At 37.3% G+C, this 257163-nt stretch overlaps 5 protein-coding genes and 21 non-coding genes across 28 annotated transcripts in view; 21 read left to right on the top strand and 5 right to left on the bottom strand.

The window, feature by feature from the left end:
• The first annotated feature begins 14010 nt into the window (after positions 1–14010).
• Positions 14011–23611, top strand: LOC136825580 (carbohydrate sulfotransferase 11-like). The gene is made up of 8 exons (XM_067082166.1): positions 14011–14696; positions 16721–17146; positions 18087–18230; positions 18956–19077; positions 20626–20739; positions 21369–21608; positions 22314–22413; positions 23139–23611. Exons 1-8 carry the CDS (start codon positions 14619–14621, stop codon positions 23232–23234), a joined length of 1320 nt encoding a protein of 439 aa, XP_066938267.1. The 5' UTR covers positions 14011–14618; the 3' UTR covers positions 23235–23611.
• A 3498-nt stretch (positions 23612–27109) lies between these two features.
• Positions 27110–136073, top strand: nonC (serine/threonine-protein kinase Smg1). The gene is made up of 66 exons (XM_067082572.1): positions 27110–27225; positions 30251–30500; positions 31237–31343; positions 33297–33463; positions 33720–33840; positions 34503–34637; positions 36209–36379; positions 36938–37032; positions 38086–38251; positions 38659–38799; positions 41341–41541; positions 43330–43455; positions 45299–45415; positions 45679–45897; positions 46357–46575; positions 46805–46975; positions 47670–47824; positions 49020–49228; positions 49741–49991; positions 50855–51019; positions 51489–51643; positions 51933–52110; positions 55616–55758; positions 56117–56299; positions 56444–56570; positions 57083–57233; positions 57743–57944; positions 58124–58371; positions 58753–58924; positions 59198–59417; positions 60735–60905; positions 62495–62641; positions 63003–63159; positions 63504–63736; positions 64147–64374; positions 64573–64752; positions 65039–65164; positions 66652–66746; positions 69042–69140; positions 69486–69670; positions 69926–70091; positions 84912–85065; positions 86123–86242; positions 86854–86989; positions 89241–89373; positions 97291–97417; positions 97815–97961; positions 101224–101377; positions 101775–101949; positions 103189–103312; positions 105867–106036; positions 106953–107166; positions 108114–108299; positions 108720–108974; positions 115727–115859; positions 118051–118212; positions 118348–118522; positions 118897–119024; positions 121533–121690; positions 121846–122010; positions 124186–124333; positions 125695–125855; positions 127250–127412; positions 127530–127733; positions 132754–132860; positions 135913–136073. The coding sequence occupies exons 2-66, from the start codon at positions 30278–30280 to the stop codon at positions 135988–135990; spliced, it is 10602 nt and encodes a 3533-aa protein (XP_066938673.1). The 5' UTR covers positions 27110–27225; positions 30251–30277; the 3' UTR covers positions 135991–136073.
• A 117-nt stretch (positions 136074–136190) lies between these two features.
• LOC136825747 (BOS complex subunit NOMO1) lies at positions 136191–159653 on the bottom strand. The gene is made up of 12 exons (XM_067082573.1): positions 159018–159653; positions 157553–157652; positions 155189–155317; positions 154827–155006; positions 153838–153991; positions 153433–153659; positions 150839–151007; positions 147034–147166; positions 143621–143761; positions 140064–141332; positions 139717–139888; positions 136191–137263 (listed from the first exon to the last, which is right to left on the bottom strand). Exons 1-12 carry the CDS (start codon positions 159155–159157, stop codon positions 136616–136618), a joined length of 3462 nt encoding a protein of 1153 aa, XP_066938674.1. The 5' UTR covers positions 159158–159653; the 3' UTR covers positions 136191–136615.
• Positions 159654–160958: 1305 nt separating this feature from the next.
• LOC136825748 (proteoglycan 4-like) lies at positions 160959–246816 on the bottom strand. The gene is made up of 4 exons (XM_067082574.1): positions 246708–246816; positions 168750–168899; positions 165931–166183; positions 160959–164415 (listed from the first exon to the last, which is right to left on the bottom strand). Exons 2-4 carry the CDS (start codon positions 168894–168896, stop codon positions 163520–163522), a joined length of 1296 nt encoding a protein of 431 aa, XP_066938675.1. The 5' UTR covers positions 168897–168899; positions 246708–246816; the 3' UTR covers positions 160959–163519.
• On the bottom strand, positions 175583–175654 carry TRNAD-GUC (transfer RNA aspartic acid (anticodon GUC)). Its single transcript has one exon. It is a non-coding gene; the product is annotated as a tRNA-Asp (tRNA).
• On the top strand, positions 176189–176260 carry TRNAD-GUC (transfer RNA aspartic acid (anticodon GUC)). The gene has a single exon. It is a non-coding gene; the product is annotated as a tRNA-Asp (tRNA).
• Positions 178809–178880, top strand: TRNAD-GUC (transfer RNA aspartic acid (anticodon GUC)). The gene has a single exon. It is a non-coding gene; the product is annotated as a tRNA-Asp (tRNA).
• Positions 182244–182315, top strand: TRNAD-GUC (transfer RNA aspartic acid (anticodon GUC)). The gene has a single exon. It is a non-coding gene; the product is annotated as a tRNA-Asp (tRNA).
• On the top strand, positions 183624–183695 carry TRNAD-GUC (transfer RNA aspartic acid (anticodon GUC)). The gene has a single exon. It is a non-coding gene; the product is annotated as a tRNA-Asp (tRNA).
• TRNAD-GUC (transfer RNA aspartic acid (anticodon GUC)) lies at positions 185123–185194 on the top strand. Its single transcript has one exon. It is a non-coding gene; the product is annotated as a tRNA-Asp (tRNA).
• TRNAD-GUC (transfer RNA aspartic acid (anticodon GUC)) lies at positions 187806–187877 on the top strand. Its single transcript has one exon. It is a non-coding gene; the product is annotated as a tRNA-Asp (tRNA).
• Positions 197893–197964, top strand: TRNAD-GUC (transfer RNA aspartic acid (anticodon GUC)). Its single transcript has one exon. It is a non-coding gene; the product is annotated as a tRNA-Asp (tRNA).
• On the top strand, positions 199235–199306 carry TRNAD-GUC (transfer RNA aspartic acid (anticodon GUC)). The gene has a single exon. It is a non-coding gene; the product is annotated as a tRNA-Asp (tRNA).
• Positions 200593–200664, top strand: TRNAD-GUC (transfer RNA aspartic acid (anticodon GUC)). The gene has a single exon. It is a non-coding gene; the product is annotated as a tRNA-Asp (tRNA).
• Positions 207629–207700, top strand: TRNAD-GUC (transfer RNA aspartic acid (anticodon GUC)). Its single transcript has one exon. It is a non-coding gene; the product is annotated as a tRNA-Asp (tRNA).
• Positions 208987–209058, top strand: TRNAD-GUC (transfer RNA aspartic acid (anticodon GUC)). Its single transcript has one exon. It is a non-coding gene; the product is annotated as a tRNA-Asp (tRNA).
• TRNAD-GUC (transfer RNA aspartic acid (anticodon GUC)) lies at positions 211059–211130 on the top strand. The gene has a single exon. It is a non-coding gene; the product is annotated as a tRNA-Asp (tRNA).
• Positions 213233–213304, top strand: TRNAD-GUC (transfer RNA aspartic acid (anticodon GUC)). The gene has a single exon. It is a non-coding gene; the product is annotated as a tRNA-Asp (tRNA).
• TRNAD-GUC (transfer RNA aspartic acid (anticodon GUC)) lies at positions 219191–219262 on the bottom strand. Its single transcript has one exon. It is a non-coding gene; the product is annotated as a tRNA-Asp (tRNA).
• On the top strand, positions 219744–219815 carry TRNAD-GUC (transfer RNA aspartic acid (anticodon GUC)). Its single transcript has one exon. It is a non-coding gene; the product is annotated as a tRNA-Asp (tRNA).
• Positions 220687–220758, top strand: TRNAD-GUC (transfer RNA aspartic acid (anticodon GUC)). The gene has a single exon. It is a non-coding gene; the product is annotated as a tRNA-Asp (tRNA).
• TRNAD-GUC (transfer RNA aspartic acid (anticodon GUC)) lies at positions 220972–221043 on the top strand. The gene has a single exon. It is a non-coding gene; the product is annotated as a tRNA-Asp (tRNA).
• On the top strand, positions 221451–221522 carry TRNAD-GUC (transfer RNA aspartic acid (anticodon GUC)). The gene has a single exon. It is a non-coding gene; the product is annotated as a tRNA-Asp (tRNA).
• Positions 223213–223284, top strand: TRNAD-GUC (transfer RNA aspartic acid (anticodon GUC)). The gene has a single exon. It is a non-coding gene; the product is annotated as a tRNA-Asp (tRNA).
• TRNAD-GUC (transfer RNA aspartic acid (anticodon GUC)) lies at positions 223798–223869 on the bottom strand. Its single transcript has one exon. It is a non-coding gene; the product is annotated as a tRNA-Asp (tRNA).
• A 3883-nt stretch (positions 246817–250699) lies between the features above and the next one.
• The window catches only part of Dus1 (Dihydrouridine synthase 1), a 592604-nt gene continuing 586140 nt past the window's right edge, over positions 250700–257163 (top strand). The window contains exon 1 of one of the 3 annotated variants that reach the window (XM_067082566.1): positions 250700–250903. The gene's annotated coding sequence lies outside the window, so the exon portion shown is untranslated. The remainder of the gene's footprint in view (positions 250904–257163) is intronic. The other 2 variants (XM_067082568.1, XM_067082570.1) reach the window with 2 other exon arrangements.

The raw sequence follows: 257163 nt of genomic DNA, 5'->3' as shown, positions 1-257163 counted from the left end.
AGCTCCGTCTAGATCTTCCTGTCCTTCTTCCTTCCTTCCTTCCTTCCTTCTAACACCTCGAATTTTCTCCTCTCTTCACCAGCCTGTGAGGTTCCCATTTTTTCCACATGATCGAACCATTTTGAAACATACTGAGCCACTCTTTCAACTAAGGCAAGCCTTTTACCACTAGTACATTTCTCGCCGCTTTTAATTCCTCTTATGTACTGCAAATGGTTCATGTCAAAGAAATAAAGAGAAAAGTGCAGTATATGTATTGATGTATGTATATATATAATATACGTAAATACATACATAATATATATATATATATATATATATATATATATATATATATATATATATATATATATATATATATATATATATATATATATATATATATATATATATATATAACTGAGTCACGAAAATATGGAACGTGAAGAATATGTAAATAAGTAAATATATATATATATATATATATATATATATATAATATATATATATATATATATATATATATATTATACACATATATTTATACACACACACACGTGTGTCTTTGTGCGTATGTATATATGTATGTATATAGTTACTTAATAACTGCGGCGTCCAAAAAACCATTCATGCATTTTTCATCTACGTGGGTATCGATAAATCATATGAGAATGACTATAAAAGATACTGTGAAGCCTCAATGCACTATTAAGGTCTCTAGTTATGTGTTAAATTCAAGTAACAATTGTAAATTCGGAGTTGTTTATATACCTTAATTGTACGGTTGTGACATTTGCACTTATAACTATTTCTTATTTATCTTTAGAATTTTAAGAAAAGAATATGCGAACTACTTATTTAGGTACTGGTCTTAAACGCTACACATTTCTTCTTTTGTATAAAGACTTTCTGAATACAAAGAAAAGAAAGAAAAGACGAAGAAGGGAGAAGAAAAAATAGAACAAGCGAAAGAGCGAGAGCGAGATCTTTTTGAATCCCTATCACAAGACACTTGGTAATGACGCGAGTCCAGGACTCAGACTCATTTCTGAGGAGGAGCTGGAATCTTTTGTCACTGGGCGATGAATAGATTAAAAGACGAAGAATAACAACTTCCTTTTAATTGACTATTTTTATGCTTTTTTTCCAGGAGATGTTTCATTAAGGTATAATTAGTTGTCACCTGCGAAGAATGGGAAGCGAGTCGGTGGGGGAAGGAAAAAATCTCTCTCTCCTTTTCTTCTCGTCCGCCCTCGTCGAGTAATTGTAATTTTCGATTGCTGGTGAAGGCAGCGAGACCTTTCTTTCTCTTTCTCGCCTTTTTTCTGCTTCTCATTGTTTCTTTTTGGCACGTTGCGCAGTCTTGCGTTCGTTGGTCGTTTCTTGCGAAGTCTCTCTCTCTCTCTCTCTCTCTCTCTCTCTCTCTCTCTCTCTCTCTCTCCTAGTGTTTTAGAAAGTCTGAGGAAGTATATTCTCTGTATTCTTTGGCCATTTACTTATTATAGGTTACAATAATCTATTGGTCGTTTCTTGCGAAGTCTCTCTCTCTCTCTCTCTCTCTCTCTCTCTCTCTCTAGTGTTTTTAGAAAGTCTGAGGAAGTATATTCTCTGTGTATTCTTTGGCCATTTACTTATTATAGTTTCAATAATCTATTGGTCGTTTCTTTTGAAGTCTCTCTCTCTCTCTCTCTCTCTCTCTCTCTCTCTCTCTCTCTCTCTCTCTCTCTCTCTCTCTTATTGTTTTAGAAGTGTCTGAGGAAGTATATTCTCTCTATTCTTTGGCCATTTACTTATTATATGTTACAATAATCTACTCATTCTTTAACTTATCTGACATAAAAATCAACGCCCCTCTTTCAACGAGACAGGTAAAATTCAGCTTAATGCAGTAAAATATCACAGATTATGGAAACATGGTGAGTGGTTAGGAATTCCAGAGCATGTTGCGACCCCTTCCCGCTCTCAGACGACCTCGAAGCACCAGCCAGGCCGCCGCTTCCTGTACTAAAGAAATATCAGCTTTGGGATTCTCTTCCTACCTCCGTTTTCTCTCATTTCATTAAGTGTACTTTAAGTCTCGAAGTTGTCTTTCTCTTCCCTCGGTGTCAACACCTCTTGGCTAATACAAAGCTCTGAGTTGCCAGTTACTACTTTTTTATACTAGAATTATATGGTAGGTTTGAAAGCTAATATTTATTGACATATGTATTACTTGACATTTGTATTTGTTGATATTTGTATTTATTGACATTTGTGTTTGTTGACAATTGTATTTGTTGACATTTGTATTTATTGACATTTGTGTTTATTGACATTTGTGTTTGTTGACATTTGTATTTCTTGACATTTGTATTTGTTGATATTTGTATTTATTGACATTTGTGTTTGTTGACATTTGTATTTGTTGACATTTGTATTTATTGATATTTGTGTTTGTTGACAATTGTATTTGTTGACATTTGTATTTATTGATATTTGTATTTATTGACATTTGTGTTTGTTGACAATTGTATTTGTTGACATTTGTATTTATTGATATTTGTATTTATTGACATTAGTGTTGACAATTGTATTTGTTGACATTTGTATTTATTGACATTAGTATTTGTTGACATTTGTATTTGTTGACATTTGTATTTATTGACATTGTTATTTATTACATTTGTATTTGTTAACATTTGTATTTGTTGACATTTTTATTTGTTGATAATTTGTGTTTATTGACATTTGTGTTTGCTGACATTTACATTTGTTGGCATTTGTACATTTGCTGTCAATCGCTTCGGTTTTTGGTACCACTTTATGAGGTGTAGTGGAAAAAATTTTATACATCGGCATTTCACTTTCACTAGAGAGAGAGAGAGAGAGAGAGAGAGAGAGAGAGAGAGAGAGAGAGAGAGAAATAATATCTTATGAATGCTTTCACCCCAGTTGCGTGAGGATGAGGATTAGCTCCCGTTTTGATGATAAATATACGTTTGACTAGACATTCTCATCTCTCTCTCTCTCTCTCTCTCTCTCTCTCTCTCTCTCTCTCTCTCTCTCATTCTCTGTCTCCACCTGGCTGCTACTCATAACAATCGATTAACAACTTGGTACATAATTCACTGCTTAGAGAGAGAGAGAGAGAGGAATTTTTATATCGAAGTCCTCAATTCAGAATTGGCAATATTTAACGGCATGCCCCCTTCTAGCAGGCCTCTCTCTCTCTCTCTCTCTCTCTCTCTCTCTCTCTCTCTCTCTCTCTCTCTCTCTCACAACAATTCTAAGATGACAACAAAGCCTGCCATAATACAATATAATGAGTGCCCAAGGGGAGTGACTCTATCGTTAAGGAATAAGACCGGGTGTCTTCGTCGGCTTCGCCATTCTTGATATGCTTCTTGGCCGGCTATTAGCGAGAGGTTTTACAATGGAAGATGAAGGGACCTGAATAAGCACCTCATTACACGGGCGAGATAACGAGTGAGTGATCCGTTCGCTCGCCGGTAATGTGCCACCGTTTTTTCAACTCGTTTCTGGAAGGTTAAGTGGGAGTGTGTGCTCGCCGTGACGTCTGCACGTAGTGTCTTTGTATATACATCCACACACGTGTATATATATATATATATATATATATATATATATATATATATATATATATATATATATATATATATATATTAAATATACATATATATATATATACAAACATATGTGTATATATATAATATATATATATATAAATATATATATATATATATATATATATAGAGAGAGAGAGAGAGAGAGAGAGAGAGAAGAGAGAATATGAGAGAGAGAAGAGAGAAGAGAGAGAGAGAGAGAGAGAGATGTACACATGTCATTTTTGCCCTGGAGATAGTGTACATATTTATATGCGCTCGTATGCATGTGTAGAAAGGAGTTAGTGAGAAAATATATATTTGGGTACAAGATGTAAATGCTATCAGGAGATTATAAAGCTTTTGCATTAACTGAACTCGTATTTTGAAAGGTTCTTGAATACAGATGGTACAAGGGGTGGAATTCAAAGAGACAAAGGTCGAAAGGGTTAACGTGTATTTGACGATAGATATGGCAGTGAGTTTTCTCTTCAGTGTATAAGGAAGAATTAGAAAGTGAAGAATGGGAGAAGGTTAGTTGTTAGCTGTACAACTAATTACTGTTTACTCTTGATGTAATTAATGACCTATCTGAGAGTTAGGTAGGTCTTGGTGGCAGAGAGTTTTTAAAGGATATGAGTCATTGCCCATCATTTAAATAAATTAAGATTAAGCTAATATTAAGTAATTGATCATCTCTTTCTTTCTTTAAATCTTCAACTGAAAACCTTTATGGACAGAGCCAACGGACTACAACCGGAGAAGAGGGCTGCAAAGGTAGGAAAAGTGATAGATAAATAGATATGAGGAAATGGAAAATAAAACCGATACACGCGAAATTCAGGAGACGTCAGCTGAGCGCAGGAGTGATTTTGCTCCTCGCTTAAATATCTGGCAATCGGAAGATTCCACAACTGCTTCTTCTTCTTCTTCTTCTTCTTCTTCTTCTTCTTCTTCTTCTTCTTCTTTGGGGTAAGTGCAGTAGGCATGATATTGCTTAGCAGATCTCTGTGCAACGACATGGAAGATTTTTGGACTAGAAAGTAAAACGGAGGACAGCCAGGATGCGCAAGGGAAAAGTATTTGAGTTTAGTTGCGAAATAGTAGCAGCTGAGTTGTATTGGGAAACCGTTGTGTAAGAACTTTGAGAATGAAGGGAAAACTGGTGAGCCGCCTGTTTAGGAGTATCAAGCGGCAAATGTTGTGAAAGTATTCTGCACAAGAGAGTCATCCCCGAACGGGCAGTTCAGCTCTGAAGGCCAGTGTTCTTTCATAGTGCTTGACGTGACAGGCTAAATTTCATGAAGTAAGAGCAATAGTAGTAATAATAATAATAATAATAACAACAACACAACTTACGATAATCTACGAAGACCCCAGGAAATGAATTTCTTTGCCGCTTGGAGATAATAATGTCATTATTCTATCCGTTTAACATTTATCCATCTGACTCCTCCCAATACCATTCCCTCCCCTCCCCTCCTCCCTCCTCTCATCCCCTGCCTTCTTCACCTGAGAGCAGCTGTACTTTTGTCCCTTTTTTTTCTATCTTTCTCTCCCTTTCCCCCTTTTACGATTTTTTCTTCCTTTTTTTCTGCTCTCGAGATTACCAACTAATCAATAACTCAGGGGAACATTTAAATCAATAAACACCAGTTACTGTGGCTGTCGAGGGTAAGACGTGGAATAGATTATTTCGTGCTCTTTCAATTAATGGGTTGTAGAAACATCACGCTGTTGAATCCTTTCGAAGGAGGTGGAAAAAATGGATTTTACCCGTCTGACGGGTTTTATTAAGGATTTTTTTTCTTTATTCATCCTTGCATTTCGATGTTCTTCACTTTGCGATTTCAAAGTAGTTTTTTTCATTTTCGCTTTTACTTTCGATGTTTTGCATATTTTTGCATTTTTATTTTCTTAGTTTTTGGCTTTCGTAATATATATATATATATATATATATATATATATATATATATATATATATATACAGTATATATATATATATATATATATATATATATATATATATATATATATATATTGTTTTTTGCATAGAATCAATACTGTAATCATTGTTTTTTAGTAAATATAATGGATAATGATAGGATGAATGAAGTGAGTCAGGATAGATAAAGCTAGGATTGTTACAGGTTGTGCTCAAAAGATTGGGAAGATACTTTGTCAATGGAAGCCAAGGTTGGAATGTATGAAGTTGAGCCAACTCTCCCTTATAGAAGTGAAGTGTGGATATTGAATGAAAAGGAGGGAAAATGGATGAAGCTGTTGAGATAGACTGTTTGTGTAGCTAGTAGCGTTAGAAGAATTGAGAGGGTGAGAAATTTGGAGGCATGTAGAGGTGAGAAAAGCTTAGCACAGGTGAACGGGTAGACCAGCGTGCTTTGAGATGGTCTGGTCTTGCGGTAAGAATGGGGGACGACGGGTAGGTGTAAAGAGTGCAAAATTCAGAAGTATCTTGAGGTAAGACAAAGAAGACCTGGAAAACAGTGGATAGAAGTAGTGAAAGAGGTATTGATGTCCAGGAAGTGCAAGAGTACATGCAAGATAGTGAAAGGTTAGATGCACTGTTAATGAGCCTTGTGTGTTGGTGTAGGTAGAAGGTTAATGTTCTCGAAGGCTTCTGCGCAGTGGGTTCATCCACAACTCTGCATTTGATTTATGAATGTGTCATTGATCATTGTTTTTTTGTTTTTTTGAGGCAGCTCAGTAATACAGGTGTATATGTATGTATATATATATATATATATATATATATATATATATATATATATATATATATATATATATATATATATATATATATATATATATATGATTATAATCACTTTTGTACGTGATTCATTTATCACACGTTACCACAGATGAAAAATAAGAGGCAGCGTGTAGGTCCTGACCAGTTTCGACTATTTTATATATTATATAATATATATATATGTGTGTGTGTGTGTGCTTTATTAGACACTAACCTAAATGTTTATCCATATGTAAAACTAAAAGCCACAAAGATTTAGCGCATTGTGTCGCCAAGGAGATATGTGGAACACTGGCTTTCTTAATCAATCTCATACATTTCTCTCGCTCCATGATTCACTTCGCATTGGTAAAACGGTGCATAATTATCCTTTACATTCGTTAATACTTGGTGTCATCCGAGACTTAAAGCTCTCATTTTCACACTACCTCGAAAGCATATCATCAAGTAGGTTTTATTCATGTTAAACTGTGGAATCCTCGTATGGGGGTAATGCCGTCAGTGCACCTCGTACGGTGCACTGTAGGCATTATTTAAGGTTCTTTGCAGCATCCCTTCGGCCCCTGGCTGCAACGGCTTTCATTCCTTTTACTCTACCTCCGTTCATATTCCCATTCTTTTGTCTTACTTTCCACCCACACGTAACAATTGATTCATAGTGCAACTGCGAGGTGTTCCTCCTGTTACACCTTTCAGACCTTTTTACTCTTAAAATCCGGTTCAGCGCTGAATGACCTCATAGGTCCGAGCGCTTGGCCTTTGGCCTAAATTCTGTATTCTATTCTTCTGTTCTAAACTGTGGAGTGGTCGTCTTGGCTGTGTTTTAAATTCCGAAGTTGAAAGAGACTGTAATGGCCTTTCCGTACCCGAGCCCTCAACTGTCAATTTCCATTACGTCAATCATATTTCCTCATTCGCCAAAACTGGACTATCAGTATTATGGACAATTTCCAGTCATATGCAAAGTGTAAGCAGCCTTCAGTCTCTCTGGCTTACGCTGTTCTTTACATATGTATGCATTTATATGTTTGTGCATTTTTCTATATTTCTGTTTATTTGTTGTCTTTTCCTCGCCCTTCCATCTCTCTTCACATAGGTGCATTCAATGTGGAAATGTGTTTTGCTAATTATTATTCGTAAGGCTTTTTTCATGTGATTTTTTGTTCTTACTGAATATTGACAACAGTAATGGGATGAGGAGGTTAGGGATTGGTGTAATTTTCAGTGTACAAGCATTGTAAAAAAAAAAAGGATTTATACGTATATATATATATAAAATTTATGTATATATGTATGCATGTATATGTATCACAAATATTACTCCATAAATATCATTTAATATCCAGTTCAGTACGCCTCGGAAATAACTTACAAGCAAGGAGAATTATAATTGAAAAGTGCTTCGTCACAAGAAAGATTCGAACCGTTGCCTGGCTTAGAGACAAGGATGCACAGTGACTTTGACTTTTGACCACTGAGACTTCGTTCCTTGTAAAGCAGGCAGCGATTCGAATCCCATTGAGGATGAAGCAATTAGCAATTTAATTTTCCTTTGGGTTTATGTTATTTCAGAGATACAGTGAATGGGATATTAAACGATACTTGCGGCATAATGTTCATGAATATATAAAATGTCACGGTGTGTATGTGGCATATATATAATATATATGTATGGATGTATATGTATATATATATATATATATATATATATATATATATATATACATACATACATACATACATATACAGGTATATATATCTGTAGTAATCTCAAGGTGTGTAACAAAACAATAATTTATAATACATATATATATATAGATATATGTATGTATGTATGTATGTATGTATATATACATATATATATATACTATATATACATAAATATATTTATATATATATAATATGGATAAAAATATTGTAGTATTAGCATTTGTATTTTATTACGTATGTAATTATAAGTGTGTTTATAAACACTTTTGCATATATGAAAGTGAACTCTGTTTATTAGCGTGTATTTAACAGTTAATCTGAATATACTTCAATACGCATGAAAATGTTCTTAATCCCTAAAAGAAAACAGACTGGGAAACGTATTAAATATTGTGCGAAAGAAAAAAAAAAGCGGAGGGGAAGAAAAAGATAAGGAGAGAGAGAGAGGGGGGAGGGTGAGGAGACGGGAGGGAGGGAGGGGAGGAGGGAGAAAGATAGAAAGGAGAAAAAATCTAATACGGTTCAGATGCCTTGCGACGGCGAACTGACATTACTGATTATCGCTCCGGTCTTTCTAATCTGAAAATTTTAATTAAATCAGAGTTGTTTTTCTGTCTTAGAAACGAAAAAATCTTAGCGCTGGAGAATTCTTGTTCCCGCTTGTCTCCCAGCAACATATGAAAATGATCTTTTAATCAACTTTTTAATTCCATGGCCACATTTTTACTTCCTTTTGTTCTGCTTGACGTGTGTGCTGGCGAAATTGTATACAACGACGGGCGAGCGTTGCTCTCTCTCTCTCTCTCTTTTCTTTCTTTTTCTCTCTCTCTCTGAACGAGTGGATGTATATATATATATATATATATATATATATATATATATATATATACAGTATATATATATATATATATATATATATATATATATATATATATATATATACTCGTGCATATCTGTTCTTATATTTTTCAACAGTAAGTGCTCATTTTCACATTACATTGAAACTACTTAATCATGGATGAACCACTGTGCGAAAGTAGTATATGTATATGTATATGTATATATATATATATATATATATATATATATATATATATATGATTGTGTGTGTATGTATGCATGGATATATTTTTTCAGCAGGAAAAGCAACACAAAGGAACAGTCAGATGCATACTTCCTCTCAGACGAGAAGTAAACAGACATTTGGGAAATGAAAAAAAAACTAATATTAGAATAAGGAACCAGATCAGTCTGAAACTGAGCTGGGAAGAGGCCGTACCAAATGTAATTAATGAAGGTTAAATCAAATCATAAGTATTCTAACCTAGCATCATTTAAAGTCTACTCCCAAAAGGCCTTACGAATCCTTTGTTCCACCAAATTAACGTTCATAGGTCCGTTTTCCTCCATCTATCGTTATCTATCTTTAGAATACAACCTCTTATTACCAAGGCATATGATTTGAGCCGACATGCGCGAATAAAGACAGTGATTCTATTCAAACACTTTATTTGAGTGGTCATTAGGGGTCATATTTTGTTTTGTTATTTACCTTTTCACATACGTAATTTTCAGTTGACTTAGATATTTCTAGGTTATGTTAATGTTGGGTCTGCTTGTTCTTGGGGAAACAGTGTTTGCAGTATCCTTTTTTTCCACTCTGTAACTAAATCTTCGTGCTTACACTAGCACTCTGCTAGGCCCGAGTTCGATTCTCCGGCCGGCCAATGAAGAATTAGAGGAATTTATTTGTGGTGACAGAAATTCATTTCTCGGTATAATGTGGTTCGGATTCCACAATAACCTGTAGGTCCCGTTGCTAGGTAACCAGTTGGTTCTTAGCCACGTAAAATGAGTCTAATCCTTCGGGCCAGCCCTAGAAGAGCTGTTAATCAGCTCAGTGGTCTGGTTAAACTACGGTATACATAATTCACGCTTACAGTACATAAATAACACTAGTCTCCCTTTGTGAGTTTTGCGGAGCTGAAAATAGAAAAGCTGAAAATTTCCCTCAATTTTAGTTTGAACCGCGATATGCGAGTTATAACCCGAGTGTTTATGGGTTATATTTATTATTTCTATAAGTGGTAGCGTGCAATGATAATATACATCGTGTAGCAATATCTCCTTCGATGTTCAAGTAAACTGTAGTGGAGTTTTGTGCATTTTTGTGTTGGGAATGGACACCAGGTGGACAAAAACTTGCAGATTGACTTCTGCCTCAAATATACCTGTACAGAAGGACCATCAGTAATGCGTCCTCGTATTGTTGCGCTTCCCTGCTATCAAGACCCTTCCGTTCTAATAACTTTTTCATCCAGTGTACCCAGGTCTTCTTTCCCACCTCCCTTCGAACACTTCTGAATTATACACGCTTTTTGCCAACCTATTGCCTCCATTCTTTCCACATGACCAAACACTTTGGGGACCAGGATTCATCCTTTCACTTATACTAACACTTTGATCACTTTTTTATATATATGCCTCCGAATTTCTTAGCATTTCAGCTCTTACCATGCTACGTACACCAAACAGATCGTACGTGTTTAGCGTCTCAATTCTTTTTCTTTTAACTGTATTCAACATCCACATTTCACTTCCATAAAGGTGAGTTGGCTAAACAGTTCCTTTAGACATTGCCACCTTGGTTTCCATTAACACCTGAAGTTTCTTCCCAGTATTTTGCACACAGCGTGCTACAGCCCTTGCTTAACCAAGTCTGTAAGTCATCCCTTTTCTCCTCCTGCCATTATCCAATATATTTACTCACGGATACCTGTCTGAATGAATTGCTTCCATTCTCCCACCATTCATCTGCAGCATTTATTTATTACACCATTCCTCTGGTCTCCATTTACTCTTGTAACTGTAGCCTACAGTTGATCACATTTACTTCAAAAAAATTTTTCTTTTACAAACACTTTCAAACTTTCAATAGATTCAGTAGTTTTTCCTCTGAATCAGCACTGTGTCATTTGCAGTTATCAGCCTTCCACACTCCATTTACAACTCATTTTTATACCACAACGTTCCACCCACATTTACTGTCATTTTTTTTTTTTTTTTACTTCCCGCATCACTTCATCCATAACGGTATTCAATAGCCATATAGATATTACTGTAACTATTGAATCTCTCTCACGACTTATCTTCTTTCACCAGACATCTTCAACAACCCCCACATTTCATCTCTATCAGTTCTATCATATGATTCTCTTAATCCTAGGCAAGTTTTCCCTTTATTCTAGAACCTCGTATTTGATTGTTTGATAACAAACACTTGATACAGAAACACTCTTCCGTGTCTAAGCCAACAGGGATCTTCCCCTGTCAAACCGTCTGTCATGTGCTTTACTTTGTCAGTCAGGATCCCTCCGTACATCTCTAGTATACTAACTTCATCCACCCATAATGCCTTGTTTCCACCGTTACATTTACTTGGTACGAAGATATGATTATCTTTCTCATCTATTCCATTTTAACCTTTCCCTCGTTCAAACATATCTTTCCACATGTATGGGGAATTTCGATACACCATGGGATCCACAACCCTTCACCAGGCCCGCCTCCTCTGTTATAGTCCTTAGTAGGTGAATTGATAGGACACATGTCGTTGAATTTCAGAGAAACCATCTCCGCTTCCATTTGGATGAGATGTTCCTCATTTGAAAACAAAATGGTTGGATTTCCTAAGGTTGCTTATTTTGGCTGCTGCCAAGGGAGATTTCACCTTTAGTTGACTGACCTCTAGCATAACAATGCACGAGTATACATTGTGTATACATACATACATATATATATATATAATATATATATAATATATATAATATATATATATATATATATATATATATATATATATATATATATATATATATATATATATATATATATATATATATATATATGCATGCACACTACATATATATGTGTGTGTGTATGTGTGCGTGTGTAATAGGTAGATAATATTGGAATTCGGGGATTCTATGAAGGAAGGGTCATCGACGAGGAGATGGAGGTAAGTGGCGCAATGTTTATGGCAAGGAGACAGTCGCCTTGCTGCTAATGAGCCAGTTGTGTAGGTGTTATTAAGTAGCTGATGCTATGGAAGTTTCCTGCACAGGGTTGCATCCATAATTCAGCATTTATAGGTTGAATGTGGTGATCTATATATTGTACTTCTTTTCTTAGAAGCCACGCCAATTTAGGTAAAATGGCATATTGTTGATCTCTCTCTCTCTCTCTCTCTCTCTCTCTCTCTCTCTCTCTCTCTCTCTCTCTCTCTCTCTCTCTCTCAAGAAGTGATTGGCAGATTTTATTTGAAATTGCCTGTGGAAATTTTAAGCATATCAGATCTGTTTTTGCGTGTGTAATTCTCCATCTCCAAATTCAAAACACGGTCGTTCTTGATTCAGTACAGCTGAAAATATATATATATATATATATATATATATATATATATATATATATATATATATATATATATATATATATATATATATATATATATATATACATAAAATGTAAGGAGCCCATAGAAACGCCAAAATGGGGAAAATAAAGGCTATATTTCAGAGACCAAAGTTTCTCTGCCTGAGGAGAGACCCAATTTGGTCTCTGAAATATAGCCTTTATTTTCCACATTTTGGCATTTCTATGGGTTCCTTTATATTTGATGGAATTCTGTTTTAACAGAAAATACTTAACAGTCATATATATATATATATATATATATATATATATATATATATATATATATATATATATATATATATATATATATATATATATATGTGTGTGTGTCAGTTTTTGTGTATATTCATGGGTGTCCACCTCCTCAAAAAAAAAAAAAAAAAAAAAAATGCTTGGTTCAAAAGCTCCCGAGGAATCCAAGGCTAGGCATCACAGTTTGCAAGGTTAACACCTTTCAGGCCAACAGTAAAAATATTGTTAATTTATTTATTTATTTTCGTACGCCGTCAGTAAATCCGTGAAATAGCGTGGGTACTAGCCCGTAGACTTTCGTAAATTAGCCTGAAAAGTGAGCAGTTCTCTGTCCCTACAATTAAGAGTTGATTAAGCATTTGTAGTGGTGGGAATTGGGCTATAAAAATCTTGGTTTCCAACGGATAATTTACCTCCTGACATTCCACTAATTACAGCAATTTTCCACGCTTAAAAAATTTCAAAAAGATCGAAGCAATTAGGAAATAGATATAGTGTTCAAAAATAACTTCACAAAAAATAGAAATATTGTATTACGCTGAATACGCCTTCACTAAGAACAGTCCTAAGCCAAATATAGTTTACTTTTCAATCTGACAATGAAGAGCTTTGTGCGAATGTAAATGAATAAATTATGCTGTATGAGATATATATATATATATATATATATATATATATATATATATATATATATATATATATATATATATATATATAATGTGTGTGTATGTATGTACGTATATGTATCATACAGTATAATTGTGTCAACTCTTTCCTGAACTGTAAATTATGGGTGAACATTATATATATATATATATATATATATATATATATATATATATATATATATATATATATATATATATATATATATATATATATATATATATATATATATATATATATATATATATATAATATACATACATACATATATGTATATGTGTGTGTTTGTTTGTATGTTGCTCATCCATGACTTTCAGTTCAGTTAATCCAAATTGAAAGAGTTGACACATTATTGTAATATATGCAGTAATAATTTTTCGTTACTGATAGTCGCTGTCCATCTTAACCGCCTCATGTTGCTATAAGCTCTGCAATAGCATCTATGCAACAGAGTCAACTGAAGAAACTATCTTCTCAACCAGATTTCTTCTAACGTGGAACTTGCCTCATTACTTACCACTTAACCGCACACCTGTCCGACTTTTCACCAGGGCAGGTGTTGACGTCTGACAGCTAATGCGTGCGGAAAGGTTAATCTTTTTACGTAAAGTAACTTGAAGTTCTTAAACCCCACTTTATTCTCATGCCATAGCGTTGTGAAGTGTTGTAACAAAAAAAGGCAAAACTAAAAAAAAAATAACAAAAAAACCGTTGTGTAGAATTCTTATAGATGATGTTTCTTCACGTAAGCTTCTCGATGATTGACACTTGGCAACGTCGCAGTTTTCGGGTGTTATTCAAATTTGGTTCAGTTTTCGTATGAACGGGACCGGGTGTGGACGGTGGTGTTCCCTTCCTGCATTTACTTGGCCGAATTCAAGATTGAAAACTTGATTGAGGCAACAAGCCATCTCTTCTTACTGAGAGGAGATAGAGCAGTCCCAACTCTTTGATTTTTCTCTTTATACAAGTGACTGAAAATCATTAAAGTGTGCAAATAATTATGTGTATCGGTCCATATCACAAGGAGTGTTTGTGTTCCACTTCAAATCTCAGTTGTTGAACGGCGTTATATGAAAGTTTTTGATGCTTGGCCTATCCCATTCACAGTAACTGAATACGAAGTCACAGTCTGGGAAACACATCAGTGAATGTGACGCCTAAACATGAGATTTTTCGTAAGGAGGTACCTGAAAGCCATCATTTACTTCATTGTAGCGTTGTTCGTCTTCAGTCTTGTACAGGTGAATCTGAGAAGACGGTTTTTATCTTTTTTTTTTTTTAAATACTGGTGATATGCCATCCATAATAAAAGTAGTTCTTAGTTAACTTGTGAACTCTGTGTACAGTTCAGTAACTTTAAATATACCGTACACACACACACACACACATATATATATATATATATATATATATATATATATATATATATATATATATATATATTGTCACGAAGTGTTCCAAATACCTGGTTATTACACTTACCAGTCAGAGAAATTCAAAACTTACCTCACCATAGCCAGATAGCTGAACTCTCATAGCAAACCAACAAACAAAAAATACGACTGAGTACTCTAAAGGCAACAGTGATCCCTTAAAAGAATTATCAGAATTATCAAAATATATTAAAGTTAACCAAAGGTCATCACTCCATTACTGAACATCTGTAACTGTCTCCTCTATTAGAGTCACTTCAGCAGAACTGAAGGAACAAAACTGTATCACTTTAGTTTATTAGTTTATTCACAGTAAATTATTCCTACCACCGGTGACCAGTAAATGAAACCCTATTGTAAAATCTTTAAGTGCAAAAATTTATTTTTAATCCAAAATAATAATTCAAAATCCACAAGCTTATTTTAAAGAAAAATTACTATTACCTGAAAACACAAACTTAATTCTTGAATCAAATTATTAAGATTAAATCTCCAAAATGTTAATATGTGAGACAAAGTTAAGTAAGCATCTTGAAAAACTAAGAGATTGTAAGCACACAAAATACGTAAAAGTATTAAATTCAAAAAGAATTAAACAAATATTTCAAAAGACACTAAGAACGCACAGTTATACAAAACATGAAAATGAAATCTAAATGTAAATGTAAATTCATTAAAGTGCAAATCCCTTACTATACTGATCGGTCTATTAACCACAAATCAATTTAAGCAACTCTCACTAAATTCCAACTCACTTTGAATAAGACATCTGCATTTCAAAATAAGCTTTAACCATGGTTCGGCGCAATCAAGTTTTCTGTAGAGCTTGTAATGCTGTATGAGCCGCGGCCCATGAAGCTTTTAGTCACGGCCCGGTGGTGGCCTGCCCTATAGCGTTGCCAGACGCTTGATCATGTTGATGTTGCATTTTATTCACTTCTTTGACGAGAAAGCTATAGAAGTTGAAAAAGTTGAGAAAACCGGTTTATTGACGTACGTGAATATTTAGTTAAATGTATTGCATATATTTGGCTTCAGTAATCATTGCATTATCATTGAAGCAGACTAAAAGGCCCTTCTTGCGTATGTTTTTGAAGTATATTATCAACAAGGTATAGAAGTCTTTAACTTTCAGCGACTGATTTGGAAGGATCCGATGGCCCCCGAAATCTGAAGAGTTCTGTGTTGTTTTCGAAATACACTTGAGAAATTTACTCGAGAGTGATCTCGTTGTTTCCTGCATTTATCAAAACGTAATTCGTCATTGTACTTATTATCATTATTATCATTACTATTATTATAATTTATTATTATTATTATTATTATTATTATTTGTATTTATTGTTGATTGTTTGATATTAATACCAGTTATTTGTAATTAATTATTTTTTATTTTATATTATTATTATTATTATTATTATTTTTTTTGTCTATCTCAGTCGTCCTATTCGACTGGGCGGTATTTATAGCGTGGGGCTCCGGGTTGCATCTTGCCTCCTTAGGAGTCCATCACTTTTCTCACTATGTGCGCTGTTTCTAATAGCACGCTCTTCTGCATGAGTCCTGGAGCCACTTCGGCATCTAGTTTTTCCAGATTCCTTTCCAGGGATCTTGGGATCGTGCCTAGTGTTCCTATGATTGTGGGTACAATTTCCACTGGCATATCCCATATCCTCATTTCTGTTTTCGGGTCTCGATACTTACCAATTTTTTTCTCTTTCTTTCTCACCTACTCTGGTGCCCCATGGTATTGCGACATTATTATTATTATTATTATTATTATTATTATTATTATTATTATTATTATTATTATTATTATATTTGAATTCCAGAAATATGCCGAGTTAACAGAAAGCAAGGGGCTTCCCGAAACAGACCACCAGTTCAACCCACTAGATGGTGAATTTCACCCTCTCAAGGGGATACAAGCTGTCAGGGACAAGAGTCCCGAGAAGGAGAATTTTGACGCTGCAGAGGACGAAGAACAAGCAGCCGATGATGAAGTAGAAGACGACGCTTATGATGAGGATGAGGAGGAAGAGGAGGAGGAGGAGGAGGAGGAGGACGATGAGGACTTTGTTGATGAATACGAAGAGAAAGATGCGGGACCTGACCCTGTAGATCTGAAGGAGGTCAAAGGACCTGGGCATGGCCCAAGACTTGAAAATGCCCAGCCGGGAGAGGAAAGGCGTGATGACAGTCCAGTTGGAGGGAAGAACAGTGATGACCTCCAGGATTTCTTCAGGGAAAGGGAGCGGGTAAGTAACCATCGAGGTTAAATAGGCTACATATATATATATATATATATATATATATATATATATATATATATATATATAGTATATATATGTTATATATTTTTTTTTATATATTTGTCACCATAAAGCCTAAGATCCGAATAAAGAACCAGGTGAAGAAATTCCGACGTCTGTGGCAGGATTCGAACCCGCATTCGGTGTATCAGAACGAGGTCACGTGACCCACCTTTTAATAAGGCTCTAGTCACCATTTTGTTTCTCAAGCGAAATATACCGTAATTATGACACGTCCAATGAAGTTCATGGCCATTAAAAGCAAATGGTGAAACAGGTGTACATCAGGCAGTATGGATGAATATCGAGAAACGATTAAAAGTACTTATTTCAGGATCACCATAGCGTTCTGTGAAGTTAGATTATGTAAACGAATAAAACTGAAATCGGAATGGGAATTTATAGTATATTAATTAATCTTCATACCGTTTTAATCATAGTTTGTATACGAAAGGTTTGCACTGCAGCTTTTAATTTTTAAACTATACGAATATAGTTTTGGAAACGCAAACGCACATAGCTTAAATAGTTAACTTGAACACAGAAAATGTAGTGAATTGGATTATGACTGCTTGTATATTTTGTCAGGTTCATTGGGGAATAAACTTTGGGAAATGTTTATGGTGTAGCTATATATTGCCACTGATAGAAATACTGTAGCTCCAACTGATCGTAATTAAGTTGATTTTTAATGGTTAATGTAGTAATGATTCGGAGTATACAATGTTGTGTTGTTAATTTTCTTTTTTTGTGAGCAGGTCTCTACGTTATCATCATAGCAAATTTGTTCGAGGGCAGCAGACCGTAAATTTATTAAGTTTCCTGTACAGATCTTTCGGTGACCGAACTAGACTGATATGACCCCGTTTGTTGACGTTCACCTCAGGTCTATAAAAAGCGTCGGAACCACATCCGAGAGGTGTGCAATCGCTTGGGCCCGGACGTGTCATACGGCTCCCTAGACAAGGCCCCTCTCCGCAGACTCAGATGGCTGAATAGGAAACGCTTGATTATGTGCTTCAACGCTAAAGTAAGTTGACTGGGTCACTTTAAAGTAGAGTCACTGCTGTGGCTCCGTCGAACATTGTTGCTGGTGGGGTGTGCTCAAGTTATTGCCATCTAAGACATCCCCTCCTTGCACCTTCTCCACTACTCTACTCTAACACCACAGCCCTCTCAGACCCTCTGCCGCCAGAGAATTCATTCTGGGCACTTTCTACCCTGTCAGCTATTTTGCCATGATGTAAATCACACTTCAGAGCGTCAGTAAAGTATTTGAAGACAGGACTTCCCATTTTCTATCCGATATCCTAAAATCCTGATGAGCTTACGTGGTCTTTCTGTCAAAATAGGCTTGGTGTCAGCAAACCTTTTATGCCCTCCAGAAAAAATCAGAGCCTAGATATCCAGGGAAGTTGCGTTGATGCAGAATATTATATAGATCCTGGTCAGGTCATGAGGCTTTCAGGCATTCAGTCGAGTTTTGGTATTTCAGTAGTGTAATCACATCTGGACAGTGTATATTTTGCACGTACACTGTCAAGATCTGGTTGAATTGTTGAAATATCAAAACTGAAAGCCTCATGACTTAAACAGGATCTATGTAATATTCTGCATTAGCACAACTTCCCTGGATATCTAGGCTCTGAAAGATTCTGGGAGTCGTAAAAGGCTTATCTTTTTTATAAATGTATAAAAATGTATAAAAAGTCTAAAAAAAACGGATCCTTTTTGACTATGAAAAATGCGTATCAGGTTGGGACATCCACGTGGACGCAGTACTTGATGGAGGTCGGGTACCCTGGTCTACTGAAGAACGTTTCACACTGGCACTACACTGCAGAGCGCCTCCTCAAACCCCCACACAAACGAGGAAGGTAAGAAGTGAGTGTGTCTAGGTGAAATAAATGGATACTGTACAATTGTTATTGTTATTGTTATTGTTATTGTTATTAAAGGCTAGTAGACATAAACGGAGCAAGATTGTAAGGCCGTTAAATTCTTTAGAAAGTTCCCAGAAAGTTTATAAGGTTATTCAGTTGTTTAGAAAGTTCCAGCAGAAAGTTTATAAGGCTATTAAATTGTTTAGAAAGTTCCCATAGAAAATTTATGAGACAATTAAATTATTTAGAAAGCTCTCACAGAAAGTTCATAAGGCCGTTAAATTTCTTGGAAAGTTCCCACAGAAATTTTATAAGGTCATTAAATTTTTTAGAAAGTTCCCACAGAAAGTTTATAAGGCCATTAAATTGTTTAGAAAGTTCCCACAGAAAGTTTAAAAGGATTAAATTGTTTAGAAAGTTCCCACAGAATGTTTATAAGGCTAATAAATTATTTAGAAAGTCCCTCACAGAAAGATTTGAGGCCTTTAACTGTTCAGAAAGTTCCCACAGAAAGCTGATAAGGCTATTAAAGTGTCTAGAAAGTTCCAACAGAATTCAATGCTCATTTGTGGAAAAAATGAGAAAATAGGTAAATTAGTAAAGAATAAAACAAGTCAATAAACAACTAAATATATGAACGAAAACCTCTTGGGTGGGACATGACCTTTATAAAAGTTGTATTAAAAAAATCTTTTCTAACCTCGGCATCAAAATTATTTCCATGAAGTCCGTCTCACAGTTTTAACAGTGAAATGAAAGAACGGCTGGTGGCACGGTGAATTTTGACATCGTGGGACCTCGAAGGAATGTGGATGTTGATGTTAAAAAGTTTTTTGACTTCAGACTCGGGGACGAAGTCTTCCCTTGCATTAGCGAACTTGGTTCTTTGTATCATTTGGAAAAACGCGTGAATAAAGACTAAAACCTTTTCTGACATGGTCAAAGAAGAGATCCAAAGTATGGTGTTCGTGAAAGCCACATGAAAACCTGACCCCGTTGCTCACGTTTTGCAGGTTTTCGTGTATGATACCGACTTGTATCATGCACCCTAGTGCCCTGGAATCGCTTGAGTTCCTTATGGAATCGCTTGAGTTCCTTATGGAATCACTTGGGTTCCATATGGAATCACTTGAGTTCCGTATGGTAAGTTGGTAAGTAGCATCTCGACGCTACTTACCAACAAGCACCAGGTGTTGGTGGCAAATTGAAGTCGCCCTTGTCCGATTTGCCGATGTAACACGAACGAGAGATAGTGCTAAGTTCGACGACCAAAAGAGTGCTTGTTTTACACCACCGTATCATAAGCTTTTGCATCCTTATAGCTGAGAGAGAGAGAGAGAGAGAGAGAGAGAGAGAGAGAGAGAGAAGAAGGATCTTCAGTGTTTTATCGGAAATGAACAAATCCTTTCAGTACACTTTTGAAACCACTAATTTGAGCGGTTGACCAATCAATCAATGAAACCCCTATCGAAGACATTACGCAATATTCCACTATATTTGTGTTTTCCCTTTATTAATTATGAGACATAATTCATTTCACAGCGATGCATCGCTTAGCCTGATGAATGAGTACACCAAGATTATCTTAGTTCGAGATCCCTTCGCTCGTATCGTATCGGCCTATTTGGACAAAATTGCCCGGATGAAGTTTGCCTCGTGAGTATTACTCTCAGTTCTCTTGAAAGAGATTTTCAGGATACAGCATGAATTTGAGGAGTTTTTTAATTTGATAAAAAAAAAAAACACAGTGTTTCATTTCGTCCTGGTTGAAGAGAGTTTTATAATTATGTTTGAAGGAATATATTTTTCGAGATCAATTCATGCGTCTATTGGACAGTTGCCCGATTTTTTCTTGAAGCTGAAGTGAGTACCTTTTTCTGAAAAGCAGCATATAACCGTGAAAATCAAGATCTGTTCCCAATAATTTTTTTTTTTCGAACTGTTATTGCTTTAGAGTTAACACACACACACACACACACACACACACACATATATATATATATATATATATATATATATATATATATATATATATATATATATATATATATATGTATATGTATATACATACATATACATGTTATATATATGTGTGTGTGTGTGCTTTGAGCAATCTGAAACACTGATATAGCTTGCCATTTATATGCAAAGACATTTGTTACTGGAAAGAAAAGAACACTCAGTTAGCCGACAGAATACCTGAAAGTCATTAACTCCTCATCAGTAAACCCTCCTGTCCATTCACGACTTGAACCCCACAAAAACTAGTAGACTGTCCTCGACAGGCTGTGCCGCTTCATCATCCAGAAGTACCGGAAGGAGACCTCGGAACTGAACCAACGCCAGCCCTCGTTCAAGGAATTCGTGCTGTTCCTGGTCGACCATACTCCTCATACCGACGACATCAGAGCCAAGAGAGACCACCGCTCCGACCGCCACTGGTTCCACTACTACGCCAACTGCGCCCCTTGCGATATTCTCTACGACATCGTCGCTACCATGGAGAGCGTCCACGAGGACACGAGGTGAGGGCGTGGTTAAGCAAAACCGAATGTCGTGTCTCGCGAACCGTATAGGTGATCGCTTCTTATGCAAAATACCGAGATGGGGAGATTTTGTCAGGTTCTGATCAAGGTTAATAAAGGTTCTGTTGCTACCCGTAGTTAGCACTTCCTACGCACACAGCCAAGATGAGAGATTTGTCAAGTTCTGCTGATCAAGGTTAATAAAGGTTCTGTTTGGGAAGCTGGATGACGATATGAATGGTATTTGTTTCTGTAGAAAGATAGGCCTGTCTCTGAAATGGATAGAGATGATGTGTTTGTTAGTAAAATACTAGAGATTAATGTCACAGCTTTTGAAAAGGATTTAACATTAAAGAAGAAAGTATTTTGTAGCAGTTCACAAAGAAGCATTTACTAAGATATACATTTGCACAGCTATTCTGAACAATAACCAAAAAAGTAGATATTGTGAGAACGAGCAAAGTAAGTCAGGCCTTTCATTCTGGGAAATTTTGGGAAAGGGAAGATTTGATTAAACGCGTTAAGTTGGAAAAGAAGTGATAAAACTTTCCCAGAAATTAGAACAACACTTCTCTTACCCCATTTATTAGATTCAAGAATTCTAGCCATATATATCAAATGTTAATTACATGTGTTATTTAAGATTAGGAAGTGATTCTTTATTGATTTTCCTTATGAATAGCTATTACTTTTTACTTCTTGTAGATACATCATAGAGAAATATCAGCTGGGTCTCAAGGACACAGTCTGGAATAATCACCAAGCAAAGAGTTCCTCTGAAGAAATGGCAGTAAAGTTATTTCAGGTGAGACTCTCTCTCTCTCTCTCTCTCTCTCTCTCTCTCTCTCTCTCTCTCTCTCTCTCTCTCTCTCTCTCTCTCTCTCAAAAAAAAAAAAATCCTTCACAAGGTAAGGATGAGTCCATCAACAGAAAACACCTACTACGGTCATCGTCTTCTTAATATATATATATATATATATATATATATATATATATATATATATATATATATATATATATATATTACAGTCAACACGTAATCAGTCATTACGCGTAATGCCTGAAATTTCAGTCATCACGCGTAATGCACTTAGGGACATTTGATCCCCAGGAGCTAGTACTAAACACGGCAAAATACATTTGATCCCCAGGGACTAGTACTAAACCCGGCGAAACAGTGTAGGTGACTCACTGTTTCGCCGTGTTTAGTACTAGCTCTGGGGGATCAAATGTCCCTAAGTGCATTACGCGTGATGACTGAAATTTCAGTCATTACGCGTAATGACTGATTACGCATGTTGACTGTAACATATATATATATATATATATATATATATATATATATATATATATATATATATATATATATATATATATATATATATATATATATATATATATATAAACATAAACTTACTTTACAAGCTCAAGAAGTAGGACTGTGTTCCTTAACAATAACCATGAATAACTATGACCAAACCTTTCAAGATAATAGAGAGAATTTACTAACTCTATTTCTTACCATTTCAGGAAATCCCACGCAACCTGACGTTGGAACTGTATCAGCGTTATCGCGTTGACTTCTTGATGTTTGGATATGGCGTTGAAAAGTACCTGGCTCCTTAGTAGTCACGGCATGTACTTGACTGAGTATTTCAGGAGATTCGAAGGCACTGTTGTAAATAAAGAAAACGAGTGGTCTTGAGTTTAAACTTATTCTTTGGGCCCCCTTAGTTCTGTGGATTTATGTGTTTTCCAGCATTATTATTATTATTATTATTATTATTATTATTATTATTATTATTATTATTATTATTATTATTATTATTATTATTCTGTTAAAAGGAATGGCAGCATCAGTGGAATTGACTTTATACAAGATATTTTCAATTCTTCTTACTATTCTCTAGGAAGAATTGAAATGATCTTGCATAAAGTCAGTCCCACTGATCCTGCCATTCTTTTAACTGAACATGCTTGAAAGAGGGTCTGCTCCCTTCATATATTATTATTATTATTATTATTATTATTATTATTATTATTATTATTATTATTATTATTATTATTATTATTATTATTATTATTATTATTAAGAAATACAATAAACTAGGCTAGCTAGATCTTGGAGTCAGTTATGAACTCAAATATGCCTTGGAAATAGACCTTTACAAGGAACGGTCGAAAAGTAAACACGCGAAAGCAACGTAGTTCCCATCACTGAAATCTAAGACTCGTTGAAATTGATCAAGACAAGGAAAAAAGTAACTTCCAAGCTGGACTCACTTGGTAATCAAATCCCCAAGTGCAGAGCAAAAGAAGAATGAAAGGGCGAGCTAAGGGAATGTATGACGTAATCAAAGCCTTGACGTACACTGACAGATGACTTTGAATGTGCTCGTCGCTTTGAATGATAACGAAAGATGTTGAAAAATAGCGTTAATGATTTTTATATCATATTTTAATGGCAAAGTGAAGAGAATCAGAAATGGAATGCTGATTAAGTGGCAGAGATGTTTGAAATAAAGGTCCTAAATGACTCTGGAGCACTGGTGTGGAAAGCAAGAATGAAGTAGATTTCTACAATTCGTGACCCTGGTCCTTTCACTCTGCCTATATCTGATCCTATGTACTGCCATATATTCTTTGAATGCAAGGTATGCACAGTTATTGTATATGCTAAGGTTGATGTGGCATTTGGTAAGTTTCAGATCTCAATATAATGATTTAGTGAATTTACAAACAAATGGGCTTCTGTAATTTGCTGTCCGTTTCATGTTATAGTTAATTCTCGCATTTACCCCTCCTCTTGGAGTCATGTCCCGGTCGAACCCGTTCCAAATAAAGACAGTTACTCATCTTTTTAAAGCTATCACCCTTTTGTTGAAACGTGTAACAGGTGATCTCATTTTACTTTATCAAACACCACCCCTCGTTCAGATAACCATCATGGCTCCAGCAAAGCAGGATCCAAGTTGATATTTCCTGCCAACTTACTATTGGTTAGTCTTTTCCTTACGGCTTGAAAGCTAATACGTTGTCACTCATGATTTCTCCTAAGAGATTCGGCAGACTAAGGCACCTCTTTCCAAATTCTTGATTGTGACTTTATTCCCCCGTTTTGTAAACTCGTGTTTACAGAACCTGTACCTGTTGCTGATAATGCAACATCTGACTTTCCTATTGTTCTTTTCCACCTCTTTGTCAACGATCTTTAGAATGCTTCTTCTCCAGTTCAGACGTTTGCAGGGGATTTAACCCTACATGCTGCTTCTTTGCAAATTGTTGTTTCCTCAACTGTCAATTCTGATCTTGAGAGCATGACTTGAAGGAGAATCTATAATAATCCCACGCTGTTTTTACATATTCAGTGTCCAGTTCGTAGCCAATCTAATCAACAAGTTGTCTTGTCAACAATTTTGCAGCGCCTATATGCACATAGTTATTGTGACACCAATCTATCTATTTAAATAAATAGTGAACATTAATGTGTTCAAACAGTTTTAAACATGAATTGGATGGATCATATCGTACAAATTGGTCCAGTTTTACTCTTCTTTACGCCAGTTACTAAAGTTTTTTTTTTATGGAACATTGCTGTTATATTTTGGTTGCTTCGTCGTTTGGTTTACCCCATTTTCGACAATATTGAAAGACAGTTACCCTAACAAATATTAATGCTCTTATCTCTTCGTCAGATCGTCGCTTTTTTCGCCACAAAATGTTCGTGCTTTCTCTTTCCTTTAAGTCTTATTTATGCTGCTGCTTCACTGACAAAAGAGCAGAGTTCTTTCTCCTCTCAAGCAACCTCTGCCAGGCCACAGCCTTCAGACTGATAGGACCCCTGATTCGATCTCTTTAATGGCAAGCATTGGAATTTCTTCCCCAGGCCCTTGCCACAATTCATAATTATGCATATGACATGCCTCAAGAGGTGGACTACAAGGGCTGAGCTACAACAGAGCATTGGGTCACACGCTCTATCGACTTATGTTTAAAAAATTTATTGTTTACACAGTTTTGGGTCTGAAAGTTTTTGGAGAGGCATGCAGATGAATCACCATGGAAATGTCTTACTTTTTTCCATTTAGATAAAATTTTTTGACATATGCGTTGGGTTTTTTCCATGACCACCTACTTGACTAGGAAGAGTTGTTTGGAATAACTATCGACTTGCCAAGTCATACAAATTGCATCACTGTTTACAGTACTGTATTGATATATTTGACTTAGTCTTTTGTATGAGCAGCGGACCATTATCATGACGAGAATTTTGGGGTTTTAATGTTCTTAATTTATTGTTTTCATTTAAATGAAGTACAGACTCTACCCTCATGGCTAGTTCCTTACCAGTGTCTCAGAAGGCTAAAATTCTAATTACCTTGTGCGCCCTACAACAAGTTTTTCATACGTAGTGGCTGTAGCTCTGTGCTCAAAAGTGATATTTTACTTCATACCTCCAACTTCATGCTTTTTTTTTTTCACGCTCGAGATATTAATTGTAGTTATATATATATATATATATATATATATATATATATATATATATATATATATATATATATATAATATATATATATATATATATATATATATATATATATATATATAACTACAATTAATAACTCAAATATGTAAGTAAAATACATTTCTGTTGTCTTGCTTTCGTATTTTCAGTTGTAATTCATTCCTAACTTACCTGGTGTTCTTTCTTACCGCATGATTGTTTGCGTTATTCATTTGTTTACGTTATTCATTCTCATCTATTTTCATGGTAGTAATTGAATTTGAATTGCCATTATTACAGATACTGTTTATATTTGAACAACGTTTCACGGAAATCTAACCTTTTTCTTGAGCCATCTCATGTAATATTTGTTGAATCCATTTTTAGAAGTTTATTCTCCGGTATGAAACTGTAATTGCAGTGTTTCTTATGGCTGATCTTAATTTTGCTGACTAACTCTTTCCTTTAGTATAGTACCTTGACATTTTTTGAAAACTATAAGCTATGTTAATATTGTAGGACCGAGAAAGCAAAACACGTACACACACAGTGTAAACATTTTAAATAAACAAGAAAATGTTACCCAGCCGGGGGTGTTCTTATTGCGCAATAATTTTTTTCTTTAGATTTTTTTCTCCGTCTTGATTTATTTAAAATTCAGCATGGCTCAGAACTTCTAAAGCAGTGGCACGTTAATTTTTTTTTACAGGCTGCCGTAGAGCAAGAACCCGTGCTAGCACAGGGCTGGCTTAATTAATCTAAGATGATGGTTGTATGCCGTCCATCTCATATAAATGTCACTCATTGAAGCTCTGACTACGCAGTTGAATGAGGCAGACATTATTATTATTATTATTATATTATTATTATTATTATTATTATTATTATTATTATTATTATTCATAGTATAATAAATATATATCAATAACAATATAAGGAAAATATTCTTGCTTCTTATGATGTTATGGGATTTTTTTTCCATTAAAAACGTCTCCATGAACAACTTTCCCTGAACGGTATATTGCCAGCTGGATCGAGCTACTTGTTTGTGAACTCTGACACATATTTAAAAAAACATAATACTGCATTATGAGCCACGTGACGTAATTTTTGGTAAGAACACGCCATCCCATATTATTTATATATTATATTAATACGTGTTTTAATAGCCGGCCAGGTGTTTCTTACGGTAATATTGAAAGCATTAGCTACGGGTTTTTAAGGTGTGTTAGCCAGGAAGCTTAGGCCTATTTACGATGGGCTTATAGGCCTAGTTCCCGGATCTGTTATTTTGTGATAAGTTTATGAGATTTTTTGACAGCTAACTCAATTTAAAGGCTCAGTTTTTCTATGCAGCTTCCACAGCTAAATTAGTTCGGCAATTTTACAGCCCAGCCTAACTTAGGCGTCGTGAATTTTAGATTTTGTAGCTAGGCCTATATGTACTGATACGTGGTGGCCCTATCCTAGTACAGGCTAGGCTTAGGCCTAACTAATTTAAACGGTGAGTGGATTTAAGCTGAGCCTACCCTATAATCTTCTATAGGCTAAGTCAAGTGATATTGGCCTAGGCTGCGTATGCTAGGCTAGACTAGAATCGTAGGCTGCATAGGCTAGACTGAGCCAGTATCCTTTATTAGGTAACTTCACTTGATATTATCCCCTGCCACTGGGATGCCTAAGGTGTTGCATTTACATTTTCCTGTCTTCATAATGAATTTGATATTTATACGATAGTTTGTCAGAAATAGTGCAGCCTACATAGCCTGATTTTTGAGTCTGGGCGAACCTCCCCAAAACCAGATGAAATTATGGTAGTTCTGAGTGTTAGCTCCGCACCTGTTTTTACCTTGGAAACAGGTTTTTTCTACATTTTTTAGGGGTTCTGATACTGGCGGTGCATCTGTTTGTTGTCGGCCAAATGGAATGTCCCTTCGCTGTGTCTAGTACCCATATGTTAATGAGTTACTGCACTTGCTGGACGGGATATGAACCGTTCCAAACAGACGTACCTGTGCTCTGTCTCGTGAAGATTGTGTGTGGAAACCCCTTGTTGGATACTCTTCAGGGGTTACTTACAGGTTAATTACATTCGTGCGACAAAAATTGAAGGTAAATCCATAATTAGCAACCAAAAAACTGTAGAAAAAGTCAAGCTAGAAGGAAATCGCTGCTGCGGATCTACTACTTAGATCTACCGAATTATAGCAAAGACAGTTACAGGAATGCATCCGAACACAGCCTAGGGTACCAGGTCCTTCATCCCCCAGGACAACTCCCCCAAACCTGAGGTAGAATGATTTGATGGTGGATTTTAGTAACACATCCAGATAAAAAGTCCCTTTATTCTAGAAGACAGAGACAGTACACAACAGCTACAAAGGTTGGCGGTGGCAACTCAACAACAAAAGGCATTATGGGAAGACAAATGAAAATGCACAAGCCCCACCATAATTGACGGAATGTTACATTCATTAGATATTGATAATAATAAAAGTTTATTTTCCTAACAAGGCCTAGTACCAGGATGTATCCTAGTGTAACATACCCTAACTTAACCTAGGGTATTAGTCCTTACCTGGCTGGAGGTCTTCCCCCCCCCAACCCCCTAACCTAGCCTGGCTGAGACTTAAGGAGTTGTAATAGATAAACCAACCATTTCTCAAGGTCATGAAAGTCAGATTCATCATACCATTGAGGGGTTAGTGATGTCAGTGCTCCTCCTGTGGTACTGTAAGCATCATGAAAGGGTGTTTGTTGCATCCATATGGCTCATAACTTAATCTTTACATCCTTTCCTGCTTCCTTTTTATTACCCTAACTTTTGCGTCCTTGTACACCTTTGGAGGTTTCCTCCCAGCTTCACCTTTAGGTCCATGTACCTCATCTCACATGATTTCTGGGTCTCTGTTATCTTGATGTCCAACCACATTCTCTCTTTTTAGTCTTGAAGTGCAAGGCTTTTTAACTAAATTTAATGAGCCATTTATTCATTTTTGATTCATTCAAAATTTTTCCAAACCATACCAAAAACTATCTGAAAAACCCAGTGGTACACTTAAAATAAGTGACTGCTCCAGAATAGTCAGTATCAAACCCTAATACATCAAGATATGACATATTCCAGAGAAAGTGGTCAAAATCATGTAAAAATCTTTCAGAAGTTCTGTAGCCTATTTCATGTTTAAAATAATGTCCTTTGTAAGTAGGTTGGTCATATTCAGACTGCATGCGTCTAAACTGTTTAGAAGTGGGTATTTTCTCTAAATTACAGATGGTTAAGTTTTCTATTTTCAAAAAATTTGTTATAATACACACAATCTTCACAAAACCTTGAGATCTGAATAGGGATTTGCAGGCGGGATCAGAATAGGGTTTTGCAGGTTATCAAATGTTGATGAAGATCCAGCACTAGCCCTGGATGGCAGACAACTATCCACCATAGACATATTGTTTTTTGAGCTAGGAAAACATTCCTCCATCCTTCCCCATGGTGACACTGTCTGTTGAGGCCTAATTGATAAATTGAAAGGAAACAAACACCAAGGCCAAGTCATCCTGAATTTGCCATCATATATGTACTAGAACATTGTATGTAAAGGGGTAATTTGTGTTGTACCTTAGTGGGCAGTAAAGTGTCAGATTGTCAGTCAACTTAGAACAACACAAAACTTTGTTTGAGAGGCAAGGATTGCATCATCAATTTTTTAGGTAATTGTTGGATTTTAGGAAAAAATCTTACTTGTAATACATTATTTACATTGATTGCAGTACTTTTAAGGCAGAAATATTATTCTACCTGTTCTGTAGAATTAACCTCATTATGAATAGTGAGGTTACAAAGTCACCAATACTGTAAAAGCTGATTGGCTGGATGAAACATGATCCTGATTCTGAGGGTGGTGAGTTCAATACTATGAGTATGCCTAAATAAAGACTTATTTATAGTGATGTTTTCTTTTATGTGAAGCAAAATGTGACTTTATAAAAACAAATTAATGAAAAGATGAAGCTGTTAGCTGGATTTCATAATAATGAACACATAGATGTATAGGGAATTCACAATTTCAGAATTGTAAAAGAAAATTTCGGAGCTTTCTAAGGTTATAGTACAATGTCTTATTCTAAACTCTTGCAGAAGCCCTTCAACCCATAAACAGTCACTATGGTTGGGGGAAGTGGTGATAGAGAAGATGGAGCTGTTGGTGGGAAAATTCAGCGTGAGTATCGGGGAGGAGGAAGAGGCAGTGGACGCTATCGTCGGGGTGTTCCTCACCGCCATTCAGCCACAGGAGAACGGCGGGTACCTACTGAAGGAGGGCACATAGATGAAGAAATGAAGGGTGATACAGAGAAACTAGATGTTGTAAAGCATCGTCCACACAAAGGTAATTTAGTTAATGCATTTTACTCTGATTTTTAAGAAGTTTGTTGGACACTTCTGGGTATAGTTAAGTAGTCAGTAGTAAGGATAGTGCAAGGTTTTACTTGTTATATATAACATACAGTAATTGTATTTCCAGTAATTCCTTATGATCTTCACTGGCAGTATTATCCAATCAAAAATTGTTTTTACTAAAGACTTACTATGGGGAATCGAAATTGTGAATGTTAAGAAGTATATTTACCACAATTTTTTTTATTATAAGTTACCAGTTACTCCTGATGCAGAAACAGATTATGATAAAATTACAGACCAAAAATAGACTATTTTGTGTACTTGTATAGCCAGTAACTTTGGAGGTACAAAAGAGGAAATTTTGTTCATTTAAATTTCAGGAAAAAAGAAAGTATATACTGTATGTACTTTTGACATGAATGACTTGACTCTTTTATGTTCAAGTATTTTTTGGGAATTTAATGTCATTTAGCCAGTTTAACCTGCATTTTGCAGAAATGTATGTTCTTGTTGAAATGAATGGTAAATGTATAGTATGAAATGTATAGTGTCTTGGCTTGTTTTTTCATGATATCAAAGTGTTACTGATTGTGGAAGATTGTTAATTATCGTGAAAATGACTGCAGGCTGTGACAACTGTTTGATAGTGTGCATTGTTTCTTGTCCAGTTTTTGTCAGTGTTCATAATGAGAGTGTATTTACAAAGTGTTTTCTACATTACGCAGACCTGAGTCGTGGATTTAGTGAGGATTCAAGGATTTCTAAACAGCTTCGAAGGTTATCTAGAGAGGATGATGCTGAGCGCTACTTAGCTCAAGTCCAGCAACTTCAGGCAAGTATTCTATTTTGAATAGCTTTATTATTCCAAAACTTGGTAACATACGTTAAAAGATGTTTAGATCATGAATGAAGGTGATTGTAAACAAGAGAATTTTGGTGTGGCTGTGTCTAGTACAAATGTTGTTTCATGTTTTTTTGGATGGTTATAGACGTTTTATTATGACAGTAAATGTGAAAATCATACATATTTTTAAAGCTTTTGTAGCTCTGATATTGCTAAATATGAGATATTAATTCTAAATTTTACTTGGATAGTTTTTCAGTCTTCTTCCTGCATTCATAAAAAGACAAAATATCCCGTATCATTTGTTGTAACTGAAATGGAGTAGTGCAGGTATTTTTCAAGGCTGATGATTTACGGGGCATAGGCTTGCACTGCAAATAACTGCTATAGACAAGATATTGGAAAAAGGGTATGTTTTATTTTGGGCTCCCCTAGGAGCAAGAGCCCTTGCTGGCATAGAATCTGATTAATTTAAAATGAACAAAAAAGGATAAATTTTGATGGTTGAATATTTTATTAAAGTAAAAGAAAAGTTTTTGCATAAAATAGTAAGCGTGTGATGTCTCACATTTTGGTATTAAGAGCACCCCAGTGAAAAATGCACTCTGCTAATGAAAAAATATTGGTTTGAAAATTATTATTTAATTCGGCTAATGAAAAAAAATATTATTTTGAAAATTATTTAATTCCTGTACATTACTATATGTTTTTGGAAATTTATTGTAGGCATTCAGTGCTTGACATTAAGCTTTAGTAAGTGCATATATTATTTTGAAATTTGAAAGAATTTATTCATTATTATTATTATTATTATAATAAAACTGAGCCACTTTTCTAGACTCCCACACTCATGAAAATAATATATGCAAGGTACCAGTTCCTGTTTGTTGAATTTTGAATTCAGAAGATAAGACCTGAACTTATTAAAGCTCTGGTGTGTTCGTAGAATCAGACACTAGATATATTTTCCTATGAACTAATTTACACATTGATTTCTGTACTTTAAGTTTTCACAAATTCAGATATTTTTCAGAATTTTAGAGGTGTTTCTTTGCAGTATCCTGGCATATCAGAGCAGGTAACAGTTTATAGATAAACCTGAGCTTCAGATTTTAAAATTTATAATCCTAGTATTACATTTTATAGTCTAGCAATGGTTTATTTTGTGGTATTGTAGGTTAAGGTGCCATTTTGATTGGTTTTGTCCATCCAGAAGAGATTAAGAACAAGTGAACTGATTTTTATCCCATTTTTTAAAAGCCTTGTAGAAGCAACCAGGTAACCTAACCATATTTATACAGGTATTTACCAAGTATGGATAGATGATTATATGAATACTGTCCTGGATTGTTTGATGTTAGTTTCTCATGAAATGAGAGTAAAAACATATACAAAATAATTTTTATTTTTGTAAATCAAACAGCCAAGTCTACTTCATTCTTTTATTAATCAACCTGTATATTAACCATTTTGTACTTGGCCAAGGTTTGAATTTACAAAAGCCTGAAGGCCAAAAGTTTGGATGAAAAGTACTTCAGTATTTTTGGCTGAGCCATATTTTTGTGTGTTGCATAGTAAACATGGAAGTCGAATGCTTTGCTGTAAAGTTACAGCTATCAGTTTCCGTACGTATTTGTTAGCAGTCTGTTATTCATCCTAGCAGCTGGTTTAGTTTGCCCTACACCCTTGGATAATATGGTTCAGTATTCTGTTATTAAGCCATTCTCTCTCTCTCTCTCTCTCTCTCTCTCTCTCTCTCTCTCTCTCTCTCTCTCTCTCTCTCTCTCTCTCTCTCTCTCTCTCTCTCTACAGTATTATGTATGCGTACCAAACATGATCTGGAAACTTCAAGCTAGTAGTATTTTGTAATCTTTGTTCCCCTTAGCTGTCCTAACTCATGTAGAATGATAGTTTAATTTTAGATATTGATATCACTTACAGGAATCAATCATGTTGAATGAGAACGTAAAATATGTTAGACGCAATGCCGACCACATTTTGGATTCATTATTTGAAAGTCTTCATGCTGCTCCATCTCCTCCTTGTCGATGGGAAATTACACGATGTATAGGCAGAGTTGGTCATGTCATGGAAGGGGATATTAAAAGGTAAGGGAGTCATGAAAACATTACCATATTCAGATATGGCCATTTTGTTATTCTTCATTTTAAGTAGCACCAACTTAAGCTTTACTTCATTTAAGTTCTACCTTTGTGGAAATATTGAATGATGATATTTGGGTAAAGTTTACATTTTCGAGCTTGTTCCATGAGATGGTCTGCATGTTTTTAATGCTAAAAGGATAATGTTATAAAAGTTTTCAGAATTTAAAGATATTATTGTTACAATTCCATTATCTTCTAGGTTTGTTGAGCTAACTTTAGACCGTTTGGAAACCTGGCGAGCTGCAGAGATGAAGGTGTTGGTTTTAAGGTGCATACTGGAAATGCTGAGATTAGATTCTGATGGAACTCAAGTTAGTCAAGTAAGTAATGGTTATTTCTTTTAAAACTTAAAACTTTTTATTGTTATTTTTTTTATTTTATATAAAGCACAATAGTTTAAGCTCACTACTGAGTCACATTCTGATATTCTCATTGAGGTTACCCTAAGAATTGTTCTGAAATAAGAACAGAAAAATGGAACAAGGTAAATTTGTAAAGGTTGGATAGCAAAGTGACAGATACCAAAGGGAATGGGTAAAAAGTAAAATGCAGAAAGCAGTGCAGCTGTAGCTGAAGAGTTGCTACAAAGAACAAGTGATGCCATATACAGTGCACCATTTAAGGAACACTGTAAGTGGTACCTCCTTTAGAGATTCTGCACAAATAATTTATAGCCGGAGATAACATTAGATCACTAAACACTAGTTGATTTATTAGTAAAATTAGGTGATGTTTTGAATAGGGAAAACATCCGGTTATTTCCCTCATCTCAAACACCATTGATTATAAAATTGCAATCAAACCTTTGGGGTTTAATGTGATTGGCAGTGGGTCAGTGGTACAGTATATGAAGACTGTCAACCATTAGGAAAAGTAGCTTATTATTATTTCTAATAATATGTTAAGTATTATATAACTGGCTTTTGTGCATACACACCTGGTAGTGAAAACACTTACAGGATTATTTTGCTTCCAATAACAGGTGGGAACCAAAATTGTTGAAGGTCTGCAAGGAGTGCTTGAGGGAACTGAAACACCAGAGGTTATGGTAGCCATTGTTGATGTTCTGAGAGAACTAAATATAAACCACAGTCACATCCTAGATAAATACTTCCAGGTGAGTATTTTGAATGAAAAGATGTCTGTGTTATGTGTTAGTTGGTTTTGTAGTCTCATTATGATTTTGAAATTACCTGAAATTCTTCCAGTAAATCTTTTCATTAAATGCTACTTGAATATGGGATGATCCTGACCGTTATATTAAATTAAAATTTGCTCGCTGTTTTCATAGTTGTTGGTACATAGTGGTGTATTCATATGTGTTGGTCTAGGATCATGTACAGTGAGTCGTTTAGTTAGGTATTAACCTTACCTATTTATGTTTCCTAATTTTTAATATTTTATATTCTTAGATTTTCTGCATTCAAGAACTTAAAACTGTAGGTTAGACTGTGTTGTTGAGGTCTAATTACATATATATTTTGAAACTATGAATAATACCGGAAGACTGTACAGTACATGATTGTCTAAAATTCTTGATAGTGTAGATTAAAATGCATGTGTTGTTTGCGACAGTAGGTTTTTATTATGAGTAATGAAACCCTTGACTAGAATTTTACAGTAAGCACAGAAGCTTGGCTGCTTGTGATGGTGTCTTTTAAAAGATCTTGAATCATGTAGAAAGTAGTGAGTTCTAAGTAAATTTATCTAATTACTGTACTCTTGCAGTTTTATAAGGAAGTACCTTTACTGTTGTATTATTAGTAAATTGTATGTGTTTTGTTACAGTATTCTGGTTTATTTAAGATGGACCTTACCATAATAACTTTACTCAAATTATTATTTTTTGGGGGGGGCAATCATTTTTATACTTCTGACCTTGAATAAACAACTAGTTTTCAGTTGATAACAGGTGACTTAAAAAAATGACATTTAATTTTGGAGATATTTAAGAAATAGCATGAAGCTGCATGTCTTTTCTATAAATAGCTTTGTAATATACATGCTATGATGGGTTTTCATCTCTTTGTTTTGTCATAAGTAGATTTGAACAGACATTTTTGATGCAAAATTTTGATGAAATTCAAGATACATCTCAGAGATTGTTTTCCTACAAGTTGTATTCCTCTAACTAGCTATATATAGTACATTTAATGCACAAGAAAATGTTATTGTAGAGTAATTTAGTTTATGAAACAATGAAAGGGATGCAGTGACAAACTGAGAATAAAAAGAATAAAAGGCTGAAAAATGAAGGAAGAATCAATAGATAATATTAGATTTTAAAAAAATAAGTACAGTGCACAGTATAAGAAAAACTATGAGAATGAGAGACTTTACAAAAATCATAAGAGCATGAAAGGTATTCTTAGACAGAGACAGATGTACAGTTATTTAGAAAATACTTTACAGAACAGATCTTGGAATATAGAAATCAAAATCCTACTTCTTTTTTTTGTGAATTACCTATGAAGCATTGCATAAACCTTCCCATTCTACAGTATTTACAATTTTCTGTAACAAAAGATACAAACATAGAAAAATGTAATATTTGTAACAGGTTTATGTACTGTAGCAAGTGAGAGGTACAGCATTTTCTTTTTCATCAGTTTTTGATAAAAATTGCGTATAAGTATTACGGTAGGGAGTTTTTATGGCTTAACTAATTTTCACTTTCTTTTTTAATAGGATATTGTTGACATTTTAGTCGGATGGCATATCGATCACCATCAGTCACCCGAAGTCATGAAGTATGTATCTGTGGCATTATCCAGTTTTTCTCAACTTTGGTTATTGAATGTTTCAATCGCTGCTACACTGCTGTCGCAATTTGTGGAAGATATGGAAGATTATTGTGAGGCAAGTGGTTCAATGTTCTCTTTTCTGTGACATTCTACCAGAATATCATAGTTTTATAAACACTACAATTTTATGAATGTTGCTGTATACTAGGTGCAGCAGGTGTGTGTCTTCTTATTGAAAGAGTAAAATTTAAGAATATAATTTAAAATTAAAAATAGATCATCTTGAGTGAACACAACTGAATATGAAACAAACTGGCTTAAACTTCAGATGTCTTACACAACTTATTCAAGTGTGACTCTGCCTCTTAGTATTTTATATCAATGTTTTGCACTTGTCTTCCATAATTGATTAGTGTAGTTTCATGGCTAATAAGGTCCACTTTATGTTTACACATATAATGATATAATGATGTTTCATCTAACCCTCACTCACTAGCTTTGCTATTTTTATAGTTTGGACTTAAGTTTGCCTTCTGGGGATATTTGATGCCCATGAATGTAGATATAAGAGCAGTGGGTGTCTATTAAAAAATAATTTTTATTTTAAAAATTTGTTATTGAAGTGTATTATTTCAGTACCATAAACATTAATGAATAAATTTCTGCTCATTAGGACTTGGAGAGAGGAATGTCTGGGAGGTCTTCGCCAGAGGATGAAGCTTCAACAGACCCAGTTGTTTGTGCAAAGAAAGTTGCTGCTTTCATAAGGTCAGTAATTGAAAACAAAAGGATTAAAGTGTTTGGAAGATATTTGGTTAATATTCTGTGCACCAGCTGCTAGTATTTTTTGTTTATAATTTTTTTTTTCAAATTGAGTATCTTCAAGTCTCTTGATATACAGTACTATTACTGGCATATTGTGACATGTCAAGTGGTTGCATCAGTTGTTTATGAAACACTTTACCTTAGCCAGAAATCCTTCTGTCTTAGTGTCATTGTAAATGTATTGCTTAAAAGTTGAGAACATAAATTTCCTGATAAACCTTGGAAATTTTTTCGTACCAGACCCATGTAAACTAAGTTGTAAGTTAAGCTATGTACCTAATGATAATAATAATAATAGTATATACCCCTCCAGAGAGTATATTAGTACAATTTTGTAATAAGTACTATTTTAAGATTACCTTTTCTACATATGGAAATTGATTGTTAATTAATGGAGTTTTCATGTGTAATTGAATACTCATACAAAGAGAAGGAAAAGATTGTCTTAGTAATACAAGGTCAGTATTTTTGTCTTGAGCACTTCAAAATTTGTTTAAAGAGAAAAGGTATACAATACTGGAATAATGTGTATCAGAATTTTATAATGTTGGTGAATAAAATTTCTCTTACTTAGCTGTTTTGTGGTGTGAGGTTTGTGAAATGCTATCTGAACCTGATAGAATTTTTACAATGCTGAGTCATGATGGAGGGAAGAAGTATGGTTTTTTATATTGACGTCGATAAATTCATGTAAAATTTCTAAACAGACATTTACTCTGGTACAATAATGCCTTCTCTTTATATTACCTTGATTTTTTTAGTGTTTTCATACTTTTGTCAAGGTTCCTCATTTATGTTTACCAGTTTCCTTACTGTCAAAATTACATCAACATATAAATTGTTATTACTTGTATCTCCTTCCACATTTATGTTGTAGTATGGTGCTAGCATATGAAAGGTGAGTGACATTTAGTTCATTATTATTATTATAATGGTTAACATAAATAGGTTTATGTAAGACAGCATTCTAATTTGTCTGATTTCTCATCTTTACAGTGTGTTTACAACAGTGTTGCATTGCCTAGGACCTCAGGCAGACCCTACTATTAATCCTAGTCTGTCATCAAACTTTTTGGTAGATTCATTAGGAAAAATGGTGGTTGGGGCAACAAAAATATTAAAACTGCATTGGGAAGAAGCTTTGCTAGATGCCCTTAATCAAGTAAGTTGCTTAGAAAATTGTACCATCAATGGTAGGCATTTTCTGAAAGCAAAATTTTGTATTTACTTCGTGATCTATTGTTTCCCTTGAGTCCCTCAAATTCACACTCTCTTCATATGCAATTCTGTTATTTTTTATGAATAGTGATTCTAGTTGGTCATCTTACACTGAAATAAGTCTGTTGACTGACATTGTACTTTTTTCTTGAACTAAACCCCAGTAGCTTTTAGTTTTTGCTCAGGATTGTAGTCCTTTATATAAATATACTGATTGCTGTTTTGTTGTGTAAAAGTGATTTTCCAGGGATATGGAAATATTTGAAAATATGGATTATTTTCTGCAATTTCAATTTAATTACAGAAGTGAATTTGTAGGTAGTTATTGACATCATTTTTTATTCTTTCCAGGTGTGCATAGTCCTTATTCCTTATAGCCAGACCATGACAGGTCTTCAAGATGACTTTTACAAGGTGGTTGATCTACAGCAAGACCTTGTTGGACATTTGTCATTTGGAACTACGCTCTCATATCTTACTCTAGTCAATCAGGTATGATATTTTGTACTGTTGTAGGATCTGATAACAAGTGCTATGGAGTCTCTTGCAATGATTCCAATGATTCCAAAGCAGTATTTTTAAGAGCAAGAACAAAATATGGAGAGGTTTTATATAGTACTAGCTAACCAACCTGGCGCTGCCAGGGGTAACTCTGAATGACAACCAATAAACTACTCTCTCTCTCTCTCTCTCTCTCTCTCTCTCTCTCTCTCTCTCTCTCTCTCTCTCTCTCTCTCTCTCTCTCTCTCTCTCTCTCTCTCTCTCTCTCTCTCTCTCTCTCTCTCTCTCTCTCTCTCTAGTAAGTCATATGTATATCAAGTTTGGTTGAAATTGCTCAATGCATTTCAGAGTTATTGTGGCACATACACACATAAATCTCTTTTTATATGTATAGAATTATCACCTTGTGAAAGCTGGTTCAGTTGTTGAAGCTTGGTAACAAGGGAAACTAGTGACAGGTCAGTGGGCGGGCGGGGGACTCACTCGGTAAGCAGTGTCATTTTTTCTTCTTCCATCTTGCAGATCAAACATGTGCAAGACGACTGAAAAAAAAGTGACATTGCTTACTGAGATCAAACATCTTGCATTTTGCTCATCATGAGTTTTTTTGAAGGTGTTCCTTTATTTCCAACTGTTCATCGAGCAGTTGGGAGTGCATGCTGTTTCAACTGCATGGAGTGTCCCTTGTGGTTGCCTGCTCATTGGTGGAAATACTGGTTGAGCAGGAAGAGGTCGAAGGTACAGTCAGTGTCTTTTGAGAGTAACATGCTGCCAGTCTCACCTTGCTTGGTCCTAGGAGTTTAAGTATGCTTCTGCTGTATCAATTTGTAGACATCCCCAGGAGGTGAAGGAGCTACTGAAGGCATTTCGGCATTCTGGGGGAGACTTCTCCTTATGCATTCTTGGAACATTATGTTTTGGCCAAAAAGTTCCCAACCCTCACTTGTTACAGTGGACCTCATTGCTTTTGGTCTGATATTCCCCCCCTGAGACTGAATGCACAGCCCTTGTGGATGTTCCTACTGGTTTTGCTGTAGTTGCTCTGATAGTTCCTGCTCTTGTCCCTTTGCGGGTATCTGCCTCAACTTGGTCCTTGGTGGACTTGGGAGAGAACAGCAAGATCCAAGGTCATAGGAGGTCAAAGAAATGCTTCTGTGCTTTGCCTTTTTAGCTCATAATTGTCATCTTTCTCCTCCTCTTCTTCTCATCCCTCCTCATCTTCCTCATCTCTAAATTGCAGAAGTGTAGGAAGAAGAACTGGAAGGCTGCTCTTCATGAGATGGCCTAGATGTCTTTTTGCAGCCATTGCCCCTCTGTGGCAAATGGTGGCAGTTCTTGCACTTGTTCACCAGGGCAAGGCTATCATGAGCAGCATAAGTGGATTAGTGTGTGAGTTCTTTTTTCTTCTCATGTTGATGTTTTCTTGGAAGCACATGTGGAAGAGTGCACTTTCCTAGACTACAGTTTGTCATATATCTCTGGAACTATTGTTATATAATGGGACATGTTTGTGATTGGGCACCTGACCATCATGAAAGTGGCTGTACTCCTGTGTATGGTACCAGCCTGGACCATTCATGACCCAGGCCCCTGTGGAGCTGTGAAGCTTAGGGGTTATGCGGCACATGTAATGCTTAGTATTGTTCTGCTTCAGATAGGCAGTATTTGTGTTGTTCATCTCAAGCAGGTAATGCAGCTAGCCTGGCAAGTTTGACTTCATTTTGGGACATGAGGACAGTGAGGTTGAGTGTTTGAACACCTGTAATAGCTTCAGACTGTTGTCTTAGACTATGCTGAGTACATTTTAATTACATGATATATTTATGCATTGTTCACTTATAAAAAAGGAAGAAAGTAGTGCAAATGGTAACAAGAGGGATCCTGTAACACATATTAATGATGACAGTGTGTCACAGAAGGCACGCTATGATTGATACCCATTACAGGGTATAATCTGTGTTAATTTGTAGCTTTGTACATTTGTCATATTACTTTGGCAGAGGTAGAACATTTCAGTATCTTTAGTGTCTAATGAATTGTGAAATAGGGATGGAATGGACATTAAGAATAAATACCAACACCCTATTTGAAGTTGTGAGAGATTCATGAACTTTGTAAGTGTAAAGAAGAATATGCTTTAAGTAAACAGCAAAAATTTATGACACTTGTATGAGCCAAACCTCCTGTTACATTGAAGACAGGGGCACTAAACATTAAACATTTAATCCTTACATAATAATGATTATGATGATACACTACTCACAGTATCCTTGTTATAGTTTTATATCAAGAATGGTCTTCACGGAAACTTATAACTGATTACATTGGGGAATTAAAGGTATTTGGCATATATTAGTAGTTTAGATGTATGTTTTACTGTTGTTGATATACTAGGTTGTTCCTATTGTTTACTAAATGTGAAAGTTAATTTTCATTAATTTTTTAACTAGAGTATCCTATTTTATTTTAGCATCTTACACGAGTGTTTATTAACTATTTTGTAATTAGCAGTATTAAAATTTATTTTTGCAGATGCTTAAGCAGATTGGGAGCAGTTTGTCTGTTGTTTTCATCCAAAAGTTACTCGGAGTATCTTCACCACTGCGTGCGCTACGGCTTGCTCCTCATAGACAAGTGTGGCAAGCAACATTAGCAGTCTACCATGCTATTCTTAGCCTGAAAAATGTTCCACTACTCCAAGAGGCATATAATTATATATTAGCTGACCTCCAGGTAAGTGATTATAAGCCTCCATACTTTGCTGTACCATTTTTCATCTAGATTTCACGTTTGTGTAAACTGGGTAAACTGCTGCATGCTCTTATGATCTGGCATTGTTAGGTATTTTGTAATTCTGTTATGTTGTTACATCTTGTCAACTGTTTATAGACAAATAAATGATGATTGTTTGAGATCTGATTACTTATAAGCTGAGAGAAAAGTTTGCCATATGCTTCTTTTGCTTTGTTGCACATTATATCCATTTCGAAGGTCTGTCTGTTCTGCCCTGTAAATGTCTGTCTGTCTGTCAGCTAAGGTTAAAGGTTTTTTGAAGTATTATATTTTTAATATCTTCGAAGATAAGACTTGAGACATGATGTATATCATCTATGGGTCAAGTGTATTAAATACTATATGTGGTTGATTCAAGGATGAATGTCAGTTCATTATTAGAGGTCCAAGGGTAATAGGAATTTAAACTTGGTTATAACTTTTGAACTACTGTATATAAGATAGACTTTGTGTTTGGCAAGTGGTAAGATAGACTTTGTGTTTGGCAAGTATACTCCACTAACCAAAGAAATGTATGTTTAGAGTGAGGCCAGAGTCATGCTTGAAGGTCAAAGGTGAAAGAAGAATTTAATTTAGGCCATATCTTTTTAAGTGTATGCGATAGACTTCATATTTTTCAAGCATACTTCACTTATGGAACTGATTTTCAAAGGCCAGAGCCATACTTTGAGGTCAAAAGTCAAGTATCAGTTTGTCACCACCAGGGCCATTGTCAGACAAGTGAATGTTGTTACTTTATTACAGTATGAAGTGCCTTTTAATATTTCCTCCAACTTCTTCTTATGCTGCCTCTTCATGGCAAAAATCCTCCACTGCTCAGGAGGCCAAGAACGACATTCAGAACAGGGATTAGTAATATTACAAACATTAGATCTGCATTTACTGCATGTAGAATGTGGATCAGTCTCAGTAGAGGCCAGAAAATGAAACCAAGGGGAACCACCAACCCCAGGACATTTTCTTTGAGGCTTAGAACTGGAAGGCTGAGATGAGTTAAGGGTTTGCATGATCAAACACAAAACAAATCGCACACAAAAAAAGCACTATTGCACAAACACAGAGAATAGCACTAATTCAAGACACAAAGGGCAAACCAAAGAAGGTAAACGGGCAGGAAAACATCAGCTTCTGGAAGGAAAGGCAACAGCATGTCCTTCTAGCAAGGCGTTAAGGAAGAGGCCTCACGGCGCTCTCAGGTGAAGCAAGGTTGGCTGATGCCTTCTCTCTCATCCGACTGGCATAACCCCATTGCCACCAATACCTTGTTCTACAATTTTTTATGTTTTTTACCAGTTTCCAGCTGGCGCTAGAAGATTTTTCCTCACCTTAAGACTCTATGTTTGTTAGCTATGAAAAATACAGATTAATTAAAATTTGTCATATTTCAATATGACTTCGTTAACCTTTACATTCATCTTAGAATTAATGGTTGCAAAATATTACTCCGTTAACCTTTACATTGATTTTAGAATTAGTGGTTGTAATACCACATGAATTTCCATTCATTTTTATGTTATATATTGGTTGCCTGATTTCCCCATTTATTAATGATGAGTACTGCCTACATCAGTAAGATATGAAGTTACACATTCTTTACCATGTTTTACATTTCACAAGACAGGTATCAGATTGATTTATGACTGTGTTCTGTTCATAAATATTGTTTATTCTGAAAATGCTATGCATTGTGGATTTTGATGCTGAATTTTGTTTTGTATTTACTTTCAGATTGCACATCAGGTTCTTGTTCCAAACTCTAAGAAATTTTCTACATCCACCGTATTGGATGGGGTTACGTATAAACAAGAAGAAGCAATCATCATATTAATGTATTATATGACAGTTTTAGCTGAGGTATGTTGTTTAATACTCTACAGTAATCTCCAGTGTGCAGCCTAAATTTAAGAATTTCATTCATATCTAGGTTTTATAGGCTAGTTTTTTGTGGATTAAGCATTATAGTCATGAAGTAAGGAAAACTCCAGCATATTTACTGTGCAATGACAAGGATTCAGTGAGTACTTGCTAAATTTATTGCTTTTATTAAAGATTTTTGTATGACTGTTCATTTATTTTTTATACTCTAGTAATTAGGCTGATTTTTGTTGTGTATTTATGAGTTGCAGAATTGCTTTGGTATTTGTTGCCATTATATGTTCAATTATAAGTGAAATCTTTTACTTCAATACCATTATTTAAATTATCTTAATACTAATTGGTAGTTAGAAGGTTTGTGTAATCTCTCCTGTTAAAGTAGCCCCTAATTTCATGTGCTGAAAGCTGTCATGCCTTGATTCAATTTTTTCACTAAATCTTTATTCTCTTTAACATACCATCAGTGTTATTGATGTTATAGAGATTTTGCTTTGATTGTTTTTGTTCTTAGTTATTATAGACTTGTTGAAAAGCATTCACTCATGAATATTAGATGATAGCTATGTTGGTGTTTAAGTTGGTTTGACCATTGATCACTTACCCTATTGACCAGTGGATAAGAGTCATGGCTAGGTTTTATTCATCAGGCAGGTGGATTTAGACTGGAGACGAAGCATAGATAAATATATTGCCAGATTTGGTATCAAAGTCATGGAAGTCATCCAATTAATTGATGCTAAAACCACCAGTTACCATGTGTACTGTTGAGTCAAAGCTTTGCAACTAGGAAGAACGAGAAGGCACATGAATTAGGTGGTAGTCGGCTATGTTGCACAGAAGTGCTGAGTATGATACCCATTACAGAACTACCCAGTAAGAATAGACCTAGTTAGGCTGTGTATGCTATTAGAAGTTTGGACTGTCAGGACTCAGTCATAGAGGCATTCAGTGTGGATTCAATCAGCAGAGATCCATTCATGGTGGGTCCAGTCATAATGAGCCTGATAGGCATTGAACCTACTGGTTTAGATCTGAACTGGAAGAGTTATGTGCTAGATGTGGTCATTCAAAGTAGACTAGGTCTTTCAGAATGGTCAGGTTCAGTTATTGGTTGCAAGTGACAGCTTAAGTTATCCTCACTTGGAAACATTAACAGCAAATATTTCTGTAAGCATGAAATGTAGAAGTTATTCATTGAATTTAAGTTTCTTCTGTTTTCTGGTGAAGAAAGTTATTTTTAGCTGGAGAACCAGCAGGTACCTAGGAAACTGGTATTTTCAGTGGAAAAATGATGGAGAAGTTGTTTGTTATGCTTAAATATGCACTCCACAGTTTAAGATTTATGTCCCAGTCCTAATCATTGTAACTGTTTCCAAAATATTATGAGTTATCTAGGCTTTCTTTTGGAAGACAGGTCAGAAATTCTTGATAGTTTATTTAAAGGGGCTAAGGAGAATTAAGTTGTCTCCTGTCTTGCATTTTTACAAAAGAAGGGAATACGTTTTAAGAACTTTTTCATCATTGCCAAATTTCAAAACTAATAAAAAATGTAATTCTTTTACTGATAAATGCCTTTATGACTTACATTAGTTTTTCATATTGCAAGAATGGTTTTACAAATCATCTCACAATACTTTGATGTATTTTTCATTTTCACTATCAATTTTAAGATATGTGATCAATCTTTAAAAACCAGACTTAGTTTTGGTTAATTGTTCAATACTTTTATTATATCTTTAGCCACTTTTTAATGATTTTTAAGTTTCAGCTGTTGTTTAAAGGAGGATTTATCATTCCTATATATCCATTTATTCTCAAACAGGTTGCCAATACCCGTAATTCCATCATAACCATGTGGGCTCTAACGCCACCTCTGGTTGACCTTCTTGCTACCCATCTCACTCCAGCAGATCGTCACTTGGCACTTCATTATCCAGAGGTAGTCTTGGTCACAGAAGCTGTTAAACTTCTGTGCAACAAATCATTTTACATAAACTTGTGTATAAGTGTGATAGACAGTGTCGTATCGTATATATATTCGTGTTCTTGAAATACTGATTAACCTGTACTGTATTCACTAGGAAATGTTTTATTCATTGGCATTTTATTGTAATAGAGTGCTGTTTACAGTGTTTAAATTTATTCTGACTTCATAAATTTTTCTGAATTATGAAATTTAATTAATATTAATGATTTTTGCAGGTTCAACATGCAGTCTTGTATCTTTTATACTCTCATTGTGCAAAGCATTCGCATTATGTTAGCTCTAGTACTTTAATAGTTGGAGCTTCTTCGCCATTTGTTCCTCCAAGCGTTTCTACATCTTTTTCGGGTGGATCTCCCGGAGGTTTTTCATCCGGATCATCTACTAGTGAAAATCTTGCCACCATATTAGTGACACTGACAGCTGTTCTGAGACAGGTTATTATCGTGTCCCTTAATCTATATCTGGACGCCTCTTTTTAATATTTCAGTAAATGTTTATTTGTGATATAGAAAACTAATGGAAGCAATTTACATAATATACTAGTTTGGAAATAGCAACTTTCTCAAGTAATTCAAGTCTTGTTACTGTTATGCTTACATTGCATTATCAACTTTCTGGATATATTTTTATTGGAGTATTTGATTAGAATGTGAATGAATTTAATTTATAATTATAAAATGCTAGAAGAGTAACTGGTCAAAAATCAGGAGTTTTAGGCACAACTTGATAAGGACATTTAATACCTGTTTTAGTTCATTTGCTTCAAAGCTTTCTGAAGAGAACATACTAGTTGAATAGTTGATTGTTTGCCTTTACAGTTAGTTGGAATTTTTTTTAATCTCTTACATGTAGTCATAGTGTTGATATTTTATGTGTATTAATAAAATTTTCAGAGGTCAGTAACTGGAGCCAACATCATACAGTTATGTTTAGACTGGGCAGCAGATGTAGTCCGCAGTAGTGAGACTTCTTTACCACAGCTGATGAAAATTAAAGTGTTTACTGACATGATTGATGCTGTTGTTCAGACTGGTTACCACCATCAAAACTCTGTGACTTCTTCTGTTGCTGCCTGTCTCTCAAAAATATTTGCCATTCTTCCACCTACACAGGTATTTGAAGAGATTTTGGTTCTGTTTCATTACATTTATTGTCAATTTTTTAGGTAAGAAGTATCTAGTTTGCCAACTTATTAAGGTTAAATAGAGGGAAAGCTGCTATGAGAAATAGATGGCAAAATTTCATTTGTTGGTTGTTATTTCTCTGCATGAAACATAGTAGGTTCCAAAAGCTAGATTTGATGTTTTATATTAAGCAAGTCTTGAACATCTCTGTTTTCAGATGCAGAGCTTAGATGAAGTAATAAAGCTTTGTCTTCATCATGTTAGCCACAATGACTCAAATATATGTAGTGTTTTCCTCGATCTGCTGGCGAGGTTACCTCTAAGTGCTGTTTCTCATGCTCTCTGTATGTCAAGTACCCAAGATGAAAATGAATTTTCAGCAAATAAGGTAAGATGTCAAGGAAAGTTCTTCCCTTCTTTTGGGGCTCGGAATGTTTTAAAAAGCAAAGGAGTAACTTGATATGAACACTTGAGTGTTATATGAGAAACAAAACAAAATATCCAGGTATTTTTGAGTGTTTAATATTCCTCCTTCAACTTGTGTATAACAACATTGATTGGAATATTCGTGCTTGGTCGTCTCAGAAACCACATTTAATTGCCTTATTCTGGCTGTAGACCATGTATCCACTGTTATTAAATGTTCTACAATGCCTTAATCTGTACCTTGGACTCCCACTGTATTTGGTTTGAGTTTCCTTGCTTAAAGATACAGGCCTTCTTTGATTAGATTGTTAGTATTGTGAAGTCTGACATAAGAGGACACCATTATGAAAAAATTTTCAGGCCTGTTACTTTTCAGTTTAGGGCCAGAAAGGAAATATACTCAGTTACTTTCCAGAGTAGGCACAGAAAGGAATGATAACCCCTGATGCCAGCTTTCTGGAGTGAGTGTTTAATCTTAGCCTGTAAAATATTCGCTGCAATAAACTAAAAAGTTACGTCTCTTACGTAAAGTTTGAGGTAGTTATTAAAAATATAAATACAGTTTTGGGTGTATGTCATTTGTTTTACAGTAGTCTTTTCTCTTGCATTTATATTATGTTTATACTAAGCTTTGCGCTGTGTTTTCCTTTTACCAGAGTGATGGTTCTTCAAATGTGGAATTTGGAAGCTTGGATTCATCATCCTTGAAGAGCCTTGAACGACATTTTGTCCTCCGGTCTACGTCAGGACATTTGCCAACTAATGCATTCCATACCCTAATGACATTCATCTTACATGTTTCCCAGCCTAAGTGAGTATTTTAGTTAAAATGTAATAGTGAAGAGGAAATATATGTACCTTAGCTGTACACATATTTTTCTCTAAAGAAAGGGAAAAATTATCCTCAGCATTTCAATTTTTATTATTCTAAAGTACAGGTGTTACTTTATTGTAGGATTTATTCTCTAATGAGAAGAGAAAGACGTGAGATGAAAATTGAGGAAGATTGTGTGAAAGAAGTTGTACTAGTAGGTGCAAAGAGACCAGAGGGAAGGGACACAAGGTAAAAGGTGCAAAGCAGTGCAATTCATGGCCACAGCATCAGCATAGAAAAACTTTACTTGGAGGAAGTATCTTATGAGTGTAAAAGGAAGGGCTTTTAAATTGAGAAAGATTTCTACTTCTAAGAGAAGAATAAGAGGATTGAAAATGTGAGAAAGGAAATTGTACCTTGGAAAAGTATAGCAGGAAAGAACTGGCTTAAACTAAGAAAATCATCTACATGGCATAGAAATGAAAGAAAGGGACAAAAGACTTGAGAGAATAATTGAAGTAAAATTAACAAACGTATATGTCAGTAGATAATGAAAACCTCACATTCACAGAATGTAACAGAATATATTTTTACTGTTCTCATGGCTATTCATAAGAAGATATTGTTGCATTCAGTTCTGCATTAACAAATGAGTATTCTTAATATTTTCAGTGAAAACTTTTATACATAAAGTAGCAAAGTAGAAAGTGTGTGAACATTCATTGAAGGCATACCAGCTTTCAGATTGACAGTACTCAGTACTCAGTTTTTTTTGAAGTGTCTTTTCAGCCCCCAGCTTCCTCACCCTGTGCTTTTCAATTTTTCATACATTGTTTGCTTCCTGTCTAGCTGTCCAACTATTTCAGCCCTACCTATCTCTATTTTCATTTCTCATTTAAGAGCAGGTCCTGCAGGAGGTTTTGCGAGGGCTTAGAAAGTGATTCAGTGGTCTTGTTAAATTACTTTGTACTCTTAATGATATTGTACCAAATTCAGCTGTCTATTTTGATGATGAAAAAAGATCACTCACAGTATGTAGAATGTATTTTACCACTTTGATGGGATATGATTAGGATGCAGTGCTGCCAGAAGGTCCCATTGAATGGCTTCTTGTTCCATTAGATTTACTTTTCCATACATTAACACAAAATCATTAGCGTTTACCTATAATTCAAGTTTTTTGTTTTTGCAGAGGAGAATATTGGCAAGAGGACCTCTTTGCCATCAGTCAGAGAGTGGAAAGAATGGCTAAAGCTGAGGACTGGAGCTTGCCTGTCTTAGCATCTCACCTTCGAACACTGCTATGGAAGTGGTTGACTTGGGAACCGGCACAGCACTGCATAGCCAATAAATTAAGAACAAGTCTTGGAAAACCACAGGATACATTCACAAACATTGAAGGTAGGACTTTTTTCTATAACATTATTTATTATGCTCAAGTTGTTCATTACAAGTTGGACAAGTTAGTAACTGTAATTAAGAAGCAAGTTTGCGGTTGTTTGATTAAATGGAAAGTTCTGAAATGAAAAAGAATGATAATGATGATGACCATTTTAACAGACTTGTTTTTTACTAAGACGTATTAGCTTGAAATCTTACTAAATTAAGTGTTTTTTAAATTGTGCTGTAAATGTTAAAAATTCTGCCAGTTTCTCTTTGTAATGTCAGTGTGGTCACTGATCTGTAGTTGCCTCATTTTTTTCAGTCTTCTGAAGTTCATAATACTTTTGATTAGGGTCCTGATTAATGTCTTGCACACAAATTGTTCTTAATATCAAAATTATAATTTTGAATATAGATGGCCGATACTAAGGAATGTTGCCATGTTTGGGTATGGTATGTGTAGACAATCATACTGTAATTAGTTCCAGTTTAAGAAGTGATTTGCATCTTTTTAAATATTACCATCACAGGGTCCATTAAAAGCAGAGCCAAAGAGGTGCGAGAATGCAATCAAAACTCTGAAAAAAGTCAGGGTAGCAGTAAAGGCTCTGATGATCAGACGGGTAAAGGCAATGGAAATGAGAAAAGCCCTGCTGAAAGTTCAGACGTCAAAGTGCATTCCTTAGCTATTACGTTGCTTGTTGAGTTTTTGGAGAGTCTCGAGAAAGCTATGTTCAATGCAAGTGATGGATGTGCCGTAGCCCTTCCTCCACCCAACAAGGTAAAGTGAAGTGACGCTTCTCAGAGAAATGTCGTATAATGATTTTGTTAAAGGGTTGCATCATTTCTGGTCAGTAGTTTTCATTAATTCTCATCAGATCCTTTGTATCCTGAGGTTATTTCCCAATTAACAAGTTTGGTTCTGTAATTTGGGAAGTTGCATAAGAATGGTTGTTGTTCACCATTTAATATTACTACAGAATGTGACTTTATATACTGTTAAGAAGTCTGATGTGATTTTTATGTAATGATATTTATATAGGCCTTAAAGGTATTGAAAGTGCAGGAAAAACTGTAAGAGCCTTAAGTGTTATGATTTGATCAAGCAGATATTCCCCACAAGTGAATATGTAGCATTGTTGAAATAAAGAAAAGATATACCTGAATGAGGACTAAAAGTAACAGTACCGTTGAGGGATATACCAGTACTGATATGACAGAAGTAAAGTAGTAGTATCCTATGTGGGAATTCAGTACCGTTTTAAGTGAAATATATATTTTGAGGAATTCAGTACCATTTTAAGTGAAATATATATTTTGGTTAAGTGTTGCATTACTGTGTGTCTACTGATAGCAGTAACAGAGAATAGCAGGTCATGCACACAAGTTCCATAAAGAAATTTAAACAAAGGTTTCAACATTTTTTCTTAATTACTGAATTCTTAGTCATTGTAATCTGTTACTCTTAATGTATTTTTTTAGCTAAAAGATCCAATCCTTCTAATCAGCCCTGTTGGAATTGAGAATTAGGTTTAGTGGTCTGAGTAATATAGCTTATGGTAAAAAAGTCATATTTGTATATGACCTTTAAATCAGTTATCTTAGTAAATGGTCTTTTGACAATTGTTTGTAATGCTTTTACAGAGTGTACGAGCCTTCTTTAGAACAAACCGCCAGACTTGTACAGAATGGCTCAGTCGTATCAGGGCTGCTGTCATTGTTGTGGCTCTGAACTCAGGACGGCCAGAGGTAGCCATTCGCCACTCATATAAACTGCTTCAGGAACTGAAGGATAATAATAATACTCAGGTAGCGTGTTACGTTTATTTCATTCGAGGTTACAAGTACAACTCAGGGTTTTGTGGTTTTTTTGTTGCTGTATGAAAGTACAATAATCATCTTGGAAAGGGATGTGTTGTTTCTTATGCGTGGATTCCATCATATAACTAGGCTGTTATTTAGAAAAATGTGTGTTTTCATGTTTGGTTATGATTTTTGTAGAAGTAAACCTTATAATGACTTGTATACAGCTTGCAGTAGGGTCCTGTCTTTGGTGGTGTTTATAAGGGTAGTGTAATGTTCAGGGAAAATTGTAACAACAGCATTTTTATGTATTAACAAGGTTATTTCCTTTATTAAAGTGAGACTTTCTTCACAACTGACTTGTACTTTTCCCTTGAATTTGTTTTTTATTAGTCCAGAGTTTGCAGAAAACTATTCCACACGGAAATGACATGTATTATTCTAAAATGAATGCTATTTCATTATTGTTTTTCAGAGTAATGATTTTGAAAGAGCCGTTTGTTACTGTGCTCGAGCATTATTGATGGAGGGGAGTGATGAAGGGGTTGCTGGTTTGTACTACTGGTGTCGTGATCACATTGGCCGGAGATTCACTTGGTTAAAGCCTGCAATTTACAGTGCAGGCAACAAGTTAGTAAATTTGTGTTTTAGAATGCATTATATCTATTCAGTTATTCGTGCGTGTATGTTAAACATTTGTAATACTTTTGAATATTTTTCTGTTAACCTCCAGAACTCTTAATACGGTGTTATAATGATGTGGCAGTGGATTATTGCATAGAATTTTCCTTGTGATCCTCTTTATTTTGTTTTGTATTTCGAAGCATTTTATAATTTTTAGTAATTAATAATTATTTTTCTATCAAATTGAAAGTTAAAATTTGATTCAAATGAAACATGGTTTTTGTGTACATTGCAGGTACGAGAAAGCTTTGAAGGGCTTCTTGCAATTCCTAGATGGAGGAGAAGAGGTAGAAGAAGAAGGTGAAAAAAGCAAGAGTGAAAATGAAGAAGGTAGTTCTCATCATCCCTCCTTGAATAATCAACTAGATATCAAACAAGTTGATCCCCTTGTACAGGAATTCATATATGCACAGGTAAAGTTTCCTTTTAGAATTTCAAATCAGGCTACGTTTTATGAGCTACAAAGCCATGCTGTCTTAGTCTTATTTCAATGGGCATTTTTTGCAAGATTGAATTTTTTAAAGATTTAATGTTTTTAAAACATCAGTCTCCTCATTGAAATTTCATGTAATATGTTTTGTATTCTGTTTTGTTGACAATGACAAATTTAGCCAGACAAACTTTCTTGAATGTCAACAGTTGGTCTTCATAATTTCTGCAGTAAATAGATGTGAACTAAAATTACAGTGCAACGATACTGGATCTTTTTACTTCAAGGAATTTCACTTAAAGAAAGCTTAGCATTGCACCAAAGTAACTCCCCTGTAAGGGGTTGCTACTTGTCAAGTGCCTTGTGTGGCTCACTTTAGATGGCACTGAGGTATTTTGCTGAGTAGCACTGTTCAACTTATACAGGCTTCTCCATTTCCCTTATTGTATTCTCATTAGCAGGTAGATGATATGATAAATTTTCAGAGTACATGGGAAGATATAGTGCTTTTATTGTTTTTTTTTATTAACTCATGTTGTGACTCCCACACAGGTGATCATCTAAAGAGAGAATGAATAGAAAACACAAGTGTACAGGTCTATATAGTGGGGGAGCTGGTTTAAGGCTAGTGGAAGTCTGGGCAGGTCAGATTGTCATTTGTCAGTTGGGATACTGGGTGTTTTTGCTGTAAAGCTCACATTCTAAGATGTTGGGATCTCCTGGGTTGTGTTGATTGGGGAGGTTGGTGGGTTTCTATTGGTGTGCCCCCTATGCGTGTGACTGGTGCATTGGCTCATTTTGGTTTAGGGGAGCATTTATTCATCTCATTTGCTTTACTGACCAATGACAGTTTGATCTGCCTAGACTTTTGCTAACCTTAAAGTGATTTCCCCTGCTGTATATACCGATATGCTGGCACAACTTTTTAATTTATTCATTCTCTCAGTAGATGACCATATGTGTGCATTTCAAAATGTAAGAAATAAATAAGCAGTGATAGCTCTTTGCATATATCCTTTGGAAGTTTTTATATCATCTACCCACTAATTAGTATAAAAACTTCCAAAGGATATATGCAAAGAGCTATCATCTACCCACTAATTATTTTCCCAGCCCGAGAAGAACCCTAAAAGAGTTCAGAGGTCTGGTTAAACAAATCATTTATAACTAACTAACCCACTAATTAGAATACATTAAGAAAAATAGAGAACACTATGTGTAAACTGCATGCCTTTAAAACAGCAGTTGTTATCAATAACACTTCCCATAGAGAGGGACTCCTTCCAAGTTATAGTAATAATAACAAGAGTAACTGAGAAGGCATAGCCCTATTTTTTGTGCATAAATCAATTAATGTTCTGTAGTCACATATGTAAGTCTTCCTCAGCACTGTGCTCTTTGTCTGAAATTGAGAAATTGATATAGCAAATGGGTCTTAACTTACAGTCTGATGCAAGAAGAATACAACTGCTTGTTTCCAGTTTTAGGTTGGATATTGATGTGCAAACATTTTCTTTCATGATATATGGGGTGATGCAGGATACCATTTGCAAGTTTTTCTTATGATTATGCATGTTTACAGAGTACTTCCTACTTGATTTTATTTTTCCATAGTTTGTATTTATTTTTAAATTTAATTCAGTGCTTTGAATACAGGTTGCCAATAAACCTTTTGTTGTGATGAAATGCATTTTTTTTAAATATCCCAGTTGCACCAACCCCATTACCTGAGCAGAACATCCCCACTATATGTGGCAGTACCTTCATCCCAGCACTGCATACAACCCCATTCCATTGTGATTACAAGGTCTGAAGTATAGCAATGAAGGATGGGGGGGTTAGTAAAACGCTTATGAAAAACTTACATGAAAGTCCATTAATCATAATTAGCTTTATCCTGTTTCAAATGAACCCAGCCACAACAAGTTGTAGAATTAAAAGAAGAAAGGCTCCACTGCACTTGCCTAGCCACAACCTGTATTAAATATGTCTTATATCTCCAGTTTCATTTTGTAGACTGTTATTAATGCTTTCGTACTGTTATTTTTACTCTTTTAGGGAAGAATGTTATCATAATTTACACTTAATAAACATTAAGTTTGGGGTTTCATGAAATTTTTTTTATGAATATTAACATTGAATATTTCCGTTTAGTATAAACGTGATTTTCACTTTGTTCTGTTTAGCACTTCATCTTGAAACATTGTCTGTTAGCTCAGGCAAGTAATCTTTCATGCCTATAGCCTATAGCTGTGCAGGTAAAAATGCTAACCCTCAAAATCAGAACTCGCTTTATTTCTGTAGATTCTAGATTTAACCATGATGTAAAATATCTCTCAAGTGCAGGTGCCTGGAGGTGCCAGTCAACTTTGCCAAGATTCATCTGTGGTATATAACCCTGTAACCCATAAATAGACAGATAAGTATTCTTTGGGACTGATGGTAGCAGCAGGGCAGATTTTACCTTTAGGGTATGGTGTAGGGCCACGTTCTTCTTTTCTCTGACTCTAAAGTGATCATTTATATGGCATACCAATGGGCATAGACTTGAGATTACTAGCAACTGTTTCATATATGTGATGAGTGTCTTCTGAGATAGTCAGCACCTACCACATTGCAAGTTCCTTATTTTACTTTCATAGGGCCTCTCCACCTCGATTTTTTGCCCTCTGTGCTGACCATTGTTTTGGGTCCCTTACTTTTCATAGTTTCCAGAAGGTTACTATGGAGTCAGCAAGTTACAGTCAGTTCCTTGGCACATTTAGTAGCCTCAGCCTCCCTCCTGATTTAGAGTTTTGATGTGAGCGATAGTTTTTCAATGGAGAAAATTGAATTGGTAATTCATAATCAGTTTTACTTACAAACCAATCACTCTCCTCCTTCCATCCCTGCTGATCTCTTGCAGTCTCATATTCAGATGACATTAAAAGAGAGGCAGATGGTTGATGGTTACCTTTGGTGCATTACTGTACATGCTTTACTTCCACTCTTCTTCTGTCGACAAAAAGCAGCGGTGTGTGGGATATGCAAAGAATATTGTTAACTGTAAATGAGTCATGGGCTTGTATAAAAAGTGAATGTAAATTGACAAATGATTTGATTCCTTAAATGTCATAAGGTTAAGTAGCAGAACTTAGATTTTACTATCATTTTTCAGTCATTGTGCTTTTAATGTGTATGTTACAATTTCAGCAGTGTTAAGTTTCATACTGGTATGTATGTGAACAGTGGATTTGTAATAAATTTCAAGTTGAAATGTAGAAAATTTCATGTTTGCTGCTCATTATTTTTTATCATTTATTTTTAGCTTTTTTAATACTAACTTTCTGTTTAGCTAAGTAAAAATGATCATTGAATGATGTAAGGTTCACATCCATTTCAGGGTACTGTCCTGCAGATGCTTACCTATGTACGGGTTATTTATTTAATGCCTAAACTGACTTAACAAGCAGGAACTTATTACTGTAATTACTCTGGTCATGTTGCAGATAGCTGAAGCTTATAGCAAGCTTAGTCAGTGGGGTGAGTTACAGAAGTGGACAGTGCAGGTGTGGAATAAATACAATGAATCAGAAAGCTCTGCAGTTCACTCAGGTCTCCTCAATACATACAAAGATTTGTCCTATGTTCAGTGAGTATAAATTTCTCTAGTATAGTGTATATATATATACTTTTCATGCCAATTATTTTTTTTTTATATTTTGTAATTGGTTAGTGTTTATGTAATGAATTCTTTTGTTTAAGGGTCAGTTTTTAGTATGAAGAATGTAGACATATTTAAAAGCACTGTTATAACATTTTGTAAATCACCTGATACAGTAGATGTACAGGTGGCGTTGCTCTATTTTTTTTTAAGGTTTTAGTCTTTAGTGCCTCTCATGATTTATAAGGAAGAATTAAAGTTTTAAGCATGCGTACAAATAAACTAAGAAAAATTTTTTTGTGTTATAGTGTTTGAATTTTGATCTTTTTGCTTCTGTTTTCAACAGAGCTTTGGCTCACTTTGATTCTGCTGATCCTGTTGGAGTGATGACAAGTCTCTCTGGCTCTGTGAATTTGGTTGATTGGTCCAAAGGAAATGAGTGGGTCATGTGGAAGAAATTTCATAATATAAATACAGTATTATTATATTCTTTCACCTCCACAGTATATCCTCAGCCCAACACTTTGAGGTAAATTATTTTCTAATTTTTATCTCTCCTTTTAGGATAATCATGAAAAGCATATTATTGAGATATTGAATTTTATAATCTTCATAGTATGCACTTAATATTCAGGTGTTTGACATATTGTAATCATCCTGCCTTTGTTTTTAGGGAATCAATTGGAAAACTGGTAACAGAATGCGAAGAGCAAGTTGAGTGGCTGATGCAGCTTTCCACCCTGTCATCGTACAACAATTTACATCTTCAATTACTCCTTCTTCATCAGGTTTTACATGAGGTAAAGTTTTTATGACATTCCACCACAACATTTTGCATTCCTTTGGAATTAGTCTTTCACCATAGGTCTGATTAAAGTACAGTGTCTTGGTAACCAAGTCAATTATTCTTAATTTATTTATATGATCCTTCAAGTCAACGCTTTGGGTTATCTATATTGTGGCAGGAAACAAGTTCTTTGCAGTGACCCTTTGCCCCAGTTGCATTTCATTCTTCCATTTACTTCCATTTTTTTTTTTTTTTTTTTTTTTTTTTTGTCCACATCCCACTTGGCTCTCCTACTAAAATTTCCACCTGTAATTGCTTCATCCACACAATATAATTATCCATACTAGTAAGTTTGTGAAATTACACCAAGACGTCACATTTACAAACTCTCATAGATTTCTATGAGAGTTTGTAAATGTGACTTCTTGGTGTAACTTCACAAACATACTAATAAGGATAATTTACTTTTATGTGGATGAAAATAATCCTGGTTCTGAAATATGTGAATTTCTCTTTGCTTGATAGCTGAGAAGTATTCTCAATGACTCAGTGGGAGTTGGTCGTTTACATGAAGGATGGGAAAACACCAATCTAATGAGTCTTCCAGCAGATCTCATACCGCACGTATCACGCTGGTCCAAACTCATTGCTCGTCTCAATCCTTCAATAACCCCAAGTAAGTCGAGTGCTCCTTTGTTTTAACAGTATTGTATTAATGAATTAGAAGATGCTCACATTTTGTTTTTATGTGTATGGGATTTGAATTCCATATCTTTATTAAATACATGCTTTCTTTACCAGTAAATTTAACATGGTATTCCCTTATTTCTGACATTTGTGTGACCTAACATTTGTATTTTTGTAAATGAAAAATGGAATTCACACGTATTTTCACACTTATGAGAACTTTAAATGACATAGTACTTTGGAATAAAGTATTCTGTAAATTAGAGATTGATCATTATTTTATATAGGATGATTAACCATCTTTAAGAGATTAGTATGGATATGGATATACATTTCTTGGTAGTATGGATATGGATATACATTTCTTGGTGTGAGAAGTGTCATATAATTTTGGTTATAGACATTATGGCCTATACATATAACTTCCTGTGAAACAGCTTCAGTCCATTATGTTAAGAAAGATATGGGTAGTATTAATGAAAACTTTGACTTTTGCAGCATCAATTACTAAGTTGGACCTGCTGTCTGCAAAGCAGGCTCGTAAGCAGGAAAACATGGACTTTGCTGAGAGCACACTCATAGGCTTACTTGGAAGTGTGAGTTCTACTTTATCTGAGTCCGTGTTGGAAGTGTTACCAGGAGCAGAATTCAATCCACTGCAGGCAAAATTGCACAGAGAAGCAGCAAAGATGTTAGCGCAGTAAGTGCAGTTATAGTAATGTAAATTTTATTTTGGATATAAATAGGTTGTTTGTTGTTTTTGGGGTATAATGTTGATGTTAATTTTGATCACCTCTGTTATCAATAAGTGGGGTCACATAACAAAAGACATTAATATATATATATGGTGTTATTTCTAGTGGTCAATTTTTTTTCCAGCAAAGGAAATGTCAGCCTTGGTTGCACAGTGCTTGCGGGAGTTGTTGCTGGCTTGAACCCAAGTTTGTCTGCACTAGCACAGACAGATACAGCTTTGCTGAAATTGCCTCCTAATGAAGCTGGACATCTTTGTGCACGTTCCATTATCACCCTTAATAAGTGGTGGGCTCAGGATGAGAAAAGATTGATGATGGTGCCAGATGGTTCTTCCAATGAAATACCATGTTGGATGGATAAGTTATATAAAGGTAATGTTTTTCAGTCGACACTGACTTTGAATTACCTGGCTGAATATAGGTGTTCTCAGTAATGAGAGCTAACTTATATTGTTTCATACCACATGCCCTAGTCCTTTACAAGAAAGAAAAGGCAGTCGGCCTCTTAGTACTGAGCATGGTGGACAGATTCCAGAGTCTCAGGCAACTAAAAGCCTCATTATTTATTAGTCCTGAGAGCCTTTAATTCTTCATGTGAAGTCCCCAAATGTTTTAGCTAATTATGATAATTTTTAAGGGTTCTTTTATTCATTTTACATTTTATTCAGCATCATTTTTAGGTTCTGCTTGTAATTTTGAATTGAGTGATTTTGCAGCATTATTGATATATTTGATGTAAAAATTTCATTTCAGTGTATTTGGAAATGAAGAAATACTCACCTGAAGAGTTACAGCCATTAGCTGATGTCAGCCACTCTACTTTACCAGTCTTAGAGAAAAATATCGGACATATTTTAACTTTAGCAGCTACACAGTGCCCAACTCTTCCTAAAGTTTGGTTCCATGTGGCTTCATGGTGTTTCAGGTATGGTGATTCTTGTAAATCTTTGTCATGATTAAACTTTTTAATGTTCATAATTGATTCATTGTCACAAAATGTGATGGTATTGTAAGTAAGCATGTAAAGTTTTGTGGTTTTACTTTTAGATCCTTGTAAACTAACTCCAGCATAAAGATTTATTCATCTTTGACATACATCGTAAAGGAACTGGAAAACGTACAGTAGTATCTGACCATTTATTGATTATTACATAGTGTTTAGGATTTTATAAATCAATTTATGATTATTACTTCTTAGGTGGGGAAGGAAAATCTTGGAGCATAATAGTAAAGCTTACAGGCAGTTATCAAAAGAGGACCAAAGCAGAGTACAGGAAATACTCTCTGTAGATTCTGCAATTGGCCAAGATAAAATTGAGGAAATGTGTGGGCTGTTAAGTAACTGGAGGCCTGGACAGGACAGTGAAGATGATGATGAGGAAGATCTAAGATTAGAAGAAGTTCAAGGTCCACATCAGGTAAGTTCATATTTATCTGGTTGCTTTGCATTGGGGTTCCTGATAATATACATAGCATGAGGAAAGATTTGTATATTTTAGGAGTGGGTGTCCATAGAAAGAACAAACTGCTTTCAGTGCCTTTGACATCAAATAGGCAAGACAATTAGGAAGGACTTTAAACTTTTTTAAAGTTTACACAGACTTAAAATCAACCAAATTGCCTCACTTTCTTCCATATCTTCCATAGTTCCTTTTCAGTTCCTTCCAATGCTTGCTTGGCGTCAAAACAATAAAGAATCTTCTTGAATCTTCTCTACAAACCTTTGTTGTTTTCTTCCTCCTTTCAAGTGTTTGAGCACTGTGAATATGAAAGCCTTTTTAGAACAATTCTGGGTCTTTTATCTGTGGAAGTCAGCGATATATTTCAGTCTTCCTTGTATTTCTCCATTTCCTAAGTGTCTGAGACAAAACATATTACCATTCTGTTGTCTGATTTTTTCTACATATTCAGAACAGAGCAACACACTTGAGAGTCCAGTGTGTTTTCCCTTTGCAAAGCTTTTAGAAGCTCTTTTCATTTAATAATTCTTAAGTAGTGCTTTAGGCAGTACAGCCTTTAGGGAAATCAGTTCATTGCACTACATAGGAAGGTAGTTTTTGTTATACATAGTTTAAATGTTTTTGATATTTAATATTGAAAGATTAGAAGAGACTGCAAAGTAAATCACCCACAGTGAATGATATTAATTTTGTATGACGGTTTTCGTTTTTAGTATTAAAAAGCTAAGGTAAAGTAGCTCCCATGGGAATATTGTAGTGATAATAAGTAGAAAATGCTGAAGATTGTAATGTCAGTCTTCTCATGGAGAAAGTCAGTTTTCTGACTAATTGTTTTCTGTATTGGTCTTGGAACTTTTGTTTGCTTGTCTTTGTTCTCACATTTATAAACCTATTTTTAACATTTATTGGTGCCCCAGTCTTTCTCCTCATTCCTGAACATTAGCTGGGAGGGAGAGAAAAGAAAAGATACTACTAAACAAAAGGTCTCCAGCTATTGATGTAGCCTACCACAGCAAAGATCAACACAAGATGGAAGTGTGTCTGAATGTGAAGGAAAATCACTTATTTGGAAAACAAAACTGACTAAATTTTTATATATGAACAGTAATTACATTCACATTGTGGATAGTAGAGAAGTGAATGCCCAGTTTTATTCCTAGTATGTACAAAAATCAGTGTTAATGGAACTAAGGTGATTACAGTTCATATGTAAAAAGTAGTTTTGTTAATCTTAGATATATTTCTGTAACATTGAATGGTTTTATATGGTTTCAGGTTGGAAGTCACATAATGGCAACACTACAGGCCTGGGGAATAAGTAGCAGTTTGGTTCCAGACATCAGTAATCAGTTGGTAGAAGTTCATTCTTCAATTCAAGAAAGACATTACACTGTTCTCACCACAGCTGCTAAAGCTTACTTTAGATTCCTCAAAATAAGTCAAGGAGTAAGTTGCTGTGATTGAAATTTGATTCAGTTGCCATATGAAGTGTAATTAGTTTTAAGTCTTTGTCATTGACATAATGACACAAATTTGATGAGTTATTGCAAAATGTTATTCTTAAAATTTTTCTTCTGTCAGTGAACATTTTCTGTGCGTAGCACTACTTCATAACATATTTGTTATTAAATATACCGATTTTCTTTAGATCAATGCCATTAGTACAGTAGTTATGTAGATGAAATTAGTTGTAAATTTGCATAAGTTGCAGGAATAAAGCAATAATACCATGTGATGGTCAGCTTTCATGATATAGCAATGGGTTTGAAATATGAAAAAACCCATTCTTGATGGGGGATTTAATGATCTATGTGAAGTAGTATTACAAAATGTAATATATAAAAACAAAACATATTTTTCCATTACAAACCAATTATTTATGTTAGCCCACATTTTTGGACTTCTACAAATCCTAGACCCTCCATTCTTGATTTTAAAGGTCATCTTTTGGCTTGACAGCTGCACCAGAGGTGACCCTTATGGATCCTGAGTTGTAAACAAGCAAGAATCTCATTTCTCATTTAGTCCAGGATAAAGTTAAGCAATACACGAGTCTATATCATGAACTGTCGTTTTGCCATATGTTGCCAATAACAATACCTCTTTTTCATAGGTTTTTTAATTAAGTAATTCAGAACATCTTAAACCAAACTTGTCTCTCTCTCTCTCTCTCTCTCTCTCTCTCTCTCTCTCTCTCTCTCTCTCTCTCTCTCTAGAAACTCAGAGAGAGAGAGAGAAAGGTTGTGATGCAAATTGACTGGTTAGTTTATCCTGTGTATGGCACTACTTAATCTGTTCAACTCCTATATATGCATGTGATTCATAATCTGCAGAATTTTCTCATAATCTCTGGTCACCTTTGCTGTTTGTTCATGCCCTACAGGTCAAGGACCTTGGTCATTCATCTCCCTCCTCTTCATGACTTCATCCTGCATCCATTTAGCACACATGGAGGTGTGCTTTTCTCAAAGTACTTGCCTTTATGCCTCAGGTGTTTGGCACATGTACTGTTTGGGGATATGCCTTCCATCACCTATGTAAGTTGTCTAGGGTTTCTGATGTCATCATTGGCTCCTTTGTCCATTTTGTACAAGGAATGGACTTATTGCATCTAGCTCTAATGTGCTCAGCAGTCTCTCCTCTTCTTTGTCGTCCACCATGACTTGTGAATCTGGTTATGATTAATGGGTTTTCTATAACAAACAGTAATATTACAATATAACAAGTTTTCATACAAAACCATTAATTATAACTGTCCATGCCCTCCTCCCTCTCCCCTCACACCTCAAATCTTCCAGTTGGTAGTTGGCACAGAGGAATAAGAAATGTCACCTTGTTGGACAGTGGAGTACATGCAGTATGACTTTCTTCTTTCAAACTCTTTCAGGTTCCTTTATTGTAAGAACATAGCATTGTACCTCTCCTACGAGGTGTATAATAGAATGATGTTTTTTACTTATGTTGGTAAAGATAATATTGTTGTATTTCATTCCTGTTGACCATTATTCCTAAATAAATTGTTTCATGATTTACAGCACAGTGTAAGCCATGCAGACCAGTGCACCATAGCAACATTACGTCTTTTAAGGCTCATAGTGAAACATGCCTCTGAACTAAGAGGAGTGTTAGAAAAGGGCCTAGCTGAAACTCCAACTCGGCCGTGGAAAACCATTATTCCTCAGGTAATAAATTCATGTTGATTTCTGCTTTGTATATATTTTCAATAGTTGGTGACTTGTGTGGTCTCTCAGAAAATTGGCTAAATGTATCAGCATAGGTAACAAAAAATTAAATGACTTGCCAAAATGGGATTAAGATTTCAACCAGAAATTTTAGTTTTCAGCATACTGTAATAGATAAAATTCATAATATAGGTAGTTTCTAAGTCCTTGTTCATCTTTAATTTTCTTCTTCTTATCTTCCTCTGTATTCTTTTGTGATCATCCTGTCATTTAACTACTGTACTACCTTGTTGTACAGTATTTTTCCATGTACACTGCTGGAACATTAAAGTATTAGTTAATAAAAAAAATATCCTTTCAGCTGTTTTCGAGACTGAACCATCCAGAGCCATATGTTAGAGGTAGTATCTCAGAGCTGTTGTGTCGGTTGGCTGAAGATTTTCCCCATTTGATTGTTTTCCCTGCAGTTGTAGGCTCAGCTGGAGGAAATGTAACAGGAAATCAAGCATCCCTCACAGGTAGAGTTGTGGCGTTGCATTTTAGTGTTTTTTATCTAAAGATAGAGTGTGATGTATTTGGTCCTTTTAATGGTACAGTGTATGCACAATGTCATCATAGTAATGACTGGGTAATCTGTGTATCTTATACACTATATCTATTTTGGGAACTTTTATGTCCTATTGTTTGTTGCTTTATGAAAAATTAATATATTTGTTGGCAAAATCAAGCCAGTTATGTTGATAGAATACGCTTTATGGTGTTAAGTATAAATATATAAATATTTACCTTTGGCTTCAGTAAAGGCCAGCTATTATTTGTAGAAACATGCTCTTTCTAATGTTTATTGGTCTGATATTTACAGATATGTTAGCAAAGTACTTGCATAAGGGGAGACACGTTAGGAAAATAAAACAAGCTCTAGGTGATGAAGACGAAGAGGAGGAGGAGGAGGAGGAAGAGTATGATCAAGTTGACGAGGATGAGGAGGAGGAGGAAGAGGAAGAAGAACTTCTCTCAGAATCAACAGAAGAGCAAGAAAGACGAACTCTTATGAGAAACTGTTTCTCGGATCTTGTAAACACCTTGACAAAGCAGGCAAGTAGGCCAAGATTCATTGTAGGTTCCAAAAGACTAACTCAGTCTGTAATTAAACTGCTGTCATGAGTCTTATGGAATTATGAATACAGAATGCATTTTCTTATTTTATTAGTTTTTAGTTATATCAAATAAGAGATTTGGATACTATACTATGATTTGCATTAAGAGGATGGCAAGAGAGAGGCTCTAATCTTGGTAATATGATAAGTTGAGATTATTGTGTCTCTTTTATTTATTGGAATTTTTATGCAAAGTTTAACTCAATATTTTCTAACAAGTCAGTTTTATAGTAGTCTTATCAGTGGCAACTAATTTTTTTCACAGATTGGGTAGTGCATGTGCGAAATTATTTTTAACTAGATGTATTTGTAGTTGTTGTACATTAGTTATTTTCATTTTGCGCACAGATTGGATCCAGTATCAGTGAAGTGCAGATGCTTGTCCATGAACTCAGACGCATCACTGTACTTTGGGATGAATTGTGGCTTGGCACGCTAGCACAGCACCATAGTGATATGTCTCGAAAATGTCATCAACTGACTGCTGAAATTGCAAGGCTGAACAATAATTCATCATTAAGTCAAACAGAAAAGACACAGCTTATAAAGAAAAAGTACAACATAATATTCAAGCCAGTGAGTTTCTACGGTTCTTATTTTATTTATGTAGTAAATTTTATTGTGATTAATGATCTACTCATTTTCTGGACTTTGGTTGTCTATTTATATAATGTTTTCATCACTGATTAAAAGAAATAGTCTGTACTTATAATTGGTTTTTAGATTATTTTTTCTACCATGATCTTAGGATAAGGGAATTTTATTTTCCCACAGTTACTGTTTGTACTGGATCAGCTGGCTGATATAACTTCCACACCACCGGAAACACCTCATGAAAGACATTTCCATGATACATATGGTTCCCAGATATCTACAGCCCTCAGCAACTTAAGAGAACCGGAGAGTTACTTTGATCCACAATCAGCACTCTCAGGATTAAAACAGTTGCACCAGGTATATGACTGATATCCTTTCGTATTTAGTGCCTGGCACTGTATTACAGTAATGTGAATGGGTTTCTTGTTCTGCAGTATACTGTACTCCTTTTGTATGTATGTTGTATAAAATTGTTTTGTGTTTTATATTGTTCGTGAATAGATAATCATGATGACAAAGTGGTCTTGCCTAATGGTAATTGTTGCGTGCACCAAAGATGGTGAGGAAAAGTCTTTCAAATTAAAATGTTATACTAATATATAGTATGTAATATATAATAATATACAGTATGTAATACTACCAGATGCTGCAGCAGCGTGCTCATCGTAGAGCGTCATCAACACTCAAGATGTGTGATGTATCCCCAAAATTAGCAAATTTGATGTCTACGAAGATTGCTATGCCTGGAGTTGTTTCTTCTTGTCAGCAGGTAATATATAGTGCTGTATTACATTCAGTAAAGACTAGGTTTATTTTGTTGTTATATCTTTAGGTAAAAATTATGGAATGGTAAACAGATTTTCCTGTACGAAAGCTTACGAGTTGCACAGAAATATATGTTTGAAACACTAATTATAATTTCATTCTTTGTAGTATAACATTTTGAATGAGGTTGTGCCAAATTGTTGACGAAAATAATGCCAGCGTTCTTAGTTCATAAATTTTGATATAATATCAATGTATTTTTTAAGATATTTTTGGTGAGTACAGTATGTAGAAAAGAAGTAAGCCTCAGTTGCACCCACTTATCATCATCATTTCTTGATTGTAAAATTAGAAGGGTTTTTGAACTGCAGATCTGTTTATGAAATAAACACTTCTGATTTTATTGTACACAGAACTTCATCAACTGCACAGCATATTGAAAGGCTTCTGACGCAATAAAAGGAATGACTGGTGAATTTTGGCATAATTTTAAATCTTATTGAGAGTTTTTTTATTTATATTACTATTTCACCCATTTCTTGTGTGCTTTTTCTTGTTCACATATTCTAAAGGTGTTCACATGTGTTGTAGTGGTTTACTGAGTTTTTTGTCATGCACCTTTTATTTTTAGCTGGTGTCTTTCCATTGGCGACTGGCCACCAAGAGTTGGTACTCATAAGTTCTTTTCTTTTAATTCCTTTTGTGTGGTTGCTTAGACTGTATTTTTTGGAGTTGTTCTTCTGTTATTGTAAAGTAATTTGGCTGTTTTGATTAGAGGATGGACAGTGGAGTGTGAGCTGGACATGTACAGTGAGACTTATCTATTTTCAACCCTTCACCTCATAATGAATAGGTTCTTTTCAAATGGAAGAAGGTTTAAATATGATTATTGGGCTGTATACAACAAAATCACAAGTAAGCAGCAACCTGGAGAAGCACAATAAAATAGATCCTTTAATGGTCCAACTCTTGGGAGCCTGTGGTAACAGATTATCCATATGACCAGGGGTCATTAGGTGTGTTTTGTGGTAAGTGGGTAAGGAAGTATTGACATGTATGTAAGAAAAAGCAGGAAGTTTGTAGGGGACATAAGAAAAAGGAGGCAGCAGCCTTTGGGAATGGGATTGATGTAACCCAAAGTCTAAGGATATGTAATGTATAAAAGAAGGTGATGATAACCAAAAATGCAGGGTAAAGGGAAATAGACAAGATGTCTTTTAAGGAGCATACCCTTTTATAGGTTTGTGACCTCTTTAGATGTCACTGTTTTACTGAATAGAAAATTTGTCTATAGAATTGTTTATATAATAAAATATCTTTTTAACTTGAAGTAATCCATCCTTTAGTGTACATATTGTTAAAGGTATTATACAAAACTCCTAAAGATATACAGTGATTATTTTGACTATGACTACATTATGTTCCATGCTTTAATTTTCAAACTTTCATATCCTAGTACAGTAATTGAAAGATACCTTTGATTCTCTACAGGTTGTTACAATAGCATCTGTGGATGGAAGTATTTCAATATTGCCAACAAAAACCAAACCCAAGAAACTAAGTTTTCAAGGCTCAGATGGAAAGAAGTGAGTATAGGTAGTTTTCAGTTGTGTGTGTAAATGTTCTTTAACCTTTGAATTATTTTACCTGATTAGCCCAGTCCCATCACTAAGGCTTTGAGAAATTGTTGACATTGTTTTTAAAAGTTTGCTAAAAGATTTTCCTCTTAGGGAAAAGTTCATGATTTCCTTTCCTACCACTTTTGTCCAAGTTACATCAGACTTAAGCACTTATTCCTCGACCTAGTCCATTCAGCCAAGTTCACATCCATTTGGAATTCAGGATTGTAGAAATGTAACTCAAACTACTACTTAATAAGTATGTTTATTAAAGCCATTTACAATTACAGTATTTATGAACCTCTTTAAATGGGTATTCCATGTGCTTATTATCCAATTTTCATTTGTATATAAAAAATCATGTAAAATTATTATTGATTTTGTGAGCCTACTTGACCTTCATGCATAAATTAAAAATAATTTTTGTTTAGATGTGTAAGAAAAAATTTGTCATTAGACAAGTATATTTGTAATGTGGTGAAGCAGAAAGAAAAGAAACAAGGATTATCACATCCACTAACCTCACAATCCAGGCTATATGTACAATTATACATACCCCTGACTGGGCAGAGTATAAGGTCAGCCAATTTTAGAAAAATAAACATGTCAAAGGGAAAAATGATGACGTACAAATGCTTGATATAAGATGAATTCTAAAAGATTTTTTGCACTTATCACGGCTAGTTGAACATACAGCACTCTGCTAGTGGTGAGTAGGTGATTAGCTGATGTGGAAATTTGGGCCCAGGGTATCCTCTTTGCTGAACCATGCAAAAATACCAGCTAATTTGTCATTATAATTACAGTTGCGATACCAGTTACGATATTTCGAAGTTACGATGGCGATACCGATAGTGTGTGATTTTTGTCTGTTTTAAACTGTTTAAAATGCAAATTTGTGTAAGGTCAGCATGTCTTCCAAATGCCCAAGTGAGTATCCTGTTGGTGGTGTGATGAAGAAGAGGCGTTCCATCACTTTAGAGCAGAAAATAAAAAAGAACAGTACGTTACAGCATATGTATGGATTATATATTGTAGGCTAGGCTACCTCTGAGTCACGATACTGTATTTTTGAGTAACGATGGGGTCATTGTAACGTATCCCCATCGTAACTAGAGGACTACCTGTATTAATATTTCTGATATTTTGGCTTTATATTGGAAAATTACAAATACAATTAATGTTAAAGTTTTTATAACTGGATTTACCCCCTAATTATTAGCAATAACTTTTAAAGTATTCACTACTGGATTTACCTACTAATATTCATGAAAAAATTTATACTATATTTTAAGTGAAATAGTTAATTAGATGTGGAAATTACATTTACCCATAATTGGAAAAATTGCAATTGAAAAGCCTATTTGTTCATATACACAAGAAAGTACTAAGTGAATAAACACCCAGCCCAACCAGTATGCAACAGTTACTCAATTAACACACCTGTTCCTGTTGCACTGCTTGTCAAAGCCTGCTTATGATTCCAACAAACAAAAGAAAGACTTACGAACTGACCAAAATAAACCGCAAGGGAGAGCACTCGCAACCTTTTGTCACCAATGCTAACTCCTGACTACTACCATCACCGTTTTCCTCACTACCGTCTACCGTACGTCTTATGACGTCATAACAACAACCATTGTGCCATTCCTAATATAATAAGAGGTGCGGCTTTACAAACACCCAATAAAATTAACGGCGTAGTTTGTCGACATTTCTTAAATGTATAATGCCTACACCTACTTCACTAACCCATTTAATGAAAATAACAAAATAATAATGATTAAATTTATAAAACTGACAGATAATCACTAAGTAACCCAGAAAATTGGTACAATATAAAGAGTGTTTTAAGAGGCCTCAGTCTTCACCTTGGTAAGAAGTTACTATATTGACTACTTTTAGCATATAGAAAAGGATAGGTTAAAGAAAAACCAGGATTGGTGATGGACTATTAACTACTGAAGTAAGGAGAAGCTGGTTAATATTTAAAATTCATTTCTGTGCCTGGTTATAATGTTGGAAAAGGGTATGACAGTTAGTGGCTGGAATGAAAACTTTTATTCAGAAGTTTAATCATGTGATTTTGGCCCTCATTTTAGCTATCTTTTTCTTTATGTCATTATTTAAAATTTATTAGTATTCAGGGTTTTAATGCTGGAAAAGGACATGACAGTTCGTGCATGAATGAAAACCATTATTACTAAGTTTAAGCATGTGATTTTGGCCACCATTTTAGTTGTCATTTACATGTCATTTCAGATATACCTATCTGTTCAAGGGATTAGAGGACTTACATCTAGACGAACGTATCATGCAGTTCCTTGAAATCGTCAACACTATGTTGGCTAAAAACCAGAGGTAAGTTTATAATGTATCAAGTATACTTTTATTTGTTACTGTGGATAGTGTAGTGAGAAAGTCATATTATGAATAGAAAGATCATGTGAATAGGGCATAGACAAAAATCAGCTGTAATGGAATTCAGACAGGAAGCACACATCTATCTCTGTAAAGAGATCTGATGTAAGAATGTTTCTGTTGAATGATGACTGTTTCCCATCCAGAGATCTTAATAATTTAGTTGTTAAGGTAGTCAGAAAAGAAAAATTAATAGGATTCAGGTTTAGATGGTGTGCTTTTTAAGATGATATAAATGGAATGTGGAAGAAAATTGTACTGATACTTTTTTTTTTATTATTTCAGAGGGAAAGATTGCATTTACAGAGCCCGATATTATTCTGTCGTGCCTCTTGGCCCTCGATCAGGGCTTATTCAGTGGGTTGGCAATGCAACTCCATTGTTTGGTTTATACAAACGATGGCAGCAAAGAGAGGCACATGCTATGCTGCTAAAGACACATTCATCTGCAGTGACTATTCATCCCCAAGGTTAGTAAACTTATAGAAGAGTAATCTACCTCTTTGAATAGGTACTGTATTATTAGAAATTACCAACTAGATTTTTGTTAATTTTCATTGTTGTTAGCTAGAATTCTGTTGATTGAAATTAAACTGTGTCATGATACTATAATTTTTCAATCATGTTTTAAAGAATTTGTTATAATTTCACTCATTTTCGAACTGTGATGTAAATTTATTATAAATTTTACGTTATAATGTAACTCATGTATTTTCTTGCTGTAGCTCCACCACAAGTACCCCGTCCATCAGAACTTTATTACAGTAAACTTACCCCACGGTTAAGAGAGGCAGGTGTCAGCATTGATAATCGAAAGGAATGGCCTCTTGCTATTTTACGCGATGTTTTGAAGGACCTGATTAAGGAAACACCATCCAATTTGTTGGCAAGGTTAGTATTTTGCAGATAGGTTATTTTGTAAATGATCACCAGCATTGATTAATCCTTGTAAACGAGATAGTTTGATATACCATAGAAGACTCAAGAGCAGTATGCACAATATATATGTGTTTCTTTAGCCAAGAGTAATCCATTTCCAGTGTAAGGTAGAAGTCTACAAACAAGAAAATCTATCTCACATATGCTTGTAACTCTTGAGTCAAGGGTGAGCCCCTGCTACAGTAAACTAACACAACATTAGCCATTTCATTTACTGACAAAGGAGGCATGTCAGTAATGCATTCATACCTCCTTGTGCACGCTGATATTCATCTAAATCTTTTACACTCGCCTCTGGATAACAAGACTCTTTGCTTCCAATAAATCTTTCACTTTATCTACCCAGTGCATTGTTGGCCATTCTCTCTTCCTTCCTGCCAATACTTTTGAATGACTGCATACACTCTTCACAAACCTACTGTCCTCCAGTCCTCCACATGACCAAATCACCTCAAAAGCCAGAGATATTTTTTCACATACTGTATACTGTACTAAGCTTTTCTTATCTCTTATTCACAATATACATTTCTTAGCTTTTCAGTGAATCTTACCCTGCAGATCACATGTGAACTGTTCATCTTATCAGCTTCAACTTGTGTTTCATTCACATCTAACGCCAATACTTCACTTTCATAAATGAAAGTTGAATCAGCACTCACCAATGACATTTAATCTCAGAACTCATTTCACTTTCAGTTTTCTTATTTTTAAACATCTGACTTACCTGGTAGTTATATATATAGCTTAAGTCCCTGACCATGCACAGAATTTCAAAACTACGCGGCAGTTGCGATGGGTAGTCAGGTGTACCACTAGTCGCCCTCTACCCAGGTACCTTGAACCATTCCAACTGTTCCTCAGATCTTCCCTGCCGCCATACCCGGTTGCATCATTAAAATTTTGCTTTCGTTTGGCCCATGATTTTCACAGAGTTTTGGTGAAGTACACTTTGGCTTTGGCTTTCGCTTTTTTTGGATTTGCTTTGGATTTTCTGGATTTGTTAGATATTTGATTTTGACCTTTGCTAGCTTTGGATTTTTCTTACGATTTTTCACTTTCCAAGATGTCTGACTCTGCTTGAGTGTGAGAATGTGTGTGAGGTGTGTAAAACCCGGCTTGCTAAAGCGCGTTGGATCCCCACTCTATTTGTGTAAAATGCAGAGGTAAAAATTGCGAGTTAAAGGACAGATGTGATGAATGTTTTAGTTTATCAGAAAGAGAGTGGATGGATTACTACCGATATGTTTCTAAGCTTGAAAGGGATAGGATCAGAAGAGCCGGGTAGTAAATCTAAGCTCTTCTAGAGATAGTCAGGGTTGAAGATTCTCCTCATATCAATCCTATTATTCATTCCCCAGTAGTGGTAGTCCCAGAACCCCCACTGATGCTGATAAGGAACCAGCCTTGAAGAAGGACATGATGGCGGCATTCAAAGCCTTGGACAAAGGTAGAATCCCTCGCAAGAGACAGAGAGGATTTATGGTCGAATGTGAGAGATCTGAAACATTCAAGTGTTAATGAGAAAAATAAGAGTGCAAGTGTTGTGGAGAGTGCGGTTGCTCGGTCCTGTCGTTGCTCCTAGTCCTAGACCTCTTCCAAGCTCACCAACCCCTGTGAGAAGGAATGTCGACAGACAAAGGGAGGCGAGAGGCTTTAGCTACCGAGCAGTCGTCCCCTCAGCGTACCTGTTGGCGCTTCCCAGGGCGCTCACCCTCGCCATAGGAAAGAGCGAGTTAAAGTGTTTTCATCTCGTCGGAAGACACTGTTACTAGAAGGACTGGCGTCATACGGCCGTGTCGAGACCCCTCAAAAAACTTCCTTGGTGGGGCGGCGTCGGGATTTGACACTTCCTACTCCGGGATGTAGTCACTGGAGCAGTCCAGAAGCGTTCCCCTCTTGGTTCGGACAATTGCTCTCCAGTGAAAAGCAGGCGTATGTTGTCGCCGCCAGCCTGCCGTCTGCTTCCGCTGATGTGAAATGAGACGGGCGTCCCGAAACTTCATTTCCAACGTCTCATCGATGAAAATGAATTAGTAGTTGATATTGCAGCTCCCCATGTCGATCCCCAGCAACAGGTAGCTCCGCAAATCAGTCTAATTCAGGACATGCAACGAAACTCTCTTCCTGATGCAAGTCTTTCAGCCTGCAGAAAAAGCGGATGCAGACTTTTGTCCACCGATGGCTGTCGTCGCCTGAAACTTTTTGACGATGTCGCACAGGCAGCTCTCAAGTGACTTCAGGTGCGGCGGGACAGCGAGCGTGGGAAAAATGTTTACGCCTATTCAAGAAACCTCAATCATTTCGTCAGCCTGAGGAAGCTTTTGACAGATGTTGCACAGGCGGCCCAGTTCTCAAGCGACCTTAAGGTTGGGCGGAACAATGATTGTCAAAGTCTGGAGCGCCAGGGGGCGCCCGACAGCTCAAGGGATGGGCGCCAGGCGTCAAACTGGACGCCAGGGCGCCAGACGTCAAGAATCTGGGCCCAGGCGTCACGAGTTGACACCCAGGGCGCCAGGCATCAAAATCTGAACGCCAAGGCGCCCCGGGCGTCAGGAGGCTGGACGCCATACTTTATCACTAAAGAAGATGGACGCCAAGACACCAGGCGTCACGAGACTGGACACCAGGGCGCCGGCGTCAGGTGATACTTTGAAAGACGTCGCTTCTTTGGTTTTTGGTCAATCAGAAGAAGAAATTGATGATATCCCTCAGTCTCCTGTGGATCATATCGAAGAAGTTTCAGAAGAAGAGATAGTAAAGGCCATCAACTTTCATCAGACTTCAAAAAACATGAAATTTTGGAAGTTTTCCCTGAAAACTTTATTCCGAACTGATCCTCGTTCCCCACCTTCAGAATTTACTCTTGGGAAGCGTCAAGGATTCAGCTTTTATGAAGATGGTTTTGTCCCTCGTCAAGAGAGCTCTTAAAATGATGAATGAATGGATGCTTTCAAAGAAAGAACAAGGAAAGACAGCCTTTGCTTTTCCTCCAGCCAAACTAGCTTCAAGATCAGCGTTTGGTATCAAGCTGGAGAATCGTTCGGCCTTGGAATACCTGCCTCTTCCCAAGGAGACTTCTCAAATCTTGTTGATTCATCTGCTTGAGTGGCCATGGGGAGAGCAGTTTTGTTGGTCAACATCAGAGTTGGACCACCTCCTCAAAAGGAATTTTAGGGCCTTGAGGTCTTTAACTTTCTGGACTGGACCCTGGGAGCGTTAGGAAGAAAGATGGGATTATTCAACCACGACCGACAAAGCAGAATTTGTACATCTTATGTGGTGTATGGATAAAAGGAATCAGAGATGGTGCCAGCGAATTAGTGGCGCTTTTCTCAGCAGGAATCTTGAAGAAAGGGCCCATCTTTGCTCTTTCCTAGCTAATGGGGTCACATCCAGTCAAAAATCGGAACTAATTTCGCCCCTTTTTCCTCTCACCTCTTCCCTCAAGACTTGGTTAAAAAGGTTTCTACATCCTGCTCAGAAAACCACACAAGATCTTATATCGAAACAGCAGGAAAGTCTTGACTGGAACGACTTTCATGACTAAAAAGAGTAAGGCTGAGGCTTCTGTGTTTCAGGGATCTCAGCCCTTTGCGTGAGTCGGCCCTCAGGTAGAGGGTTCCTCGGGCGGGTAGAAGATCTGCAGCAAGTGCCTCTGACAGGGAAGAAACAGGACTTGGCGTTCTTCCCCCTTCAGGCAGCGGTAGGTGCCAGGCTGTTCAACTTCTGGCAGGTATGGAAGAAAGAGGAGCGGATCCTTGGTCCATTCAACTACTCAGGATGGATACAAAATCCCTTTCCTAAGAAAGCCCCCGTTGGCAACAAACCAATAGATCTGTCTCCCAGATACAGAGGCGAGTCCAAGACACAGGCGATTCAACAGCAAGTTTCTTTATTATTGCAGAAGAACGCAATAGAGAAAATACAAAATCTGGATTCGCCAGGGTTTTACAACGCCTTTTCCTGGTTCCCAAGAGCTCGGGGTTGGAGACCAGTACTGGATGTGAGTGCCCTCCAGTCTTTGTACAAAAGATGCAGAAGTTTACCATGGAGACAACAAAATCAGTGTTAGCAGCAGTCAGACAACACGACTGGATGGTTTCCTTGGACCTTCAGGATGCATATCTCACATTCCCTATCCACCGGGCTCAAGAAATACCTGAGATTCGTCTTCAAGGAAGAGTATTCCAGTTTCGGGCTCTTTAGCCCGGCTAAGCACAACGCCCCAAATATTCACCAGACTGATGTCGAATGTAGCGGAAATGCTGCACACAGGCATCAGGGCCTCTCTGTATCTGGACGACTGGCCTCAGAGCTCCTTCCTTCAATCGCTGTCTGGAGGATCTTCAAAGCGACAATCTGTTTATCAGAGGAACTAGGACTTCTGGTAAAACAGGCAGAAGTCACATCTGACCCCATCTCAAGAGATCCTGTATCTAGGGATGAGGATTCAGTCTCAGGATTTTAGGGTTTTTCCGTCACCATCAAGGATGGAACAGACCTTGGTAAAATTAAAGGACTTTCTGGGAAACAGATGTACTCAGCGAGGAATGGATGAGCCTTCTAGGGACCCTTTCCTCGCTAGAACAGTTTGTTTCCCCTGGAAGACTAAACCTTCGCCCTCAATTCCACCTCAATCGGTATTGGAGCAGAGAAATAGGCTAGAGAAAGAGTGTATCCCCATTTCAGAGCGAATGAAACAATGCCTTCAGTGGTGGAAACGACCCAGTCAAGCTTCAGGAGGGCCTTTCATTAAAACAGAGGAACCCAGACCTAGTGTTGTTCTCGACGCGTCGGACTCGTAGTGAGGGAGCAACATTGGGAAAGTTGGAAGTATCAGGATTCTGGACCAGAGAGCAAGAGAAGCTCCAACATAAATCAAAAGGCTGACTGCAATATTTTTAGCCCTCAAGAGTTACAACACTCAGTCCAAGACAAAGTCGTGCAGGTCAACTCCGACAACACGGCCGGCGTTGGCCTACATCAACAAGCAGGCGGAACCCACTCCAGGTCACTGTGCGAAGCGTCGAGGCAACTCCTTATCTGGGCCAAAGAGAAAAAAATGTGACATTGTTGACCCACGTTTCATTCAAGGGAAAAAAATGTGAGGGCAGACAGTCTGAGCAGGAAAGGTCAAGTCCTGGCAACAGAATGGACTCTTCACCAAGATGTCTGCAGAAGATTTGTGGCGGGTTTGGGGCGTCCATGCATAGACCTCTTCGCCACAGCTCAAACGAAGAGGATGGAGCGTACTGCTCTCCCCATACCAGACCCCGAGCTATATATACATAGATCGTTCCTTTTAAATTGGTCCAACCTGGATGTTTACGCTTTCCCCCTTCAAGATCATAAACAAGTCATTCAGAAGTTAAGTGTCCACGAGAGCACCAGGATGACTCTAGTGGTCTGCTTTTGGCCAACAAGAGAATGGTTCACAGAGGTGCGGGAATGGATGGTGGACACCCGAGAAGTCTGCCTCTAAGACCAGATCTTTCTCAAACAACCCCACTTGGAAAGGTATCACCAAAACCTCCAAGGTCTACAGCTAACTGCCTTCAGACTATCGAAAAACTACAAAGAGCTAGAGGGGTTTTCAAGGAGGCAGCTAGAGCGATCGCAAGAGCAAGGAGGTCATCTACCATCAGGGTATACCAATCCAAGTGGGATATTTTAGAGGTTGGTGTAAAAACAACTCCGTGTCCTCTTCCAGTACCTCTGTGACCCAGATAGCGGATTTTCTTCTTTACCTTAAGAGGAGGCGTAACTTTTCAGCCTCGACTATTAAGGGATACAGGAGCATGTTGGCAGCTGTCTTCAGACACAGAAACTTGGATTTGTCTGCCAATAAGGATCTCAAGACCTTCTCAGATCATTCGAGACTACCAAAGAGAAAAGTCAGATCTCACCAGCGTGGAACCTAGGCGTGGTCCTAAAGTTCCTCATGTCCCTGATAGGTTCAAACCTTTGCAAGAGATTTCATTTAAAGATCTCACAATGAAGACTCTATTTTTTATTTTGTTGGCAGACAGCTAAAGAGTCAGTGAAGTACATGCCTTCAATAAAACCCAAACCTCGGTTTAGGAACAGCAAAGCTATCTGCTATCTCTACAACTGGGGTTTTTAGCTAAGAATGAACGTCCTTCACAACCATGGCCCAAGGCCTTGAGATTATGAATCTGGCAGAGATCGTAGGTGAGGAGTTAGAGAGTCCTCTGTCCTTGGTAAGAGCTCTGAGGCGTACCTGCAAAGGGCAGAAGAATTCTGAGGCAAGTCAGAGCGCGCTTTGGTGTTCAGTTAAAAGCCCTCTCTGCAATGTCAAAGAATCGTTATCCTTTTTCATTAGACGGTTGATAAAGGAAGCGCATTCAGAATGCAATGAAGCAGACCTTAAACTAAAAGGTTAAAACCCATGAGGTCAGAGGCGGTTTGCAACCTCTGTAGCCTTTAGTCAGAATAGGTCCCTACAAGTATCATGGACTCTACCTTCTGGAGAAGCAAGTCAGTGTTTGCCTCACACTACTTGAAGCAAAGTACAAGCGGCTTTATGACGACTGCTATACACTGGGACCGTTTATAGCAGCTAACTCAGTAGTGGGAGAAGGGACTACCCCTGCAATCCCATAAATCGATGCCCTTGATTCTTGCCTTGGAATGGTTGTAATCTTATGGTTGTTTGTGGGGTTGGAGCGCAATCTTCCACAATCATTGATTTTTAGTCAGGTAATCAGTTTGTTCCTTGGCAGCGCCGGAACAAAGGTATTATAGGTTGTCTGTCACATAGAGGTTGGTATACTGGTTGGCAGCTCTAAGTCTTCAGCCCCTGAGTGGATCGCTGGACCTCTTAAGGAAAAGCAGACATAATGAGGGAAGTTCATTGAAGTCAGCTTCCCTTAATCCAGGTAAGAACCTTAAGTTGGTTTATTAACCCTTAAGCAAAATTCCAAAGATGTTGGCTGTCTCTGACCCTCCACCAAAGGTGTCAATCAGCTATATATATAACTACCAGGTAAGTCAGATGTTTAAAAATGATATTTTCATAATAAAATAAATTTTGAACATACTTACCTGGTAGTTATATATCGATTAAATTCCCACCCTCCTCCCCTCTAGAGACTAGGGGCATGGAAGATCTGAGGAACAGTTGGAATGGTTCAAGGTACCTGGGTAAAGGCGCACTAGTGGTACACCTGACTACCCATTGGCGATTGCGCGAGTTTTGAAATTCTGCCGTAGCGTCAGGGACTTAAGCTATATATATAACTACCAGGTAAGTATGTTCAAAAATTTATTTTGTTCATGAAAATACCTGACAGATATATATGCAGCTGTATTCTCGAAAAGGGACCGACAGAAATTCAAAAACTTACGGCACACGCGCAGATGGGCCAGGTGGTTAGTACCCATTCCACGAAATGGGAGTATGGTATCAGGAAACCATTCCCATTTTCTATTCAGATTTTTTCTCTGTCGCGGTATTGTCAACACCTGTTGTCAATACCTCCGCTGATTGGATTTAAGTAAACTTTTTTCCACTAAGTATTCTGATTGTCTTTTGGTTTTGACTTTGGCTTTTGTGGATGGCATACGCTTCTTTGGACTTGTTTTGATTTTTTTTTGGCTTTTCCTTGAACAGAGATGTCTGGATCTAGTTCTGCTAGTTTCAGGGTGTGTGTTGTTAAGTGTAGGTGAGGCTGCAGAAAGCAGTGAACCCTCACACAGTATGCATGAGATGTAGAGGGCATGTCTGTATGTTGGATGATCGCTGCAAGGAGTGAATCGTTGCCTGATTCTGATTGGAAGCGTTCACGATTCTTCTGTTATAAGCTAGAGCGTGATCGTGTAAGAGGTCTTCCTCCAGGAGTGTGTCGATTAGTGGGAGTCAGGGTATTAATTTATCTCCTGTTAACCCTACTAATGCTTCTCCTTTTCCTGTAGAGTCGCCTTCTAACCCTGTGATTGCGTCTGCGGAAGGTAATGCCCTTCTTGCAGATTTTGAACTCCATTAGTACCTTGGAGTCTAAGGTGTTGGCGTCGAAGTGCAGTGAAGTGTAGTGATCCCCCCCAGTGTTGTGGGAGGCGTCAGATCGGCCCTATAATGCCTCTGGGCCTGACCTCTGCCGAACTCCCAGGACTTAGGGAATGGGCATGTCGAAAGCCGCAAGAGGTTACGGGGGACCCCCACCGATCTGGCGTCCCTTCCGCAGGCCTTGTTGGCGTCTCCCAGGCTGCCAAGGATCGTGCTCCAGCGCATGCGTATCATCGAAGATTGTTTTTCGTCCTCCGAGGCGTCCTCTCCCTTAAGGGGTCACGTTCTCGGTTGGACTCTCGTCCTTTCAAGAGGAGCCGCGTTGAAGAGGACGCTTCTTCTCCTCTTTCTCGTGCCTTAGAATCTTCTCCCCCACAACTGGCTGCATCATTTGCCGCCCTGAAGAGACCAGGATTTCTTGGAGGAGGGCGTTGCTGAAACGTCCCAGCCGCAAGAAGAAGAGAACCCTGTGGCTCTTGGTAGAAGGAGGAGGACGTCTCCTTCCCCTCTTCTTCTCATAAGAGCAGCCCTTCTCCTGAGAGGGCCCTCTCTTCAATCGTCTTATCCAAGATATGCAGCGGCAGTTAGCTTCCCTTCTCGCTGCTAAGGAGAAGCAACCTGCCTGGGCGCCGCAAGGAGCTTTGTCGCTGCCAGTTAAAAGATCTAAGAGGTCTCCCCTCTCCTTCTCTTCGCTTGTCTCTCTCCCCCTGCTTCTTCCTTCCCTCATCGTTCTGGGATCATCAGCTCTCCTTGCCCGTCGTGACTCGCTGGTTGATCAGGACGCTCCTCTTGCAGCTAGGCTTGCTTTAGTAAGAGTTCGCGCATAAGACGCTCTTCTTGCCTCTCCTCCTGCTTCTCGCTCTCGTTTTGACGTTCGCAGGACGCCCACCAGGGCGCTTCTCATTGGTCCGATCCCTGCATGATGCTCTTCAGGACTCTAGTCAAGAAGCTCGGCTCGCTCGCCGGGACTCTCGTCAGGGCGCTCTTCGGCAGCTTACCAAGACAGGACGCTCTTCAGGGTTTTCGCCGGCTGCTTGACTGAAGCAGGGCGCCTCCAGTCAGGGCGCTCATCAGGGCGCTCGTCAGGGCGCTCCTCAGGACGCTCGTCAGGGCGCCATCAGGGGATGGCTCCTGTCACGAGTTGTTCCGACATTTTCTGCTGCTCTTCCCACGAGAAGAGGTCTCTGGGAGGAATGGACCCAAAGGTCTTTGTTTCTCTCTGCCCCGGAAGACTCTCCTGTCGCTCCTGTCGAAGAGGCTGTTTTGTCTCAGGAGTCGGACTCTGCAGAACAAGAGCCCCTCTTTCCCTCGTCTTTCTCCGACCACAGGATTTTGGCTAGCATGTAAAGGAGCTTTTCCTGATAAATTTCAGCCTTCTGCTCCTCTTTCCCCTCCTTCGCAGTTAGCTTCTTGAAGGTGAGGAAATCGCCCAAGTTCCTACAAATGAAGACTTCTCTGGCTGCAAGAAAGCTCTCAAGAGGGTCAATGCGTGGATGGAAGAGATGGGAAGTCTCAAGGGAAATCTTCTTCATTTCTCCCCGTCTAGATTGTGCGGGAAAGCTGGAATGTGGTATGAGACGGGAGAGGAAATTGGCTCCTAGAGTTCCTTCTTCCTCTCAAGGTGATTTTGCAAAAGCCTCGTGGATGCGTCAAGGAGGTCTCTTCTTTCTTGGCTAAAGTGTCTTGGACTCTTTCTGAGACCGACCACCATCTGAAAGGCCTCTTCAAGTCGATGGAGGTTTTTAACTTTCTGGACTGGTGCTTGGGGCCTTGGACTTGGGACTCGTAGTCGGACTCTATTTCTCTGGGAGCTGTCAGTGTGCTGTCGTGCATGGACAAGGCCGTCAGGATGATAGCGCTGATAGACTGGTTCTCATTTTGGTACAACCCTCTAAAGAAGAGGGCTTTTGTACTGCAATTTCAAATCTGAGTCAGTTTCTCCTGTTCAGGGGCTGAGTTACTATTTGCCCCTCTTTCTAGCCATCTCTTCCCCAGCCGCTTGTCAGGATCTCGCCTCAGCCTTAAGGAGAAGGCTACTCAGAGGATCTCCTTGCTCAGTCTTCCAGGCGTCCTAGTGTCCCTTCTACGTCTTCGAAAGGACTTCCCCCGAAGAGACAATGAAGCCCTTTCGTGGGAGATCTTCCTTCTCTAGACCCTTTCGCGAGAAAGTCTCTCCAGAGGCGTGGAGCCCCTTCTTCCCAAAAGGGCAAGAAAGTGACTTTTCTCACCTCCAGACACCAGTAAGATCCAGGCTTCTCCTGTTTCAGGAAGCCTGGAAAGAAAGAGAGGCGGATTCCTGGTCCCTCAATGTGATCAAAAGGTTACAGGATCCGTTCTCGAAAAAACCCCTGTCCTCTACTCCCATCAGAGATCTGTGCCTTCTACCGACCAGAAAAGCAACAGATCCTTTTAGATCTGCTGGAAGAAATGATTCAGAAGAGAGCAATAGGCGAGTCCTGGATCTGGAGTCTCAGGTTTTACAATCGTCTCTTCCTGGTTCCAAAACAGTCAGGGGTGGGAGCCAGTCTGGGCGTCAAGCAGACTGAACAACTTTGTCGTCAAAAGAAAGTTCAAAATGGAGATCGCCCCAGTCGGTTATCAATGCACTGCGACCAGAGCGATTGGATGGTCTCTCGACCTTCAGGTCTTGCGTATTTTCAATCCCCATTCATCCTCAATCGAGAAAGTTTTGAGGTTTGTCCTGAAGGGAAAAATGTACCAGTTCAGAGCTCTCTGTTTGGACTGAGTACAGCTCCTATGGTATTCACAGTCCTGATGAGGAACGTTGCCCGGTGGCTTCATCTTGCCGGCATCAGGATCCCGCTCTATCTGGGCGTGCTGGCTCATCCGAGCCACATTCGGAACAAAGGTGTCTGGAGGACTTGCATTCAACTTTGGACATGACAAAGTCCCTGGGACTTCTTGTGAATTTAGAGGACTTCCATCTGATCCCCTCAGTCCATTTCTTTATCTGAAACATTCGGATGGATTCAGCGGGTTTTGAGCCTTTCCATCCAGGAGCGTCAGCACTGCTTAGTAAAAGTTTCAGAAGCTTCCTGGGGAAAGAAACATGCTCGGTGAGGAATGGATGCAGTCTGCTGGGGACCATTTCATCACTGGAGAAAATTGTTTCCTGGGAGTTGCATCTCAGACCCTACAGTTCTTTCTTGCGGACAACTGGAAGAACAAGGAGGACTTAGACGAGTCTCTCAGGATCTCTCTCTCTGTCAAGGACCATCTTCGGTGGTGGCTCGATCCTGTAAAGTTGGCAGAAATGGTCTCTCTCTATCTTCAGAGCCCCGACCTGAGTGTTGTTTTCCGGCTGGCGTCCCATGTCGGGATGAGGAGCAACACTGAGGGGAGGAAGTGTCAGGCACCTGGAAAGGGAACAGGTGTCCTGGCACATAAATCTAAAAGAACTGAAAGTTTAATTTTCCTGGCTCTTCAGTTCTTCCAGGATCAAGTTGCAGGTCGGGTGATTCAAGTCAACTCCGACAACACCTGCAGCCCTGCGTACCTCAAGAAACAGGGAGGGTACTCATTCTAGGTCCCTGTTCTTGATCGCCAAGAGATCCTGCTATGGGCACATTCTCACCAGGTGACGATTCTCACTTTGGTTTTGCAGCAGGCCTGAGAATGTTATGCAACCTTCTCAGTCGACAACATCAGCTTCTGCCAACAGAATGGACTCTGAGCATGAAGTGTGTCAGGATCTTTGGAAGCTTTGGGGCGTCCCCTGGTGGACGTTTTCCGCCACTTCAAGGACCACAAGGCTGCCCCTTTACTGCTCTCCTGTTCCTCGACCGGGAGCCCTAGCAAAAGATGCCTTTCTCTGGGACTGGAAGGGTCTAGATCTGTCGCCTTTCCCCATTCAAGATTCTGGGGAAGTCGTCAGAAAGTTTGTAGCCTCAGAAGGGACGAGAATGACTTTAATCGCTCCTTTTGGCCTTCAGCAGAATGGTTCCCAGAGGTCATGTCTCTCGTGGTGGACTTTCCAAGAACAAATTCCTTTGAGAACAGATCTTCTCAAACAACCCCACTTCAAAGTACCACAAAAACCTTCCCGCTCTGGATTCTGACTGCATACAGACTATCGAGAAGTTGCTCAGAGCGCGAGGTTTTCTAGACCAGTGGCTAATGGTGATCGCTAACGCCAGGAGAGCCTCTTCAGCGCAGTGTACCAGTCAAGTGGATCATTTTCAGGAAGTGGTGTAAACTTGAAGGAATTTCCTCCACCACGACCTCTCTTTCCCAGATAAATGGACTTCCTTTTATATCTGAGAAAGGATTTGAACCTGGCAGTCCCCTACCATCAAAGGCTATAGGAGTATGCTGTCAACGGTCTTCAGGCATAGAGGCCTGAACTTATCGGACAATAAAGACCTTCATGATCTTCTTAGGTCTTTTGAGACGTCTAAGGTAGCCTCCCCTAAGTTACCTTCGTGGAATTTTAGATGTAGTTCTAAAATTCCTGATGTCGAAGAGGTTTGAACCTTTAAATTCTGCTTCCTTCAAAGATGTAACAAAGAAAGCTATTTTCCTAACTGCTCTGGCGGCGAGAGAGTTAGTGAACTTCAAGCGTTCAGCAAGATTATAGGTTTCAGAGGCCTGATGCTGTCTGTTCTCTGAGCCTATTTTTCTTGCTAAGAATGAGAACCCGTCTTCCCCTTGGCCCAGGTCCTTCAAATTAAGGGGCTTGACGGACATCACTGGACAAGAACCTGAGAGAACCCTGTGTCCTGTCAGGGCTCTAAAATTTTATTTGCAGAGGACCCAGGATTGTAGAGTCCTTCTAGCAATCTCTGGTGCTCCGTTAAGAGGCCTGATATACCTCTCTCGAAAAATGCCTGGCGTTCTTTCTCTGAAGCACCATCATAGGCGCCCATTCCAGTGTGCTAAGCGAAGATTTGAGAACTTTGAAGGTTAAGGCTCACGAAAGTGAGCCATTGCTACCTCAGTGGCCTTCCAGAAAAACCAGTCTCTCAATGACATTCTGGGGTGCCACTTTTTGGCGAAACAATTCGGTCTTTGCTTCATTATCTCACAGAAGTGAAGACGTCCTATGAGAATTGCTGTGCGCTGGGACCCTTCGTTTCAAAATATCGATCTTGGGAACAGAAAGCGACTCTCATCCTCTCCTTTAGTTTTGTTTTGGTGTATTTTTAATATTTTTTTTTTTGTTTTTTTTTATGGTGCAAGGGTCTCCACCAGTGGTGGTAGCCCAGTCCTTAGTTTATGTTAATCTTTTTTTTGGCCATAACTAGGCTTGGTCAGGTGGTTGTTAGTTTGTCGCTTACCCTCAAGTAGGTCATATGGTCTAGTCACATTGTGGTCTCGCCCCGTTGACAGATCATCTAGATTCCACCAGCTCTATAGGTCTCTACCTCGCTGGAGTTTTCTAGTAAAGCAGAAGCAGGCTTGGGTGACAGTAATCACGCAAGTCAGCAATGCTAACAGGTAAGGAACAAGGCGTCAATCGCCTACATAAGTTTGTTTCCTAAATCCTATTCTGTCTCTTCCCACTCCAATGGTGGGATTCAGCTATATATATATCTGTCAGGTAAGTGTCATGAACAAAATGATATTTTTATGATAAAATAAAGTTTGTTCATGCTTACCTAACGCAATATATAATCATAATACCACTTCTCCTCCTCAGGAGACAGTAGTTCTAGTTTCTAGAAAATCTGAATAGAAAATGGGAATGGTTCCTGATACCCGCCTCCCAGATCTTTCGAATGGGTACTAACCACCTGGCCCATCTCGTGTGCAAAAAGTTTTGAATTTCTGTGGGGTCCCTTTAGGAGATACAGCTATATATATATCTGCCAGGTAAGTATGAACAAACTTTATTTTATCATAAAAATATCATTTTATTATGAAAATATCATTTTTACAAAGGCTTTAAATTCCTAAACTAGACAGCATTTTCTCTTCACTATCCCCAATAAACATATCTTCTGCAAACGTCAACCACCTTTTATGGCATATGCCCTCAACACCCTCCACATTGTGTCTATTATATATATATTTTTTGTTGGTCTATCTGTGCTGATTTCAGCTTTAACCATTTATTTGCAAACCAGCCACACAACTTTCAAGTATAAATTTAACTCGCACAACCTCTGCCTTGTTTAAACCCACTTTGCCCTTTCCCTATCAAGCCAACTGTTATTGTCATACTTTCTCAGAATCATACCATATATTATACATTACTAAATTTATCTAGTAGTTATGTCCCTATGATTTTTACAGGTGCCTTTATTACCTGTTTTTTATAGAAATGGAAAAATAACCCCCTTAACAATTCCTTTGGATCCTTTCTGTCATCCAGTCATAGCGTGCTCATCATGGCTAGCTAATCAGACATACGTGTAATCCCATCAATTGTTGGTGCCTTTCCATTCTTTCACCTCTTTCATGCCCTCATTTGTGGCCAAAAATCCTTTTCTCAACCATTTTCAAACTCTTCCACTCTTCTATCCTTCATGTTCAACAGCTTTTGAAAAGAATCACTCAACATAAGAACGAAATTGTCTTCAGACACCACCTCTTCCGTTGCATTTTTGTCATCATATGAAGTGACTGACCCATTGTGCCTCTATTTGACCTAAGTCATGAATAAGGTACTTGGTAGATTATTTATTTATTTATATATTAGATCTGTTAGAGGTATTGTAAATTTAAGTCTTCATATATTTTTATCAGAATGCAGTAGGTTGTCAATAATCTTTTGTTGTTTGCAGAGAGCTCTGGATGTGTAGTGTAAGTGCAGGAGACTGGTGGCGCCTTACTCAAACTTACTCCATATCAACTGCTGTGATGTCCATCATAGGCTATATCATTGGTCTTGGAGACAGACATCTTGACAATGTCCTTGTAAATTTAACATCTGGGGAGGTAAGATTATTTAACCTGTAGCCTGTAATTTCAGAATATTTTTTGTACTCTCCTTTGAAAATAAAAAGGTAGTGCAGTAAGCCCTTTCAAGTCAAGAATAAATGTAGTTGGCACCTTTTTAAGGTATTAGGTTTTCCGAGTTATCTTGTAAAGTTGTAATCACGAGAAATATATGTCTGTATAATCCTATATTTTCCCCAAACCTAAGAATAATTAAAAACATTTAGCATAACATCAATTAAAGAATTAAAATAAGTTCAGTTGAAACCTTTATACAATAACATGAATCATTAAAAGCAATAATACAGTATATTAGTTGTGTATCATAAATTCTTGTAAATGTATTTTGAGATTACACAAATACATATACTGCATACTTGCATCACCAACCAGTAAATCTGTCCCTGTTAAATTTCTTTCCACCTGCACTAAATCAAGCTTCTACCAATACCTAATGTAGGAAATTTGATTTAGTAAAAGAAAAGAAAAAATCTTTTAAGGTAGAAGAGTAGTATAACATCCTTAGTTGAAATGTTTTAGTAACATAAGTCAAAAGAGATTAGTGTAGACTTATATAGACATATAGTAGAGAAGGAGTGGAGAAACAAGAAGGAAAAACACAAGGAGCAAGAATAATGAAACACCTTAAAAGTTACAAAAGCCACTGTAAGCACAAAGCACCCAAGAACAAAAAGGCAAGAAATTCATAAATGCATACATACCTGGACTTGAACCAGGTTATGGTTAAGTCCTTTTTTGAGTACTTCTTTTCTTTACCTCATCATATCTTTGCCAGCATTTTGCAGTAAGAAAAGAAAGAAAGAATAAAATGAAAATACAATCTAAAAAGTAAAGCAACACATTTTATGCTTTATGTATGCCAGTAGTACTCTTCTGCATCTGCTTTTTTATTATGTAAGACCCCAATGCATCAAGTGAAATTTTCATGTATGTGTAATTTTTATAGGTTTTCAAAGTACCTCTGCTGTAGTTTATTAGTTATGCAGTGATTTAATGTAACATGGTTTTTCTTACAAGAGAACTTTTTCATTGTCAGGTTGTTCATATTGACTACAATGTTTGCTTTGAAAAAGGCAAAAATTTGAGGGTTCCAGAGAGAGTACCTTATCGTATGACTCACAATATTGAGGCAGCCCTTGGAGTCACTGGAACAGAGGTAAGGACAGAAATTGGTTTATGGTAGAAATGTTCCATGTTTATTTAAAATACTCAGGAAAATGATGGAGAACGGAGAACTCTGAAACAATAGTAAACAATATATTTAGCCTATGTCGAAACAAGTAGAGGATGTATTTTTGTGTGCAAGTAGTCTGCTTAAATTCATGTTGTTTAATTATCAAGTGTGCAAGTATACAGTGAATTATGAGGTTATGTCTGTACAGTATGTAATATTAACCTTTTACTTATTGACTTGTATGGTGATACATATAATTGGTTGTATAAATTGGATATAAATTGTATAGTTAGGAAATGTTTGGAGTTTACGATTGTAAAATATTGTGAGGTTGTTTATTTCATAGCATTTTGAGTTGTTACGAATGAGATTTGAGGATTTGAAGACCTTTTGTCTTTTAAATCTTTAGAGTTAAGACAGGGATAAATTATGAAGTGTTAAGTGTCATAATGTGTAAAGTTTAAAATTTAAGTTTGTCTCATTGTTGTTTGCATTTCGAACCTTATTTTGTAGAACACTGTTTTCTTTGCAGTTATTTATTTTTTGTTTTGAAATTGAAATTGAAATTTAATTCATTAATACATCTGCTCCAGGGTGTCTTCAGGAGTGCTTGTGAACAGGTCCTGCGAGCTATGAGAAGAGGGCGGGAGACATTGTTAACATTGCTTGAGGCATTCATATATGATCCTTTGGTTGACTGGACACCAGACAGTGAATCTGGCTATGCAGGCAAGTAAAATGTTTAAAGATGAGTTTGTATCCAATAGGTCAGAAGCTGCAGTGAAAAGGATTTTTTACATTGGTTCCTTTTCAAATGGTGGAGCCAAGAAAAATTTAGCTTCTTGCGCCTTTGATAACTTTTCATGTTTTCAGTATTATTATAGCCCTTCAGATTTTGCAGTTTCTCTACAGTAACTACTGTCTGTCTATCCACATATTTTGTATTTTTTCTCAATTTCCCATGCTTTATGGTATTGAGCTGAGATATGTTTGGATTTTTCAGCATCAAGTCAAACAAATTTTGACATGGACCCAGGGCCACTTGGCCAAGTTCAGGCTTATGTATAATTTTGTGTATCATCTTCATAACCCTTCTTGCATTCATTGCATTGAGTTCAGGCTTGACCATACAATTGTTCAGTTGATGGTACATGCCAGAAATTTGGCTGAAGTATTCATTTTGTCTTATATTTCATGTCCCATAATATGGAACATATGCCAAGATATTGATGTGTATGTGCCTGAATAAATTGGTTAAGGTATATTTGTTTTTTTCCATGGAAAAACTAATTTTGATTTAAATACCCATATAATGTGGTCCTAACCTTTTACCTGCTTGAGTAAATCTAACAAGGGAATTAACTCTTGCATCCACATCATGTCAGTTCATGGCAGCTTTTACAAATGGGTTCAAGGGTAGTCAAGACAGTTTTCCACTTACCTTCTTTTGAACATCTCCACTTTGAAGGACATTGAGGTTCTGGCAGATGGAAGACACTGGCCCCAAATATGCTATGCTTGTTACATAGCTTGTTTGGTATGCTCCTTCAATGTACATGGTGTTGGTGGGATTAAGTTATATGACTTTTGCTTTCATATGAAAAGATCAAGTCTTGCTTCATCTACAGAAGAAGTTGTACTTGACCAGTCATACATCAGAACAATTTCTCTGGAACTAATTACTCAGACTCCTCAATTCCAGATTGGTACTGACAGAGTTTTGCAAAGGTGGCTAAGGCTTCTTAGAAGATATTCCACATCTGCCATGCTTTGTTTTTCTTTACCATTGACCCATACACGTACATTCAGGGAAGGCATGTAACAGCATCTCCTTGGTTTTGTCTGGTCTTATAACAGAAACAAGGGCATGCACGTAAGAAATTCCCATGTCAGTTTCCTTATGGGTACAAGAAGTCAGCCATGTTTTCCCTGTAACATATTAAGCATAATTAAACTTCATGACAAGCAGTTCATCAACTTTAATGAAATGAAATCTTTAAAATTGTAAGTCAATGTTGAAAGACTGTTGTCTTGAATAATGTGGAAATATTTTTAATAAGTGGTAAAAACTAGGTCTTTTGTTGTCATTATTTTGATTGAAATTTGCTATGAATGGATAAAGATATAAGTACCATATATGGTGTATTCTAGTTAAATTGAGAAGCATAAAGAAAAGTAAATAAACTCATTATAAAAAAGTTGATAAGAGATGGAATAATAATGATAAACATCATCATCATTTTCATCATCATAATAATACTGTAATATCAAGCAGGAGAAGAATAGAGAAACTTAGGTAATGTTGATTAAACTGTAGTATTACAGTATGATAATTTTGGGACCTGGGCTTAGGACTAGGTAGCAGCCTAAGGCCATCTCTGAGCTCACCTCCACCACCCAGTACTTCCGTACATTACACTCCATAAACACATAAATACTCTACAGAAATAGAGCAAGGACAGCCGTAAATAAGAGATGGCCAGTGAGGATATAATTCAATATATAATTCTTATCTCTTGCAAATACAGTAGCGTACTAGTATCTACAAAAGTTTTTAGATTTTTTAAAGTGCTGATAAAGTTTTGCACCCATACCTCAAGTCTCAACCCAAGAATTACTAAAACTTTGACCCAGTTCATTTCCAGTGTCACAGTATGAGAGAGAAGGAATTTTTTATCGAGGAGTGTGGTAGATTATTAATTATAAATTCCAGATTGGTTTCTTTTAACTGTTTTCACCATTTTGGCCTTGTTAATGCATGAGAATTTTATCAGTTACTAATTTAAAGAGTATTTTATTGTAACTTCACTTTGGTCAATCAGTATAGGACCCTTATAGCCTTTGAGTGTGACATTGCTTTTGTCCTTCCTTGCACTATGGTTTTTCTCCTGCCACTTGTACATTATGATCTTTTAATGTTACTTGTAAGATTATTCTTCTTACTGTGCTGACTGACTACATGTACCATTTTTTAAAAAAGGTGCTGTCTATGGTGGGGATCAAGCATTAGTTTTGGGAGCACGGCAGAGTCGACAACAATTGGAGCGAGGCCTCACCCTTAGCATGTTTGCAGTCCGAATGGCAGAAATGAAAGCTGACTGGTTACATAACAAGTGAGTTTGTAAAACAGTTTTTCACATAAAGTGTCTTTCCAGAGGATTATTTGATAACTTACTCGATTTTGCCAAAGTTGGAAGCAACAATCACGAAATATGTTTAATTGCGGGTGCTGTTTTATATTCTCTGCATTCTAGGAATGTGTTGTGGATTAAAGTAATATTATCTCTACTGTGAGTTGGTTGTCATGCTCATTTGATTCTTGGAACCCATTCCCAAAGCATAGGGAAGGTAAAATAGCCATTATGAATAAATATATTTTTTGGTTTTTGATAATGAATCTCATGTATTGGAAACAGTTCCTTGAAAAAATATTTTCGGAATACTAAGTATTTTCAGTTTATCAGTTGCTAAATTTCTAAGTTGTAATTTGTTATATAAAATCATATCATTAGTAATAATAATAATAATAATAATAATGATGATAATAATAATAATAAATACCACCTAGCTTGCAGTAATATAAGTAGTATAAACACCAACCTGAGGGAGTGATAGAAAATGATTAGGCAAAGATCCTCTGGGACTATGGTATCAGAACAGATAGGGTGATACGTGCCAATAGACCAGACGTGACATTGATTGACAGAATCAAGAAAAAAGTATCACTCATTGATGCTGCAGTACCATGGGACACCAGAGTAGACTACTGGGAAAGAAAGAAAGAAAAAAAGTTGATAAGTATCAAGAAATGAAAATCGAAATAAGAAGGATATGGGATATGCCAGTGGGGAAATTGTACCGTGAATCATAGGGAGCACTAGGCACCCATCCCAAGATCCCGAAAAGGAATCTGAAAAATCTAGATGCTGAAGTAGCCCAGGACTCATGCAGAAGAGTGTGCTACTAGAAACAGCGTACATAGTGGAGAAATTGATGGACTCCTAAGAGCAGGATGCAACCTGAACCCCACACTAAAAACCACCCAGTCAAATAGGGATGACTGTGATAGACAAAAAAAAATAAATAACAATAATAATAAATGACATAATTGTAACTTTATTTCTGGTGGTTTTTGTTATACACTTTACATTTAATTTTTAACGTACGTCCCTTTTTTCCCTCTGTTAAACCCCTGCCACCCACCTCCTTCCCTACTCATCTTACTCAGTCTCATTCACTTCTTAGGTTTTATTGATCTGTCGTACGTAAACATCCTTTCAATTCAATAGCTCCGGTCATTATAGCTCAGCTTGCAATTATGAAAATTATATTTTGATGCAGTGATGACTAGGATTATTTGGTAACCCTCTTATATAAACTTTGTTTTTGTACATATAACTTACCTGGTAATTATATATATAGCTGTAGTCTCTGATGTCACGCAGAAAATTGAAAATCGCTGCAGCGCTTAATGAATGGTCACGTGATACCCTTCCCACCGCCCTCTACAGGTGAGTGAGAGAACCATAACCCAAACTTTTCATATGTTTTGCCGGGTACCGGTGTCGGTTCAACTTAGCAAGAGAATTATCGCTGATTCTTTCGCTGGACATTGTTGGTGATGTACAATTGTTTGATTTGGAATCTTTGGCAGACATTGTTTGTACTTAGCTTTTTCATCCCTGTCTTCCTTATTTAGCATTATGTCGGACACTGGTCCTCGGTGTATAGGTTTTGTAGCAAGGCTGCAAAACTAGATTAGGAAATTACCATTGACCTCATTCTGTGTGTGTTCGGGTGTAGAGGACAGGTTTGTTCGGTATCGTTAACCTGTGAAGAATGTAAGAATTTGGTCAGGGGAAGAATGGAAGATTTTAAATGCTTATCTGAGAAGGCTTCAAAAAGAGAGAGCTTGAAAAGCTTCAGCTAGGACTTCCTTATCCTCCCGTGATAGTCAGGGATGTATCTTTTCTGTTATTAACCCTGATGTTCCTTCTAACAAATCTCCTATCCCAGACCCCAAGTATTCCCGAACCGGATACTCGCGTGGGCTGAGCTCCCGCGACGCAGATGGATGCTTTTTAGTGTTATGTTTGCTGCCATGGAGCGATGAGTAAGTCTTGGTAAAGAAGTGCAGTGTCTTGTGATAGTGCAGTGGAGGAGCTGGCTGTTCGCCCACTCATTCTCCTAGGCCTGACCTCTGTCAAACCCCCAGCACCAGGGAGGAGGCAAGTCGGGTGTGCCTGGGGGAGGTGAGGACCTGCCCTGAAAGCAGTTGGCCCCTCAAGCAGTCCTGTTGCCGCTTCAGGATGCAGATGTTAGCCATAGAAAAGGTACACAAGGAGGTGTATGCTTCGAGCATGTCGAGAGGATTCGCCAGAGAGGTTGGCGCCGAAAGATGTCCTTCAGACCATTCAAGAGGTCTAGGGTTGGCATCTCCTTTGGCAGTTCCTAAGAAAAGAGTGGCGCTTCAAGATCAACTCTCCTCGCGTAGTTTTTGGGAGGAGCCCGGTCACGCTTTTCGCGTGATCTGATTCGGAGACGAGAGGCAGGTGTTGGGAAGCGTGGAGACGCCACGAAGAAGAGAGGTGTCGTCTCGCCTTTGTTGCTGCTTCTGGCGTGATTGCTGCATCTAGCGCCACGCGCCATGCGCCATCCTTCGCTTCCTCCTGGCTCATCACGCCACACGCCACCCTACGATCCTCCCCGGCGCCACGGCGCGCCACGCGCCAAAAACAGCCTCCTGGTGACTTCGCCAAGCTCCAACACCTGGGTCTTCGCACTGCCTGTTCCTCATTCTCCTTCTTCCGCCTTGCCCCAAGATTTGTTTTTGGCGAAAATGAATAGGAAGCTTGATAGCATTCTCGGGTTTGTGGAAAAGTGATCCTTCCGCTGAACGAACTGCAGTTGCTTCGATTTCTAAGGATGCCCTTCATCGAATGTGGGCTTCCTACGAGCTGATCCTGTGCTGCATTCTCCTAGAAGACGAATCTTCCCCTCCATCTAGTTCCTTGGCTCTTTCTCCGATTTCTGGTGGTGATGTTGTCTCGAATCGAGGCGGAGGTACAATCCAGAGAAAGAGAAGCCGTTATCGAGCCATAAGCAACTGCTTCCAGTATTTTCTGGAGAATTTTCCGGATTCACCAGTATCCCTAGTCCGGAATCTCAATACGCCGTGATAATAGGACAGACTCACATGGTCACCAAATTAGTTCTTTTCTATTTCGCCAAGAAAGGATTGAAGAAAATGAGGAGTGGCTTGCAGAGAAGAGGAACAAAAGACTGTGTTTTGTTTTCCCTTCGGAAATTGTCGTCTCACGTGGTGGTGGTTGGCGAGACTGGAGAATCTTTCTCGGTTGGGAGTAGCTGCCTCCTCCCAAGGAGATTTCTAGCCTGGTAGATCTGGCCAGAGGTCGGTTTCTTAACCAGCCAAAGTATTCTTTTCTACATCGGAATTTGATCACCTCTGCAAGAATGCTTTTAAGATTCTGGAAGTTATGTTTCGATTGGTCGGGTTGGAGCTCTTGGAAGGAAACTAAAAGCTTAGTACTTCAGGACGACCAGTTCGCTTCTCTGTCCGGACGTGTTAGCTTGCATCGACAGGAGCATTAGAGATGCGCTTGGAACTCTCTTCCGTGGTTACGTTAGGTATTCTCAAGAAACGAACTATGGTGTTCTTTCACCACTAAAGGTGTGTCTCGGTCCCAGAAGTCAGCTTTGTTGTTCGCTTCCTTTAGATAGGGAAACATCTTTCCTGAGGGAAATAGTATCTGAGAGATCGCCGACTTCTTTCAACAGAGGGCACCCCAAGACTTGCTGGCACAGTCCACTGCAAAAAGCCTAAACTGCCTTCAACAGTTGCTCACCACAACGCCGACGGAGATCCTTGAAGGTCGCCTTTCGTGAAGAGCCCCCTGCTAAATCGTTTCAGATCGAGAGGGAGAGGTCGCTTTGCACCTAAAGGATCAAACCCTCCGACAAGAAGTGAGAGCGCCTCCTTCACTCACTAGTAGGAGCCAGACTGGGTCAGCTTCTGACAGTCTGTGTGAAAGGAGCAGAACCTTGACAGTCTCGGTATTAAAGGAAGGGGCTATTCACCCCATTCTTGAAGGACCTCCTTTGTCCAGGGAACCAGTGGTCTTAATGGCTTATTCTAGACTCAGAGAAATGTTGTGCTCTAGAGAAAGAAGTGTCAGCTTTGCTAGAGAAAGAAGCAATAGAGAAAGTTCTCCCCTTCTCCTCAGGATTTTACAATCGCCCTTTGTAGTACTAAAGGCCAGGAGGCTGGAGGCCAGTTCTAGATGTGAGTGCTTTGAACCTGTTTGTAAAGAAGACAAAGTTTTTTGATGGAAACCACTAATCAATGCTGTCATCCCTTCTTCCAGGAGATTGGATGGTATCCATCGACCTCCAGGATGCGTGATTTCACATCCCAATCCATCCTGCTTCGAGAAGTTCCTTCAGCTTTGTGTTCAAGGGCTAAGTGTTTCAGTTCAGAGCAATGTGCTCGCCTCTCGACGCCCCCAAGCCACCCAGAGTTTTGTCATCAGTGGCGAAGTACCACATCTGTTGGGGACTCAGAACAGTTTTATTTAGACGATTGGCTCCTGCGTATGAAGACGTAGGAAAGGTGTGAAGGATTTGGAAAAGACTCTTCATCTAACCAAGAATTGGGACTTTTGCAAATTGGCAGAAGTCACATCTGGTGCCATCTCAAGAATTAGTTCATTTGGGAGTTCAGATGAACTCAGTAGTTCTTTTCAGGCTTCTGTCGGGAGAGGGTAGAGTTGTGCCTGTTGAAAAAGCAGAGTTTCTGAAAGACCCTCCAGTGCTCGGCCAACGAAAGTGGATGAGCCTCTGGGAAAAGGTCTCCTCGCAGAACCGCTTGTGAGTTTGGGGAGACTGACATCTAAGGCCCTCAGTTCTTTTTTTAAGAGAAGTCTGGGACAGGAAGAAGAGCCCGACTGTTTGTTTTTCAAATCAGAGGAGATAAAGGCAGACCTCAGTTGGTGGAACTTCCAGAGAACTTCAGAAGGAATTTCACTGTTCTCAAAGAACCTCAACCTCATCTCTGTGCAGACGCTTTCAGATCTCAGGATGGGAGCCACATGCCGGGTGTTTTGAAACAGCAGGTCGATGGAAGGAGAACAACTTCGGTGGGTACATCAATCTGAAGGGAATTAAAGGCCATTCATTTAGCCTCTTTTAGAATTTTCGAAGGTGGTAAGGAACTGAGGCAGTGATTGTCCAATCAGATAATACAACAGCTCTCGTGATACATAAAAAAAGCAAGGAGGGACTCCACTGCTCTCGCGAGTACCCGGTAGCGTTGAGATCTTCTTGTTGCGGGCGAAAAACTAACCAAACGACGCTTGTTGACAAGGTTCATTCCAGGAAAGCTCAATGAGGGCAGACGAGCTAAGCAGGAGCTTTCAAGCAATTTCTACCAGAGTGATCTTAAATCGTAAGTTTGCCTCCAACTGTGGAATCTATGGGGGTCGTCCTCTCATAGATCTGTTTGCCACCAAGAAGACAACTCAACTGCTCTTTTATTGCTCTCCAGTGCCGGACGAGGCCAGTCTTCGTGGATGCACGCTGATGGACTGGTCAGGTCTGACCTTTTACGCCTTTCCTCCGTTCAAGATGTTGAGAGCAGTTCTAATAAAAATGTTGTCCTATTATGACATGCGCATGACGCTGATTGCTCCGTTTTGGCCAGCAAGGGAATGGTTCCTGACTTGATAAGTCTTCTCAGAGACTTCCCGAGGCTTACCACCGAGAGAGATCTACTCCAGACAGCCTCACTCCGGAAGATTTCACGAGGTCTATCCGCTTTCAGCTAACTGGCGCTCAGACTGTCGAACGCCAGCCTCAGAGCCAGAGGTTTTTCAAGGAAGGTCTCTAGAGCCATCGCTAGAGCCTCGTGACAGTCCTCCACAGCAGTTTATCAAGCTAAGTGGTCAGTCTTCAGAGAGTGGTGTAGGAAGACTGGCCATCATCTTCTAAGACCACTTTAGAAGAGATCGCAGACTTCCTGTATCTGAGTGAGAGGAAGCTGTCTTCGCTGCCGATCAAGGGCTACAGAGCAATGCTTTCGACAGTCTTTAGGCATAAGGGCCTGATATTTCAAATGACAAGGACTTGTCAGATCTTATCAGATCGTTTGAAACATCCAAGAATTCCAGAGAGAGATTGGTTTCCTGAATTTTGATGTGGTCTTGAAATGGCTTGTGGGCAGTAAGTTTGAGCTATTATCGTCTTGCTCTTTCAGAGACCTCACGAGAAGACAATCTTCTTTGCAGCTCTGCATACAGCAAGAGAGTCAGTGAGCTGCACGCCCCAGATAAGAGAATTGGGTTTTCTAGGGGTAAAGTCTGTTCTTCATTGTTGAGTTTTTTGGCAAAGAATGAGACTTGCCTAAGCCTTGGCCGAGATCCTTTCGATCCCTGGTCTCTCGGATTTTGGTGGGACCAGACGAAGAAGAAAGACTTCTATGCCCAGTAAGAGCATTAAAAGTATATTTTGAAAGGACTCAAGCAGTGAGAGGTCCTTCTCCCAATCTTTGGTGTTCTGTGAGGGGATCCGAGTAGGCCCTTTTCAAGAATGCTCTTCCTTCTGAGAGACCTGATTGTAGAAGCTCACAAACTAGGTAGAAGACGTGCAGCTTCAAATTTCTAAAGTTAAAGCACATGAGGTGAGAGCGTCTCAACCTCGTTGGTATATAGGGAGGAATCTTTCCTTAGATTCAATTATTCAAGCTACATTTTGGAAATGTAGGTCAGTGTCTCCTCTCATTATTTGAGAGATTGAGACAATATATGATGGATGGCACGTTGGGGACCGCTTGTGGTGACTGCACGGTGTTGGGTATGGAATGTGGAAGTCGATCCTTCCTTGTGATGCTTTCTCTGCTTAAGGTTAGCGTTGTTGTTTTCTGGGATGTCTGGGGGTACATTAGACTAGAGTACCCAACAGTCTTACATTTTGGGTAATATTTTTAAGGTACAGGTTATTGGTGACACCCTTGTTCTATGTGTTTTTCGTACTGCGCCCTGGGCAGGGGCATTTATTTGGTTGGTTATCATGCATAGTCCACGGTGAGCCCTCGACTGGCATGTAGCCCTCTTAGCACTTAACCAGGTCTATATACCTAGTTAAAAGTTGAGGATAGCAGATTAAGAGGCAGTATCCATCAAATCAGCTACCTCAACAGGTAAGAACCATCATTGTGTTTTTTTATTTTCACAATTGTCTAGACTTTTTCATATTAGCTGCCATGGCCCACCTCCATCAAGGTGCCAATCAGCTATATATATAATTACCAGGTGTTATATGTACAAAAATGTATTTTTATAATAAAATGAGGTTTTTGTACATAGCATTTACCTGGTAATTATATAATCAAAGCCCACCCTCCTCCCCTCTCATGGGCAGGTATGGCATAAACATATGAAGAGTTTGGGCTATGGTTCCTCCCACTCACCTGTAGAGGGCGGGGAAGGGGGTATCACGTGACTATTCATTAGCGCTGCCGCGATTTTCAATTTTCTGCCGTGACGTCAGAGACTACAGCTATATATATAATTACCAGGTAAGTATGTACAAAACCTCATTTTATTATAAAAATACATTTTAAGCTATTAATGGTGGATGGTTCCAGGATAGCCTGAAGCATGGGTACGATGTCCTGGGAACTCCCGCCGTATGTATTTGAGAATGTGCAAGTTGTTCAGATCATTTATGGATGTCTTTAAGGGTTCAAGAGAAACAAATCTTTAGTAATGTAGCTATGCACTGACGAAGAAGCTTCTGTCATTCTTGTGATCATTTCAGAAGAATTCTTTCCTATACAGCTTTTTAGTAAGGCCTATGATAAAGTCAGTGAAGTTCAACCCAATTGTCTTTATCTTTTGATGGCATTTTTACTGACTTAATTTCGAATGCACACTGCTATAGTATGTAATCTTATAGTATTACATATGGTAGATGAGTAAAAATTGTCCATTAATTAATTTTTTTTTTTTTTACAGATTGGAAGTCCTGGAAGCCATCCCTAATGTAGAAGCTAATCTGATGGAGTGGCAGAAAGCTCATGAAGCCTTGTCAGAATCAGGTGCCAACTTACAAGATGGGCATAATCTCATGGCAATGTTAAAGGTTCGATATTTTTTGCTACTCTAGGTTCTCCTGTAAATATAAAGTTGAGATTCAGTTGTTTTACTGTTTTGGTTTGGTTTTGTCTCTAATCCAGCAATTTAAAACCCAGGAACATAGAGTAATACTGTACATGATTTATTTTAACCATCTTTAAAGTCTTCTAAAATTACTTTATGTATTTTATTTTAGTTATTGACTGAAATTTAGGACAGTTATAACTAAGTTTTATAATCAGAAACAACATATTTAACTCTTCATTAAGTAACTGTCTTAAAACCTACAGTAAATGTGCCATATAATTAATTGCTGAAGGTTTCAGTTGAGCTGATCATAACTTGTAACCCTTTCCCTCTTAGAAATTATTTTGGTTACTAAGTATTTTTTTTTCATTTCAAAGGAAGCAGAAGCTAATCCTCAACACAGTCTGTATGGTCTTCGTCCACGATATGAAGAGTTTGCAGTTGTTAAAAAGGCAATTGAACATAGCAAGGAATTAGTAAATTCAAGACTTATAGAAGTTAAACACTGGCATACCTTATATGTGGTAAGACATTGTATATCAAGCGTTGTTATTGTTAAATGCTTTCATATTGGAATAAAAACCGTTACCTTTTATGTAAGTGTATTCCTCAACATGAGCTGGAATTAGTTTTTGAAACTTGGTAAGAAGGTAGTTAACTGGTGACAGGTGGATGAGTTGGGGACTAACCCCGTGCGCCTGCCATCACTAAACACATTTTCTTCGGCTGCTGTCGAATGAGGATGCCGGTCAGTTTAAACTCTTTATCTTTTCTTGTGAATGAGCCAGTGTTCAATCCATAAACCAGACAATGTCAGGCTGGTATGTATGTTTCTCTTTTCAATGGGGCTTTTCTTTCAGGGGACATTTGAGAGGAACCAGTGACCTTTCACATTCAGTTCTAATTGTCCTTTCAGCAAAGTTGAATCTTCTCTCTTTGGAATTTTGGTCATGTTGAGTTGATCCAAAGTCCTTATTTCATCACTCCTGTTGTTTCACTGTTGTTGGCATTAAGTCCCTCTTCTCCATTTACATCCTTTTGACCCTATTCCATTTTCAGTGCATGCTTATTGGATGTGTCCCACTTCTCATTGCTTTATTTGCCTTGCCTTCCTCTTTTCTTGGCCTTTTGTGTCCTTTGTTGCCCTTGTTCCCTCTACTTTTTATTCTTGATGGTTCCTGGGGAATTATTCTCTTCTCACTTTATCAGGTGCCAATTTTTTTTTTTTATCTCTGCCAAACTAAATGTCTCTTAGGCTTTGGTGTCCTCTTGTGCCCTCCTTTATGCTGATGATGTGGCAGCTGAGCATATAGTTACCCTCAGTCTTTGTTGTTTGGATTTCTGTCTCTTTGTCATAGTTCACGGTTCTTTGGCACCGCAATAGAGTATTTGCTACCAATTGTCTTGATGACTGCCCCCCCTTACCCTGGAGTTGTGGGAGCTGTTTTGCAGTCATAGTCACCTGTTTGAGCTGGCTGAGCCACCCTATTCCCAATTTTGTTGTGTCTGGTGCCATGTCTTGAGGGAATACCTCTCCGGGTTCAGCTCATGATGTGCTTTTCTCAGGTTGTTTACTCCACATATGTCCACAAGTTGCACTAATGCCTGACTTGCAGTTTCTGCCATATTTGTACCTGCTCATTCTGTGACAACCGCTCCACTTCATCAGGGCTCACTGTGTGTGGTCTTCTAAAGTTTGCCTTGTTCATCTTGTTCATCCATGCAACTGATTAGCTTCCACAAGATGACTCTTCACAAAAATCCTTATTGTATCTGCCAGTATATTTTTTTCCCATGTCATACATCTTTTACAAGATACAATGCTTTGGCTGATGTCCTTAGCATTGGGGATGGAGTATTAAGATGGTGGCATTGTCTTCCTTTAGTAAGCTCTGATCTCTGTACTTGCACCTCATACTTGGAGATAGTAGCTTCTGTGATTTTTTGTCGACCTTCTAGATGCCGGACACGTGCTTCATTTTCTTGTTCTTAGTCTGGATTGTTTTCTGACTGTGGACTTTCCTCAAGGTTTGCTCTCTCCCTCTCCATGAAGGCTTCATTTGCTAAGGGATCATGACAGCAATCTTGACTTTTCTATTCCAGCATCAACTTTCAACTTATAATGCTTGTTGGTTAAATTTGAATTGTCCCCTTTTGTGCTGGCAATAATGTGGGCCCCTTTGCCATCTCACTGTTGGCTCATCATTTGGAAAATGGGTCTGTCTTCCCCAGGGTCCCCTTGGGGTTTGTTCTGAGACTTTCATCAAGCAGCATTGCTTTTGAAGGATTTGCGTTTGTTGTTTTCATTTAGAAATCTGATACTTCACTGTTAATTCCATGGTTTTTTTCTACATACTATTTCACCAAGTACCAAGACCTCAATTCATTTGAATCCCTCCTTCGAGTGTTATTCTTTGAGATTTTTATTGACAAAAGTTTTGTGGAAGCCACTGAAGTCATTCTGGATTCCTGCCATATCCACATATCTGTTGTTCTTGATACTTTGGTCAGTGTCAGAAGTATAGGTGACCCTCTTGATGATGGTTTTTGACTCTGCTATTGTTCAGTGGTCACAGCTATGATCACTAGGTCATGGCAGTGACTGTTAGGTGGATAACAGGTTTTATCCCCTATCATTTTACATAATCCCGTGTGGATACTTGGCTGGTGCAATGTATGGGATTCTTATTTGACCAGGCCCTTGGTTCCCTTAATACTGGTTGGATCTCATTCTACCCATTTTGCTCATTCTTGGCTCTGCCTTCTCTTAAGGCTTCTTTTAGAGGAATGGGCTTCCAAAAGCAACAGAAATTTTCATGCTTGTTTGCCATTTCACTCTTGCCTCACCATTGCATTTTGGTCTACTGTCAGGCACCATCATCCTCAAGGCTGTTCTTGTTTGCTCTTGCCCCTTTTAAGCACTTTAATGGGCACTCTACCTCTTTTAGCTGAGACTCTCAGCCCAACTGTTGGCATTTGTGGGGGTATTTCAGTTGATGTTAAGTTCCATAGCTGAGCTGGGACTCTCAAGTCATGCCACCTTTGGTTTGTGTTTTCCAGCTCTCTTCCATTTGTCTGTCTTTTCTCAGGTCAAAAGAATCAGACTTTCTCAAGACTTCCCTTTTTTGTTTGTTTCCTTGGTTTCCTGGTTGCACATAGGTTTCTCAGGAGGCCCTCACTTAGCTGAGGGGTAACACCCTCAGGGTTCAAGCATCCTCTTCTCTTGTGTTGAAACTTGCCAGATGTGTTTTTCTTGAAGTGCCCATCTTTATACCTTGGGTACTTGGCTCTTGTATTATCCAGGATACCCATTTCATCTCCCACCAAAGCTATCTGGATATCAAAGTTGCCAGTGGTTCCACTGTCTCCAATCTGTAGGAATTGAACTTCCTGCATCTGGGAAAGGGATCTGCTTCATCATCTCACCTAAATTGCATTTCAGGCTAGTTATGTCTTTCGGTTTTCATATAAAAAAACTCTGTTTTTAAAACAACAAGATTTTATACAGACCCATTGATGATATTCTTCAGAGCCCTCCTCCCTTCCTTTCACTCTGTCAGATGGGGATTGGCACAGATAAATGAAAGATGTTGCAGGTGTATGACAGACTGAGCTCTGGTCATTACAGTAAAAACCTTTCTTCAACTCTTCAAGTCAGTGTAGCTTGTTACATGTTATGCAAAATATTGTTAATTATGAGTAATGGGTTTGCAGAAAAACTTTCATTAAAAAAATTAGTACTGTCTAATAAACTTGTGCATTACAAAATGTGATTTCACTTTTCAGAATGCATCTCGTGTATTTGAGGGTGGACAGCTCGGTGAATGGCGATCCAAACTCAGTGGTGCTGGAAGTTTCTTAGCAAGTGTTTCGCCAGTGAGTGAATTCCTCACAAAGGCTGGTCAAGGGCAGCTAGCTACACAGTGTGAACACACTGAAGGTAAATTTAATGTTTTCAATCCAAAGTATTTTTTATTATGTTAATTATAAGAAAATTCTTTCAGTCAATATACTAGAAGCTCCTCATATGATGAAAATTTAATTCTTTTTCTTTTTTTTACCATTTCATAATTTCATTCCCTTTTACTATAGTTGAATTCTTAAGCCAGAAGATGTTTCAGTAAGGTGTACAAATTAAGGTAGACTTGTTACAGGTTGCCAAAATACTGTATAAATGTATTATGAGGTATTCAGATACAGAGAACAGGAAAATCATGCTATAAAATATTTTATATACTTAGCAAAGATTTTGTTAAACCATGATTACTGTAACCATGTATTTTTTCCATTTCAAATACTGTTTAATTATATATTATTGTAATTATTTTCCTTCAAAGTGGAGCTTAGCAAAGTGGTAAATCAAGTTCAAAATGTACTGGGAAGCAGCTTAGACCTTCTTGTAAAGTATGGCAGTGTTTGGGTCAATTACCCAGCAGACCACATGTCTCACCATCGTCTAGCTCAGCAACAAGTCTGGCTTACCTCTCTTCTTCAAGATTTTACTATCAATAAGTGAGTATATTTTACATTTCGTAAGAAAGAGTGTAAACTTTTTATTATGGATTCATCGTTTCCTATTACTGTGCAGTAAACCCCCCATATTTGCGGTCTCACTATTCGCGGACTCATGTATTCGCAGATTTCTCTGTGGAACGTATCTACCCATTATTTGCGGAAAATTCGCCCATTCGTGGTATTTTTCACTGAGAAATATTCACTAATTACTGTATTTTCTTATCATTTTCATGACTAAATGCACGTTTTGTAATCAGACTATTAAAATACTCAGGTATAAGCATTTTTAGAGGGTTTTTTTGTGTTTAAACTATCAAAATAGGCAATTCTAAGTGTTTTTAGAGGGGTTCTAAGTATTCACGGATTTTAGCTATTTGCAGGGGTGTGCAGTACGCATCCCCCATGAATATGGGGGGTTTACTGTAGAGGCAATTGTCTGATAATGTGAGTCCAAATGTAATCTTTCCATTAATACAATTTCATCTGCTTTGGATGATCCTTAAAATCCCAATATGCACCTGTTCCCATTAGCAGCAAATTGTGGCTCATATAAGAGGAATAGATCAGTTCCCCTTTCGAATTGATCAAATAATGTTCCCATAACTCACATGCCAGGCTTGTCTTTGGATCATCAGCTTTCTCAAGCACATCACTTTGTAAAGAATTGACTTTTTGATGACACAAGCAATTTAGTTTGCAGTGTTTGCTGCACTCCAGCCTATCTCTGTTTATTTTTCACATACTTGCACACTCTTTAATAATTTGTTTATTGTTCTGGTACATTTGAAACAAGCTCATTATGTAATCATAAAAAGAGTGTCCTCCTTTCTTATGAATCTTTCTGCTTCATATGCAGTATACTTGATAGTGAAATTGTTGGTGAGGATCCAGAGGGGGGATCTTTTGCTGAGACTACCTTTTTCTATTGGAAAGACAAAATATTGGTGGACTTAACATGTGGTACATGAATATTAGGCTTATATATAACTAAAAATTTTTTATTAAGCATAATCGTAAAGATTGTATATAGATAGCCAGAAACTTCATGTTCATCAGGTGCTATAGTGTACAACAACAACTTTTCCGGAAAGCTTTCTTTTCTCTTTATTATTTTAATTCATTAATTTAATTCATTTGTATGCAACTTTTAATATTTTTTATCATCTCATATTTATTCACAGCTGTAAGTTGAAAAAATTTGCAGGAATGAGAAACTAAAATTTATTCATTTTTCAGTGTCCAGACAGTGATAAACAAGAGTCACCGTGAAGCATCAGAAGCCGGTCTTGTTAGTCATGTCCGTAATATTGATTTGCAGTTGCATAACAAGGCACTACAAGTTACATCCCAAATTCAGAAGGTGTGTAGTTACATTTTTAAAGTGAAGGTAGTATTCCTGTAAAATACATCATTAAAAACAACCCTTTAATCATAAAACAGCCTTCAGTGATTGCTTCCAGGTGTATGAAGTGAAGCATTTCAAAGATGGTTGCTGTCGACATGCTTAACAACTTTCAGATCTTTGTGGATACCCTAATAGTATTTATTCTCTAGTGAGTCTCGGTTGAGGTTATACATGCCACCATTCTCTTAGGGACCATGGTTTAGTGTTGTATCAATTACAGGATTTTATTTTCATTGCATTTAAATTAATTTTCTTCATATGTATGATGCACTTATATTATTTTGTGAGTTTTTTAAGTGAGGATACCCTCCAAGCAGCAAACAATGCATTCTCTTTTGTTAATGTAACATGCTGGCCTGTTTGGTTTTTGGCAGTTTTTCTTATCAGTCATGTAATTAATATTATCATATTTTTCTGTTTGTTTCGGTGATCCTTTTCTTTTTGGTGTTTATTTCAAATTGAGGTTTTGTTAATCATAGTTTTGTGGCTATTAACGGTATTTTTTCCTTGCCTTATTGTAATTGGGATCCATTGTGCTTAGAAATGTTTGTTTAGGCCATTGACTTCCTGTTAGTCTTTATCATGGTAACCAGTACCTTTAATTCTTTTGTTCTCAGCCTAAGTTGTGATTTTGTTTGTTTTTGCTATTGTGTGAGTGTGTGTATGTGTATATGTATTTTTTCTGGCATTTCATTCCCATTGTCATTCTACTTCAGCATACTTGTATTGTCAAGGATGGTAAGTCTCGCAGCACTTTTATTTCATCCTTTTGTTGACACCAAATTTGTTCTCCAGCCCTTACATATATAGTTTGCGAGGATTTGTTTAAGTAACAATTGTATGCATTTGGGTAATACCATATCTAAATGCAATATTCCTACTCAGCTAGCAAATAGTTGGTTCAGCTCATTGCTCAGTGACCACGGGGTGTCTTTGAATGAGGTTTTCTCCTCCTTCATGCCTCCTCCTACTCCTACCAGATCTTCTTGCCCATAGACTGTTTACCAAGTTCTGCCATTGGAAGATTTGAATGAACTTAATACTGAAGACCTGTGTTCACTGCAAGATAGCATCTCTTATGTTAAAATCATTAATTGTGTCTATTGACTGCCTGGCTGTGCCTTTGCTAGAGATCTTTAGCTCTTCCTCTCTCCAGACTCTTAGCCAGTGGGGAGTTGGAGACCAGGCTTCAACACCAACCAACTGAACAAATTTCTTCGTCTGATTCCTTAGGTCATCTGTATAGCAGTCTATTTTCAGAAGGGAATTTTTGCTTTCATAAACCTGAGGGATGAGTGGCTTCATGTCCCTGTTTACCCATTTTCCTGGGATGTACTCTCACTTCATTAGGTGGGGCTACTGCCCCTCAGGTCTTACCCAGGATGCTTGCCTCAGTGGCTTCCTGGAGGCATCTTGTAGGCTGCTACCCAGACACTTTGTTGATTTTGGCCTCTCTGAGGAAAGAGTTGCAGTCACCTGCAACTTCTTCTGGACTTGTATCAGTCTCCCTGGGTCTGCAGGTCAACCTGGAGAAGTCAGACCTGTTGCCATCCACTCAGACTGTTTAATTGCGAATGTTTTTTCTGTCTAGCAGTTAGCTCACCCCTTGGAGGACAGTGTGTGCCACCTTTTCAAGACCATCAACAACTTACTTCTTCAGACATGGCCTAAAGCCAGATCTTAGATGGTGTTGATCAGCCACTGGAGAAGTCAGTTCTGCCCAGCTACTTTTGTACATATTTGTTGTCTTCAGCTTTGCCTGGCCTCATATTGGATGCAGCCTTAATGTTGCAAGTCATCAGTATCACCAGCTAGGAGTCTGTATTTCTTAACAGCCATTGATGGAGTAACTTATGGAATATGCAGAAGGGAGTTCCTCTGGTTCCTCAGGATACAAATCTCTTAGTTTTTTCAGAAACCTCAACTTTAATCTGTAGGAGTCTCAGGCCCAAGTGGTCTGATCCATAAAAGAAGGTCACTTTTACTTCAAATTCCTCAAGCTTTAGGTAATTTTCTTAGGCCTCAAAGTATTCATTACCAGCTTGTCAGGTTGCTTTGTAGGATTCATGACTGACAGGAAAATCAGCATCACTTTGAGGAGAATAGTATATGTTAGTGTTAGCAGGGCTCTTGTAGGCACTAGAGGAGTTGGAAGACCCAAGCCTACTTGGATGACAACTATGAGAAGGGTGGCAGGAGATAAGTGATGATATATGGAAGATAAAGCACAGGAAAGACATAGGCAATGAAATTACACAGAGTACTTGAAGGATGGTATGATGCTTCTGTCATCACATATGGAAGGCAAAATCTCAGATATACCTTATAGGACAATTATGAAGTGAGAATGTTTTAGACATCTTACATGATAATTTATTAATAGTTATTAATTTTAAGAAGGGAAAATTTTTATTTCATTGCTCACATAACTGTTTGACTTTGTGGAGGAAGTATACAGTATCAGCTAATGGTATTTTTCATATATTATTTAAAACTTTCTGCAATTCAGGTTTATGAACGAATGAGAGCTGAAGGCCTGAGTGATGGTGTTGTAGTTGTCAACAGTGTACATGAAACATCCCTAGCTCTAACGAATCTGGTAACTGACCATGGGATGGCAGGAGTAGCTGCAATGACATGTGCCCTTCTGAATTCTCTAACTCAGCTAACAGGTGCAAGGTAAGATGGTTTTTTTCACTGTATACAATAGACCAATATGATGGCTTGACTTGAATGACGTGGCACAAGTGTCTGAGGTGATTCCTTAGACTGAGCGAGTACACAATGTTTTTGTGTTATCTATGAACCAGTGAAAATGAAACTGGTTTTTTTTTTTTTCACTATGACTTAATTGGGAATATCATATTGGTTAAATTGAAACAGGGCTGTAACTTGATGTCTAATTTGTCATTGGAACAATGACAATACAAAGATTTAGAAAACGTTAATATAGATTTTAGATTTTGGAAAATATTTTTAAGTGCTTTCAAGCTAAGTGCATAGCTGCAGTGTTTTAAGACCTGTAGGCTTCTTTGATATGAAATTTTTATTGACTGAGCATAGGCTGCCATTTACTTCTTTGTTTTGAGCATTTTTCCATAAACAATTGTGTTGCTGTTGCAGTAGTGACATTAGATTTTATTACTTTGAAAATTGAAAGTGTAGCAATATGATTAAGTAATTTTATTCAAATATCTTTCTGTCAGAGAAAGCTATGCTTGTTGTCATATTGAACATAAAGTACTGCTGCTGATCACATGGAAAACAGCAGCTCATAAATTATAAGATTTCTCAGTTCTGTACCCATAAGCAGCACTAAAATCATTTTGCACAAATTGAGACTCAAGTATGTAAGGCAAGGATGTATACTGTAAGTATAAAGTTAGATTTACCACGGTAAACATATTTGCTTTAAATACTTTTTAATTACATTTTACAGTAAATTTTTAATAAAAGAATCACAAAAAGTTGATTTGTCTCATAAGGCATGATTTTTGTTGTCAGGAATATAGAAAAAGGAGCATAGTTGTGTTGCAAATATTAATTATATTAATTTGTGTACATCACGTAATAGTTTCTGTAACTTTTTATACAGATTGCGGGCAGACAAAACGGCAGCAGGCACACGAGAAGGATTAGTTGATTTGACCATTGGTGGGCTTTGGTGGTTGCGGGAGAGCATGGTCACACTTGGTGGTATGGTAGAATTAGTAACCCTTCTCACAACCCACTCCCCACCAACATTCCCTCAAGAAACCCCTGTTATCCAGGCTATATCTGCACTCCATGATGTATTTGCCACTCTTCACGTAAGTCAACCATTGAAGTTGTCTTTTTTATGTGGAAAATGGTGAGATGGCAACCATATGATAGCATTCCAAGATCCATTTAAAAAAGGGGAAGATTGCTAGATTCCAAGAGAGTAAGGGGATTATAACTTTGGTAAACTGTTAGTCCTGACTTTTGAAAGAAGGAGATTTGTAACAATTACAGGAAGCTGAAAGAGGTTGGTAATGTTAAAATCGAAGTGGTAACAATTACAGGAAACTGAAAGAGGTTGGTAATGTTAAAATCAAAGTGGCAGACTATAAGTAAAAATTGAAACAGTTGTTGAAATCCTGCTACATTTGAGATTGTATTAAGTAGAATAGTACTTCTAGATAGGTATTATAGTGCTACCTAAGAAACTTTAGATGAATTTAAACTGCTCCTTCCTTTGTTATTTTCAATAGATTTAATTTAGATTTTTATGCTTAGGAGGACCATATCTGTCTGATTAACAAAAAACTTATTTTTATATCAAAAAGGTTTGAATTTGGCATTTTTATGACAGAAAAAATGTAAATTTTATCATATATATTTTGCAAATCAGCAATTGTTTCTAAGATTTCTTTAGACTTACTTAAAGATGTACACAGGAATCTTCACTATATGTGTATCATTCATTTGTAGAACTGCAGGAGTTGAGACTGGAAATCTTGTTGCTTAAAAGTTGCAAAAAAAACAACATTTGTATTTGTTGTTGGTTGGCTGAGAATTGATTGTATGCATGGTATAAATATTATAGCCATATCCCAGTGAATAAAGGTTTTCTTTCTTAGACTGACAAGCACCATTAAGATGTATTCAAGGCTGTTAACGAGTTGACTTAATGTCTTTGCATGTTTTTAAAAGGAAAGTAATTTGGATTACAAATATTATTTCAAAAATATTACACTGATAAATGATTTTGTAGAATTTATAATTTATATTTCAGGAATTGGTACTCAATACAAGTGTCATCATCATTGTAGAGGGTGTTCGTTTATTTTGGAGAGGAGAACCATCTGTGATTAGCTTAGCCAAGGATCTTCAGGCTGTTATTACCAATGCTCGCATTTCTCCTGCAACACTTTGCCAACAGCTTACAACTCACCTGCGTCAGATGATATTGATGATGCCTGTAAAGTTTTAGATGGTTTTTTGTATTTCCCCAAGCTTATATCAATTTTTCTGTTAAGTACAGCCACTTTATGTCCTACCATTTATGCAATTATATGTTTATGATAAGTAAGAAAGTAGTAGTTTTATTTTGCAGAGCTCTCACATATTACATTTTATTATAAGATTGTTACAGTTTTGTTGGAAAGTATTCATATTCTTCTTTAGAAAATAATAAATATACAGTAATTCATTATATTTATTAATAAATATCAGTGTTTAATGTCTTTTTCATGTAGGTGGTAAATGATGTATTATTTGTTCATATTCTTATAATTATAGAAATTTAAAATTAAATTTTGTATAACAGATTGTCACTGTAAGTTTTCTGTGGATTTAATGTTGACTTTTTATTTATGCATTTCTTTTTGGAATTTTGTAGCCAAGACACGAGGAAGCTGTGCAAGAGGCTACAAATCTTCATAGTCAGCTCATGGAAGTTATTAACCAAATCACATCTGGAGGCAACAGCGTTAGTGGTGAAATGAGCCAAGGACAGATGCTGCTCATGGGTTTCCATCTTTTGTTTGAAGCAGTTGACACACAGCTGGACCAGTTGATGGAAGCATTAAGTCTAGCACCTTTACCCCAGCCCTGGCCAAGAGTTGATACTGCAAGAGAAGCATCAGAGATAATGGTAGTAATGTAGAACATCTTGTATTCCTCTCAATTGTGTATGAAGAATGAAAATTTAAATTTTCTTTAGGCTTATCTGGGGAAGATTTTCCTTTTAAGAAATGTTTTTATGCCAACATTTCATTTGTCTAATTGGTCCACACTTAGATGGTAATTGCCTATTTTGTCCAGTAAATATTGTGCGTGGCAAGATAGTAATTGGCTCTTTTGTTCTTTAGATGTCTTACCTTTTTGGCAGAATTCACAGCTAAAGTTCATTAGAATTTTACATAATGATATGCTTACCATGTTAACATTAGTACAGTGTGCAGAAATTCATGCAAAAACTGTCACAACAAATAAGTTAAGTACATCTTAGTTTAACCAGACCACTGAGCTGATTAACAGCTTTCTTAGGGCTTCAAAAAAGAGAAAATATTCAGGATAGCAAAATTGCCGAGGAAGGTGGAATAGATGTAGGAGTGCCAAAGTATACAAAAGATGAAAATTGAGAAATTTTCATTGAAAATCATGGGATATTTGAATGACGGAGGCAGTAATTTAAAAACTTCATGAAGAAATAGAATGAACATGAACTATAGGATGTAGGCATACTGAAGGACCAGTAGAAGAAATAACAGCTGAAGGGGGTTAAATGGTTCCTCACAGAGATGAAAAATAGAAAAGCCCAAGGACTGTCCAAAATCACAAGTGACTTAAAAAAGCAGCAAGTGAGGTGATCATTCATGATCTTACTAGAATATCTGAAAATCCGATAGAGTTAGAAGCATAAGATATGGAAAAGAGCCTTCCATTAATGATAGTCAAAGGAAAAGGGATGCATTGCATTGTGGAAATTATTGTGGGATAGAACTACCGTAGCATACTTTGAAAGTACGAGTATTAGAGAAGGTGCTGAAAGAGAGGATGAGATCAGTACTTTTTGATGCATAGATAAACAACAAAAGGAGCATTTTCTATGAGCTAGGAAAAGTACCATGCAAAGAGGAAGAGATTAAATTACATATCTGTGGATCTTGAAAAGGCAGTTGACATAATACCAAGGCAGATGATTAAATGGGCTTATTAAAGTAGGTTGTTTCTGAAAGCCTCATTAAGCTCATGATGTCACTATAACATACAATAAATCTGTAGGGAAGACAGAGGCAAGTGTATCAGAAGATGTGAGTTTTAAGTATGTGTCCATCAAGGCTCAGTGCAAAGTCCTTTGTTGTTTATCATAGTAATGGAAATGACTATAAAAGAGTAAAGGAAAGGGTGCCTCTGGAAGCTGCTTTATGCAGTTGACCAGTTGCTAACAACAGAATTTGAAGATGAGATGGTGAACATGTATTGAAAGGAGGTGACTGAAAATATATTTAAAAAAAGCACAGCTTATGGTGATTGAATAGGAAGCAAAGAAAAAGTACAAGTCAGGAAAGTGATTATTTGGTGGTTGTGGGAAAATTGTGTGGTGAAATCTATACTGTGTAACATATGTAACAGAATGTGTCACAGGATTTCAGTTTTACAAATTATACATGGCTTAAGAGATTTTCAATGCCCAAAATGTATTAAAAGAGCAAGTAGGAAAGAGGAGAGAATTGAGAACTGTTGTGATAAATGGTTAGTCTTAGAAGTGTTAGAGCATTTCTTTTACCTTAGGTACATGCTAGACTGTGGAGTAAGAGTTTAGAGAGCAGTAAGAAAGAGAGCTGCAGCATATATAAAATAGGAAGAGATGGCTAGACTATTGGTAAACAAAATGTCCAGTTAGTGGTTATGGCTTGTACTGCTCTATATATGGCAGACATGTTAGCAGTGACAAAAAAAAATGGCGAAGATTTTGAAAAGGTGTAACCATAGAATGTCAAGTTTCATGGCCAGCATATGTTGAGAAGGGCGCATTACAAATAAGGAATTGGTGTAGAGATGTGTTATCAAGAGCTGGGAAGACTTGGGTTGCCACACAAAGGCTATTTTGTGGTTATTGAATTTATAAAAATTAGTTGTTTGTACGTGAATACAAACCCTCGGTCTTTACATATGGATAACTTTTGACGAAACTGGAAAGTCCGGCTGTTAAATTTTTGCAAGGCGGTTATGGTAACAGTTACCTATGGTAGGGGAGGAAGTACCACCCACCCAACTGGTATGCATTCAATCTCTTCAGTTTACTTTTGGCTGCACTGTCAACAAGACATGCTTTTCTTTTCTGTCCTGCCGTTCGGCCTTTTACCTTGTGTATATTTTACATTTTCTAATTTGAAATATTATTTTGGATATATTGAAACATTTGTGTATTCTGACATATTAAGACATGTCAGTATGTTCTGTTTCTATGTCTACAATGACATATTTTCTCATACTGCAAAGTGGGATTAGGACTTTCTCATACTTTGTAATAGGATTAAGTTTTGATTTTTTCTCCCTTTATGCCATTGTTGTTATTGTATTTTTTAGACATGCGTTTTGATCCAAACTACACAAAATCTGGGAACATGGTAGTGTTTTAGTCTTTCAGTTGTGTAGATTGAGACGATCGAGACATTACAGGTTCGTGTTGCGGCCGAGGGATTTATGCGAGGACTCATCTTCTTTAACTTAGCAAGTTTTCCTCCTCTCCCTCAGCACGAATGTTAATGGCGCAAGTCCTACAGTTGCATTGGTCCCGTCTACGTGCTCAGGACCGGTCAGAATTTACCATCTTATCTCTTTCCCGTCTTGTGGGGGAGGTGGTGTGAGTCATACGGCTCACTCCCTTCCCTTAGATACAGATATGTTTCTTTTCCTTTCGCTTGGGGTGGGAAGTTTATTCCCGTCCTGAGAAGGGAGGAGAGGGCATGTTATTTGTTTCTTTTCAGGCTCTACACTTCAGATCTAGTTTGCCCCTGGACTTCCCTGTCTTCTTGCACGTCTGTTGTCAGCCCTGCTGCTCACCTTGAAGTCAGACGGCGGTGTGCTCCACTCAGTCCCTGGGAGCCCCCTCTACATTCTCTTTGCTCTCCCAGTGTTACCACTTCACATATTGTGGTACCTCATCCACTCATTAGTTCTGTGGAAGAAGTTTGGAACCGAACCAGTTCTGTTGGCAGTGTGTTCCATTCAGAGCCTGGGAGCCCCTTCAATGTGGTGACTTAGGGGTTGTTCCTCTCCTGGTATGGTGGGGTAACGCCATATGGTAGGATGCGCAGTTGAAGTCGTCATTCAGGGTAACCAGTCTTAGACGGACTGCTTCTCCGATGTAGCCTTCGCCTGCTTCATAGCTTCTTGTCTCCCTTCCAATGTTTCGTCATCTGGTGCCCTTCACTTTGGTTGCCTTTTTGTCATATATATGAAATAAACTTGTATTATCAAACAATTGTTAGAATATATGATTATTCCTGCTCTTACATCTAATGATTTCTGCTTTGGTAAGAGTCGTCTGCTCCTGTGATGTCACGGATGTGATTGTGATATCATGGCTAGTTCTTATGACGTCATTAACCAGTTCCTCCAACATAGTTTCGGAACATAGTTTTGGTAGATCAACTCTGCCTTTCAAGAGAAGTATGATGCATCTTCCGCTATTGCAGATGTTTTGAGTTTTTGGGAATTCTTCGCTGTTTCTTCCCGCATCTGTGTACTGTGGTGTGGCCCTTCGGTTGCAGTGGAAGTCGAAGAAGAGAATTCTTTCGCCTTCGCCTTCTTCAGTCAGTGCCCTCCTTCGGCAACGGACTCAGATTTCTTTGTGTGGTGGTCTCTTTCCAGGACCCTGCTTCACAGAGCACCAGGTGCACGGTTTCCTCGAATTCGGCAAGTTGAAGAGGTAACCTGTCACCTATACTTCTTTCAGGATTGTCCCCCTATCTAGTTCTCCACCTGTATTTCTACGGACACTCGGATGTAAGGAGCAACCGTTTTCATCCTGTACATGACTCTGTAGCTCCTTCCAAGTTCTTTGGTTTCTTCGGAAATCTGAGACACGGAGGGTGCTTGTTTCGAGTGTTCAGCTCGAGCAAGACACTCAGTTTTCTTCTGAACTCCGAGCCAACGTTTCTCGCCAGGTGTTCAAGACAGAAGCAGCTTGGCGTTTCTAGCAGACGTTCCAGTCAGAGCTGATGCACTTTCTTCATTGAACGTGAGAGATTCTGGAGGTTTGGGGATGTGTTCTAGGATAGGCTTTGTCTCTTCAACCCTTGCATGTTCCTAACTTACTGCCCATAGTTTCAGATATTCCGGTATTCAAGGATGTTCAGCCAAGAAAGGATGCGCTTTCTATAGATGTACGTGAGGGATTCTGCACGGCCATAGACGTGTCTCCACCCCAGTACTGTTATCGACTCGATGTTCGAATGTCTGTGACATTCTTCACTGTCATTGAGGTAGACATGGTTTGTTGCTTGAACAGATATAGTTCTCAACGTCAGTATGTGCAATGAATTGTGGGGGCGTTGTCTATCACCATAGGACAACTCCTCTATTGAGTGGCTTACTGTTGTCACCGTAGGGGATCTCCTCGTAGGATGTCTCTGTTGCTGATGCACATTCCATTGACAGTGCTAGGATATCTTCTCTGTCGACAGGGTGTCCTATCATCATAGGACAACTCTTTTGAGTAGCTTCTGATGTCATCATAGGGGATCTCTTCATAGGACATCTCCTCTGTCAGCGGTGCGAAGTTCGTTGACAGTAGCGTACTAAGCACGTTTCTACATAGAACATCCCCTGGGGTTATCCTATCATTTTCTCTGTATACAGTACTGATAAATGGGGTTGCAGTAGCATGCTCAAAACAGTCTAAAGTCAGACACAGTCCAGGGTGAGGGATGTGTGTCAGACAAGTTCCATCATTGGAGTCTATACCCATGCACAGGTACAGGAGTTCCACTTCTTTGGCAACGTGAAGTGATTGAGCATGCCTACTTTCCCTTGTCAGTTTCTTTTATCAGATTGACTTTCATACCAATAACATATACACAAGAAGAACTTTTATGGCCATGGAATTTTGATCAGTGGTTCTTAACTATGGTAAGCCACTTAAGCTTCCAGTATCGATGAAATCTGACTTGTCAGGTCTGCGACAGTGGTAGTACTTGAACAGACAGAAGTACCTTCAGTACAATGACCAACTAGGAATCTAAAGCGAGATGGCACTGTTTTGATGAAATTGGGATGGATGGTTGATCTCATCTTCCGGTTCTCGCTCAACCTTGAAAGGAGATTGATCATATTCTTTCTTCTCTTGATTTCCTGTTGTTGGCTCTGTTTTGATCTGCTTATGCTACATATTCAAAGGTTACCAATTTTACTGATCATTTTCCCTTCAATGGTCCTGTGGCACCAAAGACAGTATGACTTCTGTGTTACCCACATAGTCTAGCCCTTCAACTCGAAGCTAATGACTAGTTCACTGGCTTTGAATTGCCCAAGAAACGATGGCAAAGGGATCCTTTCTCCAGCTGGCAATCTGATCATCTGAGCTTACTGTGAAACTTCCTACTGGTCATCAGTACGTTTCAGATAAGATCTCTGGAAGGCAAAGTCATCCATATGTCTGTCACATTCACGAAGGACATGTAGTTTGAGTACTAGGATAGAACGTATTTGTGAAATTCACATGCGTATCCTCTTACTGTGGAGTGTTTACCATAGGCAAGAGATCATTTCCCTGCCTAGGGAAATGACCTTCCGAACATACCGTGAAATTTCATGGTGGTCATCTGTACATTTGAAGCAAAATTTCTAGGGTCCACAGTCATCCATCGATCTATGGCATTCAGGAAGAACCCGTCGATCAGGTACTAGGATAGAATGTAATTAATTGTGCCGCTCACATTCTTATCCTTTTACCTTAGGTTATTGCCCTTGGGTCCTTGGACTCCTTTTCCTTGTATCATTGGTGGGCACTCAATAAGTCATGTAGTTTACCCAGCTCTTTAGGACAGGTTGCATCTCACCTGAGGTGTGCAGCTACAAGGAGAAGGTATGGGTTGGACTGGCTTCCTACCTTTCTCCTGTTTTCCATCCTCTTCCAGTGGAAAGAGGAAGATTGAACAAGGGGTCACGAGCTAGACTGGCATGCATGCAGGTGATCTGCATGACTGAGTATCCTGTCTATAATCCATTTTTTGTTTGGATTAATAGATGCATTTCCTTCCTTCTCTCTAGCAAGGAGAGAGAAGGACTGACTATGGGCAAGCCGGTTGGTTTTAAGCTACACAGTCTTCAACATTGTGGGTTCGTCCGCACCTTTCGATTCAAGGGTTTTCATACTTCCCTTTGATTCGAAGTGCCCAGAAGTCTGGCAGTTGAACATCCCATATGTTCAACAGATCAGAGGTATGGTATCCTTACTTTACTCTTTCATGACCAGGAAGAGAATACCAGGTGAGCCCAATAGTAAGTCTCCATACGTAAAGACCGAGGGTTTGTATTCATGTAGGAACAAATGGCAAATTTTTAATTAATTTGTATTTTTCCTAACATACAGACCTGAGGTCTTTACATAAAAGGCCCACCTCTTACCACCCCTCATTCTTTGACCTGGGCCAAAAGGTAAACTAGGAGATTGAATGCATACCGGTTGGATGGGTCCGCCGCTACCATAGGTAAGTGTTACCATAACCGCCTTGCAAAAGTGTAACAGCCAGACTTTCCAGCTTCGCCGAAAGTTATCCATATGTAAAGACCTCAGGTTTGTATGCTAGGAAAAATACAAATTAATTAAAAACTTCATTTCTGTTGCAGAAACAGTTTTTAAAAGAAATTTCTTGATATGTTTTTTACTTACAGGCACCATTGCTAGACCCAGCACTTCGTCAGGTATTTAGAACGTTGCTTCGAGTCAAGAAAGTACAAACTATTGTTGAATTCTTCACTGCAGCATATCAGTCATCACCATCATGTCGAAAAGAAGAATCATCAAGTAAGTATGATTATTTTTCTTTGAAGCCTTAATTTTTTGTACAAGAATACAAACCATCATCTTATTAATAAGAATATTCCTGGTGAGAGCTGGAAGCAGTCATTAAAATTTGGGAATAAGGTGGTTTATAGGTGGCACACTTGTCACTAACCCATCACTCTCTTCTGCTGTCATAAAGTCAAGACTTTTCTGTTTTTCTGTCCTTTCGTGGTTCTCAACTGTTTGATAAAGTTTGATTGTATAATATCTGTATTGCTTTTGTGTTGAGTCAAATCGTTGTTCTTTATGTCCTGAATACTGGAACAGTATTCTTTCTTTAGGGACAACCCGTAACATACACAAGTGCAGACATGAAGCTGTAGATTCACTATTTTATGAAGTATTTCAATAAGACTTTTTGTTTGAGTACTAAAGAAACACCATGGTAGTATGTTATCGTCTTTAAATGAGTGGTTAGGGTTTCATCTCTGCCCTGCCTACTCTCTCCTTCCTTCTCAGCCATTGGACTGGTGGGTGGTAGAGGTATGAATATTGAGAGTCTTCTCATCAGGCATATCTTTTGGAATTTGTGTGTTCCTTTCTGCTCTAGAAGAGGCTCTGACTTCTGTTTCCTTCATTAGAAGGAGCTGTCTGTGAAGTTCATGACTGGCATTCAGCAAGACTTCCATGGAAGGTGTAAATCGGTTCCACCTTCTTAGCTGACCTTTATAGAAGCCTCCCTGAACTCAGGATCACTTCTTAATTGGTCACACATGTTTGCGCATTCTTAATTGGTCACACATGTTTGCGCATTCTTAATTGGTCACACATGTTTGTGCAACTCCATCTTCATAGAGGCTTTATGAGTTTAGGAGAAGATTTCAGTGAAGGGATTAAGTACATGTGTGGTACTCTACCTATTGCTCTTCCATCACCATTATTTTCAAGGTGTTCAGAGTAGGGGGATGTCACTGCCTTTCTTATGACACTTGGCTGGTGATTGTGTAGGCACACCTGATCCATTTTATCTTATAGCCAGGTACATTCCAGGAAAAAGGAATGTAGTGGCCGACAAACTAAGTAGGCAGAGACAGATTTTGGGAACAGAATGGTCTTTTCATCAGGAGGTTGCGGACAGACTGTTTCACGTGGGTGGGGAGGCCAATGATAGATCTCTTCGCAACAAGATTCAATAGGAAGCTAGAGGTCTATTGTTCAGTATCCCAGACACATTTGCAGTGGCGAAGGACGCCCTTCAACATCCATGGGACAACCTGGACGTGTACGCTTTCCACCATTTTGCCTGATTCGTCAGTATTCTCTCTCTCTTCCAAATTGATAGGGGTTAGTTTTAGAATCCTGTCGTTCATCCATAGATGATAATATTGCTGCCTACTGACCATTTTTCTTTTTTCATAATGGGAAAGACTGGATTCCCTGAAGCTTTCCTATAATGTAGTGCCACATAGCGACCGTGTTAATTATTGAGCCCTATCAGAATCTGCTGATTTCCTGAAAATGCAAAGGTTCACAACCAGGCATGTTCCACAAGTTTTAGGAACAGTGTCAATCAATTTCAGATGATCCTCCCTCCACAAGAGTAAATTTTCTGCTTGAAAGGCAATGGTTTGTGTTTTCTTTGAAACAAAAACCAAATTTAATTTAAGTTAATTTATATTTTTCCTAGATATATAAACCATAACTTTTTATCATATTCCCACCCCACTCAAGCCTGTATGCCACCAATTAACCACCTTGTTATCAAAGTTCAGTGATGGTTTCCAGCTCACTGTGAAAATACTCCAACATAAAATGCTCTGGATTGTATATCAAGAAAAATGCAAATTATATGTGAAGTTACTGTTCATGAGTAATGTGCAGAATAAATTTTGCTGAAAAATCAAGTCTCAAGTGGCTTCATTTTCTTTGTAAGTAAATATGTATATCTTAACCTTAGACTGGTAGTTCAAAAAATCAGCAAAGTAGCTTTTCTCAGATTTTGGTATGTATTTTGAAGGTACATGTATTTCCTTACCTAGTCCTTTTAGCGCTTGGAAAGGCATCAGTGAAATTTAACCATTTTGCCTGATTCTCATCCATTTCAGTCTGGTTGCAAGTGAATGTAGTTGACATTGTACATCTGAAAAAAGTTTTCATTGTAATTTTAGACATTTTGTAATACTGACATTTTTTCTTCTTTTTGATACTATAGATGGAAATGGAGGCAGCACTTTGTGTGATGAAGAGAGACTGCAGAGAATTGTGAGACGTTATGCCAGTGACTGTGTTTCTCTCTTGCTTCTTGGATTGCCTTCTCACCTATCAACACATTTGTTGTTATTACATTGTCAGAAGCTTGGTATTAACGTTACAGGTAATATGTTGTTATTTGTTACTGCTCAAGTTCTTGTATTGCACTGAATTATTTATAATCAGCTATACTTGTCAAGGTTGTACAAGAATGTCATTTACTCATGTTGTTATTGAAATTTATTTGCTTTCTTTACAGGGTACATTGAAGCCAGAGATGTAGGTACCGAGGGCCGAGTAAGTTTGGCAGGGGTAGTTCAAGAGGCACTTGACACTTGTATGACTCAGCACGGTCTTGACCCTGCTCTTCCAGCATCTGCTGCTACAACTTTGATGCATCATCTAAATGCTGTTAGAAAAAAGTTACTTCTTAGGTATGAATACTTAATTTTATTTATTTATTATCAGTCTCCTTAGATGTTAATGCAGAAATCGTTCTTGAGAAATAGACTGGTTTATTTAATGGCTATGTTTCCTTCTTTCAGAGTACCAATTACCTGATTTTCCATGAAGAAATTTGGTTTCTAGCTTTTAATATTTCATTGTTGATTACATCAGGTGAGATGTAGATATATATTTGAGTAGAAATTTCATCATCCATTGCGCAATTTATACATACTGTTTCTGCACAATACCACTGTTTAATACCAATATGGGATGACTGCTATCAGTAAATTTCATGGTAGCTATGTATAACACTTAGTGCAGAGTATAAAAAATTTTTTTTAAATGTCATCATCTCTTCCAGACATTGGGAGGGTGAAGCAGATGGACTCCGTACCACTCATCAGCGTGTAACTGCTCAACACTTAGGTCATCAGTGGTATTATGAAGATATTCTGAAGCAAAATGCCGTTGCGCCAGCTGTGCAGCCAGGTAAAAATTGTTTGTTTTCAGGGTGTTTTTGTAGATTAGTTTCAGGGAGGACACAAAGCTTATCTTGTATATGGATAACCTTTCCCAAAAGCTGGTCCAGTTATTGAAGCTTGGTAACAGGGGAGGAGTGGGTAACCCACCCACTCATTGGGCATGTAGCACCATTTTCTTTGTTTGCCTAGCTGTGCAAACATTGTGATAATCTCCCCCATCATGGCTGTTGTTGGAATTTAATTGAGTTCTTTGGCTTGTTTGCAGATTGGTCTCATTGTCTTTGTGTTAGAATGTTAGTACCCATAAAATTCTTTTTTATGAATACTCAACAAATGATGTGGTTGGGAACAAATGTTTGCTAGGTCTTGCATTATGTGTTTATGATTTTCATAAACACATAATGCAAGGAGCACATAACATCCGGCAATGGTGTTGAGGCCTGACAAGGTACCCTGGCTCAACCTTATCAAGCAGTTGCTTCCGGTACTTTTTTAATGACACATGGTCAGCATTATTCATCCTTTCAATGAAATCATTTTTAAACAACGTAAATACCATTAGTGATTTTATCGTTTATTGTTCTGTTGATTTTTACTATGTTGCTGTTGTTATGAGACTATATATTTGTTTTATTTCTAATTGTATGTTATTAATTTTAATTCTTTCGGGAGACATTGAGCTGAACCCTGAGCCTTCTAATCATTACTGTAAGAAAAATTGTAGAGTACTTTCTCAAATATTCAAGGCTTAAGGTCAGATTTTCTTGTTCTCCTGAGTTGTGCCTGTAACTAAATTTTGTATTTTTATCAGAGAGTTTCCTATATCTGAAGCTTTGCTGGACCTGTAGTTACCCAACTACTGTTAACATTTGAGGTCTGAAATAAAACATATGACCTCAGTGTTAGATTAACACTTTGAGGCTACAGTCATTAAATAATGCATTCTGTTCACAACCGTTGAGATGCCAGTGATGTCATCCACAGAATATATATGGCAAACTTCATGTCATGGTGCATTTTTCTTTTTGTTGTTTTCCATTTTTGAGCTTACTAAGAGTACAAGTATTCAGCTTCAGATTGACATATTAACTAGCTTTATATCATGAAAAATAAATGTACAGGAAGCAATTAAAAAAAACATAGAGCCAGAGCTCTGTTTACAATCGTCATTGTGTTATTTACCACAACAGAATTTTGGGTCCCATCAGAAATCTGAGAGGGTTAGCAGTGAAATTCTGAATATATCTCAATAAGAGTGTGAAGAGCACCTTATTTTGCCAAAATACCTTTTAGAGGAAATGCAAAAAGAGCTGAGTTTCCTCTGTTGAATGTTATGACAATAAAATAATTCCCTTAATCTGTAAACTTGAGTTATGCACTTGTGTACCATCCAGTGTGCCCTAAGAGGAATTGTTGTGATTACCTTAAAGGATAGTAATTAAGTTTGCTCACACTAGAGCAATATCACAGTAGGAGTTCTGCTTCTTGTTTTAGTCACCTTTTACATTTAAATTATGTGAGCTGAATTGCATGTAAATTATGTGAGGTGAAGGTTATGGATTGCATGTAGGAATTTTATATTTATACAATCAAACAATAAAAAAAATTGTGCCATAAGTTTAGGGGCCAATGCCTTTATTCAGATTTAGTTTTGTTAATACTTTTGCATCTAGTATTCCCCCTAATCCTAACCCTTTGACGAGGTAGAGCCACTGCATTTATGCCTACTCTCTCTGCTCTGGATCCTCTTATTAATTTTCCCCCTCCTTTCTTCCTCTTTCGTTGATGACCTTTGCATGACATAAAATTATGGACACCACTGCTCTTGTAACTATGAAGGAGGGTGGAGTTGGACGGCATGCCGCTCCACCCGTAGAACTAGAATACCCGACGTTGTCGAGTGGGAGGAAATTTTTGTCAAGCCATGCCCTTAGTGCTGGGTCTGATCTCAACAGACTGACAACCCGTAAGGCACTGAGGGTTTGGTGTATATCCAGGTGAGGATTCCAGGACAGTTACCACTGTGGGTAACAATATTGCTTCTCCCCTAGTTGGCCCTCATTGGTGAGAGGGACCTCATCCTGGATGAAATTTATAACATTCGTTGTATGACAAACACCTCTAACCCCTCTACGACTTCTGGCACAGATATGGGTTATTCTAAAAATCAAGCAAATTTTAAGGGGTTGGGAACTGATCCTGCTCACAATCAGTCCCAGATTTTGGGGGCTTTTTGTCTTAGTTAGTTCAGAGACCATGAGCCAGATTACTTCCCCAGAAATATAAGTCTCACTTCAGCACAGTGCTAATGTGAGACTTCTGTTGTTACATTGCTTAACTGTAGCCTTGGAAAGCACAAATGAATCACCCCTCAAGTGCTTCAGAGGCAATTTTGTCAGGTTTAATTGTATAACTGCAGATAAAATTTGTTAAGTTTAAATGCTTGTGGAGAATAGTGTTATGAAGCAGAAATAGGGAAATTTTAGTTCCCTAAGACTTTTTTTCATTTTTGCAGGTCGAGGGGCATTACTTGGGGAATTAAGAGGCAGTGTTAGTACACTTCATGCACTACATCAAAATATTTCTGAGCTAAGGGAAAAGTATACCAACTTAACGGGAAATGTTGAACAACGTCTGAAATGGGCTGCTGGTTCTAATCCAACAATTGCGCAAGTAAGTAATAAAAATTTTTTTAGGTACACAGTACAGTATACAATTTTGATTTTGATATGAACTAAAATTTATTAGGTAAAACTATGGAATGAAGCAAATAATTCTTACTTTTCCATTTTAGTATAGACATGCTAATCAAGTTAAATCTATTTCAGGCTCTTGAGGAATTCAGTAGTGGTGTAGAGGTTGCTATTAGCAGTGTCAGTGATCTTGTACAAAAAAGTGAAGAAGTTGCTTCAGTATGCAACACTGTATTACACTACGAAGCATTGCGAACCCATACGGTAGATGCCATTTCTTGGGATTCTAGCTTCACAAAAGTAAGTAATAATGCTCTTCATGGATGTTTTATTGGTCTTCATACATGATTTTGACCTAGTCAGGATACAGTATATGTATTTGCAGACATGGAAATAAAAACCAGAACATTTTTTGTTGCAGCATTCCCCAGCACTAACTGGAAACAGTCACTGAAGCTTGATAACAAGGTGGTTGACAGGTGTGTGAGGGAAGTTGTCCCTTACGCATGTAATGTAAGCTAGCATTTTTTTTAAGACATGGTCGAGTTATGGTATCTTGCTGTGCTCTGACTGACTGTCAAATTGAAGCTTTCACCTTTTTTATGGTATTTATGGCGACCAACAGAAGGTTTAGTGGACGAAAATGGGTGTTTGGCTGCTTTATGTCCTCTTGTTAATGTTTTCTGGTCATAGTGTATTGGCTGGTCTCTTTGGCAGTGGAAAAGGTTTGGTAAGAACAGAGGAAAACCAAAGATGTTCACTGATGTCTTGGGGATAGTTTATTACCTTGACACCAAATCTTTTCAGCTCTTTTCTCCTGGGTTCTCATCTCACTCTCCCTGCCTTGTATGCTTGTTCTCCTCTGGCTACACTCATGAAGGTAGGTGACCAGCAGATGCTCTCTGACAGTGCCAACCCAGGTGCATGTGGCCTAGCTTTCCCTGTGTAAGGCTGGTATGCCAGTTCCTACCCGTGCTTCATCTTCATTGGTGATTTTGCTGGAGTTCTAGCAGATGTGGGATCCCTAGGTATTCCAAGTAACCTGATCTTCTCTGTTGTTCTTGCTAAAGAGCTCAACACTATTAAACCTCCAGTAGGAGTTGTCTTGCCCAGGGAGATGCCCCATAGTATTGAGCATAGGCCATACTCCTCCAGTGCTTTGTGTCCATAGACCTGAGAGCACTCACCAGGGCAGTCTAGTGTGTCAATGTCTTTTTTGGTTAAGGATCCAACTCATGGTTCAGAGTTGATCTGCTGAGACTTCAGGGTACTTTCTTTCAGAATCCCTTCAGTCCAAGTTTGAACAGCACTTTCAAGAGATCATTTGGCTCATTCCTGTCAATTGTAGAATACACTAGGGTGCACTGTGGAGACGATACAGCCCTTCCAAATACTGTTGTCACAACTTGCATGCAGTTTCTTGGATTAGGTTAACAGTCTCATGTGTGTTCAGAAGTTGCCCTGTTGTCCAACAGATCAAGCATGCTCCCTACCCCACCCTTGAAATGCCCAAGGACACTGACTCATCAGTCCACAGACTAACAAACAACCTACCCTAGAGTGACTCTGATAAGAAGTTACTTCCTTCTTGGCTACATAGTCAGTGCCTGGGAGTCAGTCGCCATGGCCTCCTTCCAGGCAGCATCATGGCTTGTCATTTGGTTGAACATGCTCGCTGACTTCGTCATCACTGGAGTTTCAGCTGCAGATGAGACAGCAAAATTATGGAGGTTGTTGATGTCATCTGAGGGTCATTTTCAGTTTTGCATCCCAGTGCAAGATTGTTTTGGAGGTTACAGGAGCCACTGGTCCCCTGCTCATTATCATGGCCATTAACATGGCATTTCAAGGTGAAATTCAATTTGCTAGTTGCTTGAGAGACAATCCTCCCACCCAAGGAGTAATTCTTCATAAAAGGAGATGGTTTTTATTTCCATAGGAACAAATATCAAGTTTTAAAAATAATCATTTATATTTTTCCTAGGTATATAAACCAGAGCCTATTATCAAATCTTACCGTAACCACCCAACATAGTCCCTGATGCCTAAAGAAAAAGAGCTAGCAGGTGAGTTGGGAACTCCCCCAACTCCCTTGCTTACCAATTAACAATTGGTAACCAAGCTTCAGCAACCATTTCCAGCTCATACTGAGGAATACTCTCTATAAAATGGTCTGGTTTGTGTAACTTAGGAAAAGTTCAAAATACTTTAAAATTTGTATGTATTTCATAGTAACAGCAGTAATAGAATCATACTGTGTCAGAATTGATTTCTTGTTTATATTTGTGTCTCTTTACAAAATTCAAATTCATAGGTTGGAGGCTGTTATTTTGATCTTGTCATCACATTTAGGTACTCAGTGGAAAAATATTGTAGTTTTCTAGTTTTTCATATATGGCTGTTCATTAAAGTATCCTATTGAGCTAATTAAACAAGATAACTTGAAGCCTATATGATCTTTTAATTTATTTGCAGGTTTTGAACAGCTGTCGGGAAAGTTGTATGCTCATAGAAAGGTACCACAATACTGTAAACCCACAAGAGGAAGTGTTAGTTTCTCTTTGTCCACTTTCAGGCGATATCAGTACGAAATGGATACAAAATGCCTCTGTTGCTGTATCAGGTAAATTTTTCCATAATTATTCTTTTCCATAGTTTTGATATTCATTTTTAAGCAGAAAGCCATTTACAGGTTGAATGTTTTCAAGTTGCCCAACTTAGTTTTTGTAATATTTGCAGTGTTACAATAAGATTCATGATGGTTTTGTATATTTGAACTGGGTTTAGTAGTATGATAAATTATATTGAGAATTTTTCATTCAGTTGGTTATACCAAAATCATTACAAACTATACCTTCATTCATTATTATTTTTTTTTTACATTACATTCTTTTTATGCTCAAGAGTTTATTTTCATTTGTTTTTACTGTCTTATTTCATCCATACCATGTCTCATTTATTTGCCACTTTCTTCACTGCTTCGTTGAAAACACCTTTCACTTCATAAATTCAGGGTGCCTAGAAATCAGAAAAAAGTAATTTTACAAAGTGATATATATTTGATTTAATGTCCTTCAACAACTATTTTTTTTTTATTACCACAGAAAGTGCATGTCCTTTTATTGGAAAACTGTACTTATACAATAAAAGTTTTTAATAGAAACCCATTAAATTAATCATAAAATCACCTGACTCCCCTGTCCTTTCACTGGTGCCATTTGTATCCTCCATTTGAAGGGAGAGAGGCTTGGAGGATGGCCATAGAAATTATGATGAATAGGTTTGTAGAGAATCTTGTTGTATTGTAGAAACATAGTTTGTTATTGCAAACTTATTAGTGTACAGTACAGTGTACAGTGTAATCATAAAATACCCTGAATCATCATTAACATAAAAACCAGGATGTGGCTGCCCAAAATCTATTCTTGAGGAAAAAATAAGTAATTGGCAAAAGAAACTTCCAGGCAAAGAGAGCTTCCATGAGTAATAAGTTTGCCATGGAAAGATTCTTACTCTAACCTTTTATCAGGGTCTTGGCCTTGTTGATTACAGTTCTGTTTTTCTTAGAGCCATGGATATTTTTGCTTATGTCCCAGTGGCTGTCAAGCAAATCTGCAATTCATGTCCCATTTAGCCAGTTGTGGTGTTGCCATTCCACGAAAAGTGAGATTTGAGCTATGAGTATTGAATTTTTTAAACAAACATAGTTTTTAAAATATAATTAATTTTCATTATAAATCTATTACATATACAGTGCTTTGATTACCCCCTTCCCAACCCCAGTGATTTCTTACAGCTAACTGAAGCAATTAGCTGCTGAAACACATGGGTAGTACTGCCATCTGTTGCCAGTCTCCCTTTTCTACATGTGCTAATTTGTATAGGAGTTGGTGGATTACAAAGGCCGCATTATAATTAAGGGGTTAGTATTGAAAAATTTTGTTTTTAAAAAATTAGAATATGTTGTATGTACTATTTTTTCAGATCATATTGAGCATCTAACGAAGCTTGTTGGAGAACGAAGTTCAGAACTGAAAAAGTCTTCCGATAATGTCCGGTCATCTGTTGTTACTGTGCGAACTCATCTTACCACACATCATAAATTTATGTCAGATATTAGAGCTCTGCTCAAAACAATGGCAAAGGTAATGGAAATAATACTGTTTGGGTTTTGTGTTTATATAGTTTCATTAATGCAAAACATTGTTCCAGCAAGTTTTGAAGGTGCAAATTATTTTACAGATACAGTTACTTACTGTAGGGGTTTGACTTAAATCATTAAGTGTAGCAAAATCTCAGAAAAACAGTGATGAAGCATTTCCAAAACTGACATTCATCCAGCGCTGATGCGTTCAACAAAAAAGTCTTCATCACCTAGTTCAGCTGTTAGAATAATAGAAAAAAATGTGTTTATTTTCTTAACATTGATACTGTTTGCATTGCAACCATAAAATTCCAAATAGTCTAATTTGATTATTTTTACGCCTCAACACTGAAAAAAAGATAAATATGAAAGTATTGTTGTAGCTAAAACACATCCACTAATATCAACGGGTGGGCATGGTCTGTGTGATGTAGCCATTTGTGTGGAGGCAACATGAACTAACTAGAACGTGGGTCTACTGTACATTGTGGTGACAGTGAAATGATCTTGAAAGTATTTATTAAGAAATATTTGCCTATGCAATTACTCTTTTGTTAATACCAAGATTTTGTTCCAAAGCCTAGGCATGTTAGTTTTCTGTACTTGCCAAAAATACATTATACTTATCATTTACAATTCTCTATTAATTTCTGCCCAGAAAGCATATGAAGTTATCTACACATTCTTGCACTTTTAAGTTACCTTATGAATGAGTCAGTTATCCACCAAAAGCAAGCAGAACTTTCTTGATTTTCAAGAAAAAAACACTCTTAGTTAAAATAAAAGTGTTGCATTGCCCTTGTCATTAATACTAATAAATATTTAGATTAATAATAGCTGTCTTCTCGATATAATTTAAATCTTCACCATCTTTTATTCTTCATGTCACTTAGTTTATGAACTATACCAGTGCATAAAAGAGGTATTTTTATGGGGTAAATAGAGTTACTCAGCTGTGAATTCGCAAACTTATCAATATGAATGACATTGGAAATTTAAACAAAAATTTGGACACAACTTGGCAACAGTTGAGTCTGAGATTTTGGACGATACAAAAAGAATCATGTGTAACGTTTGAGCATTACTGTACATACCTAGTTGTTGGGCAAGTGTCGGTAAAGCAACATCATTACCATTTGACACTTTCTGTTCATTACTTGATATAGCTGAATAAAGAGAAACATGTGCTCTATAAAAAAACTGTCATTACTCCAAAATTCTCATACAGTGGATTTTATTTTGCCCTTATTCTTCTCAAAATAAAACCACCTAATATTTAGTCTGTTGTTATTTGTCACAAGGAACATGACTGTTACACTTGCATCACAATTTTTTAAGTTTTATTATGATATTATCAAGAATACTACTTAATATGCAATTCTTTTTTGTTTTCAGTTTGAAGAGGGTATTGTTTCTGGCGTTGAAGATTACTTGATGCTTTATCGAAATTACTCAGAGTCCATATCTGGTCTCATACGACAGATGCTTCATGATCCTTTGACACCAGATAAATCTTTATTATACATACAAAAACTCCAGGATGTAGCTGGTCAGACAGGTCTGTACTTGTGTACACTAAGTCAGTAATTGAAAATACAGTATTGGAATTGTAATAACTGACCCAAAGAATTTAGTCTTATTCAGAAGATTGCAGTTCACATTTTCTTGTTTCCAGGGATGATTTATGATCAGTTAGTAGACTTTGGCAATCAGTGTGTTGTTGAAGAAGCTCAAGAAGAGGAAGAGGCCCACAGAGAAGGTAGTGGTGAACCTAGAAGACCACCACTTCTACGTCAAAGTAGTATCGTCATGTCACCTGCAAAAACTTCAACCCCAGACTCTAGGACCAAAATTAAAAGACATCCTTTAACTGGAAAAGGTAAACTTTTATCAAGATAGGGTTTTTTTTTTTACATTAACAGTAAATAGATATTTTTAGACAAATTTTTTAAATAAGGCAGTGCAAAGCAGCCTTATTTCATTTTATTCATCTTACATGGTTGTACAGTATAAATTATCACTTTAGTAATTTAATGTGGATTGATATGCAAGTACATATTCTTGCTCACAAGAGCCTCAGTTATTGCTCAAAGCAGTTGATAGGCTTCAAAATTTTATTGAGTGTAGGAGAACAATCTCACTGAAAAGAGGGCTTTAAACCTCTCTCTTTCCAGTCATTTTGTTGCATCATAGAGAAGACTCCCTTACTGATGTGACTGCATATTTACTTTGTTTTATTTTACAAGTTAGCTATTCAACATACTGAAATGTTAATGTTTCCCCCTTTAGTTTTATTTTAGTTATAAAGACAGTCCCCGACTTATGGCAGGGGTTCCAATCCTGCAGGGCGCTGTAAGTCAGTTTCCGCCTCAAGTCGGTGCTTATTAATTATGGCGCCATAACTAGATACCTATTCTTGTAAATGCTGTAACTAATTACCTGTTCTTGAGAAATGTATTTGAAAAAGCACGTAAGGTTGGAACGCCGTAAGTCGGTGCCAACGTAACTCGGCGATGCCCTACCTGTATATCCTTTTGTATCTCAGGTTACCTGAAGCTGTCAATACCATTTTTTTATTCTATTATGTATTGCAGTATTTTTTCTTATGGTTTTGCTGAGAACATCCCATACAGGTTGAGAGAACATGTACAAATTTCATATCATCATGTGACCCGTGTAGTGTTGCATTATGTAAAAGAATAGTACATGCAGCCTGGAAAACACATCACACGTGTTTAACAGGATCACCAACGGGGAAATTAGGTACTCTTACCTGACCACTGAGCTAATTTATTTAGCTCTCAACAGGGCTGGCCTCCAATAATGGAGGAGCTTGGCAAGATGAATTCTGGAAGGGAACATCATACAAATCTGGAAAATCAATGATTGATAGATGTTACAGTCATGGTCTCCTTTGTGAAATGGATTTTTTGTTACTAAATTGGTGTTCTGGAATTAATGAAGACTAAGATGAGAGAAAAGTTCATTTAAGATATTTATTAATAGAATGGTAGGGATTTTCTACCAAAATGTACAGTAGCTGCATTGGCAGCTGTTAGTTAGTACAGACTCATTAAAGCAGCAGGTGAAATTGCAAAAGTAAGGAGGCCTCTTGTTAGTTTGTCTCATTTCAGACAAGGTTTATGTTATCAAATAATTAAGATCATTGCCCAAGAGAAAGGTCACATATAAAATTGGAAATTGTACCAAAAATCACTTGATGGCTGTCATTTAAGAGCTTATTTTGGGAAAATCAGTAATTGTTAATATGAGGTAACTATGGAAAAATACCACATGAAGAGGGAGAGATCAGACCACTTATTTGTAAATCTTGAAAAGGCATTTAACCAAGTACCAAGACGAGCAATTGGATGGACATTATGAAGGCAAAGGGTACCAGAAACTTATGAACTAGTGATGTAACTGTACCACAACACTAGATATAGAGTAAAGACAGAGGCAAGAGTATCAGAAGAGTTGAAGATGAGTTTTTGTTCTCATCAAGGCACAGCCCTTAACCCTGTGCTTTTCACCAAAGTTTAGAACATTTCCATTACCTTGGGGACATACTGGACTGAGAGGGCAGTAAGCAAAAAAGAATAGTAACCATCTGGATGAAGTGGAAAGATATACCCAGTAGCTGGCCGATAAATAAATATATCCCATTTGTGGACAGAGCAAAGACTTATGCTGTATGCGTAAGGCATGCCCTACTATATACAGCGCAGCAGAAACAAATGAAGATTCTGAGAAAAACATGTGACTATTAAGTGGTAACATTTATGAACAGTGTGCACTGGCAAAATCATAACTTGAGATCTCAAAAGTAGGGATGGTTTGGAAATGATGAGAATGAACAAGAAAGGTTATAAAAAGTCTGGGTACAGGAGCTGCAGGACAGACCTAATATAAGGCCAAGGAAATCATGGAAAAGGCAAAGATGGAAGACCTAAATCTGGCAGGAATTCAGACTGAAGGTCTGCAAGACACAGGATAGTTGATAGATCTCATTTAATGCCTAATTTCAGAAAGGAAAAGCTGATGTAAAAAGGTTAATGAAGATGAGTGGTACTAAGTAGTCTTATATCATTTGCACAGATATCAAACAAATTATATACATTAGTCTCTTCCTTAACAGCAATATTGAATCTTGTAAAGTAATAATTATAAACTTTTAATGAACAAACCAGGAATCAATACCAAGTGAAACATCCCATCCTTGGGGGAGTCATCCTTCCTACCGTCATTCACACCATATCTCTTTACAGTATCAGTTTCCAGTAGGAAATCTCTCTACTTTCTCCCATAATATGGTCTTCTTTTCTGTTTGTAATACTATACTAGTGAATGGAATATTTGTCAATCACTCATTTTATTTTTATTCATCCTGCTTGGTTGTTTAAATTATCTTGTAGTCATTTAAATTATTAAGTAAATGCAAATTGTCATTTCATGAGTATCACCGACTTCTCAAAGCAGTTGACAGACTTGAATTTTTTCAATTTTTTGTTGGATGTTGTACTTAGTTGAGTAGTTTCTACATAGGCACCAGCTAGTGCTGTAGGTATTGTACAGCAGTGTCTCCAAGGCACCAGCTAGTGTTGTAGGTATTGTACAGCAGTGTCTCCAAGTTTATTTAGACATATGATTTCATGCTTTTATACAACAGGTCCATTTTATATTATCATATAAATAGGTATTTTAACTTATTAAATTATTGCATTTATATAAGTAATGCTGCTGTTAATTTATTGTGTATTCCTTAAGGCAATGTCAGTAAGCTAGTTGGGTAAAGTCAGATTACATATACAGATCAGTCAGTCATGCCTGGTGGTTTTAGCTTTGCCTTTTTAAAAAAATTTTGCGGAAGTAGACTACTGTAATTTGTTGCATAGCCTTACTAGTAGCAACAGTGTTTGAATACATGACAGAAATAAGGATTATAAATAACAGTAGTTTAAGCAGACCACCAGGTTCACATTCTCACCTCTATGAAGTGCTTATGTTACACCCTCCCTGGCATAAAAAGGCATGGTAATTACAAAAGTAGCAGTGTGAATGGGTCTTCTTGAGATTGGCTGAAATCAGTGTTTCCAATATCATTATTTTATTTCTGGATCGGGGTCCCGTGTCAGCCGGTGAAATAATCCATTCAGCACTTATTTCTAGGTAATTCCGTTGCTAGATACCAGAGAAAAGCTAAATGTAAAGCTGGGGTTACTACCCCCAGAGCGAGCTCCAAGAAATGGAGTCGTATATGGTAAAGGGTGAGATTGTCACAATCACGGGACCCTGCCCTATAAAGATTCCCAATGTCAAAAGTCCCAACGAGAGAGGTGCCGATACAAGCCCATGCACTACTCGCGGACTGTACACAAGGCAACACTAGGCGCATTCCATGTTAGCACCCACCCCACTAGAATGATGTTTACCATGGGAGGGAGAGAATGAAAAACAGGGGTGGGTCACCGGGTGACACGGGCCCCTCCCCAGAAATAGATTTTTCCTTTTAGAGATGGAAACTATTTCTTCAGTAATACATCTGGATGCTTATTTATACAAAGAACCCTCATACCTTCTTATACAGATCATAAACATGTCAATAAATAATCTATGTATATCAAACACAAACGAACAATGGGCTTTCAATAATTGTTTTATCTAATTATAAGATAATAATAAGACATCTGGCTACACGAGTGGGAATAGAAGGTATTCAAATCATTTCTTGCATGTAAATTGCATGAGTAGGGTAATATTTAAAATAGCATGAAATATTTTGTCTATGAAGCTGTTTGGGGTAGGTGAAAGGAACAATCACTAAAACATTGCCTGAAAGGTGGGAAATTTCAGTTAATGCTTGGCAGTGGTAGTGCAGTTTTCCTTTCAGAATACTTTGCATATTTATATATGTTTTTCTGGAGCATACACACCATTATAATAGCTCAGTGATTGGGTAATTAAAGCAGTATTTTGCTTAATAACTAATCAAGCAAAAGTTTGAAATCTCATTGAGTCCCTGTCATCCTTTGTGTGAAAAGCTAGCTAGCTTGTATTTTTTTAATGCATTTGAATGATACTTTGATTGAATGAATAAAGATTATAAGAAAGTAATATTGACAGATATGACATGAAAGTGTACTTCAAAGAAGGCCAGTAAAATCAAATACATGGCAAATCTATACATAAGTCTATTGTTTGCTTTTCCATGCTTCGTTTTCTACAGTCACCATCATTACAGGTTATTTTTTCCAGTTTACAGATGTGGATATAACTTTGGTATAATAAAATTATTTTTATATTAATGCAGTTTGACTGAATAAAGTTTGACTGAAAAGGAAATATTGCAATCAGAACAGTTTGTGGGCATAGGTCAATGTGTAGCCTAGGGAATACTAACGAGACAAAACATAATTATTAAAAGCCCATCATTCGTTTCTGTTTGATATAAGTAGACTGTTTGATACAAGCTTATCCTTCTCGTGCTTATATTATTGATACAAATTGACATGTTTATGCTTTATATAAGAAGGTGAGTGTTCTTTTATTGACAAACACTTAAATATGTTACTGAGAAACAGATTGAATACATGTCACAATTAGCCAATGATTTCAGCCAGTCACAAGCTACACGTGCTGTGCCACATCTTCACCTATGGGTGGACAGATGAACTGAAACCTACTATGGTACAGAAAAGTGCGGTCCCTCTAGTTTTCCAAGAGGATTCCATAATGGGGGACATATAGTACCTATTCCTTGGGTCAGGGAGAAGTACCGTAGGCTAAGGAATCAGCACTACAGTGTTTGTTATGAGCTGGCTATTGTGAAAGAGGGTCTCTTGCCGTTAATTCACTTAGCATATACTAAATTTCATTAACAATGTTTTAAAACTTTTCAGTTGTCCAGGAACACAATGCTTATGCATTAAATGTATGGAGACGTGTAAAAGTGAAATTGGAAGGAAGAGATTTGGATGCAACACGAAGAGCATCTGTTTCAGAGCAGGTAAGGAAAAGTAATACATGTAGTGTTATATGCATTTCAGTTTGTGCATTTTTTATTTTGGTAATACTCATGGTGAAATAAATGACTTGGTTTGTGGTAATACAGTAAATTAAGATCTGTTACAATGCTTGTTGCTTTTAATTTAGAATTTTAATAAGCTTTTGTGCTATCAAAAGTAAACAAGTATCTATAATGAAAGATACCCAGTACCAAATTTTCAAAGTATTTTTCCTAAGTAAACAAAGCAAAGCCTTTCAAGTAGGACCAATCCCCAGTGTGAGCTGGAACCGTCACAGTCCTTGGAATTTTGTCACAAGTTGGTTAATTGGAGGTGGGTCACCTGCCATAAAGCAGTGCTTTTCCTGTCAGCATCAGGGATTGTGTGCAATGGTTGAGATGGGATTATGATAAAAGGCTCTGGTTTGCACGCCTAGGAAAAATGCAAATTACTGTAAAGCTTCGGTTTGAATTTCTACAGAAATACAAACCGTTGCCTTTTATGTACAAGACTTGCACCTTAGGTGGGAGAAGTCTCTCGACTGACTGGGAAGTTGAATCTCCATCCAGGAATGCCATGTTCCTGGTCATTCATGAGCAGGGTAGTAGTGACTTTTGTAACCTGATATAAAATCTGGCTTATGGATGCCAGATGGTGGGATTCTGAGCCAGAGTGAGATGTTTCAGACCTCTCATTTAAAGAAAACTTGAGAGACTAACGCCACCATAAAGATAGGGTAGCACAAGTCATAAGAAAGTTAGCATCTGGATCAGTCATAAATTGATGTATTAAGATGATTACTTTGTCACTGCTGCTGATGAAAAGGAGAGCAGAGGGAGTCTACCTTTAAGAGTCAATGTTCTAAGATTAGATGCCTGAATGTGAAGTCTATCTGCATTGGGAGAAGCCTGGTCACCCTTTTAACTCAACTTTTAGCTTTATGCCTCAGGTGAAAAGTTTTATGCCTAAGAGGAGAATGGGGACTATATAACCTGTTAAGCAGCCACTACAGGTCATAAGGAAGCATCCAGGGACTTACGAGATTAAGGTTGCCTGGCACTGTCAGGAACCTTCCCTCATTACCTATGAAACTGAAAAGTTTCTTGAAGGCTAAAGTCAGGCTAATGATCATGGCTTTATGAGCTCTCCTCTGGGTTGGATGACTGGCCTCCTTGCAGGATGAACTTACGTCTGCTTGATCTATTAAAAATACCATGATAACTGCCTGAAGGGATTCTGAAGGAGGACATTCAGGTCCAGACAGATTCCCCCAAAGCTTCTATTGGAGCTTCTTGCAATTGAGACTGACACACAAGTCTGCCTTGGTGAGCAATCTCAGTAGCTTGGACTCAAATGATCAGACCTGATGAATGATTTCTGAATCAGGAGCCTATGTTGACTCCCACCCATTCAGAATCATAGTGCACATTTCCTGGACATAATAGGCACATTGACTGATAATCACTTGCACACAGCTTGTCATGATACCACTAAGTGTCATCAAGTGATAACCTTTCACACATGAATGTTTTGTCTGCACTTGCACAATCTGGGGAGTGTTTACATGTATATCTGGAGTTCTTGATGAGCCAGGCACTGCTCAGTGGTCACCACAATCACCCTCAAGCTGTTTGTCTGTACATGCATGACCCAGAGATCATGAACGCACTGAGCGAGAAGGCAGTGCCGACTTTTCCTGCATACCTTGGCAGAAGTACAAACGAGGGGAGAGTTCAGGACAGTCCTTGTCTTGGTAGGAATGGGAGGTGCTGTTTAAAAGGAAGCTTAGAGAACCCATGGTAAGCCCTACTTATGCCACTTTCCACTTGCAGGTAAATGAAAAGAAAAGGAAAGGACTCACTCAAAGTCTGACAGGACTTCTTTTAAGAGGGATTCTATGATTTTTTTCATTCCCAAGGAAGTATGAGGAGTGGAAGATGAGGAGGAGAAAGAGCTTGATAACAAGGAAGAAAGTAGGTGCTTGCATCTTCACCATACTCCATCCACAAATCTTACTTTCACTGGCTACAGCAGAAGGCGTGTCAAGGCAGGTAGTAGGGTCAGTGCTCCATACTGCTGGGTCATCTCCACAGGCTGGCAAGATGACTGCTGCTACAGGAGGCTCAACAGTTCAAAAGCAGAAACAATAGAAGGAGCAGCAGCAAATGACAGTTCACTCAAAATACCAAGAACATGAATGCCTGCCAGTACTCCGGCAAACCAGGGCAAGGCAGTAGTGAATCATGAACTTGCACTGGAGTCTCACCAGGGGTGAGCTCAACAAACTCACTTTCATTGACACTGTCAGAGATTGTGGGTTGGTTGCCTGCCCTCACTCATGCACCCTCCTCAGCCAACCAGAGAGAGAGAGAGATTGATTGATTGATTGATTGATTGATTTAGTAGTACTGAAGGCACAGTAATCCCCCCTTCACAGAAACCAGCAAACATCTTAGCCTTCCTCCACTGCTGCTGGACACCAAACAGCACATTCCTCACATGAGATACCATTACAGAACATTTAACAGGTTACCATGGCATCAAGGGAATAAAAGCCACCAAACACTTTTTTTTATATTTTCTATTTAAATTTGTGTTGAACTAAAAACACAAATGCCATACATAGAGTAAAAAAAAAAAAAAAAAAAAAAAAAAAAAAAAGTTCCAACTTGGTGTTTGCACAAGCACAGGAAGATGTCTGAACTCAACAACAACCCACACCGAGCACAGGAAGATGTCTGAACTCAACAAAAACCCACAACGAGCACAGGAAGATGTCTGAACTCAACAACAACCCACACCGAGCACAGGAAGATGTCTGAACTCAACAACAACCAAAGAAAAAATGCCAGCTTATGGCAGATGGACAGGGTTCCCCCCCACCCCCCCAGTCACCTGCCTGCCTATAATTAACCACCTTGTTACCATTTTTCTACAACCACTCCAGCTTTAGTTAAGTAATACTACATAAAAGGCAATGATTTGTATTTCATAGAACAATTAAATGCGGTTAATATTTTCAGTATGTCACTAATTCACATAATAATTTTTCAGGTGGATTACACCATAAGGGAAGCAACGAACTTGGATAACCTTGCTACACTGTATGAAGGATGGACACCATGGGTCTAAAACATGTTACACAAGTAATTTGCCATTGCTATAAGAATGAATGTGCTGTGACTATAAACTAAAAATAAAATCTTGGTCTTTTTTATATTCATTAATTGGTTCCTACTACTCAAGTGTCACTTTAGGTACTGCACTTCATTCTGCATATTCCTTAAAAAACCATATATCTTATTATTGTTATTGCTTAAGAGAAGACTGAATCCTCAGAAGTAGAAATTAATTTATTACCAAAATTACAGTTGTTACTACACTAGATCTTACCACACTACACAAGCTTAAAATCTTTAACAATACTTTGAACAGTATTTTGTGCATAATGCAATTATTATTACAGTATGTTGTGCATAATGTAATTTTTATTACAGTATGTTCTGATAACAAGATGACAGCACTGACACTCACCCTGGAACCTCACATTCCATAAATACATACAAAATGTATGGAAAACTACAAATTTGAGGAAGAGTATATTTTCACATGCTGTTTTGAGACATCACAGCTCCTTGGTATGTGAAAATATATGTCTTTCTTGAATTTCTGGTTTTTCTTAACACTTTGACATTTAGCTTCTGACATCATACAGAAAGTGCTGTTATTAACATGTAAGCATGCAACAATTTAAATGCTAAACTTTTCTGGACTTCACTTTCTTTCTTACAAGTTCACCAACATGAACATCTGAGTTGGACACTAATCTGGGAGCTGGTTTACGTGCTGTGAAATTAATCAGTATTCCACATAACCTTTCCACCGTAGGTCCTGTCTTGTCATAATTGAAGGCTACTACAACCAATACAATTGCTAAAGCAAAACCAACCACAGTCCCCTGACTCATTTCTGCATCCACACTCCTTAAAATTGGTTTGAAACTTAAATTCAGATGTTCAAAAGCTGAGTCTGCTTCAAAGGTTATCTCAGGGCTAGTGTATTCATACTGTGAGGTGGGAAGATTAGAATCTAAACGCAAGAAGTATGTACGTTTGTCAGCAGTCATTGGGGGCAACATAAAATATGGATGAGGACCCAGCTTGATAGAGTGAATGGGAGAATCAGGAAGATCATCTCTGTAAAGTCTAGCAACAAGTGAAGAGAGATACTGAGGTTCTGTGTCAACCTTGATGGCAACATCCATTTGATTGAACGGTCGCAAAACTATGAGTTTTAAGTCTTTCACATCACTGGTGTCTGTATGAATGGTACGAGATGATGGCAAGGTACGTTGAACATGTTGATTTATACCACTTCCTGCTTTAAGTCGCAACTCATACTGACACTGAAAGGCAAAAATGCAAGGTTAGTTTAATACTTCAAAATTTCAAGTACAGTACACATAATTTAATGAATGAAAAATCTCATCAATGCTGTAACAAAAGTTAGTTTTACATAAAAAATTTACAAGTCATTAACACAAGTTCCATGAAAACCTACTCAATTTTCACTACCACTGATATTATTATGAATCCTAAGCCACTGTAAATAGATTATACCCAATGAAAATTTCAATTTTACCTGCCATTTGATCCAATGTTTGTGAAACATTTTCTTGATTTTTTATTCTTACTTTCAATGTGAAGGACACACTTTGAAAATCTCTATCACCAACAAAGAAATGTATCATCATCATTGCTTACAATGGTATCCTGCCATCTGGCTCCTAATATTCTTGTCCATACAGCAATGCAGAGTGTACTGTAATTACGTATAATCTTTTGTAAGGAATTTCAGTCTATTTGATTTTCAAATCTTGTTCAGCTTGGCCATTTTTGATATGCCAAATTTCTCATGTAATTTGTATTTTTCCTAGGTATACATCCTTTCATATATCAAGTATCCTACGCATGGCCAAGCCAGCCATGTATTGATTAAACATCAGCTGTACCATGAAGATAGGGGAGAGGGCATGCCCATTCTCACCCAACTAACACCTCTCATTCTCCTCTCAGCCTGTATTCAGAATGAAAAGCTAAAAGGAAAAACAAAAGCAGGTGGAAGAGGTGCGTTACCTCCAATATGAAAGACTGTGATTGGTCTCATTTGAATTCTAACTCTAGAGATCCTGTACTGGATATCACTTAGTAGATTGAGTTGTATCATATTGGCGAGTAACCAGTTTTGCTGGAGCCAGAGAGGAACTAACAAAATTGTCAAGTAAAGTTGTGTAACAGATAAAGCTCATCTCCGAATATCTGACTGATCACAGAGAGGAGCCTGATCTATTCCTCTTAGTTAACTACATCTTTCCTGTAAGGGACTGCTGCAAAACTGGTTTTCTGCCCATATGCTTCTGTTCAATCTACCATGGTAGTAGCCAAAGCTTTTCACTGCTTCTCTGTAAAAATTTTCTTCAGAAGCTAAACATTTTGATATAAAACATTACACTAGTTGTTTCATAGATAATCCCAACAGATGGATCTGCCAGGCAAGGCAACAAACCAAACTTAAACATTATTTTGATAAAAATTAAATTGTCCTTGTGAGAAAGTGAAGGCTCACCTCTATTACACAATTACTTAAATCTTTTGTTTAGTCAAGAGCAACGTGAAAACAGCAACAATCCAAGATAATTACTATGTTATATACTGCATTTTATCTACGAATAATAATTAAATTTCTTATCTCTATACAAGGTCCAATATCATTAGTTATTAGCTGAATAGGTTCGTATTTTATTATCAGCCAAATAGTTTAAATTTGTCGGCTGAGTTTAAACCATCTGCAGCCATAATGTCAAAAAGTTAAATTCTTTGCTACCTGAAGAAGCCACTGAGCCAAGACCTCCAGAACCATATCAATCTTGTAAGGAAAATATAGATTATCATGTAGTAATTAACCACAAGAAGACATCTAGGGTAACTGCCACAACCAGAAGGAAAAGATTATGCCATTACCAGCTGGGTCATGGTCTTGGTACTAGAAGGTGGGCATAGGACCTGGAAGGAATATTTAGTCAAAGATGTGCCTCGACCTCCAGTCATGAAAAATCACACCTATTGTAGGCATGCCAGTGCCTTTCCTGCCAGTCTCTCTTGGTGTCTGGAATTTATCTGAAACAGTGCTGGCAATGGAATGATCAAGACAGCTGAGATTCTTATGTTTCATCATGTGTCCAACTGCAATAAAACTTGTCATAAAAACACACTGCCAACTTAACACACACGCACACACCACAAACTGGTAAAATACAAGTCAACAACTTACTGATACAGCAAACCAGCATTTGCCAAAGATTCTTTCTCCACTTTCACTTGCTGACCTGTTTTCAACCCACTTAAGATATGTGTCCATTAAGTTTCTGACTTGCATTTATGATGCTTTAATTTAGTGTGGACACACCTATTGGGTCTTCTGATAATAATCGCTTTCTTTGACTTCTGCGAATGAATCATGAATTTTATACTATACCAAACACTGGGGCACTTTCAGCCATTTAGCACTTGAGACAGTGAAAAGAGGAAGCTGAAGTGGTTGGACAGCTAAGTAAAAGAGATCCAAAAATAAATGAGATAAAGTATAAGGATTTAAAGTGAAACTAGCAAAAAACCCCACAGTAACAGATTGGACAGCATGATGGAAAAATGAGGAGGAACTTGGGGAAAAAAAAAAAAAGTGGATGCAGCTAAGGGCTAAAGGAATGCTACACACGCCTTTTTGTATGGACATATTGGAGCTCATACTAGGTACAAGAGAAATTCATTTACTTTACTGCACAATTACTGCTCACAATACCTTTGGTAATAAACCTCTGATCCTGAAGTGACCTTGTGCATCTGACACAGCCTCCTCTTGGTATTGAGTGCAATCTCCTTCTTTACCAACTGCTTCAACAACAACATCAGTTTCAGCCTCCCCACTTAATGACACAGTTTGTCCATAAACACTATAAGCCACTCGAGATCCACTGAAAATGTACAGAAGTCAGTAATTGCAGTACATATATGCCAATTGGTAAAAAGATCAATTATGGATGATAATTTACAACAGACAACACATATTTTGCATGTAAAGCAGTTCATATCTTCTATTCTAACTCCAAATTACCACTTGGCAACAATAATACAAAAAATTCAACCTACCTGATAGTAACCACTATTGCAGCACCTTCCTCAATAGTCACCATTTTTGAAGGTGGCTCAAAAGTGTATTCTTTCATCATTGGCCTTAAAAAGTAATCACCAGGAGTTAGGGAAAGAAAAGCAATGGTGCCATCATCTTCTGTAAGACTATTCTGCCGATAACTTTTACCTCCAGACATTGATACCAGTACCCCAGACAGGGGTTCTTCATTTTCATCTTTAACCTCAACAACAACTTCTGCTAGCTTGTATGCTTCAAAATGTCCCTTCTCTTTAAGGGCATTCATGACATAGCCCTTCTTTTCGGCAGTTACAGTATAAGAAACTGAATTATCAAGAGGGCCTGCTGTGTATTTTCCCTCTGAATCGGTAGTATAAGTATAAACTTCATTTCCACCTTCTACATTAATAGTTACACCGCCCAAAGGAGGAACCACCTTACCATGAATAAAAAGTGCACGTTCAGCTTTAAAAGTTACTGCATTCATCACACAATCAGTTGGCATTGTGAACTCATGAGATGCTGGTTCATACTGATACAAATTAGTTGGTGAACCAGGAGTCAATACAATGGTTTCACCTTCACGTACCCAATGTTCAAATACATATAAGTTGGGATCCTCAGGGGAAGGGTTTAAAGGACCTAGTACGTTAACCTTATATTTAGATTTCACCTTCACTGTAAAAGGTGCTACTTCTGTGGATCTGATGGCACCAGTAAGCTGATGCTTTGTAGCAGACAAAGTTATTAAAGTGGGTGAAGCAGTGTCCCACTGTATCTGTGAAGAGGCAAACTTGTGACATCCTACTGGAGTGAAAGTGTAAATGCCTGGGGATGATACACAAACACGAGTACTACCCTTCTGAGCTACTACAGTACCTGAAGAACCTGAGTTGGTAGTATAGCTCAATGTCGTTTCATGAGATGATGCTAATGTTAACTGATATCCCACCTGTTGGAAGGACACTTCCACATTTTGTGTGTTGACAGTCACTGAAATTGTTTTCATATCCCAACACCATTCCCCCATTTTTACAGTTAGCTGGTATAAACCTGGAACAACCTCAGTGATGGAAAACTTTCCATCAATAGCAACAGTATCGCGAAGTGCAAATGATTCTCCTTTGGATGAGCGGAGCACTACTGTCATATTGGGGCATTTTTCTAAACAGGAGATTTCTCCAATAATTTCTCCTAAGAACTGTGAGAAGGCCAGTTCATCAATAGCATCTGCTACCACAGTAAATACATGTTCCAAGGGACCAAATCTGTAAAAAGAAAACAATTATGTAATATATAGAAGGACATTAACCACAATTTACAAACATTCCATGAACAACAAAGCCTTAAATTACAAGGGTACAGGTTATTTTCCATATTTTTTTCCTCAAAACTTCAAGTTTGCCTCATATTTCATAAAGACTTAAAACATTCCAGTATAGTGCTGGGAAATGTAACTGAGTATGCAGTGAATATCCCACATCTTTTTCAATCATTTTATTTCTAGCGAGCAACGTACTGTATGCTTTATTCAGGAATCCACTCAAGACCTTAAAAATTGTCTAATGATGATACAACCATACGGCACTGTGTTCATTATTTTAATATCAGTCAGTGAGGATGGGAATAGAAAACTACCTGTCAAAACAATGATTTGTAAGGTACACCAAATAGAAAGAAAATATGAAGTAAATATAATGTAGTAATATAAGACATAGGGAAGCAAAGCAAAATCATGAAACAGAATTATAGGGACAAACGAAGAATTGTCAAATGTTTTTGTTATACATTGTCAACCTTGGTTTTTCTCAATTTTGGATCTATTTAACAATAACAAAAACCTTTTGGATATGAAGTTCACTTAAACATTGAAAAGAAGTTAAACTGTAAACAGGTAGTTTTCAGTTAAAAAGATGAAAATTGACAATCTTAATATCAGCATACCATGAATGGCAAGATTCTATCTTAATTTGTCTAATACTGTAATGGTATCATTGTTATTATTAATGATAAACAGTTTAACCAGTCCACTCAACTCTCATAGGGCTGACACAAAGGGTTTGTCCTTAGTATACATAAACTTAGGCCACAATATTATTACCTTTCCAACAAAAAGATGTGACTAATAAATGTAGATTCTACCTCAAAAGTGAATGCTTGCAGAAATGTATAGAATCTAAATGGGGCAAGACACATTAGAGTCATGCAAAATCCACAGACTGCATGGAGTCTATTCTGAACAGAATTAGATACCTATGCAGACTCTGTTAGCGAATTCCATAGACAGAATTGTGTGTGTGTGTGTGAGAGAGAGAGAGAAAGAGAGAGAGAGAGAAAAATAATTTAACCAGACTATTAAGTTCTTAACATGACTGGTCTGAAATATTTCTTATTATTACAATCATGTTTTAAATCATAGACTATTATACCCACACCATCAAAAATGACAGTAATAGATGAGAGGGTTGAGCCAACAAATCCTCACCCTATGGACATTAATTTCCAACCTAAAGCCTGAGTCAAGGTATCTTCATTCTGTACATTCATATAAGGGACGACAATGGTGAGAGAAGATGGCCCCAAGCTGGACCACAACAATTGTTGCCCATAAAAAATATATGGATAACAGAAGGGGAAGTACAGAAATCATTAGCAATGTGTAGGCATATGGGCCAAGATTAACAGAGTGGTTTGAAATAAAGGCTTTATAATGGCAAGCAGTCCAAAATCCAGCTCAGGCATTGCATAAAAGAACGAAAATTTTAAGTTAATGATGACAAGATTTTTTCCAAATTTGATAAGCAAAAACAGAGAGCAGAATGTTTTCTGCTTCCTCATTTATAAAAGCATACTTTTCAGGAGATCCAAATGTGTCCCAGGCTGTAATCCGTAGAACTAACCACTACAGATATGTCTTTCATGAATGGATCAAGTAATTTCCCAAGGTGTAGAGAAGTAATCACTACAGTTTAACAGGACCACAAAGTCATACCTGAAGAATCTCAGATGCCCACCCTTAGGATTTGTTCTTATAATGAGACATAAACTGGAGCAAGGTAAATTAAGGAAGTTGTATGGTTAAGTAGGAAGAGGCTTAGAATCGAAAGGTAGAAACAACAACGGTATAAGTTGAAAAGATGTAAAAAAGAACCCTCACTACTGTCTACAGTGTACCTTGTAGAAATACCCCATACGGTGGCATACATAAGTAAATGACCTAGAATACCACAAGTATTTCCCGCTCTGTAAGTTGCTTTTGACAATAAAACTTTCTGACTTGAGATATGCAGTTTTTATGAAAACTCACTTTTCACTGTTCATATGTAATTAACTGACAACCAATTTTTATCTCGTAACTGACTTGTCCTCACTTTGGATCTTAAATTTATGGATCTTGTAAAACCTGTGATAAAACATTCTTCATCTTCCATGTAAACAAGATCTGATTAAAAAAGAACCACAATATAAAGTTCCTGTACCACTAATTACCAGTTAACTTTAGTGTTAAAATGTGTACCACAGTATAAAAAGAATGTCTAAGGAATATTCAAACTACCTCATGCCAGCTTCATCTGCTGCAGATGACAATTTGATGGATGCTGAATAGGACCCTGGTAGTAACATAATGCATCCAATGCCATCCCCATCTGTTGTAGTTGTCACTTCAGCTCCAACATCGCTACGAACCTCAATGGTCCTAAAATTTTAAAATACTAGAGTTAATTACAACTCAAGGCAGCATGCTAACAGGCTGCCTCACTAGAAGCAAAAAATGGATGTACCAGTCTAAAGCCACACTAACCGAGGAATTTTAATTTGGCTGTTGCTTTTAAGGAGGGATTGATCTTAACCCTTTAACGCCGAAGCCCTATTTACAAAAACGTCTCCGTATGCGGGCGTTGGTGAGTTAGCGCCCGAGCGGAAAAGTTTTTAAAAAATCACATACGCTTAGTTTTTAAGATTAAGAGTTCATTTTGGCTAATTTTTTTTTGTGTCATTGCCTGAAGTTTAGTATGCAACCATCAGAAATGAAAAAAAATATCATTATCATATATAAATATTGGAATATATGACAGCAAAAAAAACGTATATAATTGTATACAAATCGCGCTGTAAGCAAAGCGGTTAAAGCTAATGAGTTAATTTTTTTAGTTGTATTGTACACTAAATTGCGATGATTTTGGTATATAACAAATTTTAAAACGATCAAAGCAACACAGAAAATATTATCACAAAATGATGCATGAATTAATGCTTGGACGTAAAAAATGTTTTTCAAAAAATTCACCATAAATCGAAATATTGTGCTAGAGACTTCCCGTTTGTTGAAAAATGAAGCTAATTGATTGAATATTACTAGACTGTAAGTGTTTTAGCTTACAATGACAGTTTTCGACCATTTCGGTCAAGTTAAAGTTGACCGAAAGTCGAATTTTTTCTATTTATCGTGATTTATATGGAAATATTTCAAAACCAATAAAAGCTAAAACCATGAGTTATTTTTTGTTGTATTGTACATGACATTGTGCACATTTTCATATATAAAACTTTATGTAACGACTAATATAAAGCGGTGCAAATATTACGACAACGAGACGAAAAAGAATTTCTGAGATGTTGGCCGAGTTACCAGCATGAGCGTAAGGAAAATGTTTTTAAAAATTCACCATAAATCGAAATATTGTGCTAGAGACTTCCAATTTATTGCAAAATGAAGTTAAACGATTGAATATTACTAGAATGTAAGAGTTTTAGCTTACAATTGTGTTTTTGACCATTTCGGTCGAGTTAAAGTTGACCGAAGGTTGAAATTTTGGCAGTTATCGTGATTTATGTGAAAATACTTCAAAACTGATAAAGCTACAACCATGAGCTATTTTCAGTTGTATTCTACATGAAATTGCACACATTTTCATATATAAAAGTTTATGTAACGACTAATGTAAAACGATGCAAACATTACGACAACATGACGAAAGAATTTCTGAGATGTTATTTGAGTTACAGCGTGCAGGCGTAAGGAAAAAATTTTTTTCAGAAATTCACCATAAATCGAAATATTGTGCTAGAGACTTCCAGTTTGTTGCAAAATGAAGGTACATGATTGAATATTACTAGAATGTAAGAGTTTTAGCTTATAATTGCGTTTTTACCATTTGGTCGAGTTAAAGTTGACCAAGAAGCTTGAAATTTTGGCAGTTATCGTGATTTATATGAAAATATTTCAAAACTGATAAAGCTACAACCATGAGTTATTTTCTGTTGTATTCTACATGAAATTGCGCACATTTCCATATATAAAACTTTATGTAACGACTAATATAAAACAGTGCAAACATTACGGCGTGTGAAAGAATTTCTGGCGCGGACGTAAGGAAAAAGTTTTTCAGAAATTCACCATAAATCGAAATATTGTGCTAGAGACTTCCAATTGGTTGCAAATGAAGGTAAATTATTGAATATTACTAGATCGTAAGGTTTTAGCTTAAAATTGCGTTTTTGACCATTTCGGTCGAGTCAAAGTTGACCGAAGGTTGAAATTTTGGCACTTATAAGTAGTTTATATAAAAATATTTCAAAACTGATAAAGCTACAACCATGGGTTGTATTTTTATGTATTGTACATGAAATTGCGCACATTTTCATATATAAAACTTTATGTAACGGCTAATATAGAACAGTGCAAAAATTACGACAAAATGACGAAAGAATTTATGAAATTTTCGGACCGAGTTACCGCCATGCGTAAAAAAAAGTTTTTCAAAAATTCACCATAAATCGAAATATTGTGCTAGAGACTTCCAATATGTTGCAAAATGAAGGTACATGATTGACTATTACTAGAATGTAAGAGTTTTAGCTTACAATTACGTTTTTCGACCATTTCGGTCAAAAAAGTTGACCGAAGGTTGAAATTTTTGTAGTGGACATGCTGATGCGTCCACTCGGCACCCAACAGACAATTTTAGTCGACGTATGATACGTCCAATAGGCGTTTAAGGGTTAATTTAAGAGGAATCAAATACAAATATAATTTTGATATACAAGACACCCTAACTTACTGAGTACCTTTATAGCACATAAAACAGTAACAGTGCATGTGTGACACAGTACTGCTAAATCAAATTAACTAATGTACTTACTGTTAAAAAAATTATTCTAGAACAAGAACTTTATACTTCAGGTACATCAACCAAACAAAAACAGGGCTCCTTAAGCAAGCAAAAATTGAGGCGAAAAAATAAAAGTGATTGATGAGCATGCATAAACTGACCATGGTCAGTTTATGTACACTCACAAATCACTATTGAAAAAATAATGGGTAACTTGGTAAATATACCATTTCTGATTTATTATGGGAATTAACAGATCGTGAATATCCATTCTTACTAAAAATAATTCTTGAAGGCTGAACCTAATCATTATTATTAACAAAACCACTGAGTGACAACTAGAATGTTACAGCACTTGATCAAAGGATTTTTTCTCAATGAAGGATAAATATTAATGAAAGTTTTATAAAACTGAACAACTACATGGGAAATGACTAAAAGAAGCAGATGTAAACAAAAAGATAGAAAGCAATGCAGCTGGGGCCAAGTGGACACTGAAAAAACCTTTAGTATTGTCTAAGCAAGGCACACTTTATTAAGCTTAAATACCTACGGGACGTATATAATCCAATTACAGTGACTGAGATCAGCCTAAGATAAGACTCATATCAGTTCACAGTCAAAAGGTCAACTGAAGAAGAGATGACAGAACATGCTTAACCTATCATAGGTAGCTCACAGTTCTTTCTCCACAATAATATATTATAGACTCTTTTAATAACGTACAAAATAGGTGTACAGACTACAAAATGGATATGTTCAAGATAAACAAGTGCGTTCATGTAAGAGATAACCCAGTTCCATACACTGAATCAACTTTAGCAAACTCTGAATCAATAAAAATACTATTACTTACCATGGCCCAGTGTGATATGCACTCTTCTCTACAGAAACAGAAAAACACACTTGGAATTTAGTCGGAGAAATGTCAGCAAGTTTTGGATTGCGTGGAGAAATGGTAACCATAACATCTTCAAAAGCATATTTATCTGAAAATGAGGAAATGCCAAAATACAGGATCTTTTCCAGAATATCACATTTTCTTGTAAAACTTAGCTTTTATTTACACAACATTTTAAGGTGTTTAGTGGTGTACTATTTGTGAATCCAAGCCTAATACTTGTTCCTTAACATGTTTAATGCCTAATTTCTACGGATGACTTTATTTTTTTATAATTAACACTGACAATAAGGTGAACTGACTAGAGTACTGTAAATATTATAAACATAAACTTATAGACCTTACAGAGGGAAATTATAGACACTATTATTCATGAAACATGGGAATCAGAGAATTTAAAATATTACAAAATTTATGAGCAAAAGAAAAAAAAAGTGAAAAAAATTTGTTCCATACATACACACTTTTTACCTAATTGGCCACTCTTTATGCCAATACAGATAAGGTGCTGGCGACAAACTTTAAAGACTAAATGAAAAATAATAGGCAAAAGATGTTCAAAGAATTCCCAACCTCACATTCTGCCCTAAATTCACTGAGCAGCAAAAGTGTGAGACAACCAAAGTGCTGAGAGTAGGTCACTGAATAGGTATTTACGTAATACCTTCACTGCACTGTAAGAGGTGCACTGACAGCACTACCCCTCTACAGGGTCCATTAATCATAAAATACCAAAATTCAGAAGGGAAGACAAAGACATGTGCCATGAAAGGAACTCTTTAAACCCAATGGAAAAAGAACCTAGTAATTTCAAGCCTGAGTACCCTGACTTGATCTGACACCAATATGCGAGGGCCACAGTGACATCTTAAAGGTTCCAAAAAGAGATACCATTTAAGAGGAAGAGGAAGAGGGATGAAAACCAGGGTACCCATCCTATAAAACCTGTCCTGCGTACACTATGATACCTAATGAAAAAACTTACAAGTGCCTTGTCAGTCACATTCCTGAGATAAAACTTGGAAAAGTTGGACTGACATCTCCCTGTTCCTACCATCGGGGTGAAAGCCTGTTCTATGTTGTTTTTGAATGCTCACTAAGGTAGAGATTACTCAAACCTTGCTGGCTCATATTCTCAGTTAGATAACCCCATCACCAGGTGTACTTGAGTAAGCCCTCAAGCAGAAAGTAATGCAGCTGGGATAAAAGAGAAGCTGTAAAAGGCTTTAGCAGCATCTACACTGTGCCCTGCGAGGCTCAAAGTAGTGTACCCCTAACAGCTCCTCATTTACGGAAAGCACTATAAAAATGTATAAATCATAACATCTGAGGAATATTTCTGACATTGTGGTAACAATGTAATACTTAAAATCACTACAGTAACTTGTGAAATAAGTGCAGTAATCCCTTGATTATTCACACTCACCTTATCTGCCAATCAATACTATCTGCAGGGCCCCAGCACGACAATATATGCATATTATAAATATAATTCATAAAAATTCTAAAAATCATGCTCAGATGGTTAGCAATTCTGTCTGGGCAGATAGAAGTCTTAGTAATGCTGCTTACAGGCATAGTTAAACAGCTAAGAAAGGGCTTTAGAGGAAGTGGGAGGCTGGAGAAAGTTTCTGGGGTGAGTGGAGGTGGGAGGGATGGGCAGGATGGTGGAGAGGGACTGGCAACACGGCACGGGCAGAAAGGTGTTAGTCTCACTGCTTACAGGTATAAGCATGAAGAGAAAGCGTTACTGAGGGGGTGGGAGGACAGGGAAGGAGTTTCCAAGGCAGCGCTGGGGGTGGGAAGGTGTATGCAGGTGTTTGACTTCTTGAGAGTTTTCATAATTATTAGCTTAGAAGTGCTATGTCATTTGACACATCATCCTACATCGCTCTGTTTATTAGTTTTAATTGGCTGATATGGATACATCCTCAGTTCAACAACATATAATAGAAGCTGCGTGGGTGGGCAAGCACTTGTTTTTTGTGAGCTTTCCCACTACTGGTGCAAATGAGTATGTCATTACACGTCATTGTTACTTTTGCTTTTGAATGGCTGATTGAGCATGTGTCACAATACCATAAAAAATTTCCTTCTTTTTCTGGCTACACACAAAGTGTATCTATGCACTTTGTAGCGAAGCACACTTCTCTCCTTTGTCCAGTTTCACGTCAGTTCTAGGTATTTGAGTCATCAATAGGTGTTGCGATATTGTGTCACGATACTTTCACCCCATTCTCTTGCTTTTATTGAGGGTGCCTGCAGCTCTGCTGTTGCTATTAATTCTGTGTGCTGTGCTGTGTACTCTCTGTATGGCCCCACCTTATCCTATGAGGGGAAGGAAGGTGTTGACCCTTCAGAAGCAGCTTGAAATCATTGGGAGAATCTAGGCAGGCTGGCCTATGGGATCAAGGGCAAGCTGAAGAAGTACACGACAGGCTCTGGGAAAATGTCAAGGAGCCAGACCTGCAAGGTGATGAAAAAACCCTATTATGAAGAGACCGAACAGTTGACCTTGATCTGGTTTCATCATCAGAGGGCAGGCATGCATGAGGTTGCGGATTTTAAGGCATCCAAAGGTTGACCATTTCAGTTAAATAATCAGCATGGGCTTTCTAACAAGAAAACTCATGGCAAAGCTTTCGATGCTTCCGAGACAGGAGTAAAGGAATTTCAGCCAGACACTGAAAGACTTGATGAAAAAATGCATAAGGGCATTACACTACAGTATACGGTTTGTAAACCTGAAAAATGGTTTGTCTTTTTGATTATATGTATGATTTTATTATGCATTCTTTTCATTTCAAATCCTGTATTTTGTTTTGTTTTCTGAGTCCTTGTCCAACCCACATTTGTTAATGGTGAACCTTTCTCCTTTCAGGTATAACAGAGGGAGGGTCTACAGCTAAAGGCAATTTAGCTTGTTGCAAGAATGCAAAAGTGAATGCTATCTGCCATTCAGTGGTTTTTATGCAATATGAAATGGTTTTGACTGTCAAGAAATAATTAGTGTACTATAAAATTTGAAGGAAGTGATTGATACACTTGCTATGTTCCTCATGTGCAGTATATTAATGCACTGTGCTACTTGAAATCCATGAAATAGGAAAGTCTAGGGTATATGATACTCATTTGTGAAATTCATGGTTTGTGTACCTACACTGAGGGAAATTACCTTTATACCTGTAAAAATGGATATATTTGAAATGGTTGAACCTGCATATTTTCAATGCATTCTGTATTAGTACAGAGAGGGAGAAGATTGTTTACCTTCTATATTATGCTTGAAATGTTATGAAGCAAGAAGCTTCTATTATTTATTGTAGTTAGCTTTTTTTGTGTATTACAGTAAAGATGGCTTTTCTTAAGCTGAAGAAGAGTAATTTCAGACCCATTAGTTACTAAAAGTTAGTTTAATTATTGAAGATTTAAGAAACTTTTGTACATTTATGATTAATGGATTTGTAAGAATAAATCATACATGTTTTACTGATCCAAACCTTTTGAATTTTCAAAATATTATCCCTTCGACCTGACATAACAGCTAGTAAAAATTATTAGGGTTTATCATTTGAAAAAATTCTTTAGAACTATCAATCAACATTCACTACTTTACCTCTGACTGCAGGGTTTATTATTTGAAAATTCTTTAGAACTATCCATCAACATTCACTACTTTACCTCTGACTGCAGTCTAAATTTTAATCTTTAGCCGAGATTATACAAATTATAAAACTATTATAAATATTATAAAACTTACCAGAGGTTACTTTAATCTTGTGCTTTCCCGATCTAATGTTATGGAAACTGTAACTCCCAGTCTCATCAGTAATAGTCGAGATACTTTTATCAAGTGTAACTTTTGCTCCAGCAAGTGCCTCTCCACCAGCTGTCTTTGTAATTTTTCCTGTAACACTGAACCCTTCAACCTACAAGACATAGAAGATAAAATTATATATCAGACAATATTTTTTAGAGCACCTTGCCCCATACACTTTACTGCAAATGGATAAAATTGAAATTTTTATTGTAAAATAAAGTTTTATCTATACTTACCCAGTAATTACTTAGCTAAGAGTTTCTACTCGACAGCAGCTTAAATTTTGAAAATTCGTGGTAGTGCTACTCTTTTGTTTATGTGGGTGACTAACCCCGCCCACTTTTGGGGTAAGAGAGGAACAACTCAGCCAAAAGCTCAATTTGTTGATGCCCCAAAATTCCATGTCAGGGGAGGAGGGTGGGCTCTGTCCGTAATTACTGGGTAAGTATATATAAAACTTTATTTTATCATAAAAATGTTATTTTTATATAAGCAGCTTACCCAGTAATTACTTGGCTGAATCCATATTGATAAGCGGTGGGACTCATGGACATGCAGTACCCAAAACATTAAGTTAATGAATTTGAGAACAGGATAAAAAATGGCTTAACACTGATACCATGTCTGTTGTACCTTACCTAGTGAGAGAGCTACTGCAGGTGGATACTGCCTCTGGTTGGCGCTCATCTCAACCTCATAGCGGCTTGGCAGTATAGCCAGGATCGCCTCTACTGAAGCGGGTACTTCACAGCGAAGGAGTATTCCGATTGCTGATGAAGTATAAATATAAGCCTCTGTGACGAAGGACAATCCCGAACACCAATAAAGCCAACAATATTGCCCCTGCCCAGGGTGCAGTACAAAAAAACATAAAAACCAGAAAATGATGAACACCATCACCTACACCTTTCCATTAAAAACACAAAAAATCCACACCCAACACTAAAAAACTGGTAGGTAATCCTGGTACATAGTACAGTACTCCCCGGGGCTCCCCTAGGACTCAATCACCCTAATTCGAGGCGATGAGATTACATAAAGGAAGGATTACTTCCTACAATTCCTCCCCAAAAACTATGCCAGCCACAGATTATGCTTATAAGCTACTGAAGTAGCGATTGCCCTCTATCACGGGCTCTTACCTTCAGGACAGATAATTCATCTTCCTTAATCTGGGAGTGTGCCTCTATAATGAGATCTCTCAAAAAGAATGAGAGTGCATTCTTAGATAATGGTCTCGATGGATTCTTCACCAAGCACCACAAGTTACTTGCTGGACCTCTGATTTTTTCCGTACGATGGGGAGGTTACACATGAGACCGCTCCAGTATTTCCTCTTAGTCAGCTAGGATCAGAATGTGGATCAGGACGAGTGCATATTTCTGATCACAAAGGAGATAAAGGAGATAAAAGAAGACCTGCAGTGGTGAAACTCCATACACAGGTTATCAGAAGGGATGTCTCTCTTTGTTGTGAATCCCGACCTCAAATTCAGCTGCGTTGCTTAACACCATGTTGGTCTTAAGTCGGCAGAAAACAAACTGAGCTCTTGGCTGAGTTGTTCCTCTCTCTTACCACGAAAGTGGACGGGATTAGTCACCTACATAAATAAAAAAGTAGCGCTACTGCGAATTTTCAAACTTTAAGCTGTCGTCGAGTAGAAACTCTTAGCTAAGTAATTACTGGGTAAGTTACTCATATAAAACTGGTATTTATTACATATATACCACCAGAATTGCAACTTTCAACTCAAAAAAGTCATGTCATTGGCCCTCCTTCACATGGGTGTTTTCAGGCTCTTAGTAACACAATGGTTATTACTATATTGGTTTAACAACATAACAAAGTCACACTCTGAAGTTAAGTGAAAGTGAAAAAAGCTGAAGAACTAGATAGGAGGAGACCATCAATAACAACAAAATACATAAGGCAAAAAACACTGTCTACAGATTATTATGAAAGATACACTATACAGTATATATGTAGTGCTTCTTATTAGGAACATGTTGAAATGCAATTTTTCTTCATAATATTACTTCTTCAAGTCAAAGAAGAAAAGAACAACAGATTCTTTACTGAACATGAATATTTTATAGATTTATTTTATGGCTGTTGTTGTTTTCACATTTACAGCAAATTGTCAACAAATATTTTAGGAAAAGACTTAATCTGGAAAGCCCTTCAATGATAAATATTCCCTTGACATTAGTGCACTAGAGAAAATTACCACTTTCCTGAAACTTGAAAATTTTTTCAAGAGTAAACTGTAATAACAGAAAATATCAACAAAACTCAGATGGCTATGCAATAATAAAAAGCTACAAAATGAAATATCAAAATAAAATGACAACCATTTTACCATCTTGATCTCCTAACCAAGGCTAAATGTCACACATGTTTCCCATCCTACTTAAACCTGCAATTATTATTAATATACAGTACACTGTACTCAGCCAAAACTAGTGCCAGTAAGAGGGATGAAAAAACTATCATTTATATTCTAAAAATATTATAGACATTAAACAGCATTTTACCTTGAAAGCTTGTTGGAGAACAACATCATCGTGGCCAACAGCCACTACTATAAGTCCTGGAATCACTTCATATTTTGTTGTGTCTGACTCAAAGTATGGAGTTAATATGTAGTCTCCAGGTGCAACTGACGAAAATTCAAACACGCCATCCTTGCCCGACACAACATGGCATAAGACTGGTAAGTCTACCGCATTCTGATACCCCTCTGGACTTCCTTGAATACAGACTGTATGGAATATGGAACAAAAGTAAAACATGAAAAAATTACAAGATTCAGATAACACTATGCTGTTTTACCTTAGCAAGGATGATACTTGAATTCAATCCAACAAATTAACTGCAACATATGTAGCAACTTAAAAAATTATGGAAAGTGCAACTTCCCTCAAGTAATTCTCATTTACCTGGTACTGTGACATCAGCATCTTTAGCATGTAGAACAAAATTAACCCCAGGTGCTGGCTGACTATCAGTTGTCACACTGCCAGATAAGCTGTATCCCCCAACAACAAGAGATGAACCAGCATCTCCATTTTCATCAGCAACCTCAACTTCAACCTGAATTTCAAAGAGAGAGAGACCTAATCAAGCATTTCCACTTCCACTACAAAACCACTGAAAAATAAATTAATACAGTACAGTAATGAGATTATAATTCTATTAAACTAATTTATACTGGCAAATAACACATTATTTTTCCGGGGGTTTTTCAAGACAACATATTATAGAGTAGTCTGACTTTCCATCTGATACAATGCTTTGCTTGAAATATCCATGTAAGTAAATACCAGACTATCATTATCAAAAGTAACCCCATTTCTACTTCAATTTACTTACGAATGGCTCTGACATACATTACTGATCCTGTGCATGCAATTGGCTTGCCTCAGTAGGTTCGAATGATTGTTGATGTTTAAAACAAAAGAACTTCTTGTGGCATACATGCCTTGGAAAGATCCATGTAAAAAGGTGGTTAGCCCACCATGGGCTATCCCTTCCCCCTTTAGGTGGAACCACTCCTACACTAACAAAATAAATGAAGCCAGTTGAAGTATGGGGCCACTGTAGCTTCTGCTGGGACATATGTGGATCCCTCTTCTACCCATCTAACATGACAACAAATGTGCCTTTCTGTCTGAAGGAAGATCACGTCATATTTTGATTAATCTGTACAGAGACTTCTCTACATACATGAGGCTCAAAACACAAAAATTTTCTGAAAATACACACTGACCCATGCCATTACAGGCACACAACCACATTGCTCATCACCAGGACACTCACAGCGAAGTTTATGTGCTTTTGGTTTTTTTTTTTACAAGGGCCTGAAACTATGAGAAGTAACAATAAACTTAATCTAAATTAAACTAATAACAGTACACAGTCAACTTACGCGTTCATTTAAGAATGTCCATGTTGGATGTGATGCAACTACAGAGAACTTTCCAGAAGATAAGGGGGTGAAAACATAAGATCCACCTTCACCTGTTTCTGTTGTTTGGATTAATGCATCCCCTCTGTAGAGAGAGACTGTCACACCTGTAGGACCTGAATCACTCCCGGCACTGACCACCTGAAGATTTGGAAGAGTAAATAATATACATTTAGAAAAAGATAGGTAAAATGTTTTCTAAAAGAAGTTGATATTGTGAAGACTTAATATGCCAACTTCACGGTATTACAGTAGGTCCATTTAAGTAAATAAGATAAAACAATTGTTAGGAAGCTCTTTACACCTCTTTAAAGACCACAAACCTTGCCAATAACTGCAAAACCCTGAAAGTGGAAGTTGATGTCTTTTCCCATGCTACAATCATCAGTCTCTCCATCAACCTTCAGTGAAACAGCATCTGGTTTAAAACTCCACCCAGATGGTGGGGACACCTAGAAAAAATAAGGCACGTGTAATTTTTGTATTACTGATTACAATAAGTTTGTAAGAAAATCTCCTTTTGACACTAACCATGGTATACAATTTGAAAAACATTTAATATTCAAATACATAATAAATAACATTATCATACATACTGGCTTTACCTAGTGGCAATTTATTGCCGTTTGAAAACCCATTAATTCGAAGGTACAAGCTCAAAATTAGCACTAATACCTGTTCAATACTATGTCAATTCCCAAATGAAAAGCATTAAAACGATAGTTCTTGTTATATCATTATCTACACAGTCTGCCTTACAAAACAAAGCAAATAAATGTCACTGATAAAAGATCAGGGTTCTGATTCATGCATTTTCTTCTTTATAAGTCTTGATAATCATATTAAGGATTTTTACATCAGATTTTTACCTTGGGGTTATATGTGAAATGTGCTCTCTACTCTCATCTGTCTTTTGCAATATTTGTACAAATTCCCATCATGTCTAGGTCTAGAATTTATTATACGATACTTTCATTCACCAGTAGTCCAGCCATCACTTTTCATTTTCTACAGGGTGCTGCTGCTTTGTTTTTACTGCCCTCTATACATGCATCACACCCCAATATGAGAGCAATTAATCATTTTCTACCTCTTATAACACCTGCCCTTCTGCCATAAGATACTGGTCAACATCACACTCTCTCACATTTACTTCCCATATTCATTCCAGGCATCAAGAATTTTTTACTTCATGTGTATTTTGCAATCATAAGCACCTTTTATGATGCCATCTGTTACATACAACACACAATACCTAATACTGTAGCTCATCACTGAGAGTACTGTACTTTTTCTTCAACTTCTCTCCTAGCAACATAACCCGTCAAAAGCTTAGTTTTCCTTACAATGATTTTCATTCTTCTCCTTAATCTTTTAAACACTTCTACAACCTCTTCCAGTTATTCTGATACCACTCGATTAATTTCATATAGCAGATCCCAGGCTCCCTTTCTGCACTCCTTTCTAGCTTCCTCCACTACTACTATGATAAAACAGAAAAGGACTCGGTGCTGACCCTCTGATGGACACCAACATTTACTTCAAATTCTATTGATACTAATGTCACCATCTTTGCTCTAATGCCCATATTATGGCACGGTATCATCATTAGCTCAGTGAGTCTTTCTGTGGAATGAAGGTCATATATGGTAAAGCTTAATACTTCCAACACACAGTTAGCCTAATTCCTCTACTTCCTTTAACATCAAGCTTTTCAACTTTCATAAAAACTTCATTTAGCCTGTCACTTCTATCAAAATTTGAAGTCTTCAAGAAGCTTCAAACTTTTCTTGGAGAGGTCTGACAGTACAAATGGCTGAAATTGCTGTTAAAATAATTGTATCATTTAGACATCATAGATTACTTCTCCCCATTTTGGTATTTTTCATCTCCACTACAAATATTGTTCAGATATCTGGGATGCATCATCCTCCGTTTCCTCTTCAGTAGGACTAAATCACATGCGACTTATTTCATCCATAACCTTTTCCTTAATTCTCTTTCTCTCAACAACACAAGAGGCTTTCCAGTTTCTTTCTTACAAATACTATTTCTGACACTGTTCTGCTGAGCTCTAGAAAGTGTACCTCCTCCTCTCAGGTGGCCTCGTAACATCTATCAGGCCACCTCTTCCTATATTTACTCTGGGTATCAGTATTTCTCAGACTGCATGGTTTGGTGAATGTTGACTTCCCACAATTACTAAATTTTGGAATTCTACCTTTTTGAACTGTTACTGAATCTGATAACCTTCCATCCTTCAAAGATACAAATCTTCAATCCCTTAAAAGTTAAGCCCCTCTTTCTTTGATTCCCCCTTTTTTCCTTAGTTTTCTTCAGGCCCAAGCATTGGGTTGCCTATTCCACTGACCACCGCATCTGAAGAAACTGGCATCCATTTCACATCTAACCACAAAAGAGTAAAACTTAAATAAAAATGTTAATGAGCATAATGATGTGGCAGAAATAAAAGTGTTAATGATCACAGAGTAACCATGTACAGTACTTCAGTTTCCTAAAGTTGGGCTATACTGTACAATCTAAGGCAAAAGACACCAAGTGGGAAAACTTACCAAAGTACCACATTGCTGATGTAACTATATTGTAGTAATAAAATTTCAAAAACAATTCAAAACAGTACAAAGAGATTAACAGTGTGGAGAACGCCAGAATTATAGTTTACTTACCTTGATAACATACTGCCCTTTATCATACAAGGGTATGAAGTAATAACCATTATTTGGGGCACACTCTGTCTCATATTTTAGATTTCCTTGATTTGTAAACCTGAAAAATAATCAAATGTATACCATTTAATTGCTATATGACTAGTACTACACAACATATAAAATGTTTTTAAAGGGAGAATTTCTAAAATCACTGTTATGGGCCAACGTTAACTTCTAATATGATACAGGTCAGCAGGAAAAAGAAGTTTCTTAAAAAATCTTTTTGTCTTTGTTTCCCTATAATCATAGTAAATTAAAAGTATAGCCTACAAGTGTTTCACTACAATGAGCCTAAAGATTACTAAGGAGTAAATTAAGTAACTTTGCAATGGCTTACGCTGGATTCACAAGACATGTTAGCATGATGTCTTTATTTAATGAAGATTTGGTAGCTTATATTCACAAAGAATTTCCATACATAAATACATGTATACATCATTTTCAAAAATTTTTGCCTGATAGATAAAATCGTCTCTTACTGCCTGTTAATCAGCTCAGTGGTCTGGTTAAACTAAGATGTACTTAACTTTTACAATGAAGAAAAGGCAGACAGTAGCTATGGGAGGTGGGGGTGGGGGGGCAGTCAGGTAGGTTATGACTTGCTGACTCTGAGGAGATTTCCATAACAACCAAACACTTCACCAATGGTAAAATTAAAACTTACGCCTAAAATAAGTTACAATGTACCACAGTTACACATCCTTTTTTGGGAGGTGGGGGTGGATTTCTTTCCACTATCCTAATAACAGCATACCATGTGTCTCATATTGATTTTCTTATACTGCCTGTTGCTACTGGTATTACATCATTGCTTTTGTTATTGCTAATCACTCATTATTGTTTTTCTAAAATCATGCCCACCATTTTCCAATGCCGTTCCTCCCAAATACAGGAGCAATATCAGAAATAAAAAAAAGCAGCTTCTCTTAACAATCATGGTGATAAAAATACCCAAACCAAAACATAAGCATTGGCCTCATGATCTGAACGATAAAAGTTACTTGTCAAACAGGCTGGGTTGAATTACCCTGTCTTTTAAAACTTATCTGGCCTTCCGATTAAAAAAAAAAAAACTGGACACTTCCTTTTTATATCAAACTAAGCCCACTGGAGGCTTAAAGTATAAGCTATATTGAAAAAGTCTAGGCTTCCAAGAGTTATATTGGCGGTTGTGCAATTCGCCGGTGGTCACCGACTAGGCCTAGTTTATTCTCGGCATGACGCCTAACCTTTCTAATCTCTATATTGCATACATTCAGAAAATAAGCCGCCTAAATGTTTAAACAACCAGAGCAAAGGTTAAAATAATTCAACTGACTATAAAATACAATAATATCCAGTAAAGCTTTGCTATTATTGCTCCGCAAGCCGTGCGAGTTGTCATACAGAATCGGACACCAAAACAAGAGTGAAAAATACTCACAGTTTAATTCCTACTTGAGCATAATTAATTTCTACGTCGCTCCTCACATATCCACCACATCCTAATACATCTCCATAACAAGAACCACTTAAAAGTGTCGAAATTAAAAACGATAAGCCCAATAATACGTCTAAGGCCATGATTCAGAACGCACGTGACACTAACACTAGTCTACATTGAACAGTTAAGCTAGCAAACGATCAGCTGATTGTCAATGTAAGCACGATGCCCAAGGGTGGAAGTGTTGGATTAATGGAATTCATGTTTTATGGATTAATTTTTTTTAATACTGAACAATGCCCGAAAAAGAATAGAATTAGACCTATAAGGACGCGTTACAAGAGTTTTTGGGCTCAGCAATTTAGGATAACACAATCATGGGCGAGGCGCTTGTGTGAAGTTCATATGCCGACTAATTTATTATCTGATATTCAACAGTCTATCTTGATTGTACATGATTTCATGCTTAGTTAATACTAACGTTTGCAAATATGAACTAAAAATATGAGTAGTGTCAGGGAACTTTATATTAAAGCGTGTTAAAAGTGTTTGTTAAATGTATGCTTAAAACAATGTTTTCTTCCAACCGGTGTGTTTATAGACAACTTTGCAGACGACGACCGTAACGTTATAGCTGTCAGGTAATGCAACAAGTTGACGTTAAAAAGACGCATTACATATACAATAGTATGGCGAATATGGAATAAAGGTATGGATAAAATAAAAATTTAGGCACTTGAGATTGTAAAATACAAGTCTTAGTGACCGAATGGCCAAATCTAGTGAAGAGAATATCAAACAGAATTGTGTGGTCTAATAAGCCATGGTGAAACGATAAATGTATAGAAGTAGCAGCTGAAAGAAGGCGAGCAAGGAACCTACTGGCAGTTGTCCGTTAACAAATTTCGTAAAGCCACTAAAGACTCTTAGCGTAACTATACTGAGCAGGGGGATATATTTAGCCACTGAAAGACGTTGGAATGTGATGAATACAAATGAGGAAATAAATGTTAATGATGCATAGAGAAAATAAATTATTTGAGTTACTAAGGAAGGTTGAATTACATGCAGAAGCTGTACGGGAAAATGTTCTCCCAATGTCTTAGACTATGAAAGCGAAATTATTAGTTATTAATGTAATAAAAAACAAACAAGAATTTAAGTGTTATAACTTACTTCCAATGACAGACCTTAAAGAAGGTATTAAATAGCTATCATTAATGCAGCAGACCTAGACAGAATCTACAACCACTTAATCAAAATTTCTAAAGGGAAATGTCACCAAATATTAGGTCTTATCAACAATGTTGGAGATTTATAAACTATCCTGAGTCTGATTGGTCCAGAATCCTACAGACCAATAACATCGGACAAAATCAGAGTGGATTCTGGAACACAAATGAGCACAGTAGGCAAGACTAGATCATGAGTTATGAGTTTCATTGATAAATTGTAAGGTTACAGTTGTCAAAGTTTTATTTAGTGCATAAGCTACAACCAGGTAGCACTGATATATTCACTTGAAGATTAGTTGCCTTGAACGAATGTTCTCTAAACGATTGCGTTTACGTATCGAATGCTGAAAATATTCTACCACGAGAAAAACAAGGTCTGGAGTACCTTCTGGTTCTTCCTATCAATTGCTAACCAAAACGCCTACGTCGGTCTTTTGAGAAAAGCAGTAAAAGCGGGAGGTAAATCATTCTACGGAACGACCGAGTCATTAAAAGCAGCTAGCGTAGAAAATGAAGATGCTATCGAGAGGTTTTCAGTGGACAATGAAACAAGAGCTAAAAATGCAGACAAGACGCATATTGTATATTTTACCAGCAAAAAAAAAAAAAAATCTTGCCACAGTTTAAAAGAGGTAGTAATGTTACAACAAGGGTTCATAAATATAAATCTTGAGGGATAATTGGGACACAAATAGGAAAACCCTGCTACTATTGAATAGAGCCTTTATTTTACGTAAAATTAAATACGGGATTCCCGGTTATTCTTCAACAGCAAGAAGTAGCGTAGAAATGCTCGCAGTCATTAAAAATAATACCTTGAGAATAATTTGCACGGAAGGTCAAATTACACCGCTGATTGTGTCACTACAAGTTGAAAGTAACATTGTACCAGTTGGACTCAGAATATTGTACAAAGTACTGACCAGCTTTATAAAAGTAAAACGTTTAATGAGAATCAGGTCACAGTACTGTCAAGAAGGCACATTAAACGGTAGAAACAAGAACATGGGTTATTAAAAATAATTATATTATATTAGCGAGTGCAAGGAGCCATTATTGTAAGGATGGTACAATTAGGAATGCATGAAAAACTAAGGTACCCGGATGCCTGATACCTGTCCCGAGGTCGGGAATGGTGTGCTTGAAATTCAGAACATCTGATAAATGCTTACAAATTCAGAGTCACTCCAGAGGCGAAATGCATATTTCATTTAATTACCATTTATAAGCGCACATTAAAACCCGTTTTCATACAAAATACGAGAAATGTGGTTTTGCCAAAACTAATAAAACGAGGCAATGCCTTGCCTATTCATCTTTTACCGACACTAATACTAAGGCTTCCCTGGACTCCAGAATAACAATTTAAATACTAGAGAATCTTACATTGTTCCCGTTCACATTACCTTTTCTGGCGTGAAAAAATTCAAATCTAAATCTTCCCATAGCATTGCACTTATAAGACATACTGAACAACCAAAATGGGACATAATTCAGCCTCAACTCATGCATACATATAAACCCAACTTGTCAATTTATGATGCTTAAATTTCTTTTTCTTCATTTTTTAAAATTTCTTTGCAGATTTTGAAATTCTCTCATCAAACTATCAACCAATACAGTACTAATAATTTCATGTTTTATCCCAGTTACTGTGTTGTAATAACCCTTGACACTCACAGCTTATGGGCTTGCTAACAAAACAAAAAAAAAGCACCCTTAATTTTCTGTTAAAATACCAGAACATGCATTTTGCAAACACACTGAACAGGGTTAATACCGCAAAATCATCACAACTTTCTTTATAAAGCCATTATTTCCACCAATATCAAGAGGTCACTTCCATAAACTTTATTTTCTTCAAACTGTCTTTTGGGAAGCATGCAATTACATTTTTAACATGACCCATAAATAGAGTATAAATACTTTCCATTGATGTCTCAATAAACATTTTGTTTTATTTCTTGAATTTGCTTTATTTCTTGATTAACTGTTTAAAAAATATTTGAACCAGGCTATATGTCGTCTTCCGAGAAAACTACCAAAGTCATCATGACTACAAAGAATGCAAGACCCATGTTTGTGTAGACATGTACAGTACGTACAGGCAACCGTGTTTATTTATATATTTTTTCATCATTGCACACATTCTCTCCAAGGAAAAGCAAGGTAACAATAATTGGAAAGCTCATCCTTCAACTTCTTTCCTAAATGAAGCATGAACCCTTTATGCCAAAACTTTCTTCTACAACAGACGCTTCATATCTTTATATGCACACAATGCGCCACTCGCCTCAGTCTTGTACGAACTCCCGTTCCAGCTCCTGTTGCACCCATCTAGTCTGCACTTGATATATCTCCCTCCCAAAACTTCCAATTACTGTATATACTATTACAGTATTCACAAACCTACTTTCCTCTATTCTATACTCATGATGAAGTTGGGAATACGGTGACACAACTTCAAGAACATCAACATCGCTAAGTTTGAGCACTAACAACAAATATAAGTTAATCCAAATTGAAGGGGGTTGTAATACGTAAACAAGGAAGCGTTTATAGATCCATGACGTGATTGCATGAAAAAGTTATGTGGATGAAACTGGTAAGGGAGCGCAAATAAGTCTGTAAGATAAAACAGAGATTGCTGCCCTGACCTCCAAAACAGTGCTTTGGTTAATCATATTTTAGATCTTTATCTCAGAACTGATTTTAATACAACCAGTTTTGGGTATGACTTAAGATACTGCACACAGGAGGGTAATAGATTAGACAATTATCATCCAGCCATGCCCCTTTGATGTTAAAAAAAAACCCTCAACTAGGAAGACGACCTTTTCAGTAACAAGATTTTTGATCGATTTAAGAGTGAATAAATCTCTACCAACACCTGAGGTTCCTCTACAGTACATTTCTAAGAACGTGGTCGTTGATTCAACTGGTTGTTATGTCCGTTTCGTCTACTATTTTCTTACAGTTTATATAGAACCTGACACCTGAGAATCTCATATTTTTACCCAGTTACAATAATGGTGGGAGAAAACGCATAACGCGTCAACTCCCACCTACTTTTTACAATGAGAGACAATCTCGTTGAGAACCTTCTAAGGGTAACTTTATTGCCTCATGTAAAACTTTCCATTGCAAAACAATATAATTAGATAATAAATAAAGACGTAACCTCCAAAGTAAGAAAGAAATACAAAAGAGATGGAACAAATCAAATCCTTCCAGTCAATTCCAGTGCAAAATATAGCACACGAAAGTTCATAAATCTTCACACTCTAGCAAATTGCTTTGAGGATGCAGACTCGGTTGACACCCGGTATAAGGTTTTGATTGACACCTGGGAGCAGGACTTGGTGGACATCTAGTAGAGGGACTTGGTGGACATCTGGCAGAAGGATTTGGTTGATATCTGGTGGAAGGATTTGGTGGACACCTGGTGGAAGGAATTGGTGGACACCTGGTAGAAGGACCTGGTAGACACCTGACAGAAGGCACTGGCTGACATCTGGTAGTAGGACTTGATGGACACCTGATAGAAGGCCTTGGTTGACATCTAGTCCAAGGACTTGGTGGACACTTGGTAGAAGGACTTGGTGGACACTTGGTAGAAGGACTTGGTGGACACTTGGTAGAAGGACTTGGTGGACACTTGGTAGAAGGACTTGGTGGACACTTGGTAGAAGGGTTTGGTTGACATTTGGTGGGCAGGTCCTTCTCACGCTCGGATCTCGGGCTATCTGTAGGACGCATATTTCCAAAATTCATATTTAAAGGCAAAGTGGGCGCCAAATGCCAGCTGTCGACAAAAACAATTTTTCGTCCTTTAGACGTCCTCGTAGGTAGAGACGTTGTCTGTCTGTTCAACGAAGCTCCGTGCTTGAAGGAAACTAGCGTTACCGACTTGGACTTCAGTGCTGGTTTCCTCGACTTGTGGCGATATGGGCTTACAAGAGCCTGCGGTAGCCTATGCGAAGGGCAGTTTTCAAGAACGTCAGGCTTTGGGGTGGGCTCATAAACCCACCCTATGGATTCCACAGTGGCCAGGTTGCTGTGAAGCGAGAAGGTTTTTGAGACGGCACAAGGGAGGACTGAAGCAAGGGCGCACAAACTGGCTATTGCTCCGGTAATGCTGGTTACCGTTACTACCCATATCCCTGGAAAAGTGAGAAATCCGTCAGTACTTTTCCCCATTATTTATCATTTTTCTCACACGTTCCCTTTTATGGTATAATCTAGCTTTGCCATAGATGTTATGAACAATAACCACGGAGGGGTATTAACTATAACATCCCTGTTTCCTGAATACTCATTAAGAATTCTGTATTTTCATTAGTTCCTTAACTCTCCAAGTTTTACACCATCATTATTCTAAAGCTTTTATCGATTCTTTATGAGTAACCAACAGGGGAAGTCAAAGTTTCTTCATATGAATTAATTATTGGATAAAAATAAAATTCAATTTTCTGTAAATGAATCTCTTTCATAAGGCCGAAATAACCTAAGCTACTGATATGTTGTTACTGCAAGTACAATAGGAAATATCTTATATCTTTGTAATGAGCTCAATATCCTAATTCAGCAAAGTCTTGTTCAATCTGATAGTCTTCAAATTAGTGTGTTCGGCACTGACTGTGTTACGTTTTTTGTGAGCTTCTTACCCAGAAAAACAAACTCTTATTTATCACATTTCGTTTCATGAAGACGGTAAGTTTTTGGAAACAAAATTCCAAATGATAGTTAACTAGATAAAAACTTTCAGTTCTTACTCATACAAAGAAATGGTTAATTCAGGACTATAATTTGGAAAAGAGTCAAGTTAAAACATCTAAACATGAAAACTACCAAATATTAAAAGCAGTGAGTTATTCTGACACTGTGATTGTTGTTCTCACTTGAACAGACAGTTTAAGAGATCCAGTTATGTCCTAACACGTGCATACTGGGTAGAGCAAATTTAAGAACGTATTATTTTTCATTATGAATGGGTTAAGATGGGACGTACATATAAGTAAAATATTAGGTAAACAATGTCTAACTTTACAAAGCTAAGGTGGAAGATGAGGATAAAGTCAGTAGTAGTTTTCAATAGTATATTCACACAAAATCCTTAAAATATCTCATTCTTAGTTTTAAAAAATTAAGTAACACGTTACTTTCATCATCACTGCCTCAACCGCCGTGTGAAGAAGGCCTCTGTGAAATTCCGCCTCTCATGCCTTGACTGTGCTTTCGCTTCCACAGATCTCCACTCATCTCCTCCGTTCCTTTTCATCAGTTATCATTCAAGTAAGTATAAGGTCTTCCAACTTGTCTCAAGCCCGCAGGAGTCGAGCTGATTCTATCGCATACTATTCACCATTTACACAAGGAATTTTCGTAATTTTTCAGCGGGTATCAATTCTAACTGTATCCTGCCATCTGACACCAAATATCATTCATAAAGCTTTATTCTCAAATCGACAAAATCTTTACTTTACCACATTTTAACAATCGGTGTTTGAGAATTCTGTCAAGTTACACCGCATATTTTAGAAGTTCAGATCCTGTGACAGGTAACTTAGGTGGTCTCAGCTGTGTCCAATCCCTAAATTTCCGAAAATGCCTACGAGAGAGAGAGAGAGAGAGAGAGAGAGAGAGAGAGAGAGAGAGAGAGAGAGAGAGAGACTTACCTATATTATCAAAAGCTTGACTCAAGGATGCGTATTTCAGAGTTCTCCTGGACGATATGACGTCATCAGACCAGGGATCGATTATCCGGATCCGTTCGAGATGGACCAGTATGATAGCAACAGCGAGGATTATCGTAGTTAAGACAAGCACCAAACGGACGCAATGCAATTTCCTTCTCCTCGACGTCTGAGAGTGACCTCCGATATAGCCCTTACTTCCAGTTACCATCAAGGATAAGCCACTGATGAAGCTCTGTTGTGGACGCAAAAACAGACATATATAATAATTACAGGCATAATGTTCTCAAGCAGTGTCACTTTCTTATTCAGAATTGACCATACCTAAATTACACTAATCTTTAAAGTTGAGACAGTGTCAGCGGTGTTTCTTAACCGTTAAAAATCAAATAACATAATAATCTTAACTGAACACTTTAATCTCACCCTTTTGCGCACTCAAGTCATATTTTTCTTCACTGTTCTGCGCATGACGTCTAAGGTATGGAGAAACTATGTAAATAATTTCATCAGATTTAGATCTACAAAATAAAACCTTTAACGCTTAATGGTAAATTAATACACAGCTATTTCTTTCATGTTCAAGAAAACGATTTCCCGCGCTGACGTAAGACCAGTTTCAACCGCCAAAATCGTCAATACAAGTTCTGTCAAGGACCCAATAACCCTTGTAATGCAATCAAAATTCGTTGCTGTAAGATATGATAAAAAGTTATAAATTCAAATTATCGAGAAACGCTGGCCTCAACTGACACTAAATTATCACCTGCCACTTCAAAGACGAACTGATTGAGTTTACAGAAGGTACACATTGTGAAGATAAAACATCCTAGGCGTAGACTGATAGCGCAGAGAAGGGGATGATAAACAGATCACAGGGAATCATCTGGCAAGGAGAATTTTTATTCCTGAATGGACAGATAATAGATACAGATAAAGGAAGAGTCTGACAGGACGATGCCAACCAGCAGGAACATGTTAATCATGAGTGTACTTGAGAAGGTCACTGTTATTCAGTCAGAGAAATTCGAAACAGACAATCCGAGTGAACCTTCTCATACGAGAACTGGAAATGTAAGAAAGTAGAGTTAAAGAAGCTAGACATTCAAGTAAGAACGAATAAGAGAAAGAAAGAAATGAAATGCAGAAAGTTATGCATTTGGAGGCTAAGAAGGGACGCTGCAAATAACCTGTAATACTGTGTATGTTGTGTAATCCAATATATATTATATATGTGTGTGTATATATATATATATATATATATATATATATATATATATATATATATATAAATATGTGTGTGTGTGTGTGTGCAGCGTATGGCAGAATCCATGGAGGAATCCATTGACTAAATACACTAAAGGATAATAGCGAGTTCCTTGTAGTGCGCAGTTCCCAGCTGAATAAGGACAATAACTCCTACCGTTGCCTATAGGTTTTTACAAAAGGCGCCCACGGTTGAAGAAGACTGACAGACTCGCGAGCACGCACACCCCCCCCTCCCCAACACACACACACGATGAGAAAGACACACACACACATATACATACATATTACACTTTTCAGCCTTCCTTCTTACTCTCCAGACGCATAACCTTCTCTTTTTCAACAGTCGTTTTCTTTCATGTCTACTTTCTTTAACTCGCCTTTGGTCTACTGCCACTTCTCATACAAGAACAAATTCTTCCTGACGGTCCTGTTAAATTTAACTGGGTGGCTCAGCGGTCTCTCTAGTTATTTTTTCATAAGACCATGACCTTCCTCATTAAATTCATAATTAACGTGGCCTCACTGGCTTGTATTATTCTGTTCAACTCTTCTATGGGCAGCGGAATTTCACAGAGGCCTTCTGCGTCACGCAGCGTTGGATTCGATGATGATTGAGAGAGAGAGAGAGAGAGAGAGAGAGAGGAGTGTGTGTGTGTGTGTGTGTGTGAGAGAGAGAGAGAGAGAGAGAGAGAGAGAGAGAGAGAGAGAGAGAGAGAGAGAGAGAGAGGAGCGTGTGTGTGTGTGTGTGAGAGAGAGAGAGAGAGAGAGAGAGAGAGAGAGAGTGTGTGTGTGTGTGTGTGTGTGTGTGTGTGTGTGTGTGTGTGTGTGTGTGTGTGTGTGTGTGAGAGAGAGAGAGAGAGAGAGAGAGAGAGATTTAACGCCTTGCCTTGCAAAGCACACACTGTTGGAACTGAAGGTCAAGATGATATGACCACAAGACACGTTGAATGTCAGAATAACCGCGCAATCACACTCTAAATAGCAATCACTCTTAATGCCTCGAGAGCTATCGTTGAGAGGTATAAAAGAAACTATATTGTGGTAAACATTTACTAGAACCCCCTTACACAACTGCTGTAGACGTACCATAAATCATTTGCCGACTACTTTCAGCACATCTGGCTAATGACGTCTGCGCCTCTTACTTTCATGTAGCCCCGAGTTTGATTTATTACAATTACTCTTCCCTAATCTCTCCGCCCTATCTCAACGAGAGGAAGGGAGCAGATACGCTAACTTATTACTGTGAAATGTATTCTTTCTTTAATCGTGTTTTAACGTTGTACGATGGAATACATATTGTGGACATTCACGCCAGCATTTAAAATCATGGACGTTGCTTAAAATGACCCGTCATTTTGAATCAGTACGGCCCACATACCAAAAACTTTGAAGATGTGTTCAACAGCAGAACGGTCTGTGAGATACTATTTCTTTTGATTACCAGACACTTCTTCTTCTTGTATACAAAAAAAAGGTAACCATTAAAAACACTTTAAACTTTCGACGATGTTCCACGTTCTTGAACTTACCCAGAAGCCAGCCAGCAAGAGCAGAAGCATGACGACTGAGTTGGCGAGGGCCAGGGCGCCCACCATCTGAATTCCACCCGAGAGAACCATGCATCCACTCGACAAGGACAAGACACGCTTTCCAAGCGAACCGCACTTGCTCCCCATGACCTGAAAGAGGGAATGCACGCCTTTAATTTTTTATTTGATTTATGACATTTAGGCTGTCAAACCCAGCACTGTGACGCTTTCGGACATTCAGTGACGCTTTCGGACATTCAGCTTCACACTGAAAAGAGGGAGTTGGAGCGGTTGGACAGCATGATTAGGTCCAGAAAATAAAAGAGATAAAGTACATGGATCTAAAGTCTAAGGGAAACCCCCCACAACTGCAATAAAAAGTAACAGTTAGAGGGGTTGGACAACAAGACTTAAGAATGGAAGCGGGAATGGAAGTATAAGGCTAAAAATTGGATGCAGCTGGGGGCCAAAGGAATGCTGCAAATACCCTTCAGTAATGCCTACAGTGCACCATGCGAGGTGCCCTGACGGCACAACTCCCGCTAGAGTGCTTGCAGTGAATATGTGAAAGTTTTAATCTATTTCACAAACCTCACAAAGAAAATATCAATTCTTCGCAATGTAACTTCATATCCTTGCTTAAGAATAGGAGAGGAATTATCAATGAATACAAAAGTGCTTAGATGAAGCCAATGAAAAGTATGAATGTATTTAGTGAAAATTTTAAGCTATTTCAGAATGTTTTAATTTTCGCTGCGCACCAATAAATAAATCTATGTAAATGATATTTAAGGAATTCCAAAAACACAGTGTGAATGAATGCATGCTATTTCAAGAAGGAAATGTATGATGTAATGCATATTCCCTTCGCACAACGAATAATAAAGGGCGTGTCAAAAAGAAAGGATATACTCTAGTCACTGTTTAATTTTCGTGGAGAAATGTTCACTTCCAACTATAATTAATTATCTTAATGTTTACACCATCCATTACAAATTTAACGGTGATACAGCAATAGCGATTATCTCTGAGGTATTTACAATAGCGATTATCTCTGAGGTATTTACAAACAGAATCTGTATTTCCCCTCCTGATCATAACGGATAAAACTTCGTAATTCTTTCCGATACTTTCGTAACAGTTCTCAGAACCGCAGTACCAACGTGATGAAATCATATGATTTTACAAAGGAAAAGATAAATCATGAGGTAATTAAGCACCACGTGGTGGCCCACTTGAGGTGGTCAGGATGGTTGGTTTTGGTTTTGCAGAATTGATGGTTTGACGTCATAACACTTCTTGAACTCTTCATGTTGATAAAATAGCTCTAGATACTAAGAAAAATGTCCGAAAGCGATGATTCTAATCGCACCTTGATTTTATCTAGACTTTCCGTCAAGAGCAGATATAAGAACGACAAAAAACTCAGGTGGTGACGACATAACATTTTCAATTTTGTTAAAAAAAAAAAAAAAAACAAAGGTTGGTATTTCTTACCTTCCCTTCCGTGTGAGGACTGATACATACAAACATACATACATACCTATTTACATATATACATGCATACACAAACACATATACTGTATATATGTGTATGTGAATTGTGTATGTATGTACGCATGTATGTATGTAGGCATCGTGTATGTATGTATGCATGTACGTATATATGTATCCATGTATATATATATATATATATATATATATATATATATATATATATATATATATATATATTATATATTATATATATAATATATATATAATATACATATATATATATATATATATATATATATATATATATATATATATATATATATATTATAAAACATATAAAGCAGATACGGATACGGCAGCGAATCTAATACCCTTGACCACGTGCGCACGGAACAAACAAAATAAATAAATATTTGGCTGGACTCAAAAAGGAGGGGAAAAAAAGCGCCTCTTTAAGAATACTGTAAAGATTCAGGAAAAACAAACGTCGTTGAGAAACAGGTCAGCCGATTTCCTTGGACGACTTGAAAGGAATTTCCTGATTTTTCATTAATCCATAATCCATGCTGTATATTCGAGATTTATTGTTTCCTAGGGATATTGATCAGGCTGGAGAAAATCTTGCTATGTTGTTGCTGAACTGACTACAGAATTTAGGCCAAAGGCCAAGCACTGGGTCCTATGAGGTCTTTCAGCGATGAAACTGAAATTGACTGTAAAAGGTCTGAAAGGTGTAACAGGAGGACAACCTCGCAGTTGCACTATGAAACATGTGTTAGGAGAGGGTGGATAGCAAGATGGGAGAGAGAGAATATGAATGGAGGTACAGTAAAAGGAATGACATGGGTTGCAGCTAGGGGCCGAAGGGACGCTGCAAAGAACGTAAGTAATGCCTAGAGTGCACCGCGTGAGGTGCACTGACGGTACTACCCCGCTACGGGGTGAATCACTTATGAACAAAATGCTCGTGGTCTTTATTCCAAATTTTCGACTTTGAAAAAATCTCAGTGTCTCCCAGTATATGTCCTTGAAAGCAATTCATTCATCTATATTTTCTTTTCTCGCCCATACAACTCACTCTAGCAAACATATTCCTCAGTAAGTACATTCAGTGAAAGTAAACTGAAAAAGAAATGAAGTAACCTTATCATTCGTGTTTATCGGATGAGGAATGAAAGGGATTTGTTGCCAAAGATGAAGGAACGTCGAAGTCAAATCCGCAAAAAGACTCTTTCACTCTACTGAATATCTTACTGGGAAAATCAAACACGCTCAGTGCAACATTGTGAGTAGATGCGTGTCTAGTCTTGTGATAAAACTGTCTTGACAAGAACTTGCAGTGATGTTAACCTTGACTAAACGGATATGGAAAATTCTTGTAAAATATTTGTTGATTTCCGCTCATGTTATTTAATGGGCTCTAATCTTCAATAACTTCGATAAATTTGCAGATATAGAGATATAGAGGTTCGTGACTGGTAACAAAATATGACCACGATTGGGATCCTAAGTTCTAAATCTCCACCTTTGTAACTGCAAGGGCAAAAAAAAAAAAAAGTTAAACTTTCAATACTTTATTGAAGCACTAACATATAATGGATTACCTTTAGTTTTCCGAAGTATAACTGTAGTGTAGTTTTAATGAACCTTGGTCAAATTTACAACTATTTGAAATGATTACCCTGAAAAATTTCGAGTTTTCAGAATTTTTCAACATGAGAGGCTCACGAAATTCCCAAAACACCACCTATGCCAATGCAGAGAGAAGTACTTGACACGATAGACAAGTGTAAGCTAGCACACCAGGCCTGTATAAATCATTTAACGAAATGTTTTCTCATTGTTTAAGTTTTCCATCAGCCCAGTAAACTATCTGACCATTACTCTTCTAAGGAAGCAGTTCTGCTGAAACCTGGCTGGGCTTTTCCCTAAGAGGAGATATCCATAAAAATCTAATAGCGGAATTATTAGTTTGGTTGGAACACTGTACTATTGCAAGTCTCATACGAAGAATCCTAGGCAAATATTTTAAACGAATTTTCCATCCGTTCAGCCACAGATAACGTACTGTACAAGTGACAGTTGACACTTGCATCACATTACTGTACATGCACGTTCTTTCATCATTATACTAAGCATATGTTTGATGTCTGATTTTCCAAGGAGGGCATTCAGTAGATTTGTGTTTCACCTGAGGTCAGTGTTGTTATATTAGTCTTATTGTAGTTCTGGCTCCGATTTTCCTTCTCATTTTTGGGAACAAAGTGTTCCACACGTAGTTAAATTTCTCATCCAATAAACACGAAAAAAGGTCAATGTCTGGTTATTTCATTCCTCTTTCAGTTCACATTCACTGACGGCACTTACAAAGGAATATTTTCGCCAAAGTGAAAAAATATACAGTTGACTTTTAGGAATTTTACAGGAAGACCTTGAGGAATTTTCAAAGTTGATTATATCACTATTATTTTTTTTTTTGGGGGGGGGGTCTGGAGCAAAGACCCCAACGTTCTGTGCATAAGTGATTGTCCGTCGAGAGTAACAATATCAATGAACAATTAGTTTGGAGTTGTAACTAGAAACACCAGAGTTTGGTTTTGCGAAGATCTAATGAACTTACTGTGTTCAAATGGACAATATTACATCTTCTGATGTGACATCAATCTACGAATGAGCCGATTTACAAGAGAAAAAGTCTATGACTAATTCAGATAAGAAAAGGCTCTAGCAAAGTGATGATGACGATGATGTGTAAACCGATAACAGAAAAACTACTTTCACATTCCATTTTACAGAACTATAATCAGTGGCCATGGAAAAGTTATAAAGATAAGAGATTTAGCACATTAGCCTTCAAACAAAAATCAAATATAACCTACTGTAGCTGCACTGCTTGCATCTCGTATCTTTCAAAGCAAATCCTCTCTCGCCCAGTTGTATGATCAGAATATTTTGTTTTACAGGGTAGCTGAAAGAAGGAACTTAACAAGAGAGAACGACCATCTAACCCAGTCTAGCTTTGACATTGTGGCGAAACCAATATATTGTAGATTCAAGTGACGCATACTCTTCATTTATTCAATTCCCGCCACACAAAGTATTCTTCTGATTTTAATTACATAAATGAGTAATCAGAAGCACCTCCTACTTTCCCTAAAACCGAGAACTGAAGGTGTAAAACTTGCGTAACATAGAATACCATTATGATTCACTGGCAGTTTCAGTTTCGAGACGTCACGTCTTACCGAAGAGGAAGACATTTGTGTCTCGAAGCTGTCAGTGAACTGTACGACCATCCAAGGTCTAGACTTCGACTCCAATCCCGGAATTTAGGGATTTATTGCATCCTATACTTCGAGAACAATTTTCCAAGACATCAAAACGTAAATTCTTCCTTTCCTCTGGTGTACACCAATTGACAGTATCAGTGAACACAATGAGAAAGAAATTCGTTTTAATGAATTTCTTTTAGTCGTAAAAATGCAGAGTTTGTACCCATACTCAAAATCACCCAGAAAAACAGGTTTGTTTATCTTGAGGTTGGAAAATCACATTAGTTCCGAGAATTTATATCTTCTTATTCACGTAATCGCTAAATATCAAAGATATCGGTATGGAGGAAAAAGAAAACAGCCAACGCCAGGCAGTCTTTACACTCTTCAAAGAACCTGATTTGAAGATTAGTGTACCTATGGAATGATTAATTCAAACAGGTAATCGCCGCTAAAGACAATATTTTTTACGATAAATGTCTAAATTCATTCAAATAATTTGGAATAAAAATGATAAAAGACAAAAAAATGCTCACGAAATATTCTCTCAATTTACACATGCTTTGCAAATACTATCGCAGCTAACAGCCACTGAATTAAATGTCTCCAGAAACATACGTAACAATCTATACGAGAACCAGCGAGAAACAGATTATTTATTTTCGTATACGTCTAGCCTCTGTAAATAGAGTCCGTCATATACGTATCCTTAACATAAGGCTTTGTGGCCAAGGAATTTCATTAATAACCGGAAACTGACGCGGTCCTAAGTCAGCGTCTGATGATTATACGAAAACTGCGAGCCGTGAAGCAATACCGCATGACGTCATCACAAGCCAGAACGGGGTGCTGCAAGGTGATGCGCTGGGACAGTTCTTTTTCTTCTTTAAATTATTCTCGGCCACGTCACTTTCCACAGGGATAATTCGAACCACAAACAAACGCTTCGCCTGTTAAATGACACTTTATTTCCATCGTTTTCCGAACTGGATGATATTCACTGTATTTGATGAGCATTTTAACATGCTGGAGAGCTAGCTTGAAAAGGCATAACCCACACTACAAGACTTAAAAATCTCTCGGGTTAAGTCGACCTGCAATATGTAATTCGTTCATTTTTAAAAGCCAAAAGAACATGAGGCAATTCAGCCCCATTTACAATTTCCACCCATTTTCGGCTGAAACGTCATAAGGAATTCACCCGTACGTACGTATCGATAGGCTTTTTTTTTTTTTAGCCTGCAAAATAGAGTCATATAATAAGACCCACATGAGAGCACATCACTAGCGTATCCAGAAAATTTCAATGGGGTGCAATAATTTCATATCAAATATATATATATATATATATATATATATATATATATATATATATATATATATATATATATATATATATATATATATATATATATATATATATATATATATACGTGTGTGTGTGTACTATATATACATGTTATTTTTTTCTCAAAATGTTATTTCTGTAGTAGATTTTTTATTTTTTCCCCATTTTTACATTTCTCATTTATATTATTATTATCTAAACCTTCAATATCATTATTTTGTCATTATTTTTCATGGGGGGGGGCACGTGCCCAGGTGCTCCCCACCTGGATCCGCTTATGAAGCACATCACGAGCGGTAATGCTCGATGGAGTCATTCATACCATTTCTATCCACATTCCAGGTTGTATGCAAACTGATACTTCAGTGCACATTTCCAACCACTGTACCTCAGACATCTACCCAATTCGTAACTCGCATCCTCAGTCATGAACGGACGCGTTCAGCAGGTTATTCGTAACTCGCATCTTCAGTCATGAACGGACGCGTTCAGCAGGTTATTCGTAACTCGCATCTTCAGTCATGAACGGACGCGTTCAGCAGGTTTTACCCCCCAAGTTATTGTTTTAATGAACCAGTCTCTGAAAATTATTTTAATTTTTTGTCATTAAGTCCTCAATGGAGTACACACACATTCCAGCCAACGAACGACATCACAGAGCCTAACAAGAGATGTGTAAATAAGTATCTCGTCAGGCCCCTGCAATATAATTGGTTCTCCCCGACGGGGAATCGAACCCCGGCCTCCCGCGTGACAGGCGGGGATACTAACCACTATACTATCGAGGATTAATACAGGGAAATGTTTTGCTTAATTCTAGTTCATTCAGATGTCAGTGCACTGCATCCCCACGTGCGTTCGCTTACTGTTACATTGAAAAGTTGCCTTGAGCAAGCATACGATTATACTACAAGCAGGAGCCAATGTAGGCGGGCGGGTCACGTGATCTAGCCTAGGTTACCCCCTTGATGGCAGTAAGCATGTTACCCCGCCGAGGACCTCCCCACCCCTTCCCCAGTTAAGTCGTGACCCCTCAGGCTGCATACTACCCTGACCACGCCAGCCGTCAGTCTACATTGGCTAGAGCAGTATGTAATCCGCCGACTTTCTTGAAGGGGTGGAGGAGGGGGGAAGGCCCCCTGGGTTGGGGAGGGGCGGGAGGTAACATGTTCACTACAGTCAAGGCTCTGGCTTGTATTATAGTAGTGTGCTTGCTTAAGGCAACTTTTAAATGTAAAACAAGCAGGTACCTCACGCGAGGATGCAATTCGGTGGCATCTAAATGAACCAGAATTATGTCAAACATTTTCGTCCAGAATCAATCCTCGATAGTATAGTGGTGAGTATCCCCGCCTGTCACGCGGGAGGCCGGGGTTCGATTCCCCGTCGGGGAGATTCAATTATATTAAAGGGTACTGAGGAGCTACGCATGAGCTCTGTATTGCAAATTGCGGGAACCTTTTAAATCTCCTCGAAATCCTATTTTCAGACTGATTATGATGGCAGTGATTGCTTTATCCTTCTCAGATTAATTAATTTTATGAATTTAGGCTGTCGATTAAATAATTTCATGAATTTAGGCTGTCGATTAATTAATTTTATGAATTTAGGCTGTCGATTGAATAATTTTATGAATTTAGACTGTCGATTAAATAATTTTATGAATTTAGGCTGTCGATTAATTAATTCTATGAATTTAGGCTATCGACTAATTAATTTTATGAATTTAGGCTATCAAACCAAGCACTGAGAACTTTCGGTCATTCGGCGCTTAAGGAAGTGAAAAGAGTGAGTTGGAGTGGTTGGACAGCAAGACAGAGATCAAGAAAATATATATATAGGAAATGAAGTACAAGGTTCTAAGAGTGGAACTGGAAAAAAAACCCACACAGTCGCCTTAAGAAATAATAGTTAGAGAGGTTGGACAGCGAGGCTGAAGAGAGGAGGCGGGAATGGAAGTAAAGTGAAAGACTGAAAAGTAAGCGCAGCTAGGGACGGAAGGGACTCTGCAAACACTCTTAAGAATTGGATACATTGCAACACGTGAGGTACACTGAGTCACTAACCCCTCTGGTGTATCTTTCTCAGAGCGGCCACGGTGCAAGTTAGGAAAAAATTGCCTCAGATCAGCCACTGAGTTGATGCCCCATGTAAATAAGTTAAAATGCCTTTCACTTTTGACAAATATTCTCGGATAGCATTATGTTACAATTTTGCTGAACATTAAAGATGTTGATAATTCTCTTAATTTTAACCGAATTTTACCAGACCAAACTAACCCAAAATTAAGACTAAACCAAAATTAATCTATCTAAACTTTGCATGATTTGGATCGCAAGTATTAAAAAGTAGTAAATGACCTCATTTATTCAGATGTATTCATCTAAATTCTTAGATAGTTATGACAGTAACGCTGGTTTGAAATGTAATATAATTTGAACTTTTCAAACTTCATTTTGCCAAAATTCGGACCAATCTAAATTCTGAAAAACTCATTTAGGCCTGTCATCACTACCAGAATTAAGTCATTTGAACATCTGAACTACAAGGTAGAAAAACGCTTGATAAATATTTTTTTCGAAAAACATTCACTCCGTTCATACACCTAATTAGAACTAAAAATTATAAGTGCACTCGAAGAAAAATGTTCATGAAACATTCACCCAACTGACATATGCTTTATAAATATCATCGCAGCTTAAAGACTTAAAATTATATATTTTCATATATAAATTCCACTTGTCCTATCCACACCAATCTATACGAGAACCAGCGACAGAATTTTTTTTTGTTTTTTATTGTTTATCCCTCTGGCCTTTATAAATTATAGTCCGATTATACGTCTCCTTGAAAATGAAGGCTTTGTAGCCAAGGAATTTTTCAAATCACCTACAACTGACGCAGCGCTATATAAGCGTTAGATGACTTGAAGAAAAATACGAGCCGTGACGCAATACCATATATCACCACAAGCCAGAACGGGATGATGCAAGGTGAAGCGTTGGGCCTATTGTTTTTCTTCTTTAAATTCTTCTGGGTTATAACACTTTTCACAGGGATAATTCGAACCATAAACAAATGCTTACCTACTAAATTACACCTTGATAATAAACATTGTGATAAGCGTTTTACATGTTAAGCAGCCAGCTTGTAAAGGAATGTCCTCATTTCAAGCCTTGAAAAATCTCTCGAGTCAAGACCACAGACAGTATCTTATCCTAATCAGTTCATATTTGGAAGCCAAAAGAACTTGCGGTAATTCAGCCCCATTTGATATTTCCACCCACTGGAGATAAAGGGTCAGAAAAAAACGGACAAGCATAAGTCAAGTTATGAGATCCACATGTAAAGTCCAAGATGAGAGCACACCACGAGCGGTAATGCTCGATGGAGACATTCAACCTATTTCTATTCATAATTTAAGTTTTATATTGGAAAGCAGATTCACATTTCCAACCACTGTACCTTAGACCTCTAGACCCTTCTTTTAGATATCTCAATTCACATAGTATACATCAGAAATGATAATCCGTGACTCACATCCGCTTACGTCGTTAACGGAGACATTTAGCGATTTGTGTTTCGAATATTTGAAAGGGAAGAAAATAATCACAGTCCAGGACAATAACACTTTAACAGGAAGCTAGATCCTCTTCTCATGCTATTACTTTACTTGAATCAGTGCGCATAAATGATATCCTTTTCATTTGCATGAATGCCTCACTGAACTGAACACCTTCACATCGTTACAGAATGAATACGCTTTTTGATATAAGATACATACTTCTGTTATCGGTATGTAAAATATTAAGACTCGCATTATTTTCGTAGACTTGCTTAAGCCAACATTAGATGTAACAAAAACATAAGACGCACGTTTGGATACAGTGCACTAGTATCTCAGTGAAACGCAAGGATGCAAAACATTCCCGATAAGACCAGTCCTCGATAGTATAGTGGTGAGTATCCCCGCCTGTCACGCGGGAGGCCGGGGTTCGATTCCCCGTCGGGGAGGTCCAATTATATTGAATGGGACTGACAAGCTAGTCATGAACTGTATTAGAAAAGAATATTTGTGTGTGGAGGCATTTTAACATTCATGACAACCTAATTTCAGGATTAAAAAATCAATGAATGTGATTTACCATTCTCTGAACAGTCCACATTATAACTATGGAAAGAAATATGGTAACCTTTAAACTATCACAAATTATTCAATAATTCCTGGATCGTACGGTAATATGACTTAATTTCTGCTGAAATTTCAGATGTTAATTTCTGTTTTCATTTCAATCTAATTTTACTTAAAACTAAATTAATTTATCAATTAATTTATCAATCTAATTTTACCAAACCTAAATTGATTTATCTATCTACAGTTTGCATGAATTGGATCGCATTTGCTAAAGAATGGTATATAACCTCGTTTCATTAAGTTAAAGGACTGCATTTGCTAAAGAATGATATATAACCTCGTTTCATTTAAGGGAAAGGATTGCATCTACTAAAGAATGATATATAACCTCGTTTCATTTAAGATAAAGGATTGCATCTGCTAAAGAATGGTATATAACCTCGTTTCATTTAAGGTAAAGGATTGCATCTGCTACAGAATGGTATATAACCTCGTTTCATTTAAGGTAAAGGATTGCATCTGCTAAAGAATGGTATATAACCTCGTTTCATTTAAGGTAAAGGATTGCATCTGCTAAAAAATGGTATATAACCTCGTTTCACTTAAGTTAAGTCCTTATAACCTCGTTTCATTTAAGGTAAGTCCATATAACCTCGTTTCATTTAAGGTAAGTCCAGACGATAGGTTTTTCCATGCGCTAAGCGCATGCCTTTTGCTTTAAAATCAAATGCGAAAGTTGAAGAAAGACGAATGAGAAACGTAAACACGCGCAGCCCCTTACTGTCCACACGTTGCTATTTTTGGTTGCAGTGTTGTCTATACGAGAACCGGCTAAATAAAGATGAATTATTTCCCTGTCACTTTTGCCTTTATAAATTATAGTTCTTCTATACTTCTTAAAAATAAAGGAAATGTTTAAGCGTCAGATTATTATAAGAAAACTGCGAGCCGTGATGCAATACCGTATAGCATCACAACAAACCAGAACGGGATGCAGCAAGGTGATGCACTGGGACAGCTGTTTTTCTCCTCTGAATTCTTTATTTCCCTCGTTTTCCCGAATGGCGATGCTTGCTTAAGGCAACTTCCAATATAACTATAAATAACTGAGGCACGTGAGGATGCAAAGCAATGCATCAGAGTGAAAAGAACTAAGGGAGGAATTTCTATCCTTGGCAGTCCTCGATAGTGGTTAGTATCTCCGTATGTCACGCGGGAGGCGGGGTTCGATTCCCCGTCGGGGAGATCCAGTGATACTGATAGGGACTGACGAGCTACCAATGAACTTTCTACTGTAGCCGTATTATATTGAAGGGGACTGACGAGCTACTCATGAACTTTCTACTGCAGCCGTATTATACTGAAGGGGACTGACGAGCTACTCACGAACTTTCTACTGCAGCCGTATTATATTCACGGGGATCGGCGAGCTACTCATGAATTTCTACTGCAGCCGTATTATATTCACGGGGATCGACAAGCTACCCATGAATTTCTACTGCAGCCGTATTATATTCATGGGGATCCATGAGCTACCCATGAACTTTCTACTGCAGCCATATTATATTCATGGGGATCGACGAGCTGCCCATGAACTTTCTACTGCACCCGTATTATATTCATGGGGATCGAAGAGCTACCCCATGAACTTTCTACTGCAAGCGCGTAACTAGTCTCAGCATGAATATGGTAGTAATTACTTCGTCTCTATCGATACAATTACGTTAAAACTGAGTAAAAACAGCGTCGACTTCCCGTTTATCAAACTCAAAATGCCTTTAAATTCAGACAAACATTCCGTCATTCTTGGGAGGCATTGATCTTATTGTAATTATAGTAATAATTTCTTGTTGAAAATTAAGGTGTTGATAACTGTGTTCATTTCAACCCAACCTCATCAAACCTCAGTTGTCTTAACCTAACCTAGTCAAACCTAAATTAATCTACCTATCTAGACTGCGCATGATCTGGATCGCAGTTGCTAAAATAAGGCAAATGGCCTCGTTAATTTAGATGTACTTATCTTGATTTTTCTGAGAGTTATGATAGCGACAATAGTTTTAAACGTAGTATAATATGAACTCTCCTAACTTTCACTTTGCCAAAATCTTGACCTACCTGAACTGTGAAGTCTTAACCCAACGCACAGATGATATAAGTTTCACGGAGTAATCTTGCTCTTTGAAATATGAAGAGTATTTTGAGTTAGGCTGACAATAAAATGGGTGACATTTTGAGGTATGCTGACAATAAAATGGGTGACATTTTGAGGTATGCTGACAATAAAATGGGCGACATTTTGAGCTATGCTGACAATAAAATGGGTGACATTTTGAGGTATGCTGACAATAAAATGGGTGACATTTTGAGCTATGCTGACAATAAAATGGGTGACATTTTGAGGTATGCTGACAATAAAATGGGTGACATTTTGAGCTATGCTGACAATAAAATGGGTGACATTTTGAGCTATGCTGACAATAAAATGGGTGACATTTTGAGTTATGCTGACAATAAAATGGGTGACATTTTGAGTTATGCTGACAATAAAATGGGTGACAATTTGAGTTATGCTGACAATAAAACGGGTGACATTTTGAGTTATGCTGACAATAAAATGGGTGACATTTTCAGGCAAATTGCTACATCAGCTGGCCCAGTTGCTTTATCATCTTTAAAGCAATCTATTTATTTTCGGGTAGTTTCGACACTGGCATTGGTTTTAATTACATCACTTTGCCAAAATCTTGACCTCCCTCAACTCCCCTGTTGTCATGTATAAGTGTATTACAACTATTCATACCGTGTAAGTTTAAACAAATTGTATGTTCATTTCCAGTATTATTATTATTATTATTATTATTATTATTTATTATTATTATTATTATTATTATAATCACTGCATTATTACTACTTTCATGTATCTGTGTATTACTCTGGTTACATTATTCAAGTTTGAGCGCGTGTATTTTGTATAAGGGTTAGCCTATTTATCATACGTGGTTGAACAAGCGAATGGTATATGCTCAGTACATCTCATATGGTAGATACTTTAATACTGAACCTAATGCTAATTACAGGAGTTTTTTCCATTACGAGACTCAACCCTTTTGGGCGCTTTGTACACTCCTACTGTGCTAAGCCCCATACAACAAAATAGATGTCCATTAAACTGGCCTCTCACGATGCAAAATTCAATTCCAATGAAACACGAGCAAGAAAAACATTTTCATCCTTGCCAGTCCTCGATAGTATAGTGGTTAGTATCCCCGCCTGTCACGCGGGAGGCCGGGGTTCGATTCCCCGTCGGGGAGGTACAATTATATTGATAGGGACTGACGACCTGCTAATGAACTGTCTACTTGAAATCTGTAATTGTATAAAGGCGTTTTAACTAGCCTTGTTAAAACTAAGTCAAATTGCACTGGACCCCAATTAAAGCAAGTTCAAGTACCTTAAAAATTTTGACAAACATTAATTCATTCTTGGATCGTAAGGTAATATACTTAAATTTTACTGAAATTAAGTTAGTAACTATTCTTAAATTTTACTGAAAATTAAATTGTTAATAACTGTCTTCATCTCGACCTAATTCCATCCGACCTTACCAACCTAACTTAATCATCATAGACTTTCCAAGATTCGGATTGTAATTACTAAGGAATCGTAAATAGCCTTGTTAATCGATGTGATTATTTTAAATTTTCAGATAGTTTGCATATTGATATTGGTTGAAAAATAAAATTTTAAACTTCATTCGAGTATTCTTGATTTGCTTACAATGTGAAAAGACTTAACTCAGTGCACAGAAAATAGATGTTTCAAGGAGTATATAACCGTGCCATTGGAAAGAAGAAGCGTATTTTGACATATATTAAAAATAACATGGCTGACATTTTCAAAAATGTTGTTCAGGTTGTTATAGATGCAATATTGCATATTGTTGATATAAGTGCACAAGAGATGTATCATCAACTGATCCAACTGCTGTAGCATTGTAAATAAACCATCTACTATAGCATTATAAATAATTAGGTTCTGTTTCAGTTAGCTTTGACAGTGACACCGATTTTAATTCTAATAATATTTGTGAACAGGTCTTACATCATTTTGCCAAAATCTTGACCAGCCTATAATCCTTCGTGGAAACATAAAACGGACATTCCATGTGTAACCTTGGTCTTTGAAACACAGGGATATTCTATCACGTTCCCTCCTGGCATGTACAGGTGTATTACAACTACTCGTACAGAGTAAGTTTAAACCGGTTCTATGTTCAATTCCAGTATAATTATAATTACAGTTATAATTATTACTTCTTTCATTTATAAGTGTATTACTCTGATTACTATTATTCAAGTTTGAGCGCGTGTATCTTATATAAGGGTTAGCCGGTTTATCCTACAAGGTTGAACAAGTGAATGATATATGATTCCCTACATTTCATATGGTATATACTTTAATATTGAACCCAATGCTAATTACAGGAGGTTTTCCCATTATGAAACTCAACCCTTTTGGGCACTTTGTACACATGCTGTGTGGTCCATTAAACTTGCCTCTCACGAAGCAAAATTCAATTCCAATGAAGCAAGCAAGAAAAACATTTTCATCATTGCCAGTCCTCGATAGTACGGTGGTTAGTATCCCCGCCTGTCACGCGGGAGGCCGGGGTTCGATTCCCCGTCGGGGAGATGCAATTATATTGATGGGGACTGACAAGCTGCTTATGAACTGTCTACTTGAAACCTGTAATTGTATATGGTGGCATTTTAACTAGCGACGTTAAAACTAAGTCAAATTGCACTTGACCTCAAATGAAACCTAATTCATTCTTGGATCGTACAAGAATATGTGTAAATTCTACTGAAAATTAAGTTGTTAATAACTATACTTACTTTTACTGAAAATCAAGTTGTTGATAACTATGCTTAAATTTTACTGAAAATTAAGTTGTTGATAACTGTTCAATTTTACTGAAAATTAAATTGTTAATAACTGGCTTCATTTCAACCTAATTTCATCCAACCCTACCAAACTTTAATCCATTCTTGGAATTTAAGTAATCCATTCTTGGAATTTAAGTAATAAGTTTAAATTTTACTGAAAATTAAGTTGTTAATAAGTGTTCTCAAATTTGGATCGCAACTGTTACAGAGCCGTAAATAGCCTTGTTAATTCATGTGATTATCTGAGACTTTTAGACAGTTTGGACAGTGATAGTGTTTTGAAAATAATACAGACAACTTCATTCGCCAAAATACTGACCTACCTACAATATCCAAAGTCTTAACTCTGTGTATAGAAACTAGATGTTTCCGGGAATAATCTTGCTCTTGGAAACATGGAGCATATTTTGAGTTATGTTAAAAATAACATGGCTAACATTTTCAAGAATGTTGTTCAGGTTGCTGTAGACGTATTATTGCATATTGTTGATATAAGTGCACAAGAGATGTATCATCAACTGATCCAACTGCTGTAGCACTGTAAATAATTAGGTTCTGTTTCAGTTAGCTTTCAGTGATTCCGATTTTAAATCTAATAATATTTGTGAACTGGTCTTACATCATTTTGCCAAAATCCTGACCGGCCTATACTCCTTCGTGGTAACATAAAACGGGCATTCCGTGTGTAATCTTGGTCTTTGAAACACAGAGATATATTATCAACTTCCCTGCTGTCGTGTAGAGGTTTACTACAACTATTCATAATGTGAACAGTTGTATGTTCATTTCCAATATAATTATAATTAGTTATAATTATAATTACAGTTATAATCATTAATGCTTTCAATTATATATATATTACTCTGATTACTATCATTCAAGTTTGAGCGCTTGTATCTTATATATGGGTCAGCCTATTTATCATACGTGTTTGAACAAGCGAATCATAAATGTTCACTACATCTCATGTGGTATATCCTTTGGTATTAAGCCCTATGCTAATGACAGGAGTTTTTCCATTTTGAGACTCAACCCTTTTGGGCGCTTTGTACACTCATACTGTGCTAAGCCCCATACAACAAAATAGGTGTCGTCCATTAAACTGGCCTCTCACGAGGCAAAATTCAATTCCAATGAAACACAAGCAAGAAAAACATTTTCGTCCTTGCCAGTCCTCGATAGTATAGTGGTTAGTATCCCCGCCTGTCACGCGGGAGGCCGGGGTTCGATTCCCCGTCGGGGAGATCCAATTATATTGATGGGGACTGACGAGCTGCTTATGAACTGTCTACTTGAAACGTGTAATTGTATATGAAGGCGTTTTAACTAGTCACGTTAAAACTAAGTCAAACTGCACTGGACCCCAATGAAAACTAAATCATTCCTGGATCGTACAGTAACATGTTTAGATTCTACTAAAGATTAGGTTGTTAAAAACTGTCTTCAACCTAATTTCATCCAACCTTACCAGCCTACAGTAAATTAACCATTCTAGGCTTTCCAAGATTTCGATCGCAATTGCTAAAGAGCCATAAATAGTCATGTTACTTCATGTGATTATCTGAAACTTTCAGATAGTTTGGACAGTGATATAGTGGTTTTAAAAATAATATAGACACCTTCATTCGCCAAAATACTGACCTGCCTACAGTATGCAAGGTCTTAACTCTGTGCATAGAAAATAGATGTTCAGGGAATAATCTTGCTCTTGGAAACATGGAGCATATTTTGAGTTATATTAAAAATAATATGGCTGACATTTTCAAGAATGCTGTTTAGGTTGTTGTAGATGAAATGCTGCATACCCTGATGTAAGTGCACAAGAGATCTATAATCAGTTGATCCAACTACTGTAGCATTGTAAATAATTAGGATTCTGTTTTAGTTAGCTTTGAAAGTGACACCGATTTTAATTCTAATACTTGTGAACTGGTCTTACATCATTTTGCCAAAATCTTGACCGGCCTATACTCACTCGTGGAAACATAAAAAAGGGCATTCCATGTGCAATCTTGGTCTTTGAAACACAGGGATATTCTGTATACTTCCCTGCTGTCATGTACAGGTGTATTACAAACAACTATTCATACTATGTAAGTTTAGATAGAGTCTGTCTTAATTTCCAGCATAATTACAGTTACAGTTATAATTATTACTACTTTCATTTGTGTGTGTATTACTCTGATTACTATTAATCAAGTTCGAGCGCGTGGATCTTATATAAGGGTTAACCTATTTATCCTACGTGGTTGAACAAGTGAATGATATATGTTTCCCTACATTCCATATGGTATATACTTTAATACTGAACCCAATGCTAATTACAGGAGTTTTTCCCATGAGACTGAATCCTTTTGGGCACTTTGTACACTTATACTGTGCTACGCCCCGTACAACAAAATAGGTGTCATCCATTAAACTGGCCTCTCACGAGGCAAAATTCAATTCCAATGAAACACAAGCAAGAAAAACATTTTCGTCCTTGCCAGTCCTCGATAGTATAGTGGTTAGTATCCCCGCCTGTCACGCGGGAGGCCGGGGTTCGATTCCCGGGGGGAGGTACAACTTATATTGATGGGGACTGACGAGCTGGAGATGTACTGTCTACTTGAAACCTGTAATTGTATATGGAGTGAATTTTAACCACCACATTAAAACTAAGGATCAAATTGCATGGAGGAATGAAAATAAGTTTGAACCTTCTTTTGACAGACATTAACAGATTCTTGGAATGAGTTAAAGTAATATCCTTAAATTTTACTGAAAATTAGTTGTTAATAACTATGCTTAAACTTTACTGCAAATCAAGTTGATGATAACTGTCTTCATTTCAACCTAATTTCATCCAACCTTACCAACCTAAATTAATCACTCTAGGCTTTCCAAGATTTGGATTGTAATTACTAAAGAATCGTAAATAGCATGGTTAATTCATGTGATTATTTGACATTTTCAGATAGTTTGCGTATTGATATTGGTTTAAAAATAATATTGAAAACTTCATTCATGTAATCTTGATCTGCTTACAATGCGAAAGGGAACTCAGTGCACAAAAAGGATATTTCAATGAGAACAGTCCTTTGAAACAAGTATAGTGTTTTTGACCCTCGCAAATAACATGGCTGATATTTTCAAGAATATTGTTCGGGTTGTTGAGGATGAAACATTGCATATCATTGATATAAGTGCACAAGAGATGTATCACCAACTGATCCAACTGCTGTAGGATTGTAAATAATTAGGTTCTGTTTCAGTTAGCTTTGACAGTGACACCGATTTTAATTTTCTAATAATATTTGTGAACTGGTCTTACATCATTTTGCCAAAATCTTGACCGGCCTATACTCCTTCGTGGTAACATAAAACAGGCATTCCATTTGTAATCTTGGTCTTTGAAACACAGGGATATTCTATCAACTTCCCTGCTGTCATGTACAGGTGTATTACAACTCTTCATACTAAGTTTAGACAGGTTCTAAGTTCACTTCCAGCTTAATTATAATTACAGTTATAATTATTACTACTTTCATGTATAAATGTATGTACTTCGATTACTATTATTTGTAATTTGAGCACGTATCTACTAGATATGGGGTTCACCTATTTATCCTACGTCGTTGAACAAGTGAATGATACATACTCACTACATCTCATATGTTATAAACTTTGGTATTGAGCCCTATGCTAATGACATGAGTTTTTCCATTATGACTCAACCTTTTTGGCGCTTTGTACACTCATACTGTGCTCCGCCCCATACAGCAAAGTAGGTAGCGTTCAGTAAACTGGGCTCTCACGAGACAAAATTCAATTCCAATGAAACACAAGCAAGAAAAACATTTCCATCCTTGCCAGTCCTCGATAGTATAGTGGTTAGTATCCCCGCCTGTCACGCGGGAGGCCGGGGTTCGATTCCCCGTCGGGGAGACGCAATTATATTGATGGGGACTGACGAGCTGCTTATGAACTGTCTACTTGAAACCTGTACTGTATATGGAGACATTTTAACTAGTCACACTAAAATTAAGTCAAATTGCACTAAACCGCAATGAAAACTAATTCATTCTTGGATTGTACAGTAATATGTTTAAATTCTACTGAAAATTAAGTTGTTAATGACTGTCATTTCAACCTAATTTCACTAAACCAACCTTTAACCTTCAGACTTTCCAAGATTTGGGTCACACTTGATAAGAGGAAAAATAGCCTGAGTTAATTCATGAGATTAGACTGAAAAGGAAGATAGTTTGGACAGTGATATTGGTTTGGAAAAATAATATTGGTTGTTCATTCCTGTCATTAAAGGCTGAACTGCCTCCCATATGTAAAATCATCAACTCAATAGAAATTTTCGGGCAGAGCTATATGTAGAACGATAAAATAAATGGCCACATTCCTCCGAAGTATAGTGTTGTATCCTACCTGTAGATGAAATATTGCCATATCGTTGATATAAGTGCACAAGAGAAGTATCATCAACTGATTCAACTGCTGAGATAGAGACAGAATTATTTTGACAGTTAGTCTGGTGACACAGTTTAATTCTAATAGTATTTGTGAACTGGTCTTCATCATTTTCATGGAATCCAGGGTTATGCTCTCATTAACATAAAACGGGCATTCCATGTGTAATCTTGGTCTTTGAAACACAGGGAGAGACAACTTCCTCCTGAATGAGGTGCATTACAACTATTCATAATGTCTTACGATAGTATACAGGTTGTATGTTCATTTCAATTAATTATAATTATAGTTATAATCATTAATGCTTCAATTTATATGTGTATTAAAACTGGTTACTATAATTCAAGATTGAGAGAGTGTATTCTATAAGGACCGTCTAGTTATCACAGTGGTAAACATAGTTTCATAGTATCCCCCATGTCATGGTAAACACTTTGGTATTGATTCCCTAGGAAAAATGACAGGAATTTTTCCATTTTGAGACTCAAGAGCTGAAGGAGAACGCTGCAATGTGACACTCATACCGTATAGTGTTATGCCCCCTGTATACAACAAAAATAGGTGTTTCCATTAAAAGGAAGATCTTTCTCTGAGACTAAAATTCAATTCCAATGAAACACTGCTGGAGGACATTTTGTCCCAAGTCCTCGATAGTATAGTGGTTAGTTCCCCCGCCTTCACGCGGGAGGCCGGGGTTCGATTCATCGGGAGAAACGCAATTAACTATTAGTATGGGGAGACACACGAGCTGAAGGAGGACAACAGTTTGACTTGAAACTGGTAATAGTATATTTTGTTTTAACCTCGCCACGTTAAAAACCAAAACTGATTCCCCACTGAAAAAATCTCTTTTAACTGGGTCTAGTAATATGAGAGAGACAGAGAGCTGAAGGAGGACAAGGCATTTCAACCTAAGTCATCCAACTATAGTGGTTTGTAAACCCTGTGTCACAGAGGCTGGGGTTTAATTCCCGAGACGAGGAATAGCCTTTCACTTCTATCTGAGAAATTTTCAGATAGTTGGAGGAGATATTGGTTTGACCATAATCCTAGACAACTTATTATGGCCAAAATCTTGACCGCCTGTCACAAAATGTCGGGGAGTCTTAACTGGGTCATAGTAATAGATGTTACTGGGAAAATCTTTCTCTTGGCAACAAGGAGCATATTTGGAGTTATGAAAAATAACATGGCTGATATTTTCAAGATTGTTGTATTTGTTGTAGATGAAACTTTTAACTCGGTTGATATAAGTGAGACAAGAGCTAAATCATCAACTGATCCAACTGTGTGAGGATTCCTCGAAGTAATTGGGATTCTGTTTCCCCGCTAGCTTTGGTGTTTCAATTTTAATTGAGGAATAATATTTTTGAACTGGTCTTGTTATTTTGCAAATCTTGAGAAAGATACTCTGAAGGAAACATAAACGGGCATTCCATGTGACCACATGAAACTCGACAGTATAGTGGTTCAACTACCCCTGCCATGTACACGTACAGGTGTAGGCTAATTATTCCCATCGTGGGAGATTTAGACAGGTTCTATAACTCATTTCTATAATGAGAATAAGAGACAGATAAGGAGGACTTCAGTTAGACCATATGTATTCCACTGGTTACTATTATTCAAGGTTGAGTAAATGTATCTTATATTAGTTTGATTCCATGTTATGTGGTTGAACAAGTCTTTAACTATATTTCACTAATCACATGAGGTATAGACCCTGAAGGAGGACAATGCAGTTACAGACCAGTTTTTCCATTCCTCGAGACTCAAACCTTTTGGGCGCTTTATACACTCATACTAAAGCCACATACAACAAAAAATAGGTGTCGTCCATTAAACTGGTCTCTCATGAGAGAAAGACAAGAGCAATGAAACAGAATCAAGAAAAACATTTTGTCTTCACCAGTCCTCGATAGTATAGTGGTTAGTATCCCCGCCTGTCACGCGGGAGGCCGGGTTCGATTCCCGTCGGGAGGAATGTACATTATATTGATGGGGACTGACGAGCCTGCTTGTGAACTTTCTACTTGAAACTTGTAATTGTATATGGAGGCAATTTAACTAGCCGCCACGTTAAAACTAAGTTTTCATTGCACGTGGACCCCAAATGAAAACTAACTCATTCTTGTCGTACCGTTAAGTAGAGTAATATGAGCTGAAATTCATTCTGGTAATTAAGTTGTTAATAATTAGTGGTAAATTTTACTGAAAAAATTAAGTTGTTAGTAACAATTTAAATTTTACTGAAAATTGTTGTAAAAACTGGGTCTAAATTCTGAAAATTAAATTGTTAATAACTGTCTTCATTTCAACCTAATTTCATCCAACCTTACTAACCTAAATTAACAATTCTTGACTTTCCAAGATTTCGATCGCAATTGCTACAGTGCCATAAATAGCCTTGGTAATTCATGTGATTATCTGAAATTTTCAGATAGTTTGGACAGTGATTTTGGTTTTAAAAATAATATACACAACTTCATTCGCCAAAATCTTGACCTGCCCACAATATGTAAAGTCTTAATTCTGTGCATAGAAAATAGATGGAGCATATTTTGAGTTATGATAAAAATAACATGGCTGACATTTTCAAGAATGTTGGTCAGGTTGTTGTAGATGAAATATTGCTTATCGTTGATATAAGTGCACAAGAGATGTATCATCAACTGATCCAACTGCTGTAGCAATGTAAATAATTAGGCTCTGTTTCAGTTAGCTTTGACAGTGACACCGATTTTAATCCCAATACTTGTGAACTGGTCTTACATCATTTTGCCAAAATCTTGACCGGCCTATACACCTTCGTGGAAACATAAAACGGGCATTCCATGTGTAATCTTGGTCTTCGAAACACAGGGATATGCTATCCACTTCCTTGCTGTCAAGTACATCTGCATTACAACTATTCATACTGTGTACGTTTAGGCAGGTTGTATGTTCATTTCCAATATAATTATAATTACAGTTATAACCAATAATGCTTTCATTTGTGTGTGTATTACTCTGATTACTATTATTCAAGTTTGAAAAATGTATCTTATATAAGGGGTTAGCCTATTTATCATACGTGATTGAACAAACTGAATCATATGATTCCCTACATTTCATATGGTATATACTTTTGGCTATTGAGCCCATGCTAATTACAGGATTTTTTCCATTTTGAGACTCAACCCTTTTTGGCACAACAACTCATAGGTGTGGTCCATTAAACTGGGGTAGCAGGGACACTCCTCACGAGGCAAAAATTCAATTCAATGAAACACAAGCAAGAAAAACATTTCCATCCTTGCCAGTCCTCGATAGTATAGTGGTTAGTATCCCGCCTGTCACGCGGGAGGCCGTTCGATTCCCGTCAGGGAGGACAGCATTTAACTATTGATGGGGACTGACAAGCTGCTTATGAACTGTCTACTTGAAACCTGTAATTGTATATATGAAGTGCTTTTAACCCTCCAGTAAAATTAAGTCAAATTGCACTGACCTCAATAAAACTAATTCATTCTTGGATCATACAGAATATGTTTAAATTCTACTGAAAATTAAGTTGTTAATAACTTTAATAACTTTTATTTCAACCTAATTTGAACCTACCAACCTTCAAGTAAATTAACCATTCTAGGCTTTCCAAATTTTATCGAAAATTGCTAAAGAGCCATAAATAGCCTTGTTAATTCATGTGATTATCTGAAACTTTTAGATAGTTTGGACAGTGATAGTGGTAAAATAATATAGACAACTTCATTTCAATAATTTCAACATGCAAAGGTAACTCTGTGCATAGAAAATGATGTTTTAATCTATTCTTGGAAAATTTATGAGATTCTTGAGTTATGTTAAAAATAATATTGAAATTTTCAAGAATATTGTTTAGTTGTTGTAAAAATTGTGTATCCCTCAAATGTTGGGAGATCTATCAAGTTGATCCAACTTGTAGGATTGTAAATAATTGTTAATTCATTTTCAGTTATCTTTGAGTGACACTTTTTAAGAATAATATTTGGTGAACTGGTCTTACATCATTTTGACAAAATTTTGACTAGCCTATACTTTCAGTACATTCCTGTGAAATATGAGCAACCTACAATAAACACAGGAAGTCTTTTTCTGTGTCACGTAAAACTGATGTTTCCAGGAATAATCATACTGCTGAAGAGGAGATAGATTCATATGTTCATTTTATAATTATAGTGTGAATTATTTTCTACCGCCATGTTATGGGATTACTGTGATCACTATAATTCAAGTCCGAAACTTGTACCTTGTATAAGGGCCTCTGGAGATTTATCCTACAAGGAGTTGAACAAGTACAATGCTGTTTAATACATCTCAAATAATATAAATTTGTTATCAGCCCTAGCTTTCAGGAGTTTTTAGGCAAAATCTCAAACTGGGTCTATAGTGTCAAGACAAGAGCTGGTCTCCTTGACCAGTCCTTGATAGTTAGTGCCCCTGCCTGTCACTGGGAGGCCGGGGTTCCTTCGTCGGGGAACACAATTATAATGATGGGGACTGAGAGCTGCTTAATTCAGTTGAAACTTGTAATCTTGGTTCAGGTTCCCACCAGCCACGTTAGAGACTAAGTCAAATTATGAAGATCTTAAAACTAATTCATTCTGGATCAGAGAGCTGAAGGACTACATAATATGTATTTCTAATGTAGTATAGTTGTTAATAACAAGAACTCAACCTAATTCATCATCCAACCTTTTAACTGACCTAAATTAACCATTCTAGAGCTGAATGATTTGCTTTCATAGAGACGTGAATAGCCTTGTTCCCAACATGTGATTATCTATCATTTTCAGTTGGTTTGGAAATGTCTTTAACTGGGTTTAAAATAATATAGAGAACAGAATCGCCAAAATTTGACCTGAGGCAAAATGTTGAGCCAACTCTGTGCATAGAAAATAGATGTTACGGGAAAAATCTTTCATCTTGGCAACATCCTTTTTGAAGTTATGCCCTAAATAACATGGAGGAACATTTTTAAGATTGTTTTCCAGTTGTTGAGAAACACAAGCTATAAGTGCACAAGAGATGTTTCATCAACTGATACAACTGCTAAGCATTGTACAACAAAATCCCAGCCTGTGACGCGAGGCGGTTGGCCTAATATTTGGAACTGGTCTTTAATTCAATGAGAAAGACAGAGAGGCTGAAGGAACTGTAAAACGTCCATTGCATGTGTCCTCGTTAGTACAGTGGTTTTATCAACTCCCTCCTGTCATGCGGGAGGCAGGTGTATTCATTCCCCATCGTTCTGTGAACATTTTAACAGGGCTCTATGATGATTTCAGACAGAGAATTATAGGAGGACAAGTCTACTTTAGTCCTTTCATGTATATTGTATTACCCACCTTACTATTTAAGCACGTGATTCTTATATAGGGAGGAACTACCTAAATGTGGTTGAACGTCAAATGATATACAGGACATCACATGATATACTTGAAAACCATATCCTAATTACAGTGGTTACATCCCCCTTATAGATTCTACCTTGATTCCCTTACACCTCAAAACTGTCTTCAACCTGGTCTTGTAATGACCAGAGACAGAGAGCTGAAACACAATTAAAAAAACATCAATCTGAGTCCTCGATAGTATAGTTTAGTATCCCCTGTATCACGCGGGAGGTCAAGGTTCGATTCTCATCGGGGAGGAACATCTTTTAACTGGGTCTCAGATAGTCTGGAGAGACAGAGAGCTGAAGGAGGACACAGTGTGACCAACTTGTAATTGTAGTGGTTAGTATCCCTTACCTGTGCACGAAAATAGATTTGCAGGAAATGTCTTTTAACTCTTGGAGAGAGACAGAGAGCTGATATTTTGAGTGACCACAGTCCTCGAAATATTGGTAATCCCCCATGTCACGCTGACATTTTCAAGGAATGTCTTTTTACTGGTTTTAATGAAAGAGAGACAGAGAGAATTCGCCAAAAAGTGTGACCACAGTCCTCAATAGTATAGTCAGTTGTCACGCCAACTACTGTAGGATCTTTTAATTGGGTCTAAATAATTAGGATTCTGAAGGCAGGACAACAATTACCACAGTTCTTTAGTATAGACGGTGATTACCGATTTTAATTCAATACTTGTGAACTGGTCTTACATTCCCATTTTGCCAAAATCTTGACCGGCCTATGTCTCGAAACATAAAACTTTCCATGTCCTCGATAATCTTGGTCTTTGAAACACAGGGATATTCTATCAACTTCCTCCTGTCATGTACATGTACAGGTGTAGAACAAGATTCATAGCTGAATGAGACAGGTTCTGTGACCAATTTCAGCATAATTATAGTTACAGTTATAATTATTACTACTTTCATTATATGTGTATTACTCTGGTTAACTATTATAATGAAGTTCAGAGCTGTGGAGATCTTATATAAGGGTTAACCTATTTATAGTACGTATCCCCGGTTGAACAAGTGAATGATATATTTTCCCTCATTCATAGGTAATATACTTTAATACTGAGTAATGCTAATTACAGGAGGCTTTTCCATTATGAGACTCAAAGTCTTTTGGTAGTGCTTTGTACACCCATTCTGTGCACTAAGCCCTAGGGTTCAAAAATAGCTGTCGTCCATTAAACTGGCCTCTCACGAGTCAAATTCAATGAGAATGAAACACAAGCTGAAAAAAACAGGCAGTTCGACCACAGTCCTCGATAGTATAGTGGTTAGTATCCCCGCCTGTCACGCGGGGAGGCCGGGGTTCGATTCCCCGTCGGGGAGGATACAATTTTATTGATGGGGACTGACGAGCTGAGATGAACTGTCTACTTGAAACCTGTAATTGTATATGGAGGGCAGTTTGAACCACTCCTTTGATAAAATAAGTTAAATTGCACTGTCCCCAAATGAAAATAATTCCACGATTCCTTTTAAGAAATCTAGTAATGAGAAATTAAGACAGAACTATGCTTAATTTCATGACCATGCTTGTTCTTGATAGTAAAGTGTTAATAAACCAATTTCGGCCAGGTTTGATAAATTTTAATTCAGGATTAATTTTTAACTAAGTTTAAAACTTTAGAGAGAGACAAGTTGAAGGAAATTTTACGAAAAGTGTGACCACAGTCCTCATTTCAACCTAATTTCAACCAACCATACCAACCTAAGCCTTGTTCACTTTCCAAGATTTGGATTATCTTTTAACTGGGTCAGCAAATGAGCCTTGTTAATTCTGTGATTATCTGACATTTTCAGATAGTTTTGGACAGTGATAGTGGTTTAAAAATAATATAGACAACTTCATTCAGGTAATCTTGACCTTCCCGGGAGTAAAATTCTTAACTCTGTGCACAAAAAATAGATGTTTCAGGAGACAGAATTTGGAGATCGAAACATGAGCATATTTTGATTATAGCTAAAATAACCCCGCCTGACATTTTCAAGAATATTGGGAGGTTGTTGAGATGAAATCTTGCATATCATTGATATAAGTGCACAAGAGATGTATCACCAACTGATCCAACTGCTGTAGGATTGTAAATAATTAGGTTCTGTTTCAGTTAGCTGTCAGTGACACCGATTTTAATTTCCAATAATATTTGTGAACTGGTCTTACATCATTTTGCCAAAATCTTTACCAGCCTATAATGAGAGAGAGGTAACAAAAACAGGCATTCCATGTGTAATCTTGGTCTTTGAAACACAGGGATATTCTATCCACTTCCATGCTGTCATGTACATTCCCCGTTACAACTATTCATACTGTAAGTTTAGAGGTTCTAAAAGTTCATTTCAATAAAATTATAATTACAGTTATAATATTAATGTTTTCATGTTATATGTACTATCACTCTGATTACTATTATTCAAGTTTGAGCGTGTATCTTATGTAAGGGTTAGCCTATTTACCTGGGTGATTGGAGGACAAGTGAATGATACATAGTTCACTGGATCTCATATGCCATAAACTTTGGTATTGAGCCCTATGCTAATGACAGGAGTTTTTCCATTTTGAGACTCAACCCTTTTGGGCACTTTGTACACTCATACTGTGCTAAGTCCCATACAACAAAATAGGTGTCGTCCATTAAACTGGCCTCTCACGAGGCAAAATTCAATTCCAATGAAACACAAGCAGAAAAACATTTCCAGTGTGACCAGTCCTCGATAGTATAGTGGTTAGTATCCCCTGCCTGTCACCACGGGGAGGCCGGGGTTCGATTCCCCGTCGGGGGAACTCTTTTAATTATATTGATGGGGACTGACGAGCTGGATGAACTGTCTAGTGTGAAACCTGTAATAGTATAGTGGGAGTTTTAACTAGCCACATTAAAAATTAAGTCAAATTCCCTGGACCCCAATGAAAAACTAATTCATTCTTGGATCTAGTAATAGTAATATAAATTTTAATAACTATTCTACTGAAAATTAAGTTGTTAGTATCCCTGTCAATTTTACTTGAATATTGGTCAGTTTGATTCTTTGAAAAATTTGTTAATAACTGTCTTTTTCAACCTAATTTCATCCAAAGTGCTTACCAACCTAAATTAACCATTCTTCCTCACTTTCCAAGATTTGGATCGCAATTGCTAAAGAGCCATAAATAGCAATTGTTAATTCATGTGATTATTTGAAATTTTAGATAGTTTGGACAGTGATATTGGTTTTAAAAATAATATAGAGAACTCATTCAGAAAATCTTGACCTGCCCTCAATATGTAAAGTCTTAACTCTGTGCCTGTCAATAGGTATGGAACCCTGTCATATTTTGAGTTATGATAAAAATAACATGGCTGACATTTTCAAGAATGGGTCTTGTTGTAGATGAAATATTGCATAGATCGTTGATATAAGTGCAGTTGGGTGCAGATGTGATCATCAGAGATCCAACTGCTGCAGCATTGTAAATAATTAGGATTCTGTTTCAGTTAGCTTTGACGGTGACACCGATTTTAATTCTAATAATATTTGTGAACTGGTCTTACATCATTTTGCCAAAATCTTAAAAGCCTATGCTCCCTCGTGGTAACATAAAACGGGCATTCCATGTGTAATCTTGGTCTTTGAAACACAGGGAGCCCCGAAGTCTATCACCCCTCCTGTCATGTACCAGGTGTATTACAACTATTCATACTGTGTACAGATTTAGACAGGTTGTACACCATTTCCAATATAATTATAATTACAAGTATAATGACCATTAATGCTTTCATTTATATGTGTATCCTCCTGATTACTATAATTCAAGTTTGATTCCCATGAGATCTTTTAACTGGGTTAGCCTATTTATCAGAGAACATAGAGTTGAACAAGGAAGAGGCATATGTTCAATAGTCTCATATAGTATAGTTTGGTATTGATCCCCCCTAATCACAGGAGGCCATTTTAAGACTCAACCCTTTTCTGTTTGGGAGGAACCGATCTACGCCCCATAAACAAAAATAGGGTCTATTAAACTGACCTCACGAGACAAAATTCAATTCCAATCAGAAAAACATTTTCGTCCATTCCTCGATAGTATAGTGGTTAGTATCCCCGCCTGTCACGCGGGAGGCCGGGGTTCGATTCCCCGTCGGGGAGACGCAATTATATTGATGAGGACTGACAGAGAGCTGCTTATGAGGACTGTCTAGTTGAAACATGTAATTGTATATGGAGGCGTTTTTAACCCCTGCCACGTTAAAAACTAAGGCCAAAATTGCACTGACCCCAAATGAAAAACTAATTCATTCTTGGATCTAAGTAAATGAGTATGAGACTGCAGTGAATATGTTTAAATTCTACTGTATACTAAGTTGTTAATAACTGCCTTCATTTCAACCTAATTTCATCCAACCTTACCGACCTAAATTAACCATTCTAGACTTTCCAAGACTGGATCGCAATTGCTAAAGAGACGTGAATAGCCTTGTTCATCCATGTGATTATCTGAAATTTTCAGATAGTTTGGAAAGTGATATTGGTTTTAAAAATAATATAGACAACTTCAATCGCCAAAATCTTGACCTGCCTACAAAATGTAAAGTCTTAACTCTGTGCATAGAAAATAGATGTTACCGGGAAAAATCTTTCTCTTGGCAACAAGGAGCATATTTGGAGTTATGCTAAAAATAACATGGCTGACATTTTCAAGATTGTTGTTCAGGTTGTTGTAGATGAAACATTGTATATCGTTGATATAAGTGCACAAGAGATGTATCATCAACTGATCCAACTGCTGTAGGATTGTAAATAATTGGGATTCTGTTTCAGTTAGCTTTGGTGGTGACACCGATTTTAATTCTAATAATATTTGTGAACTGGTCTTACATTATTTTGCCAAATCTTGATCGGCCTATACTCCCTCGTGGTAACATAAAACGGGCATTCCATGTGTAATCTTGGGCTTTGAAACACAGGGATATTCTATCAACTTCCCTCCTGTCATGTACACGTACAGGTGTATTACAATTATTCGTACTGTGTACGTTTAGACAGGTTCTATGTTCATTTCCAGTATAATTATAATAACAATTATAATTATTACTTCTTTCATGTATATGTGTATTACACTGGTTACTATTATTCAAGTTTGAGTGCGTGTATCTTATATAAGGGTTAGCCTACCTATGTTATGTGGTTGAACAAGTGAATGATATATTTCACTGCATCACATGTGGTATATACTTTAATAATGAATGAGGACAGGAGTTTTGACCATTTTGAGACTCAACCTTTTTGGGCTTTATACACTCATACTGTGCCCGGTCCCATACAACAAAAATAGGTGTCGTCCATTAAACTGGCCTCTCAATGAGACAAAATTCAATTCCAATGAAACACAATCAAGGCAACATTTTTGTCCTTGCCATCCTCGATAGTATAGTGGTTAGTATCCCCGCCTGTCACGCGGGAGGCCGGGGTTCGATTCCCCGTCGGGGAGGACAATTATATTGATGGGGACTGACGAGGCTGGAGATGAACTGTCTGACTTTCGAAATGATTGTAATTGTATTGGGAGGCATTTTAACTACCCACGTTAAAACTAAGTCAAATTGCACTGGACCCCACTGAAAACTAATTCATTCTTGGATCGTACAGTAATATGTTTAAATTCTACTGAAATTAAATTGTTAATAATTATGCGTAAATTTTACTGAAAATTAAGTTAGTAATAATTTAAATTTTACTGGAATACTGTTGTAAAATTCTACTGAAAATTAAATTTTAATAACTGTTTTCATTTCAACCTAATTTCATCCAACCTTACCAACCTAAATTAACCATTCTTGACTTTCCAAGATTTGGATCGCAATTGCTAAAGAGCCATAAATAGCCTTGTTAATTCATGTGATTATCTGAAATTTTCAGATAGTTTGGACAGTGACTTTTGGACAGTGACTTTGGTTTTAAAAATAATATACACAACTTCATTCGCTTGCAAAATCTTGGACCTGCCTGTAATGTAAAGTCTTAATTCTGCATTTTTAAATAGATGGAACATATTTTGAGTTATGGTAAAAATAACATGTTTGACATTTTTCAGGGTTTGATTCAGGTTGTTGTAGATGAAATATTGCTTATCGTTGATATAAGTGCACAGAAGATGTATCGTCAACTGATCCAACTGCTGAGCATTGTAAATAATTAGGCTTCTGTTTCCAGTTGGCTTTCCATGGGACCGATTTTAATTCTAATACTTGTGAACTGGTCTTACATCATTTTGCCAAAATCTTGACCGGCCTATACTCCTTCGTGGTTACATAAAACGGGCATTCCTTGTGTAATCTTGGTCTTTGAAACACAGGGATATGCTATCCACTTCCCTGCTGTTATGTACAGGTGTATTACAACTATTCATACTGTGTACGTTTAGACAGGTTGTACGTTCATTTTTAATATAATTATAATTACAGTTATAACCAATTAATGCTTTCATTTGTTGTGTATTACTCTATTACTATCCCCTCAAGTTTTTCTGCTTTGTTTATCTTATATGATCTTAGCCTATTTATCATACGTGATTGATCAAGTGAATCATATAAGTTCACTACAACTCATATGGTATATACTTTGGCTTTGAGCCCTATGCTAATGACAGGATTTTTTCCATTTTGAGACTCAACCCCCTTACAACAAAATAGGTGTTGTCCATTAAACTGGCCTCTCACGAGGCAAAATTCAATTCTAATGAAACACAAGCAAGAAAAACATTTCCATCCTTGCCAGTCCTCGATAGTATAGTGGTTAGTATCCCCGCCTGTCACGCGGGAGGCCGGGGTTCGATTCCCCGTCGGGGAGATACAATTATATTGATGGGGACTGACGAGCTGCTTATGAACTGTCTACTTGAAACCTGTAATTGTATATGGAGGCGTTTTAACTAGCCACGTTAAAACTAAGTCAAATTGCACTGGACCTCAAATGAAACCTAATTCATTCTTGGATCGTACAAGAATATGCGTAAATTCTACTAAAAGTAAGTTGTGAATAACTATGCCGAACTTCTTGGTTAAGTTGTTGTTGTAGCTTGAATTTTACTGAAAATTAAATTGTTAATAACTGGCTTCATTTCAACCTAATTTCGTCCAGCCTTAACAAACTTTAATTCATTCTTGGAATTTAAGTAATAAGTTTAAATTTTACTGAAAATTAAGTTGTTAATAAGTATTCTCAAATTTTACTGAAAATTAAGTTGTTAATAACTGTCTTCACTTCAACCTAATTCAACCAACCATACCAACCTAAATTAACCATTCTAGACTTTGCAAGATTTGGATCGCAATTGTTACAGAGCAGTAAATAGCCTTGTTAATTCATGTGATTATCTGAAACTTTTAGATAGTTTGGACAGTGATAGTGGTTATGAAAATAATATAGACAACTTCATTCGCCAAAATACTGACCTACCTACAATATGCAAAGTCTTAACTCTGTGCATAGAAAATAGATGTTCAGGGAATAATCTTGCTCTTGGAAACATGGAGCATATTTTGAGTTATGCTAAAAATAACATGGCTGACATTTTCAAGAATGTTCTTCAGGTTGTTCTAGATGAAATATTGCATATCACTGATATAAGTGCATAAGAGATGTATAATCAACGATCCAACTGCTGTAGCATTGTAAATAATTAGGTTCTGTTTCAGTTAGCTTTCAGTGATTCCGATTTTAATTCCAATATTTGCGAACTGGTCTTACATCATTTTGCCAAAATCTTGACCGGCCTACACTCCTTCGTGGTAACACAAAACGGGCATTCCATGCATAATCTTGGTCTTTGAAACACAGGGATATTCTATCAACTTCCATCCTGTCATGTACAGGTGTATTACAACTATTCATACTGTGTACGTTTAGAGAGGTTGTATGGTCATTTCCAATATAATTATAATTACAGTTATAATCATTAATGCTTTCATTTATATGTGTATTACTCTGATTACTATCATTCAAGTTTGATTGCATGTATCTTATATAAGGGTTAGCCTATTTACCATACGTGGTTGATCAAGCAAACCATATAGGTTCACTACATCTCACATGGTATACACTTTTTTATTGAGCCCTATGCTAATGACAGGAGTTTTTCCATTTTGAGACTCAACCCTTTTGGGCACTTTGTACACTCATACTGGCCAAGGGTCCCATTCCCAAAAGGAGGTGTCATCCATTAAACTGGCCTCTAGTAAAATTCAAAGTGAAACACAAGCTGAGAAAAACATTTTCGTCCTTGCCAACCTCGATAGTATAGTGGTTAGTATCCCGCCTGTCACGCGGGAGGCCGGGAGTTCGATTCCCCGTCAAGGGAGCACTATTATATTGATGGGGACTGACGAGCTGGGGAATGAACTGTCTACTTGTAAAACAGTAGCATTTAACTAGCCACGTTAAAAACTAAGGTAAATTGTACTGGACCCAATGAAAACTAATTCATTATTGATAGCACCAGTAGGAAATTCTACTGAAAATTAAATTGTTAATAACTATGTTTTGCTAAAATAAGAGTAGAGATAGTAATCTTAAATTTTACTGAATATTAAGTTGTAAAATTCTACTGAAAATTAAATTGTTAATAACTGTCTTCATTTCAACCTAATTTCATCCAACCTTTCCAACCTAAATTAACCATTCTTGACTTTCCAAGATTTGGATCGCAATTGCTAAAGAGCCATAAATAGCCTTGTTAATTCATGTGATTATCTGAAATTTTGGACAGTGACTTTGGTTTTAAAAATAATATACACAACTTCATTCGCCAAAATCTTGACCTGGGTCTACAAATATGAAAGACAGTTAACTCTGGCATAGAAAACAGATGGAACATATTCCTCAGTTATGATAAAAATAAAAAAATATCCCTGACATTTTCAATTGTTGTCGTACAGGAAATATTGCTTATCGTTGATACAAGTGCACTAGAAGATGTATCGTCAACTGATCCAACTGCTGTAGAGGAGGAAATTGTAAATAATTGGTGGACTCTGTTTCCCTTAGGTTTGACAATGACACCGATTTTAATTCTAATACCTGGGAACTGGTCTTACATCATTTTGCCAAAATGAAGGGAGAAGCCACTCCTTCATGGTTACATAAAACGGGCATTCCTTGTGTAATCTTGGTCTTTGAAACAAGGGATATAGCTATCCACTTCCCTGCTGTTATGTACCAGTGTTTACAATTCCCCAAACTGTGTACGTTTAGACAGGTTGTACGTTCATTTTTTAATATAATTATAATTACAGTTATAATCATTAATGCTTTGAAGGATATGTGTATTACTCTGACCATATCATTCAAATTTGAGCACATGTATCTTATATAAGGTGGATAGCCTGGATCACACTGGGTTGATTCCCGTTGCAGGATATATGTTCACTACATTTCATATGGTATATACTTTGGTTTTGAGCCCGATGCTAATTAATAGGAGTTTTTCCATTTTATCAGACTCAAGTTTTGGGTGCTTTGTACACTCCTGTGTGCGGGGGCGCCCCATACAACAAAATAGGTGTCCATTTAAACTGGCCTTAACGGTTTACCTCAATTCTTGAAACACAAGCAAGAAAAACAGGCCTCGCCTTGCCAGTCCTCGATAGTATAGTGGTTAGTATCCCCCGCCTGTCACGCGGGAGGCCGGGTTTTCGATTCCCCCGTCGGGGGAGATACGCCATTATACGATGGGGTCTGACGGTTTACTGCTTATGAACTGTCTACTTGAAACATGAATTGTATACATGGAGGCTTTTTAACTACCACGTTAAAACTAAGTCAAATTGCACTGGACCCCAAATGTCACCTAATTCATTCTTGGATCAGTCAAGAATATGTAAATCTTTTTAACTTGTTCTACTATGAAATTTACAATTAAGCTGTTGGATGATGGATGCTGTGACCACCAGTTTACTGAAAATTAAATTAGTTAATAACTGGCTTCATTTCAAGCAGCGCCACCTCCAACCTTACCAAACTTTAATTCATTCTTGGAATTTTTACTGCAAGAAAATCCTGAAAATTAAGGGGACCAGTTAATAAGTAGTCTCAAACGTTTGCTAAATTTGCCTCTTAACTGTCTTTATTTCAGAGAACTCAACAGAAAAAATACCAACCTAAATTAACCATTCTAACTGGGTCTGGAATAATAAGCTCACAGGCCAGATGTATCTGTTAATTCATGTGATTATCTGAAAGTTTTATAGATAGTTTGGACAGTGATCTGGTTACGTATAATATGACATCTTCATTCAAAAAGTTACTGACCTGAGTAAGGACAATATGCAAAGTTTAACCTCTGTGCACAGAAAATAGATGTTCAGGAATAATCATCTTGGAAACATGGAGCATATTTTGAGTTATGAAAAATAAATCCCTGACATCAAGAATGTTCTTCAGGTTGTTCTAGATGAAATAGGCATATCACTGATATAAGTGCACAAGAAATGTATCAGATTCCAACTGCTGCAGCATTGTAAATAATTTTCTGTTTCAGTTAAGTGACATGATTTTAATTCTAATAATTGTGAACTGGTCTTACATCATTTTGCCAAAATCTTGACCGGCCTAAACTCCCTCGGAACCACGACATACAAACTGGAGCATTCCATGTGTAATCTTGGTCTTTGAAACACAGGGATATTCTATCAACTTCCCTCCTATCATGTTTAGGTGTAAACACAACTATTCATACTGTGTACGTTTAGAGAGGTTGTATGAACAATTTCAATATAATTATAAATTACAGTTATAATCGATGAAGGCTGATTTCATTTATATGTGTATTCGCTCTGATTACTATCACTGCAAAAGTTTGAGCACGTGTATCTTATATATGGGTTAGCCTATTTTCATACCGCCAACAAGGAATCATATATATTCACTACGCCTCATATGTCACTATACACTTTGTTTGAGCCCCATGCTAATGACAGGAGGAAGGGACCATTTTGAGACACAACCTTTTGGATGCTTTGTACACCTCATAAGCTGTGCTAAGTCCCATACAACAAAATAGGTGTCGTCCATTAAACTGGCCTCTCACGAGGCAAAATTCAATTCAATGAAACACAAGCAGAAAAACATTTTCGTCCTTGCCAGTCCTCGATAGTATAGTGATTAGTATCCCCTGCCTGTCACGCGGGAGGCCGGGGATTCGATTCCCCGTCGGGGAGGATTAACAGTTATATTGATGACATCTTTGACTGTGCAAATGAACTGTCTACTTGTAATTGTATCTGGCGTGATTAATTAACTCTACTTTGCTAAATTGTACTGGACCTTGAAGCTCAATTAGTCACGCCTAAAACGTACAGGTTTATTTAACTATTTTTACATTAAATTTATCACAGTGCCACTGTCACACTTGTGTATCACATGTTTCTTCATTTTACTGCCATTAGGAAATTCTATTATAAATTAAATTGAATAACTGTCTTCATTTCAAAATTTCATCCAACCTTTCCAACCTCGGAATTAATCATTCTTGACTTTCCAAGATTTGTACGACATAAAGATCTGTATAAATAGCCTTGTTAATTCATGTGTTATCTGTCAATGAGGTAAGGTCAGTGACTTTGGTTTTAAAAATAATTACACAACTATTCAGAAAAATCTTGACCTGCCTACAATATTTTAATCTGTTAAGTCTGTGTTTCTCTGACAGATGGAACATGCTTGCCAGTTATGATAAAAGAAAAGACTAGTGGCACTGGATTTTCACAATGTCCAATCTTTATGTGTTATATCCCACAGAAGAGTCCGTCAAACTGATCAACTGCTGCAGCATTGTATAATTATGGTTCATGTTCAGTTAGGTTTGATAATGACACCAATTTTAATTCTAATACTGGAACTGGTCTTTACATCATTTTGCCAAAATCTTGACCGGCCTAGTTAAGGTGGGCGAGTTCAAAACGGCATTCCGTTGTGTAATCTTGGTCTTTGAAACACCAATGCAGGGATATTCCACAGTTCAGCTGTTATGTCTCCGATGAACCAGGTTCAATGCCATTCATACTTTATGTAAATTTAACAGGTTGTACGTTCATTTTTGGGAGGACAATTATAATTACAGATAACACAATGCTTTGATTTATAAGTTTACTCTTATTACTATCATTCAAGTTTCAAGGAAGATGCTATCTTATATAAGGTTAGCCTATTTATCACTATTAAGTGGTTGAAGAAATAAATCAAATAATTCACTGATATCCCATGGTATATACTTTGGTTTTGAGCCCCATGCTAATGACAGGAGTTTTTCCATTTTAAGACTCAAAGGTTTTGGGTGCTTTGTACATGGGAGGCTACTGTTTACAAACAAAATAGGTGTCGTCCATTAAACTGGCCTCTCACGAGGCAAAAATTCAATTCCAATGAAACACAAGCAAGAAAAAGCATTTTCGTCCTTGAACAGTCCTCGATAGTATAGTGGTTAGTATCCCCCGCCTGTCACGCGGGAGGCCAGGGTTCGATTCCCCTGTCGGGGAGATACAATTATACTGATAGGGACTAGTAAAAGCTGCTTATGAGACTGATTACTTGAAACCCGTTTTGATATGGAGGCAGTTTTAACTAACGTTAAAATAAGTCAAATTGGTTACTGGACCCCAAATGAAACCTAATTCATTCTTGGATCGTACAAGAATATGTGTAAATTCTACTGAAAATTAAGTTGTTAATGACTATGCTTAAATTAAGTATTCTCAAATTTTACTGAAAATTTAGTTGTTAATAACTGTCTTCATTTCAACCTAATTTCAACCAACCATACCAACCTAAATTAACCATTCTACACTTTGCAAGATTTGGATTGCAATTCTTACAGAGCCGTGTATAGCCTTGTTAATTCATGTGATTATCTGAAACTTTTAGATAGTTTGGACAGTGATAGTGGTTATGAAAATAATATAGACATCTTCATTCAAAATACTGACCTTGACCTACAAAATGAAAAGTCTTAACTCTGTGCATAGAAAATAGATGTTCAGACATAATCTTGCTGGAGGAAACATGGAGCATATTTTGAGTTATGCTAAAAATAACATGGCTGACATTTTCAAGAATGTTGGTCAGGTTGTTGTAGATGAAATATTGCATATCATTGATATAAGTGCACAAGAAATGTATCATCAACTGAGCCAACTGCTGCAGCATTGTAAATAATTAGGTTCTGTTTCAGTTAGCTTTCAGTGATTTTAATTCTAATACTTGTGAACTGGTCTTACATCATTTTGCCAAAATCTTTGACTGGGCCTACACTGTGTTCTTGGTAACATAAAACGGGCATTCCATGCTGTGAATCATGGTCCTTTGAAACACAGGATATTTATCAACAGTCCTCCAGTCATGTACAGGCGTTTACCCTGCATTCATACTGTATCACGTTTAGAGAGGTTGTATGGTCATTTCCAATATAATTATAATTACAGTTATAATCATTAATGCTTTCATTTATATGTGTATTACTCTGATTACTATCACCAAAGTTTGAGCACGTGTATCTTATATATGCAGCCTGGATTTATCATATCCCCATGAACAGGAGAATCATCTTTTCACTAATCTCAGAAATGACAGGAGGGATTGAGCCCCATGGAATGACAGGCAATTTTTCCATTTTGAGACTCAACCCTTTGGCTGCAAGTGTACCTCATACTGTGCTAAGTCCCATACAACAAAAGGAAGGTGTCGTCCATTAAACTGGCCTCTTCACGAGGGAAAATTCAGAAAGAAACAAAAGCGAGAAAAACATTTTCGTCCTTGCCAGTCCTCGATAGTATAGTGGTTAGTATCCCCGCCTGTCACGCGGGAGGCCGGGGTTCGATTCCCCGTCGGGGAGGTACAATTATATTGATGGGGACTGACGAGCTGCTTATGAACTGTCTACTTGTAATTGTATTTGGAGGCATTTTAACTAGCCACATTAAAAACTAAGCCAAACTGTACTGGACCCCAATGAAAACTAATTCATTCTTGGATCGTACAGTAATATGTTTAAATTCTACTGAAAGTTAAATTGTTAATAACTATGCTTAAATTTTACTGAAAATTAAGTTGTTAGCAACTAATCTTAAATTTTACTGAATATTAAGTTGTAAAATTCTACTGAAAATTAAATTGTTAATAACTGTCTTCATTTCAACCTAATTTCATCCAACCTTTCCAACCTAAATTAACTGGTTCTTGACTTTCCAAATGATTTGGATCGCAATTGAAAGAGCCATAAATAGCCTTGTTAATTCATGTGATTATCTGAAATTTTCAGATAGTTTGGACAGTGACTTTGGACAGTGACTTTGGTTTTAAAAATAATATACACAACTTCATTCGCCAAAATCTTGACCTGCCTACAATATGTAAAGTGTTAAGTCTGTGCATAGAAAACAGATGGAACATATTTTGAGTTATGATAAAAATAACATGGCTGACATTTTCAAGAATGTCGTACATGAAATATTGCTTATCGTTGATATAAGTACACAGAAGATGTATCGTCAACTGATCCAACTGCTGTAGCATTGTAAAGAATTAGGCTCTGTTTCAGTTAGGTTTGACAATGACACCAATTTTAATTCTTACATCATTTTGCCAAAATCTTGACCAGCCTATACTCCTTCGTGGTTACTTAAAACGGGCATTCCATGTGTAATCTTGGTCTTTGAAACACAGGGATATGCTATCCACTTCCCTGCTGTCATGTACAGGTGTATTACAACTATTCATACTGTGTACGTTTAGATAGGTTGTACGTTCATTTCCAATATAATTATAATTACAGTTATAATCATTAATGCTTTCATTTGTATGTGTATTACTCTTATTACTATCATTCAAGTTTGAGCGCACGTATCTTATATAAGGGTTAGCCTATTTATCACACGTGGTTGATCAAGCGAATCATATATGTTCACTACATTTCATATGGTATATACCTTGGTTTTGAGCCCCATGCTAGTGACAGGAGTTTTTCCATTTTAAGACTCAACCGTTTTGGGTGCTTTGTACACTCCTACTGTGCTACGCCCCATACAACAAAATAGGTGTCGTCCATTAAACTGGCCTCTCACGAGGCAAAATTCAATTCCAATGAAACACAATCAAGAAAAACATTTTCATCCTTGCCAGTCCTCGATAGTATAGTGGTTAGTATCCCCGCCTGTCACGCGGGAGGCCGGGGTTCGATTCCCCGTCGGGGAGATACAATTATATTGATGGGGGACTGACGAAGTGCTTATGAATTCTCTACATGAAACGCATAATTGTATGTAAGGGCATTTTGACATCCTTGGAAACACTTGTAGGGTGAATATAGCAGTGATTTTAATCTTTCCCGGACCAATACGACTAAAATTTATGGAAAACTGCTACACCTCAGTCATTGCACTGGTGCCATATGTAAATAAGCTAAATACATTCCAAATTTTGAAAAATAATAATCACTACTTATTGAGAGGAAGAGTAATATGAAAATTAAGATGTTAATAAATGTAATCATTTTAACCTAAAAATAATCATTCTAGACTTTCCTAGGTTTGGATCGCAATTGCTGAAGACCCGTAAATAGCATTGTTAATTCATGTGATTATCTGGAATTTTCAGATAGTTTAGATCGTGATAGCTTGTTTAAAATAATGACTTCAACTTCATCCGCTGCAAAATCGTGACCTACTCAGTGCATAGAAAATAGTGTCTGGAGTAATCTTGCCTTGGAAACAAAGAGCATATTTTGAGTTACGTTAAAAAAACAACATGACTGACATTTTCAAGAATGTTGTTCAGATTGTTGCATGGAATAAGTGAATGGAATATGTGATTTAGGCATAAGCCCAAAGTTCCAGGCCCAATTCCAGGGTCACTCAGCACTTGATGAGAATGAATGAAAATGGAAATGATATGAATAATGAGTTTATAACAGATATTCTAAAGGTCAATTTTAAAAATTGTAAAATGTGAAGAGATTCAATTTCTGGATGGATTTAAAACCGCCATAAATAAGATAAAAAAGACACGTCTATATAAAATTATAAGATATTTTCATAAAACCACAAGCCTTTAACAAACTTCAAAACAGGGCCAACATCAATGTTGTCCCCTAAAATTTCAGTCGTGGTTTTACCTGGTGCAGTGAAAGAATGTGCTCAACTGTCAAATGTTGTTGTAGATAAAATATGTTATCGCTGATATACGTGCACAAGAGATGTATCATCCGCTGATCCAACTGCAGTAGTATTGTAAATAATTAGGTTGTTCCAGTTAGCTTTGATTTTAATCATGTGTGTGTGTGTGTGTGTGTGTGTGTGTGTGTGTGTGTGTGTGTGTGTGAACTGGTCTTACATCATTTTGTCAAAATCTTGACCTACCAATACTCCTTCCTGGTGACATATAAAGTGGACATTTCAAGAGTAATCTTCCTTTTGAAATACAGCTTTTCATCAGCCCCTGCTCTTATGTATAAGTGTATTGCTGCTATTCTTATTAACCAATTTTTGACAAGTTGTATGTTGATTTCCCATTATTATTATTATTATTATTATTATTATTATTATTATTATTATTATTATTATTATTATTATTATTATCAAACATGATGACCATTGCCTTTATTAGAATAGAATATAGAATTTTAAAAGGCCAAAGCACTTGGAAAAATGAGGTCATTCAGCACTGAAACGGAAGTTGATGGTAAAAGGCTTTTTGTAAACCTCGCATTCGCAAAATATTAATCAATTGTTAGAAGAAGGTGGAAAGTAAGATGGAAGAAAGAGAATATCCCCCACCAGTAAAAGGAATGAAAGGGGTTGCAGCTAGGGGCTGAAGGTATACTGGAAAGAACCTTGAGTACTGTCTACTGTGCACCGCATGAGGTACACTGATACTGCTCTTATTACTACTGCCATGTACATGTGTACAACTACAATATATGTGTATTACTATTACGTTCAAGCAATGTATATCTTTTGGAAGGGTTAGCCTTCTTCCCTATGTGGATGAATTTGTAAATTAAATGTCCATTACAGCTCAAATTGTATTCACATGGTCAACCCAGTGCTACTGACGCTAAATGATCTAACCTTTGCCGGCTGCGTATAAAGCATGATAGGCAAGGTGATGATAGTGGAGTCCAATAAACTACTCAAAGATGCACATTTCAATTCCGAAAGAACCACGAAAAAGCAAAACATTTCCACATTCGTCAGTCCTCGATAGTATAGTGGTTAGTATCCCCGCCTGTCACGCGGGAGGCCGGGGTTCGATTCCCCGTCGGGGAGATACAATTATATTGATGGGGACTGACGAAGTGCTTATGAATTCTCTACATGAAACGTATAATTGTATGTAAGGGCATTTTGACATCCTTGAAAACACTTGTAGGGTGAATATAGCAGTGATTTTAATCTTTCTCGGCCCAGTACCGTTAAAATTTATGGAAAACTGCTACACCTCAGTCATTGCACTGGTGCCTTATGTAAATAAGCTCAAATACATTCCAAATTTTGAAAAAATAATCACTACTTATTGGACAGCAGAGCAATATACTTAATTTTACTGAAAATTAAGATGTTAATAGATGTATATAATCATTTTAACCTAAAATAATCATTCTAGACTTTCCTAGGTTTGGATCGCAATTGCTGAAGACCCTAAATAGCATTGTTAATTCATGTGATTATCTGAAATTTTCAGATAGTTTAGATCGTGATAGCGGGTTTAAAAATAATGTACACAACTTCATCCGCCAAAATCGTGACCTACCTATGTAAAGTCTTGACTCTGTGCATAGAAAATAGTGTCTGGGAGTAATCTTGCTCTTGGAAGCAAAGAGCATATTTTAAGTTACGTTAAAAACAACATGGCTGACATTCCCAAGAATGTTGTTCAGGTTGTTGCATGGAATAAGTGAATGGAATATGTGATTTAGGCATAAGCCCAAGCACTAGGCCCCATAGGGTCACTCAGCACTATGATGAGAATGAATGAAAATGGAAATATGAATAATGAGTTTATAACAGATATTCTAAAGGTCAATTTTAAAAGGGTAAAATCGAAGAGATTTAATTTCTAATGGATTTAAAACCGCCATAAATAAGATAAAAATGACACGTCTATATAAAATTATAAGATATTTTCATAAAAACCACAAGTCTTTAACAAACTCAAAACAGGGCCAACATCAATGTTGTCCCCTAAAATTTCAGTCGTGGTTTTACCTGGTGCAGTGAACCAGAATGTGCTCAACTGTCAAATGTTGTTGTAGATAAAATATGTATATCACTGATATACGTGCACAAGAGATGTATCATCCGCTGATCCAACTGCAGTAGCATTGTAAATAATTAGGTTGTTTCAGTTAGCTTTGACAGTGACCCTGATTTTAATCATATATATGTGTGTGTGTGTGTGTGTGTGTGTGTGTGTGTGTGTGTGTGTGTGTGTGTGTGTGTGAGAGAGAGAGAGAGAGAGAGAACTGGTCTTACATCATTTAGTCAAAATCTTGACCTACCAATACTCCTTCCTGGTGACATATAAAGTGGACATTTCAAGAGTAATCTTCCTTTTTGAAATACAAAGCTTTTCTTTCAGCACCCTGCTCTTATGTATAAGTGTATTGCTGCTATTCTTGTTGTTTAATTTTTGACAAGTTGTATGTTGATTTCCACTATTATTATTATTATTATTATTATTATTATTATTATTATTATTATTATTATCACCTACATGATGACCATTGCCTTTATTAGAATAGAATATAGAATTTAGGCCAAAGGCCAAGCACTGGGATTTATGAGGTCATTCGGCACTGAACGGAAGTTGATGGTAAAAAGGCTTGTAAAGTGTAAACAGGAGTAAAACCTCGCATTCGCACTATTAATCAGTTGTTAGAAGAAGGTGGAAAGTAAGATGGAAGAAAGAGAATATGAATGGAGGTGCAGTAAAAGGAATGAAAGGGGTTGCAGCTAGGGGCTGAAGGTATACTGGAAAGAACCTTGAGTAATGTCTACAGTGCACCGCATGACGTGCACTGACTTTGCTTTTATTACTACTGCCATGTACATGTGTACAACTACAAATGTATGTGTATTACTATTTACGTTCAAGCAATGTATATCTTTTGGAAGGGTTAGCCTTCTTCCCTATGTGGATGAATTTGTAAATTAAATGTCCAGCTCATATTGTACTTACATGGTCAACCCAGTGCTACTGACGCTAAATGACTCAACCCTTTTGCCGGCTGCGTATAAGCTTCTGTTGCTACGCTTCTCACAGTATGATAGGCAAGGTGATGATAGGTGGAGTCCAATAAACTACTCACAAGATGCACATTTCAATTCCGAGGAACCACGAAAAAGCAAAACATTTCCACTTTCGTCAGTCCTCGATAGTATAGTGGTTAGTATCCCCGCCTGTCACGCGGGAGGCCGGGGTTCGATTCCCCGTCGGGGAGACGCAATTATTTTCAAAAGGCCGACGGGATGCTAATGAGGAGTCTTGCTAAGTAAAAGCGTTTGTAAATGTATTTTACATGACTAATTGGTGTGGTAAACGTAGTTTTCACATATGATTCCATTGCATCGAGATCCCTTTAAAAGTGAAGATTTTTTTTTTTATACTGAACAATGGATTCTTTAAAAAGACTTTAAAATTGAAGAATAATTAATACTGATCTACGTACAGTATTTAACTCAATTTTCTCCCGTCTTTATAATGCAATACCAAACACAATCAAAACTAAATTGACCTGTCCTAATTATGGACGAATTGGTTACAATTAATTTATATGGAATTGGCCTAGTCTGATTTCTGGATAAACTGCTTACAATTTCTGGATCAAGTCAAGATTAGCGAACCCTCAAGTAAGTCAAGATTAGCGAACCCACTCACAGCTGGGTTCGCTATTCTTTACGAGAAGATTATTGGGTTCGTTATTCTTGACGTGGGAATAATCGGGTTCGCTGTTCTAGACATGAACACTTCGGTACCAGACATTTGATCCCCCAGGGGCTAGTACTAAACAAGGCGAAGTACATTTGACCCCCAGGGGCTAGTACTAAACAAGGCGAAATACATTTGGCACCCCCAAGGGGCTAGCACTAAACACGGCGAAACAGTGTAGATGACTCACTGTTTCGTCGTGTTTAGTACTAGCCCTCGTGTGGAATTGGAGTTCGGACCGGAAAGGGGGATCATTGGGTTCGCTGTTCTTGACATGGAGATGTTGGGTTCGCTAATCTTGACATGATCCCAATTTCTTTGATGTCAAGTGTCTCATCACTTCATATACTTTATCTATAAATTCTGAGAAATTACGACAGCAACATTAGTTTTAAACCTGGTAAAAATTCATGTTACCATACACAATACCTTAATGCCTATTAACTTAACAACACTAGGAAAAGTCTCCTTCTAATACAAGTTTATTCTAGAATAAAATGAAAGTCTATTCATGGAGGAAATCAGGCTCTTTCAGATAAAAATAATATTTTGAGATACACCTGTGCCACTGATTGGTTACGATTAAGTTGTTCATTATGAATATATAGAGGGAATATAGAATTTAGGTCAAAGCCCACGCGCTGGGACTTATGGGGTTATTCAGCGCTCAAAGGGAAATTGACAGTAGGAAGGTTTGAAAGGTGTAAAAGGAGGAAAACTTCGCAATTGCACTATGAAACATATTGTTAGAGAGGGTGGATAGGAATATGGAAGAAAGAGAATATGAACGGAGGTACGGTAAAAGGAATGAAAGAGATTACAGTTATGGGCAGAAGGCACGCTGCAAATAGCCTTAAGCAATGCCTACAGTGCACCAAATGGGGTGCACTGACGCACTACCCCCTACAGGAATTCATTATGAATAATCTTACTTTATTTTTGGGTTAGAAGTCGTGCCGTCGATCAGCCACGGTTGTGAGAAACCTCGTTGTTTACTAGTTTGGGCACCGGATATCCTAATTACTGATAGCCCAGTAAGAAATTTTGTTTGTGTCTTCAACAGGGAGCATGAACGATAAGGAATGACAGTAAAGGGGAGGACGGGCGCTCGAACAGGCATATTTGGTTTCACAGGTTTACAATCCATGCCACAATTGTGTATAGGATAAAACCGAGAAGCAGGAATTTACTAATCAAGCAGAAAGCCCGACCCTGAGAGTTTCCCAGCAACGACTTTGCTGATGTGTAGCCCAGTGCCGTGACAGAGATCCATTTTGGCAGCGGTATTGTAACAGGGTTCTAACCCTCGGGCTAGGTTGATTGGTTGAATATAAAATTTAGGCCTAAATGCTAAGCGCTGGGACCTGTGACGTCACTCAGTGCTGAAAGGGAAACTGAGAGTCTCAAAGGTGTAACAGGAGGAAAGCCTCGCAGCTGCACTATGAAGCAATCATTAGGAAAGGGTGGAAACTAAGATGGAAGTAGGGGATTATGAACGGAGGGACAGTAAAGGGAATGAAAAGGGTTGCAGCTGGGGGCCGAAGGAACGCTGAAAAGAACCTTTAAATAATGACTACAGTGCACCGCGTGAGGTACACAGACAGCACTATCCCCCCTCCGGGGCTCAGGCCAGGCAAAGGCTGTGTGTGTGATAGGCTGAACTGAGACAGGTAACATCAGTCCCCGATGTGAACAGAGCAAATACAAAATATTGTAAATAGCTGAACATGACAATTCGAGTTGTGCATTTAACTGGTATCCAAGCAAAAAAAAAAAAAAAAAAAAGACACTCATTAAGGACTATTACAATATTAGCTGACATTGAAGAAGGAATTAGAGGCTGAATATGGCAGTGATTAAGGTCTTTCTCTCAATATAGTCGTAACTAAAAATGTTATGAATCACCCGTCCAATTTGTGTCCAGTTTAAACACGACCAAATTGATAATGCCTTTAAATTTAAAATATTTTATAACGCTCGACTCTACTGGACTAGGCTCAAAATTATCTGACAATTAAGATGGCAATGACAGTTTTCATTTTGCCCTAACTTCATGTATCCACATTCAGCCTAGCAGAACATTTAATATGAATCCCACTCTTCCTCACACCCAAAATGTTGATGGTCATATAACCAATGATTTTACAGGCAATATTAAAAGCAGGGTGGCATGCAATATCGCAAAATTTTCCATTACACTGTTGCCCCAAAAAGGAGAGCACTTTGGTCCCAATGCAAAGGTCTCCAGATATCAATTCACTCGATCCCCACCCCTTCTTCTCTATAAATGAGGTATACCTTAATCACAACATCAACCAAGAGCGCCATTTGTCCCCTGTACCCTAACCACACTTCTCTCGTTACCGTTCGAAAGTAAGGATTTACCATACATAATATCAAGAACAATTTTTGGTCTGAGGTGGAGTATCCCTCTCTTAAAAATGTTCTGTAAAAACTTAAAAACTTCAGAAGAATAGTTGTTTTTCAAGGAACGCTCCTTTGACTATACAATCTTGCTATCCACGATTCAGTAAATGAACCCTAAAAGCTTTTTCAACTTCGATGACAGCATTTTATCCAAACAGGAGGTCTATTATCAGACAATACTCGGCCTTCAAGATAACGTAGACGAAGTTACGTTCCTCATTATGTCTACATACCTTGGGAGACTGTCACAACTTTTAATCAATACTGCCTGACCTTAAATGTTTTACAAAACACTAGTCATTATTCACGATTCCAAAACAGATCCCATTTGCATAATGCTTACTCCCTGAAACAATTTTATTTCATGTTTTAACATACATTCAAAATCACCTTAAAATAAGCGATGTACCTTTACTGCCCTATCTTAAACATACAAAGATAAATAGCTGTTTTAACGTCAACATCTTGACTGGACGGCTGTTTAACATCTTACTGGCTATATGAGCCCGTTGTGAACTGAGACATTTGGCAAGATTTTGCAAAAACCTACAGTATATACTATTGCAGGTTACATCCAATAGACCACTCCGCCCTGCTCTGAAATCCTCAATAAATGAACGACCGCCAGTTATCAGCTGTGACTTTGGTAGTTCAACTTGCCAATGCAGCAACAAAATTGCAGAAATAACCAACGCTAGAGAGATCACAAACACACATACACACAATATTTTACAAAGACAAAACGGGACCCCAAGTAAAGGTCACTTTGCAATACCAATGAAACAGGGAAGAACCAGTTTCAAGCTTACTACGATACACTATCAGCAAAATGAAACGAAACCAAGGGCAGATGCAATGCCAACAAAATTAGATTCCAATGACAAAATTCTAATCTCAAGGTCAACGAACACAAGATATCAGGAAGCAGTCGGAGACGACGCTACTGCATGGATGTGGGGTTGTTAGTTTAGCTCTGTTCTGAGATACTTAAACGATCAACACTCTCAAAGTGTTGTGAATAACTTTCTCACTGAGAAATAGACTGTATCAATCCTGGTGAAATCAGAGAGATGTCATAATGAATTTACCTACTATGAAGTAAACCAGCTGCGGTGGGCTCCTTAAGAGAAGCGTTCGAATTTTACGTTAAGCTATTTGCATACTCAATATCTTCAAACTTCAACAACTTCCTGAATCCCTAATCCTGCTTCGCTCACTACCACTGATAATGAAAATATAAAAGTTAAAACATGCAGCTGACCCTTGTAACTCTTGCCTTAAGACTATGCAGTCAATTTTACCTACGATATCCTGTGTGGGTCCTCTTGAGAACAAGGCAGAGGTTTTACTTTTTATCAGCCTCACGTGATTCTTGTTTCGTTGCTGAGCAAAGCATTTGACGATAAACTATCTACAATTCTTGAAGCTTCTTAAAACGAATAATCTTATATTTAACTGGCCTATCATACTGGTGGTTCTCCTCTCAGCAATTCTGTATTAAACGAGGAAAAGTACAATCATACAACGCCCGTTGTTTGGCATTCTCTCATCGTATCTCTCTAATGCATACGCAGATGCACTCACCGGTAAATTGAACTCACTCCATATTGGATGCACTATTAATGGAATAACAATAAGCAACCTCTAGTACGCCAATGCTACAGTTCTAATTTCTCAATCAACGTGTGGCAGCTACTCGATTCCTGCTACAGGTTTGCAGACGAATTTGGCAACGACAACGCAACCAAGAATAGAACAGAATATAGAAATTGAGAGTAAAATGGTCTGAAAGGCGTAAAATGAGGAAAGCCTCGCAGCTGCACTATATGAATCAACTGTTAGGAGAGGGTGGAAAGTAAGATGGAAGGAAGAGACTACGAATGGAGGTACAGTAAAAGGAATGAAAGAGGTTTCAGCTATAGGGGCCGAAGGGACGCTGCAAAGAACCTCAAGTAATGCCTACAGTGCACCGCATGAGGTGTAATGACGACACAAATATTCCTCGGGAATCACATTCTGGGGTTTATATACGATTTCTCTAACCTATGAGATAAAAGGGAGATCGAATATTTGCGACTCGCAACATGATTGCAAGATTAATTGCCTTTTGTCGCCAGGAAACCAATATGCCGTTGTTCTGAAATATAATAATAATAATAATAATAATAATAATAATAATAATAATAATAATAATAATAACAAAATGTATATCGATGTTGCCTTTACACGATCCTTATTCGGGAGATGCGTTAGTTTTATTCACAGTGACATTCTCAGTCGTCTAACACACAATCGCCTCCATTCATGTAAAACAATAATTGAAAAATCATTACCAGGCGAAAATTGCCTAGTCTGATCATTTGATTTAGGATATAGCAGTACGTAGCTAAACCAAAATATCTTAAATAATTGAGGGGATAAGATTTAAGCAATGGGAAAGCGATTCATCCGCGTTGCTTTGTTTCGCCTTCAGTTTTTTATCGTTACTGTCGTAAATTTTGTGAATTTTTTTCCTATACTATCTGCCTTATTTGTACATATCTCCTTTGAAGGCCAACGTCTGCTGGAGATACCCATGCCCCTAATAAATTCGTTATCTCTACAACATTCTTGCTTCTCCCTGGCTCTTGATTTTACTATTACATTCGCTGCTATTATTCTCATCAGCATGTTGTGTCATATCCGTTGCTGGAGCGGATATCATTAATGATATAGCTTCTATACTGTCTATCCTACAACGAACAGTATTCAATAACAAACATTAACCAACTTACCAGTTATGTATACCACAAGTGTGGCTGTTATATTTCTACTGTTACTGGCAAAAATATCATAATATCACTTTCTCCAAGAAATATGTTTGCAATATCTCACAAAATATGTTTAGCTCTGTTCCAAACCCCTGGGCGTTGCATACAACAACAACAGATCTATCAAATGGATTACATTGGCTCTATAAACATAATTGTATCTCCCCGACGGGGAATCGAACCCCGGCCTCCCGCGTGACAGGCGGGGATACTAACCACTATACTATCGAGGATTGAAAGCATGTGGAAATGTTGAAATGTTTTAGTTATTTTTGTTTGAGTTGGATGCCAGTCGACTGGGTAGCTCTTTAATGCGTCCATTTTATTTGTTACTGCTATGACAAATCGCATGGCAGTTTCAATCATTTTATTTAAGCACATTTCAAAAAACGAAAAGCTGGTTTCAGAGTGGGAAAACATTGCCGGTGGCTTCTAGAAGTTCTGTGCTATTATAAAGATTGCAGTATGTTCATCTTCATCTTCATAATAATGATACACTATGAACCTACAGCAATCTCGATAACAGCACAGAACAAAGACAAAATAAATGATCGCCCACTCTGAAACCAACCTTTCATTTCCGGATGAGTCGTAAATAAAAGGTTAAAGCTTGAATGCAATTTGTAATAGTGAAATACAAGCACTCGAGAGCCGTCCAATCGACTAGTATCCAGCTCGAATACAAATAACCAAAACATTGCCATTCTTCTTCAGTCCTCGATAGTATAGTGGTGAGTATCCCCGCCTGTCACGCGGGAGGCCGGGGTTCGATTCCCCGTCGGGGAGATACACTTATTATTTACTCTATCAACATATTTACGTTATCGTGCACCGCTGAATGAGATAAAGATAACAGTCTAAACGTGTGTACACCGATAACAACCGTCTCTTTCTTTCATGTGGCGCCTACTTCCCTGGAGAACTTACTCTCGTACAGTGCTTTACATATATTAAGGCAATATAAACAGTGCTTTACATATATTAAGGCAATATAAATAAAGATATGCTAGCTATGGTATAGACGAAATTTTGCCATTTATGATAGCACCTAAGTTACGTTGTTCTTTCCACATCTAAGACACATACCTAAGTTACGTTGTTCTTGCCACATCTAAGACACATACCTAAGTTACGTTGTTCTTTCCACATCTCAGACACATACCTAAGTTACGTTGTTCTTTCCACATCTAAGACATACTGTTTCCAACCACATTTGCATCTCCTGGAATATTACCACTATCGAGTTATACTATACTCAATCATTATTTTCATGGAGTTTCGATACTGGTGCTGATTTTCTTGAGGTAACCATGCCCCAACAAGGCATAAAGTACTTTCTTTTAATTCAAATTGCAAATTCCTAACTTTACCTCGTCTAAGAGGACAGGACCTTACTTGGCAGAACTCCAACTCCCCTTCTTTCTTGCCATTAAAGAGTATGTATTATTGCAGATTAAAACAAACAAGTTTATCTTCAACTTGATATCAAACAACAAATACTGAGAATATTGAAAGTAGAATCCATCCGTTAAAGGCGACAATAATAATAAAAATATAAATATAAACAATCGGCGAACGTACTCGGCACAAGTGCGATCTTTCGGCGTCTGGGTAAACAGCAAATAACGTATTCAGAACCGCTCGCCTTCGTATACAGTCCTCGATAGTATAGTGGTGAGTATCCCCGCCTGTCACGCGGGAGGCCGGGGTTCGATTCCCCGTCGGGGAGGCATCATTATTTTTGTTTAAATGTGATGTTCATGAACTGACATTGATTACCTACGTGGCAGCATTTACGTCCAAGCCAAATATACTGTTTTAATTTTTGTCACACATAAATCAATCCTGAACGACACAGATTGTAAAAAAAAAAAAGAAAATTAAATAGTAAAATTATCTCGAAACAAACGTCAAGTGGGAGAAGACCTTACCACTCTCTCAGTCCTCGATAGTATAGTGGTGAGTATCCCCGCCTGTCACGCGGGAGGCCGGGGTTCGATTCCCCGTCGGGGAGATGTCATTATTTTGGGAGGATCTGACGCACTGCTGATGAGGTTCCTAAAGAAGAGGTGCCAAAAGGCTGTCTAGTATTTTTTTGACATGTCGATTATATGAAGAGGTTTTCTAGTATTTCTTGACATGTAGATTATCTCTAATCCCCAGGTAAGGAATACAGCAGTGAAAACCTAAAGTGTTCTGTCAGAAGTCATTAGTTCTTTGGTGAAAGCATATAATTATTACAAGGTTCTCATCCAATATGCATCCCACATTCCAATAATGCTGCCAGGGTAAACCCATCCTCTGAATGGTATAAAAAGAGGAAAAAAAAACTAGGCCCCTTTCTACAAAGCAGCAATATAAAATCATTTTAAATTGCTTGCAATTCGATGCAACCCAAGTCAAAAAACAACCAAACTTCAGTCCTCGATAGTATAGTGGTTAGTATCCCCGCCTGTCACGCGGGAGGCCGGGGTTCGATTCCCCGTCGGGGAGATGCACAAATTTTTGGAGGATCAGACGTGTTGCTGAGTATTTACGTGCAAGCTACTCAGGAAGCGAGAACCCGCACCAGCATATGGGTGGCCTAATATTAAACAGCAAGAAAATCAAATCAATCCAGAATACCACAATTTCTTTCAATCAGACAGCAGTGAACCAAAAATTCCTTTAAATTACACAGAATGAGGTGAACCAAGAATTTCTTTAAATTAGACAAAGGGGGAACCAAGAACTTCTTTAAATCACACAGAGGTGAACCAAGAATTTCCTTAAAACAGACAGAGGTGAACCTAGAATTTCTTTAAATCACACAGTGGTGAACCAAGAATTTCTTTAAATCAGACAAAGGAGGAACCAAGAACTCCTTTAAATTAGACAAAGTAGGAACCAAAAATATCCTTCACAGTGGTGAACCAAGAATTTCTCTATATCAGACAAAGGGGAACTGAGAGTTTCTTTAAATCACCCAAAGGTAAACCAGGAATTTCTTTAAATCAGACAAAGGGGAACCAAGAATTTCTTTATGTCAGACAGATGTAGACCAAGAATTTCTTTAAATCAGACAAAGGAGGAACCAAAACTTTCTTTACATCACAGCAGTGAACCAAGAATTTCTCTAAATCAGACAAGGGGGAACCATGAATTTCTTTAAATCACACAGAGGTAAACCAAGAATTTCTTTAAATCACACTGATGAACCAAGAATTTCTTTGAATCACACAGCGGTGAACCAAGAATTTCTCTTAATCACACAGAGGTGAACCAACAATTTTTTTTAAATCACACAAAGTTGAACCAAGAATTTCTTTAACCCAGAGGTGAACCAAGAATTTCTTTATATCAAAGAGTAACAAAGAATATCTTTAAACCAGACAAAGGGGGTACAAAGAATTTCTTTACATCAAACAGATGTGAACCAAGGATTTCTTTAAATCAGACAAAGGGGAACCAAGAATTTCTTTGAATCACATAGAGATGAACCAAGAATTTCTTTACATCAAACAGAGGTGAATTAAGAATTTCTTTAAATTAAAGAGGTGAACCAAGAATTTCTTCAAATCAGACAAAGGTAAGAACCAAGAATTTCTTTAAATCACATAGAGATGTACCAGGAATTTCTTTAAATCTGTCAAAGGGGAACCAAGAATTTTTTTAAATCCGACAAAGGGGGAAACCAAGATTTTTTTTAAATCACACAGTGGTGAACCAAGAATTTCTTTAAATCTGACAAAGGGAGAACCAAGAATTTCTTTAAATCACCCAGAAGTGAATCAAGATTTTCTTTAAATCACACAGAGGTGAACCAAGAATTTCTTTAAATCAAACAAAGGGGAAACCAAGAATTTCTCTAAATCACACAGAGGTGAACCAAAAATTTCTTTAAATCACACAAAGAAGGTTAACCAAGAATTCCTTTAAATCAAAGGGGGAACCAAGAATTTCTTTAGATTAGACAAAGGGGGAACCAAGAATTTCTTTAGATTAGACAAAGGGGGAACCAAGAATTCCTTTAAATCACACAGCGGTGAACCAAGAATTTCTTTAAATCAGACAAAGGGGGATCCAAGAATTTCTTTAAATCATACAGACATAGGTGAACCAAAGACGGTGAACCAAGAATTTCTTTGAATCAGACAGAAGTAAACCATGAGACAAGTGTGCGATACAATTACCACTCACTCAGTCCTCGATAGTATAGTGGTGAGTATCCCCGCCTGTCACGCGGGAGGCCGGGGTTCGATTCCCCGTCGGGGAGATACAATTATATTTAGGGGTTCTTCCATAAAGTCAAACGTTATGGCAATTTCTTTCAGGTGCCAATCGATTTCCCATTCGTTTACTTGGACTGGAACAGGTTGACAGTACGATTCATAGCACAGATGACAGTAGTGACTATTCTTTGCTATCCCACAATGCAACATTAATCCCCCTCACTGCACTCCTTCAAGGATGACTCCCATCAGCACATAATTACTTCCTGAAATGTCTATCCTCTTTTTTACTACACATACGTTAAAGTTTCGGCAAAATTATGTTTTACGTCAGTTCGAATTATGTGGGATTTCCCAATAATATCACTAGCAAGGCTATCCGAAAATCTTACTAAGGCAACTAAGAACTAATTTATGCACAGACTAAAATGATAAGGATTTGAAAACAGTCCTCACACCACCATTATCATGGATCTTCTCCCCCACGGTTGAACCTTCATGAACGTTTGCACAAGAAGCCTCATTTACAACACGTCAGCCCATAAATATAATTGTATCTCCCCGACGGGGAATCGAACCCCGGCCTCCCGCGTGACAGGCGGGGATACTCACCACTATACTATCGAGGACTGCTGTACTACCTTACTTTGGTTAGTTGTCTTTTACTTGGATGTAACTTGATTGCAGGCTTCATTCACTGGCGCCATTTACCGTCAATTATTTTCTTCCAATCACTTCCAATGTTCCTCTAATTTTTTATATTCGTTTCAAGACTAAGAATAAAGCCCGGCTCAACTTAAGGAGGTCATTGACGATCAACTTTTTTAACAGTGATATTTTGCGTCCATCAACTTTAGAACCAATATTGTGAAAGAAACGTTCAATATGTCTTCTAAACGATGAAATTTTTGGCATAATGCTAAGATCTGCGCATAAATTCTGAGCGTGTAAGACCACCCTTTCGAATTTTTTGAGAGAGGATTTTCCCAAAATGGGATTAGTGCATGATACAGAAATTGCAAGAGAAGTTTTGTCACAGTAAAATATGTCAGATTCTTGACAATAAGAAAATTGGAACCAATTTTTCCTAAACTGTAACGAATAAGTTAGGCTTAGCATGATGGTTAGGGCTAAGTTAAGAAAAATAATTCTCATAATAAACTATTTACATTCAATTTACAGGAATTTCTTTTATGTTGATCAGTTTAAAGGCATAAGTAATTTCTGTATTTTTAAAGCATTTGTTTGCATTTGCGTACAGATTAGATGTCAAGTCGTAAGATTGGTTTAAAAAAAAAAAAAAAAGACTACAGCAGTAAATGCTAAATTCATCTCTCCATCTACCCGCTAAAACTGGCAAGATAGCGACAGAATGTGACAGTGACTACAATCTTCTTTCTTCCTGAAAGACACCCGCTTTCCCAGAAAATAATATAGACTTTGGTGGGTAACAATGTCTTCCACTTCACACATCAGAAAACATATAATATATGAAAGACCACAAACGACCAGGTTTATCTAGAAATTTGAGAGCCCCCATGCAAATCTCGACGAGAAGAATGTAAGGGAATGTAAAATAGAATTATTTGGAGGAAAAATCTACCACCCTCTCTCTATCTATCTCTCCCTAAGTTGCATGCAAATAAAATGTTTGAAGATATTTGACAGTAAAAACCAGATTGCTCTTGTTTAGAAGCGCCCACCCTTGGACCGCCCAAATACGGCATCCCAGGCAGAAGAAAAAGAAGCAAGCGTGCTTTCAAGAAACACGCGAGCAACAAACCGTGACGTCACATAACCCGAATATCTTTAGCTAATAAGACTTTTATGGTCAACACGCCATCAAGCTCACGATTCGCCCGTTTTCCACGACAGCCCCCGAATACAAATAACTACCCTGTGAATTCGATTAGGCGATTTGCCTTCCCAACGACGCAAATCCGGCAAACGTGGCCGACCATGCGGTGGTCTTTCTTAGACCATGGTCGGGACCACGAGGCCCGATTCCGTGTTGCATCCCGACACCCTGACGACCTTATGGCCCATCCCAGACCGAAGACATTTTCGTAGAATTCGGACCAAGTTGGAGACTAACAGGAAACGTCATTTTCAACAATAAATTCAGTTCTAACACTTTTTATGCTACAGTGAACCTACCGGCATATTTGTGGAAACGATGAACTGATAAGTATTCAAAACAACCGGTGTCAAGATACCTGCATGCCTGAACAAGAAAAAAAAAAAAACTCTCGCACTACGCTCCTCACAAACTGGCTGTAACTAGAACAAAAGTGAACTCTGGTCAGTTTAGTGCACAGCCCTATTGTTTGCGTTTCTTTGTTCTTAATCGTGCCGATTCAATTATGATCCAAGACGTCCATATTCATTTTGGGATTCTCAGTGCAGCATTTAGACGCCACCTTTGCAAAAGAAGCAACAACGCATCTACATTCTCAGCAGATTATGCAATGGTTACTGTTCCTTTATTGGAACTTAGGAAGTTCAAGTGAAGATTCAATGCATTCCTACCCTAATACAGTTCAACTTGTATTTTACTATTTCACTTACATTTTTATCTGTTTTATTAATTTGTTAACTTTTCTGTTTTTCTAATAATTCATTTCCCCTTTTTGTATTTCCCATTACCTTCTGTTACTACTGAACACCATATTCTTTAGAAGCTTGTATTTCAAGTCCTGGCACCTTTGGGCTTGTTCCATATGAATTGGGTTCATCTTCTGAATAATAATAATAATAACAATAATAATAATAATAATAATAATAATAATAATAATAATAATAATAATAATAATAATAATAATAATAATAATAATAATAATAATAATAATAATAATAATAATAATAATAATACATGCAAAACTTTCGCTGGCGGATTTTCCTTCATACGAGCCGATACATTATTTACTAACAGATTAGCTAAAAACTTCGTTTCATCCAAGATAACCGCAAGATAACGAAACAAAAGGTCCTTCCTGATGGCAGCAGGCGTAGTTAGTTCAAAATTCACGAAACCGCAAAGCTAAACATAAGTATTCATTAAGTTTTACAACACCTTTCATGTGTTCTGCAGAACGCCTCTTCAGCTTCAGAGTTCTCTGTCTCTGATGCTCTGTTCCAGAACCGAACTAAAAGAAACAAAAGGAAATAATATGACCAAAATAATTAAAAGTCAAAAGTCAAAGTCAATGTCTGATGGAAGTAATGTTTTACGATAAACGTCACTTCAGATTACCATGCTATAAATTACATATCTGTCGAGTATGCAAGATGAAGCAAAACCTACAACGCACGAAATTGAAATTCGTTTGGCTTTCGAAGGGACTTTCTCCTTTCCTCCGAAGAATAATGCTGATTGCCATGGATTTCACTTTTCGTAAACATAACGAAAAAGGCTTTGTACTGTTATATTATTATTGAGATATATATATGTATATATGTATATATATATATATATATATATATATATATATATATATATATATATATATAATATAATTCCCGTGAAGTGAAAATACTAATGCAGAGAAGCATCCATAATTTTTTATTTAATTAAAAAAAAAATTCAGAAAAGCATAACTAGAAAATGATTCAGTAGTAGACCATATGAGATCTGTGACCGAAAATTTACCGAGGATGAAATTTAACATCTTTTTAATACTAAATTTCCCCTAGCTGTTCAAACCAAAGTGGAGAGAGAACTAGCGGCATCGTTCTTTCTTCCTTTCTTTCCACATTTTGATAACAGAGAGACAAAACCATAAGGAGAGAATAAAAGTAGCACATGACACATCTTGATAACAGAGAGGCATAACCATAAGGAGAGAATAAAAGTAGCACATCTTGATAATAGAGAGGCATAACCATAAGGAGAGAATAAAAGTAGCACATGACACATCTTGATAATAGAGACAAAACCATAAGGAGAGAATAAAAGTAGTACATGACACATCCTGATGATAGAGAGACTAAACCATAAGGAGAGAACAAAAGTAGCACATGACACATCTTGATAATAGAGAGACAAAACCATAAGGGGAGAAGAAAAGTAGCACATGACACATCTTGATAATAGAGAGACAAAACAATAAGGAGAGAAGAAAAGTAGCACATGACACATCTTGATAATAGAGAGACAAAACCATAAGGAGAGAAGAAAAGTAGCACATGACACATCTTGATAATAGAGAGACAAAACCATAAGGAGAGAATAAAAGTAGCACATGACACATCTTGATAACAGAGAGGCATAACCATAAGGAGAGAAGAAAAGTAGCACACGAAAAGGGCGGGTACCTTACACGCCAGGTATCGATTGCGAAACGGGCATGTTATACCAAGCATAGATTGCAAAACAAAAGCTTTGCTGGTGAAACGGATTAGGAGACTGGCGAATCAGAACGCAGCCTCTTTTGTCCTTCGTAAAATCGTGGCTAATCATGCGTTACATCTTCACAGAACTGATTTCAAAATAAACCTGCGTAAATATGAGCTAAACGACTCGGGAGAGTTGCTGGAGATATAATTATGCAATCCGTAAAAACCCTCTGACAAGCTATTTAGTCAAGATGGAGTTAACAGCGATGCATTTCCGAGTTGAATATTCGTATATTTTTTTAAGTCGAAAATAATCTCGCGGAGTATCCAGTTTCTATCCATACTTTCGTTTCTATAAGAACCCTTAGGCAACAAGCAAGTCATTTAATCAGGACGAAGTTATCAGCCATGCATGCATTTCTGGGTCAAATTTTCGTAACTTTTTTGTTTTTTGTTTACATTGAAATAATTTCGCAGTCTCCATTTTCTATCCATATTTTCGAGCTGATGTTGCAGCAACAGACAGAAACCACGATGCGAGCTCTGATGGAAGACCGCAGTTCCAACAAATCAACACTGACCTTTAACCCAAGATCGAAAAGGCCTTCTTTCGCTCGCAAGATCGAGAAAGATTAAAATAATCCACGTACACGGATTCATGATTTATCCCTTGAATGCGGACCTCTCTTGTGTTGGCTATTAGAAGTTCTCAACTTCGATTTTATCCTTTCCTTGCAGATATCATAATATAATACTGGATATTTGAGTAGAATAGGATAGAATATATAATTTAGGCCAAAGGCCAAGCACTGGGGCCTACGAGGTCATTCAGCGCTGAAAGGGAGATTGAGTGAAAAAGGTCTGAAAGGTGTAACAGGAAGAAAACCTCGCAGTTGCACTATGAAAAAATTCTGAGGGTGAATATGAAAGGAGGTAGAGTAATAGGAATGAGAGGGGTTGCATGAGGTGCACTGACGGCACTAACCCCCTACGGAAGAGATATATACGCGAGTAAAATAATCATAATTGCATAAATTCAGCTGTAACTTTGGGGGAGGGTCAAGACGTTATGTACCGTCTCGAGGCTAGGACCAAGGTGCCTCCATTGCCAATGCCCAATTGGGGTGAGTGGTGGGACGGCCTGGCACCAGGCTAGAAGACGGGCGAGCCTAAGCGTGGGTTTTATTAATAGTCTAATTTCCGTGTTAGACAATGTACACAAGTCGATGCACATTGCGTTTGATATAGTAGGACTGTGAATTTTAACCAAAGATTTTAGTCACCAGAGAGATATTCTTTAATAATAATAATAATAATAATAATAATAATAATAATAATAATAATAATAATAATAATAATTATTATTATTATTATTATTATTATTATTAATTATTAGTACTGGTTCATCGCTGTTATCAGTAGTATCTATTTTATTTTATCTTGGCATGTATAATGATTTCACTTTCGTATGTAGCTCTTGTATAAGTAAATAATAATAATAATAATAATAATAATAATAATAATAATAATAATAATATTATTATTATTATTATTATTATTATTTACTTATGCATGAGCTACATACAAAAGTGGAATCCCTATACATGTCAAGACAAAATAAAATAGAGACTACTGATAACAGCGATGAACCAAAAATTAGCTGGTATCACATACTAAGAAGCCTTAGTAAGAAAATGGTTATATTTATTCGTACAGATTTCCAGTCGAATTGATGAATATGGACACCTCATCAATATCAAATTTAGGCCAAAGGCCAAGCGCTGGGACCTATAAGGTCATTCAGTGCTGAAAATAAATGTTGAAACAATTTTTAGGAGAGGGTGGAGAGTAAGATGGAAGATAGAGAATATGAACGGAGGTACAGTAAAACGAATGAAAGAGGTTGCAGCCAGGTGACTAAGTTACGCTGCAAAGAACCTCAGTAACGCCTACAGTGCACTGCATGAGGTGCACTGACGGCACTGCCACCTTACGGGGGATATTGGATTAAAAGCTAAATTTCCTTCAGGAGGCATATCCAAATTTCCGTAAGGATACCGAGTAAAATTTTCGTAAGGATACAGAGTCGAATTTTCGTAAGGATATAGAATCAAATTTCCGTAAGGATACAGTCAAATTTCCAGTAAGGATATAGAGTAAAGTATCTGTAAGGATATGGAGTCAAATTTCCGTAAGGATATAGAGTGAGGTTTCTGCAAGGACATAGAGTCAAATTTCCGTAAGGATACAGAGTCAAGTTTCTGTAAGGATACAGAGTCAAATTCCCGTAAAGATATAGTCAAATTTCCGTAAGGATATAGTCAAATTTCTGTAAGGATAGAGTCCAATTTCCGTAAGAATGTAGTTTCAAATTTATGTAAGGCTGTAGAGTCACATTTCCGTCAGGGTATACACTTAAATATTTATTAGGATGCACAGCCCATTTTTAATTAGGGTGCACAACTAAATCCATTAGGATGCCAGTCAAATTTATAAAAGCACACCTAGTAACATACCAGCAAGGGTGTGGATTCAAATTTCCATTAGGAAGTGAAGCCAACTTTCTTTAATGACACAGAGCCAAATTTCTGTAGGAGTTTGGCCAGAAATTCTATCATGATATCCATTCAAGGAACCAAATTTTTATGTAGATGTACGGTCTATTTTCCGCAAGGATGTTAAGCCGTATTTTCAAATTAACGAACAACCAAATTTCTATAATGACGTGCAACCTAATACCCCAAATAGCCTAATTTGGGCCAAAATTTCCATAAGAAAGCACAACGGCATATTCTTAAGAATATGGAGCCAAATTTCAAATTTCCTGTGGGATATACAACCTAAATTCCTCAAGGATACCGATTCAGATTTCCTTGATAGGACCACAGCAAATTTCCCAGAGAATATACAGCTAAATTTGCATAAGGATGCCTAACTAAACTTCGTATGGATACAAAACCGTATATTTATAAGGACGAACGAAACTTCCTAAAGAATATGACGCCAAAGTTCCTTAGGGATGCACAACAGGAATTATAAAAGGCTGTGTATCTTTCTTATCAGCATACACAGCCGAATTTTTATTCAAGATTTACAGAAAATTTGGATGAAAGCGATACACAAAAAGGGACGAGAATTCAAGTAGGCTACCGTACAAAAAAAGCTAACACTTTCACAAAGGATGACCCTAATAGATGACTTTTCAATTCGTGGAAAACGCTGGCAGAGTAGATCGTAATCAATAATGAAATATATATATACCAGACATTACATTCTTCTAACTCCAGTAGGCTACCGTACAAAAAAGCTAACACTTTCACAAAGGATGACCCTAATAGATTACTTTTCAATTCGTGGAAAACCCTGGCAGAGTAGACCGTAATCAATAACGAAAGATAAATATACACTCTTTACGAGATCAGAGCAACTTACAAATACACGGTTACTTTTTATATATATATATTTTTTGAACATCAGTTAACGGGTTAACAGGAGCCCTCCTCTCATTGTCTTACATGTTATCATCTGATTAACCCCTTGGATCTCTTTGTGCCCGTTATCTCCCGAAGAGCTCTTATACCTTCTCCTCTTCGCGGGATATGTGCACCAAGAAGGTCAAAGGTTCCCTCGTGTTTATCTATTTAGATAAATGAATGAACTAATCATGAAATTGTGTCGATAAGGTCACGCACTGGGATACTTTCAAATGTCCAGTATTAACGGCTATGAAGAGAGGCAGTTGGATCGGTTGGCCAGTAAGATAAAGAGATAAAGAAAATAAATGAGATGAAGTACAAGGATCGCAAGGTGAAACTCGGGAGAAAAAAAAAAAACCACAGTTGTTCGATGAAATTACAGATTCATAGGTCCAACCTCAGTATCTATTACTTCACGGCAGGAAGGAAGAAAGGGAGCGGGAACGGAGGTAAAGTAAAAGGCTACAAAACGGCACAGCCAGAGGCCAAAGGGATGAAAAAAGATGGATGAATTCTCTTCGATGTGAACGCCAGCCGGCCAGTGTTCGTTCCCAAAAATTTTGTCCTGCAACAAATATTTGGTCCAACTGGGCATAAGCTGATGAATACGTCGATGAATATTATCGAAGGAGGCGTTACTCGCAGTAAATGAAAACGACGCCAGCAAGATGATAACATTTAACAGCATAAGAGACAAGAAACCTATAGGTATGCCGAATGAATCTTAGGGATACGAACAACGTTGTGAACCGAACGGTTCTACCAATAAACAGAACTTGCCCAACCGGAGAATGTAGGTTCCACCATACGGGTTTTTCATATTCCGAGAGCACCACAACAACGCCTCTCCGTCTGATGATAAAATCTCTCTTCCAGACCGCAATATTTATTAGTTCCATAAATTAATCTGAGAATAGTCACGCCTGCCGCTCAATGAGAGGTAAAGTTGAAGAAGCGGGACAGCTAAGTTAGAAGATTACTCAAGGAACGGATGAAATAGGGAGGGCCGAAAGCAATGCAGCTATAGTTTCCAAGATGAGACACTGCTAAGATCCTTCCGAAGCTACGCAGCGCAACCTGTATATGGTATCCCCCTAAGGGGATACCTAAATAGGAACACCAAAAGCGGATAGCTTCAAGAGTATGATACCGGCCTGACCACAGACGTTCTAATGAAAAATTAGAAAAAAAGTTACAAGGAAGATTGAATAGAACGAAGAGGTCGTTACAGCTGTTCCTCTGCCTTCAATCAACAGACCATCACCTGGTGTGTCATTAATTTTGTAACCTAAATTTTGTTCATAACGGTGGCGCCATTTTCATTATAGCTTGTCGTTATAAAAAAAAAACTGGCATTTTTTGCATCTTTAACTGATATAATATACTTACACGTAATTATATGTGCAATTACATAACTACATTAATTCATTCATTTTAGATAGTTCAGGGCACAAGAGTGTCATTGCTGTGTAATTTTATCTTCTAATGAAAAGGATTTCATGATAGCTCAGGGTATAAAAATGTCATTGTTAATTAAATTTTATCTTATTCGAATGACAAGAATTTCATGCCTCAGGACGTAAAAGTGCTTTTGTTTATGTTATTTCCTTTTCATCTAACGGAAAGAATTTCAAGTTCTATTGCATATTTACGAACTACAGGTTCATTGACGTCGCATAAAAAACCTGGTTAAGTCGCAGTTTGTAAACTGCCGAAATGTTCCTGCCGTTAATTATGACTGCTGGGTAGTTCCCGTGACCCGCAGGTACGTATGATAATTAGCATTCCTTAGGAACTGACCGTCTCATGAAGTTGGAATGCTACACTCATCTTTGGAATACATTAGCCAAAATGGATATCAGGACCTGTACTCTCCGAAATTAAAAAATAATCTGCGAGGGAGATTACAGATTACACACACACACACATATATGTGTGTATATATATATATATATATATATATATATATATATATATATATATATATATATATATATATATATATATATATATATCGTTTTATTTATATTACATTATCAATTTTAAACTTCCTTTCCCATTAAAGGTCGGGGGAGGACTTCGAAAGATTCTCTTTGTATTTTACGATGAAGTTAGAATCCCGTAACAAAAACCGCTTCAGCTATGGCCCACTGCCATCATATAACTACCACGTACCCGATTCACTCTCAGACCAACGGAGGCAAAATGGGTTTTAACAGAATGTGCCACGCTCGGCATTCGAACACAGGTCCTCTATCCAGCGAGGCAAAAGTGCCGTTATTTTAATAAAGTAATTTTTCCAAATTGTTTACAAGCCAAACTTCATTACCTTGAAGTGGCACACAAACCTTATACTTATCGGGAACTTCCTGAATTTCGCATGTCATCTTGTAAGGAAGGAAGGAACATAGCATTTAAGCCAAACACCAAGCGCTGGGACCGATGAGGTCATTCAGCGCTGAAAGGGAAACTGAGAGTAAAAGGTTTGAAAGGTGTAACAGGAGAAAAACTATAGCAGTTGCACTATGAATCAATTGTTAGAGAGGGTGGAAAGTCAGATGGAAGAAAGAGAATATGAACGGAGGTACAGTTTAAGGAATGAAAGAGGTTGCAGCTAGGGGCCGAAGGGAAGCTGCAAAGACCCTTAAATAAAATCTACAGTGCACCACGTGAGGTGCAATAACGGCACTAGGCCTACTACGGGGGCATGTCGGCTTGCATTTAATGAATGAATGCCATTTATCATTAAAATTAAAGAGACACTAGTAAAAGAATTGTCGTTAACTTGGACGCTGAGTGTTCTTTAAGAACTTGAATCAATTTCCCAATTTCTAAGCATAATTACACTTTTAGCCGTGTTGTGTTTGTGTAATACTAATTAAACCAGGGCATTATATCACTCAGCTATCGGATAATTACTGTTTGGATAATATGCGTGCTTCAAGACCGGATAATAATTTCTCAAGAGCGGCGTCAGTGACATTTTCAACAAATAAGTTGGGCTTCTACAAAAAGTGCTTTTTCATTCCTATACTTGTCACGTCGTTATCAACAGGATTTCGAATACAGAATTCAGGCTAGAGGCCAAGCGCTGGGACTTACGAGGTCATTCAGAGCTGAAAGGGAAATTGGTAGTAAAAAGGTTTTCAAGATGTAACATGAGGAAAACCTGGCAACTGCATTATGAATCAATTGTTAGGAGACGGTGGCAAGTGAGAAGGAAGAAAAGAGAATATGAACACAGATACAGTAAAAGGAATGAGAGGGGGGTTTCAGCTAGGGGCAGAAGAGACGCTGCAAAGAACCGTAAGTAATGCCTACAGTGCACCGCATGAGGTGCACTGACGGCACTACCCACCTAGAGAGCAGGAATCAAATCTTAAAAGACTCATGATCCTTTAGTCTGGATTGCTGAAAATGTCAAATAAAAAAAATCAATTGCTTTGGAAATGCACGCACAGAATCTACTGGGTCACTTTCACTACAGGCATTTAAGTACTTGTAACAGCTACAGTGGTCTCTTAGCTTCTCTGGTAGTGTAAATAAGTAAGAATGTTATAGAAGTGCAGATATTATATGCATGAATGGATATTAATGTAAAGCCTAACCTCATATGGAAAATTTATAAAACGCTCAACTTTACAGCGCATATCTTTTGGCCATCTGAGGTGGGCAGTAGTGTGCTTGATGTCATCCGAGACTACTTGTTGCTTAGAACAGCGGTCACCCGCTCTACCAGATGATCCAGTAACTGGGAAAAACACTTAGTAATACAAAAAAAAAAAAAAAAAAACTCCACCAAACACGCAAAACACATGCAACGGACGCGCAGGTGGATTTAATGGACCCCTCTTAAAGTGTTTGCCCCATTTTGGAATTGTATGTGTGTGTGTATATATATATATATATATATATATATATATATATATATATATATATATATATATATATATATATATACATACGTGTGTGTCTATGTATGTATATACATGTGTATATAATTATATCAATATAATTATATACACATATGTATATATATATTATATATATATATACTGTATATACACACACGTATATATACTGTGTGTGTGTATATATATATATATATATATATATATATATATATATATATATATATATATATATATATATATATATATATGTATGTATGTATACAATCCCAAGATGGGACAAACACTTTAAGAGCGGTCAATTAAATTCACCTGCGCCTCTGTTGACCTAAACAGAGAACTGTGCACCTGGTATGTATTTAAATGAATACGCTGGGTCCCAATAAGGGTGGTTAAAGCATGGGAATTAGTAAGCTTATCCATAAACACTTCGTTTGATTCTTCATTTGGATTTTAGGCTTTGAAGCAATAAGCGTATCCCAAGTGTGAAGGAACAGAGAAGTTATGAAGGCATTGTGGTTATTTACAATTACATACGTATCTGGTAAGAAAAGGGACCAGTAAATATAATATATATATATATATATATATATATATATATATATATATATATATATATATGTGTGTGTGTGTGTGTGTGTATATGTGTGTATGTATAAGTGTGTGTGCTCGGGTGGGTGTGTACGTGCGTGCGTGCGTGCGCGTTTAAGTTACTGCAGGTTTGTATAAATGGATGCTGAATAAAGAGCGAAGAATAATGTAATGATTTAACAAGACCAGTGACGTGAGCATTAGCGCCGTCTACCGCAAGGCGAGTAGGTCATCTATTATTGAACGTTTAGTATCACATAACAGGCCTTTATAATTCAACAGCTTTATAACGCACGACACCAGTAGTGATATAAATGCTTCTTCCACTATTTCCGAGAAATTACTGTTTTGGAACCCCTGAGGCCGTCAAGGTGACGTTAAACAACTTGATGCACAAAGATATCCGTTGTCAGAGTCCAAAGTTGGATCATTCACGTAGCACGTGAAGTACGTAAGTAACCGTTCGCATGAGAAACACAGCAACAACACGTGGCGCAACGGCGAAGCAAAACTTCCCTCCAAAACGAATCACAAAACATTCCCGATGACATGACATCACGGCACACGTATCGTGCGCTCCCTGACCGCGAGATAAAGGTAGCCCGCGTCTTCTCACCACCTCCCAGTCTCAGGCTGACTTTTGCAGTGAATGGACGCGACTTGTGACTCTCCGCTTGCAACGAGAGTGAACTGTAAACAAATTAACTCATCTTCACCAAAGTTTGTGCGTGACCGGGGGTAGTTAACGGGTGTTTAATTATATGAGTATCGTGTGTTCTTCATAAATACACAGCAAACATGCCTCGTCTACTGTCGAAGTTAAGGTTTTGGTCCAACAAATCGTGCCAGGCCTGTAAGGGGCAGCCCACCCCGCCCCCATGCTACAACTGCGTTTTGAAATTGGAAACGCCACCGCCCGCTTTCACGTCGCTCCAAGGGCATTTCTTCAGCGAAGACGACCAGTCGTCGCTGTACCCCTTCGCAGAGGAATACACATATCCGGAAGATGCCCAGATGGGAGAGGAGTTCCACCCGGGAAACGGAGAGCTGTGTCATGGCGGCTCCTCGCCCTTCAATGAGGACGGCGTCCATCAAGACATGGAAGCTTCCGACTACAGAGGGTATGAATTACCCAGGGTACTGGGCAACGTAGCCTTGGCATTTCTTCCGAACGATCAAAAGCAACAGCATCAAGCAGTGCTTGGGGTCCATACCCATGAGAGAACGCGACATCCAAGCGCGCCTGTGCATTCAAAGCGTTCACTTCACGGCGCGGTTCCGCGGGTGTCATCAGCTTCACGTCTGGAGTATCTGGTGAGTGCATGACAAACGGTGACCTTATGTAGCCTAATAAAAAATCATCACTGTGTTTAATAATTCATTAAAAAACACACGCTAAGGCACTATAATCTATGTAATGTTAAACAGAGCAAATCCGCTGAATTTGAACTTTAAAACTGGCACAGGTATATTTTCGAAGACTTCTCAACTATTTTGACAATCCTTTCCTCTCATACCCATTTCAGAAGCCATATATAACCAAACCTATATTACAATTAAAGCTACTGAATTTGACAATTATATTGTATTCTACAACATGAAACCTAATACAATTACAACACAGTTTCGCACAATATATTTTCGAATTACTTTCTTTTATAAACAATGCTCTAAAACATTTTCCAGTTCAAATTCCCCACAAAACTCACGCTATCTAATTAATGAAATACAATAAAAAAAAATCTTAATTAGAACTGCGCCTACTTCTGACACTTAATGATCAACCCATTGTCTATACTGACGATGCCATACGTAACCACCCAGCAGGGAAGACTGCGTAAATTACGGTTAAAAGAGAAAGTTTGTTGCATTCCAGTCCCTGGATAATTCCCTCAACCGTTCTTTACCTTGAGTACGCAACCAAAACCTTCACCGTGCAATTATCAGAGGAATTCCCTTTGTCATTTCTAGGGGGATTTCCTTGTTTACTGTAATATTAGCAAACGTCTGTTGCCAGGGTCACTTATTTAACGCGTTCATTTTTCCTTTGTTTCCACTTCTTGGATACTGTTTTGGTTTTACACATCTGACGAATACCACGATAGTTTGTTATCCTAATAGGTTTGCAGATTGTAGAAATAAATAGTTCATTTCAAAATACACGAGATATGCTGACAAACATCTCACTTCAAAATATACGAGATATACTGACAAACATCTCATTTCAAAATATACGAGATGTACTGACAAACATCTCATTTCAAAATATACGAGATATGCTGACAATCATCTCATTTCAAAATATACCAGATATACTGACAAACACCTCATTCCAAAACATACGAGATATACTGACAAACATCTCTTTTCGGATGAAAAATTCAACTAACTACAAAATTACTTCCGAGAGTATTTCCCAGACAGCAGCAGCTTAGTTCTATTATCACGACGATTATTTTGGTCTCTTCAGGAGTCTGGAACCCACCTGTGATTTTACACTCAAGTTCATCCTAACGTTACTGGAATTTATACTATTGGTGGTACTTACTAGTAAATTATCACTACTGCTATCTATATTGGTTTTTACCACCAATTTTTATTATTATTATTATTATTATTATTATTATTATTATTATTATTATTATTATTATTGTTGTTGTTGTTGTTGTTGTTGTTGTTGTTGTTGTTGTTGTTATTATTGGTGAAGAAATCCAGTGGTGTACTGTAAATGTAAACATATATTAGAAATATATATATATATATATATATATATATATATATATATATATATATATATATATAATGTATAATATATGTTTTCATTTACACCACTGTGGATTTCTTCGCCATTTAATGGCTCATGCTGTTATGAGATATTTATGAATTATTATTATTATTATTATTATTATTATTATTATTATTATTATTATTATTATTATTATTATTATTATTATTGCTACTACGCATCTAACACATCTTTCATCTCTTCCCTTCTCCAGATCGGCGGGAATGACGAAGACGACAGAGAAACGCTCACCAGCTCCAACAAATCCCTGCTGGCAGCTCTGAGCGTCCCAATTATGCAAATGGAGGACCAGCTTTCGATGCAGGAACCCCTGTCCCCGAGGAACAACTCGCCCCTTCCTTCGCAACTGCTTATACCCGAGTAAAATGTCCTCCGATGCGCCACGCAGGAGCGACACAAAATCACTCAACTCAGGGGCTTAGTGGTTAACGTTGAATACGAACCATAGGCCAGATCAGAATCGTGGGGATATATAGCGGTTCCGAACAAGCGTCTATGAAACGAATGACGCTCTCTAGAGCTCCGTTGCTGTTTTGTTTTGACGTTCGGGTTTAGCTTTTGCAAGGCGAAGTTTGACCTTCTACCATTTACCTGGCGTCATAACGTGTACGCCCCCTGGGAAGTCCGAGGTCATTCATCGATGTGATGTGGTGCGCTGTAGCTCTGTCGATGCAAATGGATCAATAAAGAATGGGCTTTTGTGGATCTGGTTAACTGTTCATAGGTATTTACTGCAACGCTACACAAGACGCACGAGTCGCGTATTTTGTTGTACAGAAACAAATGCATGGAGGCTTCACATCTTGCAGTATAACTGCTTGCACGTTTCGTTGTGGTGTTCTGTTAATACGTCGAGAAGGGCATCTGCTTGCTCTTAAAAACTTTTTTTAGCCATTGCTAATATCTAAGTTATTTATTTTTTTCAATAAAAATCTATGTTAAGTGTGGTCTTATTTATCCTCCATAGCTGCAAGCAAAAGGCAACAACTTACTCAAATTGTTAACAAAAAGGAAAATCTATATAAGAACCTGACACACAAAAAATCTATATAAGAATCTGACGAGCAAAAAAATCTATATAAGAACATGACAAGCAAGCAAAAATCTATATAACCTGACAAGCAAAACAAAAATCTATATAAGAACCTGACGCAAAAAAAAAAAAATCTATACAAGAACCTGACGTCATCATCGTCTAAAGCCAAGGCAAGATGCTGTCCAGAGGCATTCTAGAAACTCGAGATATCCAAGGTTAATTAACCTCCCCATGCCGAGAAACTCGCTTCCTTACCATTTTTGGGTAGTAGGAAGAAAATAATAAATGGCAAAACTCTTCTCCAAAGCCGTATCCCTTGTCATGGTAATGAGTCTTTGACAGAGTAAAAATTCTAACTAGGTTTGGGACCCCGACCCCGTTCTCTCTCTCTCTCTCTCTCTCTCTCTCTCTTCTCTCTCTCTCTCTCTCTCTCTCTCTCTCTCTCTCTCTCTCTCTCTCTATGCTGGACTAGCGTAAATTTACACTTCAAACACTTAGATTAACAAATCATTGGCATTAAAATGCATGAAGATGGCAAATTAAGGTTGTGGCAACTTTCTGCTGTAAAATCTGATAATATATTAGTCATTTTAATGTATTATTTTTCGTCTTCTTTCTAAAATCTTCATCGGAGCTTCGTCTAAATCCTGAATATGATTCGGAAACGATGGCTTTACTGTAAAAAAAAATTAATATTGTAAACAAAAATTTAAAAACCCTGATAGATGTAATACGGAATTTTCGCTAAGATCCATATCGTTCCTAATTTCAAGACCAAACAATGGGACCTTTCAGGTCATTCAGCCAAGAGGAAAGTAATCTCTAGTAAGTCAACCATCAAATTGCCTCAGGCGAGTTCTTTGACCTCCATGGTAGCGAGCATTCTATACGTTATAACAACTCGCTAGCAATGATCTGACGTTAGAATGACCGCACGTGACAGGTCTGAAATGCGTTGCCGTATGTGAGGAACAATGGTTTCGTTCAGTTCCCAAGTTCTGGTCAGCATGCACTTTTACAGTCAAAATGGTGCTACTTTGGCTTGTCTACGCGTCACGTCCGAGGTGCTAGTACTAAACACGGCAGAGACTAAATGGGACGCCGTGCTTAGTATTAGCCCCACGGGGATCAAAGATATCGTTTGTTAACATAATTTGTCGACCACACAATATAGAAACGGGTGTATATAATACTTTGATCCCCGAGGGGCTAGTACTAAACACGGCGTCCCATTGAGCTTCTGTCATGTTTAGTACTAGCACCTCGGAGGTGACGCTTGGATAATAAGCCAAAGTAGCAGTCAAAATAATAGGATTTCCGGGTGAAAATCAAGAGCGATTTTAAAAAAATGTTTACTCAATAACCAGATAATTAAACTAAAAGCATGCTGAAAACAAATGTGAAAGTCTTGATAAGAACAAATGAATTGAAACTTAAGACCAAAATTTAGCTGTCACTCAACACACAAAACTGTAAATGTAGTTGATAAACGATTAAAACAACAGGAAATTACAATAATGTAACTAGCTGTTATATGTAATCTGATTTTGCATTCACAATGCATAACGCCTCAAAGCTCACATGTTAAAATAATAAACATTTTAAAATCTTACTAGACCGTACAACTGTAATTCGTACACGGAGGACATTAATTAACTACTCTTGAAATCTTAAGGGCTCGCTATCATCCCATGCAAACAAATGACGCTATTGATCACGGCTAATAAGGAAAACTCAGGGCAAAGTTTTGGATGCAAAATTAACATCTGACTTTTCTGGTTGGTGGTCTTAGAATGAATGAATGTATGAAATTTGCGCCACTGAGAGACCTTTCAGTGTCGTCTTGACAATGAAGAGATGAATCAAGTCTGGAGATAAGAAAGCAGTTAAAAACTTAAGCAGACGAAAGAACATACTAATGCATAAAAACTATGTAGATCATTCACAAATTTGTACAGCTAAAAGCATATAACAAAAACAAATGAATTAAACGCAGATGAAAACACACGCCTTTTCAAAAGACCACAATCAGATCGAGTACGTAATTTTCAGAATCTAAAATGTTTAGCCTATATGAGCGAGACGGTCATGATCGATGCTCAGTCAGTCTACAAATACTTCAACCTTTTCGTTAGCAATAAAGCTTGTAGGTCAAGGGCTATCATTATTGCTAATGCGTTTATATTTGCTATTACTGTCATGGTGGGAGGGGGGGGGGGGAAGCCACCTCTCTTGCCACTTCCTTAAAATACGACTTAGTCGGTCTTTTCATAGCATACTGAGGGACAATCTTAAGGCATAGTAATAATTTAAGATGGCTTCTTTCGCTTTCCTGTCTGCTACTTCATTACCACTGAATTCCCAAATTAAAGGTAACCCGAAACCCAGCAGAAACGAACAGGACTGGGTCCACAAGAAGTGTGAAAGAGCCAACCTTGAGGTTTTACGCTTGAAGGACGACAACTATGAAAAACTTTCAAAAGATTCTACATGCACTCTTGGTCACCGTCTACGATATGCTTTCCCTAACTATTCTAAACGAATTCAAAAGCCTCAGATAATGCCTATATTGTATAAAGAGGCACACACTTATCTACGTAAGTTTCATCCTTAAAATAGCCCTATAGGCGAAAGTAACGTGCACCAAAGAAAACCGTAAATCATCACAGGGGTAACTACTACAAACGAAACACGAACGATTGCGCGGATTAATTTCCAAATATTTTACTTACTGGGGAAAACTAATGGGAGAGTACCTCTGCCAATAGACTATGCAGATGAAACATCATTTAATTTATCAAAAATAACAGGATAAAATCTTTATGTGAAGTTTTGCAGAATTTAAATAACTTTCGACTTCACAACTGTCTAACATCCAACTTAGGGACAAAAAGTCTGACTTCACAAACTGCGCTAAAATTTAACAACAGCATCTAATCAATACGATATAATGATTTTTTTACTTGCTCGCGTATATCTTTATTCTCTATCACCAAAATTTACTCATCAAAGAATATGTTAAGATTATTCTTCTTTTACTTGTTCATGTATATCTTTGTTCTCTATCACTACGATTTACTAATTAAAATAAGGATAACTTATTCTTCTATTTGTTCAAGTACATCTTTAATATCTATCACCAGGACTATAACAGTGTTCTCAACTTTACAGCCGTGATCAAAGAGATAACGTATCTTTAATTTGTTTGTCCCACAATGCTGATCGTCAACATTTCGAGAACAATTTACGTTTTCGGTTGGGCTACTACAGAGGAGTAATGATTATTGGCCTGTAATATGAAAAACTAAACATGGAAAAACGTTCTCTTTTCACAAATACCTTTATAAATACGGTTACTTGGTCTTTACACTGCAAGACAAACCACTAATTTGTGCTAAGCCACCCTCCCTGACAATGTAGAAGGAACCACTGTGTCAAAGTGGCTTATTTTGTTGGGAAATAACTAATTCTGGTGACTAGTGCCAACAAGAATAGAATAAAAAATGCAGTCAAAACATGCATAAAAGATACAATGGGAAAAACCTATGCTTCACGTCCATCATCATTAGAAAAAAGGGCTTGCCAAAACAAGGGGTTAAGTAGCACTGAAACAACCTAACCTAACATATGAAGCTGATCCCCATAGCTTTCACTATCATCTACATTAAGGCACATTGTAAGAATAATCTTCTATGGATTGCTAGGCAATAAATGAACTCCACGGCTTCGCCCAACTCTTAGAACCATCCCCACCCTTTTCTGTCTATTGGCATTATGGATGCTGTCTCCTGACTAACCCCTCTTATTACAACCTAGTTTGCAATGTCCTACAGGACCAGGACTGCCTGACACCCCTAGAATGCTTACCCTCCTCATAGTTGTCTATACCTTACAAATACTGTTGAAAATATATGGTTCAGATTCTTCCATACACACCTGTGCAGGAAGTCCATGGCTGGGTTATTTTCTGGGGAAGCCCTTCACACTTGCTCTTTACAATATGACAAGTTTTGAGGTGAATACTGGTGTGTCTACCTTAGCAAGTGAACACTCACCAAGTGTTAAAACCTAAATTTGACCCTGAGTAAGCAAGAAAAACTTCTTAAGCCTTTAATTGAGGATGAAACTGAAACAAGTGAAGATGATTTGGAAGATTTTGAAGATGACTCCAGAAGAGATGAATTTGAAAGGATGCTTGACGAAAATCCTACTGGTTACTGAATATGTGAGGAATGTTATTGCATCAGAGCTTGATGAGAGGGAAGGTGGGAGTGAAAATGATGGTGATCATGATAATGATGCTAGTGTTGGCAATGGAGATGATGAGTATACAGGTGAGCAGTCAGCAAAATTCATGGTTTGTATATGCCAATGCGTAGGGATGGCCGCATGCATAGTGAGAGATGAGGCGATACAAGGCAGAGCACGGCAGCGTCTCATGGTGGATAAGGAGCCCAAGTGGTCATGTAATCCAGTCCCCCCCTGTTTCCATACATTCAGTGCCACCCCAGGGATGTCTGTGCCTGTCCCTGCCAATTACCTTGGTTTCCTCCACCTGTTTCTAACACACTACTAAAAATAGTTTCTCGAGTATTTGGTGACTGAAACAAATATGTATGCACAAATCTGCAGGGTGCAGTTGTATATGGGGACCCGGTATTCGAAGCACGTGTAACATTACCAATATTGCACAATACCTGGGATTGCGCATATTTGTGTAGATATGCCATTTGCCTCATGAACTGAATGACTGGTTGCCAGACCTCTGTATCCCACACATTACCCAGAATTGCTCTATATAATCGGTAGAGGCAAACTGGCAAATATCTCCACTTTTCAATCAAGAGGCAGTGCAGAAGGGCAACAGTGATAAGCTCATGCTTGTCCCAGTTGTCACTGAGTACGTGTAGAAGTGCCAGAAAACTGCAAAATCTTTCCTTGGATGGGGGAAAGCTTCCTTACAAAAGATTATCCATAAAAGTCTACAACTCCTACAGCCATGACAAGAATGGCACCAAGCTTCATTTCTTATGTGAGGCTGAAAGCTGATAGCCATAAGTCCTGGACTTTCATAATCATCATGGTGTGATGCTCACACTCCATGATATTGTGTTTGGACTTTTGGCACCATATTTGAATAAAGGATTCCATGTCTTTATGGATCCTTTTTATAACTCTGTCATCCTGTCCGTGGAACTATTGGAGTACGACATACATACTACTGGCACTTTGCAGCTCATGAGAGCAGCACCAAAGCCAATGCAAGCGCTTGCATGTTCCAAGGTGCCTTGGAACACACTGTACTGCTGCTACAAAAGGAATATCTTACTGATGTTTTGGCAAGACACTTGCCTCATCAGTATGGTCATGAATGCTGACAGTGTGGAAATTGAGTAGCACATGCACCATATGCAAATATGGAAGCAGAGCAAGTCAGTATTGCAAACAGCAATCTTGCAACATCAGTGTGTGATACAACAGTATATCAAGTACATGAGAGGAGTCAAAAGATTTGACCACAAGATCAAATACTACAGCTTCACCCGTAGGAGTGTCACGTGGACAAATAAGCTGCCGCTTTCTCTGGTTCTGGTGTTGCTGCAAACGGTCATGTTCTGTACATAAAAGCCATACTATTTTGTCATTCAATTTATCACATTTTCCTTATCATAAATATACTTCTTTTTCTAATGCAATAATCAGGTAATTTACCCGGGTGTTTTCTGGTTAAACTCTATCACAAATACTTTTATTAGATAAATTTTTGGGGTGGAAAAGTGCACAACTTTCTCTTATCTCCTAACTTCTACTCATTGTTTAACATAAATAGTTTTTTTTATCTTTTTATGCCATTATTTAAATCGAACACGCAGCTGTAAAGTGGTTGCTTTAATTTACCAAAAACATGATGCTAATTCGTTTTTTCATATTTCACTTTTTATATTTACACTTCTTGGTAATAATTAGGTAATTTAAAATGAAAAAAGCTATTGTAATTAGCCTACTTTTTCTTGGCAAACTTTTTTTTTTTTGAGAAAAGTGCAAAAGTTTCTTATATCTCATAACTTTTAATCATTACTCATAAAGAAAGTTTTATTTTATCCTTTCATATCACTGTACCGAGCAATCATTCGGCAGCAAAAAGTATCAAAACTGACCAGCCTACCATGAAAATTGTCAGCGGTTCATTTTTTTTTTTTTAACAAAAATGAGGTATAAACATTTTCACACTTAAAGCTAGAGCCACTGTCACTTCCCAGAGACGTCAGGCCATAAATCAAAGGGTTCATGTAAGGTTTACGGAAGTCTTTTTAAAGTAACATCAGGCACTAGGTAAGTAAGGACTTGGTAACCTAATTTATGTTAGCCTAGTAGTGTGTCAGGTGGGGCTTGGCACCCTTGGTTAGGGTTAGTTAGGTAACAGGCCTAATGTCTATTTCATAGTGCCCTAGGTTAGGTTAGGATGGGGGTCCAGGTCCCCCCCATCTAAAAAAAAAAAAAAAAAGACCCAGCACTCTATAATAAGTTAGGTGGGGGGTCCCTAGGCCCCATAGGCTTAGTTAAGTTAAGTCTACCAGGCTTAGTTAAGTTAAGTCTACCCTTGCATTTCACTTATTTTGTTTCCCCCCACCCAAAACCCAAAGGCTTGACAATGTGGTCCCCAAATTGTAGGATATATGTAAGTGAGGGAAGGAGAGGTCCACTATCTCTGAAAATACTCATCTGCTGCCAAAATGATAGTCAGAAATGTTCAAGGGACACGTTCAAACAGGAAAATAATGTTTTCAACAGGCCTACCATACGCAAGGCAGTAAAATTCAACATTAAACCATTACTGCAATCAAGAACTGAAAACCCCAAAATGTAAGACACAAGGGTGGGGTCAACTAGGATATCTCTTAGTACTCATTTGCTAAAGAAACCCATGTTAGAAATGTTAAGAACCCACAATAAAATATATGAAAATGATATTTCCAAGTCCAAACATTCAATAATGGTTTGAAAGACATTTTCCGCAAGGCTATGCTGGCCTTCGAGGTTGGCCTCTGATTGACAACTTAGACCTTGGAAATGTTGAAATAGATTATTAGTCTCAGTATACTGTCTTCTAGCCTACTTCCTAACTACACAATTCTGCGCCAGTTACATCATCCAGCCAAATTTGAACATGTTTGAAACCAATGGCCACCTATGCTATGAATACCCTGCATCACGACGTCTTTTATTCTCAAGAAAACTTATGGTCCATATATCTGCACATCTAAAACCTGCATGGCCAATCATGTTAAAATGATACAAAAATCTTATTTACCTTTCTGGAGGCGCAGTGCTTGCTTAAGATATGAAATCTCCACACAATAGATACGGCAAGTGCAAGGAAACACGAAAACAACACACGAGCAAGATCCTCTTCTTCTTCTTCAAATTGTCGCTTCAGTTCTGAAAGGGGGAGCAGGTTTTTGTGTATCTGTTTCAGATCTAAATCACTTTACCACAAACAAACAAAAATTATACTGCTACTTTCTCCTACTCTGTTATATCTTCAAGAAGTTTTTAATCCTAGTTCACCAGCAAACCTCACTGAAGATGTATGACCGAGCTTTCAAGATAAGTCCATTTGCATTCACGAATAAGAGTTACATGCACTGATTATATTATCTGCAAATTTAGATTCCATTACTGGCGAAAGCGAGAACACTTTCTTCTATTGAAGTTGACATAGAGTTTCTTGGGTTGCAACTATTCCAAACGTAACAAGCGTCCTCAATATCTACTGCAGAATTTGTACTCCTCTCTCTCGCGACTATTTGGTGCTGTTACGTATTTACTAATCGCTTAGAACAAATCTAATAAATGACCGGACTAAGTTTTTGCACGATCAGCATTATTAAATAATCGATGTGAGTCCCATAACTTATTAATATTGGCATTATATATCCAGAAAGATGGAACTCAATAAATTTCTGAAAAACAAGAGTAACGAGAACAGTTGCGCAGAGATGAAATAACATTAGATGGCGCAGCAAAAACGAGAATGATTTTTTAAAATATTCAGAAACAGTGAAATCCAGGACCAGTTCTCTCGAGTTGGAATTTATCGATTATATAAAAATGACAAATCAAAGAATGGGCAGGCCTAATAAGATTCTAAAGTCAAATTGGTTGAAGCTGTTGACAACAGAAAGGTTATGGACAAGGAGAAAGATCTGTATCATGATGCGGACATACTAATTTAGTGTCATGAAACTTTGAGTTTTTCAATTTAAAAAGAAACCTTAAGAAGAATGTTAGGAATATGATGGCAGGATAGAGTGAGCATTGATATATCATAAGGGAAGCCACTGAAGTTTCGTATGTAGACGAGATAATGAAGAAAGGGAGACTGAGGTGCTTGGACATGTCAAACGCACAACCTCGGGCAGATTAGTTGGCTGGTATCAGCTGGGCGCGACTGGGCACCAGAAGATTTGGAGGAACTAGACTGCTTGGATAAGAACTACGAGAAGGGGTCCTAAAGATGAGTGCATATATGTGAAAGACATGGCACAGTTAAAACAGTAGAAACCTTCACGCACCGATTAATTTGATGTTAATGAAATAGATGAAAAAGTCAGCCAATCAATAATAAAAGGAAAAAAATCAGTTAAGATACATAAACACAAAACACTTCAAATGAGTGAATAAAAAGAACTGAAATAACTAAATGAAATTATAAACAAATAAATAACTAGAATATTAATAAGAATAAGCAAAGAAATACATAAGTAAACAAGGTACAAATAAACTAATCAAATTATACAATTAATACATAATTAAATGAAATAAATAAATAAAGGAAATGAATGAATAAACAAAATAAGTAAATATTTGAAAATGCCTATGACAAATAAGATAGATTATGCTAATAAAAAATTAAAATATAATCAAATTAATAAATGAAATAAATAATTATGTAAATATCTAAAAGTCAATATACAAAAATCAAAGAATACAAATAAGCATATCAAAAATTTAATTCCTTAATAAATAAACAAAGAAATATCAAACAAAATATGATGTTTATTAAAATGAAATTTTGAAAAGCTTATAAACGAAGTAACTAGAACAACAGATATATGCCTAGTTAATAAACAAAATATAAAAAATAAATATAATATTTAGATAAATACAATGAATGAATTTTATAACTAAATACATAAATAAATAAAGAATTAAGTTAAAATAATTATAAATGTACCATAAACAAATACACGAACTGAAAAACGTTTGCATAAAGAAATACATAAGATCAGAAAACAAATAAAAAAAATAAATAGCTAAAAACATAAAATAAAAAAAATTAGATAAATAAACGAATAAATGAAAATCAGTGAAGTAAAAAATGAATAGGATAAACAAGATGACTTACTAATTATGTAAATAAACACTAAAACTTTTAAAAAATAAATAATGCAGACAATTAAGTAAATTAAGTAATAATTCAATTGTAACTCAATGACAAAAGCTAGGAGAAAAATTAACCAAAGAAATGTATAAATGCCTGTAAAATCAAAGTATAGTAAAAATTACTAAAATATAAAGTAATTTTAAAAAAATTAGTAAAGCTAATAAATACATGAATAAGTAAACAGATAAATAGTAAATAAATAAATGAACAATATAGATGATCACATATATAAAACTTAAAAGAAATGTAAAATAACTTTACAAATAAATTACTCATAAAATAAGAATATGAAAAATAAATAATTGAATACTCTAACCAAAATATAAACAAAATTAATAGGAAAATTATTGAATAAATGCTTAAATAATTTAGTAAATGAATAGATAATTTGAATAAAATACATATTAAATAAAATATAATCACATAAATAAAATAATTAAGTATGTAATTATGGCAAATATATAAGTATAGGTGAGAATAATAAGAAAATTAAATAAATGAAATAAAATATAGAGACGTTACTTAGAGAGCAATCAAGAATTTCACCTTTATCGAATATATATTATTTAAATTAAGTTGTCTGATTAATGGAAAATAATTCGTACATGTGTGAAAATGTCATGGTCCTTATAACCTTCGTAATACGCAGAACCGGTGAATGTAACAGTTAAATGTAACTGGTGGGGTCTATGAGATGCTGTACTATCAAATATCTTACTCGGCACTTTGCTGGATTATTTTGTCTATCCAGTTTGCAGAAGTTTCAGCACCCCATCATTTAAGAGATTTTGGACAGCGTCCCTTAGACAGTGAATAGACATGAGATATTTGCTGAGCAGCTATTGATACTTCATCTGTCGGTAACTGTTATGCTGTTTTTGCGGTGAGATGACAGGCCCGCCTTTTAAAGAGGGGCTGGTGATACCCCCTCCTCTCTCTCTACATATATATATATATATATATATATATATATATATATATATATATATATATATATATATATATATATATATATATATATATATATATATATATATATACTGTATATATATATATATATATATATATATATATATACTCACGCGTATGAATACCACAGAAGCCTGAACCCATAAAATACTGATGGTCCGTTAGTGTGGCGAGATTGTGGACATTTTTTTTTTTATATTTCTGTCTCCATTTTCATTCACGTCATTTAAATTCTCCATTTTCATATCATTTGACAACAACTATCAGCTGGAGAACATACTGTATTTCATTTTTTGAAGTAAAACTAAAATATAAAACGAGACCGGCAATGAACGCACCCGGTTTGTATGGAATGCTCCTCAATAACAAAGAGAAATAATACTAAAATTTCTCGCACATCTTGTTCATCTTTCAATAAGTTGCAGGATATTAGGATATTTGATAGTATTATTGTAAACATAAGCGTATGTTTTACACTTATCAAGTGAACAAAGACTTACGCTGAAAGAATATTTGTAATTTGTTGACAGCTTTCATTAGATGTGTGCGGTAGCACTTAACGAATACAAATGTCACCTCACCACATGAATATCATTTTACTTTGAAAGTATCTTACAACTTGAATAGTAATTTTATTACATTCGAATTCTCAATCTTTAAATGCTCACCTACTAGAGATGAACTGACAATACATCTTAAAAACTGCTTTAACACCGTTGATATTAACGGTTCCGACTGCTGACTGGCGTGTGAAATTATATATCGCCACGTTGAAAAAATTCACGTTGTTTAACTTGACAAATTAGATGCCAATTAACGTGTGTTATTTCTCTATCCTTTTTAAACCATATATAGCTTTCGATACTAACTGACATTCCGAAAAATATAGTACTACGGCTGCATGGTTTACTGTACAACTCTCTCACGGGTTGCAATTTACAATTGTAAACAAATACGCGAGTTTTGCGTAAAATTGTGAATATTGTTCCGTTATCTTGTCACACAGTGTACTCCTATTTCGTCATCATTAAATACTAACTTTGTTGGATTTACCAGTGTCGAGGCTGAAATATAACCATCTGCATATTAAGGTTAGATTAATTATTGCACAGCGTCATGGTAGCCTAGTTTTAGGGGTCTAAAAAAGTGTGCGAGCTCATGGTACCCTTGGGCAAGTCTACCCAGGTGTTCCTTTTAATATTTCATAGTTATACTGTTTAGGGTTAATATTACTTGTTCTAGATAGAATAAATAAAATCAAAATGGTGTAAACTAAGTCATAATCAGGCTTGTTTATGAGAAGATTGGTGTCATAGGTTAGGTTATGTAATACGGTGCTCAAAGTTCTTGCAAGCCCAGGCTAGACTGGGAACGTAAGATTCGATATTAGAAAAATTCTGTTCAAATTAAACTCAGATTATCTTTAGGATGACAGATAGCCTAAACACTTACGATAGGAATAATTTTTATTATGAAAAAGGTGAAATAGGCTAGGTCTGTGTCTTTATGATGATTTTTAGGTGATTTTCAGCCCTATAGGCTGTATATTGGAAGTGTTGGGGTAACCCATGGCAACCTGGCTCCCCATGGAAACTGGTTGTGTTGGGATGACTTTTGGGGTGGTTTGTAGCCCTATAGCCTAGACTGTATATGGGAAGTACTGGGGTAACCCAGGGCAAACTGGCTCCCCAGGGGAAACTCGTGGTGTTGGGATGACTTTTGGGGTGATTTTTAGCCCTAGGCCTATAGGTTGTATATTGGAATTATTGAGGTAACCCATGGCAACCTGGCTCCCCATGGGAAACTGGTTGTGTTGGGATGATTTTTGGGGTGATTTTTAGTCCTAGGCCTATAGGCTGTATATTGGAAGTGCTGGGGTAACCCATGGCAACTTGGCTCCCCAGGGGAAACTGGTTGTGTTGGGATGACTTTTGGGGTGATTTTTAGCCCTATAGCCTAGGCTGTATGTGGGAAGTACTGGGGTAACCCATGGCAACCTGGCTCCCCATGGGAAACTGGTTGTGTTGGGATGATTTTTGGGGTGATTTTTAGCCCTAGGCCTATAGGCTGTATATTGGAAGTATTGAGGTAACCCATGGCAACCTGGCTCCCCATGGGAAACCGGTTGTGTTGGGATGATTTTTGGGATGGTTTTTAGCCCTAGGCCTATAGGCTGTATATTGGAAGTATTGAGGTAACCCATGGCAACCTGGCTCCCCATGGGAAACCGGTTGTGTTGGGATGATTTTTGGGGTGGTTTTTAGCCGTATAGCCTAGGCTGTATATGGGAAGTACTGGGGTAACCCATGGCAAACTGGCTCCCCAGGGGAAACTCATGGTGTCGGGATGATTTTTGGGGTGATTTTTAGCCATAGGCCTATAGGCTGTATATTGGAAGTATTGAGGTAACCCATGGCAATCTGGCTCCCCAGGGGAAACTGGTTGTGTTGGGATGATTTTTGGGGTGATTTTTAGCCCCAGGCCTATAGGCTGTATATTGGAAGTATTGAGGTAACCCATGGCAATCTGGCTCCCCATGGGAAACTGGTTGTGTTGGGATGATTTTTGGGGCGATTTTTACCCCCAGGCCTATAGGCTGTATGTTGGAAGTGCTGGGGTAACCCATGGCAACCTGGCTCCCCATGGGAAACTGGTTGTGTTGGGATGACTTTTGGGGTGATTTTTAGCCATAGGCCTATAGGCTGTATATTTATAGTTCTTCATTGGAGGGGTGGGTAGAGCTTTCGGCTAGCACGCTGTTGGCCCAGTGTTCGACTCTCTGAGCGGCCAATGAAGAATTAGAGGAATTTATTTCCAGTGATAGAAATTCATTTCTCGTCATAATGTGGTTTGGATTCCACAATAAGCTGTAGGTTCCGTTGCTAGGTAACCAATTGGTTCTTAGCCACGTAAAATAAATCTGATCCTTCGGGCCAGCCCTCTCTAGGAGAGCTGTTAATCAGCTCAGTGGTCTGGTTAAACTAAGATATACTTGGTGGGGTAACCCATGGCATCCTGGCTTCCCAGGGGAAACTGGTGATAGGAAGGAAAGAAAAATGAGTTAAACAAGGCTATACAATAACCTAACTTTACTGACCTAACCTAATTTGGAATGCCAAACTGGGTGGGACCAGGGCAGTCTCACACCCCTGGGCCCACCGTTTAGCGTCAATCCGAAAGATGTGGTTTCTCGCTAAGGAAGTGTTAAGTGGTTAGGCTAGTGTTTGCAGCAATATCAAACTCATCAGAATCACATAAAAAACTTAAAGAAAGTTCATATATGACCATAGGCTGTTTAGCAGTTATGATCTTTTTGTAAATTAAGCTATAAGATATGATTATTTCTTGATTTGTTCCTGTGGAAATACAAGTCTTTACTGAAAGCTGGAGACAGTTGTTGATCATAGTAATAAGGTGGTGAACTAGAAGGGGTGAGTGGAGGAATGCCCTTCACTCACCTGTCATCTCCAAACACTTTTTCTTTGGCCATCATCAGGTGAGGACATCTTGATGCTCTCCTCCTGACTGCGAAGTTGAACTTGTGTTTTATGTCTGAGTTTTTGTTTTCAGGAAATAGGCTACAGTCATATTTGGAGGTGAGAGGGGTATTGGCGAGTGTAGTGGCTCTTCATCCCCTCCTTTTGCTTAGGTGGATCCCACTCTTTAATACTTTTGTTGTCCTTATCAGAGTCTATAGTGTTTCTGTTGTAGGGGGAGAATTTACCGCTATTAGAAAATATTTGGTAGAGGAGGTATCCTTGAAGTGTTGGGGCACCGCTTCCTCCTCTCTGCCAAATACCTCCCAGTTCCTCCTTCAAGTACACCCCCTTTTGGGTGAGAAAATCAGCAGTGTTGCTGTTGTTAAGGAGAATTAATGCTATTGGGAAGTTTTTGATGGAGAAGGTAACTTTGAAGTGTTAGCCTACCATTTCCTCTTCCTGCCTCCTCTCGTGTGAGAGGTGGGTGTCGCAGGAGGTGGGGGGATCATACACATCCCTTGCTATGTGGAAGGTACCTCAGGGTATGAACTGCTGCAACTTCCTCAGAGGAGGAGTGCAAGACCTAAGCTAGGAGGGTAAGAAGCGCAAGTGCTGTCCTTTTACTGTGTCCTTGCCTTGTCGCCTTCACCTGCTCCTGTAGGAAGAAGAAGAAGAGTAAGTCCAGGTCTTTTGCAAGAAGTTCCACAGGACTTTGAATGAGCACTATTTCCATTCTCTGGGGAGGGCAGTAGCTCTTGAACACCTATAGGTGTTTGACTAGCTTTGGACTGGTGACATCCCAGCAATTGTTTATTGGTTTTGAAATGTGACAACGTACAGGGTTTGCATTTTTTGGGTTATCTGGGTGATTGGTTAGTTCTGGCATCCTCCAATATGCGTTTCACTTAGGATAGAAACTGCCACTGATTTTGGCCACGAGTTGGTGGTTATGGTTAAGTGAGAGAAGTCGGATCTCCTGCCCAAGCAGTAGACATCACTGGTCAGTTCCATATGAACTCCTGCCCATGGGCCAAGAGAGTAGGGAGAATCCCTGGTCAGTGATGGGACAATCTGGGCATTGCTGACTTTCCACCACTCAGCCATATTTTCTGGATTTGTTGATCACTCGGGGGCTTAGCATGTCCCTGGTTGCTCCTTTTTGGCCTCTAGCAGGGTGGTACTCAGATCAGCTGACTCTTTGTTGAAGTACCTAAAGGAATTACCCTATGGCCCACTTTTTCTCTCCAGCCAGATGTTAAAAGGTACCACCAGGCAGTCCATTCTTTTCAGCTTCATGTGTGAATGTTATTTAGCATATTCTGCGAAAGAAAGGCTTTTCTTGCAGGACTACGAGGGAGATGTCAGGGTACTTGTCATTCCTCTGTGAATGTATACCAAGGAAAGTGAGCCATCATCTTTGATTGGTTGTTGTAGGAGGGTCTTGCTTTGGTTGGAACATCTGTTCAGAGGGTTACTGAATGTAACCTTTTACAATTTCTGCTGTGAAAACCTATGCTCAGTATTGAACCAGGTGTTAAGACTGAAGGGCCTGGTGGGATCTCTCTGCTCTGATGGAGCTGTCATGCTCGTGAGGAGTTTTGAAGTCTCGTCCTCCTCTGGAACTTCATGAGTGGAATCGACCCTTGTCCTCTGTAGCCTATCCCAGTCTCCTGGGGAAGCATTGGGCTGAGAGCTCATTTTCTCTTTGCTAGCTGTAACCTTCAAGAACCAAGTAAGAGTTACATGGACTTTCTCGGTTGGCCTAGCACTTGGAGGGATGGGGGTCTCTCTTTCCCTTTGTTCCTGAGTTTGTGGTGAAAACTTAGAAGCTGTCAGTTCCTGAAGAGAGATTTGAGATCTTTTTGATCCTTCCCCTGAAACTTCATTGGTGGTGACATAGATGAGATGCTTTTATGCCCAGTGTAAGGAGTAAGACAATACCTGAAAAGAACTCATGCTCTTTGTCTAGAGTGTTAACACCTTTTCATTAGCACAGGCAAGCATAAGGAATAGTATCCAGAAACACACAAGAGTGAGGCTTTCTGTATCCACACTCAGGCACATGGCTCTTCTGCTATGTTAAGGAAAAAGTGCAACTGATTGAGGGGTGCTATTCCCCCCTTATCCACCATGTTCAATAACTCTCCCAGCGTGTACTGAAGGATATGTACTCCTATAGATAAGACTCTGGTTTGTATACTTGTGAAAAATACAAATTGCTTTAAAGTTTGACATTTTAAATAATATATAATAATCCTAATACATTATAATGTTGTGAATTGAAAACTTAGCCTAAGGATTTGTATTGTAAGAATGTTGTGTCTCAGAGTTTGCTGGTAGGGAATACTGTAGTTATTAATAATAAGCTAATGTGTTCAAACTGAGTAGTATTAAACCTGATCCTAGAAAACAACACAATAATTGCAGCAGCAGCCTTCATAGTATTGTGAGCAAAAACAGCTTGGTCAGTTCAAGAAGATTGCAGAGGATGCTTGTCATAGTAGTATATTTTATGTATGTAACAAACATAATGAACTTACTTTGTGTCAATGCGACAAGTTAACATTAAGAGTAGGCAAAGTAATTGTGAGATAACTCTATCCAAGAGGTTGAGATGAGAGTCAGCATCTGAAGACCACAGTAATCCAAAATGGGAAGAAGAAAAGAGTTGAACCACTTGGATATAACAGCATCATCGTGAAACATTGAAAAACATTTCTGCAAGATACCAGAATTTTTTTAGAAACAGTGGAGGCAGTATTATGTAAATGCTTGTCAGAAGTCAGTTTCTTATCAAGATTTACACCTAAAATCTTAAAGGAGTCACTAACATATAGAACTGTACCATGTAAGTGTAAATCACAATAGAACGGCAAAAGTGTTGGGGTTAAACTATCATACTCTTGAGTTTTAAAAGGGTTAAGCTTCATGCCCCAAAGCCTACTCCACTCATGGATACATGCCAGATTCATGACATACCATCTCACAATAACTCTTGTGGGTGTTTTGAAAATTTCCATTGATACCTCTCTCATTTATTTTACTGTGCCTCCGTTCAGATTCTTTTTCTTCCATCTGGCTTTCCACCCTCTCTAAAAATTGTTTCCTAGTGCAACTGCGAGGTTTTCCTCCCGTTACACCTTTGAAACCTTCTTGCTATCAATTTCCCTTTCAGCGCTGATTGACACAATAGATCCCAGCACTTGGCCTTTTTACGCTAACTAAGCTTCTTAAGGACTGAATGGGTGTAGCACTTGCTTGCATTTGGGTAAAAGCATACCTAAAGTACACTACATTTTCTGTGACATCTTCAACATGGTGTTGAAGAAGTTGGTTTTCCATGTGATATCCTGTAGTAGTGACACAATAACTTGTAATTAGAGTTGCGATCGCTTGAAATTTTCTTGCATACCATAGATAATATATAAAATTATCAAAGGACATAGAGAATAAAAAATTTTTACCGTTTATTGTAGATACTACAGGTAGTACATAGCAACACATTTAGCTAATTAATTATCAAGGAACGATTAAAGTTGATGTATGAAATGGATAATTTATTGTAGGACTTCATATACAGTACACAGAAAACAATTTCATGTCCCCCCTCAGTCCTGTACTTCACAAGGAAGCATTAATTCCATGGTTTTCCTTACTCAGATGCTAATGAATAGCTCCTATTTCCTGCTGTCTCATCCTGTAAATTTAGAGGAATGTCTCAGCTGATTGCAGTTTCATTGTACCCTTCAATATGTTCCACTCTTCTGTACAAGTTAAGGCTGATGCAAGAAGAATAATCAAGCTGAAAGGTGAAAAGAATTAAGAACACCAGTGAAGGGAAATTTCCTGGATATTGTGACTAACTCAGTGCG

The sequence above is a fragment of the Macrobrachium rosenbergii genome, chromosome 39 (genome assembly GCF_040412425.1).
Source record: "Macrobrachium rosenbergii isolate ZJJX-2024 chromosome 39, ASM4041242v1, whole genome shotgun sequence".
Lineage (NCBI taxonomy): Eukaryota > Metazoa > Arthropoda > Malacostraca > Decapoda > Palaemonidae > Macrobrachium > Macrobrachium rosenbergii.
Note: the sequence above shows the minus strand (reverse complement) of the source record. Positions and strands in the feature narration are given on the sequence as shown.

Excerpts from the sequence above, each read along its gene's own strand:
- LOC136825748 (XM_067082574.1), bottom strand. The coding sequence starts at position 168,896 with ATGGGGAGCAAGTGCGGTTCGCTTGGAAAGCGTGTCTTGTCCTTGTCG. Across the intron at positions 166,184-168,749 it reads TCTTGCTGGCTGGCTTCTGG|AGCTTCATCAGTGGCTTATC; the intron begins GTAAGTTCAAGA and ends CGTCCACAACAG. Across the intron at positions 164,416-165,930 it reads TCAAGCTTTTGATAATATAG|GGATATGGGTAGTAACGGTA; the intron begins GTAAGTCTCTCT and ends TCACTTTTCCAG.
- LOC136825747 (XM_067082573.1), bottom strand. The coding sequence starts at position 159,157 with ATGGCCTTAGACGTATTATTGGGCTTATCGTTTTTAATTTCGACACTT. Across the intron at positions 153,992-154,826 it reads GGACATTCTTAAATGAACGC|GTTGAAGTTGAGGTTGCTGA; the intron begins GTAAGTTGACTG and ends TTTGAAATTCAG. Across the intron at positions 139,889-140,063 it reads GCAATAGTGGTTACTATCAG|TGGATCTCGAGTGGCTTATA; the intron begins GTAGGTTGAATT and ends GTACATTTTCAG.
- LOC136825580 (XM_067082166.1), top strand. The coding sequence starts at position 14,619 with ATGAGATTTTTCGTAAGGAGGTACCTGAAAGCCATCATTTACTTCATT. Across the intron at positions 18,231-18,955 it reads TTATGTGCTTCAACGCTAAA|GTTGGGACATCCACGTGGAC; the intron begins GTAAGTTGACTG and ends AATGCGTATCAG. Across the intron at positions 22,414-23,138 it reads TGGCAGTAAAGTTATTTCAG|GAAATCCCACGCAACCTGAC; the intron begins GTGAGACTCTCT and ends TTACCATTTCAG.
- nonC (XM_067082572.1), top strand. The coding sequence starts at position 30,278 with ATGGTTGGGGGAAGTGGTGATAGAGAAGATGGAGCTGTTGGTGGGAAA. Across the intron at positions 31,344-33,296 it reads CTCAAGTCCAGCAACTTCAG|GAATCAATCATGTTGAATGA; the intron begins GCAAGTATTCTA and ends TATCACTTACAG. Across the intron at positions 64,375-64,572 it reads ACAACATAATATTCAAGCCA|TTACTGTTTGTACTGGATCA; the intron begins GTGAGTTTCTAC and ends ATTTTCCCACAG.